At 37.7% G+C, this 288,358-nt stretch overlaps 2 protein-coding genes across 3 annotated transcripts; one reads left to right on the top strand and one right to left on the bottom strand.

Moving 5' to 3' along the window:
- The first annotated feature begins 89,552 nt into the window (after positions 1-89,552).
- LOC131063173 (carboxyvinyl-carboxyphosphonate phosphorylmutase, chloroplastic) lies at positions 89,553-205,589 on the top strand. 2 transcript variants are annotated; one of them, XM_057996959.2, is made up of 8 exons: positions 89,553-89,785; positions 100,335-100,509; positions 100,670-100,743; positions 126,579-126,661; positions 126,796-126,820; positions 126,954-126,973; positions 160,999-161,154; positions 204,985-205,589. In XM_057996959.2, exons 2-8 carry the CDS (start codon positions 100,385-100,387, stop codon positions 205,339-205,341), a joined length of 840 nt encoding a protein of 279 aa, XP_057852942.1. In that variant the 5' UTR covers positions 89,553-89,785; positions 100,335-100,384; the 3' UTR covers positions 205,342-205,589. The 2 variants fall into 2 exon arrangements, with proteins under 2 accessions (XP_057852942.1, XP_057852941.1); XM_057996958.2 differs by lacking the exon at positions 89,553-89,785 and having other exon boundaries at positions 99,689-100,509.
- A 12,391-nt stretch (positions 205,590-217,980) lies between these two features.
- Positions 217,981-222,824, bottom strand: LOC131063116 (uncharacterized). The gene is made up of 2 exons (XM_057996883.1): positions 222,588-222,824; positions 217,981-218,202 (listed from the first exon to the last, which is right to left on the bottom strand). The coding sequence occupies exons 1-2, from the start codon at positions 222,822-222,824 to the stop codon at positions 217,981-217,983; spliced, it is 459 nt and encodes a 152-aa protein (XP_057852866.1).
- Between the last annotated feature and the right edge of the window lie 65,534 nt (positions 222,825-288,358).

The raw sequence follows: 288,358 nt of genomic DNA, 5'->3' as shown, positions 1-288,358 counted from the left end.
ATCCCTTGGGAATTTGTTGAGGTCCTTGACTAAGGACCATGGGGCCACTTGGGCTGCCATTCTTCCACAGGTAGAATTTTCATACAATGACTCTGTGAATAGAAGTACGAGGCTGAGTCCTTTCCAAATTGTATATGTAACCCATCTTAGAGGTGTTTTTGAAATCTGAGAGGTGCAGAATATTGAAAGGAGGAGTTCTCAAGCGGATGATTTTGCTGAAGTCGTGAAGGACATACACCAACAATTTAGGGAAAGATTAGTTCAAACCTTTGAAAAGTACAAGCAAGCAGCAGATGCCACAAGGAGAAATGTTCAGTTCAAGGTGGGAGATATGGTGATGATCCATCTCAAAAAAGAGAGGCTCTCTAAGGAGAAGTATACCAAGCTACTCATGAAAAAGACAAGTCCTTTCAAGATCCTAAAAAGATGTGGGACAAATGCCTACAAGATAGATCTACCCCCTGATGTTGGTCTATCTCCTATATTTAATAATTCTAACATATATGCATATAAGGGTTATATGGATGATGTTTGTGTTGCAGGTCCATCTGATTCTTCTGGCCCAGTTATGTTGGAAGGACTTCCACCCCCTCTCAAACTTGAGATTGAGTGCATTTTGGATCAAAGGGTTAGCAAGAAGACAAGGAGGAAGACTTACTTGGAGTACCTAATCAAATGGAAGAATCAAACTTTAGAGGATGCTACTTGGATGACTTTGGAGGCCATTGAGAACACAGGAACTAGATTGACAGATATCCCAACTCAAGGAACTTGAGTTTTTCTGGAGCCCAAGAGTATGGTGAAGAGCACCTTCTACTTTTAAAAAAAGGTTGTTTACATGTTCATTTGTGTTGTAATAATGGGTTGGATCAATGCTCACCCTTTATGTAATAGAGTGCCTAAATGTATGGTCAATAATCTCTCAGGTGAGCATATAAACCTAGAGGTCTATTCGGCCATGAAGGCTTGGAATTTGGCTTTTCAGTGTTGTTAGGTCTAGGATTTTTTCTTAGGTGTTTGGAGTCAAATAATGACCTTGGATATGTTTCCATAAGGTCTAAGTACTTAATTCCCAATATTGCCCAAGTTGCTACAATGTTGCACTTTGTTGTCAAGCAACTTTTCAAAGTTGTTGGTAGGATGACAAATACCTCTCCAACGTTCATAACTATTTAAAAGTTGGTTATGGACATTGAGTAGGGTTTATATATGCTTGAACAACCATGGGGAAGGGGGTTGAAGAGTTATTATAAAGTTTGGTGGAGAAAGTGAATAGAACAAGTCTGATTTTGCCATAACAGTGATAGTTTTTTGTACTGTCCGTACAGGGTGTGAAATCTTGTGATGAAACTCTAAGTTTATTGTAAATTTCCCTAAATAGCATCTCTTTTGCACTCATTTTTACCTCTTGGAGTGAATTTTGGAGGAATTTGTAAGCAGTTTACTCTCTGCAGGTCCGAAACCCTCCATTTTCAAGGGTTACAATGAAAATGGAGCCCTAACTTGCAATCTACCCATTGGAATCCAATGGCCATTGGTAGAATGCAAGTTAGAGGCATGTATTTTGATATTCCAAAGGGGAAAGGCCAAAGGAGTTGGTTTGGTAATCTTACCACCAAGCCCTAGTCTAAATTGTTTGAGGGTTTAGATTAGCCTAGAATGGGATTCATTGTACACATAATGAAGAATGATGAATTGATGAGTTAATTGTTGGATTGGGAACATTGGGAAGTAGAAGAAGCCTCCTGAAGAGTTAGAACCTTCATGTGATCCCATTCTCATATACTTCCTTTGTAAAATAGACCTAACTTGATCAATTAGGCATGTGAACCAAGTAGGTGTTGGAGAGTGTAGGAATAGGTTGGAAGCCTAAACTTTTTGGAGTTTGATAGTAGTCCCAAAAGGGTATCTGAAACCCAAATTTTCTTAGTATGTTGTTTGGCACAATTTGGAGAAAAAACCAAAAAATCAGTAAAATAGGGCTACTAGCCAGTAGGCCTAATTAAGCCAAGGATCAATACTCAAAATTTTATCCCAAAACATTATTGTGGAAGGTCTTAGTGAGTCTTAATAAGAGAATGGAAGTGTTGTACCATCCCTAGATAGGGGTAAGAATCCAAATTCCATATTGGAGTGGTTGAGACCTTGAGAAGAGGCATAGGTATTCTAAGACCTAGGAGTGTGTGTGTGTCTGGGTTTGTCACCTTATTGTTGCCAACCTCTGCATCAATATGATCCATCAACATTTATTCAGAATTTGAAAGAACTTATTTTAAAAGTTATGGAACTACAGAAAGCATTTAGAAATGAATATAAAGTATAAAGTGAAGAGAATGATCGGTATTGGGAAAGCATTTATAATTCTAAGATAAATAAACAAGCCATTACCTATAAAAGCACAATGTGTCCAATACCTTCAATGGCATGTAACATCTAAATGAACTATTATTTCCTCAACATGCACTAGGAGAGAATGACTTGATAACCTAGTTATCTTATGGAGGAGATGGATATTAGAGTGGTTTACACAAACTTAGTTCCATGTATTTTTTGTTTTGCTTCTATTTATTTTGGGCATGGATAACAATTGGGAAAATGGGAAGGCTTTATTGTTTTACCTAGTGGTTTTGTGGAGAGGTATTTTAGAGTGCTTTACACAAAATTAGTTCCATGTATTTCTTGTTTTGAGTGTGTTTGTTTTGGATAGAGAACTATAGGGCAATGAGAATGCTCTATTATTTTACCTACACAAAAACCATTTCCAAAATTATTATTGATATATTTTATTTTATTCAAGATATCATAAGTTAAAAATATAATGCAATCAATGTCCATGAATGACCAAAACTAGCCCGTGGAGTTTTTAAAGTATAATATAAATTTTAATGAATAGGAAGTGGAAAAGACACTCCAAAAAAATTAAAAGAAAACAAAAATAAAAGGTGTGTACTAAAGCAAAAAAAAATATTTATAAACATGTTATGAGGCCCCTTCCTACTCAATCCTAAAGAAGAAACAAAATGAATGAAAAAAGTTATGTTGTAAGACTAGGTGAAACTACTCTAATAAAAACTTCTTCAAGTGTATACAAATCTGAAATTATTATTATTTATCAAAGATAATCAAATAGATAGTTACATGAAAACAATATATCATAAGATAAAATTAGAAAACGACAAGTGACACAAAACTTACATGGAGAAACTCTTTTAGGGAAAAAATCTCCATGCCCAAAAAGATCCAAAGTTTGTATCAATCCAATAGAGTGATGCATCAATATAACTTCTCTTTGAATTTTAACAACACTTTTTTACTTACAACAACCTACAAAATAACCTATGCATCTACTAACCAAAGTTGTCAATTTATAGGAGAGTTGGAATGAGAATACCATTATGGTATTTCGAAAGAAAGAGGGAAAAAGCCACCTACAAAAATGATACATCCTCTATCCATGGACAACCTATAACTTAATAAATAGTAATAAATATTCACATGGGTCTCATATCTCATACCTGATAAGAAAATTGTAACTCTCAAGGCATCTTCAACCTCATTACTCTTGATAGTTGACATGCACAACCTAGTGCTCTAACATGCAACAACATGCAATAGGATGACTTTTCATCTCCCATTTGGAAACCCAATATGAGAAATATTCATTTAAACTTTGTAACCGCCACCAATTATTGGATCCTTCCTTTATGAGTGTAATCACAAAATTTTGTAGATAATTTAATTAAATACTTTTGTTCAACATGCCCTTAGGCATCCAAGTAAACCTTCTAAGATTCATGGAGAAACATGAATAGTAGTTAGTTATTGTAAGGTTAATGTCCCATTATCTTGACACTCTCTCGCTTGATATTATACATTATAATTAAATCCATAAGAAAACATAATAATAATCAAGTGTAGTGATCAAGGCCCCCAACTTATATGTGGTTATTGGCTTTGTGAGAGAATCTACAACATTATCCAAAGTGTCAACCTTCTCTAACAAGACCTTACCATTCTCAACCATTTCTCACACCAAGTGATACTGTGCATCAACATGCTTGATACAAGCATGATACATAGGATATTTAGCCAAACATATACCACACTAACTATCACATCCGAACCTAATAATATTACAATTAAAACCAATAGTTGTATCAAGTCTTTGTAACTACACCACCTCCATAGAGGCATGTGTAGCAGCCATATATTATACGTTAGTGTTTGTCAAAGCAATCATAGCTTGTCTTTGACTCACCCAACTTACTACACCTCCAAATAGAGAGGAAACATAACCACTAGTGTACCTTTGACTATTCGAGTCACTTGCCTAATTTGCATCAGTAAAAAATTATATGTCTAATGACTTCACCACATCTTCAATACCATGATAACACAAATAGTAATTAAAAAGGTTCCTCACAAAAATATAACTACCCTTTTAGTAAAATTCTAATGCTATTTACTAGGGTTAGACATAATCCTACTCAAAAAACTATTTTTGAATTCTGCATGTTAAATATTTTCAACACCTTCTTTACATACTCACTTTGGGACAAAGTTAATGTTCCATTTTTCCTATCCCATGAAATCCTCATACCAAGGATTTTCTTAGCTACACCCAAATCCTTCATAGAAAATGACCTTGCCAATTTATTTTTAAGTTCATTTATATGTTGCATGTTAGTCCCAGGAACAAGCATGTCATCAACATAAAGTAATAGGACAATATAACTACCATTATCCAATCTCTTAAAATAAACACAATGATCATGATCTATGGTAATCTTGTTTAGCCATGCAAACTCTTCTTCAACTTGTACACTAACTCCTCCTTACCTTTGACCTCGTATCCCTGTGGTTGCTGCACGTAGATTTCCTTCTCAAAATCCCCATGGAGAAAAGTTGTTTTAACATCTAGCTATTCAAGATGCAAGTCTTTTGCAACCACAAGACTTATCCCACAAGCCCAGTTATCTTCTGCAAGAATACCTATCACACATAAAGATAGAATTGAACAGCAAAATAATTGAAGACAATAACAATGAAATTAATTGAATTGATTGAGTTACAATGAAGGATATGACATCCTTATAAAGAAATCTAACTCTAAAGATAGAAACCCTAAATGGTGGAGTTTACAAGATAGACTAAGAGTTGAAACAAAATGCATGAATCGGTCATGTATGCACAAATAGCATAATAGACTAATTAAATGCATGAAACTCTCAAAATCTAAACATAGTTTGATTTTCCTAGTTTGCATTATGCATGGAGATAAATTTTAACTAATTATCCCTAATTAATTAATTAACTAAATAACAAATACCAATAATTAATTAGTAATTAAGGCATCGATTTTTTAGTGAATTATGCAATTAAGTGAATAATTAATGTATTAATTATTTACTCCAATATTTCTCACTCATTTGCCAAGTTTATGGTGCCACAGTTTCAAATTTGTCCTTGCAACATCTATTGTAGTTGTCTCTGCAACAAATTTTTATGTAGCAGTTAAGGTAGAATAAGTATTACTAGTACACAAATACAATGTGCCTACCTTTGTACCTTTAGCTACTACTAATGCACCTTTAGGGACCTTCCAGACATTATCTGTAAATGTAACTATGCAGCCTTCACTACCCAATTGTCTTGCAGAAATTAAATTTCTTCTTAAATTAGGGACATGCCTTACCTCCTTTACCAACCAGTCATTTCCATTCTGCAACTAAATTTTGTATCTTGCCTTTTCTAACAATCTGACAGGGCTCATCATCACCCAAGTATACTTGTCCAAAATCACCTTGAACATAATCTAGAAAATATTTTATATGGGGTGTGGCATGAAATGAAGCCCCTGAATCTATTAACCAAGAATCATTAACATTATCTAAACATAGAATCAAGGCATCTTGTAAATTATTACTTGCAACATTGGCTTCCTTACTGTCATCTTCATTTTTGTCTTCTTGTTTGTTTTTCCAAGACCAACAATCTTTCTTTAAATGTCCTGACTTTTCGTAGTACCAACAATCCTTTCTTTCTTTAGATTGAGAGTATCCTTAATTTTCCTCTTGCCTTTGATCTTCCCCTATTTTCTATATTCAAAATAGTACCCGATAATGTTGAAGTCTCACTTGTTCTTTTCCGCCGCATTTTCTCACTTAGGATAACACCAACAACATCATAAATTTTTTGAAGTATTTTTACTAGAGATATAGCTACTTATAGCCATAACTAAGCCATTCCATCTTTCTAGCAAAGAACATAAAATTAAGATATCCCTAACCTCTTCATCAAAGTTAACTTTTACAAAAGTCAATTGGCTGGTAACTATATTAAATTCATTCAAATTATCTGCTACAGATCCTCCTTCACTCATTTTCATATTAAATAAATGCTTCATAAGAAATACCTTATTGGAAGTTGAGGGTTTCTCACACAATTTAGCCAATGCTTGCATCAAGTCTGTAGTCGTTATTGCTCTTGATATATTGAATGCTACAGACGGTACAAGGCACAACTGAATGGTTCCTAGTGTCTTTATGTCCAAAATATCCCAATCTTCATCTAACATCAAGGTTGATTTCTTTGTCTTTCCTTCCAGTGGCCGCCACAGATCCTTTTGATATAGGTAATCCTCCATCTGCATTTTTCATAACTGATATTTCTAGCCATTGAACTTCTTGACCTTGAATTTGGTTTCTTCCATTGCTCCCACTCAAATCTGAAGGTCCCTACCAATTTACAGAAATTACATGGCTCTGATACCAATTGTTAGGGTTTAGGCAGATCTAGAGCAAATATGAATTAACAATTATATGAAGATACAAACACGAAAGATGAAGAGAAATACATAACATAGAGATTTAACGTGGTTCACCCAAGATGGGCTACATCCATAGAACACAGTTGTCCAATCTTTTCTTATTATCTAGTAAATCAGTACAACACAATTGCAATGTCTTTTACATTCCAGACGCTTCTAACATGCAATTTTTAGGGCAACATACAAAGTTGGTATTTTTAGGGCTTTTTCAATGTTTGTTTTTTTTCTCAAAAAAATAGCAAAAATAAAATTCTTAGGGGTTGCGCCCCCAAACCCCCCACTCGAAGCCCGACCCGGCCCCGAACCCCAATGAGGATACATAAAAAGTGTATAGTACTTGCATGATTAATCACCACATATTAACACTAATTTCAATGTAAAAGCATCAAATTTATGGTACCACATCCTAGGCATGTTTTAGACCATACAATGATCATTTTAACCTGCAAACCAATTGTTCATTTTTTTCATAACAAAACCATCAAACTATCGCATATAAATGTCTTCCTTAATATACCCATGGAAGCAAGAGATTTTAACATACATTGACTCAATTTTAAAACCACAAGATATAGCAATACATAAAAGGAATCTAATAGAAGTTAAATTAGCAACATGCAAGAGAATTTTACCAATATCAACTCCCTCTTTTTAGGAGTGTCCCTTGGTTACCAGTCTAGCCTTGTACCCTTCTAATTGATCATCTACACCAAATTTAATGTTATACACCCACTTGCAACCAATGGGATAACTTCCATTAGAAAAACTAACAAGATCTTAGGCATTACAACTATCTAAGGCCATCATATCCCCTTGCATGACCTACATCCAAGATTAAGTATCCTTCAAGGAGAGGGCCTCCCTATAAGATCTAGGTTGATCATCAACACTTTAACAAAATAAATATAGAACAAAAATTTGATGGAATGCACAAGACTGTTGTAGTGTTGTAAATTATATTTGTATACAATTTCATACTCACTCAGGTTTCACTTTGGTGACTCTGCCTTCTATCCCCCGATTCTTCTCACAGTGGTTCTAAATCTAAAATCCTCATCTTTTTCTGTCATTTCTAACCTTCTATTCAACCCAGTTGGACTGGTCAAGGGAACCTAGTGCCCTTGACGTCCTGGTCAAGGACACCTAGCTCCCTTGTCTAGACCAAAATGGCCCAATTTCAAACCCTCTAATAGTTGAGAAATTTTGGGTGGGAACCTATTTCCTGTGTCAGACTTCTTTTTAATTTCCAATATGTTTCATGAGGATGGGTATAAAATCAAGTCTTATCCCCTCATTTGAAACATCTCTCCACAAGTTTTCGATTACATTTTTTCAAATTCAAGTGAGCAAGTAGTTAAGCATCATTAGAGAAATGAAGGAGAGGTCAAGTATTTAGATTTCAAGGATTCAAGATGGCATCCATGATCAAGTTCTTATGAAGACATCCATGAATTCCTACATTGCAACGTCAACCTTTCCATGAATACTTCAAGACACAAAATATTCATATAGGTATAACATTTCAATTTCAGATCTAGCCTCTACCATATCAAGGCAAGCTTTCCATTTTTTTTCAATTCATCATAGGGTTCCAAACCCAAGGTTTGACCTATAAACTCCTATCAACCCGAAAACATTTTTCCTCTTGTGTGTGCAGGTGACAGATTCTAGAGACAAAAAATATGGATCTAAACAGAGAAGACTAAGATGTACAAGAACAAATTTTAAAGAGATAAAAACATTGGGTCAAGACTACCTAACATCAGTGACCATTTTTTTATGACAAAATTTGAGAGAGATACTCAATGCAACATCTTGATTTTGAAACTATTTTTGTTGTCCACATCTGACACTTCTGGGTCAAGGCCATGTAGCATCTCTATCTAGGATTTCATACGCAAATTTTAGCCACAAGTTCCTCTCTACTTCCCATTTCCAGATCTATGCTTCGTGTGTGTATATATGTTTTGAAACTCACTATACACATTGATCATTGTCAATTTTACATCATCAACTCTAATTCTTGCATTCAATTCACATTATTTCAAAATTATTTTCAACTCAAACAAGGTAAGTGAATTCCAATCTATGTTTAACCCCTTTCCTAATAGGTTTTGAGGTTGAACCTATTGAATCTCATTTACCATAATATGATTGTTGGGAAATGAGTTTAATTCCTAGATTGCATGCCTAAACTAGTGAAGCCCATTCTCCAACCTAATCAATTTGGTGAACACAATGACAACGTGTATTATGCTTACATTAAATTCTGATTTTTAATTATAGATCTGATTTGTATGTATTTCATTGACTTATATTTGTAATCATTTCTTAAATATATCAGTTAAGCACTTACATTACATACATTTAGAGTACTAATTCACAAAAACTTTGTTATTTAGAGGATGTGGTTAATACTGAGAGGGGGGTGAATCAGTATTAACAAGAAACTGAAATCTTAAACCAAACTGATCAATACTTCACCAAAACGGATCATAACCAGTACCGGTAGCCACTGAAATCAATCTACTAACCAGATTTACCAAACTGCTCATTTAAGTGTTCCATATCATGCATGTAATAGAAAGATATCAACTTAACACAAACACAAATCAATCACCATATGAACACTAGGATTTTCATGTGGAAACCCAAATGGGAAAAACCACAGTGGGAATCGGTACCCACAAGATAATGCACTCTTTCAGAATGCACCTTGTTAGGAGCCTAGCTCGGTTAGGAGCTTACAATGATGCCCAGTTAGGAGAAGACCCTATTAGGAGTCACCCGGTCAAGGGATTTACAATATGAGCTCTATTAGGAGCTATGCACTATTAGAAGCAACCTCACAGGAGGATTTAAACTCAAGTTGTTGAGCTACCCGATTAAGGGATTTACATGAAAAAGGCCTGTTAGGACCTACCCGCTTAAGGGATTTTGAACCTACTGCAACTATTAGGGAACAATAGATGAATGATATGGAAATAACACTTCCTGCTTGCTTGTTCAAATCCACTTCAACTCCAATATGCTTCACTCTTACAGACACACGCCTCTGGTTCGGCTACACACTCTTTTCTTAGATTATCGACATAATAAACTTCATCAAAACTGACCTAAATACACTTTACATCTTTGTCGATTACAAAACCCTAGATACATCAAGATTCAAATGAATTTACATCATAGATAAACATAGATCATTACAAATAATCATACAGATTATTACAACAAATATCAAGACAATTTCAACTGTTGAATAATCATAACACGACACCACGCATCAATCTGATAAGCAGTCAAACCCTTAAAACATTCTTCTATTCTCTTTGTTGTTTCCCAAGAAATTCCATCCTTAATCGTGCCAAAATAGTATTTTAATTTCTCACATGGGTTGTGACACATCACCATCAAGTTATGAACATAATGAAATTCACTGCCAAACCATAAAGCATCATCGGTTAAGAGATCTTGTTACCGGTTCTAAAACCCTACTGAAAATACAACAGTAAATCACAAACCTTACTTCTGATTATCAAAACATGATGTGGTTGTGTTCATAGACTCATTACAATGATATAAACACATTTTCCAAACCACAACACCTAATTCCTCATCAATCTTCAAAACCGATTGCTTAAGTATAACAATGTTTCACATTTACCGGTTAAATTCCTATTTGTCAGGTTTTATGTCAGCTACACAGTTCATCTCACCAACTTAATCCATTACCGGTTAGGTCACACCAGTAAACCTAGATGACAAAGTAATCAAGAATAAACAATTGCCATAGTTGCCATCAATGACAACACAAATAATTGATCACCAAGTCACCAACCAATATCTCAATCTATACCGGTCATACATCACCATGCCATCATTTTCCTTATCATATCAACTATATCATCACCAATAGTCCTTCAATATATCATCAGCAATAGTCCTTATATCGGTATGTCAACATCATCATTAGTTATGCCAATCATGCCAACAAACTTAAAATATTTTGATGAGTTTAACTTGTGCATTGCATAATTTTTTATTTATATGCTAAGATCTAATTATTATTGCATATTATTCTCATATTTAGAAGCATTCATTGTTCAAATCTATCATTTCTATAGTGTATTTTTCTTAATTAAATGATTAATTGATCATTCTATTGGGAAATTGCATTGTTTAAATTCTTCTTTTGCATGCATTATCAATTACCAAGTACAAGAGGCATTGTGAGTACAAATCTATTTCATTAGCTTTTCCCTCTTTATATATGAGTTTCACAACCCTTTACCCCAAAAACAATATCTTGGTAAGAAGAAGTTATAGACTTATGTCTTCCCAATGTTTAAATACTAGGGGTATTGAACCTGAGTTGACTAACCTATTTCATGGTAACCTGGATGAAAATTCAATTCCTACACATGGCATACCCAACATTGTGGAGAACCATTCCCCTCATGATTCTCATGATGAGGATGACTCTTCAACTCAATTGACCATTGAACAATTGGGGGAACTTGGCAAGAAATTGGAAAGGTTTTAACAATGTATGAGTCAATAACAATTGGGTGGAGAGGTAGTCTCCTTGATTGATGGTTTGAGGAGATTGATTCAAAGTGATGAACATGGTGTGAATGTGTTGTGTGACATTTCTCTTATTGTAGACATTGATATTATGCCACTAAAAATTTATGCCGAAGTGCTTCATTTCTCAAATCCTATAAATCCAGTTGAGCATTTCACCCTACATGTTTGCCTAATGCACCTACATATACACATTCCATCATGGTTGCCTCTACACAAAATGTTAATGGTATACATGTTAGTCATGGGGGACATCCTATCAATCAATACTCTTGCATAACTCCTTTTATTAATTCCAACCCAAGGTTTGACCTAGGCAAACTTCTATCAATAACACCATTTCCCCTCTTTTTGTGTGCAAGTGACAGATCTAGAAGCTAAAAATAAAGATTCTGGTAGAGAAGATGACAACAATCAGATTTGTCTTTTTTAGGAGTGAAAAATGGATGACCAGGTCGCCTCAAGCATACTTCTCTAACATATTTTCACCAAAAATTTTGGGAAAATATTTTGAGCAACATTCCGATTCTAAAAGTTTCTTGTTTACCTACATCTACTAGTTGGAGGACTGGGTCACCCCAAGCATCTTGGTCCCGTTCTTTTGGATAGATTTTTAGGCTTAGGTTCCTCTAAATGTTCCATTAATTCAAATCTAGCTATGTGTCTACATATCGATTTGTAACTCACTGTTCATATTATTTTATGCCAATTTTTCATCACTCATCATAGATATAGCATTCAATTTCAATTCCCTCAAGAACCCTTAACTCAAATAAAAGGAAAGTGGACTTTATTTGCTTTCAATCCATTTCACAAACAAATTATGGTTGAATCAATTGAATTCATCCCCCTTTTTAATTTTTTGTGTGGAAATAAGTGGATATCCTAGTTTGCATGCCTAAACTTGTGAAACCCCTATTTTCATATGAAACATTTTGGTGAACTTAATGATTTTTTTATTTTGCATACTTTTAATTTTTAATTTCAGATACAATTTTTAATTAGTTATGTATTTTCATTTCTTATTTAATCACATCATTGCTTCATTTCTTGCATTAGGAAACAAATCATCATCATCTCATATTGCATTTTAATCCAGAAAAAGCCAAAAAGCCTCTCTTTATATTTGTTATTTCTTGCATTGTGTGTTTAGAGTGCATTTTCATGTTATATTAGATTACATCATTTGATTGCAATAGTTAGTATTTCTTTTCTTAGATTAGAAAGCAAAAATAAATCTCTCTCTTGGAAATTCAATCATGTTGGATCTCTTTCATAAGCCATTTAGTAGTGATGACTTTAATATGTTAGATGAAGCCCTCGATGACTTCATATCAACTCATCCTCTAAATCTCCAAAAACTCATCCCACTCATAAGAACATTGTGATGCACGAAAAATTGCTTTATGAAGTTTTACCTTCTACTCAATCCAAAATCAATCATATTCATGAAGTTTTTTTGATACAAGAAGTTAATATGGTTAATAATTTTGTTTATGAAGCTTATATCTTCTCTTCTAGAGATGAGGCCCTACTGAACCATGATTTTTCTCTTATTCATGAGGAAGCTTTGATGCACAAAGAAGATAGAATTATCACTTCCTTTAATGATCTCTCGTTTGGAGATGAAACATTAAAGAATGACAACTCTTCTCCCAAAAAAAACCTCCCACATGTGAATACCTTGTGCAAGATGAACATGACTTAAATATTATAGCCAAAGTCTTTATACTTTGATGGACATAAAGGCCTATTCCGCTCCTAGAGAGTATTTTGTTGTTCTAGACATTTCAATGATGTTGGCATTTTTTATGATTATGTTGTGATTGTCATTGATGGACACACACTTGCATTGAAACTACTTTTATGTATGAGTTATGCTTAACCGGCAATTGTTCCAACCAATATGATGCATTATAGTCCTTAGACTATTGGTGTTTTGCAGAAAGTAATTACCGATCTGAAGCGTTATGTTGACCCCAAGCGGTTCGAGGATCTCAAGCGGCATGAAGGATCAAAGCAGCAGGACACATATTTCCCAGTCTTCATTTTGTCAAACTGGCAACCAGCATTTTGCTTGAACCGGTATTTTGTATGAACCGGTAATACTTTGTGATGAGTTACCAACCGGCATTTTGTGATGAGTTACCATCCATCAATTGTTTGACGGTACCGACACTTTAACGGTGCTTTTTGTGTCATGTTACCATATACGTCTAGATGCATTGAACCTAGGAAATTGTATTGTAATCCTATTGGACCAACATGAAATCAGATTCCTTTATAAGGACATCATGTCTAGGGTTTTAGGTTGTTGTTGTTGTTGCTATTGTTGTTGTTGTTGTTGATGATGATGATGTTGTTGCTAGGGTTTAAGGTGGATGAGGAATCAGAGAGAGTATGAATGTATAGAAGACTGAAGTAATGCTGGAATGCATTAGGAACGAGCTATCAAGGATCTAACCAAGCAATCTGTGCTATTTGCTAGATCACTCACTTGTTGATTACTCACATCTTCGACAAGTCTGTAGCCCTTAACCAGGTAGGCCCAAAAGCCTTTTGTAAATCCTCTAACAAGGTGGTTCACATCTGTGGATCTAAAATCCTCTAGCAAGGTAGTCTTTAATCGAACTTATCTCCTAATAGAGATTGAGATTCCTAACATGATCTGTTATGGTAAAGAACATTGTATGACCTTAACCGGTCTGGTTCCTATTCTGCAGATATTTACTTGTGAGTTCCATCTCACTGTGGTTTTTCCCATTTGGGTTTCCACGTCAAAATCTCTTATTTTATGGTGTTTGTGCTTCTGTGGGTGAATGCATTATTTTCTATTTGGTTTGCATGTGTGCTAACCAGTTTGTCTACTAAACTGTTTTACCGGTTTACTGTTAGTCTTGCAAAGTGTTTAATTGCAAAGATTTTTGGCATACTAATTCACCCCCCCCTCCTAGTATTCATCAATTGGTATCAGAGCCTACCTTTCTATAAGTTTAACCACTTGGAAATAGATATGGGGGAATACACATTGAGAGAACTTACTCATCGACTCACTCAGTCTAAGCAAGCCTATGATGATCTTATGGTCAAATACAAGGCCTCTCAAGCAAAGAGGAGAGAACATGCAGAAAAGCTGATGGAGCTATCTGAAAATAGTTCCTCTGATAAAGCAGACATGGAAGCCCTGATTCAAGAAGTAGAAAAGCTGAATGAATCCAATTCCAATCTGAGAAAAGAATTGGAAGGACTAACTATTCGAATGTGTCAAGAGCTTGAGAACCGGAGGAAAGCTGAAGATCTAGTCAAAGACAAAGATCATGAAAACTCCAAGCTGAAGCAAGAGATCAGTGCCCTAACTACTCAACTCCATGCGAGCAAAGTGGAAAAGGAAGACATGCAAGGAGAACTGAACATTGCCATCTCTGAGAATGAAAACCTGATGGAAACAAATGCTGCTATTTCCAAAGAACTCTCTGAGTCAAAGGAAATACTTGCTAAGTTCAACAAGAGTACTGTCAAGCTAGAGCAAAAGCTTGAATCTACCAAACATGTCAAGAATACTGATGGACTTGGTTATTCCGGTCATGAGGAAGATGAGACCTCTGGTACAAATGTTGGAACATCAAAGAATCAACCGACATTAAAGGATAAAGGTAAGCAAAAGTTTAAACTTGTTTTCTTTAACTGTCTTAAAGAAGGACATACTGCCAATGTGTGTAGGAGTAAGGCTTACAATAATTTTCCTTATTTTCTAAATGATAAGCTTAGATCCTATTAATTCAATGGTAACTGTTATGCATGCAACAAGTTTGGGTATAGAGCATCTAAATGCAGGTTCGTTATGAGTAACACTGGAAGATATCCTCAAAGGACCCAAGGAGTTGGTCCTGAACCTTTTGTGAACCGGAATCACAACCGGTTTAATGCCTTCAATCATCAGCCAAGAAGCGGTGGCTATCAAGGGCAACCGGATGGAGAGAAAACTGTATGGTTTGTCATGGTCATGGTCACACTGCTGCAACATGTAGGAGGAAGAACGACAACATGAATAATGAACCTTGGAGAGCACCTGGATTGGTCTGCTATCACTGCAACAAATCGGGTCACATTGCCAGATTCTGTAGATCAAGAAAGAACATATCGGATGACATACCGGTCACTCCAGAAGGAAAGATTGATGTTGACACTATTCAAGTGGATATGAACAAAACATGGAAGAAGAAACCAGCAGTGTTACAAGAAGAACCGGTTTCTGCACCTAGTGTGGAAATATCAGAACCGGCAAACTAAGCATCAGAAAAGCTTAGGGGGAGCAAATGGCGAAATGTTTCGAACCCCCAGATTAACCGGTAAAAGACCTTAACTGGTATGCAATACCTATCATTTGGCAAAAGACTAGAAACGGTAAAAGGAAAACTAAGGTTTACACCCTAATGATGGAGCATTAATTACGGTAGGTGAGGAATATGTTTAAAATGAATTTTCAAATCATTTCTCACTATCATTTTTCAAAGCGAAGAAGGTTTTCAAGTGCAGAGCGACGAAAAAGTGATTTGTGTTATGATTTAGAGAAATTTTAGAAACCTTGAAGGAGATTCAAAAGCAAATTGCAAACGGTCAAGAGAAGAACGCAAAGCGATGATTCTGCAACAGACAAAGTGTGAGGTGGAGAAGAATCTGAAAGCCCTAAATTCATGATTTTTGAAAGGTATTTTTTGAGTTTTCAGTTTCTATCATGGCTTCTGCATCCCATACTAGCTCTAGTGCATCTGTCGATTTAGCAAGCTTTATTCAACGCAAGTCTAAATATAATGCCCTATCACAAGTTCCAGTTGGTGTGATAGTAGAAGAGGGAATCTCAGATTACATAGATTGTAAAATCGAAGACCTAGGGTCTCTAGCAATTCACTCACAGCAAGGTTTATTTTGTGGAAAAGATAAAAAGATCAAACCGGAGCATAGTATTTTGGAGAAGAAGAAGCTCCACAATGTTGTTTATTTCCTGGAGGATTTCACAAATGATCACATTAGGATCATTCTGAGCAGAGTTCATGGTGACAAGATGTACCTGGAAAGAACGCATGATATTACATAGCAAGCAATTCATTCCGTCACTGGTTTCTACAATACAGGGGAAGTGCCAGCCCTAAGGATGGTAAGCAAGACTGAAATGTCCAAACTCACCGGTTCAGTGAGCGACTCATGAGGTATGACCGTCAATTCAATCAAGGATGATCTGGTCAAGTATGCCTGCATGGTGATAGGCTACCAGGCGTTCTCTACTAGCAGCCTTAACTCTGTATCTGTTGTAGTGGTAAATGTTGCTTACTGGATGATCAAGGAGGATGCATCATTTGACCTATGCACCGGTATGTAAAGGCAACTCCTATTGAATCTTAAATCGATCAAACAGGATAATGCATTGAGGTTCAAGTTTGGACAACTACTGGTTGGGTTGTTCTTTTACTTCCAAGGCTACTTTCCAGGAGTAGGTGATGTCCAATGGTCTGTTGACCAATCGGTAACCAAGCAAATCAAGGAAAGCCTTCAAGCAGTTGGAATCGGTTACCCTGAAGTTCTGAACAAGTACTTTGATGAGTTCATATGCAAAATGAGTCTAAGGATGAGAATATCAAGTGATATTGTCAAGAAATATGAAGATGATATTTGTTTCACCATTAAAGTGGATCAATGCATAATGGAGGCTGTTGAGCCCAGATAGGAGGAAGTGGAGCCTATGGGCTATGAGGTAATGAATGATATGCTGGAAGGATATGCCTCTACCCTTATTACCTCACCACTTGATCCAAAGGCAAGGAGAACCGACACCTACCTAGAAAGGATAACACCGGTTGAGGAACCCTCAACAAATAAAGGAAAAGAACCTTCAGTGAAGAAGGCAAAAGTAGTGCCTTCAGCATCGGCACCAGCTATTACAGCCAGTCCTAAAGTGACCAAGTGGTCATCGGCTAAAACGAAACCGGAAGCGGTACCTGCTCAAGTGTTCGAGAGAAAGAGGAAGACAAGGAATGCCTCACCAGACTCAGAAGAAACTGTGTCTGAGGAAAAACCTAAGAAGACATGACAAGGAAAGAAAAAGACAAAGAATGAACTGGCATCATTGGCACCGGTAAATATTGACATCTCCTCCTACAATCCTTTGACACATTGTCAAAGAACTATCAAAAACATTAGGAGAAAAGTGTTGAATGATTTGATTGATTGTTTTGATGACTTTAATGATCATGAAAAGGAAGCAGTTGAAAAAGAAATCATTCAGTATTTATGTGTTAATGATCGGTCACCTTCAGAAATTAGATCTAAGACACCGAATTCTTTATATAATTCCTTAGACAATAAATAGTGCATTGCCATAGAGAAGGAACAGGAAATGAGAGAGAAAGTTTTTGCTGAACATTTTCCTGATGCATCAAATTCAAAACTGTTTGAAGTAATGAATAAATACAAAGGCCTCTTCTTCATGAGAAGAATGAGAAGAAGAAGACTCCTGTTACTTGAAGGAAAGGGTCAAGAAGTGCTCAAGAATACATAAATTCTTGCTCTAGAAGCTCTTAAGATGCATAGTGTGGCTGAAGCCAACAAGAAGGTTGAACAAGAACCGGCAATAACTAAACCGGATGAAGTGTTTGATGATGAAGGAAATCCGATTGTTGAACCTATCGACACTATTGATGTCGATGCTCTATATGGAGAGGATGTTGCTTAGGGTGCACCATCGGAAGCAACAGGATAGAAGAATCAGGCAAAATAAGCAAAAGAAAACTGAGGACAAAAAGGAGGAAGCAAAGAAGCAAGCAGAGAAGAAGAAAGCAGAAGAGGAAAAGAAGAAGGATGAAGAGGAGAAAAAGAAGAAAGAAGAGGAGAAGAAGAAGAAGGATGAAGAGGAGAAGAAGAAGAAAGATGAAGAGGAGAAGAAGAAAAAGGAAGAGGACAAGAAGAAGAAAGAAAAAGATGAGGAGAAACGGAAACAGGAAGAAAAGAGAAAAGAAGAGGAGAAGAAAAGAAAAGAAGAGGAAGAAGAGAAAAAGAAACAAGAAGATGCAAGGAAGAAGAAAGAGGAAGAGGATGAGAAGAAGAGAAAGGAAGAGGAGAAGCGAAAGGAAGCAGAAAAGAAGAAGGAAGAGAAAGATAAGGCAGAGGAGAAGAGGAAGGAAGCAAAAAAGAAGAAGGCAGAGGAGGATAAGGAAGAAGAAAAGAGAAAAGAAGCAGAGAAGAAGAAGGCAGATGAGAACAAGGAAGCTAAAGTGGCAAAGAGCACGCAAGCCAAACTGACTAACCTCACCAGTCTTATTGACCTCCAATCCACAAGAGAAATGGAGCTGCTATAGAGCATTAAGGTTGCTCAAGAACGCCTTGAGGTGTTAAGGAGGAAGATGTGATCCAAGCTGCGGTGGACACTCTTACCGGTTTGTTACCTGGTACAAACCTCCCCAGTACCAACTCATCATTGGCCCAATTGAAGCTCCTATGCACAGTAGTGGATGATCAAGTGCAGAGCTTAGAGGAGGTAGCAGAGGCAAATGCCAAGAAAGAGCATCAAAAGGCTCTCAACATTGCCCTGGTGAAGAAGCTTAATGAGCTCCAGTCTGAACTGCAAAAAGCACAGAAGGATATAAGGAATGCTCTAGATGAGGGAAATCTACTACTAAGTAAGATTTTCCAACCCCATCTCTTCTATGATGATGTGCTTGTACAGAAGCAGAAGCTTCAAACTGACTTGTAGTTGTATATGAGTACCTTCAAGCTGCCATATGACTCTTTTACAACTTATGGGCAAACCGTTCACCAGTTTCACATCCAGTCTACCAAATTAGAGTTGGAAATAAGCAACTGGACTCGAGATTTGTAGGAACTCCAACTGGTTCTACTCCCATGCCTGCAGATTCTTCAAAAATGCTATCTCAATCTGGATGGTTTAACAGTGACTCAGGAGATGAGCACACTAGATGTCATGGAAGAACAGGTCTCCCAGATGTAGACAGAGAAAGAAGTGGCAACCTCCCTACTTGAGTCCTGGTCCTTATCTATGAAACAATTTTTGTAGGACTTCAAATCTATTTTTGACAAGTTTTATTCCTTATTGTCATAAACTCTTATTCTTTTAATCCTAATGACACAGGTGTTAATCTATAATATTTTGTTGTCATTGTTGGCAAAGGGGGAGAAGTATAAATTTTGAATGTTTTGATGTATACTTTCATGTTATTTCTATTCAGAAGTAGTATACATTGTATTTTCTGCAAAAGGGATAGTGTGTATGCTTAGGGGGAGTAATTTTGATTCTGGCATCTTTTTGTTGTAAAACACTTAGATGTCAAAATTTCCTAAGTGTTGCCATCAATGCCAAAGGGGGATATTGTTGGCATTTTTTATGATTATGTTGTGATTGTCATTGATGGACACACACTTGCATTGAAACTACTTTTATGTATGAGTTATGCTCAACTGACAATTGTTCCAACCGGTATGATGCATTATAGTCCTTAGACTATTGGTGTTTTGCAGAAAGTAATTACCGATCTGAAGCGGTATGTTGACCCCAAGCAGTTTGAGGATCTCAAGTGGTATGAAGGATCAAAGCGGCAGAACACATATTTCCTAGTCTTTATTTTGTCAAACGGGCAACTGGAATTTTTCTTGAACCGGTATTTTGTATGAACCAGTAATACTCTGTGATGAGTTACCAACCGGCATTTTGTGATGAGTTACCATCCACTGATTGTTTGATGGTGCCGACACTTTAACGATGCTTTTTGTGTCATGTTACCAGATACGTCTAGACGCATTGAACCTAGGAAATTGTATTGTAATCCTATTGGACCGACATGAAATCAGATTCCTTTATAAGGACATCATGTCTAGGGTTTTAGGTTGTTGTTGTTGTTGATGTTGTTGCTAGGGTTTAAGGTGGTTGAGGAGTCAGAGAGAGTATGAATGTATAGAAGACTGAAGTAATGCTAGAATGCATTAGGAATGAGCTATCAAGGATCTAACCAAGCAATCTATGCTATTTGCTAGATCACTCACTTGTTGATTACTCACATCTTCGACAAGTCTGTAGCCCTTAACCGGGTAGGCCCAAAAGCATTTTGTAAATCCTCTAACAAGGTGGTTCACATCTGTGAATCTAAAATCCTCTAGCAAGGTAGTCTTTAATCGGACTTATCTCCTAACAAAGATTGGGATTCCTAAAAGGATCTATTCTAGTAAAGAACATTGTATGACCTTAACCGGTCTGGTTCCTATTCTGCAGATAGTTACTTGTGAGTTCTGTCTCACCGTGGTTTTTCCCATTTGGGTTTCCACGTCAAAATCTCTTGTGTTATGGTGTTTGTGTTTCTGTGGGTGAATGCATTATTTTCTATTTGGTTTGCATGTGTGCTAACCGATTTGTCTACTAAATTGTTTTACCAGTTTACTGTTAGTCTTGCAAAGTGTTTAAGTGCAAGATTTTTGGCATACTAATTGACCCCCCCCTCTTAGTATTCATCAAATGCAACATCATGATACATATTTTTCTTAAAGAAATGTCTTGCAAAATTCAAGATCACTCATTTACCTCCCAAATGGACATGAATGTTGTTAATAAAGATGTGTATCCCCTGTAATGGTGAAAATTAGGGTTTCACCAATTAACATAATAAAACCACTAATTTTACTTAAGATACCACCACATTGAAAGAGGGATGGACCTAATAGATTTGGGCTTAATCCCAATGGGGAAAAGACTAAAATTTTGAATACGTTCACCTGATTTATTTGCCCCTCTTTCTATATTGAAGGGTGTATTTGTGAAATGCTAAAATTAGGGTAAAACAAGGAATTTTTAATGTAAATTGACAAAAATAGTAAGCTATATATGTCCCATGAAGCCACCAACTTGGATTTGAGAAAAATAAGATGTGTTAGATATGTTCCCAAAAGTTCGGCCTAACTTTTTGGGACTAGGTAGTATCAATTCGCCATGGTCCTCCAAATTTTTTGTTGTCGAAAGTTGAACCTATTTGTCTCTGTGAACTCTGTTGATCCTCTCGAGTACAACTTTGCACCTATTTTCTGCACATAGAAAGAAAGAGAAAGATGTTGGGGATAGGGGTTTGCCTAAGTCAAACCCCAATTTAGGAATTAACCTTAAATGAAATAATGCAAATACTAAAATAAATGTTGAATAGATATACCTCAAATCTACAATTGTTGATGATGATGCAAGTGTGTGTGTCTATGTATGTCACACTTTTATAAAGAAAATGGTCAATGCTGATTCAAAATTTTAAAGTAAATCAATAGAAATTGAAATATATGTTTTGAATTTTGGAATGATGTAAACTAATTAAATTTATATTCTTTTGTCTATTTTATGTTTGTAATTTTAACAAAATTTTAAAAAATTATTTGAATGTAGTTTTTTATAAAGTAAACACCATAATTTAGTTGCTGATAAAATACTAAAATTGAAGTTACACAAGCCACTAGACTTTAATTAGTAAATTTTACTTTTTTTTAATCAATTTTTTTGTGTATATTGATAACTTGAAACTTTAGTGCATGGATATATTTTTTACTATTTTTTATAAATATATATTTTTCAATAAATTTGAAAAGTTTTGTGTGCTGAAATATAACTCTTTCCAATTCCCACTAGTTTTTTTCTTAATTATTTATCCAAATTAGAAAATAATTATATCATCTTGACATAGATTTCTTTCTCTACTGCATCATATTTATTTCAAAAAATTTAAATAAATTTTAGTATTTTTCCTTGACAAGATAATCAACCTTATATTTTAGTGTTGATGACCAACTTTCAATAAAAATAAAATATAAAATATAAAAAAGTAATTAAAATATTTAAAGATATATATTTTTGAAAATTCACTTATAGATCTATAAAAGGGTATTTTTACATTTCAAAAAAAAAGAAAATTATAAGAGTAGGAGTTGTTAAAACATCGAGTTTTTTTTTTCTTTTTTTTTTTTGCAATTAGACTCAAAGTGGTATAAAATATAAATTTAGTACCCACTTCCAATTGGAAAAGTTTTGGTCCACATATAACTTATCTATAATGAATCTATATAGACCATATGTTTGACTAAAATTATTTTTTAGTTAGAATTACTTAAATTCACTTGTGCTGATAAGTTAGCCTGAAATGTGACACATTTTTGTGCTTTTACCCTCTGAAATGATCTTTGAATGTAATACAAAATGTTGAATGCAATGCAATGTCAAACACATGGACATGAAAAACCCTAATCCACACACGCATTCTTGCATAAGATTGATGTAGTTTTGTTCCACAATGCTTGAATGATGAATATGCAACCTTGATGATCTCTAGAAAATGCTTGATGATGAATGCTTCATGGACACACGAATACTTTAGGTATATAATTGATGGATACTTAGATCTTAAATGAATTGATATGATGTCTTTATTTAGTGGTTTCTAGGTAAATTACCAATTAGGACGACTTCCAACGGTCATGTATAACCATGGGGACCAAAAATTCAAATTTTGGCCCCATTGAGAGGGACCATGTCCTTTTAGGGCACTATGTTCCAGACCAGGGTGTTTCATGCCCTAGTCCCTCTATAAAAAATACCAAGATAAAGTGTTAGGGGGAGGGATGCCTCACCTTGGAACCCACCAATGGGTGTTCACGATGTCAAAGTTGGAAAATGAGGCCAAACAAACCTTAGAAATGGAGGAGAGATAGAACACGCTAAAGTAGGGGCACAAACATGAGGTGTAAATTGTATCGGTGACAATTTATGATGCTACATTTAGCCCCCACTTTAACAGGAATATGAGCTTATGCAAATACTAGCGTTAAAGTAGAAATATGAGAGAGGGGAGTAACTAGGAGCAAGGCTACAAGGAGATAAGATGTCACTAATTTTGAGGGACCAAGCCCCCAATCTTAGGATATTAACTCACACAATCACACGCAAGGACACACAACATAAGGAGTTAGTAATAAAAATAAAAGGCTCCAAATCAACTAGTTGAAGAGACCTCAATAACCAAATGTCTCAGCTACTAATATCCTTCTTGGAATGCTATAATAAGAACAAAAGTGATCACATAAAAAAGAGAAAGAGCATGCATCTAACCGTGAACCACAAATAGAAAAGCTATGAGCTCATGGGGAGAAGAGAGGAGGAACATGGGTGACATAGGCTAGCTGTGTTTTGATAGGTGATCCATGAGAGGAAGAGTAAGAGAGGACATGGATACAACGAGCTAGCTTTGTTTTCCTAGTTGATTCATGTTGGGGAGGAGAGTAGAAATAGTCTAGCTATGTTTTGCTAGTTCCACTCATCTTGTTGTGTATGCAACTATTTGGTTTTAGGTGTTAAGAAACTCGTATAAGAGTTTTTTTTCTATGGTTTCAAGCATGCAACAACCTATATAAGACATGAAATCAAAATGTGTATGGTTTCAGGAATGAATCATTTCGTATAAGAGTTTGGTTTCTCTGGTTTCAAGTCTAAACACCTAGTGTAAGACAAATATATGCTTGGTTTTGATAATATCTCGTGTAAGACTTTGTTTTGATTGGTTTTGAGAATGTGTAACCTCGTATAAGACATATATAAATGTCACTTTGGTTTTGGGCATGAAGCATCTTGCGTAAGACTTTTTTTTGTCTGGTTTTGAGAATGAACACTCCATTTAAGACATGCTAAAATATAGTACAGTATAGTACAAAGGGTGATATGTATGCCCCCACCCCTTAACATATAAACATATCCCTATGTTGATGTCTTAAAGAAGCTAGATATGAGGATACACACCTTCAACACAAAGGAGATATCTTTATAAGTAACAATGTTCATAAATCCAAGCTAAAGAGGCAATGCTCTTACAAGCAAGGATAAGCTACTCGAAAAAGAGATATATTGCAACAAGTTTAAAGGGAATCCTTGGAGGAGAAGAGATCTTTTCTCAAAAGACATCTACCTCCAAGAGGAGATTTTGAACAAACAGAACATCTTCTACCAAAATAAATGAAGGATAAAAAGAATGCCTACCTTCCTCCTAATTCTAGGTAAAGGGATTCTTGATGAAGGATGACACACTTTTGACCCAAAGTGAGGGTTTTTTTTGCAATAGATATACATTTCTATGTGAAGAAGAGGTTGTAGACAAGGATACACACCTCTTGTATAAGAGAATAATTGATCAAAAAAACAACTTCACACAAGGAATGACATCATATCATAAGAAAACACCACTCAACAAAGGAAAAGTGGATCCTTAGAAAGGATAGGAACAATCAATGCCCCCAATAATAGGGACTAAGAGAAGGATTACACAACCTCCAAGGAGATATTTATTTGTAAGAGATGTACCATTTCAAGAAAGGAATAGGTCCTAACCAAGGAACACACATGTACTCGCATGGAGGATAGTTCTATGCAATAAAGGACATAATCTTATGAAAAATGAAACACAAAAGAATATGTATTGTTCAAAAGGAGACATAGGAATAAAGGATGCATTATCCTTACCCCACAAGAAAGTAGTCAAGGATAAGCATGATGAAGGATCACACACCTCTTAAGGAGATATTATTCATAAGAGACGTACCATTTTAAACAAGGAATAGGTCCTAACCAAGGAATACACATGTATTCGCATGGCAGATAATTCTATGCAAGAGGGGACATCATGTTATGAAAAATACAACTCATAAATGAAAAAGTGAATCCTTAGAAAAAAGAAAGAGATAGAAAATTATTCTTGCCCCCCAAGCATAGAGACAAGAATAAATAGACTATTGTGTTGCTCACTCAGTATGATTGCACTTGAAATTGTACCACCATGAATGACAATGAACCCCCAATAGGTAAGCTAACAATGTCACATAGTGAGGAACAATATAATACGAACTTGAATATTATTTGAAATGATTATGAGAAATATACCATTCATTTTCATCTATTACTTTTATGATCCCTAAATCAATATATTGTTGTATTTAAATTTGCAAGGCTTAACACTCATTAGTAGAATGGCCATGAATTTGATGATACTTGCAAAAAGAATATTTTTTTAAGATATTATCTACATTTTCTTCTTCTTTTAGGCCAAAGAAGAGAAATTAAATTGGTGTGAAGGAAGGTGGACAAAACATTATCTTGTTGTAATTCCATATTGGAATGAGAAGATGTGGATTCACTAGACAATGGAGGAGGGGATGTTGACAAAGGAAGAGGTTGGAAATCTATCTTTTCATTAGAAAAGTGTGATTTCTCATGACTTTCAAGAATTTTTTGCACACATCCTAAAACTTGTCCATTGTATACATGTGTTAGGATAAAAATTTTGAGTATCGAATTCAGTCATCTTAGATTTTCTATAAAAAGAAGGTGTGAAATCTAATGACCCCCAATCATCCTCCAAGAGTTCTTCTTTAGGAACATCTTTAATAGGAGATGGTGTATTTTTCTAAATTGTAGAGAGGATTTTAGGAACTAAGTAAGTATATTGTGCTTGAATTTGTATGTTCTTGTCATCTTCCAAAGCAAACACTTCATTATTATATATGTAAGGAACTACTTGATAACCAAGTTGACAATTCACCCCATCCTTAACAACAATTTTGGATTTTTGGTGAGGTTGAGAGACGTCTTGATGAAGGTGGACAACAACCTTAGGTTCCTCAACAACATGAATAAAATCGATTTGATCTTGGTTAGGTTCTTCATCTTTAAGAGAGATAACATTCAAAACATGATGGGAAATGGTATTATTCTCTTGTTCTAAAGTATCTTCATGACAAACCTTAGGAAGTGATAATCATATCTCATTGTTGTTTCATCTATAGGGGAAAGGTTATTGAAATGAATAGAAGATGAGGTGTTATTAAATGAATTGTGGCTCAAATCACCTACTTTTACCATAATATCATCCTCTTTCACCAAGGTACTCTCATGAGGGAGGAACATATTAAGAGAATAATCCACATCATTCTCCAATAGTTCATCCTGAAGAGGGAAATAATTAGGAGAGTTGTCCTCTTTAAAGAGAGAAGCTTTGGGAGAGGAATCATTAAAAGGCTCATAAAGGGGATTTTCATAAATCTTAAATCCTTGCAACTTAAGAGCATCATCTTGCACTAAAGTGTCTTTGTAAGGAGATTAGTGATAGTATTCTCTTGTATTACCATGTCAAGTTCATAAGTATTGAATGGCCCATCAAAAGTAGTAAAGTCTTGCAAAAAGAAATTTGACATTTTTCTAATTTAAGAAAAAGGAAACTTGCAATGAAAGAAGCGAATGTAATGAAATAAAAAAGGGACTAATCTAAATAGAAATAATAATTCATGAAAGAAATCCCTTTTTTGTATTTTTACTACTTTGAAACATGCAAATTAGAAGATGCAATGGAATAATGAACTAGATCTAAAAACACAATTGAATAATTATGCAAACCACAAGTCAATTTTACGAAAATAAATTACATTTTTTATGAATTTAACCTCTAAATTTTTGTTTTTGATTGAAAATATGATTTATGAGTTCAAATTTGAAATCCAAAATGCATACAAGTCATATCTGAGAACACAAATCAGAAATTAGAATGAAAGAAGTCGGGTTCACCAAAATGTAATGGTGAAAATTAGGGTTTCACCATATTGAAAGAGGGATGGACCTAATAGATCTAGGCTTCATCCCAATGGGAAAAAAACTAGAATTTTGATTAGGTTCACCTAGTTTCTTTGCCTCGCATTCTATATTGAAGGGTGTATTTGTGAAATGTTGAAATGAGGGCAAAATAAAAAAATTTATGATGTAAATTGATAAAAACATTAAGCTACACATGTCCCATGGAGCCACCAACCTGGATCTGAGCAAAATAAGATTTGTCAAATATGTTCCCAAAAGTTCACCCTGATTTTTCAAGACCAGGTAGTATCAATTTTCCATGGTCCTCTGAATTTTTTGTCATCGAAAGCTGAAGTTGTTCATCTATGTGAACTTTGTTGATCCTCCCAAGTACACTCCATAGCTATTTACTACACACAAAAAGAAGATGAAATATGTTGGGGATAGGGGTTTTCCTAAGTCAAACCTCGATTTAGGAATTAACCTTGAATGAAATAATGTAAATACTAAAATAAATATTGAATAGATATACCTCAAATCTGTGATTGTTGATGATGATGCAATGCTCTTTGAATGTAATCACAAATGTTGAATGTAATGGCATGACAAACACATGGACATGAAAAAACCTAATCACAGACACATTCTTGCAGAAGATTGATGTAGTTTTTCTACGCAATGCTTGAATGATGAATATGCAGCCTTGAAGATCTCTAAAAATGCTTGATAATGAATGCTTCATGGATGCATAAATACTCTATGTATATAATTGATGGAGACTTGGATCTAAAATGAATTCATATGATGTCTTTATACAGGGGTTTCTATGTAAATTACCGATTAGGCTGACCTTTGATGGTCATGTATAGCGACGAGGACCAATTTCTAGCGGGGAGATACAATACCTACTCCAATTCAAATTTAAGACCCATTGAGAGGGACCATGGCATTTTAGGGTGCCATGGTCCAGACTAGGGTGTTCCACTCTTTGGTCCCTTTGCATAAAGGACCAAGATAAAGTGTTAGGGGGAGGGGTACCTCACCATGGGACCCACAATGGGTGTTCACAAAATCAAAGTTGGAAGATGAGGCCAAACATACCTTAGAAAGGGGGGAGAAATAGGACACACTAAAGTAGGGGCACAAACATGAGGTGTAAATTGTATCGAGGTGACAATTTGTGATGCTACATCCCCCAATAAGGATGACTCTTTATTCTTCCATTCATCCTTTTGGTGCTTCACAATATGCTTCCCCATGAAAATCCATATGCATTACAATGTTGACTTTAACATCTGTTCTAAACAAGAATACTATGGACATGATATGGAAAATGAAATCAATATCCTTATATCTTATGGCATAAGTTTCCCTACTTCTTCATCTTTTACTTTTGCATGCTCTCTATTTTTATCTTGATAATGGATCATAGAGTGTGATCCGAAACATTGATGCAAAATAATCGCACACAATCTAATCCAGAAACATTCAAGATCAATATCTTATGGATTGTGGAAACCTGATGTCTCTTATGAGAATAATGCCTAACCAATTTCCTTTTTATAGAGAAGAACAAATATTGTTAACATTCCTAAGAGATCATTTGATTTCTCTTTCACCTTTACAACTTATGGAACTCAACAAAGTGACCACACAACTTTATTTTTTGGTGATTATCATCTCATATATGGTCTTATTTTCATTTATTGTAGAGAATTTAAGAGATAAGTTAGAAAATGATACCATTCTTACACCATGTGATACTTAAATTCTTCATCTAATTTCCCATGTAATCAAATAAAATTGGTGGCTATTATGTTGCTCCAAATTATATGACATTAGTAGTTTGCACACTAGGGGCTCATTATCATTCATTATGGTACAATTTCATGTGCAACCATACTTTGGTAGCAACATAATAGCTTATTTTTGTATCTTCCCTTGTCTCCATGTTGGGGGCAAAGAATACTTTTCAAACCTTTCTCCTTATTATGGATAAAATTTCTCTTTATTGAGATATATCTTTTTATAAAGAACCCCTTTTTATTGTGGGTGTGCATATCCTTGTTGCAGATCTCATCCCTCTTGTAGGAAAATGTATCCTAGGTGAGGATGTTTTCCTTATTTTAGAAGAGTGTATCTTTTATAAATGATCTCTCTTTGGTGTTAAAAGTGTATCCTTGTCTCTATGCTTAGGGGATGAGAATAGTATTTCAATATTCTCTGTTTTTCAAAGATTTTATATTCCTTTGATGAGTTGCACCTTTCATAATTTGAGGTCCTTTGTGGTATGGACTGGTCCTCCATGCAATTACATATATGTCCCTTGGTTAGGACTCATTCTTTTCTTGAAACAATATATCTTTTTTGAATCATCTCACCTTAGTGAATGTGTGCAATCCTTCACTAAGAATATACCTTTTCCTAGCAATGTGGAAGGTGTGTATTCTTGGTCTCCTTCCCCTTCCAAAGATGTCATCCTTATTAAAGATCTCCTCTACTTTTAGAGGTAGATATCTTTGGGTAAAAATATCTTCCTCTGTTCATTTCTTGAAAGGATCCCTTTACACTTAGATATCTCTTTTACAACTATCTATTCCTTGCTCATAAGAGTTATGCCTATTGTGATATTATGCCAAGATCAAGGGCAAAATGAAAAGCATAGATAGAGACAATAGAATGACAAGAACAAACTATATTAACCAATACAATGAACATGAGCTTGCTTATATAGGCAAGGCCATATGGATATATGAGCACACAATCATGACATGTGGCTCAATGAGAAACAAGGGTAGGTAAGAAATACTAGGGGTAGGTAGGAGAAATAATATAATATTCCACAAGAGGTGGATGGCTCACCGAATGTGGAGTGTAACAGCAAAATAAGACCACAAAAGATGGAATTTATCCTACAAGCTATATCCCTATGTGCACACTTCCATAAGTGTCTCATATCCAAACTACGAAGAGATGCATTATCCTAAGTTAACTTAAGTAAAGTGTAATAATATCCATGATGAATTTTTATTTACACCAACACCCCCCCTTAAGTGCAACTTAGGGGAGTTAAGACTCAAGTCAACAATGCAACATGGGTCTCGGCTACTAGGCCGTGATAGGTACCCTTGTACATTATGAAAATGCAAGCGAACCTATGCAATGCAATCTCTCACAAACAAAGAAAGGGACAAAACCCAGTGGGAAAAAACTCCCCCCCCCCAAAAGAGAGATGAATGTACAAAAGAACTCTCAAAGAAGAAGGATAAAACCTCAAAGAGGAAAAAGTCCCCCCCATAAGAGAGGAAGGAGATGTCAGCTGACCCCCCCTAATGAGACATCTCGCACCCCCAAGAGAGCTCGCAACTGCTGGAACTTACTCTCAGTGAAAGGTTTGGTGAATATGTTTGCAACCTATTTCATTTTAGGATAATACTGCAAATCAATGACATGCTCCTGAATTATCTCTCAGATGTAGTGCATATGGTTCTTGATGTGTTTGGTCTGTTGATACTGGACCGGGTTCTTTGAGATAGAAATAGCACTCTGATTGTCACAATATAGAACTGTTAGTCATGGAGTGGTGAACCCAAACTCTATGAGAATCTGCTAAAGCCAAATGGTCATAGTCGTTGTGTTAACAGCTCCTCGATACTCAACCTCAGTCGAAGAGAGAGTAATAGCATGTTGCTTCTTGCTTTGCCAACAAATGGAACCCAAACCAAGGTGAAAATTGTAACCTAAAGTAGACTTACGATCATTAAGATTGCCATCCCAATCGAAGTCTGTGTAACCAACCAAGCAAAGCATTGTACTTGCTGCATAGTGAATCCCATAGTGATGTGTACCCTGGATGTAATGAAGGATGTGTTTGGTGGCTTTCCAATGAAGCTCATGTGGTTCCTGCATGAAGCGGGAAACCATGGCAACCGCAAATGAAATATCAGGGCATGTGTGAGTCAAGTAAATGAGACTACCCACAAGCTGATGATACAATGTGGTATCAACTGGTGGAGAAGAACATCGAGCCTCAAGCTTGACTCCTGAAAGAAAGGGAGTTGGTGTAGGCTTACAATCAGCCATATGAAAGTGTGCAAGTAGATCAAGATCATACTTGGGTTGCGATAGTGTAATCTCGAAAGGTGACTGTGAAATCTCCATCCCGAGAAAGTAGTGCAAAAGACCCAAGTCAGTCATAGAAAATTTGTCATGCAAAGCAGATTTGACCCTACTAATGATGGATGTGGTGCTCCCTGTAATGATCAAATCATCAACATAGAGCATAAGTATCAAGTGAGAGTCATCTTGTCACAAAATGTAGACATTCAGATTAGAATGACACCTGGTGAACCCTGTTGAGAGAATAAAGGAATCCATCTTGGCGTACCAAGCCCTGGGGCCTTCTTAAGGCCATAGAGAGATTTCCTTAGTCTGCAAACGAAGGAAGAATCCTAGATGAAACCCCGTGGCTGCTCCTTATAAATCTCCTCATCAAAATCCTCATGAAGAAAATCACTCTTCACATCCATCTGATGTATAGCCCAACCATGAGCTGCAGCAATAGCAAGTGTCAAGTAAATGGAGTTCATCTTGGCTACGGGCCCAAAGGTCTCAGTATAGTCAACACCTGGAACCTGAGAGAAACCTTTCACAACAAGTCGAGCCTTATACTTATCCACACTACCATCTAATGCAAACTTGGTATGATAGATCCACTTACATCGAACCATATTTCTACCCTTAGGGAGAGGGACTAACTCCCATGTGTTGTTCCTCATCAAGGAACTATACTCTTCCTCCATAGCTTGGTCGCACTCAGGAACCCCTGATGCTTCCTGAAATGTCTGCAGATTAGAAGTGGTAGCAATGAATGCATGTGGAAATTCTTGATGATGTGATCGAGTCCTACGTGTATCTAAAGGATCCCCAACAAGAGAACTCACTGACTCAAGTGTCTGTCGAGCCCAATGAGGTCTAGGTGGAGGTGGAAAATGAGGCTCCTCGACTACAAGTGGACCCTGCGGAGGTGTAGCCCTGCAAGTCAAAGTTGAAGAAGTCTCATTATTTGAACCACTAGCATCACTATCCACAATGGAGGAAGGTGGAGGAGGTAGCAAGGCTAAGCTAGTGATAGGGTTAACCTAGCTTGCTCACACTTCACCTAGTTGGTGTTGCTCAATTCCACAAACCTCACCAGGTCTAGCTATGCTCCAAGACCCCCACATCCTTCCTAGTATCTCTTAGGACTTTCTCTTTTCCAATCTCAAGGTTTTTTCAACAAGTTTTTGACTAAGAACCCTACCATTTCAATGTGTTTCCCACATGCTCAATCTTGCAATATTGACAACAACTTATCAATTTCTCACTTTTAACGCCCATAATATTGTGAGTCATTTAAAAGGTGTGGAGGTGTAATTTACCATGTAATTAATTCAATTTGGTCCATTTGAGGTTTTTCAATCTCTATCTTCCTTACCGATTTCATAAATTTGCCTAGAAATAAGGCTACAAGGATGAGCCCCAATTAGGCCTCCTAAATCCGCTTTTCAATGGTTTTAAGGGTATCGGTCCAAAAGAACCTAAAATAAGGTTTATTTTTCTTCAATCAATCACCCATCCCCAAGAGATTTTGTAGGTTTTAGCTTTCCAACTTGCCATACAGTTACCTAACCCAAAAATGAGGGTTTGCTAGGGTTTCTAGGCTTTTAACCGGCAGTGACTGTCCAACATTGTAAAATGGGCATCTAAAGGACTTTTCAAGGCTTCTCCTTGTAGTTGCAACACTGTATGGACCTCATGAACCATACAAAATTATTTGGTTAAGGTTTTGTAGTCACCCCTGCAGTTTGCATTCAATTTACACCTTGTTTTCTCTAGTCGAGTTACTCCTGGACTCGCCTAGAACAAGGTGGAAACTATGATGAAATCCACTTCCAAAACTCCTCCCTGCATATTTACATTATTCATAGGGTTTAATTCCATTTCCCAATAGTCCGTGATGGTAGCACGGAGGGATTTTATGTGGCAACCATTTTACATGAATTTTCTATTTACAAGCCAAAACTGGTTGATTGAAAATTAAAAAAATAGATGCACTAACACACACTATCTACAAAGCATGAAATGAACAAAATAGTACTAGAACACACCAAATAACTACAATCCAAAACTATATCAATGGATTCAATCCATTTGTGTTCACATTTAATGCAAAATAAGACAAAAACAGTGATAACAATCTGAGAATGAGTAGTTTCAGTTTGTCATTCATAGAAAATCAAACTTCCAACCTTGATAACCATACAAAAGGAGGTTTAAATATTCTTCCCCATGTGTGGAGGCATCCTAGGTCAAAGTGCTAACCCTAACTCCACCGCTAAGCTCTTTGAGGACCAAATTTGCCATGACAACTTTCAAAAGTTGTCATGACAACTTTACAACTTTCCACTTTTTATCTTTTCAACTTAGGTAACCTATTACAAGTCATTTTTCATGTCTTTTTAAACATTCCCATGAATCTTCTAAACCTCTCTAATAATCTTACCAAGTTATGCCTCTTTTGACCATCAAGAAGGCCATTTACCTACTCAAACTACCACCTACTCACAAACATGCAAACCTAGAAAGAAAACTAACTCAACTAGGCCTACACTTGACTCAAAAAAAACTTTACACACACACCTTGGCCCCTCCTAGAGTCCTCATTAGAGACCTAACATAGCTAAGGTCAGTACAAGACAAAATTGTAGAAGGACTATGAGCCTAAGTCCTAGGTGCTCTTGCACCATTCTCCCAAACAAAAGAAAATCAAGTCACCTCTTTGGGGATCAGATTCTGATCAATGCCTAACTTATTGAACTCTATCTCAAGCACCCATGTAGCCTCAGCATCATCCATACCCTGCCACTTGATTAGGTGCTCCCAATAAATTTGGTGTCATGTCTTCTTAGTGATCCTTGAACTCAATACCTTTTCAGCCTTTGGAATTGGTTTTGCTGGTATTTGAAGGTTATTTACATCATCTGATACCTCTGAGTGACTGCAATCTATACTTGGGATTGGTCATTTGTAATAAACTAAGTCTATTATGTTGAAAACTTGTGACAGTCCTATTTCACTTGGTAGGTCCACCTTGTATGTATTTTCTCCATACTTGGCTAGGATGGCACAAGGACCCAAGCTTCTCATCTGCAACTTATTAGGTACTCCTTGTTGTAGCCTTGCTTTGTTAAGGTGCACCATGACAAGATCACCTACTTGGAATTGTAGGCTCTTCCTTCTCTCATCAATCTTTTGCTTGATTTTACTTGTGCTCTCCATCAATGCTTGCTTGCTTGATTCATATACCTCTTTCATTAACTGAGCAAAATCTTCAGCATATCCACTCCTTATTGCTACATTACCTAAGTCCCTTAGCTCCAATATACCCCTTGGGTGAAGACCATAGACCACCTCAAAAAGACCCTTTCTTATGGTTCTATTTATTGTGTCATTGTAAGCATATTCGGCTTGTGATAACACTTGATCCCATGTCTGACCATACTCCTTGGTAAGGAACCTCAATAAGTTTCCTAAGCTCCTATTAACCACTTTGGTCTACCCATCTATTTGGGGATGGTAGGTTGATCCAAAAGATAGGTTGGTGCCAAGCTTTTGACAAAGTGTCTTACAAAAATGACTCATGAACTTTGAGTCCCTATCTGAAACAATGCTCATGAGTAAACCATGTATCCTTATCACTTCCTTGAAGAACAAATGAGCTATATGACATGCATCATGAGTAGTCTTGCAAGGTAAAAAGTGGGCCATCTTACTAAACCTGTCCGCTATAACATAAATGTTGTCAAATCCTTGCTTTGTCCTTGGTAAACCTACTACAAAATCCATACTAATGCACTCCCAAGGTCTATTTGGTATGGGAAGAGGTTGGTATAAAACAACATTTGAAGAAGTGCCCTTGGCCTTTTGGCAAACAATACAAGTTTCCACATACTTCCTAACATCTTGATTCATCCTAGGCCAATAGTTATACCTTTGAACTAACTCTTGAGTCTTGTTGACTCCAAAATGACCACTAAGACTACCATTATGCTTTTCTTGTATAAGATTTTCTCTTATTAACCCTCTAGGCACACAAAGTTTCCCTCCTCTAAACAATAACCCATCTTGCAAGCTAAAATCAGAACGCTCACTATGAAAATGATTTTGATACTTTTTTGCATACCGTGTAGGCATTTGAGAAGTCTTCATCATCCAGGTATAGGTCTCTGAAACTATCAACACCTATGCTCCTTAACTAAATTTATTGGACTGTCAAGAGTCTTCTACTCAATGCATCAGCAACATGGTTTAATTGACCTTTTTGGTGCTTGATTTTGAATGTGTAGGCTTGCATATACTCTACCCACTTCATGTGTTTGTGACTGAGTTTGTCTTGTGATTTTAAAAAGCTTAAAGCTTGATTGTCTATGTAGACTACAAATTTCTTAGGAAGGAGATAGTGTATCCACTTCCTCAAAGCCTGCACTAAAGCATATAATTCCAAGTCATATGAGGATTATTTCCTCTTTGTATCACTTAGCTTCTCACTATGGAAAGCTACTGGTCTTTCTTCTTGACTTAGGACAACACCTACTACAACATTGCTTGCATCACAATCCACTGTGAAGAGTTTCTCAAAACTAGGCAACACCAACACCGGTTGAGTGGTTATCTTTTCTTTCAAGGTTTCAAAACCTCTATTTTCTTGTTCATTCCACTGAAACTTTGCCTTCATTCCACCTCTAATAGTGTCCAACATTGGTGCACATATAGCACTAGATTGCCTAATGAACTTCCTATAATACTGAGCTAGTCCATGGAAGCTTCTCACCTCTGTTGTTGACTTAGGAGTAGGCCAATTTACTATGGCTTCAACCTTGCTAGGATCCATCTTGAGATTCCCATGTGACAACACAAACCCAAGGTAAACCAACTCCTGCTTAACAAATTCACACTTGTCCAAGTTCATGGTTAGCTTCTCTTCATACAATCTTTGTAGCACAATTTGCAAATGATTAACATGATCTGCCCTATCCTTACTGAAAATGAGAATATCATCTAAATATACCACCACAAATTTACTTATGAAGTCCTTCATCACCTCATTCATGAGTCTCATGAAGGTGCTTGGAGCATTAGATAAGCAAAATGTCATTACAAGCCATTCATAAAGACCCTCTGTTGTCTTGAGTGTTGTTTTCCATTCATCACCCTCCTTAATCCTAATTTGGTGGTATCCACTTTTAAGGTCAATCTTGGTAAAGTATTTGGCTTCCCCTAAACAATCCATTAGGTCTTCTATTCTAGGAATTGGAAACCTATATCTAATGGTGATTCTATTTATATCCCTAGAGTCAGTGCACAATCTCAAAGTACCACCTTTCTTTGAGGCTAAAACGGTAGGTACAACACAAGGGCTAATGCTTTTCCTAATTAGGCCTTGGTCTAAAAGCTCTTGGAATTTTTTAGCAATTTCAACATTTTGTTGGGGAGTCATTTTGTAAGCCGCCTTGTTAGGTAAGGATGCTCTGGGTATGAAGTCTATTTGATGGCTTATGGCTCTTTTAGGAGGTAAGGTGGCTGGTTGTCCATCACTCACTATCCCTTTGAACTGTTTCAATAGATCTTGAACCTCTATTGGCAAATTTGGTTTCTCCTTTTTGTCTTCCTCTTTAGGTTTCATTACTAATGCAAACCCTATACCTTCACCTTCCTCAAGTGTATTCAAGAACTATTTTTCACTCACCAAAAGGACATTAGGACCTGTTGCTCTCTTTTCACCTTCCTCAATGATAGATTGGATCTTGAATGTGACTCCATCTTTCTTGAATGAATATGCATTCTTGGCTCCATCATGAATAGCTTGTCTATCAAATTGCCGTTGTCTTCCTAATAGAAGATGGCATGAATCCATGGGTAAGACATCACATAACAATTTGTCCTTATACTTCCCAATGGTGAAATCCACCCATGCTTGCTCATTGACTAGGACATGTTGGCCTTTATTCAACCAAGTGACCCTATATGGGTTGTTTTGAGGTATCCTTTGTAATTTAAGCTTACTCACTACCTCTTCTGACACAATGTTGTTTGTTGACCCTGAATCAATGATGGCTTTGCAAACTTTGTCCATAATCTTGCATTTGATCCTAAATAATGATCTCCTTTGGCTAGGCTCTTCTCTGACGGGTTCTTTTATCAAAGTTCTTCTTATCATTAGGTTGTCACCTACCTCTGATTCTAAGGTAACCTCTGAAGTCTTGCTGCTTGAAGTCTCTTCTTGAAGATAGTTCACTCTCATTTCACTACTCTGTGATGATAATCCCTTCTCTAGACACCTATATGTTGGATGACCAAGCTAATTGAAATGGTAACACTTCATTGAGGCAAAATATGAGGAACCTCTACCTTGTCCACTAGACCTTCCTCTAAAACCACTGTTTGACCCCCTTCCTCTATTGAATCCTCCTTTTCCAGTGCCACTTTCTTGCTACTCAGTGAGTTTAGACTCACCTTGTGTTCTTTGCTCTAAATTTATTCCTCTAAAGACACCCCTATGGCCTCTATTTTCTTTTCCTCTACCTCTACCCCTATTACTACTTGAATCATGTTTTCTTTTCAATTTTTCGTCCACTTCAAGGGAAAGTTGATAGCTTTGATGAACTGTCTTTGGGCTCATTAGACTGATTTCCTCTTGGATGTTCCATCTTAGTCCATTTAGGTACCTAGCAGCCTTAAGGCTTTCTTCTTCCACCGCATGAGATATAAGACTAAGTTTGTGAAACTCCTCCATATAACCACTTACATCAAGGTCTTTTTGTCTTAGGTTTTATCTTTTCCTATGAATCTGCACTTCATAGTCATCAAGGAGATAGACTTCTTTGATTTTGACTAACATCCCTTTCCAAGAAGAGATGGGTGTTTTACCCACTTTCTTCCTCTCATCCTGCACAAAATTCCATCATGTAAGAGCAGCTCCCCTCGTCCTGGACTTGGCCACCTTGACTCTTTGAGCTTCAGTTATGCCTTCACATTCAAAATGGTTCTCCATGCCCTCTATCCAATCTAGAACCACTTCCGCTTCCATCTTACCAGTAAACAATGGCAATCCTTCTAGTGATTTACCACTTAAGGCTTTCAATGCCTTTAGGAAAGGTTCTTGTTCTAAAATAGGACCAGGTTCAGGTACTTTGTCTACTTCTGACACCTCTTTACCCTTCCCTTCTACTCTATCAACCTTTACCAACATTTCATCTACCTTGGTTTCAATTTCACCAAGCTTACCTTCTAATTCTATCAACTTTTCCTTCAGGAGTCTATTCTCTTCCTCCTGATCATCCACTTTCTTTGCCAACTCTTTATTGGTCACCATGGTATTGTCTCCTATAGATTCCACTGAGGACATCTACTCTCCTAGCCTAAATCTTATAGGCTTCGATACCAATTTGATAGGGTCAACCTAGCTTGCTCACACTTCAATTAGTTGGTGTTTCTCAATTCCACCAACCTCACTGGGTCTAGCTATGCTCCAAGACCCCCATGTACTTCCCAATCTCTTCTAGGATTTTCTCTTTGCCAATCTCAAGGTGTTTGAAACAAGTGTTTGACTAAGAACCCTACCATTTCAATGTGTTTTCCACATGCTCAATCTTGCAATATTGACAACAACTTATCAATTTCTTACTTTTCACCCCCATACTGTTGTGAGTCATTGCAGAGGTGTGGAAGTGGCATTTACCATGGAATGAATTCAATTTGGTCCATTTGAGGTTTTTCAATCTCTATCTTCCTTACCGATTTCATAAATTTTCCTAGAAATAGGGCTACAAGGATGAGCCCCAATTAGGCCTCCTAAATCTGGTTTTCAAGGTTTTTGAGGGAATCGGTCCAAAAGACCCTACCAAAAGTTTTATGTTTCTTCAATCACTCACCCATCCCCAAGAGATTTTGTAGGTTTTAGCTTTCCAACTTTCCGTAAAGCGCCCTAACCCAAAAATGAGGGTTTGTTAGGGTTTATAGGCCTTTAACCGGTAGTGACTGTCCAACTTTGTGAAATGGGCATCTAAAGGACTTGTCGGGGCTTCTCCTTGTAGTTTGCATTGAATTTACACCCTGTTTTCTCTAGCTGGGTTGCTCTTGGACTCACCTAGAACAAGGTGGCAACTATGATGAAATCTACTTCTAGAACTCCTCCCTACATATTTACACTTTAAATAGGGTTTCCTTCCATGTCCCAATAGGTCGTGATGGTAGCACAAAGGGATTTTATGGGGCAACCATTTTACATGAATTTTTTATTTACAAGACAAACTGGCTGATTGAAAATTAAAAAATAGATGTACTAACACACACTATCTACAAAGCATGAAATGAACCAAATAGTACTAGAACACACCAAAGAACTACAATCCAAGATTGGATCAATTGATTCAATCCATTTGTGTTCACATTTAATGCAAAATAAGACAAAAATAGTGATAACAATCCGAGAATGAGTTTCAGTTTGTCATTCATACAAAATCAAACTTCCAACCTTGGTAACCATGCAAAAGGAGGTTTAAATAGTCTTCCCCACATGTGGAGGCATCCTAGGTCAAATTTCTAACCCTAACTCCACCGCTAAGCACTTTTAGGACCAAAGTTGCCATGACAACTTTTACAACTTTCCACTTTTTGTCTTTTCAACTTAGGTAACATATTACAATTCATTGTTCATGTCTTTTTACACATTCCCATGACTCTTCTAAACCTCTCTAATACTCTTACTAAGTTATGCCTCTTTTAACCATCAAGAAGGCCATTTACCTACTCAAACTACCACCTACTCACAAAGATGCAAACCTAGAAAGAAAACTAACTCAACTAGGCCTACACTTAACTCAAAACAAACTTTACACACACACCTTGGACCCTCCTGGAGTCCTTATTAGAGACCTGACTTGGCTAAGGTCAGTACATGCCAAAATTATAGAAGGAATATGAGCCTAAGTCCTAGGTACTCCTGCACCAGTGAGGAGAGCTTTCCTCAAAGTGAACACTCCTCTCAATGAACACCTCATGTGTCTCAAGATCCATCAATCTATATGCCTTAACACCCTCAGGATATCCAACAACTATGAAAGGCCTACTTTGAGGTTCCAATGCCTTGCGTTTCTGTAGAGGTATGTGAGCCCATGCTAGACACCCAAAGATTCTGAAATGTCTCACAATTGGTTTCCTACCAGCCCAAGCCTCAAAAAGAGTAATACCTTGCAAAGCTTTGTGAGGAACCCAGTTCTGGATGTGTGTGGCATAACTGATAGCCTCTGCCCAAAAGGTAGGATGAAGAGAACGTGCATGTATCATACAACTAGCCATTTCTTTGAGAGTTCTATTCTTGTGTTCTGCAACTCTGTTCTATTGTGGAGTGTATGCAACATAATGTTGAAGATCAATTCCCTCAAATGTACAAAATTCCTCAAGTTTTTTGTTCACATAGTCCCTTCCATTATCTGTGCAAAGAATCTTGACCACTTTCTAGGATTGCTTCTCCACACGATTCTTGAAGTCCTAAAATCTGTCAAATACTTCACTCTTATGAATAAGAAAGTAGACCCAAGTGAAGCGGGAGTAGTCATCAATGAAGGTGAGGACATAGCAGGCCTTACTAAATCAAGGTGTTGGAAATGGACCTGCTACATCGTTGTGAACAAGTTGAAGAACTTCCAAAGCTCTCCAAGCTTTCCTCTTATCAAACTTCTCTTCGGGATGCTTGCCCATGGAACATCCTAAACATACACCCTCTAAAAAACTGATTTGAGGTAGACATGTGACCATGTCTTTAGTGTTGAGCTGCTAAAGATAGCGGTAGTTGAGGTGACCAAACCGCTCATGACATAACTTACTTTCTGAATTTAAATGAGTAAGCAAGGCCCTAAAAGGAGAACTTGGCACAAAGTGGGAGAATTAATAAAGCCTTCAATTGTCATTGACTTGTCCCACTGCTACCAAGGCATCATCATCAATTTCCTTTACCATAATTGAATCAGGCGTAAACTCAACCTTTTTCCCATTCCCATAGTGAGTGATTTGGTAGATAGAGAGAAGGTCGGTAGACAAGTTAGGAACATAGAGAACATTCTCAAATGTTCCATCATCCATGTCAACTAAACCTTTCCCTTCAACCTCAACTTGTGTATCATCACCTATATAAATGTGAGGTACCTTTGATGTCTCCAATGAAGAAAGTTGTTCTTTTGTAGAACCCATGTGATAAGAGGCACCCGAGTCAAGTATCCAATGTTGTGAAGAACCTGTTGTAGCCACAAATGGTTGCCCTTTTCCCTTAGACTGTGAGGAAGAGGAAGGAGATGAATCCTTCTTTGTGTAGGCGGATGGCAAGTTGATGTTGTTTTTCTTAAGAAGATTTGTCAACTCATCAACTTGCTTGGTGTGGCATTGATGTTCATCATGACCATACTTCTTGCAATAAGCACAAGTTGGTTTATCCTTCTTAGGTGGAGTCCCCTTCTTGGAAGAGGATTAAAAATCGCCTTGTGATGGAGAGGATGATTGCCCTTTTTCCTATTGTGGCTTTGACTTAGATTGCTTCTTCTTGTTGTTGGAATCTTTGCCTTGACTCCCTTGACTCCCTTGATTAGCCACCAAAGCCTTGGACTTTGAAGACTTGAGAAGCCCCATGTTCAACAACATAGATTATTCCAATATCAACATTTTTGTGAAAGCATCAAATGAACGCATAATGTAAGAACTCCCCACTATCAAATGATGAGTTTGGAAGCTTGAAACAAATCCTGCATATTCTAGTGCAAGCTTGTCCAACAAGTTGAATATCAATTGAGCATCCTTTTTGTCAATTCCACAATCCTTAAGCTTTTCTCTTAGCTCATTTGCTTTGGTGACATAATCTTGGATTGTATCAAAACCCCTGGGATCCAAGTTGGTGAGCTCATTGTCAATCCTGTAACCTCTAATTTCATCAACTTGACCATATAGTTTCTGAAACATATCCCAAGCCTCTTTGATTGTAGTACACTTCTCAATGTGAAAAATGAGGTCATCTGATACATTCTTATGCAAAATCCAAGAGTCATGCAATTCTTAGTGAGCCATTCTAACTGAGCATTAGGATCAACCTTAGGATTAGGAGGTGCTGCTATTGTTCCATCTATGTAATGCGTGGGACCTTTTTCCATTAATTTGCCCCATACTTTAATTTTCTAAGATGCATAATTATGTGGAGTTAAAGGTGGAAATTTATGAGGAATCATTGCAACAAAAATGAAAGAGGACAAGGAAAGAGAGGCACAATCACACAAGACACCCCCCCCCCCCCAAAAAAAAAAAAAAAAGATGATTTGGCACTTTATACTTAGTGCGTGTACAATGGGCCACTTGAAAAAATGGCAAAGTGGACTTTTGATTTCAATTTTACAACTGCCTTAATAAGGCCAAAGGAGACTCAAACTAATAATTCAAGAAATCTAAACTAAGATCCAAGTAAATTACAAGTACCAAGTAGGCCAAAAAAGATCAATATCTAAAAGTACAATATCCACTCAAAATCTCTGAAAAATGATCATAGATTATGAAATTAGACAAAAAAATATGCACTTTAAAAAAAATGGCACTTGAAAAGGAGGTCATGTGAGCTCAAACGAAGCCTTTGAAGTTGCAAAATTGAGGATTGGACAGGTACAACTGAGAGAATTCAAAAATTATGAAAAACTTGTGCACCAAAATTAGAAAATAACCACACCATTGTGAAGAGCATGAAAAATTATCCCAAATAAAAAAAAATTGCACCCAAAAAGGAGCAAAATTGAGCAAGTTATGAGCCTCCAAAATTGACCCAAAATCCAAATTGCTCAACGCAAAGGGGTCTAAAATTTTCAAAAAATGTTGACGTCAGAAAACACTGTGCTAAATTTGACAGTCGTCTGACCATCAAAATGGTCGTCGCACTCTGGACCAAGCTGACTAGGCACTGACTTTGCGTTGCTGACATGGCAGAAGGTACGGACCCCAAAAAAAAAGATTTTCAATTAGAAAATTATTTTTCAAAAAAAAAATATTTTTTAGTTTTTTGAAAAAATCCGAAAATTCTGTACCGTACTGTCCGAATTGGGCAAAACATTTCTCCAACACCCAAAATTCAATTTTCGCCAAAATAGGTCAGGTTTATACTCGATTTTTATGGAAATGGCCTCCCAGATGCAATGGTGAGGTCGAGAATGCTCTGGGATGCCTCCAAAATGCACAATACCTCAAATCCTAAAATAGAAGCCTTCCAAGATGTCTCCCAAAACCAATCAATGAAGCCCCAATAGCTCTGATACCATGTGAGATTTTGCCAAGATCAAGGGAACAATGAAAAGCATAAAGAGAGACAATAGAATGACAAGAACAAACTGTATTCTCATCAATATACAAATGATCAACTAGATTAACCAATACAATGGATATGAGCCTACTTATATAGGCAAGGCCACATGGATATATGAGCACACAATCATGACATGTGGCTCAATGAGAAACAAGGGTAGGTAAGAAATACTAGGGGTAGGTAGGAAAAATAATAGAATATTCCACAAGAGGTGGATGACCCACCGAATGTGGAGTGTAACAGCAAAATAAGACCACAAAAGGTGGAATTTCTCCTACAAGCTATATCCCTATGTGCACACTTCCCTAAGTATCTCATATCCAAACTACAAAGAGATGCATTATCCTAAGTTAACTTAAGTAAAGTGTAATAATATCCATGATGAATATTTATTTACACCAACACCTATTTATCTTCGATAAATGTACATTGTTGTTTAAAGGACATCTCCTTGATAATGAAGGAGTTTATCTATATCTCTCTTTATACCTTAAGACATCAACATAGGGTTCTGTTGACATCTTAAGGGGGGGCATCCATCATGGCCTCCTTCTAGCTTATGTTCAATTCAAGTTGTGCATTTCCTTGCATAGTATACTTTTCTTGGTTATCCATTTCAAGTTCAAATTATGGATCTCCTTGCATACAATGATTTTCTTGGTTATCCTTATTCATATTGTGTATTTCCTTATAGGCAACGAGCTTTCCCTAGTTATCCATTTCTTTTAACTTTCACCACTTTTTTTTAGATGAGTTGACAAGCATAATACAACTTGATAAGCCTTTCAACTCTTCCTTAAAAGATGGTTTGACTAGAATAACATAACTTTCTATATCTTTCAACCCCTCCATTTCAATTCATCAGGGTGAGTTGACTAGCATAACACAACTTTCTAGACCTTTCAACTCCTCTTTTTCAATTTTTAAGATGAGCAGAACTAGCATAACACAACTTTCTAAACTATTTTGACACTTCCTGTCCACACAGATCACACGACATAGCACAACTTGCTATCCCATGAGAAACTATGCTTCCATGGATCGCCTAGCATAACATTACTTTCTAGCCTATAAAATCCATGTTCCGTCTTGCTCTCTCCCATGGATCACCCAGCATAACATAGCGCGTTGTCCCATGGAATCCTTGTTTCCTTTTATTCTTCCACAGGAACATATAAGCATAACATAACTTACTAGTTGTTGGATCATGGTTCATCACTTGATGCATGCTCTTTCTCTTTCCATGTGACCACTTGTGCTCTTGTAATAACATTATGAGAATGATATTAGTGGTTGAGACATTTCAACTATCAAGGTCTCTTCAACTAGTTGACCTGGAGCTTTTGTTTTTAGTGCTAATCCCATTTTGTTTTTTATTGTTGGCAAGAGACATTGTTCTAGTAAAGATTGATGCATCAGAAATGCTTAGGAGTTGTCATTGATGGCAACTCAGTTCAGAAATCATATCCGATACACATAGATTTGATTTACCAAAAGTTGTATTATCATTTGGCATAAGTCTAGAAGATGGAATACAATATTTGGCAGGTTATGAGTATAGTGTGTAGATCTTGATTTTGGCTGCATTACTTTAGTTGCGACAATAGAGGTATATGATTCAAAGTTTGAGGCAACTTATCTTGTAATCCTAGTAACCGGTGTTGATTCATGAGTGAGATTGTAGGTTCAGTATCCGGTGATCCAAGAAGAACAAATCTATTTTGATTTAATGAGTGATTTGAAATCCTTGGGATGATTTCGGTGATTGGTTTTGAGTTTGAGGAGATTGGGTCGACATATGTGAAGCTTGTTATCATCTTGTTTAGGTCTGCATATGGATTTGTGGATGTATTGCGCTGACTTTTTGATACATGTTTCATGTTGCGTGTTATGTGGTTTTTGGAAGCCGACATGTGAATTGGTTTGTTTTGTTGATGTGGATATATAAGAATGATTCATTTGAGCATTTTAAGAGATACGATGAGTGTGAGAAGTCTGTATGAGCTAATGTGCAAAGTTTGGTGAATTTAATTCAATCTTTTAGTGCTCGGGTATATGACAAAGCAATAGAATAGAGTAAAGAGACAAAACAGTGGTAGAAGAACTCTTGAGCCTAATTTGAACTGCTATTTGGCATTAATATATGTTATTCTTTAGTTCAGATACTATTGTAATCATTTGTAATCATTTGTAGGATAGAGAGTCCTCCGGGTTGTAGCCCTCTTTTGTATTTGAGAAGTGAGCTCTAGGCAGTGTGCCTGAATGCAAGTGCATTCCCCTTTTTGTAATATTATCATACTCCTGATCAAAGTATAATAATATTGTGGGTTCAAATCCCACTGTGATTTTTCCCTTTCCAGGTTTCAACGTAAAAATCTTGGTGTTATGGTTTTGTGGTTAATTGGTTTATGTTTTTGCACTTTACTTATATTCATATGCATCTAATGGTTTTGACTTTTATTTGTCTTTTTCTTTGTATTGTCTTGTGCGTCCTTGTATATGATTATATTAGTTAAGATCCTAATCCTGGGGGTTGTTCTCTTGAACTTCATGATATGTTACTCCTTTCTGACCTTGCTCTCTAATGGATCATATTTCTCTCTCTTTATCTCCTTCTGCTACTTTACCATGAATATGTGCATAGCTACTTTAGTGTGTCCCATCTTTGCTCTCACCCAAGTCCATTTTTACCCTTTTTACCTCAAAACTGATGTCATCTTTTTGCATGGTGATCTGAACCTGACATCAAACTATATATGCTCCATTTCCCACTAGTTTGTCATATTTTTGGTGGAGAAGGGTGCTTGGGGTGCCCTTGTCCAGACAGGGGTGCCTAAGGAATCCTGGTCCTCCTTAAACATGACCTATTTTGAATATGAAAATGTACTTTCCCTTCTCGATGATTTCAGATCTCAATGTCTCAATTTGACCATTGGAGGTTAGCCTAATCGATAAATTACCTTTAGAACCCTATATAAGAGAATCCTTTTGATCCATTTTGACATCAATCACTCTCATCTATCAGTTCTATCCATCATAAAGCATCTTCAAGCATTTAAGGTAACATTTCATCCCATGATATCCTTCAAGCATTTCAACATCATGGAGCATCAAATTACATCAATCTTCATGCAAGAATGTGTTTGTGATTGATTCATTCATGTCTTGTCATGTTATTGCATCAAAACTTGTGATTACATTCAAAGAGAATTGCATCATCAAACCACCTTCAATTACAGTAGATCAGAGGTATATTATTCAACATTTACTTTAGTATTTCCATTGCAATTTCAATTCAATTCAAGGGTCAATTCTAAACTCGGGGTTTGACCTAGGCAAACACCTATCAACAACATCATTTCCCCTCTTTTTGTGTGTAGATGATAAATCCAGATGCTATAAACAAAGATTTCAGCAAAGAAGATGATGATGATCAGATCTATATTTTCTATGAGCAAGAAGTGAAGGATCAAGTCACCCAAGCATCCTGGTCTAACAAATTTCCAATGAAATTCTAGGAGAAGATTATGAGAGATTTTTATTTTGAAATTTTCTTGTTTGTCAACATCTGATAGATGGAGGATTGGGTCAACCCAAGCATCCTATTCTTGTACTTTCAAGCCAAATTTCAAGCACCTATTCCTCTTTGTTCCCTTACTTTAGATCTAGCTTTGTGTCTGTATACAATATATGTAGCTCATTGTTCATGTTATTTTATGCCAATTTTCCATCATTCACCCTAGATCTAGCATTTAATTTTAATTCCCTCAAGCACCTTCAACTCAGCAAAAGGAAAGTGAACTTGATCTGCATTCAATCTATTTTACAATAAAATTATGGTTGAATCAATTGAATTCACCCACCTTTTAATGTCTTTTTGTGGAAATAAGTGAATTTCCTAGTTTGCATCCCTAAGCTTGTGAAACCCTATTTCCATATAAAATAAATTCATATAAAAAAGTCATCACACGAAGGGTGAAGTCTAAAAAAGAGGATGAAACCTCTTCACATTGTTGGCATGTTGGCATAACTGATGAAGATGATGGTGTACTGGTAAAGGATGATGTTGTTAGGAATGTTGGTGATGATATATTGATGAACTATTTGTTAGGACCCGAAGGCAACTGAGAGGGGGGGGTGAATCAGTTGTCTAGTAATTTCAACCCAAATACAATTTAACCAAACTTGATACTTAATCCCGGTAAACCAAAATTAATGTCGGTAAACAGATTAATAGTTAATAACAATACCGGTGAAACTTAATGCATGAATTAGAAAGAGAAACAATATCCACAACACATAACACATCGATTTGTATGTGGAAACCCTGTAAGGGGGGAAACCACCATGGGAAACCTTACCCACAATCAAATGATACTACTGCAGATAGTATGTGTATACAAATGGGGTCTGTAAATGCAGAAAGGCTAGTTGCCTAAAGCTCACTGCTCGATCACAAGATGGGAGTCACACTAACTACAATTGGATGATTAAATCCAATGATAATGTACTGCACAAAGTAGCATCTCCAATGTTGGATTCAGTACCGGTTAAGCTCTGATTGTCTTCTTCAAACCTTTCTTGAATCTTCAAATGATGTCTGTGTGAGTAGCTCTTCTTATATTTGCATATACCGAATATCACAACCTTATAATACCTTGTTACATATCACCACTTCAATCTCACAATTGAGATCTTACATATATACCAAAACCTAAGACCAAATGTGTAGGTCGGCTTATTAAGAATAATACAATAAAATCTATTACAAGTAATTCAAGATGTGATGCATCATGTCGGCTCAACAACAATACCAATTGACTAAACCATCTCCATAATGTGTCGTGCTGATCTGGAATAGATAATGCATGTCGGTCCATAACCTAGACCAATTTGTCGGTAACAACAAATATGTCAACCCGATTAGACCAATAACCAAATCTCCAAAACTTAGTGTCCAAACCATTTCTTCGACATAACCAAGTGATCTCCAGATGATAACAAGTCATCCTCAGTACCAATGAACAATATAACCTGCCGGTGAACCAAATACCGGTGACTATGCATAAGTCACTGAACTTGCCAGTGAACATAACCAAAGATCTCAATAAGGATAAGTATTGACATCAATGACAAAACCAATGCAACATATCCATAATACCAACACTATTGGTGATGATATAATTGTGATATGATCAGTTATTTGTGTTGTCATTGATGGCAACCATGTTTCTCCATGTTTGTTTATGTTTGATATGTCATCTAAGTCTCCTGGTATAGCCTAACCAGTAATAGATTGAATGGATTGAGTTGGAAAGATAAAATGCTAAGTTGGCAGTGAACCGGTAAGCATGAATAGAGGAGATGATTAGGGTTGTGATATTTGTTGAGTTATGTGTTGTGGTTTGGAATGTGTGCTTATAATATCATAATGAGTCTATGACATGAACTGCATCATTATTGGAGAACCGAAAGTCATGTTTGTAATTAATTGTTGTTATTCAACTAGGGTTTGAGAACCGATAACAAGATCTCTTTGACCGACGATGTTTTGTGGTTTAGTGGTGATTCTTTTCATGTTCATAAGTTGGTGATGATGTGGAAGAATCTATGTGAAGAGATGAAATGTTGTTTTAGCGCGTACAAGTGGCGAATTTCTTGGAAAGCAGTGAAGTGCTTAGTAGAATGAGCTAAGGGTTTGAAAGTGTATCAGATCGAGTTGCGGTGATGTGTTAAGATCATCTAACAATTGTAATTGTCTTGTAAATTGTTGTAATGATCTGTAATATGTTTTCGCAGATTATTTTCCCATACTTGATGTAATTTCAAATTTGCGAGGGTTATATAATTGACCTAATTGTAAAGGTTATTTAGGTCATGTTTTTTAAGGTTTAGAGTGTCAGTGATCAGAAGGAAGTGTGTGTGTCAAACCAGATTGAGATGTCTGCATGAGAGAAGCAGATTGGAGTTGATAAGGATATAAACAAGCAAGCAGAGAAGTGCTAAGACCAGATCATTTACCTATTGCTTCCTAATAGTTGTATCAGCACTAAAATCCCTTAACCGGGCAAGTCCTAACAGGCCTAGCATTGTAAATCCCTTTATCGAGTGGTTCATTAACTTGAGTTTAAATCCTTTTGCAAGGTTACTCCTAACAGGGTAGAGCTCCTAACAGGGCTGAGGTTGAAATCCCTTAACCCGGTGACTCCTAACAGGGTCTGCTCCTGTAGACACCTAAAATTGTCATGTCTAATTAAATAAATATTTTATTTATTCAATTATCCAAGCCTAATTATTCTATTAATGAAATAAATCTTTATTTATTTAATTAATCCATTTATCCTCTTCTAGCCTTATTTCTCATTTAAATAAATACATTTATTTATTTAAATTATCCTTTTCCTAAATTAAATAAATATTTTATTTATTTAATTGATCCCACTTCTTCTATTAATTAAATAAATCTTTATTTATTTAATTAATTCATTAGCCTTTTCTACCTATGACACATGTCATTCATCTCTTAATTCATACACTACCTACCCCTCTCATTATTTTCTTATTTTCTCTCCCTACCCTCTAATCATAGCCGACCTCTTTTTACACCTCTCAATCTTATCCCTCCATTTCATATAGTGTCTTCTATATAAGGAGATGTTTCCTTCATTATCAAATCCTAACTAACTATTTGATCAATTGATGACACTACGTTTTGCACTTTCATATGCGATCCTACTTACAACCATATTCCGTTCTTTGTTGAGCTCTTGTGCACATAAAATCTAAGAGAAAATATATCAAGCAAGATCAATGGAGATAGGAAGAATGGAGATTCAAACCCTATTGGACATGTGATGGTATAATCTTTGTGATTTCATTTGATTTGCATTGTCTCAGGTAATCTTCATATGTTATGGTGGATCTTTGTTGTTGTTAGGCTAGGGTTTTGTGGCTGAATTCATTTAGTCTTTCAATATTGTTTATCCATTTTCACCATAAACATTTTGGCACACTCGGTGGGACTCTTGTCCCTTTGCATTTAACATCCTTGTTGCAGATTTGGTGTTTTGAAGTTGCAGATCTGACATTTTTGACAACGTTTCGATATTTTCGCATCTGCGTACTTTCGGATCGTGTTTTTTGGTTTTCTGCCGCGTCTACGACATCTGACAGTTTTGTTTTTTTTGTAGATTCTAGAAATCATGCCTGTGTTCCCTAATCGCGTCTGTGGGATTTTCAGGCCCGTCTGCATCCAAAAGCCGCATCTGCATTTCGGAGCCGCGTCTGTGTGATTTTCAGGCGCGTCTGCGTCCAAAAGTCACGTTTGTGTTTATGGTAACCACATCTGTGTACACTTATTTTGCATTTTGGATTTTTTACAAATTTTTAGTCATTCGATTTTTCAGATCTGATTTATTTTGAGCTAACATCTTTAGATCTAGCTAACGAAATTGGTGCAGCTTGTCTTGAAAGCAAAATCATTTTGTCAAAGGCCCCCATTTCACAAAGTCTTTTGGATCTAAAATTTACCTAACTTGTGTGCTTGCAGGAAGGGGTGATCATTTGAAACAATCCAAATTACTAACAACTCTTTGTTGTAGGACCTTAGCAAGGGTTTTGGATTTTTATTGTGTGCCTTGTTTTCATAGACTAGCAAACACTTCAATTGGTACACTAAAATTGAACCATTGTCTTTTATGTCTTGAGCAATAGGCTCTTTTTGTTTAATCTTTAGAGGGTCTGTCTTCCCGTGTGGTCATTAGGACTACTAGTGAGAAGAGAACGACCCAAGTGGTAGCAAAAGAAAAGCCATCTTCTTCCAAACCACTATAAATAACTGTATTCATAGTGAAAACTATGAATAACGTGTGCATGTGTCCCCATAAACCCGTTTGATCAAATTTATTTGATCAGTTGTAGGGAGTAACCCCTACCGGCTGGGAGCCTTTTGTATTTACAGAGCTGAAAGTGCTGCATGTATGGCCACACGAGCGGATGCCCTTACTAGCACCTTTTTGTTTTAGAAGCCAAAATCCTTCTAGTTGTTGGGGCAGGAGGTTGGACCTCTGGTAGCGGCCCACACACATACGGTTCTTAGTACAGATACAAAGTTTGCCAGGGGGGGTTTTCGTGGGGACTGATGCTTGGCTAACCCGAGAAGTGAGTGTCGAGGGTGGAGCCAATGAGGTCAAGCACCTAAGTATCCACTCTGAATAGCGTAGCCTCGAGGGTAAAACCTCATGTGGGATCAACAACTATTGTCTTGGCCAGCCATAAGAATTGTGCTTGACTTATTTTAAACATTCAAGACCAAACAGCAAAACATTGTGTCTTTTGTGTCTTCAAATGTATGCAAAATAATTTTACATCGAACAACACACTTTCTTTGAGTCATATTTTCGAGTCTAGACACTTGTAAACATTGAGTCCTCATCAACACTACGTCCTCTTGTCACGAAAAAACAGTCAAACAATCAGATTTGGTCACAACAAAACAATTTCACATATTGGAAAAAATTGCACAAATTTTGCAGGAACGCGTCTGTGTCTGACATAATAGCGTATGTGTCGTATAACCGCATCTGTGAAGGGCAGAAACGCGTCTATGTTCTCAGAATCAACATTGCATTGACAAAATCTTAGAAACGCGTCTGTGTTAAACAGAACCACGTTTGTGTCAGGAAATTGCATCTATGTAGTATACAGGCACGTCTGTGTTCAGAATTGAAAAACTTTTACAGTCCAGCAAACAAACACAGTCAATTTCAGAATTCTTGAGCTTTCTAGGTTATTTCTCTAGGGTTTCATCTAGCATTCAACCTATCTTTGGGTCTCACACAATCCATCATTGCTTTACACCTTACATTACATTCACATTTGTCTAAACTTGAGTCAAAAGGTCACTTGCTTGTCCTTATCATACTTTGTCAACACACTACATACAACAACATTTTGCTAAGTGGTCCCTCATTAAGGTCTATCACCTTTGGGTCTCATTTGGTCTTACTTAGAGTTAAGGTCAACTTACCTCATCAAGAGAAACTATCCTCTCTTTGGAAGCCACACCTACTCTACTACATACATACTTGGTCTTACACTTTGGTCATTGCAAGTAAACCTTAGATTCATTTACATTCCATCCAACTCTTGGTCTTCCATACTCTTTCCATTTTCATCTAGTCTCACAAATCTTGGTCAATACCTAGTTCATGGTTGAAACCCATCTTCAAAAATCTAGGAGAAAAGTTAAAGAGGCTCAAGAGTCTGCAAACATGAGTTCCTATGAGTATGACAATGATATCTTTTTCAATTCTGATCATACTACATTACCTGACATGGATGCCTATAGAAACATTCCAAATATTGAGAACATGGACACTACAAACAACAATGATACACACAATGACAATATGGACAACATTTTAGTACATTCAGCAGAAGTGGAAGAAACCATTATGAATCCCCATTTCAATCGATTGGTTGAGGAAATAATGAGGATAGATAGACAATATTTTCTACAAGTGATGGCACAAAGTGGAGCCAAGATACCTCATGATTTTGACATGTCTCAAATAATGGAAAATCGACCTTTGCAACAACCTCACCTCAACATGGATCAAAGGAGGCCTAATAGTGGAGGCAATAGAGGACCACATCTTGTGCCTGAATCACCATCATCTTTGTTTCAAAAACCAGAGGTCCCATACACACATGGTCAAGCATATGATACTCATCTCCGCAGACCATTATGGAAGTCTTATGCAGAAAAATATGCTCAATCACATACCAATGCTAAGGAACCACCAAAGCAATTGGATATTCAAAGCCATGCTCAAAATTTGGACACAAGGAAACCCCATGTCAAATTTGGGGGCAACACATTAGAACATGACATGCCTGTAAAGTATGGTATACATGGACAAAGCAGATATTTCGTTCCTCAACATGAATCTATACCAAGTGGTCCATATACGCAACATCATTATAGACCTCCTCCATATGAACATGTGTATGATCAATATCATCCATATATGCAACATACTCCTCCTCCAATTGGTGCCTCAAGCATGGGGTTTGGTCCAAGAAGTCAGTCTCCACCTAAGAACAATTTGGAGCAACAAATCAGGGACTTGCAAAAGAAAATGGAGGACATAAATACACCGAAGCCAATATACACAATGAGAGACATATGTCCTTATCCATTTGACAAGAGCATTCCAATGCCTCCTTTTCCTACACACTTTGTGACACCTAAATTTGATAAGTATAGAGGTAAAGGGGATCCTAAGGCACACATAAGACAATTTTTCACAGCCTGCATTGAGGTAGCAGCAGAAGAGACATATTTGATGAAATTATTCCCACAAAGCTTAGGTGATCAAGCTATGGAATGGTTCTCCCAACTTCCACCTGGTATTAAGTCATGGGGTGACTTAGTAGAGGCATTTATTCAACATTTCTCCTACAACATAGAGACAGACATATTAGTCACTACTTTGTGCAACACCAAGCAAAAAGATGGAGAGTCCTTTTTCATCATTTTTTCAAAGATGGAGAAATCTAGCCAGTAGATGCTCTTGTGAAATTCCACAAAAACAAATGGTAGAGATGTTCACCCAAAATGTTAACAAAGACATTGGCTATGATCTAAGGAAAGCTTGTTTGTCCACTTTCAAGGATATCATTGAAAAAGGCTTAGTGACAGAAAAGGTCCTAATTGAACAAGGAGTCATTAAGATATTCAAGGAAAACAAAGATGACTTTAAAGGAAAAGATAAGCCAAGATTTTGGAATAAAAACAAGAACACAGTCAATGATGGTGTTGTTGATGCCAATACAATGCGACCCAAAATTGTTTTTTCGGGATCAGGCTCTACAAACAATCAAGTGAATACTCAAACAACTTCTAGATCATGAAGGAAGTACACCCCATTAGGAGAACCACTTGAGTCAGTTTTCAAGAAGCTAGTGGCAAACAAAGTAATCACAATTGCAGATTTTCCTCCATATGAGCCAAAGGTCAAACCAAATTGGTGGAATGATGATGAATATTGTGAATTTCATAAGAGTAAAGGTCATAAAATAGGAAATTGTCATCGACCGAAGAACATCATACAAGATCTCATTGATAGATGTGACATTGAAATTGAAGGACACTCATCTAACCAAGAACATGAGATGTTTAAGGAACCATTTCCAAAACATGACAAGGGAAAAGCTGCAGCCACATATGATCAAACCAACTATACCAGAGCATCTATAACTATGATGCAACTATTAATCACATCTTGATGGACAATTATGTCTCTACCATTATCATCAAGGACAAAACCCCTGATAATTCTACCCAGAGACCCAAGATCGTTCTAAAAGGCATTGGATCTTCTTCTGAACCTACCTCTGAATGTCATGTTACAATTTGTCAAGGTAAATTCACTTTGCAAGGTGCTCCAGCCAAAAACACCACTTCTTCATCAACCAAGCCTGAATACGACCTTGTAGAATAGTTAGGGAAGACACCTGCGCTTATCTCAATCCTTGAGCTCTTACGCATATCCCCCGCACATAAAGCCATTCTTGAAAAAATCTTGAGAGACACTTTTGTCCCTACTAATATGAACGTGGACCAGTTTCAAGCCATGGTTGGATACCTTTCTATTCCACACTCTCTTACATTCACAGAAGCTGACGATGCCTCCATAAGCCAGCCACATAATGCACCTTTACACATTGAAGCCTTCGTACACAAACATCAAATAAAATGAGTCCTGGTAGATGGAGGAGCAGGTCTAAACATTTGTACATTGAGCACTGTTAAACAATTGGGATATTCAGATAAAGTTGTGAATGCTATAAACAAAATTACTATCAAGGCATATGATGATGAAGAGAGTTCATCCAAAGGCACAGTCACCTTGCCTCTCAGAGTTGGGCCAGTTACAAAGGATGTGGTTTGTCAAGTCCTAGACCTTGAGCTCACATACAACATATTGCTAGGACGTCCATGGATTCATGAGATGAACGCAAGTCCCATCTACATATCACCAATGCATTAAGTTTCCTCACAATGGAGTTGAAATAACAGTTAATGCTGACCCAAATCCATTCATATATTGCAACAATCTATGACCTAGATCAGAAATAACAATACCAGTCAATCGAGAAGCTATTCCTTCATTAGCATATGTGGATCCAGAATCCTTGAAACCTTCTACATCCAAACAAACAGAGCTAGAAGAAAAGTTCAAGATTAAAGACATGGGATGTGGTGAGTATATCTTTCATGTTGAGCAACTCCCACTATCTCCTAACACATTTTGTCGACAGGAACAATCTATCAACAATTGGCAGTGCCAAGGAATTGGGTGTGAACCACCTAGTGTTGTATCTACTAAGTCTGAATGCAAATCTCCTCTAGTGGTGCAAGCATCCCTTGATATCAACAGTCCTAAGAGTGGTTCCAGTGAAGAATCTTATTGAGTGTAGCACCAGCCCTCTTGATAACTCACATAACTTTACCATATCATCCACTCATTTCATTTCCACTCCACTTCCAGACTTGGATCAACAAGAATCACAAAAGCCCTTACTAATTGGGGATCAAAAATCAGGCTTTGAAAAGAAAAATCTAAAGGTCAAAAATAAAGAAAAGTCTTTAGTTCAAATCAAAATCAAAAGCTATTGGACTCTGCAAAAATCAAATTCAAGGATAAAAATCCTATGAAGCAAAAAGAACAAGAGTTGATCTCCCCTAATATCAAAATAACTGGGAGAAAAAGTTCTAAAATTTCAAGTCATAAAGCATACTTGTTGATCCTAAGTCTCCATCATGTTATCCTACTTTCACTTCTTTTCGCAATCATAAGCCTTTATCACTCATCCACTTGTTCAATACATCTATTCCCTACTGGTGATACATCATGTACCTTTAATGGAGCTTCCTTGAAGGACTTTGTTATCAGGGATGCCCAAACTTCTTTAGGTGACACACATACAGGCCTGCGTAGTCCACACACTAATAATTCTATCTCAATGCCTTCATCAAGGAAGACAGTCACTCGAGATACACATCATTCAGTCAAGGAACAATGCAACTACAATCATAATGTTAAGCCTCGTACATTTGAGGTGGGTGACTTAGTTCTCAAAGAAAATCCTAAAAATCAGCAAGACAGAGAGAAGAAAGGCAAGTTCGAACCAAATTGGCTTGGCCCTTACATCATTACAGCAGCCTATGGATCTAGTGCATATCAGCTCTCAACCACAGAGGGTGAACCTTTGGAGGATCCCATCAATAGCATGCACCTTTGCAGGTTTTACACATAGCTCTTCAGAGTATCCTAATTCAAAAATACAAAAAAAAAAAAAAAAAAAAAGCAAAAATGATCAAAATTACAAAAAAAATCATAAAACAAAAAATCGTTACTTGGAGAAAACCTAGCAAACAAGTGCCTTGTGACACAAAAAACATTAAAAAAAAATTGAAAAAAGTAAAGAGAAATAATTCCATCCAACGGTGAAAACCATTTCGGTGGCACCCTGGGCAAGTACCTTGGTGAAAACTGGGTCACCGGTGCCATGTGTAGCGACATTGCTCCTCCCTCCGTCAGGATTCACTTTCATCCTTTCACTTTGCACACACTCACAACCTATTCATTCATAATAAACTTACCCATTCCCATCATGGCTTGTTATTGATCTACCTAAGATTGGTTAGCCATTCATAGTAATCATTCCTTTTCACCTCTTTCCATCTATAATAAACCAGATCCTATCTGTGGCTAAGGAAAATCCTACATCTAGTGATGGGTGTGGAACTGAGAACATCACATGTTTCGAGGAGTATAGTTTCTTCCACTTTTCTTCAGTCTATTTGCGCATAATCCGCAATAAAATAGCACTTGCATCGCCAATCCGCAATAAAGTTTCGTCTTCTCCGCAATAACATATCGGTTTCATGGATTCAGTCAATTTTAGATGATACACAGCAACAACAATGTGCTTCAACAAATCAAATCTTTCAACAGACTCAGACAACATATGGTTCAGTGCTATCTATCCTTTTTTGTGAAAGTAAACATTGTGACCACAATCAAATAAGACTTATACAAGTGACAAGAGACACTAAACTTGAGGACTACAGTGGATGTTGGTGTCGAGTCTTGGTTTTCTTTTGATTTTATCTTTTTGGTGGCATGTCTTTTAGCTTTTCCAGGATGTCTCTGACTAGAGATTCTATCTCCAGGATGTCTTTGACTAGAAAGGCGAGGATGGGGTATCGTCACCTATTTTTCTTTGTTGTATGCGGATTGTCTCTTAGTAATGCCATGACTTGTCCAAGGATATGAGGACACTATGTGTCTGGTATGAACTGGGGCATTCTTTGTTTGTGACTGTCTTATCTCCATGCAAACAGATACAATGACTTTCTGGGTCAAACATATGCCTCGATTGTCATAACCTACTTGCCATAATAAAGCTCAATGATGATAACGCACAAGAAGCTCTTTCACTTTCATATCTTCTATCTTTCATCCCCCTTTCTTGATTGACTTCCATCATCCTTCTCAAGTCTGCATAGCCTACTATCACATGACTGAGTATAATAAAACACCAAAAAGATTTGCATCTCATGTAGTTTCACCTGCATTACCACATATAAGCATTCCATACATACATATAGATTTCACAATTGCATCACATCCTACATACCACACATCTTAGCACATTTTACATTTTAATCATATAAATAATCATTTGCATTATCATATTCATTTGCATTTCATACATTCACATTCACATTTGCATAATATTTAAAACATAAAAGAACAAAAATATTGCATTTCATCATGTACATATTTGCATCCATATCATAACCATCACATAAAACATACATCATTAAACATCTCATCACATAGGTACACATGCATATAGCTGCCGTAAAGATGAATCATCTCATATATATATAAAGTATCATGATACAATGATGTCAAAATCATATGGCTACAATCACCCAAAGGTGTCTACATCATAATACAAAAATGGTACAATACTGATACATAGGGAGCCCTCTATGGCTATGATGAACTCCCTCCCTCGGAGCCGCCTGGCCTCGATGAAATCTGAGCCCTGAAAGGACCCGCCTCAGGAACATCTCTCCTGTCCCCTTTATCTGGTGGTGGTGGAGGACCCATAACCCCACTGCTGGATGCCTGTCTCCTCTGGCTCTCTCCCATAGCTATTGTTGTCCGTGATGGTCTGCGGAAGCTCCTAGCCTACTGATCGGCTAGCACTACACCATAATAGAGATCCCACCAGTAAGCGATCTCCTCCCCTACCCGCAAAACATAGGCATATCCAGCCCCTATGTCCTCTGTAGCCTGCCTCCTAGCCCTCAATACTGTCTCAGCCTCAGTGTAGCGCTATATAGCTTGATCTTGCTCCTGCTCAGTATCTCTGAGCCACCTCCTGAGTCTATCCCTCTCCCTCTCCAGGTCCTGAATGTCATCTGCCTGTCCCTAGCAGATCTCCCTCAGCTCAACCAACTCATCCTCCTCCGCCTCGGCCCCCTATACCTCTGCCTGTGGCTCCCCCTGTACAGGTGCCTGTGCCTGTACCTATCCCTGTGCCGATACTTGTACCTGCCTCTGTCCCTACCCCTGACCCTGCACCTGTCTAGGACCCTGTGCTGCTGGCACCTGTACTGGCAACCCACCATGACCCCTCACCACCCGAACCGATCTCTCCTCTCCACCCTCCCTCTGCGGAACCACTCTCCTCTCTCCTACCACACCTTGCCTCCTCTGTCAGCCTCTGCCCCCACCATCTCCGTCATCATCGTCATCTCCTCCGCCATCCCCATCTATCAGCTCTCTGGGGTCTGTCAGTCGTGGGAAGGGATGCTCAGCCCAGTATGCAGTATACTCTGCATCCATCCCTGCATCCTCAATCTCTGGCCACATATCCCATGGCAAGGGAACCATCTCCACTAGCCGCATCACAGCCTGATCATATGACAGCAATGGCCCAAAGTGTGCCTAGTCGCGCACTATCCGCGCATACATACCTGAGCCCCGTGGCATCCATTGAATCCTGCCAAACTATCTACCCACTCTGTCCACTAGCTGCCTCTCTAATACATAGGGCATCCACCCAATCAAATATCTACTCTGGAAGGTGTATGGTAACTCTACTACATCATCCTCCCACTGCTTGCACCCAAGGTATGGCCTCCATATCACAGCGTTGATCTCATCCAAGACTCGACGCCAGTACTCCAACCTGCCAATCCGTGGCTGCGATGTAATTATGCCATACAAATGCACAAAGCTATGTCCATGCCCCCTACCCCTGAAGTGTATAGGTCATGTCACTGGCAGATGCTCGTATGCCCACACCTGTAGCAATGTCACTCCGCAGCCCAATCCTACGGATCCATGATATACAAACTGATGGAGCTCGTAATACAAGTGTGCCAGCACACATGGTCCCTAGGCATATCTAGTGTGCTATGTAACCAGAGTCTCCATGGTGCTCCCCCAGCCCACAGCCAACCCTCATGTCGCCCTATCTGGACACAAGAATCCACTGATCACTCCTCCTAGCACTGTTGGTAGTGCTAGTCCTGTCATTGTCATCGTGTCCCATGCGACATGTCCTGCCCTCATATCTAGTCATGGGTCTCAGAATACTCATCTCAGGGCATCCCTGTCTCTGTTTCGATCATAGGGTACTAACTCCCCATCGATCAGTATCCTCAGAATCCGGTATACATCCTCCAAGGTGACTGTCATCTCACCCATCGACAAATAAAAAGTGCACGTCTCTGAGTGCCATCTCTCAGCTAGCGCAATCAGCAAACCCATGTTCGCCTGAAACTCAAGCACATACAAGATGTGGCGTAAACCCATACCCTCAATGGTAGCTCTGTCCTCGAATGTCAACTCTAGTCGCAATCTCCGAGTCGATGGGAATCTCTCCCGTGACTCCAGCATAGGCAAATACTCATGTAGTCAAGCAAATCAATCATGTCAGTCCTCGTAACACTCACTGTTCATCACAAAGTGTTGCTTCTATCCTAATGATACTCACTGTTCATCACAAAGTGTTGATATTTTTTCCTAGTGGTACTCCCTGTTCATCACAAAGTACTACGTGTTTTGCACTCCCTGTTCATCACAAAGTGCTGCTCACACTTGCACTCCCTGTTCATCACAAAGTGCTACTCACATTTGCACTCCCTGTTCATCACAAAGTGCTACTCCTATTGGTACTCCATGTTCATCATAAAGTACTATGTCTTGGTACTCACTGTTCATCACAAAGTGCCTTGACCTATCCTATCCTAGGGCCTCTGCTTGAGTGAATCCTCTTGAGTAGTTTCCTAATTGGCAACATATGTTCTATCACAGAATTGTCAATCCTAGCCCTATTTTCTATCCTAGTCTTCCCTAGAGGACCTGCTTGAGTGTATCCTCTCAGCAACTTATCCAATCAACAGCGTATGTTCATCACAGAACTACCAATTTGACCTAGAAGACACCAAATTCACATTTTTGACACAAATGCGCTTTCATGACATAAATGCGCTTAGAGACTGCATAAACGCACCTGCCTAGCACAGACGCGCCTGAAACACATAGATGTGCCTATGCTTTGCATAGACGCGCCTAAAAGACACAAACATGCCTGCCTAGCACAAATGCGTCTGCACAGCGCAGACGCGATCGCATCCTACATAGACACCTTTTCTGGCACAGACGCGCCTGGCACAAACACAGACGCGCCTGGCACCAACACAGACACGCCTGCACATTTTTGACACTTTTTGACATTTTCCTAAAGCACATTTATTGCACTACATAGCATGCATTAATAACAACAATTAATACAACAAAGTGCAAGAAGGTTTTGTGGTACTTACCGGCTCTCCTGCCTCTGCTAGCCTTTGAAAGCGGCGAACGCGATCGAAACTATGAACCATTTCCATCACTGCTGACTGTTGTTGCTCTCTCTCACTCTGCACTCTGATCTCTTGGATGTGTGGATGACAATGAGGATGTATTTCCCTCGTGGTCTTTCTTATAGACTACCCTAGCCTTAGCCCTAGCCCTCATTTTCCGAGTCATTCTTCATTATCCCATGACTCTGTCACTTTATCTGGTCAGTCCATTCTATCCCGTCTTTCTTATCGAGAGATTGTCTGTGATCTTTTCAGACATTTTCATCTAATCTCTCGAGGGGGCATATCATTCCCATCTTGGGGCAACTTTGTATCAATTCATATTATCTTCTTTGAAACAACGCGACAAGCCGCATTGTCTCAAAGAGGGGCAAAATGTAGACACCTAAAATTGTCATGTCTAATTAAATAAATATTTTATTTATTTAATTATCTAAGCCTAATTCTTCTATTAATTAAATAAATCTTTATTTATTTAATTAATTCATTTATCCTCTTCTAGCCTTATTTCTCATTTAAATAAATACATTTATTTATTTAAATTATCCTTTTCCTAAATTAAATAAATATTTTATTTATTTAATTGATCCCACTTCTTCTATTAATTAAATAAATCTTTATTTATTTAATTAATTCATTAGCCTTTTCTATCTATGACACATGTCATTCATCTCTTAATTCATACACTACCTACCCCTCTCATTATTTTCTTTTTTCTCTACCTACCCTCTAATCATAGCCGACCTCTTTTTACACCTCTCAATCTTATCCCTCCATTTCATATAGTGTCTTCTCTATAAGGAGATGCTTCCTTCATTATCAAATCCTAACTAACTATTTGATCAATTGACGACACTACACTTTGCACTTTCATATGCGATCCTACTTACAACCACATTCCGTTCTTTGTTGAGCTCTTGTGCACATAAAATCTGAGAGCAAATATATCAAGCAAGATCAATGGAGATAGGAAGAATGGAGATTCAAACCCTATTGGACATGTGATGGTATAATCTTTATGATTTCGTTTGATTTGCATTGTCTTAGGTAATCTTCATATGTTATGGTGGATCTTTGTTGTTGTTAGGCTAGGGTTTTGTGGTTGAATTCATTTAGTCTTTCAATATTGTTTATCCATTTTCACCATAAACAACTCCTAACCAAGAATTGTTGTAAATCTCCTAACCAGGCTAGGCTCCTAATAGGGCACATTCTGAAAGAGTGCAAATCTTGTGGGTACTAATTCCCACTGTGGTTTTTCCCATTTGGATTTCAATGTGAAAAATCCTTGTGTTCATTTTGTGGATGGATTTTTGTGTAGCTTATTTGATATCTTTACTATTCTTGATGCTACCAGTAATGTTTTGATAAATCTGATTTGGTGAATGTTTGATCAGCTATTGGTACTGGTAATGAACTCTTTATGATTAGTATTGATCATTTTGGTTGAAGATTTTAGTTTACTATAATTACTAATTCACCCCCCCTCTCAATAATTACCGGATCCTCACATTAACACACACACATTGGAGCAATTGACCTTTTAGGTTTGATTCTCTTAAGCCTAATTCCAAATTTTTCCTAACACAAAAATTTGTCAAAGAAATATATATGATATATTAATTTTTAATGGATAAACATTAAAAACAAATATCCATTTTTTAGAGCTTAAAATTTGATATTTGTTCCCTAGAGTTATTTTAATTAATTTTACATTTCCAAAAACAAATATCAATTTTGTTTTCTAGAAATGGATATCCATTTTGAAAAGCTTAAAAAAGTATAATTTAGTAAAATGAGCATAAATTTTGTGTTTCATATAAATTTTTTTATTTTTTATTGGCATTATAAAAGTGATTCAGAGATCTACATAATGAACTAGGTAGTATTTCTAAATTATACACCAAAAATTTACTATAATCATTTAAAATGCAAAACATAAAACATAAAACGCTCGCAACTTTTGCATATGAAGTCCATTTTTGATGATTATTTTGTAACAATCCTCTCAAAATAATTGAAACATTAAAGGAGTATAAAAAACAAAACAAAAAGTCTTTGCAATATGAACATTAATGAATTTACATAAATCATCTTATCTCTTTGTTTCTCTCCTAAGCTATAGATCTGTCTATCCACCTCTCCCTCCATCCCTGCCTCTCTCTTTGTTCCTCTTTAGACATATCTCTATAGGCCTATCTCTCTATGTCACCCTCCACCCCTCCTTCGTTATCTCTCCTAGTCTATAGACTTATATTTCTACTTCTCTATAGCACCGTAAATTGTATCCTATATAGTTTTATCTTCACCTAGCCCTCACCTTGGCATTCCGGTCTACAATGCTTAATCTTCCTTGAATCTACTCATACCATATTGAAATCTACATTTTCAACTTATAATTTAGCCTCTGTCCTATTTTGAGTCCTGATTGATAGGACCAGGATGCCATGGTTACCCTGGTCCTGCCAATCAAGACCCAAAATGGGACCTCACAATGGTCACTTGATGTGGGTGAGAAATTTGGCTCCGTGTCGGCCTACTCTAAAATTCAAACATTTAATGCCTAGTTAGGTATAAAAGGAAGCCTACTCCCTAATTTAAAAAAAAACCTCAATCAAGATCTCAATTGCACTTTAGCAAAGTCTATTCAAGTCTATATGAGCAAGCATTCAAGTATTCATCAAGCATTGAAGGAGAAGATCAAGTCAAGTTCAAGCATTCATGTTCAAGCATCCATGATCAACCTTCCATGAAGACATTCTACATTGCATCATAAACCTTTGCATGAGGATTCAAGCAAACTCCATCAAGGTATCATATTCAAGAATTTTCACATCAAATCTAACCTTTCCCTCAAAAGGAAAGCATTCTATTTCAGTTCAATTCCATTTCAATTTCAATGTTAACTCCTAAACTGGGGTTTGACCTAAGGAATACCCCCATAAACCAAACCTATTTCCTTTCTTCTCTGTGTAGGGAATTATCTCAAGAGTTGTGAATGAAAAATTCGGCAATGTAGATGATGGCAATCAGACTTATCTTTTGAAGGCACGACGAGTGGAGGACCACAATGACAAGCTTCTCTCAGTACCGAGAAGTTTTGATGATCTTTTGATAGTGGATTTTGTGTGGCATCTTGATCTGAAAAACATCTTGTTTGTCTGCCCTCGATATTCAGAGGACCAGGGTGACTTGCTCCCCTCATTCTCAATAATTCAACATGAACTTCCCATCATAGGTTTTGATATAGTTTCCCTCCCAAAATCTAGTTTTATATCTCTACACAACATTTGGAACATTTTGTTATTGTTATTTTATGTCAATTTCTCATTTGTTTCCCTAGATCTAGAATTGTAAGTCAACCCTAATTATAATTTAATTTCAACTCTAACAAGGGAAGAATTAACTTGATCTAAATCCAATCCTTTTTTGGATTGGGTCAACCAAGTTCAATTCCCTTCTCTTAATGATTTTGTGATCCCATGAAAATTAGTGGCCTTATCAGCCTAAATGGTGAAATCCTAATTTTTAATCTCTCTCTCTCTCTCTCTCTCTCTCTCTCTCTCTCTCTCTCTCTCTCTCTCTCTCTCTCTCTCTCTCTCTCTCACACACACACACACACACACACACACTCTCTCTCTCTCTCTCTCACTCACTTTGACCTAAGCTCTAGACCTATTTCTCTCACTCACTCACTCTCTCTATACCTCTCCCTCTCACCCTAGTCCCTACCTCCCTCTCTCTCTCTCTCTCTCTCTCTCTCTCTCTCTCTCTCTCTCTCTCTCTCTCTCTCTCTCTCTCTCTCTCACTTTGACCTATGCTCTAGACCTCTTTCTCTCACTCAATCACTCTCTCTATACCTCTCCCTCTCACCCTAGTCCCTACCTTCCTCTCTCTCTCTCTTTCCATCTTTAGACCTCTTTGTATTTTACTAAACCCAATCAATCCTATACAACCTAGTCTTTTTCTAGGCTTTATTATTCATAGTAGTGTTTTTTAGATCTATACTTTTATGATATTTACATCTCAATTTTATATTTAAAACTCTTAACATGACCAATTACTTATTGATTTTATATTATTACATCTTTCTCTATTGTCTTGATTGTGAAACACCTTTTACTTACCCTATCCATCTTTGACAACCACATTAGGGTTTTATTTTTACATTTATACGTCATTTGATATTTCTAATTTTCAATATGAAAGCACATATAGTTTGGATTTATTTTTCTTCTCTCTCTCTCTCTCTCTCTCTCTCTCTCTCTCACACACACACTTCCAACTCTACCTTTTCCAAGTCATATTTATCTCATATTTATCTACAAATATCTTTCCTTCTCTCTCCACATCACTCTCTCTTTCTATAGATCTCTCCACTTTCCCTCTCTCTATTTCTATACCTCCCTATCACCATATTTATATATATCTTTACCCCTCTCTATCTCTATCTTCATATCTCTCTCTCATACATACATAAACAATACATATTTCCCCCTCCCTGTCTCTTCCTATCACTCCCACATCACTCTCTCTCTCAATGTTTCTCTACTTCTCATCTCTCTATTTCTCTCCCTCTCTTTCTCTTTCCTCTATGTAGATATCTCTTACCCTTTATCTCTCTCTCTCTCTCTCTCTTCTCTCTCTCTCTCTCTCTCTCTCTCTCTCTCTCTCTCTCTCTCTCTCTCTCTCTCTCTCTCTCTCTCTCTCTCTCTCTCTCTCTCTCTCTCTCTCTCTCTCACACACACACACACACATTGATACACATAGACCCTATTTCTTCCTCCCTCCCTAGAAACAAGAGTGGGAGGGGCAAGCCTCCCAATACATCTAATCAATTCTACTAAGATCCAAATATAGTTGAAACAATAATCCCTAAATTAGTCCAAGATAATTAAGCTCCATTACTAATATGAAGAGAGATAGAGAGGAAAAAAGAGAGAGATATATAAAGAAAAATATGGAGAGGAAAATATAGATATAGATATAAATGTCTAGGAAGAGAGAGGGATAAATATGGGAAAAGAAAGACAAATAGAAGGAGGGAGATAAATCTAGAGATAGAAAGGAAGAGGTGAAGAGAGGTGGAGAGGGAGAGAAATATATATAGAGAGGTAAATAGAGGTAAAGGGAGAGATAAATATATAAAGAGATAGAGAGAGAGAGAGAGAGAGAGAGAGAGAGAGAGAGAGAGAGAGAGAGAGAGAGAGAGAGAGAGAGAGAGAGAGAGAGAGAGAGAGAGAGAGAGAGAGAGAGAGAGGGATGTAGATGGTGAAATAGAGCGATAAAGAGAGAAATTAAGATAGAGAGGAAAATATAGAAGTATAGAGAGGGGGATATACAAGAGGGAGGGAGAGAGGGGTTTAGATTTAAATATATAGGTAGAGAAAGGGAGAGAGATATGTAGAGATCGGGATAGAGAGAAGAAGATGGGGAGAGAGGGAAAGAGGTAGATATATTGATAGAGGGATAGAGAGGGGTGGAGAGAGAGAGAGAGAGAGAGAGAGAGAGAGAGAGAGAGAGAGAGAGAGAGAGAGAGAGAGAGAAGGAGATTAGGGTAGAGAGAGAGAGAGGATGGAAGGGGGAGAGAGAGAGAGAGAGAGAGAGAGAGAGAGAGAGAGAGATTAGGGTAGAGAGAGAGAGATTAGGGTAGAGAGAGAGAGAGGATGGGAGAGATAGAGAGATAAAGATATCAAGGGAGAAACAAGGAGTGAACTTATGTATATGATTGAGAGAGAGAGAGATATGGAGATAACTTGATATAGAGGGATATATATAGATAGAGGGAGGGGGAGAAATAGAGAGAGGAAAGATAAGTAGAGATATATAAATAGAGAGTGAAAGGATTAGAGGGAGAGAGGGAGATATAGAGATGAAAAGAGGTAAACATATGTAGAGATAGATATAAGTTGGGGAGAGAGAGAGAGAGAGAGAGAGAGAGAGAGAGAGAGAGAGAGAGAGAGAGAGAGAGAGAGAGAGATGTTCTCCTAGGTCAGCTTGGGGAAAAGTGTGTATAAGATCAAAGATAACAAGGAAGCCTTGTATGATGATTTACACAAAAAATTGACTCTCCTTAGTACATAAAATTTAAGTGTTTCATTATTTATTAACATTTTAATGTTTCAAGTCTTTTGGCATGATTATTGTAAAAAAATCACAAAAAAACTTAATTTAAGTTATGAACATTTAATGTATAAAAAATGGAGGATGAACTTCAAATGATTAATATAATTATTTTTTGGTGCATAATCTATAAAAATTACCTTATCCCCTGTGTAAAGCCTGAATCATCTTTCTAATGTCTATTAAAAATAAATATTTTGATAAAATGCACAAATGTTATGCCCATTTTATTGATCGGTGCTTTTTTAGGATTTTCAAAACATATATCCATTTTTTAGAAACAAAATGGATATCCAGTTTGAAAAATATAATATTAATGGAAATGCCTTTGGGAAATGGATATTCTTTAGTAACAAAATTTGTTACTAATAAATATCCATTTTGGTTTGGTATTACCAAACCAAATCAACTTTTATTCAACCCATACAAAATGTCAAACATCCATTTCGTGATTTTGGCTAAGTAAAAACATGTCTTTTTTCCTATGGCCACTATTTGGCCCATCATGATCCTGCAACCACTCATGTTAGAATATTTACTTTATATGCATGTTTGTGAGTGCTAAAAACTTTGGGATGGATAATAATTATAGGATTCTCATCCACATCAAATTGGGCTAAAAGGTAATGCTAAAATTTGCATACTAAATGTTATTTCCGATTTAGTTTTGCACGTATTTTGAGTGAATACGTTAATGCATTTACATATAGATAGATGACATGATATTGTGAAAAATTGGACCCATTCCTTTGGCCTTTACTTTTCTTCATGCACACATATTCCAATACATTTATCCATGCCCTATCCATACATGCACGCAATCCAATATATACACCCTAGCTATGCAATAATTACACACTATTCAAACACCTATCCTTGTACATCCACTATCCACTTTGATCTAACCACTTTCATGTCCTATGCCATTTTTGTTAACATGGGATCACCCCATGGCCATGGTCTTGACTCTCAATATTTCAAAATTCATATTCAAATTTTGTTTGACTCTCATTCATTCATTCATTACATAAGATTGACTTAAAACAAGTTGATATTATTTCTTGAACATATGTCCTACTATTTAAAGACATTCAATTGCGTTCATTTATTTTTTTGACATCCACACTAATTCATGCATCTCATGTGCATTACAAAGAAGCTTCAATTTGGTACACAAACAATTCTAGATTTGCACATTCATTCTAAAGCATTTACAAGACTAGGACCTACGGTGTTTGATCATTTGCATAAATTTTCAAGGGGTTGATCTAGGAGAACATGTTACCTTGTGACATACAAACAATCCTTTAAAGGCATTTTAAAATATTGTGAATTTTAGATAGTAGAAAAGACAAAAGTAGGGGTAGATTAGATGTGTTGGCATGATTGGCATAACTGATGTTGATGGAGAATGTTGATGAACAAGTAAAGGACTGATGGCAATGATATAGTGATGAAGAGATAGAGATTATAGGCTTAATGACTTTAATCAATTATTTGTGTTGTCATTGATTGCAAACTATGTGGCAACTATGTTTTTCATGTTTATTTTGTCATCTAAGTCTTTTTGGTCTACCGGTGTAATACCCTAAAAATGGTCACCTAAACCATGGGTCCCTAATCTCGACAACATCACCAAGGTCCTAACCAAAAGCAATTAAATCAACTTTGAGAACACAATTAATTAATTAATTCTTCAATCATTAAATATCACATGGCAAGTGAATTATTCTATATTAATTAAATATTTATTTAATTAATTAAATCATTCCAATAAAATCATTTTGATCAATTATCCTATTTAATTTATTAAATATCCTAGCATATTTGATTAAATAATAAATTTACCATTAATCATAAAAAAAGAATTAATTTATTACAAAAGAGGAATCAATATGCAAAGCAAGAGTTAAATTGAAAATAAAATAAAAGAATTGAATTGAGAGAGAAATCAAACTTGAGATATTATTTCTTATTCTAAATTGGGAACTTGAAATCAGAAAAGCAATTAAATGAATTATTAATCATTCTCTAAAATTGGAACTCAAAGCTTTTGAGAAAAAAAGTTTAGTTGCATTGAAAAGACTCTTTTCTTCAATAAATCAAAGAAATCGCATGGAATCGCCTATTTTTATCTCAAGTGCATGGAATTAATTGAATTTTATCTCCAATGCAAACTCAAACTTATAATTTGAATGCATTTCAATCAAACTATAATTAGAATCTATCTCAAGGTTAACTGAATCTAATCTCTCAATTATTTCAATTATCCTAAATTGTGTTTTTTCTTGAATAATCTCAACTGCTTGTTGCTAATTGATCTTGACCGTTGGTCTCTCTTGTGATTCTCTATAAATTCAGCCTTCATCTCTCATTCAAAATACCCTGGAGATTTATTATTATTATACAGCTTTTGCTCTGGAGTCATTGAAGATATTGTGCTTTCATTTTGAGATTATTGCATCTTAGTTTAGCTTTTTGCATATTTAGTTCAATTATGATTGCTTGAATTCATATAGCTTACTATACATCCATCTAGCATAATCTTGCATCCATTTAGCTTAATATCATGCTCATATAGATTAAATCCTTCGTCTTGTTGTAGTCTAGTCATTGGTATTGCTTATACAAATCTGAGAGCAAGTCTATACTCGCATCTTTTAGAAGGCAATTGGTCGATTTGTGATGGTTTTATTATTCATTCTTATATCTATCTAACCATGCATGCAATGACTTAATTGAAGTGTTGTGTCTTACAACTTGCAGATACTTATTCCACTTTTCACACACACATTTCTGGTGCCCACCGTGGGGCAGAAGACTACATATTTTCGGCCTCAAAGACTAACTTTTTCTTATTTTTTAGATTTTTTGTCCGTACAGTTACTGCAAAGTATTGTATGAGATTTCCCATATGACTAAATGACAAACTGTAGATATCGTGCGGTCTCGTATGAATTATCGTACGACTCAGTGAGAATCGTCGTACTGTATTCTATGTTTTTGGGTTAAAAGCAGATTTCATTCTTTAGGTTTTCTTATTCAATTTTGATCATACTAACGCTGAACCTGGCTTGTTGTTCATTTGTCTGAGGAATTTTCATAGCCTAATCAGTTTTTTCTAGAACGCTTGTCGAAGAATATGCTTGTCAAACAAAGACAATATGACTATTGATTTGTTGTCTTTGTAGGTTGCCTGAGGAGATTTGAGTAAACATTGTGTATTTTTTAAATTTATTTTTAGGCACCGAAATTGCTATCTGGTTAATGAACAAATATATCTTTCGCATTTTAAGAAAATTCTGAGAGGTAGGAGAGTATGCTCTTGTCTGCATAGACAAACAGAAATCCAAACCCTTGAGACTTTTTCTAAGTTTGAGATTTGTGTACCTTTAGCGGGCCTGTCACAGTGGGAAAAAGTAATCACCCTGTGAGAACGACCCAAGTGAGTACAATCAGACCTAGCCATTCTAACTCACTATAATAAATAGGCCTCTGGTTGATTAAAGTCTCAGAGGATGGGATTATTTGAGTTTTCTCTTTGAGATCTCTCATATCAAGCATTTTGTAGGGCCTCGTGGTCTCAATCATGTTTATGTGACTACAACTTGTTTCACTACCTTGTTGGGCTATAGGCCTCAATCATGCTTGTGTGACTTCAAGGGGTAATTTTGAATGGAATTCCTGACTAAGAACTATAAGATAGAGGCTACCTAGCTCACCTTCGAAAGGGGGGATAATCTTTGTGCAAGAGAGATAGTAACTCTCCCAAGATACTTGCCATTGTGTACCCCCATTAGCGTTTGGAGTCGGCTAATACGACATTGAGAATCCATTGCATGAGACTCAGTGGTCGTATTCTGATTAGCTATTGTGTGTGTACCTGAGTTTGCAAGCAAAGGTTTTCTTCTCTCACCAATTTCTATAGGGTTAGCATGTTGTGATTGAAGTCATTATACATATTGCATGTTTACTATGTTTTCATCCCTAAAACTGAAACTGGAATACTAAAACTGGAGAAAACAATAAACAACTCAGTGGTCAAAACTCTGTTCGTATCAAAAACTAGTCTATCTTAGTGGTCAAAAATTTGTCTGTATCAAAAAATAGTCTACCTTAGTCGTTAAAACTTTGTCTATGTCACAAACTAATCTACATCAACTATCAAAAACTCAGTCCATCTCAAAACTGGTCATCGTCAGTCATTGAAAACTCTGTTTGTCAAAATTTTATCTCTGTCCAGTAAACTGTCATACGGGTCTTCTGATTTATCGTCCTGCTAAATGCTTGTTTTTGTACAAAATTTCATCAGCTTACAGTTTGTCATCTGAGCCTCTATTCTGTGTTGTACGAAATCTGATAAATTGTCGTCCTGCTTAGGGAAGTATCATCTGACCCTTGGTCCTGTGTCATCCGATAAAATATCACATTCATTAGTTTGTTGTCTGAGATATACCCACCTATCGTACGAACCTAGGCAACAACTCGTACGAAATATTGTTTTCATCATCTTGAAGCTATCAAACTTTTGTCTGGTCATGTAAACCCTATTGCACGAATATCAGATTTTGTCAGTCTAGAATAGTTAAAATTGCCTAAAAATAGTCTACAACGAGCATAAAACTGGTTATCATCATCCTGAGCATAAAAAAATCTAAACAGTGTACTTCTACCATTGTGTTGCACGATTTTGTCGATCATCTTTTAGTTAGTTCAATCAACCATTTATCAAACTTAAGTTACTTAGATAACTTCTTACACAAGATAGATCATTCCTGAAACTAGACTGAGTCTTAGTCACTTCTCTCAAATCAAACTAGGTAACTTAGATCACGTCTTACATGGGATAGATCTTTCCTAAAACTAGACTAAATCTTAGTTACTTCTCTCAATCAATATGTTAAACGAACAAATTGCTCCAAATTTGATCTTCACTTCTGCATCACAAACAACTTTAGGTCACATTAGTCAATAAAATTGCCTACTCAAACTAGAAGTTATCATAAGAAAGCTGACAAAGGCAAAGGACCATCCTTTTCATATCAGGATAATCCATTTTATGTAGAGGACCTTGTCACTAATAAACCTCCATCATCAGATATAGCAGTTTATGATCAACCCTTGTCTCTCACCATATCTGGAACAAAACAAGAAAGACGAGTTGCTAAACACAATTCTTATGACAATCTCAGTATCCAGGCTACTGAAAGTGATTCCTCATCAAACAAATCTGAAGCCTCTGAACCTACCAAAACTGATATTCATAAATTTCAAAAGGATAAAGATTTCCGAAAACTGATGAAGGTTATCATGGCTAGAGAAAAAGAAGACTATTTTCTAGAACTAGCAAAGCAAGGTGCTAAACTTCCTACTAGTTATAACATTGAGGCCCTCATCACTAAAGAGGAAGAGGCACCCTTAGCAATGGTAAACAAACAATTACAAGTGTTACAGACTGAGATCATAAAACTGAAAAACAAGGATAAATTATCAAAATAATATTCTTTGGACACGATATGCCCATTTCCATTTGATAAAAACCTTTACATGCCTTCATTTCCTTCATGAGTGGAGATTTTGAAATTTGACAAATAAGATGGCAACTCAGATCCTCAAGACCATGTCAGAGAATTTTGTGCTTTATGTATGGAGATCATGCATGAACAAACATATCTCATGCACCTTTTTCCGAGAAGTTTAGGAGGGCAAGCTATGGAATGGTTCTCAAGCCTACCTATGGGAATAAAAACTTTTGAAGAATTAATCCAATTGTTTCTACAACAATACTCCTATAACATTCGTCACCCAGTCACTATGATAGAGCTTTGCAATACCAAACAGAAAAAAAGAGAGCCCTTTCAAACTTTCCTCCAACGATAAAGAAAGATGTTCTCTAGATATTCACGGCCTATTCCAGATTCTGAGAAGATGGATATCTTTGTCAACAACTTGATCCCTGAATTGAAATATAGTATCCAAATGCAAGTATACCCTTCATTCAATAAAATGGTAGACAGTGCCCTTAGAATGGAAGATGTGCTTATAAAGAAAGGAGATATCTCACTTTGGAAAGAAACATAGCAAGGTTCTAGTTCCAAAGAAAAGAACAAATATTGGAAATATAGCAAAGACAACAACATAAACATTGTTAATGATGGAGTGGTAGACACTGCTAAAGCAAATCAAAATCCATGATATTTAATCTGGCTAGTGACACACAAGCACTCAAAGCAGTTGAAACTGCAACAGAAAATCCTCCGAAGAAAGTAAAAGAGTGGTTTAAAGAGAAACCTTGGCTTTCAAAACCTAAATGTGACTTCACTCCTCTGGAAGAATCATATGAATCCACTTTCAAAACTTTATTGGAAAATGATCTGATAACCTTACCAAACAATTCTAGGACATATGATCCCGAAGTCAAACCAAAATGGTGGAGAGAGAACGAATACTGTGAATACCATCGAAATAAAGGTCATAACACAAACAACTGCATGAAGCTTAAGCATGAGATTCAAGATCTCATTGACGCTGGCAAAATTGTTATTGGAAATCACACAACTAATGTTGATCACAAAGCTTTTAAAGATCCCTTGCCTGTTTATGAACAAGGTGATTCTTCAAAGTCAAAAGGAGGCGCCGAAGTCAATTACACCTATACCAACAATGACAATGTGAACAACATGATTGAGTCTACCCAACCTGAATATTGCAATGTGATCATAATCAAAGATAAACAAAACGAATCACAAAATGCAAATGGTGTGACCCGCGCTCAAAAGAAAGTCACTCTCCAAGGAGCTAGTTCTTCAACTCCTGCTCAAACAACATCAAACCTACCAACTTCTTCGAATAGACAAATAGATACAACGATGGCTAAATCCAAACAGTTGGCTTCATCATTCTCTCCTGGTTATAGCATTGTCGAATGATTGAAAAGAACGAATGCTCAAATATCCATCTTTGACTTGCTCAAAATATCTTCTGCTCATAAAGAGATCCTGGACAAAGTGTTGCTCACTACTAATCTCCCAAAAGATTTAGATATCGATCAGTTTCAATATATGGTGGGTCTCCCGACTTCACCTCATTATCTCACTTTCTTTGAAGAAGATGACAACTCACTGAATCACCGACATAACCAGCCATTACACATTGAAGCTATGATCCATAAACACCGAGTTAAACATGTTTTGATAGATGGAGGTGCTGGGTTGAATATTTGTACCTATAATTTGCTTGCACAGCTGGGCTTCTTTGAAAATGTCATTGATCCGACCAAGAAAATAATAATCAAAGCTTTTGATGAAGAAGAAAGAACCTCTAAAGGTCTGGTACTATTACCAATCAAGGTAGGACCTGTAGAAAGAGATGTCATTTTTCAGGTGCTTGATCTCCCTCTTTCATACAACATCTTACTGGGCAGGCCATGGATTCATGAAATGAAGGCAGTTCCATCTACATATCATCAGTGCTTAAAATTTCCTTATAATGGAGTTGAAGTCAATATTCTTGCTGATACAAACTCCCCATGCAATGCATTGACAAAGAGTGTTGATACCTTTGTGCCTCATAATAGAGCAGCCTCTACAGCTGAAAGTTCAGAAACCTTGATGAAGGACTTAGAAAATAAATTGAAAATCACAAATACTGGCATGGGTGGATACAAGATAGAACCAGTACTTTCATTTATCTCTCTTCCTCCATCACCAAGACAGTCAAGAAAACCATCAGAGGTTATGAAGCCACAAACTTCCACTCCAAATGTCATATATGACGGTCTCTTTGTACAATCCTCTACTTCCCTTGCAGATGAAATAGAAGAGGATGTTGTTCTCAAATGGCTTTTCAAAGAAGATAGTGAAAACAAAGAAGTAAGACATTGTGAGATTTCCCTGACACAATATGGTTCAGGATATAAGATGATTCAACGCATGGGATATTCAGGTGGTGGTCCTCTAGGCAAAAATCAAGAAGGTATTGTTGAACCTATTCATCTACAAACTAAGTCTACAAATGATAAAGTTGGACTGGGATGCGATCCAGGAAAGACATCAGACCAGAAACATACTTCCCATCATCAGCCTAAGTGGAAGAAAAAGATACTACCTTCAACATCACAGGAAGTAAACACTCAACAGACTCAAGAAGAGTATGAAAAAAACAAGAAGAACTAGCAATCAAGAGAGAAGAAAAAATCGATAATCAAGTTCCAATGGTATCAGCTACAACACTACAAGGAGTAGAAGTCCTAGAGGATATGAGAGAAGAGGTAGAAAGAATCAGAGAACTATTTGCACCACTGAAAATTCTAGTTACATACACAGGTAGACAACAAGTAGATGATATAGAAACTGACTCGAACGAGTATGAATGGGGTCCAGATCATCTCTTAGATACATCTAGTACAGAAACTCCAGAAGAGTCCAATGATATCACAGATGACACACAAGAGCTGATACGCTTCAAACTACAAATAGAGATAGAAGAAATCAGACTAAAAAGACAAGAAGACTATGAACAAAAGTTGAAAGAAGGAAGAACACGAGAAAATTCTTCACCTACTATATCTCCCTCTAATAGGACAGAACAAATCAGGTATGGAACTACACAAGAAGAATTGGAAGCTATAGAAATAGAACTAGACATTAGTCCAGAAGAAGCTGAATGGAGTAGAAGACAAAGATTCATAGAGCCATCAAGGTTATGTCAACAAGTATGTCAGATACAAGTGATAAATGAACCAAATCACGAAGGAACTTGCAACATCAACGATGTAGGTATTGACACTATACATAATTTTACTCAATCGCATGAAGAAGAGTCACAAACTTCCTCTTATGAATCTGATGACTCTGACAACAGTCCTATTGATGACAATACCTATTCAACATCAAACTCTGACTCCTTTGTCATGGATGTCGGGAATCTATCTACTGATCTTGTTACTGTCAAACCATGATATGTAGTCCAGTCTGGTGTAGAAAATGGTGTTACGAGTAGGTCTATTGGATTTGGTCAACTAAATATTAATGTACACTTCAATGATCATGTTGTAACTCTTCCTAGTCTTGATACATTTGTGCAAGGTAGTCTTCTAGAACTCGACTTGTTGGTTTGAAGTTATGATGATAATACCGTGAACTCCCTCGAACTTGTTCAAACTTTATCCTTGGTACATCCTGAACTAATTGACTATAGTCTCCAAAACCAACCTATGAATGTATCTATCTTTGCCAATGACTACATGCTAGCCTACTACCTTAATGCAGTTGAACAAATAGACTCTTCCACCAACGAACACAGTGAGAACATGACTGAAATAGATAACAAGTATCTTAGTCGCAAAAATCAAAAAAAGAAAAATAAAAGATTTGATGGAGAAAACCACATTGTGGCGGTGTCAGAATCAAAAATAGAAAAAATAAAGGACATACCTAAGGGTGAAAACCTCTCTGAGGCACCTGAAGGTGAGATACTTGATATACTGCCAAGTCACTTCTAGGAAAGGTCTTCTATATTGATTGAACCAACTCAACCAGTAAATATTGGGAGTCAAGAGACACCACATATCATCCACTTAGCTCAATCATTATCAGCAGAAGAGTTAAAAGATTTCAGCAATCTCTTTTTAGAAAAGAAGATCAACTTTGCATGGACATACTCTGATATGCCAGGCCTAGATCTTGATCTTACCATGCACCATCTTTCTATTACACCAGGAGTTAAACCAGTCAAGAAAAAACTTCGTAAGATGCACCCTCATGTAGCACTGCTAGTTAAGGCTGAGCTAGAAAATTTGCTAAAAGCTAGATTTATCAGAGCTATAGACTATGCAGAATGGATTTCAAACATAGTACCTATATCAAAGGAAGACAAATCTATTAGGGTTTGTACAGACTCCAGGGATCTCAACAAAGCATGTCTGAAAGACGATTTTCCATTGCCTAACATTGATATGATAGTGGATATGACTGTTGGATATGAGATGTACTCATTAATGGATGGATTCTCCGGTTATAATCGGATCAAAATAGCTCCTGGGGATCAAGAAAGGACAACTTTCACCTGTGCATGAGGAACCTTTTGTTGGAACGTCATGCCATTTGGGCTAAAGAATGCAGGAGCAACTTACCAAAGAGCAGTAACTACTATCTTTCATGATATGATGCATAAAAAACATGGAAGATTATGTTGAGGAAACTTTAGTAAAGACCATGAAGAGATCCACACATATTCAAGAGCTAGGACTCATACTAGTTAGAATGGAAAAATTTAAGCTTCGACTAAATCCTAAAAAAGTGTGCATTCGGAGTGACATCAAGGAAATTACTTGGTTACATTATTTCAAAGAAAGGAATTGAGGTTGATCTTGAGAAGGTCCAAGCTATAATGAAAATGCCACCTCTAAAGAATATTGTCAAATGAGAAGTTTACAAGGACGTCTCCAATTAATTAGACACTTTATTTCTCAGCTAGCAGATAAAGCTCAACCCTTCACAAAATTATTAAGGAAAGGAGTAACATACAACTGGGATCAAGAATGTGAACAACACCTTCAACAAATCAAAGAATACCTGTCTAATCCACCAATACTAATGCCACCAATTCAAGGTAAACCATTGATTCTATACATATCAGCTACTGATTCATCACTGGGGGCACTTTTGGCACAACAAGATGAAAATAAAAAGGAAAGAGCTATATATTATATCAGTGGAACATTGGTGTCTTATGAAATGAACTATACTATAATAGAAAAAGAATGTTTGGAATTAGTCTTTGCATCACAAAAATTGACACTACATGTTAGCACATTCCATCAATCTAGTGGCTAAGATTGATACACTCAAATATCTTCTCGGCAAAGCAACACTTACCAAAAGATTGGCTAAATGGGTCATGGTTCTTACAAAGTTTGATATTGAATATGTATAACACAAAGGCATCAAAGGATAGGTAATTGTAGATCAACTTCTTGATTCTCCACTTGAAGACACTCGATCTTTGCATATAGAATTTCCAGATGAATCTATCATGCACCTTACTCAACAATCATGGAAGATGTTCTTTGATGGGTCTTTCACTCAACATGGTTCCGATGTTGGAATAATTTTTATTACTCCTCAAAAATATTCAATCCTGAAGGCTTACAAGATTCTCTTTCCTTGCACAAACAACATTGCAGAGTATGAAGCTTTGGTAAACAGGATCAAGCTGGCTATTGAATGGAAGGTTCTAGAATTACACATCTATGAAGATTCTCAGCTAATTATCAACCAAATAAATGATACATATCAGACTCAAGATGAGAAATTGATGCCTTATAAGAGAATGGTGGATGATCTCAAGAAATATTTTACTTTTGTGTCATTCCAGCAGATCCCCAGATCAGCAAACAGAGCAGCAGATGCTATGGCCACCTTGGCATCTATACCAGAGTTACAAGAATCTAATTTTCACTTTGAATTCCTGGTGGAAGAGTTACATTACCTTGCCTATGATTATACTGAGTCCCAGATGGTTTGTTCTATTATTGGACATGACTCATCTCGCTACAACCACATTTATTCTTATCTACGAGATCAAATTGTCCTAGAAAATATTACCCGTAATGAGAAAAGGAACCTTATCCGAAATGCTTCACGGTACGTCATCATCGCTAACGATCTATTTAGGCGAGGTTTGGATAGTACTTTGCTTAGGTGTCTAGAAACTGAAGAGTCCCAATGCGCATTATCTGAAGTCCATGAAGGTATTTGTGGATCTCATTCAAATGGTCTAACTTTAGCTCAGAAACTACTAAGGGTTGGCTACTATTGGCCAAACATGGAGAAAGACACTATAAAGTTTTCTAAAACTTTTGAGAAGTGTTAGCTGCATGGGAATCTCATACATGCTCCAGCAAGGGATCTCATACCCTTCATTACACATTGGCCTTTTCAGTAATTGGCGTTTGATCTCATTGGCCAAATATATCCTACATCATCTAATGGACACAAGTTTATTATAACTGCCACTGAGTACTTCACTAAGTGGGTAGAAGTGGTTCCACTCATCAAAGCAACCGGTAAACAAGTAGCTATGTTCATCCTTAACTATATCATCTGCAGGTATGGGATACCTTCATCCATTATGACTGACAATGGAGGATAATTCAAGAATAAAGATCTAGATGAGCTCTGTGAAAAATTCAAAATCAAATAGCATTGGTCATCCATATATTACCCTCAAGGTAATGGACAAGCTGAAGCATCTAACAAAAATTTGCTGACTATTTTACACAAAACAATAAATAAATCTAGGCGGGATTGGCATCTGTAGCTCAATCATGCATTATGAGCTTATAGAACAAGTATTAGAACACCTAATGGGGCTACACCTTTTTCTTTGGCGTATGGATCCGAAGCAGTCTTACCTATTGAGGTGGAAATACCACCTTTGAGAGTTTCTTTGCAAGGTCTTGTTACTGATGAAGACTACAAAATATATAGATTGCAAGAACTCGAGTTATTGGATGAACGTCGACAAGTGGCGTTTGATCATCTGAGAGTGTATCAAAAGAGAATCTCTAAAGGATATAACAAGAAAGTTCGACAACGATAATTTCAGGTTGGTGATCTTGTTCTGAGAGAAAATCCTAGAAATCAACAGTTTTGAGACAACAAAGGGAAGTTTGAACCCAATTGGCTGGGTCCCTACATCGTTACTGCAGTCTTTGGCTCTGGTGCCTATCAGCTCTCAATATCGGAAGGAGAACAACTCCATGAACCAATCAAAACCATCCACTTGAAAAAGTTCTTCACTTATTACTTTGCTCCAGCAACCTGTACAGCTGAAAATGTCTTGAAAAAAAAAAAAAAAAAAGAGAGCGAAAAAGAATATTTTCCAAGCAGGTGAAAACCTGGCAAACAGGCACCTCTTGTACTCAAGTGCTCCATCTATCAACACAACGTGGGCATTTCCTGCTTTCTTGCATCTTTGATTTCGCTTGTATATATCTTTTAGTCACTTTTGTGACATCCTGGTTCTTTTAGAACCCTTATTGCTTGAAACTGATCAATGTCCTAGTCTTAGGGTAATTGATTGAGCATTCTGCATGTCCTAAGTAATATCAACCAAGTCATCATTCTATTAGTGATACCCAGTCATCCAATCCGAGTTAGTCACCTATCTCCTAACTACTAAAGAGTTTTATCACTGAGTACACAAGAAAAACAACATTACTGAAAACAATCACTAAACAGTTTGAGATATGCAAGAAATTTTCTTTGTGCGTTGTCTTTTATATTGGGTTTCGATTATTATTCCCTCTGGGTAACTCGAGGAAGTCTATATTGACTAAGAGAAGCAAGGATTGGGGGCATAATATTTTCTTTGTTTTCTGCTTGTAGGAATGATTCCAATGATCTGGAAACATCTAATCAACTGGGTGTCTGTGATAAGTGCCTTCACAATAAGGTGAAATCGCAACACATACCTCGACTCCGCTTATTTGTATGCTACAGGGAGGTTGGCATCATTTCTTTGTTTGTTTTGAGGGAATTTCTTTAAATATGCAATCCAGATGCATGCGTAAACTGTCCAAGGATATGAACGAAAAAAAGGGTCATTGTAGACAAGATAATTAATATTACACATGGAAAGAAGGAACTCTATTATATCTGCTATGTTTGTAAATGCTCAGTGATGAAAATTAAGCATTTCAAATCCAGTGACTAGTTTTAAGTTGCACTCATTTTGCATTTTGTGTATTTCGAGTAATTTTTGCATGATAACAATGATCTCTTTATCTTTTGATTGAGAGTTCGAAGGATCATAATTTCTTAGCTAAGTGGTCTCTTTTTCATTGTTTCTCTGATCGAGTACTTGCGTATTGAGATGTTAGCTACATACATAAGCATCTTATATAGATCCATACATTTCATTATACATATTCATTTGCATTCACATTATTGCATGGGAACTTTTTTTTTTTGCATTACTAGTTACTCATTTTCATCATTTATTTGCATATGAAAAGAAACAAAAACAAACATCCATATTCATCTGCATTACATACATCCATACTGAACAAATATGCATACATATATAATAAAGCATATAGAAAAACATCTCATAATCAATCAACAAAAGTACGCTGAAATCAAATCAAGATCTCGTATATATCATCATAAATATCTCAGAGTACAAATAAAAGTCTCAAGGTACAAATGATATCAACTGTCATCTACAGAATCATATATGCTACAAAAAAATGGGTATATAATAAAATCTAAGAGATATAAAAATTTAGCTCTCTGCCTCTCCCTCATCGCTAGGTGGTGGAGGAGGTGGAGCCTGCTAACCAACATCCTGCCTAGGTGCCCGAGCTCCTTTAGATCGAGCCATATACTAGGAATATGGGATAACCTACTGCGCTACAAGAACTGCTATGCTATAAGCTGCAACATAATAAGTCGCCTGACTCATCTAGTGCAAAACCTCCCACTGAAGAGCATCTTGCTCTACCCTGACATCAGCCATTTGTTGATCTCTCTTTGCCCTCATCTCAGCGAGTTAACGATCATGCTCAGCTCTGACCTCTATCAGCTATCAGTTCCGCTCTACAAGCTATGTCTGAGCCACTATCAACTATGAGTGCAAACCTGCTAATCTCGATCTCATAGACTGTGTTGCATCAACTGTCCCCTGCTCCCTCATAGGCTCTTCATCTTCATCTCTACCACCATCTCCACCCTACTCATCCCTCCATTGTTGCACCTGTCTAGGAGCTACTAGCTCCTCCTCTCCTCCACCCTCCATTGTCCTAGCACCACTAGCCCCCACACCAATAGCTCCAAGGGATCCACCCTCCCCTCTCTATTGTTGTCTCCCCCCAACTGGTACTCTACTACTGCTAGCACCAGGATCACCACCTGCTCATCTAGAAACTGCCGCTCTTTGACCCTGTTCCTATCCCCGTACTTGTGCCTATGCAGATTCCTCATCCTTAGCCTCCTCTATGAGAGGTGCATGCTCAGCTGGATCCGTAAATCTAGGAAAGGGATGACTCTGAAACCAATCCCTGTACTGGGGCAATACCCCCACATCTACAATATCCTCCAGATAGTCTCATCGAAGTCGTTGCAATTCGGCAAGCGTCTACATGCTCAATGCGTATGACAACCTAGGGGCTCATCCTCGTCTCTCCTCATCCCCATAACGGGCGTAGGTGGTGAACTCCTGTGAAATCCTCTGAGGCCTACCATACTGCCTCATAACCTGAGATACAACAAATCACTCAATAACCATCACAGATCTGCCGATAAGAGGACGGGTCATGAACATATCTCTCCGCTGAGCTCTCCAATCATCCCACAACTCTAGACCCCTATACGGTCTCCATACAACAATAATCAGATCATCAAGTTATTGTCGCCAATACTCTGTCTTGCCCAGATGGGGCTGAGTAACGTATCTAGAATATCTATAAACAATTGGCTGGTGTGGATCTCTAGCATCATCCACAATAGGTCTACAAATTGGGATATGCTCCTAGGCCCAAATTTGTAGAACCAACACTCCTGCTGCCATGCTCTTCTCGTCCCTGTATGCAATTTCATGCATCTCGCAATACATGTGGGCTAACAAACATAATCCCCATCCTAATCTCTCAAGATGAATCGGTAGTCTCTCCAGCATCCTGGCCCAACCACATAAGAATCCTTGTTGTCCCCTGTCCGACATAACGAAACAACCAATGAATCCCGCCAATACACATGCCAGTGGAACTGCTCACTGTATCTAGCCATCATATCATCCCAACTGATAGCCTGCACAAGGATGTCCTCATCATGAAAAATACGTCTCAAGGCTAAGATACTAGGATGCTGAGCAGAATCATAGTCAACCTTATCCCTAGCAAATGGAATCCTCAAAATCCTGTAAACATCCTCTGGTGTAATAGTCACCTCTCCCACTAGTAGATAAAAGGTGTTATGCTCTGAATGGAACTGCTCAACAAGTGTAGTAAGCATCCCATGATTCACATAGATATCTGACATTTGTAAAAGGTGAGTAAAGCTATACAAATCAATATGTGCTCTATCTATATCAGATAACTCGTAGACTAGCCTCATTGTAGGAGGATAGACACACCAAAACAAGATATGTGGTAGTCAAACTTGCAAGAATCAAACAACAAAGCATCAACAAGTCATTTAAATTATGCTATACAACATGTTAAACATCACGTAAATCCAAATACATAAAATGCCAAATCAAAATTTCATGTTTTGACCCTTAAAAATGCTCACTGTTTTTCATACGACATTTCACAAAGTAAGCAGAAACTTGTACGAGTCAGGAACTCATGTAGCATGATAAAAGACTACCATACGATAAAACACATGCATTTGCATGATAAAATGGTCTTTCAAGAAAACTCTCCTACGATACGTGGGACGACCCCAGACGATAAAACATATAGCATAATACGATAAAACCACACAAAGACAGTTTGTCGTACGAGAGACAGTATCGTCTCGCACGACAAAACGACAACGACCAGTTTTGAACGACTTGAAAAAGAAAAAAAATTCAATCAAAAATAAAAATTGATGAAATGCAAAGGCTTAAAATTAGTCACTTATTGTTGGTTTGTAGTTCTGCGATCTGTTGTGACGTCTTTGGCACTCGAATCGATGCTCCTGGATCAGAATGACCATTTTTTCTTCACAAAGGGCTTTTCAAATTTCAAACTTGGAGAGGTTAAAATGAATTGAAAATGACACTTGGACCCCTTATATAGCCACAACCCTAATTTTTCAACTTGCTCTGATGGACATGAAAATTGTACCCTTAGCTAATTTGCTCGTCGTGATTCTATTTTTGGGATCGAAATCAAAATCCAAGATCATTCTTCTAGTCAATTTCGTACAACTACGACCACTTAGCACTTTCATCACATTCTCATTCTTTTCTTCAATTTGTACTCAATTTCACATCAATCATCATTAAATATTCAAATATTCCTCTGGCTCAATCTTTGTGCTCAAGTCATTATCATCGCCAACAATTGCCTAAAATCATGTACCCTCACTATCTTTCAATTTCGCTCCCGAGGGGGCATACTCATGACCTCATGACCTCAATGTTGAGAAAATTTTCAAATCTTCATCAAAAGTCGAGAAAAAATCTTTTCAACTAAAGAAAATCAAACAAATCAATCGCTAGGGGCATCTCAGCTTCATCGCTTCATATCAAGTTGAGATTTCTTGATTATCTGAATCAAAATCAACCTCTAGGGGCATATCAGTTTCATCGCTTCAATTCAAGCTGATATTGCCTTCATTTGAATCAGTCTCTTAACATTAATCAGTTTCATCACTTTTCATCAAGCTGATTATTCATTTAAACTCAATCAAAAGTTTAAAGAGTATCTTTGATCACACGCTCCATCTAAGCAGGTGTTCATTTTTATTACATCAAATCAAGCTGGACAATTTATCTTCACTCATCGTGTCTTGATCCATCAAGTTCAAGATTGATTTTATCTTCGTTCACTGCGTCTAGATCAATCAAGTTCTAGATCAGTAAGATCTGCTTCTTGATCAATCAAGTTCAAGTTCGGTATCTTTTCTCTTCATCGGTCCTAGTTCAATCAAGTTTGGGATTGGTATCGCTTTAATCAACTTTGTTCAGTTTCATCACTTCAGAATAAGCTAAACACCTCGCTCTTCATCTGGTTCATGATCAATCAAGTTCAGAACTGGTATTTCCTAGACATCAACTATTCTTTAAACCAACGCGTTGCTCGCACATTAATTCAAAGAGGGGAAAATGTAATACCTTAAAAATGGTCACCTAAACCATGGGCTCCTAATCTCGACAACATCATCAAGGTCCTAACCAAAGACAATTAAATCAACTTTGAGCACACAATTAATTAATTAATTCTTCAATCATTAAATGTCACATGGCAAGTGAATTATTCTATATTAATTAAATCATTCCAAGAAAATCATTTTGATCAATTATCCTATTTAATTTATTAAATATCCTAGCATATTTAATTAATTAATAAATTTGCCATTAATCATAAAAAAGGAATTAATTTATTACAAAAGAGGAATCAATATGCAAAGCAAGAGTTAAATTGAAAATAAAATAAAAGAATTGAATTGAGAGAGAAACCAAACTTGAGATTTTATTTCTTCTTCTAAATTGGGAACTTGAAATTAGAAAAGAAATTAAATGAATTATTAATCATTCTCTAAAATTGGAACTCAAAGCTTTTGAGAAAAGAAGTTCAGTTGCATTGAAAAGACTCTTTTCTTGAATAAATCAAAGAAATCACATGGAATCACCTATATTTTTATCTCAAGTGCATGGAATTAATTGAATTTTATCTCCAATGCAAACTCAAACTTATAATCTGAATGCATTTCAATCAAACTATAATTGGAGTCTATCTCAAGGTTAACTGAATCTGATCTCTCAATTATTTCAATTATCCTAATTATGCTTTTTCTTGAATAATCTCAACAGCTCGTTGCTAATTGATCTCGACTGTTGGTCTCTCTTGTGATTCTCTATAAATTCAGCCTTCATCTCTCATTCAAAATACCCTAGAGATTTATTGTTATTATACAGTTTTTACTCTGGAGTCATTGAAGATATTGTGCTTGCTTTTTGAGATTATTGCATCTTAGTTTAGCTTTTTGCATATTTAGTTCAATTATGATTGCTTGAATTCATATAGCTTACTATGCATCCATCTAGCATAATCTTGCATCCATTTAGCTTAATATCATGCTCATATAGATTAAATCCTTCATCTTGTTGTAGTCTAGTCACTGGTATTGCTTATACAAATATGAGAGCAAGTCTATACTCACATCTTTTAGAAGGCAATTGGTCGATTTGTGATGGTTTTATTATTCATTCTTGTATCTATATAACCATACATGCAATGAATTAATTGAAGTGTTGTGTCTTACAACTTGCAAATACTTATTCTACTTTTCACACACACAACCGGTAATGAAGACAGTGAACTAGGAATTAGGACCTTAACCGGTAAATATGGAAATGTTTTGATTGGTTCTGGAGATTGGTGATGAGTCAAGTGTTGCGGTTTGGAACATGTATTTGTATCTTTGATCAGAACTGCATCATGTTTTGATTACCGGAAGTCATGTTTATGATTATTGTATTTTCAGTAGGGTTTAAGAAGGGTTTTAGAACCGGTAACAAATTCTTTTAACTGATGATGTTTTATGGTTTGGCGGTGATTATATATCAAGTTCAAATGTTGATAGTGACATGGCACAACCTGTGTGAAAAGATAAGTTTCCGTTTTGGTGCGATTAAGGATGGAATTTCTTGGGAAACAATCAAGAGCATAGAAGAGTGTTTTATGGGCTTGACTACCTATCAGATTGAGTTGCAGTGATGGATCATTCAACGATTGATATTGTCTTGTAAATTGTTGTAATGATCTGAATGATGACCTATGATGATTTGTATTGTAAATTCATTTGAATTTTTATGTATCTAGGGTTTTGTCACCAACTAAGATGTAAATGTTATTTCTAGGTTGGTATAGTTGATGTTTGTTGTGTTAGTGATTTGAGAAAAGAGTGTGAAGCCGAACTAGTGTGGTGTATCTGCCAGAGTGTAGAAGAGTGGAGTTGAATTGGATCTGAACAAGCAAGCAGTTAGTGCAATTCCCAGATCGTTCATTTGTTGTTCCCTAATAGTTTCAACAGACAAAATCCCTTAACCGGGTAGGTCCTAACAGGCCTTAAATTGTAAATCCCTTAATCGGGTAGCTCAACATTTGAGTCTTAAATCCTCTTGCGAGGTTGCTTCTAATAGGGCAAAGCTCCTAACATGGCCCATCATAGTAAATCCCTTTATTGGGTGACTCCTAATTAGGTCTGCTCATAACAGAGCATCATTGTAAGCTCTTAACCGGGCTAGGCTCCTAACAGGGTGCATTCCAAAAGAGTGCAAATTTTTGTGGGTACCAATTCCCACCGTGGTTTTTCCCTATTTGGGTTTCCACGTGAAAATACTGGTGTTCATATGGTGAATTTTTCTGATGTGTTGATTTGATTTACTTTCAGTTTATGCATGTTGATGAACACTTAATGAGTAGTTCTCATAAATCAGTTTAATAGTTGGATATCAGTGGTTACCGGCACTGGTAAACAGTTTATTACTGGTTTGTGATTGATTTGGTGAAGTTTTATCAGTTTAAGTTTAAGTTATGTTAATACTGATTCACCCCACGTGCCCCCTCTCAGTATTAACCGGATCCTCTCAGATTAACAAGATGAATCAACTAGCATAAATTTGTAGATTGCCAAATCATTTTCCCATGTATAGGTCTTATTGTCATAGTGACCCCCTAATAGCCATCATAGTGAAAACACCATTAATAAATTTGTTTTATACCAATAGCGATCATTTTTTGTAATTGGCGATTTTGAGTGGACGGTTACTAGAACATCTTTAGTTAGGTATTAGACGACACTTTGAAATGTGTACTTTTTGACCTTTGTGCTCATAACTGATTCCATAGCGTGCATCACAACTAGCTAGAAGCCAGATCAATAGCTTTAAGCAGTTAAGTCGCATACGAAGACAATAAAAAAAAAAATCAAAATCCGATGTACCATTTAGGATTTGTGGGTGCGCGAAGTTAGCTATGATGGCTACTGGTGCTATATTCTTGTAAGGGATCCAATTAATATTTCTTTTTGAAATATATGCAAATTCGAACTTTTTCCTAACTAATAGTTTGAAAACTGAAAAACTTTATAGCATTCTTCATCTACATTTGAATTTAAGAGCCAACATTAAATTCATTAAATACACATATGACCGAATCAATATTTCAATTGTTATTATATATATTTATATTAAGTATTTAGTTTTTTATATATTTTGTTTATTATGAGATTTATTTTAGATTTAAGTATTAATATAGATAATTTTTTAATATAAATATATTTTATGAATTTATTTTTTAATAAAGAAATTAAACAATACTTACAATCTAAATAGCTAATGTTGAGGAATCTCTTTCTTCAAAGCCGCAACATTACTAAATTTATCAATGTAAAATTTGTGTGTAATTTTACACAACAAAACAAAAATCTCACATGATCTTTGGGGCTTACATGTAAGCCACTCTTGCTTTTTCAAAAAAACATTAATAGAATAAAGTGTAAAGGTGAAATTAGAATTTTTTTTGTAATTTTGTGTATATTTCTTTCATGTGATAATATATTGATAAATTCTAAATTTTTATATTAAGTTTAATACACATTTTGATTTTGATTTATACTTATAAATTCTAAAGACTATTAAAAGAATGAAAAATGTAAAATCATCACATAGGACATTTATATGGTTGCAAATGTTGTCTTTAATATTTCCCATTGTCATCAATTTAATCTGCCAAAGGGTTTGGCCTAGGAGAAATTGTAGACACCACCTTAACATATGCATATATCTATAAATGGTGAGACACTTTTCATGATTACATTCTATTAGTACATTCCCACAAAACATAGATCAATTTTGTGCATTACATGAAGTTCATAATAATCGAGATCAAACTCATGGAACTCAAGATCCATCTACATCATTCTCTTTATCAATTTAGCCTTTGAAACATTCATCAAACTAAGATAACTAATCTTTCAACAATGACAAAATATTCCAATCAACGCCTACATCATCTATCCATCATAGATTCTAAGACTACATACACCTATCTATTTATTTAACTATAATACATACTTCAATTTCAATTATCTATTCTACCTCAATTATTAAATAATTATTTTTTTCCATTTATTTAATCTATTTCTCTCTCTTTTTATCTCCCTCTCTATCTTCATCTCTACTTTTATCTTCAATCTAATTAACATTAAAACACAAATTAAATCATCATTAGAATTAGGTTTAATAATATTTTCCTATCTTTCTCGTGCATCTCTTGTGCGGCACAAGCTCAGATGGTTATGACAGTTATTCAAAGTACAAGAACCAATTCCGATCTGGCTCTGCATTCACCTCATATCCATCATGACAAGTAAAAAATTGCAAATCAGATCTCACCATTGCTAAGGATTATGACAGAAGGCATAAAATACGCGAAACCCATTCCAAGGCTTCCAAAACCCTCGTTAGAAATATTATGAAGCGGTTCAGTAAAAAATATAGCAGGTATGTTGTGACTATCCTTTTTTCACTTAATGGATTTGCTGGTAGGTTCCATCACTTAAAGAATATGATGAGAGGAAGAGAAGCTATTAAGGTGGATTTGTAGGGCATAACAAGCAAAGGTGAAAATCACAACCTGGAGAGACTGGATGGAAACAGAGCTTTGAGAAATTTGAATATTTATTCCCTTGTTATTGTATTGTCCAGGCAGCTTCAAGATAAGGCTGCTCTTAACCTTGTTACAATGGTCCCTAGAAACCCCAAGTCTTCTGCATGGATTTTTGATGGGACAACCTAATCCAAATTTTCAGAATAACTGGTCAATACAAAATTTCTGTCGCATCCCCACGTCTAGCCCATCTGACGGGCTCTTAAATAAATAAAAATAAAGCAAATTGTAACGAATGTCAAAAGATGGAAGGAGGCAAAAGAAGACGACCGAAGCTAATAGAAATGGCATGGGTATGGTAGGAATGGTCGTACAGGTAAGATGGTATGCCGTAGGCGTGCAGAACTAGAGGCATAGCTGTATGAAGGGACATTGCTGCCATAAAGAGGGCATCACAACCCCCTCTGGAGCAGAAAATGGCAGGTGGACGGTATAACTAGAATGGAAACCCCAAACCATGACGGAGGACATCATTAAATGTGGTTTTGATCAGTTTTGAAGGGGAACAATTCGATGGCATGAAAACCCATGAAACTTGAACAGGAAATAAAATGGGCAAGAAGGAGAAAAAATAAGAAAAACGTGGTAGTTGCAGCTGCTCTAGTAGACTTGTATGCAGAACGTGGAGCATAGTCAAAGCATGTGAATTGTTTGACAGAATGTCTAAAAGAAATGTGGTCTCATTGAATGCAATGATCGCAGGATATGCACAAAATTGTATTTGTTGAAAATGCTTTAGAAACTTTCAGGCAAAGCAAAGTTTCTTGATGTTTATGTTAAAAACATATACTGCATGCTTGTTGATTCTACACAGATCTATGAATGGCTTAATAAGTGCTGGAATCTGTGTTGGCCGGACACCAAATGGCTGAAGTGTCTTAATCTTATGTGGCATAGTCCTGCTGAGCCTAAAAAGATTTGCTTTCGCTGGCTACTCTTGCTAAAAAAGCTTGCTGTTGGTAAGGTGCTTTATACATATGGTCTTCCTACTCGTATTTGTGATGCCTGTCAAGTCCCTGAAACTATTGAGCATTTGTTTTTTGAGTGTCAATTTGCTGGGCCTCTATGGTCCCTATTTATTTTTTGGCTTACCTATCTCTTGGACTCCTAATGATGGCTTCTCTTGGATTGAAATTCTTGATGGTTTTGTGGAATCTTTTGACCTTTCTCTTAATAAATTTTGGTTTGTCTTTACAAACGAAGTGCTTTGGTTTTTTATGGAAAAGGAGGAAAGATGAGATCTTTCAGGCTAAACAAAGGCTCTTTATTGAGTTTAAATGTGAACTCGCCTATTTTATGATTATGATATAGGTATTGGCAACTATGGAGATTCCAAAAAACAGGTTCATGACACTGTTAAAAGATGGTGTTATGTTAGTGTACAAAAAGGATATTCAATCTGCCCACTTCTTTCCTTCTGATAAGAACAATCTGAACCAGGAAGACCTAAAGCTGTTAAACAAGTACTTGGAGGAGAAAAAGATCACCAAAAGCGATATTGAAGAAGAGAATAGCAAGAAGGAGAGGGTTCAATTGACCCATTGGGATGCAAATGTGGAACCGGGGATAGATCCTTCACTCGGTGCCTTTACCAGTGATGATGCAGAATGCAGGAACAATATTATAGGGTCATGGAACTAATGATGATCCCTTCTTCATATGTATTTTCTGATATGTATTTTTTGAACCCTTAGACATGTATATCTTGTACTCTCTGTTATGTAATTTTGATACAATCAGTTAATAGGCCAGTATAGTATAACTCTTGGTAATCATGGTTGATCCTGGACTGAGGTTATAGCTCCTTTTTGTTCACTATCTTTCTTTTATATATATATATATATATAAATTTCAGGCAAACACAATGTGCAAGGGCGATGGAGGCAAAAAGAATGGCTTAAGAGAGGGAAGGAGGGTGTGGTAAAGAGAGAAAGAGAGAGCAAATGGGAGAGGGAAATAAAATGGAGGAAGTTTCGAAACAGTTCAAAGGCAAGGCAAACAAAGGAGAATGTAGAGAACCATAAGGAAGACCTGGTCAAAGAAAACACTATCTAAAAGAAGAACTGAGCGCTACCATTGGAGTTAATTGCATCGAAGTTATGTCAATATAAAGGAGGGCAAGGAGGGCAAGGAGCTGCGATAATTAGTATCAGTAGTGGATCACATTCTAATAGCTGATCACTCCTTGTGCACCCAATCCTCCAATTACTAATTTTAAAGGAGCCAAAAAAACTGATAATGAAAAGTTCATTAATAAGTTTCACATGTATCAATAGTCGATCACTTTTTAGTTTTTTTGGTCCATAAAAGGCCCGTTTGTGCACCACTAATAGGACATTTGTGCAAAACTACTAGGACATTTGTCCACAAGTATTGACAATTTTGAGTGGATAGTTATTGGAACATCTTTAAGTAGGTTTCAGACAACACTTTGAAATGTGTACTTTTTGATCCCTGTGCACATAATTGATTTCACAACATGCATCGTTACTACCTAGAAGCTAGAATAATAGCTATAAGCAGTTAAGTTGCATATGGAGACAACAAAAATAATCGTTGAAATCTGATGTACCATCTAGGATTTGTGGGTGCACGAAGTTAGCTATAACCACTACCAGTACGCTTTCCCTATTATCATCACCAATTTGAAGACAGGTTTGGCTTTAAGGAATTAGATGCTGGGAATAGAAGTGAATACAAGAGTAGTTGGGCAATTCTAAAGGTCTTTGGCAGGTGTAAGAGGTGGTTAGTTTCATATTGTAGATCTCTTTGGACTCTCACAGACAACCACTAATTATTAGAGTCCTATTTTGAACATTAAGGGCATTGTAATTTTTGCTGGTTATCTGCACTCTATTATTTCAGTCCTCTTAGTAGAAGCATCTTCGAATATGGTGGATTTTTTTTTTATGGTTAAAAGAAAAAGGTTTTATACCCCCGAAAGGGCCGACATTGTACTTCATTAATGGTACCCTATTGGTATCGTTGTTGGTGCATACCATAGGGTACACCTAACAAGCATACAAGCTTGCGTGAGTGGGTCTGTGGACCCTCACTAAAGCCTTTCTTATTTTTTATTTATTTTTCAAATGATTAAATAAACTAAGAAAAAAAATTGTGCAAGGATGAAAGTATTATTTTTTTTGTATGCCTTTTTTACATATGGTACAACCATACGGTCGTATGATGGGATAGGGGAGACAAATGTTTTTTTGCCTTTTTTTTTCTTTACTCAAATAGGTCAAATTTTATCTCAATATTTACCTCTTACAATATTTACCTCTCACACCTTCTAGATCCAATGGTGAGGTTTGTTTTGATCCAAGAGGTGATTTGTGAAATTTCCTTTCTAAAACTCTCATCATGAACACCCACGAAAACCCTTTTCCAACTCAAATTCGTGAACCCATTTCTACAAAACCCTAAAACCCTAAATATGCAAAGAACAACCTACACAAAACTCTCATACCTTGCCATATCTTCATTCTTTTTTGGAAGGCCTAGATTTAACTTAACACAACATTTACTCCAACAAGGGTTATACAACCACAACCATGGCTATAATACCAAATGCTAGGAAATTTATGGTCATACATGACAAATTTCCACATAACCGAAATAGAGAAATATATGCAAATAAGTATATAGAATATATATGCAAAAGAATAGACAACATACCATCAAAGATGACAGAAGATATACCTTGGGAAAAACCCTTAAAAGGAAAAAAAACCCAGCTTCCAAAAGCATCCATCATCCATCTATTATTTAACAATGAAATCATTACAATACATCTTAAGAGTTCTCCATGAACACTTCTAAAACACAAGCTCTCTACAAGCACTTCATGTGAATAATCATGTAATCACACATCTAATCAAGCTCACATACAATCACCAATTAAAATTACATAAAGTCATGTGACTAATGCCATGAGATTAAAAACTATTAATCTCTCATTTAATATTGGGCACTAAGTTACCATTTTATTAAATTTATTTCCCTAATATCGAATTAAATACTTTTTCCATGTGAAGTCCCAACTTTAAATATTTAGCAATGTCACATACAATGCTTAAAGTGGCCCCAAGAATGTTAACCTCATGTGATGCGTGTATTCCTAGGTCCCTCGAGAGAACCACAAATAATAAAAATTAAACATTATAACATCATGCAAGGTGTACAACACTCCTTATTTTAACAAATAATTCCAAGGACCTAAGCAAAGTGCTTCGATTTTGATGATTTGACAATCAATCTTAGGGTTCTTGGGCCTTCTAGATGTGATGGAATGGTTTGTTTTTATCCAAAATACTACAAAAATGTAGCTACTTTTCGGATTTGCAACCACCTCCCAACTTCGAACATTTATAGATTTGACCTCACATGTTCAATTAGAATTAAAAAAAAAAAGAAAAAGAAAAAACAAAACAACTTTTTTGGACACTCTAAACTCAATGGTGAGCTCAAGGTTCATACTAACAAGTTTCAAAATAGATTTGTAATACAAAGTAACAAAGAAGAACAACCCCCAAATATGGTATCTATATCAAACTTTTTCAATTCTATAGGTTGTCATATGATCCAAGATAAGATCATACTAAACTTTTTAAAATCTAACAAGATTTTCAAGCTACCAAAACCTTCCACAAATCACTCTCAAATTTGAGAAAGGGGTTTGTAGATCTAAAATTTTGATATCATGATAGAGTCACTCAAGTATTGAAGCTCTCGAGATCACCTACAAAACCAAAATAACCCTCCACAAGAGAGAAAAGCAAGAGCATAAATTTGCCATAATGGATGTGAAGAAAATAAAAAATTAAAGTTAAATAACATAGAAAATAATGCATTAGGCACACAATACCTTCACCTAAAAACCCATATCCATGTGATTTTGTCTTTTGATGTATGGAAAGGGTTGCTTATGAAACCAACAACATGATAGTAAGATTGATATGATGAGAAGTCAAATGGATAACACAATAATATGATGAGGACATGATAATGGAAGATTAGATAGAAAATGCAACAACATTTCCTCTCATAATAGAAGATTAGATAGAAAATGTGACAACATTTCATGTGCCTCAAGTTTTGAAGTCTATTTAACATTTCCAGTTGATAATCCATGAGTATGAATTAATTCTTTAGTTTCACCACCATCCTATCTCATTTTGTGATTCTCTCCTTTCATCTTCGGCTTCTCCTTAATCGAACTTCTTTCCACCAAATAGCAACACACCCCTTCAATTTGGTTTTCGCAAACCCGACTCTTTGATCTTTAAATTCTTCATATTCAAAGTATTCTTCCACCTCATTTATCTAGTCAATCATCTCCTTTGGGTTCAAACAATCGACATAACTAGAGATCTCTATCATCAGTCACTTACCAATCTTGGTGATAGCTTTCATCATCTTAATCTGATTTGACTCCTCTTCTTGGCTTTCTTCATTTTTCTCTAGGATCCTCGGCTCCTCACCATGACTCTCCTTCGTTGGTCTAGGGTTTAGGCCCTTTTGTCTATCCTCCTTAACAACATCTAGCTAATTCTTCATTGCCCTCATCATGTCCATCATTTCCTTTACTCTCTTAGTGACATTGGTCGTTACATGCATCCTCCTTAATGAAATATTTTCTTTAGATCTGGAGAAAATGTCTCTAGTCAATGGTCTAGCTATAGGGTTGCAATTGCCTCACAATTTGGTGCTTTGTTGACAACACTCTCGATTTGCCTCAAGTCAATGATTTGTCCACACAAGGGTCTTTTGAAAAACTCCCACTCTCCCCAAGGATTTGAATTTTGTTCTAATACCACTTGATGTAGTCAGGGATGGAGGGTTCAAAATGGATTGTCAAGCCTTGCAGCAAAATTGAACACAACACAAATGTTTGAATGAAATATGCAACTTAATTGATTGAAAACATAAATCATACATGCTCGCAAGCCTTCTCATATGCAAACTACATCAAGCCCCATTGGCCACACATGCAAGCTCATAGGCCACCACATGCTTATTATTTACTACATGTAGAATTAGTTCCAAAATCTAATTTGCTAGCTTTATTTCTATAACTACTTGTCTACCTTCTATTGAATTCAAATGATGATTATATACTAGCTCCAGGTCCTATAAATGATCTGTTTCGACCTTAGCTAGGCCCCAAGTTCAATGTCTAGCGAACCATGCATGCCCGCCCAAAGTAGATGATGACGCACCAAGGATTGATGCAGAGGGTTGCAAATCCATTTGGGGGTTGCCCTAACCCATATCTGTTGTGTGATGAGCTGTGAAAACTTTGCTTGAGGTACAATATATTTTTACACGCTACCTTTTATAGGTTCGGTTTTTGGTTGCAGGTGACTAGATGAACTTTCAGTCTTCTAGAAAACAAGCCCATAATTTTTCTCACTAGGATATGTTGTACTAACATCACTAACTTGTCCATGTTCCAATCCACAGGGTGAGATCAAGTGTTGTAGTAGAATGTGGTAAGGTTTACTAGGATGCTCCTACATCAAATCTTATGGAAATTACTTCTCCAATCATCAATGGATCTGTTTCTTTCTAAAGAGAGAAATGCTATTTGTAAGCAATGGATTGTGTTCTGTCTTCAAACTTTCATCATTGACACAAGAGCTACTTCTTTATGGGGGGCATTCATATCCTAATTTTCTCTCTCATATCAGGGGGACATCTATTGTACTTGTGTGATGAAAGCAATCCTTAGGGGGTAACATCGATTCCTCCTATTCTTATTTCATTAGTGCATTTATTTATTTTTCTCTTTTGGAGAGGATTTCTTCCATGTGGGTTTTGTCATTTTCTTTGGTTATAAAAGATTTTATTTATTTGTACATGGGTACCTCATCAAACCTTGTAGTTGGGACCCATCCATGCATCCATCATTGCATTTGTCATTAGGTTTTTAGCTTCTCCCTAAGTTGATCTTAAGGCAGGGAGGGGGGGTGTTGAAGTAAATACATTAATCACCTAGTAATTAATTAATCATCAATTAATTTCTTAGCTTTGCTATAATTTTATTTACTTAATCTAAACTTATAAGTGATTTTCTATATTTTGATTGAGCTAATTATAGGTATTGTCCGAATTCGTAAAATAAGGACACTTGTCATGATCTAACTTAATCCTCACCCAAGGTTTCATCATTTGTTTTTATAAGCATTCATTTATTATAAAATGTAATCATCCATATTTCAATCCATTCAATTCAATTCATACAGGTTAATCTCAATATGAGATGCTTGTGTGGATCAAGTCCTCTCTCAAGGTTGCATGAGCACAATCATAGCTTTTTCCCTTTACATGTGATAGTCATTTTGGTTGTAGGTGATTTCTAGGAGTTGTGGGGTTCACTATCAACTCCAACAACTATTTGAGGTATAACCATTAATGCCACCTCATAGTGGAATACCTTCTTTTCTAATTGAGGAATAAAATAATAAACAAATATAAATAAATAACAAATATGAGCATTAGGATGCAAGATTGAGAAACCTTTTCCAACACATCATATTTGGATATCACATGGTTCTAGTTAGTCTAGGTATAGAGTATGCTTGGAGAGCTAATAGATTATGTTGCATATGCCAATTTGTTTAATTTTCAAGAAAGGCATCAAAATAAATATGACCATGAGTTTGAATCTTAGGAGCCTATGTCTCTTGATGTTATATATTAGGTAGGTGAAGAAGAAAAAATAGGCCTATTGTGGGACAAACAAATACGATAGAGGGTTTATGATCGAACCTTATTGCTATACTTGTTTACAACATGGAAATGTTACTTATCTATTGACAATTTTTTCTCCTTCAATGAGAGTATATATACCCTTGTGTAAGAGCAACTATTGCAATAACTATCCCCACACCCCCAATGAAATTGGATAAAAAACTATCCTAAAATGACCAAGTTAAGAAAAATGCTAGAACTAGCTAAACCCATAAAACATTCCGAAGTCCCATTAACCATTATAGCTATGGTTCTCTCACCTACCATAATTAGAATTCACTTTAGATCGCCAAGGACATTGCAAAAGTAAGGCTTATGAGGAAAATAACCTAGTGATAGTAAACTACAATTTCGCAATATTTCTCAACATACATATAATTTCCATATTGCTTCTAGTAAAACTAGATTAGAGCATGTGGAAAATATTGCAATAATATAACCATTGTTTGAGTCTTTTAATTTTTGGAAGTAAATTCCAATTTCATACAATCAAACAATATGCATGCAATTATACAATTTTTTTTAATTACAATTGTATTAAAAAATTAATAAAAGAGTCAAGTTCCTGCCATTAGTATGATTAGTTTATAGTAAATAAAAATAGAGATAAAGATAGAAGGAGAGAAATACATAGAGAGATAGAGAAAGGTAGAGGAACAAATAAAAATAACAAAACCACTTTGCCAAAGTATAATTTTAAATAAACAGTTAAAATGATATAATTTTATTAGTTATAGTATTTTAAAATAAAAAGTTAAAATGAGTTTCTTCTTCTAACTATTTAATTGTTGAACATGAAAATGAAATATAAAATTGTATATAAAATCAAATTTGGAAATAACTATTATTATTAACTTATTAGTACTTGTTGTTGTTAGTACTTGTTGTTAGCTACTATTGTAATGGGTTACACTCAATTTTGTTAACTAGTTATTATTCAATTTTTTTTTCGACCAATTAGAATTATTATTCTTTTCTTTTAATATTTTCTTTCTATATTTTCATTCTACCACAATTTGAGGTTAATAGTATTAACATTTTCACTATTCAACAAACAAAATCTATCCTCTATTTAACCCTAAATACCTTAGAGATACCAACCCTATTACTCACATTTTAATAGTTTTTTTTATATTATTGGAAATATAAAAGTTTGATATAAGAGTCAAAATTGTGCAAAAAATAAAAAAATTATCTTGTCATCTTTCATCAATACATAAAAGTATATTTCTTATATAAAAATAATTAAAGGAAATGAATATAATAATTTAATTAATTCATACTGTAAAATTACAAGCATTCAAATAGTATCTATAACCAAAAATGTTTAAATATAAATGACTAGAAAATCTAATTAATAAATAATAAAAAATTAAGTGATACAATAATATGCTATTATTTATAAATAAATAAATAATTTATTTTTTATAATATGAATTAAACCAAACAATTTAGGAAATTAAAATTTTCATTAATATGATAAAATGTATATAAATTCATTTCATTCATTTCTAATTAAATATATTTTTACTTTTTTTTTGTTTTTAATGTCATTCTGATATTTTATTTAATGAATTAATTTTTTTGTTGATAAAAAATAAATTTTATGTAATCTTTGTTAAAAATTGTGCATGTTAACTTTTGAAAAATCAAAAAATTATTTTAGTTTGAAAAATTTTAAACAATGACTGGTTATCAAGGACAATAGCTATTTAAGAACATGGTGGATGCATAAATATTCCTGCCATGGACAGAACTAATAATATACTATGACAATTTATTAAAAAATTCAAATAAAAAATCACCTAAGTTAACCACAAATGTAACATTTTGAATCAATAATCTATTAAAAAAAAAAGAAAAAGTGAAAAACTAACAAGAATAATAACTAAAAGTTTACAGTGACTATCAAATTATTTTAATAGTTTTATATCAAATGATAATATTTGTTAAGTGTTTTTTTTTTTTTCCCATACAAAGCAGAATGACATTTTTTCATGTTCAAAGCTTTAACAGTTCAAAAATATTTTGCCCTAGAAAACCAAGGACTACATTTCTGTATTAGAGTAAATTTCCTTCCCACCTCATACTGAGAAATTTGCCAAGCATCGTCCCTGAAACTACAACTACCTAATATACCGGTCTCCATGTAAAAGGTGTGAGGTTTAACACCAAGCCTTTAAAAAAACAAACCGGCCTCTAGAGCTTCACCCAACAGAGAGGGCTAGCTAGTGTCCTACTAGAAAACAAAACATTTCGTGGAAATCTGGTGATAAATTGGATTCAAAACTGGTAAACAACTGATGAAACAAATTTAAATTGAAAGCGACTTCGAATCAATACACGTCACGTGGTAATCTGCAGTCTGATAAATACAACACAACGTTAAAATGTTTAAAAGCTCATACACCTTTACGGATAAAACGAGGACATTTTGGAATCTAGATTATTTTGCAATCCCACTTCTGTGAGAGCATAGTTGTTTTGAAATTCTCCATACAGCAGCAGCAATGGCATTGAATGGAGCTCTGTATATTTCGTCCCCAAAAATAAACAATCGATATTCTTTTGTGGGCACTACTTTCCGCAATGTAAATCGAAGGCATCTAAGTGTGAGATCATCTGCAGAGAAGAAAAGCCGCATACAGAAGGCGATTGAGGAAGAAGGCATAGTTGAAATGCCAGGGTGTTATGACGCGCTGTCTGCTATCATTGTTGAGAGGACGGGCTTCAGTGCGGGATTCATTTCTGGATATGCCGTCGCAGCTTCTCTCCTTGGAAAACCAGACATTGGAATACTGACGTAAGAATTTAAACTGTTTTGATTTCTCTTTTGTTTGTGTTATTTGTCCAGCAAAAAGAGTGATGAAAAATTCAATTGAGTCGGAACTGTTTATTTTTGGGTGCATCCGTGCATTGTCCTCACTGGAATCTTTTATTTTCCTTTTGGGTGTTGCGAGAAGCCCTCCCGAGATGGCTGCTGCTGCTAGATCCATTTGTGCTGCAGCCCCCTTGATTCCTATTATCGCGGATGCAGGTATGCATGCAGTTTTTGGAACTGTCAATTTTTTGAATTCTTAAACAATTTTCCTTGAAGCTTTGCTGTTTTAACAACTAATTAATGTTTTGGTACTAGAGATTCTAATATCAGCTATCGCGGTTTTGTTACTTTTGATTCTTTTGCATATGAAAAGCCGATGATGACTTTTAGTCAAGGAAACATCTGGTTTGTAGTCTATGAAGTTCTTTTCTATAAGTTATAATTTCCAAAAAAGAGCAAATATCAATCAGGCTGTGGCCGATTCGTGAAGTTAATTGGCCGCTTTACAAACATTTATAATTTCCAAGGAAGAACAAATGTCAATCAGGCTGTGGCTAACTGGTGAAGTTGATTGGCCGCTTTACAACATTTACTGGTGAATTTGATTGGCCACTTTACAAACATGCACTGGTGAAGTTGATTGGCTACGACACAACTCTCTAGGAATTCATATGGTGGAAGGCTAGACCCCAAGATGTATAAAATACTAAAAAGCATGAGAGTGGGTGTGAGTCCCCAGTGTATTTGGGCAGAGCAATTACCTCTGAGAACATGCACATATGTCGAAAGGAAATACAAATGTTCTTGTGCAACCCTTAAGGGTGCTTATTTCTCTAGCAATTTCTTACCAGAAAAAATCGGAATAAAAAGATTAAAAAGGCAGTGGTTCATAATGGGGACAAATATCATCAAGTTATTTGACCAATTAAAGTGATGAGAACTTGAAACAAGATGTGGCATGCTGAGTTTGATAGATCTTTCACATTGCACTGTGTTTTTGCAGGACACGATATACTTTTAGCAGCTCTACTGCTTTTCAAAGAAGAGAAAGGGTGAAGAAGGGAGGAAGTGAGGGAGGTTATTTTAGCAATTTAATGCGTACAAAATCCAATAAAATGCTGTTGGACTTTGGTCCTTGACAAGCACCAAATAACATAATTTAAAACTTCGAGACGTTAGAAACTTCAAATCATGTCAGATTGCTAGAATGGAAGCACAATCAGAAGCACAATCAAAAGCACCAAGGGAAGCATCAAACTTTGACAATTTTCTGTCACAAGCTGATAATGAACTTTGTAAAGAGCCATTGATAAGTGTGCTTCAAGAAAATTTAGAAGATGAAAGCAATCTGTTAGCGGTAGTTACAACCAACATCGATAATTTTCATATGTAGACAGATTAAAGAGCTTTTGCCTAAATTAGGTTGGAAGATAGTACAACTTTGTAAAGTTTGGAGTACAGTATAGATTGCCTATTAATGCATTCTGCAAATTGATGGTAACATAGACAACTGCTATAAATTCAGAATGCTTAGGATTGAATAATAAGAACAGTCTGCTAAAACAACTATGATAATACTAGGCTAAAATTATAGCTGTAGAAATCTTTAAAATATCAAAATTTATTCTGATTAATTTCCGCTTGGCCTTATGCTATTTTTTTACTTTGAAATCATGTTTTTTGACCAAAAAATTGCGATTTAATTGCAGACTTCTGGGTCATTTCCCCCATTTCTGCAGCTTTTTTCTCCGAAATCCCCCTGAACTCTAACTTGATTCCTTTTTTTGATTGATTGATATTAATCTTTATCCTTCTGTTTGTGCTACACCCTTTGACCGTAGTATTTATTGGGATATGTCAGTCATGGCAGAGAATAATTATTTTTTAATTTTTAATTTTGATGAAGGTGTAATATCCCTTGGTCAAATAGGAGTAGAAAATGATGTATTCTAACCCAAGGAATATTGTTGAACACTTCATATGCAGCCTTCCAGCTTGCTGGTCTATTATATCAGTCTGATATGTCCTTATTAAAATGACTATAAATGGCTTCCAATGCTTGAAAATCAACACTACAATGCATAAATTGTCATCTAAATGCTTAAATGACACTCTAGACCCTTAAATCAATGCATAGAGATGAATTTACAATGTTACACATGCACTTACAGCCAAGTGACAATCTGACAAACATTTAGCATATGACTGGTTAAGAATACTTCAGACTTCAATAGGCACCGAAATCCTACAATAATAGGGCTTTAAAACATAATATAAATGATATAGGATGATCATGCAACATTACCTTTCTAAAATATGACCAATGGCATAGAAGAAGTGTTCATGAAATAATGGTAACAGCAGACTGACATTTATACAAACAGTTGGCAAAGATCATAAGACAATGACAACATGAAGGGTAGCCTTCTAATCTATATTCATGAGTCAAAATAGGCTTAACTTCATTAGCCGGTTTACACCAATGCATCCACTACTGAGACATAGACACCTTCAGATTTATCTGAAGACATAAGACTGTCATAGACTTATTGCAATCACTGAAAATGCAATGAAAATTGGACAACAAGGAACCTGGTATGACTGCAGTGATGTAGAAAACAATATCGGCTGTCAACTAGTCATTCCAATGTCAAATCATGCCATATGAGGTGCCGCCATGACTGCTGTAAGTGGATGACTCAGAAATGTCGCTGTAATTGCATTCAAATGTCTCCCAAACTGCCTCCATTCTGATCGGTTTCCTTCACCAAAGACAGTGCCTTTCTCTTAGGGAGATTTCTAAGCATTCACAAGCTTCACAAGGTGAAATCGATGGAGTTTGGGGGTGGCGGACCTGCCAAGGTTCGGCCCCTCCAAATAAATAATATGGACTCTTAAACCTCCTACAAATAGTCCAAAAATATTGCCTTGATCTCCTATCGAGTTTGCAATCAACAATAACCAAAATCGATGTACCAATGATGAAAAATGAATCAAAACATGTGAACCCTCAAAGTCTGCAACCTCTGATAACAGCAAGGTATAAACTCTTCGATCTGCCAAAGGAATATCGCTGTCTCCCCTTACTCAAGAATATGCTTCCACAAGGCAATCCTCTTCAAATCGGAAAATCTGAAAAATCTGATAATCTGAAGCATAACAAAATCTAATATGAAAAACTCCAATTAGCTCATATGAGATGACTGAAGTATCATCTCCTCAATGCAACCCCTCGAGAGATCTTTCACCCTCTCAGTTATGCGATCAATGGGAGTTTCCATTCCCAAAGACCCTTAGTCTGCAAACACCCACTTGGTTCTACAAAACCAATTCAATCAACAATTCACAATTCAAGTCTGCCTTCTCTTCCATCACCCTCTTCTATTTATCTTTTTTCATAACCTGTCATGATGTAATGACCCTTACTATAAAGGCCACTAATAAACCCCAAATCTGAACTGAGACAATTTGTCAAACACTTGGCATGCACTGAATTGTATTGTTTGTGATGTAGTGTTTCAATATGATAGTTGTTTTGAGCATCAAGTACAATTGAGATAACAATACCAATATTGAAATGTAACACAATAAACAATAATGAAACTCTAAATATTCATGCAAGGACTTCAATGCTAATATATCATGAATTTCCCAAATTCTGATTGCATTGTTCAGTAGACTAATTTTCTAAAAATGTATGACTGTTACAAACTCTTACACATGAGCACTGAATTTATGACAAGAGAATGTATAAACTATCACACATGAACAATGACCTTGCAATGCACCTTCTCTACTATATCAATCCAACTACAAGATAGCAATGTCTGATTACAATGGACTGTTTTCTGAATACATGTATGACTGTTACACTGTGCACTTCTATCATAAAAATTGACAACAAAACCATGCAATGGAACCTGGAAATCGCTCCTTGAACTCCGATTATGAAATGCTGATGAAAGGAGGACTGGACTGTCCCAAGAATGCCCTGCTGTCACTACCGTACTGTCCCTGCTGCAGGCCGTACCTGGGTCGTACTGTGCGGCTGCAGTACCAAATTTTGAGCTGGGATGAATTCAAAACCCTTATTCACCAAATACAAGCCCTCAAATCAACCTTCAATTGAAATCCAACATGAAATGGCTGAGTACCATCTCCAATAACGCAACCCTTCAGAAGATATTTCACTTCCTCAGTTATGCTAATCTAAGGGAGTTATCGTTCCCAAAGATCAATGATATTTGCAGACCTTCAAGCTCCACAAATGCTCAAGTAGATGCACTAGAGAAAATAGACTTCGATGCCAAATGAGAGACCCATGGGGTCTATTTATACATTTTTTAGAATCTTCCTCTAGAAGATCCATAACTTTCTAGAAGTATCCATAATAGAATCTTCTAGAAGCCTCTTAGTCTTTCTAGAAGTATCCATGACTTTCTAGAAGTATCCATAATAGAATCTTTTAGAAGCCTCTTAGCTTTCTAGAAGTATCCATAATAGTCTTTTAAAACCTCATTGCACTTTTTAGATAAAAAGTAACTTCATAAAATAAAAAGTGCACCTCAATAACATTTTGGCCCCAAATAAAAAGTAATAATAAAATATAATAAATATAATGTCTCCAAGAGCATAATGAGCCATCCAATCACCAAATAAACGCCAAAATGACTCTCTCATCACAACCATCTGCCTACGAGAGTCTGGAATAGGCAAATCCACATAAAGTGTCATGTCATACTAAAGAGGGGACATGACGGTCCGCCCTTCCTGAAATTGCTTGGCCTCAAGCAATCTCAATGCAGGATGCTGCAGAATGGCTTCAGTCTCCCAAGTGGCATCCTCAACAGGAAGATCTCTCCACTTCACCAAATACTCCCTGATAACTCTCCTGCGGAGCTGTTTCTCCCTACTATCCAAAATAGACTCTGGTAGCAATATCAACTTCCCCTCATCATCCAAGGGTGGTAGCACTGTGGAAGGCACAACATGCTGTCCTAATGCCTTCTTGAGGCACGACACATGGAACACATTGTGCACCCTGCTATCTGCTGGAAGCTCAAGCTCATAAGCCAACTCCCCTACCCGCCTGATAATCCTGAAAGGCCCATAATAGCGCGGCTTAAGCTTTTCTGACCCACTCTTCTTAAGAGTAGACTATCTGTAGGGCTGAAGCATGAGGTAAACCATATCACCAACCTCAAAACTCCTCTCAATCCGCTTCTGATCTACGTACTGCTTGTACTGATTCTGTGCCCTGGCCATATTATCCTTGAGAGCATCAACAATGTCCTTGCTCTCCTGAAGCAAATCCCCGGCACGTGGAACTCTAACATCAGACATCAGCAAATCAATGAAGTTAGGTGCATCATACCCATATAGAGCTCTGAAAGGTGTCATCTGAATCGACATGTGGAATGTAGTATTGTAACAATACTCACACAAATGAATCCATCTCACCCATGCCTTCTGCTGACCAACCACGTAATTCCTCAAATAACCTTCCACCCACTTGTTCACTATGTCCGTCTGTCCATCCGTCTGTGGGTGATAACTAGTGCTAGGTGTAAGCTCAGTGCCACAAAGTCTGAATACCTCCTGCCAAAAGTGACTCAAAAATCTACTGTCCCTGTCACTCACTATGCTGTGGGGTATCCCATGCAATCTGAAGACCTTAGCTACCTGTACTGTTGTGTAAGTAGTAGTGATGGGAAAGAAGTGTGCATACTTCGTCAGTCTATCCACTACTACGTAGATGCAATCATGCCCTTGAGCCTTGGGCAAGCCCGTAATGAAGTCCATAGATATGCATTCCCACTTCTGATCTGGAATGGGAAGTGGCTATAGGAGCCCAGCTGGAAAGGTGTGCTCTTGTTTGTTCTGCTGACAAACAGGGCACTCACGAACATACTGCAAAACATCTGACTTAAGCCCTTTCCAAGTGAACCGCTCCCGAACCTGTCTATATGTCTTGAAGTACCCGGGGTGACCAACTGTAGGTGAATCATGAAGAGCCCTCAATATAGATTGCTTCACCTTCGATCCTGGGACTAGAAATATCCTGCTCTTGTAGATAATCAAATCATCTACAAGTGTATACCGGGTATCAATAACTGACCCATCAACTATCCCTGACGCCCATGGGTCTCTAGCATACTCTGCCACTATCATATGTCTCCAATCCTCTGATATTTCAATCAATGCACTGAGATGTGGTCTACGTGACAATGCATCCGCTACCACATTCTGAGTCCCTCTCACATATGATATGTCAAAATCGTAAGCTTGTAGCTTACTCACCCACTTCTGCTGTCTATCGTTGAGATCTCTCTAACTAAGGAAATGCCTCAAACTGTTGTGGTCAGTTTTAATACAAAACTTACTACCCACTAGATACTGTCTAAACTTAGCCAATGCGTGCATGATGGCTAACATCTCCTTGTCATAGATGCTGAAAGATCTCTCTAGACCACGGAGTTTCCTGCTCTCATATGCAATAGGGTGCTTGTCCTGCATCAACACAACACCTATACCATCGCCGGATGCATCACATTGAAGCTCAAATGGCTTCGAGAAATCAGGCAAGGCTAACACCGGGCATGAGGTCATGATCTCCTTGAACCTGTCAAAGCAAGCCTGTGCCTCCGATGTCCAAACAAAGGCCCCCTTCTTCAGCAAATCTGTCATAGGGGCTGCATGTCGTGAGTATCCACTAACGAATCTGCGGTAGAAGCCACATAGGCCTAGGAACCCTCTCAACTGTGTCAAGTTCTCAGGAATAGGCCACTCTACTATAGCACGGATCTTATCAGGATCCATCCTTACTCCCTCTGCACTGATAATATGTCCCAAATACAAGAGCTCAGTCATACCCAAATCACACTTGGACTCCGTGGCATACAAGGACTCCTTCTGCAATATGCTCAATACTGTCTCTAGATGCTCAAGATGTTCCTGCCATGATCTGCTGTATACCAAAATGTCATCGAAGAAAACCAATACAAATCTCCTCAACTGATGATGGAAGACCTTATTCATCGTAGACTGAAAAGTAGTTGGTGCATTGGTCAACCCAAATTGCATGACCACAAACTCAAAGTGTCCACAATGACATCTAAATGCCGTCTTCTCCACATCCTGCTCTCTAACTTTGATCTGATGATATCCTGATCTCAAATCTATCTTGCTGAAGTAGCATGCCCCATGAAGCTCATCTATCAGCTCATCAATCCGTGGGATAGGGTATCTATTCTTAATAGTCCTCTTGTTCAACACCCCATAGTCAATGCACATATGTAACGAGCCATCCTTCTTCTTCACCAACACTACTGAAGAAGCAAAAGGAGACTTGCTTGGTCTAATATGCCCCATCTCAAGCAGCTCCTTGATGGTTTTCTCAATCTCATCCTTGAGTCTCTTAGGATGCCTGTATGGTGTGATCATCACGGGTTTAGCACCCTCCTCTAACTCAATGATGTGCTCTATTCCCCTATCAGGGGGTGCACCAGGTGGAATATCACTGAACACCCTATCATACCGTTCTCTCAATCTCTGAATGTCAGGGTGATACTCTGCCTTCTGATGCTCCTCCTGTGTAGGCATGAGAGTACACATGGCTGCCCATCCAATCCCATCGTGTCTAACCAACCTCTCCATGCGCCTGAAAGAAATAGTTCTAACATCACTATTTCTGATAGCCCTCAATACATGCTGTCTCCCATCAACCTCAAACTTAATCTCCATGTCTCTGAGTCTGAGAGTGACCTCACCCAATGAATGTAACCAAGTCATCCCCAATACAATGTCTAGGTCACCCATGTTAACTACATGGTAATCCGCTTTGAACTCATAATTGTTCAAGTGTAGAAGCATGTTTCTAATCATCCTGTTACACTTAAGAGTGTAACCATCAGCAACCTATACTCAGAGACTCTCAAACTCCTCTGTCTCAATGCCATGGCGCTCAACCAATCGTGCATCAATGAAATTGTGCGTAGCACCTGTGTCAACTAGGGTAATCACCTTCTGTCCTGCTAGAACTCCATGCAATCTAAAGGACCCCTCCTGCTGAATACTGGACAAGCGTGCCTGCTGCAAATGTAACTCCGGCTTATCCTTAGGCTCTGTAGCTTCTGCCTCTGCCTCCGGCTCTGTGTCACTGTGTTCATCCTCATGTACTGCGCTATCTGAATCTGAGTCCTCATAGTATGCCCACATAACTCTATTGGCCTTCCCCTTAGGCTTTAACGGACAGTCATGATCCCTGTCATAAGGACCTTTGCAATAGAAGCATAGCTTCTTCCTGCGTAGGTCATTAAGTGCCTCAGTATCCAAGGGTGTGGTGGATTTCCCCTTGGTATCAACCTTCCTCCCCTTCTCCTTATCAAACTTCTTATTATCTCTGAAAGAAGTAGAACTCCTAGGGGTGAATTTGCTAGAAGGTGCTATAAGCTCCATACTGCGAGCTTTCCTCATGGCCTCCTGTAATGTCGATGGTTCAAATGCCTTGATCCAACCCTTGAGGGGTTCAGACAATCCCTCAGTGAATAGTATGACCAACCGTCTTTCTGATACATCCTGTACCATAACTGACAACCGTTGAAACTCATTGATATACATCTCCAAGCTGCCTATCTGTCTCAACTGTGCAAGATCACGAAAGAATATCTCAGGATCCTTCCTATCAAAACGCTCCACCAATCTGTCTACAAAATCCTGGTATGAAGTCGCCTGGTTGTGCTGTAAAGTAACCATACCATGTGACCACCAGTCATGAGCTGCGCCCTCCAAATGCAAGGTGGCGTATCTGATGGCATCTATCTCCGACATGGGCCTCAATGCTAAGAAGGTATCCAACTTATGTATCCATGCCTATGCTGTCATCCGTCCACTACCATCAAAGGAAGGTAAAGTAAGCTTGCTAGCAGCTCGCTGCAACTCACTGTCATGGCCTCTAGGTCTCCTGTTCTGCTGAGTACTCCTCATGTGCTCTCCTCTGATTCAGGTAACGATCAAAATTAAGTAACTCACGCACATGTGGTGGTAATGCCTGCCACTCTGCAGTAGCAGCTCTAAGATCATCCTGAAACTCATCTTGTACATCGCCCTCTCCTGCCTCCTGAGCCTCCTCTCTAAGGAAAGTAGGACGAGTAGGTCTATCCGCTGTCCAAGACCTGTGCCTAGGAGCACCCTGTGAACCTGCTACACTCCTATTGTCATGATCAGGTGTAACTCTACCCTGCTCCTGAACTCTGGGCTGAACCACTCTCTCCATCATAGTGGTCAAAGCACGCAATGACTGGACTATCTCCTGCTGTCCAGTAGCCATGGTTCTGAAAAAGTCCCTAGCCTCATCATCCTCATTCCTGGGAACTCTAGGTGGACTCTGTGACTGTCTCTCACCCATGGTAAGAATGTTTCTATACTCCTGTTCACCCTCTAGTGCTGCTCTTCTGCGTGTGTAGTACCTGTGATGCCCCAATGCTAATGGATGCATCAATGTTTCTTACCCAACAGGATGGCAAGAACACCGCTCTGATACCACTGTAATGACCCTTACTATAAAGGCCACTAATAAACCCCAAATCTGAACTGAGACAATTTGTCAAACACTTGGCATACACTGAATTGTTTTGTTTGTGATGTAGTGTTTCAATATGATAGTTGTTTTGAGCATCAAGTACAATTGAGATAACAATACCAATATTGAAATGTAACACAATAAACAATAATGAAACTCTAAATATTCATGCAAGGACTTCAATGCTAATATATCATGAATTTCCCAAATTCTGATTGCATTGTTCAGTAGACTAATTTTCTAAAACTGTATGACTGTTACAAACTCTTACACATGAGCACTGAATTTATGACAAGAGAATGTATAAACTATCACACATGAACAATGACCTTGCAATGCACCTTCTCTACTATATCAATCCAACTACAAGATAGCAATGTCTGATTACAATGAACTGTTTTCTGAATACATATATGACTGTTACACTGTGCACTTCTATCATAAAAATTGACAACAAAACCATGCAATGGAACCTGGAAATCGCTCCTTGAACTCCGATTATGAAATGCTGATGAAAGGAGGACTGGACTGTCCCAAGAATGCCCTGCTGTCACTACCGTACTGCCCCTGCTCCAGGTCGTACCTGGGTCGTACTGTGCGGCTGCAGTACCAAATTTTGAGTTGGGATGAATTCAAAACCCTTATTCACCAAATACAAGCCCTCAAATCAACCTTCAATTGAAATCCAACATGAAATGGCTGAGTACCATCTCCAATAACGCAACCCTTCAGAAGATATTTCACTTCCTCAGTTATGCTAATCTAAGGGAGTTATCGTTCCCAAAGATCAATGATATTTGCAGACCTTCAAGCTCCACAAATGCTCAAGTAGATGCACTAGAGAAAACAGACTTCGATGCCAAATGAGAGACCCATGGGGTCTATTTATACATTTTTTAGAATCTTCCTCTAGAAGATCCATAACTTTCTAGAAGTATCCATAATAGAATCTTCTAGAAGCCTCTTAGTCTTTCTAGAAGTATCCATGACTTTCTAGAAGTATCCATAATAGAATCTTCTAGAAGCCTCTTAGCTTTCTAGAAGTATCCATAATAGTCTTTTAAAACCTCATTGCACTTTTTAGATAAAATGTAACTTCATAAAATAAAAGGTGCACCTCAATAACATTTTGGCCCCAAATAAAAAGTAATAATAAAATATAATAAATATAATGTCTCCAAGAGCATAATGAGCCATCCAATCACCAAATAAACGCCAAAATGACTCTCTCATCACAACCATCTGCCTACGAGAGTCTGGAATAGGCAAATCCACATAAAGTGTCATGTCATACTAAAGAGGGGACATGACACATGAGAGGCTTCTAGAAGAGGGTAGGTACACTTTATTTATTTTAAGTGACTAATTTAATTATTATTTTATTTTTATACTTTAGTCACTTTTAATTAAATTAGTTAAATATAAAGTCACTTTTTAATAATTAATTTATTTTAATGACTTTATAAAAAAATAATTTAATTAATTTCTCCTTATTACTCCTGTTAGCCAAAAGGCTAAAATTGGAGACATTATAGAAGGGGTGCGCCCCTAGCTGACTATGCCTATAAATAATGAGAAATGAGAACTCTCCCATATCATCATATTGCAGATTCTATACTTTTAATAAGAATTGAAGGTTTTCCCCTTGAATTGGCTTGGTTTTTTAACAATATTTTCTATCATATTGAGCTCTATTTCTATGGCTCTATAGGTAATTCATTACAAATGGGTGTCAGAGCAATGATTTGGGCCAAATATTTTTTTTTTGCCATATCTTTCACCTTGCAATTTTTCAGTAATTTTTTTCAGGGAATCTGGGAATATATACAAGGAAGTTACAATCCAAATTTTAGATTTCTATGATCAATTTTGAGCGAATTATTGTGATGTTGGTGTTTTTTATATATTTGCTCTATAGGCCACAAGACAAAGAAATTTTCTGATATCTTTGTAACTTCTGAAAGCTTTAAAAAACATAGTTGGGGCTAGTTCTTTGAATGTTATATTCAGGCACCAGAAGAGTCCTCAACTCAGGATTCATGAGTGTTGGAGCGTGATGTTTCCTTTTGGGATATACCTGATTTTTGCCAAAAATAACAATTTTAACAATACAATTTATTTACAAGAGTATTCTGTAAATAAATTCCATTAAGGGCGTCTTTGGACATGTAGTGTCGCGGTTAAAACACTTTGTTGGTGAAGCGGCCACCAAGGTTCAAACCCCTGCTAGGCCATTGTGCTCGTAGGCCTTGTGTCTTCGCTGGGTCGTTGTGCTCGCGGGTTTGAACAAGTGAAGTGTGGGGATGAGGTCCCCCGATTGTGGCCTCACCGGTTCATAGCTCCGGATCCAAAGCGTTTCACGTGGAGCCGGAGGGCGTGTCATGCCAGTGTCGCCGGTCACGGTAAAAAGTTTACCAGGCATTATTTAAAAAAAAAAAAAATTCCATTAAGGGCAAGTAAACTTAGAGAAAATTAATTAACATCAAGCATTATGATCATGAATAATCCCTACTGAAAACAAGTATCCTAAATGCATTTGATCCATTTCATAGCATATATCAAACAACCAACCATATTAGGAATTTGATGGGAAAGCATGGTAGGATGCTTAGAGACTGTCCCCCACAACTAAGCCCAAGAGTGCAGAACGACCATCCGAGTCAATTCAACCCCTTGGCCCACAAGCAAACCAACTTGGGGTGGCCTACTTAATTGGGTGAACCAGTACTGCTGCATCTTCCTACCACGTTTCCTCACTAAGTCCAGATATGATTGCTTGTAGAAAATCAAATGAATAATTTAATAATTACTAATGTTTCTTGATGAATTGGCAGTTTGATTCAATAAATGAATTAAAGCTTCCTAATAGATTTAATAACAAATAATAGATTCAACCATATTGCATACCAATCACTTATAAAATATTAAAGATGGCTGCCTTTTTTATGAATTAAACTCAGACTCAGAATTCTTGTACGATTTCACTTGATTGATGGATCATTGGATTGTTGTTGAATGATTGATTGATTGAATGAATTCCTTTGATTGTATGATTTGAGGATTTGGTGAGTGACGATTAAGTGATTGTTGATTAGATGATTGATAAGTGATGATGTAATGAATGCTGGTTTGATATGTTGGTGAATGATGATTGAATAAATGCTGATTTGATAGAATAATTTGTTGATTGATTGTTTGCTTGATTTGTTAATTGATGATTGTTTTTGTGGCTTCATGAGTGAGGATTGATAAGTCATCCTTGAATGCTTGGACTGATTTCTCATTTATACTTATTTGGTGAAAGGGTCACCACCTTTCATAAGAATTGAGTCACCACCCTCTATTCCTGCCTTTGAGAATAATAAATTGTTTTCCAAATGGATCTCCCTTCGATTTCCTCCTCAAATGAAACACCAGCTACATCCTTATCTTCGTTTCAAAACCATCCCTAAGAATACAAATTTATCCTTTGATTAACATCATCTTTGTTAGTGCATCTGCTACCAACATGAAAGGTCTCACAAAAAAATAGGCCACCAACTCCAGTGCAATCATGGCTCTCCCATTGAAAGTGATATCAACGTCTTTGTATGCTTCAGATATCTTTAGAAATTCAATTCATTACAGTTTAGTGCTACATTTACAAAATTCGTAGAGATAACTTCCTTTCCCCACAACATGTGCAATTTTTGTCCTGGTACAAACCACCTCATCCCTAAGTTTACCAACAACATTCTAATAAGTAACATTTGATATTTCTGTGATGTATCAGCTGAGAAATACATATTATTTTAGCTTATACAAAGCCATTTACTGTTGGTATTTTGGTTATGTTGATATGGTTTTGTCATTGATGTCAACACCTATTAACACTTATCAACTTTGGCACTTTGGAGAATTGGCAATGTTCACCGGCAAGCAAGTGACTTATGCACAGTTACCGGTATCTGGTACACCGGCAGGATATGTTGTTCACCGGCACTTGGAATGACATGGAAAACACTTGGTTATGTTGAAGACATCCTTTGGACACTTTGTCTTGGAGATTTGTTCATTGGTATATTCGTGTTTGCATATTTGCTGTTACCGGCAAATAGGTCTAGAATAAGCACCGACAGGCTTATCTATTCCAGATCAGCACAACACGCTTTGGAGATGATTTTGTTGTTATTGTAAATGCATTAAGCCGACATGTTGAATCGGATATTGCATCGGTTATTGATTTACTTGTAATTGTTTTATTGTAATATCTTTTAGAGCCGACCTACTAAAATTGGTCTTAGGTTATGGTATATATGTAAGATCTTATTTGTAAGATCGATATGCGATTGGGAAAAGGAATTGTGAGAAGGTATATGCGAGAATAAGCAGAGCTATACCCGCAGACATCATTTGAAGGTGAAGCAAGGTTTTTGTAAAGGCATATCAGAACTGAACCAGTACTGAATCCAGCATATGAAGATGCTATTTTGAGCAGTACATCATTATTGGATTTAACCATCCAATTGTAGTCAGTGTGACTCCTATTTGTGTTTGAGTAGTGAGCTCTAGGCGCTTGGCCTTTCTACATGTGCAGACCCCATTTGTATACACATACTATCTGCAGTAGTATCATCTGATTGTGGGTAAGGTTTCCCACTGTGGTTTTTCCCCTTACAGGGTTTCCACGTACAAATATTGGTGTTATGTGTTGTGGATGTTATTGTCTTTCTGTTTCATGCATTAATCTTTACCGGTACTGCAATTAACTGATAAATTGTCTACCGGCATAAAGTTTGGTTTACCGGTATTAAGCATTAAGGTTGGTTAAGTTGTTTTTGGTTTGAATTTATTTGACAACTGATTCACCCCCCCCTCTCAGTTCTCTCCGGGACCTAACATTTACAACCCACAATTTTTTTTCTGCTACTTGCTCATCTGGATATGTGCTTCTTGCTGTTGCATATAGACATCTTTCAGCTTGCTATTGAAAAATGTTTTTTGCATTTGGTTTGTAAACATTTAAGTCCAAAATTGCTGCTATTCTCTGCAGATAAGATTGATTATTGCACCAGGAGAACCAGATGCCCTTGGAGTTCTCCTTGTTTCTTTCTAAAGGGTCAGAAAGATTCAAACAATTGTTGCATTTGGACCAAAAGAACTGTTCATTTCCTTTCCACTCCGGTCTGAGCCCCTGCTTCTTATCTTCTCTGTATTCAACCATATTAAAATCATTGACAACAATCCAATGTGCCTTGGGGAGTGAAGAGGCCAGCCACCACCATAGTTTGGGCCTATCTCTGTAATCATTGAAAATAAAAATTTAAAAAATCAGAAAATGTAAAATTAAATTACTATTTCAATCATAGTTGAACTACTCGCCAAAACCAAAAACTCGCCAAGGCTTGAAAAAAACTTGGCAAAATCTTGGTGAAAACTCAACAAAAAACTCGGGAACTTAAAAAATTGCTTAAATTTAATTAGAAATGCATTTTTTTGCAAAATTCAATAAGGAGATGCATCCAATGAGTCAATAAATGAGAACACAAAAGAAACAAGACAAATCTAGATAAATTTAATTGATTTTCATTTAAATGCAAATTGGGTACAATATCCCATCCTCATGAGGAATGCTGATGGTTGGAAGCAAAATAGTAAATTTTTCACATCAATAGAATTACATATTCCTCTTCCCAGCTCTAGTAAAAACTAGTGGAGAGGTAGAACTAAAGGGTCTTGTCCTAGAAGTCTGCTGTGGTTGTGCCTCCTCGCTCGGTATGACTGGCTCAGGTTGTGGCTCGACCTCCATCTTGGTTGTAGCTCTTAGCACTGACAATGCCTCCTCATCATCCTCATCCTCCTCAATGTCATCCAGTGTGAATCCAAATCCACCCCCTCCTCCTCCATAGCTCGCCTCTCCAAATCATAGATGTCATCCTCAGTAAACAATGGAGGCTGCTCTTGCGATGTCCGATCATTGTAAGGATCTATATCATCCAAATCAATTGGACCAACTGGTGCTTCCTCTACCTTATGCGCAACCAAAGATTGGAAATGCTTGGGAGGGTGTTTTTCCCCTTATCAACAAATTAGAAAACTCATAATGATGAAATGAACTTATTTTTGACATTTTTAACATATGAAGGAGTGCGGCTGAGTTTTTAATACTGACTCGCTGAGTTTTTGTCAAAAACTCGAGTTTTTGGCGAGTCAATGGCGTAAAAACTCGCTAGAGAAAAAAACTCATTGAGTTTTTTGCAAGTAGTCCATCTATGATTTCACTTACCTTCAATAGCTCCAAATTCGAAAAGGATCTAAAAATCCCTTGAGACATGTGGTGGTTTGTGATGAACATCTGGATGTCCTTAGCCTCTGCATACACTTGTTTGATCCATTCAATTTTATTCCTAATCTTTTATAGCATAAGATTGAGTGAATAGACTACACAAGGTGTCCAAAAGATGTGATGATAGCGTTCCTCAACCAACAAACCAACAACTCTACAATTTTTTGCATTGTCCATTATGACTTGAACAACATTGTGGGGTCCCACTTTCTCAATGGCGGAGATGAAAAATATCTGTAATAAATTGGCCATCTTTTACTTGGCCCTCACAATCCACAACTTTAAAAAACATTGCCCCTTTAGGGGACACCGCTATGACATTGATCAAGGGACGATTTTTAGAATCTTTTGACCCATTTGAAACAATTGATACACCTGTCTCAGCCCATGAATCCCTTATGGGCTTCAATGCATCTTCAACCCCTTTCACTTCTCTTTGCAATAAGGTTCCATGTACCTTCTCATAACCTGGGCCCTTATAGCCTCTTGGAGCTTCATTAACAATTTTCAGCATTTTCTCCCAATATGGGGAGCGAACAACATTGAAAGCCAACCAATTTGCATATATTCAGCTTGCTACATCTTGGTCGGCAATGTCTCGACTTTCATTTTGAAATGCGGTTTCTAAAGGCTCCTTCGATCTTTTGCGTGTATTGGGTGCTTCACTTTGAGACTTAGCTGTGGAAAAGAAGGGGTGGTTTTCTATTAAAACATTGGGATTAGATGGGGGTTGCATTACCTTTGTTTTTTTTCGAGTGATTTGATTCAATCTACGGGCTTCTCTCTCTTCCACAGCCTCATGCTCCCTAATATATTTCAACACCGTCTCATCTATTATAGGCACAACATCTTTTCGAAGCCTTTTTTTGATGCCTCTTCCCGGTATTCCACACAAATGGCCTACCACCTAAAAATATGAACTATTACGTTCTTTACCACATCCTTGGCATCTCCAACGAAATGCCCCACCTCCTGGAAGTGGTCTTATAATGTCAACATACTTCCATAGGGGAGAATTTGGATCATTTCTTTGTTTTGATTGTTCATTTGTGCCTATGGAGGAAGAGGTAGATGCCATGGGCCCGAACCGGATTAGGACCCGAACCAGGACCAGATCGGATCAGTGCCATGGGCCTGGGGGGCGAACCCTGCAACTTATTTATTTAGAAATAAACAATTAATATTTATCACTTCTCTCAATGAAATCACTTCAGAAATTTTTGGTAATATGTTTGATCCTTTATTAGATATTATATTTAGAATTTTGCTTAGAGAATTTAGACTTATTTTAGCAGCAGCTAATAGGTTAACTTTAAATCTGCTGCAAATTACAATTAATTGGAATGTGTTTGAAAGGTCTTGAAAACTGTATACTAGTTATTGATGACGATTCTAATTCTTTAACACAGCAAACTTCTGTGCAATCTATGGGTAAGATGGACCCAGATCTGAATCAGGGGTTTTCATCCTCTTATTCACTAATGGAATTTAAAGGGATTTTATCCTCTAATTCCAGATCTTAAGGGTTTCATCCTTAGGTCAGATTGAATCATAGTTCCATGTTCCAAAGGAGATGCATTCCCTTCCTTTTTTCTTCCTTCTCCTTGCTTGGTCTTCCTTATATACCTTTTCTTTTAGTGGACGTAACTTTTCACATGTCCTTTGACCATTATTAAAACTTGAACTTTAATTTTAATTTTAGTTTATTATTAATTTACCCCTCTTAAAAGAAATTGCTGGGACTTTTAGGAGGGGGCATTACATACATGGCTGTAATTGGTGCAACAACTTAGCTTTCTTGAATGGTATCTGCAACAAAAGGGACAGGAAAACATGCGATAAAGCTATAGAGCTGAAAAACTAAGTGTTGCAGCTAGAGGGTCGAGTGATCAATCATAGAAAAGAAAATGACATAGCTTTGAATGAGTACTGTTTTAAGGCTAGAAGCCTAGAGATGGACATGGCCAAGTTGAAGGGCAAAGAGCAATGATGGCAGCAATCTTGAACATGAATTGAGAGTTTGAGAAATAGGAATCAGAATTAGTGACAAAGCTTTTGCAGGTTTAGGTTCAAGTCATGGCAGATACAAAAGCGACTAGAGAGATGATTCATACCACTGACAATGTTAAGAGAGCTTACAAGAAACTGGAGACAGAACACCATCGTGGAAAGCTAGCATTTAACAATTGCTTCACCTTTTTAACAACCATGCAGCCCAAACCAAGACCTGTGCTCTCCAGCTCTGTGCAGCTATTTCTCATTTGTACCCGACATTTATGCTGTCTAGTTGTCAGCATGAATTTAGACTGAGCAAAAGTAAGGAAATTTGTAATCAAGCTTGTTATTATCCAGTACATAGTAAACACGAAGGATGCAAGGGATTAATAAAGGAGTATTATGCATCCATGTAATGTTAGGTTCATATGCATTGTTGTTGTAAACTGTCATGCCTGGTATTCCCACTTCTGTATGTACATGTTGAATGGTTGTTTTCAGAGTTTTTCACTCATGATCTATAGAGTAATCTGTGGGAATCAGGTCTATAAGTTATGAGGAATATTATTGAATCGATTTTTTCTTTTCTAATACTGTGCTGTTCATTTATGATGGTTGTATATATCTCCTTCTAATTATTTTTCCCTTTTCCTATGAAGGAATGTATGGTTCAATATTGAAGCTCTTTGTTGTAAGGTTAACTACCTTAAGTAATTAGACATTGCAGTCATCTCTTTGGCCAGATTTTAACGTATATATGTTTCTTTTCTAAAGGATAGGAAAAATATAAAATAATAGTTTGAGCTGCATGTTTGCTATCCTTGTCCTGTAATGGAATGAGAATTGCATACTGTTGATGGGTGTTTTATGACCACACCAACGTTGAATAAAGTTTCCAACAGTCATTCTATCCTCTCTTGAGCAAAAACCCCTCGTATGCTAAGATTGCGAAGATCATAGAGGCGACTCCAAGGTTCCTATTGCGAACTTGCGACTTTATGCTGGATATGAGCTCGTTTGGCTTGATGTTTTGCTGGTAATCCAAGGGGACTTATGTGCAGTGAAGAGGATTTGAACGAATTTGTATTTCAAGGAAATTTTGTGAATGGTTTGGCGATAAGTGCTTTTTTTGGAACTTTTCTCAGTAAAGTGCAGAACTGAAAAGACAACAAAGGCTCAGGTGAAATGGACCACACTTTGTTTTGCCAACATTAGACAACTACGCAAAGGGAGGTGCAATCTTCAAAGGTTGTGCAAAAGATTTTCATATTACCAATGAACACCATCAAAGAACAATGCTCACTCGATAATAGAAGTTAAACATACACATTCAAGAGGCCCTGTCCAACCTTACACTGCAAATAGAAATCATCTACCTACAAAAGGTATGCATGAACGATTTCACCATGAAACAATGCTCTCTATCTCATTCATCTACTTGCTTGAAAATAAATCTAATCTATTTGATGAAGAGAAACCATGCAACTCCAAAATAACTCAAGTAATCACCAAAATCAATGAATCACTCTTATCATCTTGACAGCTTATAACAACAATTTCTTACAAATTCTCCCTCTACAAATGAAGGGGTGAACACCTTTTATAGGCCCCAAAATGAAAATGGACTACCAAGATTACAATGAGATGAACGGTTAAGATATGCTCATGCAAAACCCTGATTAGGGTTTGACCAAGAATGACTATATGTGGCACCAAGTGGTGGGTATGACAATAAATGAGGAATCATGCCCATTTGCATTTAATAACCCATCACTCCCAAATAAGGTGTCTGCTTTGCATTAAATGACCCACTAATCCATCAAAACACCCACTATGCATTAAATGATCCATCACTCCATCATACATTTAATAGATTCTCGTCCAAAATAGGACGACCATTATCTCACTCCTTGATGGCAAATGCGATGAATCTAGTCATGACAATCTCAAGATCGGAGACACTTGGCGCAATCTCCAATTTATTTTCCAACATGGCAGTATCCTTTTCACACTCGGAGAAAAACTTCTTCCATCTTAGCACAACCTCCTGGGCCTTGTGTGTTATGCTTGAGAACAAGGAAACATTCTCCAGATATTCCTTCGAGAAGGATTCCACAAAGAAGAATCCATGCAGTCTGTCCTTTAGGTTGTCCACTGTCAGCTCCTCGTTAGTAAGTCTTTTTGCAAACAATGTGTTGACAGTATTGAGAATTTCTTCTTGAACTTTCTTGACTGTCATCCTCAATAGAGATGACTCCATATTAGAGCTTTTGAAGAATTCTTTCCCAGTACTTACTGCAAAGAACCATCGAGGGAAGTCATATGCCTCATTTTCCCTGATGACTTCTCCATCTATTAGCGCCTGCTTGGGAATCTCCATTAGTGCCTCAAGACGTGGAATGGTCAACTCTTGATAGATGTGCGTATCCTCCCATGAATGCTCCATGCTTTCCAATCTGCCAAGGATAGCTAGGATCCTCTAGTAGAACCGAGCCAAATCTTCAATGAATTTGCAAGCTATGGTGAAGATGTTCTCTACCCATTCCTTGGAACATTGAGCGATTTTCCTTATTTCTTCAAGTCCATCCACTGATTCCTTTGGAAGAGAAGAGGAACAAAAGTTTGATCTTCCTCTTTGGACGGACACATTAAGCGTTGTACATACTCACATAAAGCTTTGTTCTCACTCTTCAAATTCTTATTTTTCTTTTCCACTTTCTTCATCTACTCCTTCAATGGTAGGGAAGATTCATCAAATTCTTCTATCACTTGTGCCTTTGTAGCACGCGCTAGGTCAATTGCTATAACATCATACTCATTTGGAGTGATCTTGTTTCTCTTCTTGTCAAACTTGGGCACAACCACATGCAAAATACTGGATCCTAATTCATCTCTCGTGACCTTAGAGAATTTCTTCGCCACCTTCTTCTTTGTTGGCTTGTTTATTTGGGTCAAAAATTCCTTAGTTTCAAGTGTAGGATCCATTTCTTCCTCTAGCTCCTTCCTCATTCTTTCTTTCAGCCAATTTGGAGCGCTTGCCTGTTGATCCTGTATCTCAAGTTGTTCCTGTTCTTTTGTTACTTGGTCAAAGGGTCCTAAGTCTCCCATTGTTGTTTCTCTAAAACAATCTTGAACATGCTGTTTTGTATCTATAGGAAGTTCTTGTTCTTGATTTCTTTGCGAAACAAGCCTTCGGAAAGCATTGGCATTGAGTATATCTTTTGCCTGCGGAATATCTTGGACTTCTTCTTGGAGTTGACTTCCTGCTAGTTCTCCTGTGAAGATATCAACTTCATGCATGCTTGAGGAGCAATCAGGTGACTGCACTTCTTCCAACCTTTGTCTCTTTTGCTGTGGTTCCTCCCTTGGAACCTCTTGCCTTTTCCTTGTTTGCAAATTCTTGGGGACACTTTTCTCCTTTCTATGTTGTCCTTTCCTGAGGAATTGCTTCTTCTTTGGCTTGAGCTCCTGATGATCCTTCAATGGCCTCATCTTGGGATTCCAAGTCTCCCATCAAATTGTAAGTCAAGCAAGCATTCTTTATTTTCAACTTAGTGATGTGACTTTCAACCCAGTGCCTTGTGAATTTGATAATTGGCTGGCTTAAGATATCCAGATCATCAATTTCTGGTTCTGACTAGTTAGGTGCCTGAATTGGCATATATTTTTCCTTTTGATAATCTAGGTGAATAGTATTCACTATTCACATCTTCTTCTATCTGGTCCGACACTTGGATGATTTCACATATTTTTGTCAATTTAAGAGGCAATTTGGCAAACATCCTTTTACTAATCTCTTAGTCATCCTTGGCGTTAGCCTAATTATCCTCCAGTTGCATCCTATGCCTATGCCTTATGCCAGCTACCATTCTTATCTTATCATACAAATTGAAATCAGATCTTGTGGTGTAAGGTGCGAGGTGGTAGAATAATAGTTCATTCGTTGTCTTCTCCGCTGCTGCCAATGATGGGCACATTTCATCATAATCTCCCATGATTATCAGAAATTCAAGCCCAATTTTCTTCTTCTGAATCTTGTCATAAGGAGTCAGCTGTCTTGTTATTTCCAACAACACCATTTTATCTGTTGGATATCTTGGAGGTCTATAGGGTTGGCCAGAGAATCCTTGGACCCTAATATGAGTAAATCTTGGAGATTGAATGTATCGGGCCCCATACTTCTTCACCAACTTCCTTGCTTCTTGTAACAACCTTGTGTGAATACCTCCTTGTAAAGGTTTGGCAATGTGCATTGTGAAGGTGTCGCTTTCTTGAAGGAAGTAGTGCAACTGTGGATAGCACTCATAGACCTTCAACTATCTTGGACCACATCCCATGGGTCCTTTGCCTAATAATCTGTTGAACTTGCCCATTCTAGCCAACATGTTATCATTATATGAGCTCATGTAGAAGGACTGGGACTGCTTCAAATTCCTCAGCTATTCGTCCAGGTTGTTGCTAATTATTCTCGCTCAATCCTCCATCTTTATGGCATCCATTACTTCTTCAATGAAGTAAAACATCCAAGACTTGAAGATGTATGCCTGTGGACATCCCAGAACCCAACTCATCATCATCACAAGATCAACATTTTCTTGTTTGAAGTCCATGCTAGTGAGCTGCTTGGGCATCTTTGAAATGTGAGGCTTTGGCATTTGCATCCATTTTCTGTTAACGATTCCAACACATCTCTCAATGCCAGAATCATATATCAAAGTCTCTCTTTCCTTGGCCTTCAACATCATGGATTGGAATGCGGGGATTCCAAAAGCTTCACCAATTGCTTCAGCGGTAAGATTTGCCAAGAGTCTACCATTAGGTGCCATAATTGCTCTTCTCTCAACGTCATAATGTTTTGCACATTCCATGATTAGCTCCGGGCATTGGATGGTAGGAACTGCTACAATTCTGCTTCTAACTATTTTCTTGGTGGTAGCTGATGGAGGATGTCCGTCTTGACCAAATATTCTCCTTCTGAATTCTTCCAACTTGAATGTTCCCAAGTTGGTATCACTAACTTCTCTCCATTTTGAAATAATCTTTGTTTTGGGGAGAAATCCTCTCTGTTCATTCTTGATCTGTGTCTGCCTGGAAGTGTTTGCCACCTTGCTGGACTCTGCCATTCTTGCAAAACAAAATAATTAACATTAAATTCATGCAAATGATATCTTAGAAAATTTCCATTAACGGAGGAATTCCATATGGCATATTCTTGACTTGGAACAAATAAAAACCTCCAAAGGGAAAAAGAACTTTTGAATTAATATCACGCCCTAGTTGTTCTTCACTTTTGCTCTTGCTTTAATTTCTCCAAAATGCATTGTGAAGAATGAAATCCCAAGCCGTGTTTAAATAGAAATTCGTCCACCAAGTTGCTAAGTTGGCATCAGGATAAATTTAGCAACTGCATTAATTCATTCCAATCACATTTCATGTTTCCATAACGAGGGGAAGACGACTTGTCATTCTAGCAGACCTCGCTTGTTATACTTGACTTCAAAATAGGAACTTCCATAATGTCTCGAGTTATGCTTCATTAATGCAGAACATTCCATTTTGCATGTTACCAAATTGTCATTCACAAGATTCTTTCTATCCTTGGTGCATACGGGATGTCCTGGAGGATTTCTTTGTCTTGGAAGAAATTTCATGATCTTTTCCATTTCTGAGGAATCCAATAGCGTATACCAATTTGAGATGATTTTCTTGACTTAGCCAATTTTATCATTTCTTCCCTTCCTGGAGGTGGGCGCATTTTTAACCTAGGGAAGGAATTTTCTTTTCTTCATGAAATTTTGTCATTTCACGTCTTGTGAGTGCTTGGGTGCATCCTGTATTGAAGGAAGAATTCTCTAACACTTAACCATTTTTCCCATTTTCCAAGAATTTTGTCTTGCTTGGGGTCCAGAGGAAAAAAATTGCCAACGCTTAGTCATTTTTCCAAAATTGTTTGCATACATGGGTGCATTTTGGCTCTGAGGAAGGAATTTTGCTCAAAAGGAAAAATTCTCTTGCACTATGGATTTGCGCCCCAGGAGCTTGTCTGGGTGCATTTTGGGGGTCAGGGAGGAATTTCCTCCTCAAGGGAAAATCCTCCCTGCCTTAGGATTTGTGCCCAAGGCAGGGATCTAGGCACAAATGAGGCCTAGTGGAGGATTTTCCAAAAAATGGAAAAATCCTCCATTCCTTCTGGTCTGCACCCAAGGCATGAGTTAGAGCACTTCTAGAGGCAGGAGAAGGATTGTGGAAATTTGGAAGAAATCCTCCTGTTCTTGGGAAATGCACCCAACGTGGATTTTTCAAGCTTCGTTCATTTCAAGAAGGATTTCCAGATTTAGACAAATTTTGATCCCCTGCCTTTTCTTCAACTTTCCTTGATTTAGAACTGGATATTCAGGAACATTCTGCCATCAATGCTTTGCCAGTTGCTAGAGATAGACTTTCCAAAAATAGACTTACTAAAAATAGTAAGTTCTTCCAAACACCAAATTAGGGCAAACCGAGACATAGTGACACTAAAAATAGATGCTTCTAAAAACAGTACATCTGTTTAAACGCAAAATTAGGCTAATCTAGGCTGTAGTGAAACTTACTAAAAATAGGAATTCCTCATAATTTGCTCAAATTTCACTGGTAGCTTCCTTGAAGGGTTCTCTTTTCAATGCTTCGCTCAAATTTCACAATGTCCTAAGCTACTTATTTCATTTCTAAGTCTGAAAGATAAAAACCCTAAAATACACAATCAATGCTTCTAGACAGCCAAATTTCTCCAAAACACTTGCAGACTTGGCCAAAATTTACCAAAACACTTGGGGACTTGAGGAGATCTAAGAAATTGCTGCCAAACTGCCCAAAATACCACAACCAAAAGACCAAGTGGACAAAAATGTAGGGTGTCCCCATTTGGAATGGGGTGATGTGTGATTAGGTCACAACACATACATGTATTGGTTCATAACATGATCATAATTCCCATAATGCTAAATAATTCTGACTCTTTTCCTTCTGTTTAGAAACATCCTCATTATAATCATGCACACATGAAACTCTGCAGGAACAATTTAGCTTAGTAGGAACTCAGTCCTCGTGCATCTTTTCCCCATTAACACTTTCAATTTGATGGCACCCAAATCCAATTTGGCAGTCTTCTCATCTGCCTTTCGCATCTTGTCTTTCTTCCTAATTCAATGAGTTAGGTGCTCAGTGCAGATTGGGTTCTCTTCGAGCATGGTTTGACTAGCATTATGAACTCTATTCTGGTCATCAAACTGCATTGTATCCTTCAATAGAACTAGAAGCATATCCTGTTGCATATGTAGCTACTTCTCTATTATCCTCTCAATGTCTTTGTAATTAGATGGCATATCATTGCCATGCACATTTATATTAGAGGCTACTACAGTTTATTTTCAAAGCTGCTAGTAGTAAATATTGATGGTTATTTGAATGTGATTAGTTATTAAAAAAATGAAAACAATATGCACTTGCTGCAATCTTAGTAGTCCACAATAAAGCCAGCAATCTTAGTAGTCCACAATAAAGCCAAGTATGCGTTTGGCTGTCTTTCAGAATGTGGGAAATTTACAATGGCTGTCTATTTTTTAGTGAATGGATTGATTTGTATACTATCATGTTCATGTTGAGGATGCTCTGTGGATCAACCTGATATGATTTATGTTTCATCTGTTCTCTGTCTTTCTGTGATGATGTTTCCTATTGCACACCAGGATATCAGCAGTTGCAAATATTACATGTTGCTATTTTAAGTATTACCTGAAATTAACTTAATTTCTTTTTAATCTGAGGGCCTACGGCTGCACATCTTTTTTAGGAGTTGTATATTTGTTTTTTTTGGATAAACGCTTTGGATCTCGAGTTATGAACCGGTGAGGTCACAGACGGGGGACCTCATCCCCATTTAAACATTCAACAATACCACTCCAGTGGGGTTTGAACCTTGATGGCAAGAACAAGAATTTAGGAGCTGTATAATAATCAAATTGAAACTTTATATAAAGGGTCAACTATTGGAAGTTGTTCTTAAAAGTAGGTGTTTTTTCCTGACCTGCTTGTCTGAATGAAAATCATGTGACTTATTCTTCTTCTTTCTTTGTCTAATGTTTCTTAGCATTGTTATCTGATAATATGCAGATACTGGTGGAGGTAATGCTCTTAATGTTCAAAGGACCATACGGGATTTGATTGCTGCAGGGGCTGCAGGTTGTTTTCTTGAGGTATGTTAAAAGACAACTTCATCACATGGGATGAAGAGCATTTAAGTTACAGTAAGTGTATTTTAATATTTCTCTGAAATTTATATTACTAATGAAGAATAAATAATATGTTCTGTGGTATGCTTTAAAACCAGGATCAAGCATGGCCTAAGAAATGTGGTATGTGGACTTTTCACAATTCCAGAAGTCTTCTCTCTTTGGAAATTTAGTATTGTAGTTGTAATGATATTTGTTGGATAAATATGGTTCTTATGAGTGCTCTGTTTTTCTCCATGTACCCATCTGGAAATAGGGCATATGCGGGGAAAACAGGTAATGTTTATGGATTCCGAGTATATGTGCTTTACCTTTGGAGACATGTTCTTAATGCATTGTTAATTTATTTAGCAAATTAACTTCAGAGACTTGAAGTTTTTAATATAAAACTGCATTTGTATTCTTCTTAAAGGTTTTATGTTGGCATCCGTTTACCTTTCACATTGGTGAATGCCACCAAAATTGTTCTAGATACTACATTCAAGGGGAGGGCAGAAAATTGTAAGCCTAGACTATCAAAATGCATCTCAAAATCTAGCATGAAAATCCCACAGCAAGTGGACAACTATCAAAGTAGATAATAATTATACTAATCAAATCTAAGGCATCTAGCTTCTCCAATCAACTGTTAAGTCAATGATTTCAGACTTGCTTTTTGGAATCCTGACTATTCCTATGTCATCAGAGGACATGTCTTCTTTATCTTTCTGGGCAGGTATATCTTCACATCTTCTTTTAACAGTCAATTTTTTCTCCTTACAAATGCTTTCAAGTAGAGCCATTGAATGCCCTTATGTAGATCTAATTGGTCCTAGTAATTTCCTTTGTCCAGCTGCTTACTGAGTAGACAAGCCTGCACACCAATTTTATTGGCCAATCTTAACTCATTCAGTATAAATACCCGTGCCTGAAATTATATATCAAAATTTTCACTTTTTCCTCAAAAGCCAAGAGTGAGGCATTTTGACAAACAATTTATGTACTACTGTTTTGATTTGATATTTGGTTCTATGTTTGATAGTGTGGAATATATGCTCTTCACATAACACTTTGAAACAAGTTGCATCACATATCTACCATTAATACATCAAGAAATTTACTCAACAATCGCTCTCATTATGCAAGAACAGCAAATAAAATAAGCAGTTACAAACAGCAAGCATAGGGATGCTTTACAATAAATTTTCTGACCTTAATAGAGGCCAATCAAGAGGTGTCAAAGTTGCAAGTCTCCAAGTATGCCCATGTCCAACCTCACATTCTGCCTTTAGCTGCAAACAAGGGTCACACCTGCCCATGTCCAACCCCACATTTTGACCTTCTGTGATTTCTCCTTGTTGTTCTTTGTCTCCCCTTTTCCCATGTGTCTCCTTGGCCCTTCTTAAACCTGTCAAGTGCTGTGTCTCTTTGTTGTGAAGAGATGTGTCCACAAGAAAGGGCATCTCTTGTCAACCGCACATCAACAAGTCATATCCTTTGGCCATATACCGCTAGCTGTTTGTTAAGTTAGAAAATTAAGATTAATCGTTTCACCAGTGATTGACATAATGGATTATTATTACTTTATCCACTGTGTAAAGATTAACCATTTTATCAATAATAAACATAAAATATTATTATTTTATTTGTTGCACAAGAATAAACGGTGGGCTGATTCATAACACATAACTGATTTGAATACAATGTAGAGTTATTAGGGACGGGACATGACAAATTCCCATCATCTTCAACTTGATCAGGGATAAGGAACAACTGGTAAATTCTAATCATCCTCACTCAGTTTTTCTAATTTCAAAGTCATCCATAGCATTGGCCCAATAATCCTCAAGGTGTACCTTGTGCCTGCATTTCCTTCCAAATGCTCTTTGAATCTTGCGATAAGGATCAAAGTTTGCTCTTGATGCATAGGTCACAAGAGAGTAAAACTGCAACTCATCTTGAGATCCCTCGGCTGCTTGATGTGAAGGACACCTTACAATTGAATTTTTAAGGGTGATTGGAATCTTGCACTTGTTCTTTTGGATCTTGTCATACGTGGACAATTGTCTTGTAACCAGAGTAGCTGGAAATTCGTTTGCCCTTCCCTAGGAACGCGTATCCTCGTATCCGTTCCTGTATCCGAAACAAATAGGTATCCGATACAGCCCGGATACACATTGAATAATGTACCCACATGTGCCCAAAAAACCTTTATTTCCAATCATGCTAGATACTATGTGTTTGATTTTTTAAAAAATTGACGGAAATCTTCCTAAATTCAGTTTTTTAAAACTTCATTCATGCATTTAATAAAAAAAAAAATTGGTATAAACAAAGCCTACACCCAATTAGAAAGATAAATGAAATGTTTTTCTATTTGAGTGACCCATTTTTTTGGTTATCTTCCAATGCAACTCTACTTTTTTTGCATATTGTAAATTGTTAAATCAACTTATCATTATTTATGTAGCAATTATGTGTCTATATTGCTTTTTTATGAATGACGTATCCAGCCGTATCCATATTGGGGGTCTTAAAAAATGTCTGTATCTGTATCCAACTAAGTCACCAGGTTCGGCCGAATTTGAACCTTGAAGTTCGAAATTCAGCGAACTTGAAAAAATATGCAAAAATTCGATTAAATTCGAATTAAAGTTTAGGGTTTGCGATAAAGTTTTTTTTGGCTTGCGTTTTAGGGTTTCGTCGCGGATTTTATAAATACAGCGGCCGCAGGAGTTGCAGTCACGCCCACGCGAGTTGCCAATGCCCACGAGAATCGCACCAGTCACGCCCACGGGAGTCTCCCAGTCCGCCCGGCCGCCACCAATAGGCGATGCCACAACCAGTCCGCGACGCCATTTTTTTTAAGTTTATTATTTCTTTATTTATTTATAATTTTATAATGTTTATAATGTTTATATAGTTTAAAAATTTATAATTTTATATTAATAGTTTGTAATTTTATATTATATATTTTTATATTTTTTAAATTTTTTTTAGGTTTAATATTTTTATAAACAATTTAATAATGTTTATTATAAATTTATTATTATTTATTTAATATTGTTGTTTATTTAATATTTTTTTAGGTTTATTATTTATTTATAATGTTTATAATGTTGTTTATTTAATATTTTTTTAGGTTTATTATTTAATAATGTTGTTTATTTAATATTTTTTTAGGTTAATTGATAGTTCATACTTTATAATGTTTATTTATAAATTTATAATGTTAAACTATTTACGCAATTTTATAGATATATTACATATATTTATTAAAAAAATTTAAAAATTACATATGGCGAATTTAATTCGAATTTTATACATTTCGAATTTTTTCCGCATCAAACTTCATTCGAATTTCAAAGCTGTCGAACTTCGAATTCGAATTCGAACCTGGTGACTTAGGTATCCAATACCGTATCCGTGTCCATGCAACTTTGCTTGTAACCTCTAGCAATATCATCTTGTTGGTTGGGAACCTTGGAAGTCTGTAGGGGGAAGATGAAAATCCTTGCACTCTAATGTATGTGAAGTTTGGAAACTGAATAAACCATGAATTATACCTCTTCACCAACTCCTTAGATTCTTGTGATAACCTCTTATGAGTGCCTCCTTGTAGGATTCAGACAATGTACATTGAGAAGGCATTTGAGCTTGCCTTGACACTCCTCCAGTCTTGGTACCCGACATCTACCCCTGAAAATAGAAAGGAACTTTTCTTACAACTATGAATAGATCCCTAGGTTTAACTTGGAATTTAGAAACGAAATGCAAGAGAAATATGATAAGGAAGTGACAATTCTAAAACTATAAACTTGCGTGCCTAACTCTCTTGAATGATCTTAAAAGAATTCACATGAAAAATCAATCTCCAATGAAGTATTGCAATGCATATTCAGATTTTCATAACATCATTAATAATATTTCATCTCGAAGGAGATAAAATCCTTCACATCCTTGTCGAAAAATCATGTTTCTTACCTCTTGCACAAAATTTCAGAAAATTTGAACCTTAAGAAGTTCCGATTACACTTCCAGCCACCTAGAAATTAACTTGAAAATGTCTTTGGTACCGGTTGCAGGTCTGGAAATGATGGAATTTGCTAAATCAGGGTATAAATCAGTTTCTTTGCTGGAAAATTCGCCTTCCTTAGGTCTGGTTCCAGAAATTCGCCTTGCAATTCTGATTTATCTTGACAAGAATCACTTCAAATCTTTCAGGAAATTGCCTTGAAACCTGATAAAAATTGCTCCTTAGGTCTGCTAAAAAATTAACTCTACTAGGTCTGCTCGATTCGCTTGCATGTGCATTGAGTTGTTGAATGATGAAGAAATGGAGCTCTTGTTTCATCATATATATACACTCCACGTTTAGGAGTTTCATTTTATCAATAAGGCCGACCTAGGCAAGAAGTTTATTCTTTTTCAAATTTGAATTAATTCATATAAAGTGGGCCAGCTTATATCTTTTGTTTTTTGCTTTTTAAAACTTAAATTTTCCTCATCCTTGATCAAGTCGGCCAGCCTACAAGCCTTGACCCTACCCTGACAGGTTTAGCATGTAGTCATGGACACAATGAGTGCATTTTTCATCCATCCATGGACACTTGAGTTTTGAGGGTGATCCAAGACTAGTGAGTGCTAGAGAAAGGCAGTCCTAGATTTAAGGGTGTGTAATATTCCCCTTAATTTTTTTTTGATTTTTAAAACACATCAAACACTACAATGCACCCGTTAAGGTTAGGAAAGATAATCACAATACTGCTGAAAGTAACTGTTGTCATTTTATGACACCCTTGGCTCATCAGTAAGAACCGATCAGAAATATGATCCATGGACCAGCGCTGCCCCAATTGATCAAGGAGAAAAGCAGAAGATTATGAGGTGAGAAGTGTTGTCTTGCCTGGAAGAAGTTCCTTCTCTTTGCCTTCCCTTCTTTTCCTCTTTCCAGCTGGCAATACTTACAGATGGCGTGATCAACACTCAAAGCTTTAAATGCTCCGATGACTTTTGTGACTTGTGCACCTTCTTTTGTGGAGCCACAAGGGTGCATTTAATGTTTTTGGCAAGATTTCCATCAAGAGAGGTACAGGCCCATGCTTGTTGTGGTAACTTATGTCATGTCTGCATGCTCTGACTTTGGAAGGTCAGTCAATCCACCCTTCTTAGGGTTGCTTTTTTCATGGTATGGCCAGGTTGCTTGCATGTACACAATGTCAGGTACATGCACTTCCTTGCACTCCCAGACTGACATTTCCCTCCACACACAGGGATCATGATCACTCTTGTAACCAATTTTCTATATAAAGGCTGTTAAGCCTCATTGTAAAGGGTTCTCTCCCTGCTGGCTTGAGCTATTCTATGCTCTTTCACTTCTCTTGTATTTATCTTGCATTTATGCAACTGCAAGTTTGACCATTGGCCTTATAATGAATTGAAATCTCCATTCTTGCCTTCCTTCAAACTTATGTATGCTGTGTATGTTTCCTTACCTTCATCATAGGTGTATATTTTGTGGCTCTTCTTTCATATATGTTGTGTTAACTTATTTCTGAGTGTGACTTGTGGGAAACCTTCTCCCCTCTTCGCATTCAACAAATTCTAACCTCCATACATGCATTGGAGTCACTCATACATTTGAAGTTTGTGCATCTCTTGGGTATTTCAATTGATTCTTTGTGTCGTTTCGGGTAGGGAGAGGAACAATCTCTTCTTGGTGCATCACCTCCTTTTATTTTAAGCAATTTCTCTCTTCCCTTTACCTCTGCAAGTTGTTAGGATAGGCTTAGGAACAAGTTTTGAAGTGTTGAGTTGGTTCAATACCTTCACTTGGATTGAGAAGGAAGCCGACCTTCTTCGGAGATTCAACCCCCTTGCGCAAGGTCCCACACTTCGGGGTTGTTTCCATGTTTCACGAGGTTACCGAGTTGATAGCTCAGCAAGAACACAAGCTTTTGTGATAACAGTTACCCTCCACTTTCTGATCACCTAGAGGGTGAGAGCATACGATGCTGAGGGGATCGTTAGGAGCTTGAAAACTGAAATTGATTACAATATGGGTGGCAAGCCAACCCCTTCCACTTTTCAGCGGGATAGAAAACCAGAAGACTTGGCGATAAACCAGCCAAGGAGAAATACCAACACACAAAACAAATCAACTCTACCGCAGTATTTCAGCGGGAGGACTTATTACAAACAAAATCAACTCAACTGTAGTATTTCAGCGGGAGGACTTAACACAACAAAATCAACTCTACCACAGTATTTCAGCGGGAGGACTTAACACAACAAAATCAACTCAACTGTAGTATTTCAATGGGAGGACTTATTACAACAAATCAACTCTACTGCAGTATTTCAGCGGGAGGACTTACATCATTTCCTGATTACAAACATAGAAGGCGGCCAAGCCATCCTCTTCCACTTGCATAGTGGGAATTACTAATAAGATGCAACAAGAATGATTGATCAGTACTACTGAAACAATCTTACAAAATAGAGATATGAGATTAGATAAGAAGCTTAATGTTGATCTCAAGCAAACCACTGTCAAAAATCACACAACATAAAATCACTACTGCTGTTCTGAATCTGAAAATCAATAACACGCAGAACCAGCTACACCTAACAACACCAAAAAGCTCACAACTCACTCAAATCAACACGAAATCACACCAAATCAAAATCAAATGACATTTATAACATAGGCGACCAATCCCAAACCTCAAACTTGCAACTTGTAAGCTTCAAATGTGATGCATGCAGACCAAGGCACCTCCCAAATGGTACAACCCAACAGTAAATTTCGATTTGCAACTAAAAATCAGAATCTCCAAATCCCAATCTGCAAATTGGTGAACCTTATCGTCCAGGGAGTATGGATGGATAGAGCCGATACCTAGAATGATGCGGGGATGGGGGGACGGGGGGACCAAGGGCCTAAGTTTGGGGATGGTGGAGGGACGGCGGCGGGGTGGTGGTGCTGATATAGTTATACATATACATATAGCACTTGAAAAACTAGCTTTGAAAAGATGTATGATAGTATAACAGTATAAGAGTTATGTAATGTCCCCTTCTTTGTGATGATGCATTAAGTGGTCCATTGGCCTTTTCCGGAGACCCATAGGCTATGTGGAAAGGAGAATTAGGGTTTCCATCTTTTGTGGAGTTCTGCTCGAGCTTGTCAGGGCTAGTCAAGAGGGAATTCTTCAGTCCTGCTTGTGTTTTCCTTCTAGGTTTTCCATGGACTCGAGTGTGGCATAACATGTAGTTGACTCTTTGGTGAAATGTGAACTTACTATTTTTAGTAAGTTAGGGTTTGGTTGTTGGGATGGTGCAGTCTTACTGAGCTTTCCAAGCTCTTTCTCTGGATGAGAAGATCATGATTTTTGGAGCAGTATTTCATGACTTACTATTTTTATCAAGTGGCAATTTGGGCATTTCTATTTTTCACAGTCTTGGATATGGTCCTGATCCAACGTAGTTCTGTGGTTTTCATTGCTTAGTTTTATCCTGGATTTTGTTGATAATCAGTATTGGAGTTATAAATTATTCAATTAAATATTATTTCCTTCCTAAGGTTTAATATTTAATTATTTTATTACTGATTAATGAAATTGGGAATTGTGCATAATATGATTTTCTTCCTAAGTCTGCCTAGGCGAATTATTTTGTGTTGAAGAGGGACGGCTAAGTGAATGAGGGGACTTTATTTTATTTGACAAAGTATATTTCCATGCCCAAAAATCGTGGTCTTCTTCCTAGGCGTTTTTTTGACTTGGATGTGGCGCCATTCTTGGGTCCACCATGGGGGAAATGAAATGCAAATTTGAGGGGGAATTTAGAGGAGTTGAATTTCATTACAGGTGTTTGGCTCCTCATTTGGTTATCCAGAGAAAATATAATGTTATGCTATCGGATTGATTCCAGACTTCTTTGAGGGTGAAAACCTCCTAGACTTTTCCATTGTAGTTTCGAGTGTGAGACATCACTCCTAGCTGAGGCTATTTTGTGTGGATTTCGTGGTGTTCTTGTGGTTTGCGTGTGTGGGTTTGAGATAGTTGGTTTGCTGCTGTAATTTTCAGTGTTGCTGGTTCCTGTGTTCTCAAGTGAAGTTTTGATCCTACCTCCTTGCTTGTGCGACCTATCATTTTGGGTATTGGCTCGAACAACTTCTATGCTGTAGGCGATGTGTTTGGTAAGTTTGCAGCCTTTAATTTGGAGTCTTTGAATTTATATTGCAAATCGTATTTTCCACCTTAGGCGTGGGTTTGTGGGAGTGCATTGGGATGCGTTCTTAGTATTTTGGGATGTTTAGAAGCTCTATTTCAGTTTGTTCTTAGTCGCTTGGTTCTTAGTGTCAGTTTGGGTGAGTTTTGGGGTGTGTTGAGTGAGTTTGGAGAGAGTTGGAAGCATTTTAGTGTGATTATGTGCTGTTGGTAATGCATTTCCAGCTTCTTGTTATTTATGTCAGATTTTAGGAAGTTGGGGTTGAGTTGGTTTGGTGGTAATATCTTTTGTGGTCAGCATTCCTCTTCTATTCTTTCTTTCCTATATCTTGTAAGGTTGAATAGTAGTACTATCAACCAATTCTGGACTGTAAGCTTACCCGCTGAGCAAGTGGACGAGGCAGGCTTGCCGTCTTTTCTAGTATTTGTAACTCAGTCCTCCCACTGAATAAGTGGTAGAGTGATAGTTTTATGTATTGTCCTCTTGCTGAAATATGCGGTAGAGTGATAGCTTTATGTAATGTCCTCCCGTTGAAATACGCGGTAGAGTGATTGAGTTTTAGTTTCTTGTTATTTTCCTTGGCTGGTTTATCGCCAAGAACTTTAGTTTCTATCCTGCTGAATAAGAAGAAGGGGCTGGCTTGCCGCCCGTGCATTGTAATTTCAGTTTGGTTTATGGTGCTAACGATCCCCTCAGTACTGTATGCTCTCACCTTCCCAGGTTGGGCTCTTGGTGATCAGAAAGTGGAGGGTTACTTTCAGTTGTTTGGATTATTTCTCTAACCTTAACGGGTTGTGGTGTTTCTTTGTAATTCTTATTGAAAAAACAAAAAAAAAATTAAGGGGATTATTACAGTGGTATCAGAGCTGGTTTTCCTGCCAGCCTGTGAATTCAGAGTGATCAGAGTTCTCCATGAGTGACAGAGACGTCCATTACTACAACAGAGAATAAAGAAGACAACAGTTTCAAATTCCAACAGTGCCAGAGGAAGATACATTTTTGGAGGTATTGAGAAACAGAGGGAAGGAATTGGATTCTGCAGATTCAGTAGATTCAATGGCAGAGAAAATTGCAGAACAGAATGAGGCACTTGACAAAAAGGATGAGAGGCAATTCAATGCCATGATGGATATGATGTCTCAGTTGCTGGCCAAACTTAATCAGAATGTTGTTGGGACCCCTAATCAACCCAACAATGGACCGAAAGCTAGCACTTCTAATGCTCTTGGAGGAAACGAAAATGGGAGTAATAATGGGAGCAATAATGGAGGTTCAGTTCCAAGACCTGTGCAACCTGTCTTCCTACCTAAAGAAGCACCACAAGCTGAAATTGAGATACCTACAGCTGATGAGATAAGGAACAACTATATGGAGTATGCTTCTCTCCCTACAGAGATCCGAGATATCCTCACCTTGGATCAGTTCATGAATCAGAAAATGAAGCGAGGAAGGAGGAATGACAATCGATATTCCACTCCAAGAGACTATCATCAAGCTCTTGGGAAGGTTACTCTAGCACACTTCGATGTCAGCAGTAAGAGCACGACTAGAGCTTGGGTGTAGAAGTTGGACAATTACTTGTCCTTGAGACCTATACCCGAAGAAGAGGCCATCAAGTTCACCACCTTGCACTTAGATGGAGCTGCTCATGAATGATGGTACCATGGGTTGGTCACCCTTGGTCATAACTTGATCCATACCTATGCTGAATTCACCAACAAGTTGAGAGAAAGATTTGATACCAAGGATCCAAAGGTGAAGTTTAGAGAGCTTGCACAACTCAAACAACAGGGTTCTTTGGACACTTTCATAACTAAGTTTCAAAGTCTTTCAGTTATGGTTAGTAGTATCTCAGAGAAGAGGTTAGTGGTCCTATTTACTAAGGGACTTGAAGAACAATTGAAAGGTTGGGTAAAAGCCCTCATCTTTTCAAGCATAGAGTCAATGCACTCATACACCTCTCAAAGGTTAGGTGCATCCCCATCCCCATATCTGATCACCTGGAATACTGGAGAAATGACGAAGACAATGTATTTTGCATCAGTCCAAAACACATCACTCTTCACTATCTCCTTCACCCTTCTCCCTTGCTCTGTCTTGGCCTCAGCCCACCTATTCCACTCATTAGTCATAACCATGAGTTGCAATGCCTCTTGCAACTCAATCATTCTCTCCAAGAGAATGAAATAGGATGCGTATCTGGTGTCAACTGGTTTCAAGAACTCCTTCGCGGAGGTCCTGAAGAGTGCATGTGAAGTGTGGTGGTTGCAGATAAACATTTGCACATCTCCTGCATTGGTGACCAGCCCTCTAATCCAATCAATCTTCCCCATGTCCTTGAGTGCATTGTTCATGGCATGCACACAACATGGGTTGCACCAAATGTGTCTATAGGCGGCCTCAATGAGTCTCCTTGCTGCTTTACACACATGGGTTGCATCCGTCACTACTTGAACCACATTTTGTGGCCCAACCTCCTCAATAGCCTCCTTGTGGACCTAAAAATGGAAATCAACATCTTTACGATGCCCTGTACAATCAATTGCTCTAAGGAAGTATGGGCCCTCTGCACATGTGACCATGATGTTGATGAGTGGGCGATGGCTAATGTTTGTCTACCCATCCATAACTATGCTGCACCGTGATGCCACCCAACATGCCTTCATCTTCTCCATCAAAATATTGATCTTGGAATAGCATTTATCCAAGATCGAGGTCCTCATTTTTGTCTCCCCTGGTGGCACATAAGATGGTCCTCCCTTCGCCACCATAGCCATCATCTCCCTATAATAAGGAGACCGTGTAACATGAAATGGAATGCCATTGGCAAAGAAGAATTTGCCAATGGATTCATCTATCTCATATCTTAGATGCACATTAAACATATTAGCAATGGGGTTACTTTGTGGTGTCTGCAACCTACGTTTCCTTGCCTTGGTGGCACTAGAAGTGGAAATGGATGGAGATCCAAACATCATTCCTCCCGTCTACAAAGCATGAGAAGTATGCGGCAGATTCTGGTTGTGCTGAAGGGCTGCCCTAGCAAACAAAGTTGTAGGCATTGAAATATTTGTGTCATCTGGAATCCCCCAAAGCCTGTTAAACTCAATTCTGTGCTTTATATTTTTAGCTTCCTCCAAAAACTTACAATGTCTCACAACTTTTCCTGTCCAAAAAAGAAAGTGTGCATTCACCCTACTAATGCTACCAAACCATTCAGTGTCACAAATGTTGCACTTCCACTTCCTTGTTCCCCCACCTGAATGTGATGTGCCTTGTGCCTTGAGAGGAGACTTAGGATCAAAAGGACCCCTAGCATATGGTGCCAACAACTCTGAAGGGCAACCTGTACTAGTTGGTGCACTTGCCATAGAACTAGATTGGGCTCTAGGATCAGCCCCATGGTCACCCCCCTCATTTTTCAGGTTCAATTTTTGAATCATTCTCACTATGAGAATGGATTTCCATCTCATCTTCACTCATGCCTTGGGAGCTCATTGTAAAATTGACATTGCATTTCACAAAATAAAAATAAAAATAAAATCAGCCTAGTTTAACAAATAAATATATTTTCCAATTCATCTCAAAATGAGATTTGATGTTGAATCTTGAGGGAAAAATGACGAATGATTCATCATTTTTCCCTCAAGATTCAACATCAAATTTTCTTATTTTTTATTTTTATTTTTAAATTAAAAAAATCATAAATTGTAAATTGTAAATTTTGAAAATAAAATCTACAATTTATGATTTTTTTAATTCAAAAATAAAAATAAAAATAATTAAATTTGATGTTGAATCTTGAGGGCAAATGAATCATTTTGCCCTCAAGATTCAACATCAAATCTCATTTTGAGATGATCAGGAAAAAAAAACAAATTTAAAGCTAAACAAACAAAGAACCAAAACCGACATTGAAAATCACAAAATACAACAAAAAAACAAGAAAAACTCTACCTTGTGCTTGAAAAATCTCTCCAAAATGTAGTAGAATCTTCTTCCTCCTCTTCTTCTTGCTTCTTCTCACTCCTATCACACTTGCAATCACTTTTCTCACCCCTTCAATAAGTCTTCTACAAGTTTTTCCTCCTTTTCAGCTTGCTGGAAAAAAAATCAGTCTTTCAAAATGAGTGAATCAACAAAAAACATGGTTTTGTGTTGTTTTGGGGGAAAGGGTGGGGCCCACGTCTAATTAGGGTTACCCCCAGCCCCCCAAAATGTCACCTTTTAATTTTTTTTTAATTTTAAAACTTTCCATTCATGTGGGGTGACGGGAGACATCTGGGCATCTCCTCGTCCCTTGAGAGACGTGCAAACATCTCCCAAGGAGACTTGAGGACGTCTCCACGTCTCCGACGATGCTTTGGTGGCGGTGGCGGGATGGTGGGGGACGTTGCACCCCCGTCCCCTCGTCCTGGAGACATCCTCGTCTCCAAGACGCGACCAACAAGGGGAGGGGGGGGGGCGCATCCCCGTTGAACACTACTCTCCACACACAGGCAGCTACGAATAAAACTCACTTCTAGCCAAAATGCACCAGCAACACCATAAATCACAACAGCAACAAGAAAACTCCAAAACTCACACCGAAAACTGAATCAAACACTCCAAAAACAGCTATCCAGCTAGGTACTGTGTCTCAAGTACGAAACTGAAGCAACTAGGAAGCTCTTCCAACTTCGAAGTTTAGTCACTAACCATTCCGACAGCATAACGGTGTAAATTCTTAGGATGCCCAAAATGAGAGTCCAAGGCTCTTATTTATAACATTTGCTCCACCAAATTCAAATTCAACTGCTCCCAAATGAGCCCAAATCAAATTACATTTCATCTCATTTCAAAATGGCGTTGCATTTCCATTTCATTTCACCACATGGGCACCCAAGGAGAAGTTCGTACCATCTAGACAAGTTCGCCCATTTTGCAAGTTCCACACTTGATGACTTAAGCATTATTTCATTAAGGCGCCCAACTTAGGAGAGCAATAAAAATCATTTAAATAAAATATGCTTTATATCTCTAAGGTCGTCCAAATAACCATTAAATATTAACTTTCCAAAGTCATCCAAATAATTAAATATTAACTTTAGAATGCAATGTTAATATTTAATAAATTATTCAGCAAGCTAAAAATTGATCAATACCAACTAGACTAAGGATTGAAGTGCTGGACCAATAGCTGGATTGAACTGAGTTCTGAACTGCCCTGCTAAAAATAGAACTGCTTGAAATGGCACTTACTAAAAACAGTAAGTCCCGAAAACAACTCCAAATAGCCTGATTTTCGAACTGTGAGAGGAAGCTCAGAGAATTCAAAATAATCTCAAAACCCTAATAGCTGCCACCAACTTACTAAAAATAGTAAGTTCTGCAAACTCCCCTAAATGGATTGCATGTCATACCACTGCGAAGTTCTCGAAAAACCCAAAAAGAATCCATGAATAGAAATGTAGAATTCCCACCGGACAATCCTCAAATGGCTCGTGCAGAACTCCACAAAAATAGGAAATCCTAATTCTCCATTCCAATCAGCCTATGGGTCTCATAAATAGGCTAATGGACCATTGCTTACTTCTCACTGAGAAGGGGACATTACAGGGTGCTATCAACATGGAATCAAGGAATTTCCAAGTGCAAATTCATCCTTAGCATGGATAAGTGAGTGCAAAATCAAGAGTGTGAAGAACTATGTTTAGAGCATTTTAGACCTTGTGAAGGATTTTGGGGTGGATTTCTAAGTAAATGTGAAGGATAAACATGGATTTTCACTTTTTCCAAGTGGAAATGAGGCACAAACATGGATTTTTGCATTTTTCTTTTGTCTTCATGACTTGGAGCTTGAAACTCAATGGGAAATTTGATCTTGATAGGGATTAATCCATTCTCCAACCTTAGATTTTGATTTTAATTTTGGAATTCTTTGTTTGAACTTGGGATTTTGCAATTCAACTTTGAATTTCCACACTTGAACTAAGGATTTTAACATTATAAATTTGGAATTCCACACTTGAACTAAGGATTGAGCATTTTAATTTTGAATTCCATATTTCACCTTAGGATTTTGAATAAATTTTGTGAATTTCCACAATTCAACCATGAAATTTAAACCTCAATTATGGAATTCCCTATCTCAATTATGGATTTAATCTTTGAATTTTGGAATTCCCCATTCAACCAAGGACTTTGAATCTCAGTTTTGGAATTCCCCATCTCAAACAAGGATTTCCCCTAAAAATTGCACACTGTCAAAGGATGTTTCACAAAATTTTCTTCATTTTCCTCTCCTATCAAGGTTGGAAAATCTGACCTCGACAAGGAATTTTCCTTGTCTTGGTATCACATCCTTGGATTTTCTTTCATTTTCCACACTTTGCATTTTCCAAATTTTCACACTTTGACAATTTGCCTTGAAAACATTTTGCATCATTTTTTTTGCATGTTCACAACTTTGACAACTTTTGACAACTTTTGCATTTTGTGAAATTTCTCACAATATTGCCCTTAATTTACAATCTTGAAGCTTGCTCATGGTTTCTAGACTCGGACTGGTGACTTGATCGCATTCTCCAAGGTAAACTTTGCACTGAGGGATCAAACACTACTACCAGACAAACTAAACCTAAGCAAACAAGTAGACTACTAAGCAAAAAGAGGGAGTTCCCATTTTCAATGGGGTGATGTGTGTAAAGGTCACAACACAATGTTTCTATATGTTACTATGTAGTTGTATTTTCCTAATATACTGTATTACAAATATATAAAGATGATTTCATTGTACCTTTTAGAAGTTGAAAAATCATATGGCATCTTTCATCAAATTCAATAATAGATGATTATCTTTTGTGTGATCAATTGCTACTACATAACACATAATAGTTCTGCGAAGTGCTATATATTGATTTTTTCCTTCAAAATTAGAGAGTTTTAGACAACTTTAGGGCTGCATTTGGGTTGAGGGTGGGAGCGGACAAGGGTCTTGTTGACGTGTCTAAAGTAGCATCGCTGCAACTCTATCTGGCCAACACAGAATAGAATGATCTCGCTGAATATCCTATCCTCTCTTGAGATAAGGAAATCCCTAATGCTGTTTTAATTGATCAATGGGGACGACCTCAAGGTTTCGATTGTCAGGTCTTGACTGCGGGATAACTCAATGATCGATGTGTTTTGCTGGGAGCACAAGGGGACTTACGTTTTGCAACAAGCTGGTTTGCTGCGATTCTCGAACTGGGAAATAAAATCAAAAGGGAAAGGTTTAGGAGACCTAAGGACAAAGATGATAACAGTTGATGCAACGGGTAGACAGATTTCGATAAACCAGTTTTTGTTTTGCCAAAGACACCCTCACAACTAGACAAGAACGGTGCAAGCTCCAAGGGATGAAGGATTTTCAGACCGAAGACACTCGTTTTAGGCATCCAATTCTGGCGCAGCCTAAGACGAACACTTGCAGTTGAACTAAGCACAATTTGGGTTCAAAATAACCATGCACGATGACCTACAATCAACAGACCCCCAATGGTATGAACCAAAAATGCATCAAATACCCCTCCACACTTCACCATTAAAATCCCTACACTCTAAAATTAACCAGCTGAAAGAAACCATGCAAACAGACTAAAACAAAGACAACAAACACCATATTTCTGTAAAGCGGAAAAAAATCGAACCCTAGTTGTTCTCCCCTCCCCAACTCCAAGGAGAGAGAAGGGAGAGTCACTAGGGTTGATGGTTTTCACTTAGGAGAGACTTTACATTCAAAAGAGGGGTTGAAACCCACAAGATCCAATCCCACACAATGCGGGATTGGATTCTAAATGAGTTTCAAGGGTTAAGACATCAAGGATACCCTCTTTTGTAAAGAATATAGATAGAATGATTGAACTAGGAATGTATGTAGAAGCAAGAAAGATTCGCTTGTAAACAGAGATAGGGATATGGGATGAAGCTGCGGACCTGGAATTAGTAGTAAAATCTCGAGACGGTGCTGTTCTGCAAATTTGAGCGAAAGTTGATGGGACGATGGCGCCCGGCGTGCACACGGTCCTCCGAAAAATCCGCGAAACGAAGGGGGATCTGTTCGTCTCTGCACAAGGATTCCAGATCTTCAATTACAGCCGCGTACTTGCAACCTACACACAGAAAAGAGAGGACGATTGGGGGGTTAGGGATTAGGGGTTTGCCTTTAGGTCAAACCCCGGTTTTGGAATTAACCAAGAAATGAGAATGCTGTAAACATAAATGTTTGTAATGTAAACAAGTACTGATACCTTGTTGGAAGAATGTTTGTATTCTTACATGCGAAGGTGTAATGTATGTAGTATGTTGTATGTTGTATGTGATCTCCTCTTCAATGGTTGAATCCTTGTCTTGAATGCAACACTTAGCCTTGAATGGAGACTTAGAATGCTCAATTGCTTGAAGGAATGCTTGAATGCTTGAATGTTTGAATGTTTGAATATTTGAATATCGGTTTCGCCTCTTGCTCTTGCTTATTTTCTTTCTTTCTAGGAGAGGAAAAGTAGTTTATATACTTGTCAATTAGGGTTGAGAGACTGATTTTTCCGACCTTAGGCCGACCAGGAAACATTATTTCCCGAATTGCAAACTTAAAGACCTGATGCCCAAAAGAGACCGGGCCCAAAATAGGGCCAGGGACCAGGGCGCTGGGCGCCATGGTCCCACCTCCCGGGACAGCAGGGTGCAAGGAGGGATCAGGCCAGGGTGCAGAAAAATGTAGTTTTTGGTGTTGTAAACAGGTTTCGGGGTCTCCATTCAGGTTCAACATTGCGCCGCCATCGTGAAGACCCAAATGCAGTCGAAATTGCAAGTGTCGCAATTTTAGGACGCTACATTTAGCCCCCACTTTAGCGGGAGTATAAGCGTACGCTCATACTTCCGGTAAAGTACAAGGAAACAACATTGAAAAACTTTCACCATGTCAAGGAGGCAAGATACACCAAGCCCCCAGTGGACTAAGGATCTTACGACTTCGATTGACAAAGTAAAAGGGAAGATCACGAGGGAGAACCATGACTATCAATAGTAAGGTTCCCTCACTATGAGTCATGCAAGATATCAAAAATTTTCAAGGCAAAGCTAAATTTGTCAAGAAATTTTCAAGTATCTTGAAAAGATATGAACGGGATGTATGCCCCCCTACGTTAAAGCGATCGCACACGCCTCACCGGGGGTGATTGCTTTAAGGTAGTGATACATATAAGAAATGAAAAAGGAGCACGTTATCACAAGGATTTAGCCCCCAAGTGTGAGATAAGCCCAAGGATAATAAACACAACACACAAAGCACAAGGTGACTTCGCTTTCCTCGGGGTCAGTATGCTGTATGATAATTCATGTATATCATATGTATGTATGCATAATTGTTCTTCATTCCCCAATCAAGGAAGGTCACCTAGAAGAAGGGAACACATGTGTCTTTTGAGTCAACATGAGAGAGACCAAAAGAGATCTCAATGCTTTGCATCATCCTCAAGTAGACAAAACTAAGGACAAAAAAATAGAGGAATGAGAGTAACACATACAAGAAGTAACAAAAGAGATCAAGAGAGGAGGAGAGAGTTTGCTATGCTAATGAACTAGTCTAGCACGTCATCTACCCCCTGATCTTGCTGATCAATATTTCGGGAAGGTAGGAAACACGCTTAAAAAGATGATCACTTCGTGGAGGAAGAGATTGGAATTGTTTAGGCCAAAAGTAATCAATAGGAACGCTAGAAGTTCTTTCAGTTGGTTTAAAGAGGCTATGATTGACAGTAACAACTTCACCATTATGGGGAAATTTCAAACACTTGTGAATAGGAGAAGCAATAGCTTTCATGGAAGATAGCCAAGGATAGCCTAGCTTCACACGAAATTGTTCAGATGATGGAATAATAGCAAAGTTCATATCAAGGGATTTGTTATGGACCTCAATTGGTAATGTAATAGAACCAATTGCAGGAGAAAAAAATGCATCAAATAATTTCACAACCACATTTGTTTCGTCATAGATCACTTGATTCAATTGCAAAGTAAAAAGAAATTCTTCAGTAATGACATTAACCATACAAGAAGGATCAATAAGCACTCCACGGCAAGGTGTATTCTTGACTTTTGCAACTATATATAAAGGACCATCAGGTGCCCTGATAGTTTCACTAGAATCAAATGTGATAGAAGGTTCTTTAGGGATTTTCTGCTGCTCTACAAAGTTAATCACATTCGGAGTCATAGACACAAGATCATCAGGTGAGACAGAGGATGCATTAGTATCAATCACATTAGAGGTATGAGAAGGTAATGGATCAGTAAAAATCTTAAGATTTTGGTTAGGAGGAGCTACAGATGTGTTGCCTTTATCATTCACACCAGAAACAGAGATAGTATTATTATCAATCAAATCTTGAATTTTACCCTTTAAAGCAAAACATTTTTCAGTATCATGCCCAGGTTGACGATGAAATTGACAAAAAGATTTGTTATCAAAATAGGGTGAATTAATCTTTGCAGGATCTATTTGCTTTATAGGAGGGAGAGTGAGCACATTTTGTTCCAATAACTTATTCATAATACTATGCAATGATTCATTCAAAGGAGTAAACTTTCTTTCTTTCTTAAAAAACTTAGAAATAGGAGGCACACCTGATGCTGCATTCACATTGTTGTTGATGATGCTTTCATTGAATTTAATGGACTGTCTGTTCGGTTTAAACTTCCCAAATGGTTGTTGACTACTATCACCCTTATCACTCGGAGCCATAGGATTTGCTTGTTCCATTTGACTCACAGTCAGTTGATAATTGTGAAGAGTTGCGCACAACTGGTGGAAAGAAGTAAACTCAGAAAACAGAAGTTTTTCTCTAATATCTTTTTGTAAATTAGAAATAAAGATTCTTTGAATGTCATTGTCAGGTACTGGAAAAGAAATTTGAGCATACAAATGCTTATATCTACCAATGAAATCAGTCACTTTTTCTTTAACACCTTGTTTACAATGCATTAAATCAATCAAAGTAACTTTAGGACTTATACTGTTTTGAAATTGTTGAATAAAAGCATTGGCAAGTTGTTCGAAAGAAGTAATAGAATAGGAAGGCAACGAGCAATACCATTGTAGGGCTTTATCTCTTAATGTTCTAGTAAACAGTTTTGCAAGCAACCTTTGGTCATAAGCAAAATCGGTACATATTGTTTGAAAGGTCTTAACATGTGTTAGAGGATCACCCTTACCATTATAAAGCTCCAAATGCGGGATTTCAACATGTTTAGGGGGGATAGCTCGAACAATGTCAAGAGAAAGTGGGCTCGCAACATCAAATGTGGGCACACTAAACTTAGATTGATTCATAGAGGCAATTTGTTGCTGTAAAGAAGAGACAGTTTGTGCAAGATTGTTAATGGTCGCTTCAGTTGAAGAGTTCATATTAGACGTGTTAGATTGTGATGGAGGTATTATGTTATTGAAAGAAGGTATTGATTGAGAGTAAGGTGGTGGGACACTATGATAGTTAGTCATAGGAGATGATTGGAAAGGAGGAACACTACAAGGAGGAATGGAATGGTTAAATGAATTGCCCCCTTGCGTCATGTTCATTTGTGGAGATGTAATAGGGACACTCATTGAAGGGATGGATGAAGAAGTTGGATTGAATGAAGGAAGAGGGTTGATTGAAGAAGAAGGATTGCCCCCATGACTAGTGATCATAGGCGGAATGTCTTGTATTGAAGTAGTCATTATGTTTGATGTAAAAGTAGGTATACTAGCAATAGGAGTTGTCAAAGGAATAGAATGATTGACTTGAGTAGGAGGTTGTGTGTAACCTAAAGTTTCGGCACAACTCTTCATAGGCATCACATTCGAATCCACAATGTGTGCAATACCACGCAAAATATCAATTCCATTCTTATCATTTTGAACCATACGTTTTAGACCCTCAATTAATGAAAGAGCTTCGCTATCGAGGTATTCTTGAGACATCCATTGTCGAAAATCATCAAATTGGTTATCCAATTTTGAAAGTTGTTCCACAGAAACCTCATGGAGAGCTTCTTCATCATTAAGAGGATTAGAGGAAGTACCCATGTCCTCGTTAAAAAGGCCATTCAAATTAGGTTCCATCTCCTCAGTAATTTGACCTTGGAAGGACTTAATTCTAAGGCTTCGTCTAACGGGAATAGTGTAAGTAGGGCTTATTGTTGTAAAACTCATGCACTAAAGAGAGAGAGAAGATTTTGAATTTTAGAGGTAGCAAATTTCAATAAAATCAGCCAATCTCCTAGATTTAAGCTGTTAAATACAATCAGGACAAACTCCCGAAATTTCGGAAAAAATGTTAGGGACCGTGGCGAACGGAGTGCACACGGTCCTCGCAACTTTTTTCGAAATTTTCAGGGATGAAAGTTATGATGATTTTAAAGACAATCTGAAAAAATTGAGTGATTTTACGATCTGTAGATAGGCCAAATTAAAGTTGCAATCTCAAAATTGAACCCTACCAAGATTGTTGAAAAATGTAAAATTTGAATTTTGAAAAAGAGGGGGAAACTGAAATTTTGAATTTTATGATTTTAGAGAGAATATTGAAAGTAATGCAGGCTTTGAAATTTAAAAGTTGACTCGATTTCATGCAAAATTCAAATTTGAAAGCGGAAATCAGAGTTACCGCAATTAAACACTTAATTTCAAAAGTCACAAATTGTAAAAATTTGAATAAAGCACTGAAATTTCGAATGAATGCCAACACACTTTTCAGATTTAGGACAGTAAGAAACACAATTTTAACAAAAAATTCAATTTCAACAATTTTTGAATGATTAGAAGCCTTAATCCAAGCAATCACTAGATTAACTTTGACTTTAATTTTGAAAGTGTTAAAATTGATAAAATCAGCCAAAATTCTGGATTTTAGCAGAAAAATATAGTAAGATCTAGCTCCCGAAATTTCGGAAAAAATGTCGGGGACGATGGCGCTCGGGGTGCACACGGTCCTCGCAACTTTTTTCCAAATTTTCAGGGATGAGAGATATTATGATTTTATTGCGGAATCCAAAGTTACAGCCGTTTTGGAAGTGTTTTGATTAGTGAAATTATCAGTCAAAGGTTGAATCAAGAAGGTCTTAAAAATTAGGGTTTTGACATTTAACCACTTAATTTTCAGAATTAAAGCACAAATATGAATTGACAATTTGCAATAGAAGGGTAAATCTGAAACAAGCATTAACAATTAAACATTCCACAAGTTCAATTACTAAAAAGAAAATTTTAGGGTTTTTATGCAATTAGCCTCTAAAATTTGCAAAAGATCAAACATGGAAATGTAATTAAGGAAACAAAATTTTCAGATCTAACCATGAATAATCAGAATTAGGATGTTCACGTCGGGTTCACCAAAATGTAAAGCGGAAAAAAATCGAACCCTAGTTGTTCTCCCCTCCCCAACTCCAAGGAGAGAGAAGGGAGAGTCACTAGGGTTGATGGTTTTCACTTAGGAGAGACTTTACATTCAAAAGAGGGGTTGAAACCCACAAGATCCAATCCCACACAATGCAGGATTGGATTCTAAATGAGTTTCAAGGGTTAAGACATCAAGGATACCCTCTTTTGTAAAGAATATAGATAGAATGATTGAACTAGGAATGTATGTAGAAGCAAGAAAGATTCGCTTGTAAACAGAGATAGGGATATGGGATGAAGCTGCGGACCTGGAATTAGCAGTAAAATCTCGAGACGGTGCTGTTCTGCAAATTTGAGCGAAAGTTGACGGGACGATGGCGCCCGGCGTGCACACGGTCCTCCGAAAAATCCGCGAAACGAAGGGGGATTTGTTCGTCTCTGCACAAGGATTCCAGATCTTCAATTACAGCCGCGTACCTGCAACCTACACACAGAAAAGAGAGGACGATTGGGGGGTTAGGGATTAGGGGTTTGCCTTTAGGTCAAACCCCGGTTTTGGAATTAACCAAGAAATGAGAATGCTGTAAACGTAAATGTTTGTAATGTAAACAAGTACTGATACCTTGTTGTAAGAATGTTTGTATTCTTACATGCGAAGGTGTAATGTATGTAGTATGTTGTATGTTGTATGTGATCTCCTCTTCAATGGTTGAATCCTTGTCTTGAATGCAACACTTAGCCTTGAATGGAGACTTAGAATGCTCAATTGCTTGAAGGAATGCTTGAATGCTTGAATGTTTGAATGTTTGAATATTTGAATATCGGTTTTGCCTCTTGCTCTTGCTTATTTTCTTTCTTTCTAGGAGAGGAAAAGTAGTTTATATACTTGTCAATTAGGGTTGAGAGACTGATTTTTCCGACCTTAGGCTGACCAGGAAACATTATTTCCCGAATTGCAAACTTAAAGACCCGATGCCCAAAAGAGACCGGGCCCAAAATAGGGCTAGGGACCAGGGCGCTGGGCGCCATGGTCCCACCTCCCGGGACAGCAGGGTGCAAGGAGGGATCAGGCCAGGGTGCAGAAAAATGCAGTTTTTGGTGTTGTAAACAGGTTTCGGGGTTTCCATTCAGGTTCAACGTTGCGCCGCCATCGTGAAGACCCAAATGCAGTCGAAATTGCAAGTGTCGCAATTTTAGGACGCTACAATTTCAATGTTCATATATTTTCTTCAGCTGCCGTTACAACAATTTCTGCAGCATCTCTATGCTATGCCTAAAATCTAGGTTGCCGGTATGGGTACGAGTACGCTGGTATGGTACGCTGGTACAACAATTTTTTTTTGGGGGGGTTGGGTACTTTTGGGTATGTCCGTACAAAAATGTAAAAATTATAAATATATACATATATGCAGTCTAATAAGTAGAAACAAAAATTAAATTTAGAATCCCACATATCATCCATATGCTAAACAAAACTTGGAACTATTATATATGATTCATATAACTATAACAAAATTACAAATTTAGTGCAAGTCTAATCTAATATGAAATATCCATTTGTGAAACTTTGAATGTTATGATAGATATCGAATTCATTGTTCATTGGTTCAACAATAAAATAACACAACTAATAATCAGCAATAGCATCATATGGGTCACTAGGAAGATCAAGATCAACATCATCTTTGACATTAGATGATGTAGGTAGAGTACTAGAACCACATGCAGCCTCACTGCCAATTGCACTAGCAGCAAATTGGCAATTTGACTCCCCAGAAAGTAAAGATTGTGTGGCAGCTGAAAAATCCAAATCAGTTCGCTCTGGATCTACATCCCAAAACTTTGTGCTCCCATCCTTGTACTCATTTTGTTTATGAGTAAGAAGGTGCAAGTTTGAATGCACATAAATGAGCTCTTCCGCCTTACTTGCTGCCAGTCGGTTGCGTTTCACTGAGTGGATAAAGGAGTATGTGCTCCAATTTCGCTCAGATGAAGAGGAACTAGCAACCTATTGAATAATTGACACAAAGTGAGAGGGCGACAATTATAAAATAGTAAAAAATATAAATTTAGAGAGCAATAAAAATTAAGAAACTTGCGATAAAACTTTGATTGCAAGAGTTTGAAGGTTTGGTGATGTATGGCCATTGAGGTACCACCAAGCATGAGCATCCTTTTTATACTTGTCATGGAGAGCGGAAACACTTTGACCATTGGAGGCTACAAAATCAGCAAACTCACTTGTCATTAAATTCTCCATTTCAGAATCAGGGAAGAGTTTAGTAAGTGCTGTCCTACACGCTTCACTGACTTCTGAATCTCTATATGGTGGTACCCTTGATGGCTTAGCAAACATTTCATCACTATAAAATTTGGGAGTCAATGCAAATGCAAGAAGATGTAGTGGGGTGGTCATTTTGTTCCACCGCTCAGCACAAATTGACTGAACCTCTCTGAAGAAAGTTTCTTCAGGATCTTGCTCTTTTGCATTGATGATGGCTTTCATTTTCTCAATCATCGAGTCAATGCCATCATATACCTCTCCCAAACATGGGTGATCCATGTTAGTATAACGGATCATACTCATGATGGGCTCAGTGAAACTCAAAAGATATTCCACTCGATCCCACCAAGTGTCATCTAGGATCATGTGCTTTCCATTTGTTGCCCTTTCAGTATTGGATTGCCTCCATAGGGACCAACTTTGACTAATTACCATGCTAGCAAGTGGCTGTCGCACCTTCACAAGTCGCCTCAAGACGATTGTGTTGGATGCAAATTGAGTCTCGACAACCTATTCAAAAATTAAAAATAAAAATTAGAATACAAAGAAGACATGATAAAAAAATAAAATTAATGATTGCCAAAGTGAAATGTAGATTTTAAAAATTGAAGTGTTTCAATTACCTTTAGCAACTGCAACTGTGAAAATGATCTGAAAATGGCCTATGACATGTTATGGTTTGTGATGAACATTTGGATCTCTTTAGCCTCAGCATAAATTTGTTTGATCCAATGTATTTTCTGTTAGGTCCCGGAGACAACTGAGAGGGGGGGGGGCGGGGGTGAATCAGTTGTCTAATAAATTTAAACCAAAAACAACTTGACCAACTTAATGCTTAATACCGGTAAACCAATTCAATATGCTGGTAGACAGTTTTAATAGTTAATTGCTATACCGGTAAGGATTAGTGCATGAAACATAAACACAAAGTTATCTACAACACATAACACCAATATTTGTACGTGGAAACCCTGTAAGGGGAAAAACCACGGTGGGAAACCTTACCCACAATCAGATGATACTACTGCAGATAGTAAGTGTACATAAATGGGGTCTGGACATGTAGAAAGGCCAACCACCTAGAGCTCATTGCTCAATCACAAAATGGGAGTCACACTGACTACAGTTGGATGGTTAAATCCAATAAGAATGTACTGCACAAAATAGCATCTTCATATGCTGGATTCAGTACCGGTGTAGTTCTGATTGTCTTCACAAAAACCCTCCTTCAATCTTCAAATGATGTCTGCGTGTATAGCTCTGCTTATTCTCGCATATACCTTCACACAATCCTTTTTCACATTCCACATTTGATCTTACAAATAAGATCTTACATTTATACCATAACCTAAGACCAATTTTAGTAGGTCGGCTCTACAAGATATTACAATAAAAACATTTTACAAACAATACAATATCCGATGCAATAACCGATTGAACATGTCGGCTTAATGCATTTACAACAATAATTAATCATCTCCATAGCATGCCATGCTGATCTGGAAAAGATAAACCTGCCGGTGTAACCCTGGACCTATTTGCCGGTAACAGCAAATATGCAAATATGAATATACCAATAAACAAAACTCCAGGACAAGATGTCCAAACGATGTCTTCAACATTACCAAGTGTTTTCCATATCATTCCAAGTGCTGGTGATCAATATATCTTGCCGGTGTACCAGATACCGGTGACTGTGCATGAGTCACTTGCTTGCCGGTGAATGTTGCTGATTCTCCAAAGTGCCAGAGTTGATAAGAGTTTAGTAGGTGTTGACATCAATGACAAAACCATACCAAAATAGCAACATTTTCTTGCCTATCTTTTGAAGCATGAGGTTGAGAGAGTGGATAGCACAAGGTGTCCAAAATATGTGTTCAAACCGTGTCTCTATCAACATACCTGCAACTCTACAATTCTTTGCATTGTCTGTTATTACTTTGACAACATTTTGAGGTCCCACATCCTGAATGCATTGTATAAGGATGTTAGCAATGAATTGTGCATCCTTCACTTGTCCCTCACAATCCATAGCTTTCAGAAACATTGCCCCTTTAGGGCACACTACAATTACATTAATTAATGGCCAATTTTTGGTATCCTTCCATCCATTTGAAATGATGGACACCCCTGTTTGTTTCCATGAATTTCTAATGGGAGCCAATGCATTGTCTATGTTTTTTACCTCCTTTGCTAGTAAGGTGCTACGCACCTTCTCATAACCGGGCCTTGTGTACCCTTGTGGAGCCTCATTTACCTTTCTCAACATATCCTGCCAATATGTTGATCGTACCACATTAAATGACAAACCGTTTGCATATAGACATCTTCCAACGGATTGATTTGCAATCTCTCTAGCATCATTCTTAAATGCTCTCTCTAATGGTCCCTTGCTTCTCTTCACAATAATAGGTTCTTCACTAATTGGGTCCAAGAATGGGTGGCTCTCTACCACTATATCAGGAAAATCACTATAAGATGGAGAAGTAGGGGGCCTCTTTGATCTACTTCCTCTTCCTGTCAACAAAGGATGGTTTGAGGCACGACTAACTCTTGCATCTGCTTCCTCTTGCTCTCTAATATATCCTGCTATTTCTTGAGGTGACATCCCATTACCATCCTTTCCTAGACATGGTTTGATTCCTTGTTGGGGAATGGCACAAAAATGGGCTTTGACACGACTGTAGGAGCTATATCCAATTAAATGTTCCACCACCTTTTACTTGGTCTATTATTTTGACATATTTCCATAAAGGTGAATTTGGGTCAGTTTTGAAAGTCCGTTGAGGAGTAGAGCTAGTAGTCGTTGCCATTATGATTTCTACAACAAATTAAAAAATAATTATTAATATTTAATATTAAACAATAGATTATAAATGGTAAATATTTAAAATTAAATTTAATAATTTATTTAAAATGAAAGTGATTATTATAATTATGAAAGTAATAACAACATTTAAATTTTTACAAACTTCTGAATTACACAAAAGTAATTAAAATATACCTATTTAAAATAAATTAAATAATAAAACTATTTTGCTAGTTAATAATTTATCAATTATTATTATTTTAAATATGAATATTTTAAGTTAAAATATTCATATATAAAATAATAATAATTGATAAATTATTAACTAGCAAAATAGTTTTATTATTTAAAATTAAAAATGGAAAATTATATTTTTTAATTTTTAATAGTTTGTTTGTTTTCATTTAACAAACTATAATAAAAATTTAAAATTTAACAAACTATAATAATTTTTTTAACAAACTATAATAAAATTTTTAATAGAAAATTAAAATATTCAACTTTTCCTACCTGCAGCGGAAACCCGAAGGAATGGGGGATGGCAGAAGCGGGAAAGAATGGGGGATGGCGGAAGCGGGAAAGAATGGGGGATGGTGGAAGGTTGTCGCCCTCCTGCCATGACACCTCTGTGCCTTCGCGCTTGCCGTGGCATCTCTGTGCCTTCGCGCTTCCCGTCGCCTCCTCTGCTGTGCCTTCGCGCCTCCCGTCGCCTCCTATCGTCTCCTCTCGTGTCGTCGCAAGATCAATCCGTTGCAAGATCAATCGGTTTTCCTTCTTCCTTTTCACTGTGCGTGGCGTGGTGTTGACGTGGATGAAATCGCATTGCTGCAAACTCCATACGGCCAACGCAGAATAGAATAGCCAACTGATTATCCTACTCTCTCTTGAGATAAGGAAGTCTCTAATGCTGTTTTCTAAGTTTGATCAAAGGAGACTACCTCAAGGTTTCTTTTGTCAGGTCTTGACTGCGGGATCTCTCAGTGGCTTGATGTGTTTATGCTGGAAACACAAGGGGGACTTACGTTTAACTGGCAACAAGCTAGTCTGCTGTGATTCTCGAATTATGCAATAAAGAGAAAAAGGAAAGGTTTAGGAGATCTAAAACTAACAACACGGGTATGCGGGTAGACAGATTCAACATAACCAATTCCTGCTTGGCCAGAATGGCTCACAACCTTGCAGGAACGGTGCAATCTTCAAAGGAACTTGGAAGATTTTCAGATTGGAGACGCACGGCTAAGCACCCAATTCTGGCGCAGCTTGGACGGACACCTGCAATTGAACTAAGCACAATCGAAGGCTCAAGTTAACCACACAAAAGGATATACAATCAGCATATCCTCAGTGGTATGAGCCCGAATCTATCAAATACCTGCACACCCAAAATAGAAAGATCTATCTAAAATGCTGAAAGAAACCATGCAAACAGGATGAAAACAAGACAATAAACACCAAATCAATGTTGATATATTGATCTCATCTGCCTATTACAACAATTTCTGCAGCATCTCTATGCTACTGCTAAGATCTAACCTATTCTAACTCTAAAATCTAACTATCTAGCAATTTCTAACCCTTTCTAACAATCTCTCAATCTCTAACAATCTCTAACAATCTAACTATCTAACCTTTACAAAAGAAAGGCCTCTGCCTTTTATAGATATTACAATTTTGAACCGAAGGCCAGGATGCACTGCATCCAAGGGTCCTGATCTGTCTTCCAGAAGCTGACAGCTTTGATCCATGCCGAATTAATTCTCAGTTATCCAACCAACAAATATCTCAACTACCAACCACTTTTGGCTTTAATTCAGGTTTATCCGGTCTTTTTGGTGGTTGGGAATAGTTATCCACAAAAATATCTTGCACGGGACCCATAGGCAGTTTACAATAAAGCAATTTCAGCTTTAAAACTGAATTTCTGGACTTAAATCCAGCTGTGTGCTTCTTTGAGAATGCATAAACTTGCAGCATTCAGAGTGTTCTTTTGCCTTTTGCCTCCAATTTCGCCGGTGGACTTCATCTATGTTCAACGGCACGGTTCCCAATGCTCGGTTGCTCTTGCGCTCCTGCATCTTTTCTTTTCCAATCTTTAGTGCCTAGCCTTGAATTGCGATCCTTCCTCGATTTGCGTTTCAGGTCTTTCTCCTGGTTCTTCGATGACGTCCTGCGATCAACTAATTTCACTTCATTAAATCAATTTGAAAAATTAAATAATTTAATTTAAACAAACATTAAATTTAATTACGACGTCTGGCTTGAGAAGCTCTTTGCGGGATGTATCTTGAAAATGCTTCTCTTTTCTCTTTGATTGTGAAATTTGATCCTTGGTCTGTTACTTCTGCATGATTTTACCTTTGGAGTTTTGGACGTTTTAAATGAGTTTATGGCGCGATTCTGGAGGTTTGAAGAGCTTCTGCAGATTCTAAAACTCTAACTCTCATGCTTTCTAGTAAATTTTGGAGAACGGAGGGCACCTTTTGAAAAATAAAAAAATTCGGACCCTTGCCATCCTTTTGCAAAATAAGGAGCTTACATATATTTCGCAAAAATTGCGATTTTAAAACATTTCGTCCCTAGGGTCCGAAAATGAGACTTCACGTTTTACCTTTCCCAGGGGTCCGAAAATGGACTTAACGTTTTACCTTTCGGAGCTGGAGGCGCTTTTAAAAGATTTCGCACTTTAAACTTTTCTTCGGGGGTCCGAAAATAGACCTAAGTGCCTTTTCGGGCTTTCGGACCTAGTGCGTCCTTCTTTTTTTTTTAAAAAAAACATTTCGCCCTTTTTGAAAAACCTCGGACCTGGCGTCCGAAAATAAGGTTTTAAGCCATTTCGGGGGGGCGGAGGCGTTTTGCGTTTTAAACTTCGGACCTGGGGCGTGTTTTAAACATTTCGCGATTTCCTTTTACCTTTCATTTTGGAGCTAGGGTCCGAAAATGGGTCTAAGGCGAATTTTGGAACTTGGAACACTTTTGCAAAATCGCGTTTTTAACATTTCGCCCCTAGGGTCCGAAAATGGACACTTAAAGTGTTTTTCGGACCTTGAAACACTTTTTTCAATTTCGTCATATTTAGAAATTTCGGCCCCAGGGTCCGAAAATGATGTTTTAAAGGTGAATTTCGGACCTTGAAACACTTTTAACCTTTTCAACATTTGGCTTCTGGGTCCGAAATTGAGCATATGGAATATAACATTTAAGTATAAGAACTTATACTTTAAGTTATATTCCATATATACTTTCAGGATGTTTGAGAGTGGTTTCAGACCTCCAGGAGTTATATTGCAAATTCTAGTTTTTGGAGGTTTCCTTAGTTTTCAGAGTTAGCCAAATTTCAGGATCAGGGAATTCCAGACTTAGCCAAATTTCAGGATCAGGACAGAAAGGCACAAACTGGGGGTCCCTGTCCAAGACGGGGATGGGTGTGCGATTCGCACAACACGTGGAAGGAATGGTTTTTTTTTTTTTTAACTTTTGGCTTTGCTTTAGGGTTTAAAACGTTAAACGACACGATTCCACCTGTGAAAAAAACCCTTGAAATTTGTGCACGATGCAAATTCGTCAAAAAACCCTATGGAATCGCCACGTCTACACTGGATGTGTCAGGATTCATGACTCAAAAAGCGGATACGTTTCAGGTGCAAAAAAATAGTACCCTTTTCGAATCCACAGGGATTCCAGGTCGAATCCGAATCCGATACGTATCGTATCCAGTTTGGGGGAAAAATGTGAAGTACCGGTAACTTAGCCTAAAATCTAACCTATTCTAACTCTAAAATCTAACTACAAAAATCTCTAAAACTTTACAAAAGAAAGGCCTCTGCCTTTTATAGATTTTACATGTTGAACCGGTGGCCAGGATTGACTGCATCCAAGGGCTACAACCTGCCATCTAGAAGTTGGCAGCTTTAACCCATGCCCACTCAATTCCTAGTTATCTATCCAATCACTATCTCAACTACCTATCACTGTTTGGCTTCAATTTGGGTCTATCCGGTAGTTGGTCATAACTGACTTGTGTCCCCTCTGTTTTAAAACATCTTGAGTGGGGCCCATAGGCAGTTTTACATTAAAACAATTTCAGTTTTTAGAACTGAATTTCTGGAATTAAATCCAGCTGTGTATTTCTCGAGAATGCATAATTCGGGTAGCATTCTGAATGTTCTTTGTCTTCAATCTCGTTGATGGTCTTCAACTTCGTGGTCTGATGGCATGCTTCCCAATGCTTTGTTCCAATCTCACGCTCTGCATCTTTACTAGTTAGCGTTGATCGCAATCAAGTCCTTTGCGTTTTAGGCCTTCTCCTAGTTCTTCCCGACAATGTCTTCGACCTACGAACAATTAATTTCACTTTTAATAAATCAATTTGAAAAACTAATTAAATTAATTTGACAAATATTAAGTTTTCTAACATCCGGCTTGAGAAGCTCTTTGTGAGATGTATCTTTTGAATGTCTCTCACTTCTTACATGAAATTCGATTTGTCTTCTTGACTCGTTCTATTTAGACAAAATTCGGGCCTAAGAGGTGAACTGCGAGATGCCAAGACTTAAGTTTATCTGTTCTCTTGATTTTTTGGACCGTTTGAACAAACTGTGAGAAGTTTGGGAACTTAAAATGTCTCTTTAGTCAAATTTTGGGCAACTCAAGCGAAAGGTAAGAAGTTTGTGAACATCTTAAAATACCTTCCTAGTCCAATTTCGGGATTCTAGCCTAAACGTGAGATTTTAGCTTAAGTCGAAGTGCCTTTGCTCCTGATTTTTGGCCGATAGTGTTTATTACGCGATTTTGAAGATTTGAAGACTTTATCTAAATGATTTTCACAGCGTGATTTTTAGAAACTGGGAGATTTAGGCATATGAATGTTCATGTGACTCTTTTATAAACTTCTCCCCTTTCGTTTTTGGGCAAAATAGAAGAATTCGTGAGCTTTTACATTTTTTTGGGCTCTTTGGCAAGATTGTGAAGTTAAGTCTCCTTCACCATTTTCGGCTAATGGAGACCTTTTGTGCAATTTTCTTTTTTTTGGCTTACAACCTCATTTTGTGAGATTTTCTCCCTTTTGGTGTATGAAATTGATTTGAGGGTCTTAGGGATTTTTGGCTTGTTCAATCGCTTGGTGAACTTTAAGTCTTTTCAAGTAAACAGAGGATTTTGCACGATTTTGACACTCATTTTTCGGGTAAAATGGCCTCTGTGTTTTTTGGCCCTAGAGGCCTCTTGACTCGATTTTGGGACTCGTCGGCTTCTATGGCGGATTTGTGCAACTTGGATCTTCCTTTACATTTCGGCCTTAATGATTATCTTTGCATACTTTGATGATTATCGGCCTAAAGGGTCATTTTGCGTGATTCTCCTTTAGTCATTTTCGGCTTTGTTGATGAGCCATTTTCGGCTTATAGGCCTTCTTTGCGAACTGTAATGATTTTCAGGCGACAAAACCTATATGACGCAATTTTGGTTTTTTACCTGCTTTTTGACCTTTTGAAAGAGAATTCGCGATTTTACTTTGAGCCATTTTCGGGTTGTATGCCTAAAATTCGCGATTTGTTTCCTTTACTAGCCATTTTCGGGCTTTAGAGTAAAAATGTGCGAATTTATCATGTGTTTCTTTTCGGGCCAAAGGGTATTTTCGCGATTTTCAAACTTCTCTAAGTTTTTGGCTTGAATGATGTCTTCTCACGATTTTCTCTTCTAACATGATTTTCGAGCTGGAAGCATTATTTGCGCGAACTTTCTTCTGCGATTTTCGGCTTATTGAAGAGTTATGCAACTTTACTTGGCTATAGGTTTTCGGCCTATGAAGACTATTTGAGAGTTTGACTTTTTACTTTTTTTTTCTCTCCATCATCTCGTTATCGATCTTTAAATGATTTCAATGTTATGGTAATTGTCGGCTTACTGGTAGAAATGTGCGACTTGAGATTGCTTGGTCTGATTTCAGCCAAAATGGAGATTTTGTGAGATTGAATGATATTCACAAGAATGGACACTTGGAGTCTTTGCAAATTCAGGTCTTTTCTCCCTCTTCACGCGAATGCCTTCCTTCTTTATTTTCGGCATTATGGGCCAATTTGAGGGCTTTCAATTTTGTCATTCTGGCCGAAATATGTGACTTGCTAAAACGCCCCTTTGAGGTTTTCGGACTTTGTAGTTTTAAATGTTTATAATGTCTTCCAAATTTCGGGGCATTTGGGTCAAGATGCAGACTAGGGCTGAATGAGAGGGGGTCCCTAGTCAAAGACGGGGATGGGTGTGCAATACGCACAACAGGTCTATAGGCTTTCCATGTTGATTTTTTATGATGTTATAGAAAGTCATTTTTTGGGCTGTTAAACAAGACAGGCTATGGGACATGTTATGACATCCTTAGGATTGATAAGAAACCTGAGAATTCCAAAGTGTCCTATTCAAGTTTCTGCTTTTTGGGGACATCCCTTTTTTTTTGGTTGGGGGGATGGATAGGGTAGGTTTCATTCTCATTGCTATCCCCAAGTAACTAGGACATCCTGAATATTTCGGATGGCCCAAAAAGGGGATGGATAGGGGAGTTTTCATTCCCATTCCAATCCCCAGGTAACTAGGACATCCTGGATGTTTGGGATGGTCCAAAAAGCGCAGGTATGTGTCCCTGGGGTATGCTTTAAAAAATGTTGAAAGAAGATGACCTTTCTATTTACATGACTTCTTGTCAATGTTAATCACCTCTCGAATCCACTGCCCCAGTTCTCTAAGGGAAGATTTTGAGCTGAATAGAATATACCTAAATACCTTATTATATCTCTTGAAAGATGCTAAACCCAACTGTTATGAACAACTGATGAAGGAGTATCAGAACAAACCATTACGTGGGATACACTTATCCCAACCTTTCACACTGAAAGTTTGAGATGTGTGTGAAATGTTTTCCAAAGGTTCTTGAGATCATCCTCCACTAAGACAAAAGAGAGCTGTATCATTTAGAAAATTTATTTGGTGAAGTATGTCTTGATTTAGGAGATTGAACCACTGACATTCAGTACCATACTACTTGTAAAAGCATAAAATGAAATATTGCTTCTGCAGCCATTACAAACAGTAAGGAGCTGGAAGGAAGGGAATGTGATGCTTGCCTAACGTACTTTTGTAGCATGAAAAGGTCTTTTAATCTCTCCATTCACATTAATGCCTCTAACAAGGAAGAAGCATTTTGAAACAATGTCAGCACCAATCTTACAATCCACTTCCAGATCCCAAAGGCCGATGTATAACTGCAATAAAAATTGATTTTATCTTGTCATATGCTTTTTAAATTTTAGCACAGCTATACACACGATTTTTGCTGTAACCTTTAATGCAATCTTCCCTTTCCAACTAGGTACCTGGTTGTCCAGTATATACTTGCTGTCTACAAGTCCTGCCCGTGTTAGTAGGTTATAGTGGGAAGAAATTTTCTTTTTGTAAGTTGTCTTATTATGCATTTTGACTATGTTATTTTTTAAAGTTAATTGTTCCTTCAACTATTTTGTCAGCCATTTCATTACAAATAATGTTGATTAACTCTTCGCTTACTTTATATTTTGTATTAAATATGTGCATGTGTCTTTCATGCTCGGCAGGTAATACCTATAGAGGAACATGCAGCTAAAATTGCTGCTGCAAGAGATGCTATTGGGGATTCAGACTTTTTTCTTGTTGCTAGGACTGATGCTCGAGCAATATCAGCCAAAAATGGGCTTGCAGATGCAATAGCACGTGTTAACCTCTATATGGAGGTATCTATTCATTTCATTGGATGGCTTTCAAGAACAACCTTGTTCTGTTTAAAAAAAGATTAAAATTGCTAATATATTACATATGCTTATGCTTGCACTCATTTGGTATTTTCAATGCAGTCAAGAAACTCCTGGAACCCTCCACATCTTTTGTGGATTCCAATGAACTTTGAAAATATTATTAATAAATAGATAGATTGAAGCAGTGAAAATGTGATAATTATTTAAGGCTTTAAGTTTTAGAACTGTGACAAAGATAAATTGAACCAATATTTCTGTACCTGTTAGCTAAAGGATCACATGGAATAGAAATGATCCTTCACCAAAGTACCATAGTGTTGTGACCATTTCACACATCGCCCCATTAGGATGGAGACCCCCCTCTTTTTTCTTTGGTTTTGCTTTCTCTTAGCTAGGTTTTTCTCTGCTCACTAGGTGTATTGAGTGAGTTAGTGGTCGCCTGGGCTGGGTAGGTTAGGGTTTCCTTCGGAGAGCTCACCTAGGGTTTCTTTCAGAGCTAAATTTGACTTGGGCTTGGGGAATTCATATGTTGTCTGCCTTGAACCCTAGTGTTATCTTAGAAGGATCTTGCCTTTTAGGAGATGGAAAATGGATGAATTGTGCGAAAAAGGTTAAAGGTTGTCAGTTAGGATAGGTTAGGGTTGTTGGTTTTTGGGTCAGAGTCTTGTCTTCTGTCGAGTCGGAGTCGATTGAATAGAGCCAGTGACAAAGAGAAGATTCAAGAGGCGATTTAAGACATGATGGATGGAAAATGATGGAAATCAACCTAGAAGATGGATTTTGCTCTTGACCCTTCCAAAGGGTCCAGAGCAAAATCCTCGATTTGACCTTCTTTTTTTGCCTTAAGCCCTAGGATGACCATGTTTTGAGCTAATTTGATGGTGGATTGCCTTGATTATGGTGAAAGGAAGGAGAATTTGATCAAGTTTGAAGCTGGATTGGATGAAGGAAGTGTGAAAGAACCAAGAAGATGGATTTCGCTCTTGACCCTTCCAAAGGGTCCAGAGCAAAAATCCCCATAGACCTCAATTTCTTCCTTGTTTAGACCAAGTTCTTAGTTTCTAAGGCATGTTGGGAAGTGGATTGACATGTTTTTGCCTTAGGGAGTGACTAAAAGTGAAGGAGTGAAGGATTTTAGCCTAAAATAGAAATTTCGCTCCTGACCCTTCCAAAGGGTCCAGAGTGAAATTCTTGAAAACTCCTATTTTCTTCTTAGATGAGGTCAAGACCTTGATTCTTATGGCATGGATGCAAGTGGAGTGGTGTATTTTCGCCTTGCAAGGAAGATTGGAGTTGAAGAGATGAGTAGTCAAGGCTAAAATGTGGATTTCGCTCTTGACCCTTCCAAAGGGTCTAGAGCGAAATTCCCCAAAACCTCCCTTTTTTCTCAATTTTGTGCCAAGCCAAGTGTGGGTCAGGGTGAATTAGGATTGGAGATGTCCTTAAGCATGGCTTTGAGTTGCTAGTGATCACCAAATGTGAAGGATTTTGGCCTAGAAGGAGAATTTCGCTCCTGACCCTTCCAAAGGGTCTAGAGCGAAATTCTTAAGAACACCTATTTCCCCTTCAAAGAAAGTCAAATTCTTGGTTTTTATGGCCTAGGTAGGAATGGAGTAATATGTCCTTGCCCTTTGGAGGTGAATTAAAGTAGAAAAATGAAGAAATGAGCTCAAGAACATGGATTTCGCTCCTGACCCTTCCAAAGGGTCCAGAGCGAAAATCCCAAAACCTATTCTTTCTTCCAACTTTTGTGTCAAGACAAACCTTGATCAAGGTGAAATAAGTTTGAAGATACCCCTAGGCATGCCCTTGAATGGATTATGGCCACCAAAAATGAAGATTTTGAGCTAGGACAAGAATTTCACTGCTGACCCTTCCAAAGGGTCCAGGGCGAAATCCTAAATAGGTCCTGTCCCTAGCCATGATTTTGAGCCAATTTCCCCTTTCAGGCCTTTTTTGGGGTCAAGCAAGTGTTATCATGTTGAGAGATGGATCCAAAGCTGAGAGTCAAGGAAGAACAAAGTGAGAAGAATGGAGCTAAGTAAGAGAAAACAAGCAAAGGAAGAATTTCGCTCCTGACCCTTCCAAAGGGTCCAGAGCGAAATTCTTCCTCAAACCACCTATTTTCTCCTTGTGTGAAGCCAAAGCATTGATTCCTATGGCATGATTGAAGGTGGAGTGATGTACTTTCGCCTTACAAGATGAATTGAAGTGAAGGAAATGAAAGATCAAGTCTAAAACTTGAATTTCGCTCTTGACCCTTCCAAAGGGTCTAGAACGAAATTCACAAAATATCATTTTTCTTCAAATTTGTGCTAAGCCAAAACGTTGATGAAGGTGAATTGGACTTAAAGACTGCCATAGGCATGCATTTGAATAGGTTATGAGTTCAAGAAGTAAGGATTTTGAACTAATGATGAATTTCGCTCCTGACCCTTCCAAAGGGTCCAGAGCAAAATTCTCAAGATTACCTAATTCACTCATAATGGAGGCTAAAAAATGAATCCCTAGGCTTTGGGAGAGATAAGACTAGCATATGCTCCTTGAGGAGCGACTCGGAGTGAAGAAGTGATGCAATTTGGGCCTAACCATAGAAATCTCTCCTGACCCTTCCAAAGGGTCTAGGGCGATGTCCTTAGAAATCCCCATTTTCACCTTGATTGAAGGCAAAGCTCATAATGGCAAGAACATTAGAGGTTAAGGATCAAGATGGTGGAATTCAAGACACATTTTCCCTCTTATAAATTGCTAATTAAACCTCATTTGGATAAACGATGCAAATCTGCCTTAATTAAACACTTGTCAAATGTGTTAAATTGATCTTTGGGCCTTAAAATTCAAAAAATTCACTCTTTGTCACCCAATTGTATTTCTTAAAGCCTTATTGCTAGGTTGGCCACCTTAAGGATGATTTTTTAAATTTTATTTGTTTATCTAAGAGGTCGGCCTCTTAGGAAAATGATGAAATCATCATATAAAGGTAAGTAAGTTTGGCAAACATTAATCATTCATTTATATTTCTTCTTAAGCAAATTTGAGGAGCAGAAGTGGAAGAGCAGATTTCAGTAAGAAGGCGAATTTCTGATCCATAAAGGCTGGTTAAGGACTGAATCTACATAAGCGAACCTGAAGTGCAGATCAAAGACTTTTTGAAACCCTTTGAATACCACTTGGAAGGAAGGCGAATCCAGCAGCAATCTCCATTTTTTATCCATCTTTTCAAGTTGATAATTAGAAATCGAAGGTAAGGTGTACAATCTGATTTTTTGACAAGGTATTGAAGATCTGATTCAAGTTTCTGCATCAATTTTCTTAAGGTTAGGTCTTCAATATCTAGTTAAATTTCTAGGTGATGCCAAGTTTAAAAATTCTTAATTTTTAAGGTTTTATCATTTCAATTTTTAAGGAATCTCAAGTCACCTAGCTAAGGTTCTACACTTAAACCTAACTTAAGCCTCTTTTTTTGTAGGTAGCAAATGGCAACCCCCAAGGCAAGTGGATCCGCTACCCGGCAGGCTCTCATCAAAGAAGATAAAAAAGAATGACGATTTGGAGACAAGGATCGTGTCCAAATGGAGCAATATTGGAGACACCAACTTCGGGAACTTCAATGTGAAGAAGTTTCGAGAAGCACCCTACATCGGCAAGCCATCACCCATAGCCAAGAAGATAATTGAGAGTGGCATCATCAAGGCCGCAGGCTTCCCTCCCGCAATCAAATGTCATGAGCTGATGATCGAATGTGCTAGGCACTATGATTCACATTCAAGGACAATCGTAGTCGAGGATGGAACTATCTTAGCCTATCTTTCAGAAGAAGCTATAAGTGAAGCTTTTCATCTCCCAGAGCCGAGAAATATGATCTACAAGAGCTTAGAAGGAGCTAGGAAGATGATCCTGATACTTGTCTGAACTTCATCAATAAGAATTGGTTACTCAAGAGTAGGCCTCGCTTGAACAAGATACCTAGTACGCCACACAATTGATTTCCAAGAGGAATTCAGAGACTTGATAACCATGCTCAATCGGGTTATAGGTTCTTCTCAGGCCTTCTTCTTCGACAAATGGATGTTCTTCTTTATTCAAGTGATCGTCCAAGGAAAAGGAATGTTCAATTGGGCCCGAATTATTAGCAACAACCTAGATGTGCAGTTGAGGAGGCTAGTCCCTACTAAGTCATTCCACATGAGTTCATATGTTATATATTCTTTAGTCAGAAGTTTTGAGTATGCAGGGCTACCACATAGAGGAGTTGTTGGGACAGGGACAGGAGAGATAAGAGCATGTGATTCTTATGCTCAACTGCATCATCCACCTAAGAATGACTAAAAGCTAGTCAATGACACCTTCACAATGTATATCACTAGGACATTGCAAGGAGGGATTCACCATCGACTGTCTCCGGAAGCACAGGAGCTCGTGAAGAAACATGGTGCATGGTTCATTCAATTTCCAAAATTCACCTACATCAGGGTCCATGGATGTCCTTCACCTCCTTATATGTTGCCAAGGTATCCTACAGATAGAATAATACTACTTGAAGTGACTAGACAATTGGCAGCTTGTGCTAAAGCATCAAGACATAAGCATGGAAATGGTATCCCCATACCTATTTTACTGGGAAATTCAATTGAAGTGTGTCCTAATTCTCAAGCAGCTGAAGATGCAGAAAAGGAACTATCTCTGTATTCATTCACATCCTTTGCCTAAAGAGAGAATTTTGATCCTCATGGTCATATGGAAGAGACAGTTGGCAAGAAGTATAGACACGTGTTTCAAGTAGAAGACTTCTGGATGAATGTTCAGGATGATGTGGAGGTGAAAAGAAAGATGCATTCTAGATTACCCTTGGATCTTATCAGGAAATGTAAAGTTTATAGAGTAGCCGATCAAGCACAAGACAGTGGTAGATATCTCCAATCATCCTATGAGAAGGAAGATAAAGAAGTGAAGATAGATTGGAATGAGCAAGAAGTTGCAGGCCTGAGAGCATTAATGGACCCAATTTTAAATTTTAAATTGCACTCGTAGATGGGTGGACGTACAACATCAAAAATTGAAGGAGCAGAATATAGCCATGACATTCACCCTAGAAGCAAGAATAGAAGAAGGAGAAGCAAGTGTGAGTGAGAATACTTCTCATTCCAAGGGTCGAAGAGAAAGGAAGGACTTGAGAAGAAAAAACCATCCAAGAAAAAACAAAAGGTGAATCCTGATCGTCCATCGAGTATTTCTTCTAGACTTGAAAAAGAGATAAGTCAAGGAGAGGATCAAAGAGAGAAGGTGTATGAAGTAGATGAGTCTATGGAATCCACAATGCAAAATGATAAACAAGGCAAAGGACAAACACCTCAACACTCATCAAGTCAATCTCTTCCTCTCCAAATTGGTGCTAATGAGCAACAAGAAGAAAAGAATGATGATGAAGCAACATCTCCTTTCAGAGCCGAGAGACCTTTGCCTGAGGAAATACAGGTAAGGGAAATAAAGTCTTCAATTCTAGATTGGCTGAAAGAAAGACTGACGAGGGTAGTTGTAGTTGAGGAGGAAGAACAAGTATTTGATTTGGAAAGTCTCATAGGAAACTCCCAAGAAGAAATCGAAAAGAAAAAGGCTACAAAGATGTCAAAGGTAATTAGAGATGATGCAGGATCCAGGAAAGATACAGGTAGCTACACCAGCAGTGGACAAGTATGAGGATGAGATTATGGCAGAAGAATATGATTTAGAAACATTTGATCTTGGTCTACTTACCTTCGAGCAAGCCATGGAAGAAGCGATTGATTCAGTGAGAGCAGTTAATGATAAACTCAAGGAAGAGATGGAAAAGAATAAGAGGTTGGAAAAGGAGGTTAGCGCCCGGAGGAATTATTTTAGCCACCTGTTGACGTGTATTTTGTACACAGCCTAACACAGAATAAAATACCTAAAGGCATCTTATCCTCTCTTGAGAAAATAGTCTCTAACTGCTGAAGATTCGCATAAAGGATCAGTTAGGTAGACTCCAAGGTTCTTTTGTGTAGGGTCTCTACGTGTGGATAAGCTCTTCGTGGTGTGATGTGATTTGCTGGAATCACAAGGGGACTTACATCTGATGATTGAACTTCCGATCTGCTTTGCTGGACACAGGCTCTTACTGACTTAGATTTGAAAAAAAATGGAAAAAGGATAAGGGCGAAGAGAGGATCTAATCCTAATACTAAGAATGTAGGAGCAATGACTTGATTTTTGATGAAACTCTAACTAGATCTTGTTTTGACATCAATGGAACATCTACACAAGGCTAGTGCGATCTTCTAGGGAAGCTTTATGATGTTCAAATCATCACCGCAGGCATAGATACCATCCAAGTTGATGCATATCAATGAAGAAGCGACAAATTGAAATTGAGCTTAGGCTGAATGATTCCAGTTGACTACACAAGGCAAGTCTGCAATCAACAAACTGCTAGTAGTATGGATATACGAATTCCACCATTAATCAATCACATTTCCTCCATTCATCTAATCATCTACCATCTAAGATTGAAGACTCAACAAGAAACCATGCAAATTGCAAGAAAACGACATATTTCACCATTACTTCAATGAAAATGGAGTTTGTTTACAATCAATGGCAACAATTTCTTGCCTTGTCCTCCTATTCTACTCTAATTGCTTCCAACTATTCTCTAACTATTCTAACTATTTACATACTATCTCTAACTTATTGCTAATTATCCTTTACAAATGAAATGCCTGGGCTTATATAGTGCCCACAATACAATTTGATGGCTTAGATCAATTCAAGATCAATGGCCAAGATTCAACAATGAAAACCCTAATTAGGGTTTGTTACAACCATTACATAACATTTAATGCTTGACCAATGATAAAATTGTATTGCTTGGACACATGTCCCTTCTAGAAAAATCGACCAATGGATAGCTAGGGTAGGTACATCGGAGTTTGTGCCACCTTCCATGAGTTAAGTACATTGAATCTGGACATGCTGAGATGGACCTCACTGATTGGAGACGTGATGACTAGGATGCCACCTCATCTGACACTTGTAACTTGGTAGATATTTAACTTGATGTTGTTGAGAAGCTTGCTTTAATTAATTCATCTGGAATTATTTGCTTCTTCAACGAGCCCTTGTTCTAACTCCTTGTGTCCTTGATGTGCAAGAAGATGATGTACCTCGCCTTGGAACGCTGGATTGAAAGAGGTTGCCCATGTCCTTACTTGATCGTCCTGGCGAAGACCGTCCTGGTGAAGACCGTCCTTGATCCGGCTTGATTTTCCTTGAAGAGATCTTCATTTGATGCCTACACAACATTTCAAAATTAGTACCATGATTTTGCAACAAATAGCATAGATTAAATTAATTTTAGGAAACTTCATGATAAGCCCTTGAATTATCATTTCCTAAAAAACGATTGAGCTTATTGAAATTCAAAATTTCAAAATTCAAGTTTAAGGCAATGACGATCAAAATTCGAAATTAAAACAAGAGATCTTGCCATACCTTAGTTGAGAGCTTAACTCTAAAATGCCAAAATAAAGGAATTCGCCTAGGCAAAAATCAAAATTTGATGGCTTCAACGTGATCTTGAAGGATAAGGAACGTTCTCTTTGTCAATTCGCCACCCTTGGGGATATCTCTGACGTGGTCTTCAATGTCCTTTGACAATTCGCACCAATAGAAACTTCAAGATTCGCACCACCTTGCTTGGAATGAAATTCGCTCCTTTGAATACAACTTCGCACTTCTCCTTTTAATCGCATTTGAATGATAAAATGGTGATGTGAAAATGAAGATTTCACCACCCTCCCTTTATAGCGCTCACACCACAATTACCATATAGGCCGACTTGGAGATAAAACCACTTTTTAAAATGATTTTTAAATTAAAATGACAAGGCCGACCTCCCTTTGTAGCGCTTCAAATTCGATTTTTATTAATTAATTAATTAATTATTAATGCCTTACGTTTTTTAATTTGCAAATTTCGATTTTAATAAAGGCAAAAATAATTAATAAAAGATCAACGCCATATTAAATGCTAATTAAATTAGATTTTCAATTTTATCGAACTTAGCATTTAAGGAAATTTGAATTGTTTATTTGGCGCCAAAACTATGAAAACAAAGGGGATGTACCTCATCGCTCTGGTCCCTTGGAGAGGGACAGGAGCGATTTTGCTCTTGTGGGCCTCATTTCACTTCATCACCTTCGAAAATTATATTCAACGGATTCGCAATGCCTCCTTTCATTCATTCATGCCTTGAGATAGGTTGAAATTTGGCGAGAAAATCATCTACAACAAAAATCGCTCTGGTCCCTTCCTGAGGGACAGGAGCGAACTTAAGCATTTTGGTCCTTTGTTGACATTTGATAATCTTCAATTTGTCTTCAACGGGTTCGATTGACCTCCTTTCTTGCCTTCGAACATAAAATTTGCTTGATCTTTGCCCAGATCGTACCTTATGAAGAATTTCGCTCTGGTCCCTTGGTGAGGGACAGGAGCGCATCGCCTTGGTCCTCCAATGAGGGACAGGAGCGAAATTCGCTCTGGATCCTTAGTGAAGGACGGGAGCGAAATTTGACTTTTCGCACTCTCTATCAGGATAACTTTTATGGAATATAACATTTCCTTCTATGTTTCTTCTTTCTTATACTTTAAGTTATATTCCATATATACTTTCAGGATGTTTGAGAGTGGTTTCAGACCTCCAGGAGTTATATTGCAAAATCTAGTTTTTGGAGGTTTTTTCAGTTTCCAGACTTAGTCAAATTTCAGGATCAGGGCATTCCAGACTTAGCCAAATTTCAGGATCAGGACTTCACTCAAGCCGGACCTGCTACCCTGTTGATCTCCCCGACAGCACTTCAAGTTATATTCATTTGATAAAATATACCTCTTTGGACCTTTTCACATCGTCAAGACGTTAAAATCCTGCAAGGACAAAGCAAAATTGGATTTGTAGCTCCGGTCCTTCACTGAGGGACAGGAGCGATTTTTCCCCTGGAGGCATTTCTGTGTTCATGAAAATCTTCAATTTATATTCAATGGAAAGATCTCGCCTTTCTCCATCACTTCCAATTCGTAATTCATCTTGACCCTGCAGGAATAGTAAAATATTTGAAAACGAGCTCCCGTCCTTCACTGAGGGACAGGAGCGATTTTGCTCCTACAGGCCAAAATAACATGATTTTACACATTTTAACACTTCACAAGGCGAAAACAAATCATTAGAGATGCCTAGGATCAAAAATTAAAAATGTCAAAATTTGGTCAAAAATATTCAATTGGACAAAAATTCACATTTCATCTTCAACACTTAGACAAATTTAAGCTCTGCATTCAAAATTCCAATTGAAAATAGACCATTCTGGCGAATTCATTTCATTCAAAATTTGCATTCTAGAAAAGGAAATTCAAAAAGCTCCCAAAACCGACTGGATTCAAACCAAAACCCTAAAAAGCAAAGCGAAAACGAGCAAAAAACATGGGTCCCCATTTGCAATGGGGCGATGTGTGAAAACGTCACAACACCACCTTAATCAACCATTAAGGCGATAGGATCCAACAATATCACCCTTGCATGCACTCCCTCCTGAGTCAATAAGTGAGCTAGAAAAGATGAAAAACTTAGCCCAACTCATGAGTTCATGGATTGATGAATTCTGTAGGGTAGCTGTGGAATTTGTAACAAGATTGATGAAGACAGTCCACAAGGATATCCAAGTCCTTGAGATCATTCATAATCTTTTGATAACTGTAGATGCATTCACTCACACTAGAGACATTGTCATCCCTGTATTACAAGTGGTAAGAAGGACGTCAAGGCAAGTTTTAGCACAAGAGAAGATAATTGATGGAGGAACCCATAATCTTCTACAATGCTCAACTTTGCTCCAAATGAAGGAAGTTCTATTCGAAGACATCAATAGTAGATGCAGCCAAGTTGAGGGCACTATCCATCCTATTCAAGATAAGGTGTTTGATGTATTATGTACAATCCTTGACAAAAGGATAGAGATCGAAACAGATGTGGATGTCCAAGAATTGGAAGACAAGATCAAGATTATTTTTTGCAAAGAGGAGAACATGATCACAGAAAAGTAGCGAGATCAGATGTATGCTACTATGTTCCTGATCGAGAAAACAAAAGAACTAGAGCATGGATGGGAGATGACCCTTCTCGCAACTTTTGATCAGGTCCTTCACTTGGAAGAGCAGATGAAGAACCTGCATGAGATTCCCATTGCTGATATCGAAGGGATTACGTCCAGATTCATTGACTATGCCAGAAAAGAACATAGAAGAGGGAACAAAATTCTAGACGAAAAGTTGTTATGAAATGATGTGGCAATTCAATTCCTATTGGGCTATGTTTCCTTGTTATTTGTGCCAATTTCTATTGGCTATGGGGATGATAATACTTATCTAAATAGGGTCTTTTTTGTAACAAACCCTAATTAGGGTTTAGGTGTCAAGATCTTAGCCTTTGATCTTCTTTAGATCCAGGCCGTTCATTGTATTTGAGAGTGCTATATAAGCCCTCACTCAATTCATTTTAAAGAGTTAGAGAAACAAGAGAAAAAAAAGGATTAGGATTGTTAGCAGCAGAGAAACAAGTAGTGAAGAGTTGAACAATTGTGGTTTTATTTTGCTACGAGATCAATGAAATATTGAAGTTATGGTGTTTTATTGCAATCCTTGTGGCTATTTTCATGGTTGTTTATCTTTTTGAATCACTCTTAGTAGAGATAGTACTTAAATTTTAGAATTAGATTGAAGGATGAATGTTGTGTTTGATCTTTGGTAAAACTCATAGTCCAAACCACTAGCTTCTTATTGATTGTAAGCACGCCTTCTGTGGTCAACTGGAGATATTAATATTGTTTGAGAGTTCAATCATCATTGGAGATATTGATATGTATCTATTCCATTGATGATTCGAAAATCATTGAATCCCCTTAGAAGATCGTACCAATTCCAGTAGAGTTGTAATCTTTTGGCAATACTGAAATTGGTAGAGTTTTACCAAGACCACTCCTCATTTAGTCATTCCTAGGCTTAGTTTAGCATCGCCTTCTTAAACCCCTTATCTTTTGCCCTTTTTTGAAACATCAGTTAATATTAGGAGAATTCAGTTTCCTCATCGAAAAGTAGTTGCAAGAACAACTTTCTTAGAAAGTACGTAAGGCCCCTTGTAAAACAGCAAACACAACGACCACTGGTGCTTATCCACAAGTAGAGAACCTACATATCAGAACCTTGGAGTTGCTCCGATTGAACCTTCTACGAAATCTTTAGCATTCGGGGGAGCTTTATTCAAGAGAGGATAAGGTACCTTTAGGTATTTTATTCTGTGTTTGGTCGTGTACAAAAGACACATCAATACATAGTAACCTGCTCAATATTACTGACCTCCAAAGTAAGATGCATAATTAATGATGAATAATCCTTCCCAATTCAATAAAAGGATGAATATATGTAATTCAATCATTTGCGGTTTCCAATTAACTTTGAAAATATTAATAATAAATAGATAGAGTGAAGCAGTTATAATCTGATAATTATTTATGGCTTTAAGTTATAGAACTGTGACAGAGATAAATTGAATCAACATTTCTGTACCTGTTAGAGAAAGGATCACATGGAATAGAAACAATCCTTCACCAAAGTACTAGTAACCTGCTCAATATTACTGACCTCCAAAGTAAGATGCACGATTAATGATGGATAGTTCTTCCCAATTCAATAAAAGAATGAATATATGTATTTCATCAAAGCAGATACAAGCATTCTTCTCCATTTAACTGTATCTTTCCACGATTACTGTGTGAAAACATTTTATTTTTAAGATTTCAAGTGCTGGTTGTAGACCCATTTTCTATGGAGAAATGACACGATGAAAGCTCAATGAGTTTATTTCTTCTTGTTTGTTTATACATTAATTTTCAGTGGGTCAATAGGAACCTTTTTGATGATTACTTATTGACAAGCAGAAGTTTTATTTATCAAAGGTAGCTATCGTAGTCACGACTCACAATGCTCTTCCCAAGTGGTCAAGGACCCCTGAATTTGACTGTTCCTATGAAAATAAAGAGCCAACTCTTGGTTGAGTTACTGCTGTTTTTTTTTGCCAAATTCTAAATCTACTTTTCTCAACATTTTAATTTTGTTTTAAATGTCCATTCTTAGTGATGGCTGGCCAAAGTTGTTTGCTTTTTAGTATCCTCTTTTTTCATTCCGATTTAGTGTAATCTCAGATCTATTTTAGTAATCAGTGTAGCACCTTGATGCTGCCCAAAAAATGATTAATATGGGAAGAAGATCCTTATATTTAATTGTCACTTTATTTAAGGTTTACTACTCTACATGTGTAGATATCACACCACTGAGAGCATGAATGCATGCTTTTCAGGGACAGATGACACTTTTCAACCAACTTCTTTTATATTTTTCAAACTCTTTCAATGTGCCTCGTTATAATGATGTGGAGGTTAAAAATGTTGGTTTGGGTTATATGTTTTACTTTTACCTCTCACATGCTTGTTAATTTAGAAAGATGCTGTTTTTACACTCTTTCTATCTTGTGTTTCGTTTACAAATATCTTACAACAAAGAGTTATTTGCTTCTTTGCCATCCCTTTGAACTAGATAAATAAGAAAAATATAATTCAATAGGAGTTCTCTCTAGATATCATTTTTTTTTACATGTTGAAATGCATAATATAGTCTCTTTGAAGAGTGTAAACTCCAATCTGCACCTCTGAAGAATAAACCCAAGTGGCTGATGTTATACATTTCCATGATTTTTTACAATGATACACGTGTAAAAAAATTATACATGAAACATGGGCAGTACTGAAATCACACACTGAGAAAAAAAGTTTTATTATTCTGAAATGACTTCTTGAGTCACTTTTTACAGCCTTGAGTTTCTTCTGAATTTCTCATTACTGAATTACTATCTGCTGCAAACTAAAATCAGGGCGACTAATATAGAGTTTGACACCTTTAAAAAAAAACTGGGTGATACATTGAACGATATATATCACCATTAAAACTGGTTTCCACACAAACAAAAATAAAAACTTATTATAATCAAACCAGCGGCTGGTTTCATCTAAAAACAACACCATACCAATAAATAAAAGCCTTCTAAACTCCTAAAAACAGCCTTGAAAATTTTGCTGCATATTTGTGATTAAGATCTTTTAAGTTTAGTTCCCTAAACATAGTCTTGGACTGCTAGAAAATGACGTCTAAAATTAAAATTGAATCTTAAATATTTTGATGTGCTTGAAATGTCTTTCGTAGCACAGAATTTCATTAGCAACTGTTTGTTATCTTTGTCAGCAATTATGATATTTCTGCTGCAGTAGTTCAACAATGTCAGCATCATTTGATGTTGTCATTATCTCTTCATCAACATCTCTTACCCAACAATGCTTTGTTGATTTGACGTAAGATTTTCCTACATTATCTCTCTTGATGTCAAATCCCTCTATCAGCAACTTTATTTTCAAACCTAAATATATTATTTTGCCCAGTCCTTTAGTCATGATATTTGCCAAATATTCTTCTGACTTGCAAAACTGAATTGCAACTTTCTTCTTTTGTACCAATTCTCTTGCATAATGGTACCTTAATTCTATGGTACATGGCAAACAGATGAAGGCTGGAAAGTCCATCAAATGGAAGTGAAGAGTGCCTTCCTCAATGGAGACTTGAAAGAAGTGAACATGACTCAGTCTTAGGGATTTCAAGCTCAAGAAAAGAGCATCAGGCATGCAAACATATGAAGTGTAATGTCCCCTTCTGACTAGTCCGCAAATATTCACGGGATTGGCCTATCACTTGACCCTCGTAGGCCAAGAGGATTGATTAGGTGGTCGATTTGCAGTGATTTACGGCCTCACATTTTATGTCTACTTGATTTTATGGCGAAATAAGGAGACTACACGCATTGTGAGATGTGTGCAGTTTAATTATTATATAATAATACTTTAACAGTGCAATTGAATTAATATTTGTAATAAAGTGTAACAACAAGATAAGAAGATAATATTCTAGAAGGAACCACATGATTGGATATGAAAAGAATAAGTAGAGGAGGTTGGTTCATTGTTCATCATCAGTTGTTGTGAATATTTCTTCTTGTGTAGACTTGTGGAGCTGACGGTTTCTGCAAACAATAATTTGGGAACGAAAACTCTTGATGATTAGCATAACTGGGAGGGTGAGATTTTCCAAGGGGTTGCAGTTGAGAGAGGGAGGCAAATCAGTCTTCCTAAGTGTGCTTATTGAGTTTTCTATATTTCCATGGTAGATGGGTTCATGATATTATCAGATTTTCAGATTGAAGGCCCATAGTGTATCGGTTTTGGTTGGAGTAGTAAGGCGATCCTATTGGAGAACATTTTGAGGAGAGCTCGTGGGTTTGCTGTTGCATATTGCAGGTCTGAAGCAAGTTCATGTTCTTCTCTGCTATCCCACGATTTGGATCAGAATTCACAAATAAGTCATCAAATCTACCTTCTAAGGCCATCGATATTGTTGAATGAGTTAGGCGATTCTATTTGAGACAATTGGGAGGTGTTTTTGTGGAAGGATTAGTGCCATAATAGTCTGAAATTAAAATTGTAGCAGTCAGCCTATACCTTCGATTTTACTCATATCTCACTTATTTGGCATGAAATCTCATCAACGAAAATAGCGCTACATTGGTGAAGGGGAGGCGATCATTTTGGGAAGAAGATTGGAGGACTTGCAGCTGTCATTCACTAATATATCAGACCTCCATTAGCAGCAGCAGGGGCGATTTGATAAGGAGGACGAATTGACTCATTGGAGGCTCCCTAGTCCGTGATATTGCTTGCTTCTTCAAGGCGCTATACTCCAGGTTCATTTTGGCTTTGTTAATTTATTGTTGCTGGCATTAAGTTGTCATTGATGTCAACCGGTATGATAGAGTGTGTCAACCGGTATGAAGAAGATTGAACCGGCATAAAGAAGAGAAGTATGTTATGAGCTGACAGATGATATTACCGGTATGAGGTGAGATGCCGGAGTGTGTTGGCATGCTTGAGTGATAACCGGTATGAAGGCTGACTGTTTGTTTGTGATGAAGAGGTGGAATGTTATATGAATCACAACAACACCCGGTGAGTAGAACAAAAAAAATGGCATGAAGACATACTGAAAGGTAAGATGAATTGTCAAGAGGATATGTTACCGATAAGAGTGATTGTTCAGTGTGTTAGACATATTGGTAAGGGTTTGTACCAATAGAAGGACTTGATGGATGTTCTAGTTTGAATCGACCCTTTGTCGGTGAGTTGAATGTTGATGTGTGCCCCGGGGAGCTGAGGTGGAAAACATGCAGAGGTCAGTGAACCGTTCATCGACATGGTTGTCTGTGTAGTAGGTGGTCATTAAATGATAAAATTGCAAATCACGGGTTGATGACACACTGATGTGGCTCGAGGAAGAATGGGCGATAGAGAATGATCAGATAGTTGAGGAATTGTGATCGAAGCATGAAATTTGATTGCAGATTGACCTCGAGAAAGAAACAGCTGAATCATAAATGAGTCAACAGATTTCAAGGCTGTAAAACAGGGTTAGGTTTGCTATTTTTGGCAAACATGTTTTGGACAGATGAAAAATGCGTGATGTTTTATCTTCCCAAAGCAAGTGAGCGAACCAAGGCAGATCGAATTAGATTGGAGCAGGGAAACCCTAACCATCCTAAGTTTGAATTAGTTTTTAGCGGGAAGCCTCAAGTTTAAAAGATGTCGACCTGAGACTGATAAATTATGATGCTAGTGAATGAAAGTGTGTGGGCAAAGACTGTTTGAGTGAAAAATAAGAAAAATCTTAAGTGACTGTGTGTTGAAGGAGAAACCGGTAAGGTGTGTGTGAACCGACAGAGAACAAACCGGCAGAGGCAAAACCTAGCAAAGTGTGGTCAAGTGTGAATTGAATCTAGCAGTCAGAAGGAGAGAAGTTTTAGCAGAGTAAGAATCTGCAGAAAGGTATTGTTGTAGGGTGTGTGAAGAAAACAAGAAGAGATCTGAAGAAGGTGAAAAAGGTTGTAGCTAAAGAACAAGAGATGTTGGAGCAATCTCTTGAAGAATCCAAGAAAACAATTGCAGGTCTAAAACTTTAATTGGAAGAGGCCAAGTGGATCTGTGAAGTTACTAGTACCGACTTGAGTGAAAAGGAGAAGGAGCATTAGAACCTGGAAGAAGAAATTGTTAAGCTCCAAAAGGAATTAGAGAAGAGAAAGAATGAACTGATGATGAGAAGCAAGTAGGAAAGCAGCATAGAGATCCTAGATAAAATATTGAGCAAGCAAAAGGCTTCAAAGGATGCCGATGGACTTGGATTTGAAAAGGGGCAGAGTTCCAGAAGCAAGAACTCAACCGAAAAAGAGATACAGTTCATGACATCCAGTGAGAGTAAGGTCAAGCAGGTATTCACTGTTTGCAAATCTGAGAAAAAGAAGTCATATGCTGCTGCTACAAGGGATCAACCACTAAGATAGAATGCTGCCGCAGTTCTCCATAAAGCAAGGTTAGTTTGCAAAGGGTATGTTCAAATGGAAGGTATTGACTTTGAAGAAACTTTTGCACCGATTGCTAGGTTAGAGGCAATAAGAATGTTTTTTAGCTTTCTCTGCCTATAAAGGATACAAGGTTTACCAAATGGATGTCAAATCTGCATTTTTGAATGGTAATCTTGAAGAAGAGGTGTATATGGAACAACCGGAAGGATATCTATTACATGATGATGAGAGTTTTGCATGCCAGTTGAAGAAAGCCTTGTATGGTTTGAAGCAAGCCCCCAAAGCATTGTATTCCCGGTTAGACAAATACTTGAAAGAGCAAGGATTCCAGAAAGGGAATGCAGACAACAACTTGTATATCAAGGTAAATGGAGAGCATATGATTATAGTTGTTGTATGTGTGGACGACATTATCTTTGGTGGAGACAAAGACATCATGTGCAAATAATACCAGCAAGCTATACATTCTGATTTCAAGTCCAATTTGGTGTTAGAACTTCATAATTTGATTGTATATGCTTTCTTGGCTATTGTACTTTCACTTACAGTCATTTGTAGTTGAATTTTCATGAGAAATATGTGAAAGGTTCACCTCCATACCAATCTGAAACTACTGAGACAACAGTCCGCATAACACGCAACATTAGCAAACAGCATAACACACAGATTTGACAACAATATTCCTTGTTCTCAGTCACCATTCGGACAGGGGATATTACAATGGTATCAAAGCGGTTTCCTACCATTCTGTTGGGGAAGTACAGAGGGAAAGATGGCTTTCGACAAATCCACTATTGATTTGATAAGGAACTTGCAAGCTTTGATGAGTGATCCGGAAACAAAACATGGATATCTAAGAAGGTTTGGGAAATCGAAAAGGGAGGAAATTTCTCAACCTACAAGTGATCATGGGAAAGCATTCAGATAGGAGCATAGTATAAGCAGGAATGAAATGAGAAGACAGTTCAATAGGCTATCATAAGATCAATACACGGACTGATTACAAAGGACCATGTCTCTGATTTTTTTCTGAAGACAAATGGCACACTCTAAACTGAATCATACAACTTAAAATTACAATGAAAGTAGGATGACCAAGAACCTGATTTTAATCACTCTAGGTAAGGCGATGAAGAATCAAGCATAATCCACTATCAAAGAGTCTCCAATGAGCAAGATTGAACCCTGTCTCATGCGCCCCTACTGCTGTGGCTGACAGGTGTGAGAAGACAAAGAAATCTGCACCCAAGTGCCCCCTACCACCTCCTATACTGGTCGGCCTCAATCCTTGAGGGAGGCGCTATACTCATTGATGGAACCCAAAGCCCAATCATGTAGTTACAACCCAAATTGAAGAGTTCAAGGTGCACAGGGCCGATCTGATCAAGCACTGAAAATATACCCAATCTATCACCCAAACTCTTCAAAAATACCACAAGAGGAATCACCTTATCTTCCCAATGAAATTGCTGGCCTTAGTGGAAAGGTTTATTGACTTAATGGTGAGTTCTGACCCAAATCATGGGTGATGATGTAAAGTATGAATTTTGTCTTCAGACCTGCAACTTACCACAGCAACTCACAAAAATCCTCTTCAAAATGTTCTCCAATAAAATCGCCACACTAAATCTGATAAACTGAAAATGCCATGAGTTCACTCCACCATGGCAGCAATCAATGACTTTAATGAGCTCAAATTGGAAGACTGAAAATGTCTCCCACTCTAATGCAAATTTGTATTCGAGAGAAGACTTCACAAATTAGGCACCAATGTAGATTCTGTCACGAACCTACTCCAATTGAAGAACTAGGGTTTCGTCTAGCCCTTCTATCCAATCCGCTGAAGGTTTGCGTCCTCAGAGATTTCACTAATGCAACACATCAGTCATTTCATCACATCCAAATCTCCCATTCTGCTTGATCATCAATCACCCTCTTCTATTTATCCTTTTCATAACCCATCACGAGATTCCTTCTAGAAGAGGGTAGGTACACTTTATTATTTATTATTATTTAAGTGACTTTAATGATTTTAATTTTATACTTCAGTCACTATTTAATTAAATTAATTAAATATAAAGTCACTTTTTAATTTTTAATTTATTTTAATGACTTTATAAGAAATTAATTTAATTAATTTCTCCTTATTCCCCCACTTAGCCAAAAGGCTAAGTCTTCATGAAAGGCTTGAAAAATGGGGACATTACACAAGGAGAGACTTTGATTATAGAGGAATGCGGAATAATTTGAAGAAAGCATATGCCCATGTACATTGCATTGAAGATATTTGGATTGCTTGTAGGATAGAGCACGATGTCAGGAAACTTGAATATTGCCGACTCATAGTGGAGCAGATTCGTGAGCTTTTAACCTTGCTAATATCCCAGATGATCTTGAAGATGATGGTAATGCTCTAGATCTTACCTATGTAGAAAAGAAAGTTTCTTCAACACCCTTGCCACTCATTCAATGGTCACAAAAAGAGGCAACATCCATCAAAGATAGATTCCAGAGTATTCTTGCAAATACTAATGTTCGTCTTTCTAGCAAGGGAATTTAGTTGAAGCCTTTTTATACTAGTTCTCATGATGACATTGTTGGATTTGTTGGTAAAAGGTTAGAGATTAGAACAAAGAATAAACAAGACCCTGCAACTCCCCAGATGGCTCCAAAGTTGAAATTCACAGTTGTGGCTAACAAAGGAAAAGTCCAAGGAGAACCATCCTTTTCAAGTGTTCAGGAGGTGAAAGAGTCTGAAGTACAAGGTGAGCATTTGGATGGTGAACCTTCTGATCTAGAGCCTATTGATGTAGATCATCTTGAAGGTGAGGAGGAGGGTAATGAATAACATGATGAGGAATATGATGAAGAGGGATTACAACAATTTTTCAAGACTTCTCAGTCAAATAAATCCCATGAATTCCTTCCATAGGTATCTCTTTGTTCCTCAACCATGGTTCATGCTCTTGTTTCTACTATTGAATTAGAACCTTTTGGATCTACTATCTTTTGTGTTACTCCTAGTACAATTGTTCATATTTCTTCCACTAGTGCTAGTGAGTCTGCTATAGATACCCCACATGATAATATTGAGAATGTTTTTTCTACCTTTCCAAATTTATCTGAAGTGTCAACCACCATGTTGGATGATTTTGATAAATTCATGATAGAGACTGGTCCTAGACCTAATGAGTCATCTCTTGAAAATTCTCCCATCATTGTTACTACAACTTTGTTGGCGGCATTATTGTACACGGGAATAACATTAGTTAATTATGTGTAATTGTTTTGGTTAGTTGACACCCGAGGGGTGGAAGTTGCGGCGCGATGGTTGGCGCTCGCAACCCCTCGGTACCCTTTTATACTCCGGAATGTAACTTGTAAAATACACTTATTATGAATAGAACATCGGATACACTTTGTCTGATATTTACGGCATTATTCTGCGTTATGTCCTTTATGTCTTAAGTTATTCACCCGAGAGGGCAAACATTTGGCGCCGTTGCCGGGGACGAACTCGGGAACGGAAGGCACGGATGGCGCACAGACACAATGGGCCTACCCGTTGGTGAAGTAAACCCGGAGGCCGACGATGCACAGACAGAACTTTACACAGGAGAAGACACGGCAACGCGAGAATTTTCGATTTTGCTCCAGGTAGCCATTTAGACATACGTTCGACGAGAAGCAGCGGAGGTAGAAATCCCACCAAGTGCCGTGTGGACAGCGCTGGAGGTTAGCCTGGCAGTAAACCGGTTGATGGACCACCTCCCCCGGTTGCTTGCACAGGCATCGCTGGCACAACAGGCCCGCCTGGAGGAGGTTGCCCAGGAAGAGCGACGACAACAAATCCTGCAGCGCTATGAAGAGAACAGCCGACAGGACACGGAAAGAGATGGCGCTAGGCCAGGAGGGAATTGAACTGTGAACTTCTTATTTTCAAATAAAAGTGTCATTGACATGAGTTGTACTTGAGCAGATGAATTAATAAAGACATGTTTTGATTAAAGAATTGAGAGTTATGGAAATGTGCGACAATTAATGCCAAACCTATTGAATAAAGATAGAAATAGAAAACCGGAAACGAACGAGTGGGAGGCCGCGCAGAGGACTTTGATTCTGGAGCAGCAAGTAGAACGTAGACGGAGGCTGAGGCAACTTGCCGAAGGACGACCTGCCGACGGGGGGCCCGAGGGGAACCAAGGAGGTGTCACGGAAGGTGCAGAGGCCGATGGAAATTTCTACGCGTCGCCAGATCATCGTAGGACGCGGAGCCACGAAGAATTTTTAGAAGAAACAAGGTTACGGCGAAATCTAGTCGAGGAGACTCGGGATCAGTTTAGGAACTTATCCCTCACGCCACGTAGTGAAGATCACCAACGGGAAGCAGGAGTAGGAGCGTGTCAGAACGAAGGGGAGGGCAACAGTACGGGTGTAGGTGCCACACGCGACAGGCAAAACACCGTACCTCCAGGACACACCACCAACACTACCGGAGGTAGCAGCGCAAGGCCACAGACACAGCCACAGACACAGACACAACCGCCTCCAGGAAGACGACCAGGGATGGCGAGCAAACAAAAGTTACCAAAGTTCACAGGAGACGGCAAGGAAGACCCCTTAAGGCACTGCCATACATGTGAGACCATTTGGTCCGCCAACGGAGTAACAGACCACAATGACTGGGTATAGCAGTTCCCAGCCACGTTACGAGGAGTCGCCATAGATTGGTACTCCGATATAGATAAGCAAAAAGTGGCCACATGGGCTACCTTACAGAAGGAATTCACAGAGGAGTTCCGGTTGCTTCGTGATGACAACGAAATTGTGACAGAGATATATAATACCAAGCAAGGTACTAAGGAGACAGTACGGGCATACAGTCGGAGGCTGAAAGAACTCTTGGGTAAAATGGAGAGCCAGCCGGCTGAGGGCTTAAAAAAACGATGGTTCGTGGAAGGATTGAAATCTTCCCTATGGAAAAAAATGAAGATTGTACCCCCGACGTCATATGACGACGCCTATAACAGGGCAATGGATCTGGAAAGCGAGTACAAAACATCAAGAAAGAAGAAAAGTAATAGATATTCATCTGACGATGATGAAGATTCTGACGGAGAGAGCAGTAGCAGTAGCGAATCGGGTAAAAAGGTACATGCGCTCCAGAAGGACATGGAACGAATGTTGAGAGAATTCAAGGCCATGAAAGGGAGTACAAGTAAGACGGAAGAAACTGAAGTATGGTGTACAGATTGCAGGAGTGATGGACACACAAAGGGTACTTGCCCGAAGAAGGCATTCTGTGAGATTTGCCAAATGATGGGACACTCCACCAAGGAGTGCCCGTACAATATGAAAACCCGAAGCCCGAACCAGGTGTTGTTCACAGAGCAGGCCACAACATCCGCACCAGCGGGTACGGGCCAGCAGACTAACACAACGGCATCATCTGGAGGATACCGGGATAATAGACGCGGCGGCGGAAGAAACAATAACAATAACAACAACAAAAACCGGATCCAGTACGATGCCAAGGGCCGGCCGATGATTCAATGTAGGGCCTGCAATCAGTGGGGACACTTCGCCCGTGATTGTACGAAGGAAGCCAACACTCAGCACCTCTGCCGATGGTGCGAGCCAGGCGACCACGAGGACGCAAATTGCCCGAAACCTGGTGTACACCTTCTAAACATAGAACCTACGAAGGCAGAAGTATTGGCAATCACAAGGGCGCAGGCTAAAAAGATTGCCTACCCAAATCCCCACACAGAGACCGAGAGAGTACGGGAGGCCGGAGACGAGATCACAAAAGAAATGGCCGCACACGGACAAAACAGTCAGCAGACAGCAAGTCCACCACGGACGAAGGGAGAAGAGGAAATCTTACGGCAAATCTTGCAGGTAGAGGTACCGGTGAAAATTAAAGACCTCCTGGAGAGTATGCCGCAGCTAAAAATGGCTATTTTAAACTCTGTACCCCCACAAGTAAAAACGAAGGAGGTCGTGCGCCCCACAACCAACCCCGCGTTTAGGGAGGTCGCGAACCCCGCGGTCGACCCCATGTTGTTGGTAGTCAACAGTAGACGCCACCCGGCGGTGGTAGAAATGGGTATACTAGGGACCACCCTAACAGACACGATTGTGGACGGAGGGTCAGGAGTAAATGTACTCCCAGAAGCGACATGGAGAAAGTTGGGAAAGCCTACATTGTGGCCCCCTATGTTCAACCTACTAGGGGCAGACCAACATGGGATTAAACCCATTGGTACCCTCATGGGCCAGCAGGTGATGGTCGGCACACAGCCATTCATGCTGGACTTTGTGGTAATCCCCTTAAAGCAGAAAGGATATGACGCCATCCTGGGGCGGGGGTGGCTCATTGCAGCAAAAGCCAACCATAACTGGAAGCGGAATACCCTTTCTTTGGAAAAAGTCGGGAGGAAGTACGTAATCGATCTCCGTACGCAGATGGTGAGCGAGGAGTTAGCCTCTTCCTCCGACTCGGAGTCCGAGGAACACCAGTTAGCGGAGGGTGGAAATAGATGCCGCATGGAGCCCAGTGATGAAGGGGTGTTAGAACTGGAGGCATGCTCAGGGGACGATGGGGACTCCTTGAATGGCCTCTTCCATTGGCAAATGGGAGATTATGAACTATTTACACCATCGTGCAACGTATTGAGCATTGAAGAAGAACCAGATATATTTCCCCCAGAATATGGCGAGTATAAGGAAGGGGAGGCAGCAGTGAATGAGGCGCCGACACACCAATTCCTGAAGGGGGAGCCTATTAAGTATCAGGAAGCCGCGTTAAAGGAAATGAATCTCGGGGAGACAAGTGACCCCAAGATCATCCTGGTCGGAGATGATTGGAATCCAGTGTTGAAGGCCGCAGCCTTCAAAATTTTCCTGGAATACAAGGATGTCTTTGCATGGACATACAAGGACTTGAAGGGCATGCCCCCAGAGCTATGTGTGCACCGAATAACGTTGGTACCAGGAGCCCAGCCAGTGAGGAAGCGGCCGTACCGAATGAACAAAAATTATGTTGTACGGGTGAATGACGAAATTGAGCGGATGTTGGAAGCAGGCATAATCTTCAGAGTACAGACAAGCAAATGGGTGTCCCCCATTGTGATTTCCCTCAAGAAAGAGGCCAATCAGATCCGGATCTGTGTAGACTTCCGGTGCCTAAACGCTGTCACTGTTAAAGACCCGTTTCCCATACCCTTCACAGACAGCATCTTGGAGGAAGTAGCTGGACATGAAATCTATTCCTTCATGGATGGATTCTCTGGTTACAACTAGATATCCATCGCGGAGGACGATAGGCTGAAAACAACTTTCGTGGTGGAGGACGGTGTGTACGCATACAACCGAATGCCCTTCGGTCTATGCAACGCGCCTGCCACCTTTCAGTGCATCATCTTGCACATCTTCGACAAGATGTCGGTGGGGAACTTCAAAGCATTCCTGGATGATTGGTCTATTTACAGCGAACAGGACATCCACTTAAAAACTCTTGGAGAATGCCTAGAGAGGTGTCGGAGGGCACGGTTGGCCCTCAACTCGAAGAAATGTAGATTCATGGTACCACAGGGAAGATTGCTAGGACACATTGTGTGTAGAGAAGGATTGAAAACGGACCCGGACAAGATTCGGGTAATAGTAGAAATGGAACCTCCGACGGATGTCACAGGGGTAAAGTCCTTCCTTGGTCATGTGGGGTACTACAAGAGGTTCATCAAGAACTTCGCTGAGATATCCCACCCGTTGGATAAGTTGACAAGGAAAGGGGAACCATACATTTGGGCAGAGCCACAGAGCAAGGCCTTCGAAGAGCTAAAGACAAGGTTGATGGGAGCGCCCATACTGGCATACTCGAATTGGGATAAGGAATTCCACGTTCACGTGGATGCCTCAAACTACGCCATCGGGGCTACATTAGCCCAAGTAGGAGGACACGGGCTAGACCACCCCGTTTATTTTGCCAGCAGATTGCTCTCGAAGGTGGAGAAAAACTATAGTACCACAGAACGGGAAGCACTCGGTATGGTCTATGCAGTACAAAAATTCCGTCATTACCTCCTGGCCACACCATTCACATTTTACGTAGATCACCAGGCACTCATGTATTTAGTAAACAAGCCCATTATCCAGGGGAGGATAAGTCGTTGGCTATTACTACTATAGGAGTTCACATTTTTAATTGTGGTAAGACCAGGGCGAAGCCATGTCATAGCCGACCAGCTATCCCGGATTAAGTCGGGGGAACCTCCAGAGGGAGTAAATGATGATTTCCCGGATGCACACTTGTTCCAAATAGCCGTGCTCCCTTCGTGGTACAAGAAGATTGGAGAGTACCTATCGACGTCCCGATTTCCGGAGGGTATGCCTCCAGGGGAACGAAGAAAGCTCGCATTAAGGAGCAGGACTTTTTCGCTCATCAACGGGTTACTTTACAAGATGGGGCCGGACCAGATATTAAGGCGTTGTGTCATGGAGGAAGAAGTCTCAAGTGTATTAAGGGAGGCACATGAAGGGCCCGCAGGTGGACACATGGGTCCAGACACCACAGCCCGAAAGGTGCTTCTCGCAGGACTATGGTGGCCAACAGTATATCACGACGCCAGGGAGTGGGTCATGAGGTGCGACACTTGCCAGCGGGCGGGCAAACCTCTGAAGCGGGACTTCATGCCCCTCAACCCGTCGCATGCACAAGAACTCTTTGAGCGATGGGGACTCGACTTTGTGGGTCCTCTTAAGGCCAGTCGCACACGACGGTGCCGATACATTATAGTTGCGACAGAATACTTGACCAAGTGGGTGGAGGCAAGGGCCCTCTAGGATAATTCGGCAGTAAGCACAGCGAAGTTTATTTATGAACAAATCATTACGCGATATGGTATACCTGTTTAGTTGACTAGTGACAGGGGAGGCCACTTCGTGAACCATGTCATATACCGGTTGACATCAGACTTCAAGATTTTTCACTCATTCTCAAGTCCGTACTACCCACGTGCCAATGGCTAGGCAGAGGCCACAAATAAAATAATAATGTCGGTGATATATAAGTCTTGCGGAGTGGAGAAGGATGACTGGGAGGAGCGCCTACCGTCAGTACTTTGGGCATACCGAACGACCTACAAAGTAACTACTGGACAGACTCCTTTCCAGCTAATGTATGGACAAGAAGCCGTGGTGCCAGTTGAATTCATGGTACCAAGTCTGCGGATTGCCATCGATAATCGCCTTGGCGACATGGAAACCCTGAGGGAGAGGCTGTACGCATTGAACAAATTGGACGAGCGAAGGATGATGGCTCAGTGGGCGACAGAAACAGCCCAGCAAAGACGGAAGGTGTGGCACGACAAGCATCTCCGGCGAATGAATTTTACTCCCGGACAGCTGGTGTTAAAATTCAACGGGAGGAACGAAATTAAACCGGGGAAATTCAAAGTCCGATGGTTAGGGCCTTTCCGGATACGGGAGGTCAATATGAACGGGGCGATAAAGTTGTGGACGCTGGACGGGAAGGAGATACCAGACGCAGTCAACGGGTCGAAACTGAAGATCTATCACGAACGGAGGGAACCGAGAACCCCCAGTCAGTCAGCCGCTGCAAAAAATTGAAAAACTTGAAAAAAATATATATATAAAAGAAAATTTGAAAAAAAATATATAAAAAAAAAAAAAAATTTTTTTGGAAAAAAAAAGAAAAAGAAAAAGAGGTCACTGTACGGTGGGGAAGAGAAAGTGGCCACCGTACGGTGGGCCCACCGAAGGTGGCATCACCGCACGATGGAACCACCGTGCGGTGAAACCACCGACGGTGGAACCATCGTGCAGTGGGACCACCGACGGTGGAGCCACCGTGCGGTGGAACCACCGACGGTGGCACCATCGTGCGGTGGAACCACCGACAGTGGCGCCACCGTGCGGTAGAACCACCGACGGTGGCACCATCGTGCGGTGGGACCACCGACGGTGGAGCCACCGTGCGGTGGGCGCCACCGAAGGCCGCATAAAAAGGGATAAAACGCCACGCCGAGGCAAGGAAGAGACAACGCCGAGGGAAGAAAGAGACACCACACCGCATGAAGGAGACACCACGCCGCACACCGCACGAAGGAGACCACGCCGCACACCGCACAGCCAGACCACTGCGCCACCACGCACAGCAAGGGAGTTTCTTGGATACAATGGCCGTGGTCCGTGAATAAAATAGAGACTTCTGTGAAAATTTTGAAGGCTGGGGCTCAGATTCTTCTGTTTTTCGTGGGGTTGTTCGATATTTGCAAATACTGGTGGGTTTATGCAAGCCGCTACCTCCATCACCAAATGTGAATGGCGCGGAAATGAATCAATTGTTTGCCACAGTTCTGGACTGATTGGTTAAGGTTAAAAACCTGCACTCTTGTGCCGTTTAATTGCAAACTGGAACCAAGCATAAATAGCAATAAGGTTGAAAAGAAACTACAGCAATCCCACGCAGCCACAGGTAGACCAAACAGCAAGGGTTACGCACAGCAGGCGCAAAGGGAGGAATAAGAGCCACAGGTAGACCAAGCAGCCGCACGGCGACAGCCAAAACAGAGGGCCGTTACGAAGGGTGGATTTTTCTAAACAAATCAGTTACCAGGAGATCGATGGATTCAGCCGGGAAGAGGAGTTGGAAGAAACAGCTGCATGCTTCTTCCAGTAGTAGCCAGAAGGATAGAGGTAGCAATATCAGGATCTTAGCTTCAGGAGTACGTGTCGCAGGCGGCACCATGGATGCCAGCGGTCGGCAAAAACAAAAACAGAAAACACTACAGGTTGCCGCAAGTGCAAAAAACACAGTGACGCCACAGAATATTACTTTCGAGGGCTTGAATGGGTTGGAATGCCGAAAATGGTGGCAGGACACCCCGGATGATGACTTGGTAAAGCAAAACCTCCGGAAGGCACAAGTAGAGTGGGCTATTCGGATGCCCGTGTTTCCTATTCGGGAGTACGAGGGTGCCCTACGTTTCATGGTGGACACCTTCGACAGGCATACATGCACCAGCACGTTTGAATACCTCCGGAGGGATGTCACTATATCCTTCAAAGCAAGGGATTTCACGAGGGTATTCGGCATTCCGGGCAGCCAGGGCAAGAAAATAGACTTGAAGGCCAAGAAGATGACACAGGAGGAGAAGGAGCGGTGGATTAAATTAGTCTCCCAGAATTTGACCACAGCGGAGTTGGACAACGTGGCTAGAGCCACGAAGAGTCGCGGAATCCGCAAGACTTTTGTTGCGGAGGGCCACTGGAGGTGCATCATGAATGTTATCAAGAGCAGATTGACAGGGTCGGGCAGGGTGTCGGACATTGCCCTCCCTCAGATTATGCTGATGAATGGGCTGATGAATGGCATCGTATATGACTGGGCAGTGTTACTGGTAGAGCGTATGTATGAGTTTCTGACGCTCCAGCATCGCACATTCTATATGCCTCATTATGCTATAGGGTTATTCCTGGAGGCCACGCGGGAAGTAGTGTCGGAGGATGAGTTGGAGGTATGGCCACAGGGACCGTTGGCAGCGGGAGAGCCTCCAATAATGTATTGGAGGCACTTGGACATTGGGCACTCTTCCGCGAAGCGGAAACGGGCGGTGGATAGGGCCTCGGCCTCAGGGGAGCCTGACAACGGGAGGGAATCCAGCAGCATGGAGGAGTCGGAGGATGATGATGAGGAGGACAATAGCAGTGAGGCCACGGAGGAGCCTGTATGAGTCTGGTTTGCTCCACCTCTGTTACGGATGGGCATGCCTGCGCCAGCATCTGGAGTAGGCGGCACCTGTATTCCGGCCTTCGGGCAGAGCCATACGCCTGTTACACTTGGTCCCCTCCAGCACGAGCAACAGGGAGCACCGTCGGGCCTAGCCACAGCGGCCCTTACCGAGGACATGGCAGAGTCAGGGACGGAGGAGTCACCGCACCGGGTAGTGGTCGAGCAGGGGCTGACGGAGGTGGAGGATACCGAGCCTCACGTGCGGTTGGAGGTCATGGGTAGTGACGCTATGGTGACTGTTTCTGCTTCGTTGTTGGAGGAGCTGACGACAGCGACCCATCCCCCGGTCACAGAGATGCGTGCTGACCTCGAGGCTATGCAGAGCTGGCTCACACAGTGGTTTCAGATGACACTGGCACAGCCGGAGGGAGCTGTTGTATTCTCACCGTGTCGAGAGACTGGAGCAGAGGTAGTCCACTTGGATGACTCGTCAGGGGAGGCACATGGACTCACAGTTGGGCATGAGGCAGGGGAGGTCGCCTCTGGGCAGGCACCAGGAGATGGTGCACCTTCGATGGCGGAGGCGGTACCTTCGCAGCAGGATACAGTAGTGACCGTTCCACCAAGGATATAACATTAGTTAATTATGTGTAATTGTTTTGGTTAGTTGACACCCGAGGGGTGGAAGTTGCAGCGCGACGGTTGGCGCTCGCACCCCCTCGGTACCCTTTTATACTCCGGAATGTAACTTGTAAAATACACTTATTATGAATAGAACATCGGATACACTTTGTCTGATATTTACGGCATTATTCTGCGTTATGTCCTTTATGTCTTAAGTTATTCACCCGAGAGGGCAAACAAACTTCACCTATTGTGGCTACTTCTCAAGAACAAACAAATCCTTTTCAATCTTTAGTCACAGTTGTTGATGATGATTCTTCCTTACCACCAAGGTTGTTCTCCAATGCTCCTAAGAGAAAGAAACAAGCTGTTTCTCCAGATGATTTTGATTTCAGTCAACTCATTTCCACCAAATCTAAGACTACCAAGAAGGCCAAGACCTTGTCAAAGGGTAAAGGTAGATAAAGCTAAGAACAAATATGCAGAGATTGGCATTCCTCTTGCTGATAAGGACATTGATCGAGTTCAGGATTCAGATTATACTATTAACAGGGTTGATTTGGGCAAGCAAACTCATCATTGTGCCAAAGGAGACGCTCAAACACCTCTAGATGCTCTTGTTACTAGATCTGATGAGGACACAATCAAGAAAGATAAGCTTAAAGCGTAGGTTGAACAACTCACTGCTATTCTAATCAATGCGACGAAGTCCTCTAAAGCAATTAAACCATTGACTTCATCATTGGATGAACAAGTCATGAAGAGAGCTGAGCAAGGAGCTTTGTAGAGAAGAGAAGTAGGTGAATGGATCGATAGAATGCTCAATCAAGGAACTCGGCTCTTGAGTTTAGTTGCCACCATAATCAAGAATCTTGATATTGTGAAGAACTCTTTTCTCAAGAGTTGGAAACACAGGAGGACTTTGATGCATGGTTGAAACTTATAAATTTCGATTCAGATGTTCTTGCGGAAAATGGTGTAATTCCTTCTTGAGATATGTATGTGGAACAACGGGAAGCATTAGAGCATCAAATGAATACTCTAGAGTGGCTAATCAAAGACCTAAGAAAGGCTCAGAATGAATGTATGGATAAAAAGAAAGAGATTGTTGACAAAGTATCAAAAATTCCTTTTACTTTCTTAGATGAAAACTAGAGAGTTCTTGATGTTGATGAAATCATCAAAGAATTTAGTTTGTTTCTAACCACTAAAATTGAGAGAGAGGACTTCTCTTTGTCCTGTATTGATAAGTTGGTTGATCTTCAGTTCATTCTAGATTTTATTAATTCTCTCTTGAAGAAACATAAGAAATGTTGTGTTGGTTTGGGAGATTCTCTTACACGGGTCAAGGTCATCACCAGTCATACTCCGGGACTTGGTAAAGCTCAGATGAAAATTGCTCTACAAAAGTTTGAAGAATTCCAAGAATGAGATCAACATGAAGATAGTGGTACTTAGATTATTTTATGCTTTTACAGTGACATTTTGTAATTCTAATCTACATCTTAAGTGTCATTTTATGTATGCACTAGTACACATGGAGGACTGCACGCGTCCTAAGTCAAATAGGTCTCTACTTTTGACTTAGTCACAATTAGTTGTAACTTTCCCTAATTTTGTGTCATCCCTCTTCTTATATGAGGGATCTTTTTGTAATAAACATCTTTTGGCTAATACGTCAAAACTTTGCCGAATTAAAAAGCTATTTAAGACTGAGCTTGTAGTGTATTCAAGAAGTTTAATCAAAGAAGAAAAAAAGTTGCATCCAATCTTTGTTCTGAGACTACTTTATTGTGTGAGGGAATGTTATGATGTCATTCTTTTCTACTTTCTTTGAGATTATATCTTGCTTTGTGAAAAATATTTGAGTTAAAAGAGATAAAGTAAAATATCATAGACTTTGTGTTATGATATCTTGCATATCTTGCCAAAAAATGTGTATTAAATGGATAATAAATTGAATTCTTTGTGCTTTGTTATCTTGTTAGAGTAGAAAACTTTGTGATATATTTGGGTTACAATGGTTGATAGGACTTGAGTGTTTGAAGGAGACTTTGAGCTCTTTTGCATACAAAAGGCTCGTCCCTTAAGTCATTTTCAGAAAAGGAAGCAACAAAAAACTTTGCACTTTCATGGACACTTTGCTTCCATTTAGGATAGATTTTTAAGATTACTGCAAATTAGAATTGTTTTGTTGATCCGTTCTAAATAGAGAATTGGAGAAATACTCGTTCTGAAAAAAGAGAACTAAGTTTTTGCTTCATCTTGAAAATAGTGTAAAGTTAGCAAGTAGATTAAGAGTAAATAGAGATTGTAGTAGAAAGTGGGAGCCTTCCCTTATAAATAGGAGAGATTATACCTTGCCTTCGGAGAGGTATTGTCTCACATGCTGTAGTGAAAATCCACATTTTGTAAGCTCCCTCAAGTTTACAAAATTTTCACCCAAGACATTCAAGCAACTAGTGGGCAGCCTTATCTATCTTATAACTAGTAGACATGATTTGAGCCATGTTATGATTTACATTTCCAGATTCATGACAACACCTAAGGCAGAACATTATTGGGTTGCAACGAAGAGGGTGCTGAGATATGTGAAAGGGACACTTGAGTTTGACATTTTGTATAGCAGAAGAAAATATCCTACAGTAGTTGGTCTCACAAATTTAGATTGAGTAGGCTCTGTCAATGACAAGAAATCTTGGATATGTTTCCATTCTTGGTACGGGTGAAGTCACATGGACCAATAAGAAGCAGCAACTAGTAGGTAGCTCTTTCTTCGATAGAATAGAGTATTGGGTGTTACCCAGAAAGACGTTTCCACATTAAAGGCATACGTTTTGGAAATGGAAACTGTTTTGGGTACGGGGGGATGGCCGGAAATGTTTCCAAACCATCCCCGATCAAGCAAAATTTTTGGAAACCATCTCGAAAACTCAAAAATGGTCAACAATTTAGTTGGAAACCGTTGATTGTCCCTTGGACGGACAAGAGGCATTAAAATCCAATTTTTTATATTAAAACAACTATATTTTTAATATTGAAATGCAGCAATAATCAATGGAATTAATAATTAAATTATTAAATTAAATTTTAATATCGATATTTACTATTAAATTTTAGTCAATGGAAGTGGTATTCATATGAAATATGAAATGGATATCATATCGATATGATATCATTTGATATAGTGAAGCCAAGTGATAAAAAATAAAATGAAGTAGCAAGATAAAAAATAAAATGATGCTGCAAGCGATATTTTTAATGTTGAACTTTGATGGGAAGCAGTGCTCAGAAGTCATTTTTTCCGATCGAAACAGGCAAGTGAAGATTGTGAAGTTTATTGCTCAGGCCTAGATGGCATTGACTTGCATTGATGAACATTTTAGTCCAGACTCTAGACTGGTTTCGTGTTTTATTTGAATGATCATTGATTCAATGATTTTAGATTTAGAATCTAGATTTTGATTTATAAATGTTATTATGTTGCTATGATGAATGTTTATTGTGTTACAACTTACAATGTTATATAAATATATAATTGATGAATATATTTAAAATTTCAGATTTCCCTATATATATATAGTCGTTCCTTGCCGTCCCCTGCTCTGGGAAAAAAAAACGTCTTGGAAACCCGTTTCCTCGTCCCACCATCCTAGAAATTTGGGGTAACATAGGGGAATAGTCAGAGAAGCATGTGAGGCACTATGTGTTGAAAATGTTGTCATCGCTGTCAAAGGTATATAGATTATTGGAAATTGTTGGCTAAAGAACATGGATGAAATTGTTGTCATCATTGTTTTTGATGTCAAGGTGCATAAGCAATATCATTGTCAAAAATGTGTATGTGATTTTAGTGGTAAGATTGATGCATACGGGTGAGATTATTATCATTTGTTCAAGGAGAAAATGATTAATTGTGTTAAGGCCAAAGGCCACTATAATCGCCCAAGAGTGAAAGGTAACAATGATAAAAAGGCAGCGATGGTGATTAATATTAATATACATTGATTAAGGAGAAAATAAAGTTAGACAAATGCATGCTTTCTCGGCTGACGAAGGCAAATTTATTCCCTCTATGCTGTCCGACTTCATGTTATTTATGGCTCTCATTTTTGGTATAATATAAAATTAAATAAAAGTATTTACAATATTCTTAAGAGGCCGACCTCTTTGGTAGAGATGGCTTGCTTGCGACAAGTTGTTCCCTTTGGAAGAATTCGCTTCCTTTGTGAAGAGGCATGAAAAAGATATAAATAGAAGTCAAGCTGGAATTTGAAAAAATAAGAAAAACATAGAATGTGATTTCTGATTTAATACAGCAGAGCATATATAATAATAAAAATGAAGGATATTGCCCTACATGGAAAGGTCATCTCTCTTGGGTAAAGAAGCGTTAGTGTGATATATATGCAAGGTGTGTGAAGGGTATTATTGTACATAAAAAGAAGATTTAAGACAAATTTTATGAAGAGGCTAAGAGTCGATCTAAGAAGAATATAAGAGCAGATTTTTGAAGGAATATAAGAGCAGATATGAAAGTGCAGAAGAGCAGATTTGAGAAATATATAGGTGCAGATTTGAGAGGATAAAAAGTGCAGATTTGAGAAAAAGATAAATGTAGATTTTAAAGTATGTATGTGCAGATTTGGAAGGATAATAAGGGCAGATTTGAGAAAAAGATAAATGCACATTTGAGAGTATACAAGTGTAGATTTGGAAGGATAAAAGAGGCAGATTTGAGAAGATAAATAAGTGCAAATTTGAGGAGATTTATATTTAGAGAAGACAGGGATACTAAAGTGAGTTGGTTCACAATTGTCTCTTACTGAGTTGGTGAAAGCTGAACCTATTCGTTGTCTACTTTGTTGGAATCTTCGATCGTAGCTCCTGGATCAATTTCCTGAACACAGAAAGAGAAAGAAAGGGGTTTGCTAGGAATTAACCTTGAGTTGAATTGAAATAGAAAATGTAAATACTGAAGTAAATGCTAGAAGACATATCTCAGATCTGCAATGGTTGATAGAAAAATTAATGAAGCAATGCTCTTTAGATGTGATCACAAATGTTGAATGCAATAACATGACAAACACGTGAACATGAATAACCTAATCAAACACACATGCTTGCATGAAGACTGATGTGACTTTGCTCCATGATGTTTGAAAGATATGTGGGATGAAATGCTGCCTTGAATGCTTGATGGATGCACGAATGATGGGGTATATTGTGGATGGAGTCTTAGATCTAAAATGGATGATAGGATGTCCTTATATAGGGTTCACTAGGTAAATTACCAATTAGGTTGACCTCCAATGGTCAAATGGAGCCACGGGACCAAAATCCATTGAGGAGGAGGAAGAGAGAGAGGGGCAACTAAGAGCAAGATCACAAAGAGATAAGACATCTATGCAAATACTCGTGGTAGAGTAGAAAGATGAGGAAGAGAGAGAGGGGAAACTGAGAGAAAGATCACAAAGAGATAAGACATCACTAATTTCGAGGAACCAAGCTCCCAATATTATGATCTTAACTCACAATCACATGCAAGGACACAAAACAAGACAAAGACAAAAAAGCCAAACAAAGACAAACAAAAGACAAAAGACACACAGCACAAGGGGTTGGTACTAAAAAACACAAGGCTTAGCGTAGAATTCCTGAACCCTATTCACTTTTGCCATTTTTTTTAGTAAGTCTTGAGTCCAGAACTACATTGCCATATCCTAAGTTATCAGCACACCCATTCCATATCCATGATAAGAGAAATTGATTTGAACATTTGTGTAAGTCCCCAAGTGAAAATAACAATTCACATCGACCGTTGAGTTGCCCACTCATCAAGACTTGACTGTAGAAACCTTGGAATCATTTTAGTTGATCTTACCCTTAGCATATGAGGTGATTTTGTTCAAGAGACGGTAAAGGACTTTGGTATTTTATTCTGAATGTTATGTGCATAAAACACACATCAACAGGTCCCCATTTGCAGTGGAGCGATGTGTGAAAATATCACAACAGTGTGCTAGTGGAAGGAGAAGGATTGTTTTCTTGAGGCAAAAGAATTGGTAAAGGAGGAGGATTACTTGATGTAGAAGCATGCTTTGATGGGTGATAGTTTCTATGTCTTGCAAAATACTCACTAAGCATTTGAACTTAACGAGCATCTTCCATAGATGTTTGAGAATTAGGATATCCCAAGCCTTCCTTTGTGAATTGTGTGGGAGGATCTACAAGGATCTTAATTCCTTGTTCATGTTTTCCAAGTCCTTGTCCTCTATAACCTTGTTTTGAAATAATATCATATCCAACTTCATAGGATATTCTCAATTGTGAAGGAGAAGGGCTTTCATTATGAATTTCTTCAAATTTTGTAGTGTAAGGACACATAGAAGGGTCGAAGGGATAATTAGATGAAGGATATCCTTTGTGGGGAAATTCTCCTTCCTATCATCGTTATTCATGTCCTCTTTGGTTGCTTGGGAAGAAGGGTCCTTATCATCTAAGGCTTCATTATGTTATGTGAGGAGAAAGATCATGAATAAAATGCATAACATCATCTTGATGATTAAGATAAGCCCTTTGGAGAATAAGGAGGATCTAGAGAGATTGATACACCAACATTTTGACCTTGTCCCCCTTGCACTAGAGTATGTGTATGAGAAGAAGATGGTGTCATGTTGCTCTTCAATGCTTGCTCTCCATTGGAGAGATCATTGATAGGACTATTGATTTTTTCCTCATTCTCATGAGATACTCTAGGAGAGGTACAAGTTTTAGCCTTTTCAATGTCATCTCTAGGATTGTCATTCTCTATGTAAGCTTTTATGTGATCTGCATATGCAATGCATTTTCTTAAAATTATCATCATAAAACAACATACAACACGGATAAAAGCTTTGAGATATGATTTGCAAGTAGGAAATATCTTTGAAATTCTAGCGAGGCCATATGCAGGAGTACTATGAATGAAAAGAAGTAACGTAAAGTGAAAGAAACCATTACACAACACATGATTTTGATAAATGCAAGTAAGAAGCAATGTAATCACATGTGAAACAACAAAACAATTGGATTTAGTGAATTCCATTATAAAGAACCCCAAATCAGATTTGAAAATTAGAAGGTGGAAGTATAAGACACGTCAGGGTCACCAAAATGTAGTGGTGGGGAAATCAGGGTTTCATCAATTAAGATAATAACACTACTAATCTCACAAATTCAACCATACATTAAAAAGGGGGAGTAAACTCAATAGACCCAGGGACATTTCAATTAGGGAAAAGGGCTGAGATATCAATTAAATTTACCTATAGGCTGTCTCCCGTTTTTTAGAATCGAAATTGGATTTTTATTGTAAAGTTTAGGGTAAAACAATAGAGGATTGGAGTAGAATAGTAATAACAGGATGCTACAGACCTCACATAGAGCCACAAATAGAGATCTGAGCAAGGAAAGTGAATTAGAACTTGTAGAAAATCTAAGTTGAATTGTTGGGAGTAAGTTGCGCCTTGGTCTTGTAACTTTTGAACAGGCAAGTGGGATCTTTTTCAGAGTAGGGAGATGTACTGGATCCACTGTCGGAAGATCGGCCAAAATTCTTGGGACCAAGGTGGTAGGTCGCCCTTGTCCTCCGCTTTTTGGTCCTGTAAAACCTAAACCTGTTCGTCATATACTGTATCAGAATCTTCATTCACAGCTCCTAAATCAATTTCTTGCACACATAAAGAGAGAGAAAGGGGTTCTGGATAGGGGTTTGCCTTGGGTCAAACCTTGGTTCAAGAATTGACCTTAAATTAAATTGAAATAGGAAATGTAAATATTGAAGTAAATGCTGGAAGACATACCTCAAATTTGCAATGGTTGATAAGACGTTTGATGATGCAATGCTCTTTAGATGTGATCATGAATGTTGAATGCAATTCCATGAAAAATACATGAACATGAATGACCTAATCAAACACACATGCTTGCATGAAGATTGATGTGACGTTTCTCCATGATGCTTGAAAGTTATGGTGGGATAAATGCCGCCTTGAATGCTTGATGGATGCACGAATGATGGGGTATATTGTGGATGGAGTCTTAGATCTAAAATGGATTGATAGGATGTCCTTATATAGGGTTCCCTAGGTAAATTACCGATTAGGCTGACCTTCAATAGTCAAATGGAGCCACGGGGACCAAAATCCATCGAGGAGGTGAAATGCCAACCCACATTTGAAATGGGCCCAAGGTGGTATGGCGACTTGGTCCAGACAGGGGCACCATAGCAGTCTTGTCCTCAAAAAATAGGACAAAGAAACCATCAAATAAAGGGGGGATAACCCCAGGATGGGGTCAACTCAACAGTGCTGACAGGTGACATCATATTTGGAGTAAAGGGGGCCAAAACGGGCCTAGGGGGAATGAAGATAGAAGTAGGAGCACAAACATGAGGTGTGAATTGTGTATGGTTACAATTTATGACGCTACAATATTTATAGTCCATAATTATAAATTAATTTAGAATATCAAATACATAGCATATATTATATATAAATTATAATAAACAAAATGACTGGAGAGATTAAATCCATAATTTATATTTGATAATAAATTAAATAATATCAAATTTTGAACACATGATATTATATTAGATTATTAAAATATTGAAATTTAAGTATGTTTTTTTTTAAATATTAAAATATTAAAGTTTCATTCTAATGAATTCTTCAGTCATGGGCAAGAAAGAAGAAATGACAAACCTGAGTTTGTTGTCTGGTTTAGATTCATGCTCGAATGATGGGAAGAAGCATCCGCTTGAATAATATGTTCGACAATGTCTCTTGGCTGTGAGGAAGGGCACAAGATTTATGTTTGTAGGACATTCATCAAGTATTTAAAAATTTTTTAAATGTGATTTGGAAAGGGTTTGAGAAGGTCTCACGATTTTTTTATTTGGTTCTTTATGGGGGTGTTCAAGTTTTTCCAAAATGAATCATAATAGAAACCCTTGGCGAATTGCAAACCCTTAAAAACTCAAAAAAACCCCTAAAAAATTGGTCTTTTTAAATTTATTTTATAGACAAAATTACCCCTTTTATCCAAATGAATAATAGGCGAATTTAAACGAATTTTTTATAGTGTTTTAAAGTTTGCCAAATTTCAAACCTCATGGTCGAAATTCGGCGAACCTTGTGACTAAGACAACATTGACTGTGGCAAGTAAGGGGTTCAAGGCCCAGAGTTGTCACGAGTTGAGTGAGCCGTTATTGCAGGATGAGGTCTAAAACACATGCCAACTACTGGGAGAATAAAGGAGAATTTGAAAAAAGAATGGCTGCACCATTTTATCTAATGGGTGGATGAATGGTAGGAACTAGACACTCATTAACTTTCTAGTAGCATCAGAGAGACAATTGGTATTTTTAAAATCAATTGATGCTTCCAATAAGTGAAAATTGTAGATACCTTGTGCAACATTTTAAATGAGGTGGCGATAGAATTGGGAGTGCAAAATGTCATTCAAATTGTGACTGATAATGCAGCTGCATATGCGACAGTTTACAAACTTCTACAGGCTAGGCATTCAAAAGCCCTTGTGTTGCCCATTGCCTTGACTTGCTCCTTGAGGACATAGGGAAACTAAGATGGGTGAAGAATTTGGTTGAAGATGGAATGGATATCACAAAGTACATCTACAACCACACATGGGTCCTGGATCTTATGAGACAACACATTGATGGTAAGGATCTCAAGTGATCAAGAGTCACACTTTTTGCCGCTAATTTCCTTACCTTGTAGAGCATATTAGCTACATTGCCTAGCTTGAAGTGGATGTTTGTGAGTGAAAGATAGTTGGAGAGTACTTATTCTCAGAAGCCTGAAGCAGAGAAGGTCATGAAGGTCATTTTTGATGATAGATTTGCCAAACTCATGGAGGAGGTTATCATTGTAAGTTTTCAAACTTTGATTGATGATTTATTTTTTAATTTTCTAATATTAAAATTTGTTGATTTTGTTAGATTTTTTATATCTAGGTGTCAAAGTCATTGTTAAAGGTTTTATGAATGTTGGATGGTGATTAAAATCCCATGGGTATCTATATGAGGCCAAAGAGGTGATTCAACATTTGTATGGGTCAAACAAGACCAAATATGAACCCATATGGCACATAATTGATTGGAGATGGAACAGACAACTCCATCAATATATTCATGTTGTTGCCTACTTTTTGAGTCCTAAGTTTTTTTCTCCCCTACTTTCAAAGCAGATGCAAAGGTTCTTGTTGACCTCGACACATGTATTTAGAGATAAGTTGATGAGAACTTTCAAGACCTCATACTTGATGAGTTACAGAGTTATAAGAAGGCTGACAGGCCATTGTTTTCTTCACCTGATTGCACTCGTACGAGAGCCACCTTGCTACCAAGTAAAAACGTGTTTAATTTTATTTTACCATTTATTTCACTCTGAGTTTATTAAAATCTTTATCAAGTTATAAATGGCAATTTTTATCCTTGCAAATTTGTGGTGGGAAGATTATGGTGGCACAATGTCTAATCTTCAAAAGATTGTCGTCCACATATTATCTCAGCCTTGTAGTGCTTTTGGTTGTGACCACAACTAGAGTGTTTTGAGGCCATTCACACAAAAAATTGCAATAGGCTGACTCAAAATCGGTTGAATGACCTTGTCTATGTGCAGTACAACCTTTGATTGCATGAAAAGATGGCACAAGGGCAGGGTTCACATGAAGCACTTGACCCGAATGACATTGATTGATATTCAACAGATTGGATTGCCGAGCCTAATGATGCTGATGTTTATGTGGATCCATTCTTTACTGATGATCACTTAGCTGAGTTGGAGAGGGGGGCAACCAAATGGGAGGCCAAAGTGACAACATGTGAGGAGGCAGAAGGCGAGGTTGGTCAACCAACATAGGTAGTTTCTTCACATACACAACTTGATCCACCTATTGAGGCACCTATTGAGACACTTATTGAGGATTTATATATGATGGAATCAGTTATATGTTTTGCAAATTTAGTATATTTGTGTTTTTCAAGAATATTTTAAGAAATTTTATATTTTCAAATGTTCGATAAATTTGCTGATTTATTGGTGATTTTTTTTAGAGTTTTTGCCAAGTTCTGAGTTATTAAAAATTTTGGGCCAAAAGAGCTATTGTTGAGTCTGAATTTTTCAACTATGAGTCAAATAATGGCATCCGAGTTCCTTGCCTATAGCTCTTCACAGAAGATACTAAAAAAAATGTCCATTTTGAAAGACTTCACAAATTTGTAAATCCAATTTGGCGAGTGAGAAAATTGTATGATTTCTCTTGTAACTAACTAGGGAGGAACCTTTCACGACTGAAACTAATCTTCTCCAAGAGGGTTTTCAGTCTCCGAAGGTTGAGATGAACCAAGTTCGATCTCCCAAACCATAAAGGTTTCAACTAGAGAAAATAGAATAAATTGCATAATGCCAAACGAGCTCACAAACTCCATTTTATAACCTTTTTCAAAAACTTTCTGAAAAACACAATATAAAATCACTATTAATTAAATAAGCTTGATATCCCTGAAAAGTGGTTTATTTCATTTAGTTATTCCCAACACCAAAAATCACTTTATCAACATTTCAACATTTAAAAAATTTCATCTTGGTTCCAACGAGCTATAACACTAAGGTGTTTTTTTAAATAATTGAAATAATATCAAGCAACCCTAGTAATATAATTAAAATAAAGCCATTAATGCACCCAAGTTGCAAAAACTCTTGGAAAGCATCAGAATTGAAAACTGACTTTATAGGATTGATACCAATGATGAATATTGAGAGTTGAGCCTGACTAGGTGACTTACTATAAATAGACACTATCTCCGAGAATCTTGGAAAACACACCTAAAGTAAAAAATTTAACTTTGAAAAGTCTCATATGAGTCCTCTAGACCATCTGAGCTCATTGATAACATCAAATACTCTCTAATAAGTTTGATACACACCTAGAAGGTCAATGTCAACTGCAATGCAAGAGAATCCAAAAATGGGGACATTAGATATGTCATGTCGCCTTTTCTAAAATAGAGCCAAGGAGAGGACTTTTAGCCTATCCTTATCTCCCATAGGCTAAATTAAAGTCCTAAAATATAAATTTTGCGCTATATTACAGAAATGGGAAATTGAGGTGAGGAGTAGAGATTCTCTAGTTGTGCACAAACAAAAGTGCCTCCAAGATAAAGCCTTTAAGAACTCTAATCCTTTGTGGTGGTTCCATGCCATCAACCACGTTGAAAGGAAGTAAGGTATGTGGAAATGCTTCCTAGACCAATCTAAAAATGCATAACTTAAGACAAACAAATCAGAAATAAACATCAACACAAATTTATAGCGGGAAAACCATTTTAGGAGAAAAATCCCACACTCCAAAGCACAACCCTATGTATTAATTTGTAAACAATATGGTTACAATTCACTTCCAGAGCTAAGCTCTTACAAAAGTCATCAACAACAGGATTTCTTGAGCAATTCTGACAGCATAATAGTACTTGTAAAATAACCTCATAGAAATCACTCCACGGGCCTCTAATTTATGGAGCTTTCTATGCAAATGAGAAGCTTCTAGATTGGATGTCGAAGAAGGCCACGCGGTAGAAATCCAATGCATGCATGCATGCAGTATCCTCCTTGTATGCAATGTACATGCATGCATGCAACAACCTTGCAAGCATAGGCGCCTGCAAGACTGGGTTCCACCTGTTATTGCTTTTTCTATTTCTTGACTCTTACAATTGCCATAATTTGTCATTGTCATAATCAGCCATAAATTTGTCATAGACTCTTAAAAAGATTCACAATGGGGTACACAAAGTGGACACCTAATTCCTCAAATTGAGGATGCATGTCATCCTAGTCACCTTTCATGTAGGATGAAACCTCACCATGTTGGGTCCCACATGATGACATTATTAGATGGACATAAATATTTTACATAGGCAAATAAATAATTAAATAATCAATAAATAAACGAATGTTAGAAATTGCAAAGGTTAAGTCATCTAATCCCAACGTTCTCCCACTTTTGAACACCTTTCAAGAGCCAACATGAAATCAACTGCTAGTGGCTGTGAGGCCCATGGACTTTGAACACATTCTGAACTTCTCTTTGCTAATGGGCTTTGTCTGGGAAACTGCAACATTTGTCAAAGTGTCAACTTTTTCCAATTTTACACTCCCATCCTTTACCTTATCACAAACAAAATGATATTGAACATCAGTGTGCTTTGTCCTCATGTGGAAAGGTCAGATTCTTGGCCAAACATATGGCTCTCTGACTATTACAACAAACAATAATCAATACTGCTTAGATGTCTGATTGCAACCACTTACCAGAAAGCACTGCAAAAAATTTAGTAAGATCACTTAAGATCTTCAAAAGAAACTATAGAAATATAACCAGATAGAGTAATGCAGATTATTGTACGAGATTATCAAATGCAGCTAGTATTTGGTCAACATGGCCTTAGCCAGTCAGGGGTCATAGAGAACATGGGCATAGTGCAAGCGAACACCACTTCATCCTGATAGGAACTTTTGTCCTGCCTATCACTTTAGGTTCCAAGACTCTAAATACCAAGTTCGGCATTATAGAGAAGCATCTTACCTACAATGTCTTGTTAGGGAGACCATAGATTAATTGTATGAAAGCTGCTCCCTACTCCCTATCAAGAAATCTGATATCTTCTTAAGGTATGATCTGTAAAGCAGAAGGTGATTATAATCCTTATCAATATCTTTGGCATCCTGAGCAGAAGAGTCCAAACCGAGCATCAATGCCTATCCATACTTTTGTTATTCAGTTTCTTAATCTAGTTCTATTGCTATTAATCCCATGTCCAGGTATACTCTGATGGAAGAAGTTCCAAGGATACACTTGTGGTTGAGGATAATATTTAGTCTCGAGAGCACAGACACCTTGCTATTTAAGCCTGATCATTAGTGCTTGACCATCTAGTGGACCTCATGGTTTCAATTTCTTTTGATAGACTCTGAACTTTAGTTGGTTGAGAGATCAATCATTCTATGAGTGGATGCCTAAGCATGGTCAGATGAAGAACTGGTGAAGAAGAGGAAGGAATGTCTGTAGGTGACAGTTTTTACTGCAGTTGAATTCATTTGACACTTTTGGTTGTATATGCACTCATCAAGATGGGAACATGACATAATTAATGGCTTCGGCTATGAATGAATTCATCCCATATGGGACAAACTAGTAGCACTGATGACTCATACTAGGAGTTGAATTGGTTGTCCTTCTGTCTCTTACCTCTCGTTGACTCAGGTATTCCTTCTAGCAAATATACACCTCTTGGGTTGATACTAAGGGAGATAGACATCTCGGCTGATATATGTCCTGTTATATTATAGGAGAGCTATAAGTTAACTTGAAAAGTGCTTGGAAAAATGAATGTAAGTAAAGAAGATATTTTTGTCTTACATGGAACATTGTTCTTTTCATGTATTTATCTGTCTGGAGCTTTTAAATGTGTTTGAAGTTTTGACCGCATTTAAATATTTCTTATCTAGAATAAGCCAATTTGGTATGGGTTATTTAACTAAGTTTCAATGCCTATTTTAAACGTGTCTAACTGCCAAAGTTTGTGCCTACTAAGCAGATGTCCCAATATGATATATTTCTTATCATTTCTTTTTTCCTTAAATATTTATTATTATTTTTAGACATTTTGTGGGTCTCCTAAATATGTAAAAGGTAGGGTAATAAGTGAGGTATATTCTGGTGGCCAACTGCAGTCATTGACTAATCAGCAATATAATCATTATTAACACATCGGTTTTGTTTTGAATGCAGGCTGGAGCTGATGCCAGTTTTGTGGAGGCTCCTAGAAGTGATTATGAACTCAAGGAAATAGGGAGCAAAACCAAAGGCTATAGAGTTTGTAACATGCTTGAAGGGGGAGTCACACCCTTACATACCCCAGAAGAACTGAAAGAGATGGGATTCCATTTGATTGTGCATCCTTTGACAACATTATATGCTTCAGCTCGTGCCTTAATTGATATTTTAAAGTTTCTGAAGGACAAGGGCACGACAAGAGATCATCTTGATAAATTGGCATCATTTAAAGAATTTAATCAGCTGGTTGATCTGGATTCCTGGTTTGAACTCGAATCTCGTTATTCTCAGGTGAAGAAAAATCTGCCTTAAATTCTCACTCTAGGTAAGTCAAAGCATTGCTCTCCAGAATTGTAGATGCAATTGCATTTGCAAAGTCCTGTCTTGAGGGTTCATACAAGCTCAACAGCAAGAAGCTAGCTCTCTACATTGGTATAATGAAAGGAACTCTTGTTAAATGTGTGGCCACTTGTAAGAAAATCTTTGTTGCAGTATTAGTGGAGGCTAGAACAAACCATTGTAAGTTGCTCAGTATTATTATAATAGAATCATTTTATTTATTCTAATGTGTTGCTTCTCATGAGTGTTCAAGATGGTATTGTGGCTTCCAATAGTTGTCATGGTTGGTATACTGATTTTTGTTATGTCATATGAGTTACATGCTAATTGCTTTACTCAAATTGTTTTTTTTTACACCATAAAAAAACATATTGATATTTGGTGCAGCTTCTTTCAGTCAAATTGTAGCAGGCTTTATAGTCTCGTCCTACTCTAAATAAAGGACATGAACTTTATTCGAAGTATCTAACTCTCCCATGTATCCTTTGTTTATCACAGAAAACTATACACTCTTAGTTTCACTGCAACTGCAGTTTAAGCAAAAGAAGAGCTTTTAATAACCTATTGAATAAAGTGCAAAACTGAAGTTTCTCTTAACAAGGACTAAATTTACAGCTTGTATTTGTCCTTGTCAAGTGCCCCAATTCTTACAAGTACTTTTCAGCTCAATCCTCAATTCCTCCATCTTTGATAACCTAGATTTATTATTCAAGTGGGTTTGTTGAATTTTTTCCTAAACCTCAGACATTGGTACCATAGTTGTTGAGAGAAGACTTGTGTTCCAGTTTATTAATCTGCAGATCTGGTTTTAATACTTTTTTGCTCATAAAATTCATCTCTACCATGACCCATTTTAGATGGGCTCTAATTTTATCTTCTTGTGCAATTATTATTGCAACAACTTATTTATAGCTATCTATAAGTTTTGATCTGCCAGCTTTGAAAAATAGATCATATTTATCATTATTTTGAGCCATTTCTTTGTACAATACTATTTTTGCCAATACAAATATAAAAGGTAAGGTTTGTTTTTCAGGTCACGACCAAGCCATACACCAATGGGGCATATGAGGCATGTCTCTTGTGGAAGCCCACAAGGATATGTTTTTCCTTGTATGTTTAAATTTTTGCCCGTAAACTAAATTTATTGTCATCTTAAACAGAAAAATTACTTACTTTGCAGTCACCTTAGTATTGCATTGATCCCAGGTATCATATGTTTCTGTACTGTCATTCAAGGATCTTCTAGTATGTGACTTCATGCCAACTACAACTTTTAAAAGATAAATGCAATTTCTGGATTTTCTTCAATACAAAGAAGTTAAAATAATATGATATTCAAATAAGTTGAACGAACATTGGTTTATATACTCAAATAAATTGATTGATTTTGTTCGAGAATACTCATTGTACACTAAACACAATTATGAAACCAATGTGTGCAGGGTAGAAACGAATCATCATTGATGAAGATTTGATTCGCTGCAGGATGTCATAAATTCCAATACAGCTATAGTCTTTTAAATCAGTAACTTATTGACCTTGACAATTTTGAGTTGGTTTATAGTTTGACCTTAAAAAATATAGATTTGAATTCCTAGCGGACAATTTTGAGTTGGGTAATAGCTTTTAACTCAAAAAGTATATAGAGGTTCCTTTATACTTCAAAGTCTCTAGCTCGTCTAGAACCTTATGGTTACAATGGGATGAGGCAAACATACTTAAAAATTGAGTTATTCTAAAGGATGGTATTTGTTGATGTGTGTTTTGTGACACTCTCCAACACAAAATAAAATACTAAATATTACTTGAATAAGGAAACCTTAAATGCTAAAAGATGTGATCAATTAAGGTCACTCCAAGGTTCCTACTATTAGATCTCGACAATGCAATGGATAGACGCAGTGAAATGATGTGATTTGCTGTTTACACAAAGGGACTTACGCTTTTCACTTATATAAAGCAACTGGAACTTGAACATTCAATGTGGCAATTTAGGTGATGCTTTCTTCCTAAACTAACTTAAACTCTTAAAACAAAAATCAAAAGGATCAAGGTTACAAAATCTAATTTAAGACCTATGAACAATGATGATAATGGATAGTGCTTTAGATAGGCAGATTCCCTATGGAACTACTTTCTACTTAACTAGAGATAGCTCACAATGCCATAGAAAGAGTGCAATCTTCTAAGGATAGTGAAATATTTTCATATTGTAAACATCCATCCAAATACCCAATTATGGTGCAATCCAAATGAACTAAGATCATAATAAGTTCAGACTAACCATACATTGCAATTTGCAATCAACAAACTACAAATGGTATGAACCGGAATTCCATCAAATATCTTCACACTTGACCATTGTTGAACACAATGTACCACCGAGAGGGGGGTGAATCAGTGGTTTCCGAAACTCTTAAACCTTTTCATACTGAGAGAGAGTACTGGTTAGTAAAACAAACACAAGTAAACCTACTGGTGAGATAATGAAAGACTTCACAATGCAATCACACAAAGGCACATCACATGACACTTGTATATACGAGGAAAACCCAAGATGGGAAAAACCTCAGTGAGAAGTGCTGTTAGAGTCTACAGCTCCAATCTAGCCTCACAATGAAAACCTTCAGTTACAACATTTAGGGCACCAACCCAAGGAGTACCACTCATGCTTTAGGGAACCAACCCCTGATTTAGGGCACCAATCCAAGGAGCACCAACCCTTGCACCGAGCTCAAACTCAGTGATCTATCATGTACATAATCAATTACAAAAGTAATAGTTTGATTACAAGTGAATCTTGTAACCATTGCATACACTTTACCCTGTCAGTTTGTCACCTCCTTTACCTCATCGGTTGACTTCTACTCTTCCTTCTATCTCTTTCTCAATCTCTCTGCTCACCTTCACTTGTTGCTGCTGACACACCGGTTCTACCTCTGCCCGTTGGATGATGAGTCAGAACATACAGTTGTTGTCGGTTACTCTGCTCACCGGTTTATCCTTTCTCTGCTCACTACCTGCCGGTTTATCCTTTCTCTGCTCACTACACTGTCAGTTTCCACCTCTGCAACTCACTTTGCAGTTTATTGGTTCGTCTGATCTTGTTGGTTAAGCCACTGTTAAACCCTCTAACCGGTTTAACCTTCCCTGCTAGCTCTTTTCTTCAGATGGTGAGTTCCTTGACTCTTCTTAGTCTTATCTCCTCTTTTCTCTGCTCAGGATCACTCTACTTCACCAACCAACATCATTGAATACGGTCTTCAACCTTCATTCTTATTACTGAGCTTTCTCGCCAAAAACACAACTTTAAACTCTTGGTGCACAAGGGTTTCTTCCACTGAACATGAGGTCAATCAGATCTCGTTCTGCACAAGGATGAACAACCTACAAGCAATTAGGCATCACCTACCATATCTTCTTCCTTCTAAGGCACATTTGCTAAATTTAGCAAACACGGATAGTCCGTTGGCTAGGCACAAGATTAATAACCATAAATGGTTCACTAGATTGCATCACCAACTTCATTCTGCACTCGAACACTTTGCATCAATCGATGCATCCCATCGATCACCTCTGTTTGACCTTCCTTGAGCCGCACACCTCTGCAACACCTCCCATGATTTACGGGGTCTGCAATTAATGTCAATTGACAATGTAACAACCTTGTCGGTGCACACTCCATCTACCATTGCATGCATGCCTGCCACCTTGACACCACGTGGCACCTTTGTTGGCATCCACCTTAGCTCACCAGGTCGGTCTGACTTGGTCACTGAGAAATTACACACAACTGGTGTGTGCATCATATCACCGGTCTCTCTTTGCCTACCGGTTCTCTAACCTTGTTGGTATGTCATCCCTTACCTATTAACCTTCTTGCCTTCTCCTTCCTTGTGCCCGTGGATCTTGTCATCTCGATCATCAACCATGCCGGTCCTCAGCATCGATCTAGGATGACTCATCATGTGCATCTTTATCAGATTGAGAGCACTTCACTTTTGTCTCTATGTTCACTTGTCTGTATGCCAGTATCCACCTTGTTTATCGATTGACAAGTTTCTGCCTTCATATCGGTAATGTGCATGATATCTTCATGCCATCCATCTCCAACTGTTATGCATATGTGGGAACACCACTTTCCATCTACATACCAGTAATACCATGTGTGCGACTACAGAGCCTTATCTTCATTTGACTAGTTCTCTTCTCAACTGGATTGCCAAGGAGGCAAACTCACCATATTAACTCTTCCTTCTCTGCCCTGGTGGCACATCATGTCTTCACATGTTGATCCGATGCACATCTCTGATCTCAACCTCAGGAGGCTTCCTCATCTTCTACATTAGTCATCCCGATCTATGCATCCAATCACTTGCCTTTGCTTACTCTGACTGTCGTATCTCGGAGAGTCATGATGTATGCCAAGTAAACTCTCAGATAATCAAGGTATTACCACTTACCGGGGGAGAGAAATAGACAACTGCACTTCAATCGCCAAACATCGGTGGAGGAATATCTATGTCACCTGCCAGTAATAATGTGACTTCTCTGAGGAGAGGATACCTTTTCAACTTGACATATGTCTTGGTAGCATTTCCATATGTCATCTTTGCTCACTGAAACATCACACACTCAATCAACATTCTCTTTCTCGGTGGGAGTCCTGCTAGTTGATAACATAATAGCATACCGGTTGCACTGCTGACCCTTCATTAGTTCATACTGCAACAAACTTTACCAATCACATCTCTATCATGCTTGCTTAGCATCAACATGCATACACACAAACCAGTTCCTTCTTCCCAGTACTGACATGTAAACCGGTTACTCCCACATGCTTACCTGGTGGCTTCACTATCCACACTACCACTTGATAGCACTAACAACATATCAACTATTCTCCCATACCGGTTTTCTTGCTTTATGCTATATTGGTTGATATCAATGACAACACAATGCCAACAATCTCCCCCTTTGGCATTGATGTCAACACATGTAGTATCCGGTATAGTACAAATCCTTTCTCCCCCTTTGACAACAATGGCAAAGGGTCTTGACAACTGGTATACTGCAAGCTCTCTCTTACCTTTTTGTACTGGTTGCTTGTTCCTTTTTTATCACTATGCTCTGCAACCTCTCAACTAGCAACACTTGAACAAGAGAGCTGACACCAATCTGTTTGACATATTCTCCCCCTGTGCAGGTAACTCACATCTTTGTTCACATCTCCCTATATACCAATCCACGGTGCAACAACAATGACACTTGATCTCCTCTTGTGTCAAGTGTATCAGATACCAATCATAAAATATGACTAAAGTCCCCCTGAATCACAATCCTCTGCTCTTCATTTTTCTGTCAGGTCCTAAACCGGTACCTCAAACTGCACATGTACCGGTGGAAGTGAGCATCTATGAGTGCTGATGGTCTTTCACTTCCATGATATCCATCCCATCTTTGTGACATAAACATACTTGACCACAATGCCAAGTCGCATTGACTCCATGTCAACTCTCACACCACTTGACATCATGATGTCTCATAAACATGGGATCGGCTACTTGTCCGACACACACAGGCATTTAGGACAACATCAGATATCATCAGAGACATAGATTCATCTGTCCAGGCCACTAGAGCCACTGCAATACAACCGAGACGCATTGACTCGCATGTACCACTATACCGGTTAATATCCATACCGGTAACACACTTCACACACCGGTTTACACTACCGGTTCACTATCTTCACCGGGTCACGTTGTCCATTAGCCTCTGTCTTCTTGTGTCACTTGTCTCTTATCCCGATTACACTTTGAACTATACATCGACACAAGTATGAGTGTGTAGTCAAGGCAACAACCACACATACACCTATCTCACCTTTTTCCTTCTTACCGGTAGCAACCTGGCTTTTCCTTTGTCCTTATCAACCATTTGGGGGTGAATGATCTGATCAACATATAGCTCCCCCTAAGGATCTGCATCTCCTTTAAACTTTAGGAGATATCACCTGTGCATCGAGTGCACAATGTCGGTTCATGGTCATGTTCTCTTCCTTCTTCCTCCAAACCTTCTTGGTCTCACTCTTCTTCCCATTTTCAGTCTTGGGAGCAGGTCTTACCTTCTTCTGCTGATTGGCCCTTGCCCTATCAGATTCTGTAGCATGACCAGAAGCATTGTTGTAGAAGAAAACTACATTCATACCAAGCAACTGTCTTGAGGACCTTTTGTCAAACCGATTTAAGTCTCTTCTTCTGTTCATGCCATTGCCGCTATCTACCGGTCTCCATAGATTTCTTGAACATGCAGGAGTATTTCTTCTTTTGTTCCATGCCGTCCTTTGTTGCTCATATGCCTTGCAACTTCCTCTGTGTTGATAAGGACTGTTCCACCAGTTACCATAGGATTGAGAGTTCTTCCTGCATTGATGACTTTTATGGCCAAATCCATTGCAATTGTAACATACATAATTTACATTTCGAGGAGCAGCAACTGGTTTCTTGTTGGCATAACCAGAAGTAAGCATATGCATGTTTTTACATTCTGATATCTTATGCCCATATGCATTACATCTCTTGCAAACTAACTTGCTATTCCTAGGAAGAACACCTTTTCTATTCCTAGACATCATTTTGCATTCCTCTGCCCTATGGCCATATCCTTTACAAGCAAAACAGTAACCAGAGAATGGAGACTTATTACTTACAAATTCATTTTGCCAAACATGAGGTGATCTGACCTATTTGGCTTCTCCACTTCTACTTCTCCGGGGTGCTGCATCTCTTTGTCTTCCACCGACGGGGAATCTCTTAGGCTGCCTTCTTGCATTCTTGTTTCTCGTGAACTTATCTTCCCTCAGCTTTCTTTTTCCTTTAGGATCTACATTATTTCTTCTTGCTATACCGGTCTTCATTTTTAGCCTTAAGTCCTCACCGGTTGTAGCTAGGTCAACCTTCTTTCTTGGCGCTCTTCAGACTGTGAAGGTCTGACCCTTGTTATCTCCATTAGAGGAGACAAATTTAATGTCCTTGTGAGGGACATCCTCGCTTGTGGAGCATTCACCGGCAACATATCCTAATCCTTCGGTACCCTTGGTGTGTTTTTGTTTACTCAACATCTTGTCCAAGGCCTCAGTGTTGCCATCATATCAGATCCTTACCTTGAGCTCATTTTGACATTTCTCAAGGTCATTCCCGATGCTCCATTTCTCCTTTTAGGTCTATACATTCTTTGTCCTTTGTCTCCACTTCTAGCTGGAATTCCTCACATCTTCTCTCCTTAGCATCAAAGACTGATTTCAATTCACCAGTCAATCCTTTTGCCTCTTCTAGTTGAGATGTCAATATGTAGATATTATTATTTATTTCTTCAAGGGATATTCTCAACCGGTTGCATTCTTCATGAACTGAATCTTTGTAGCGGTTGCTTTGGTGGCTAATCAAGGGAATCAACGAAAGAGTTCCAACAAGAAGCAAAAGCAGTTTAAGAAAAATAAACAACATGATAAAGCATAATCATCCTCTTCCAAGAAGGGAAATACACTTTAAGAAGGAGAGACCTACTTGTTCATATTTCAATAAATTTGGTCATGATGAGCATTGCCACTCAAAGAAAATTGATGATTTGACAAACATCATTAAGAAGAACAACATCAACTTGCCATCCACATATAAGAAGAAGGATTCACCTTCTTCCAATTCTCCACAATCAAAAGGAAAAGGGCAAGAATTTGTGGCTAAAAAAGGTTCTTCACAACAATGGATACTTGACTTGGGTGCCTCACGTCACATGGGTTCTACAAGGGAGCAGTTTTCCTCATTGGAGCCATCTAAGGAACCTCACATTTTCATTGGTGATGATACACAAGTGGAAGTTGAAGGAAAGGGTTCGAATGCCATGGATGATGGAACTCTTGAAAATGTTCTCTATGTTCCTAACTTGAGCACTGACCTTCTTTCAATCTACCAAACCACCTACTATGGAAATGGAAAGAAAGTTGAGTTTACACCTGATTCAGTTGTGGTAAAAGAACTTGCGAATGATGCTTTGGTAGCAGTGGGAAAAGCCAATCACAACTCATGACTTTAGTCATTCTCCCACTTTGTTCCTCAATATCTTTCTATTGCCTTGCTCACTCATTCAAATTCAAAAAGTAAGCTTTGGCATGAGCAGTTTGGACACCTCAATTACCACTATCTTCAACAACTAGGCTCTAAGGACATGGTCACAGGTCTACCTCAAATCAAATTTTCAAATAGTGTATGTTCAGGGTGCTCCATGGACAAGCATCTCGAAGAGAAGTTTGATAAGGGGAAGTCTTGGAGAGCTTTGGGAGTTCTTCACTTGGTTCACAATGATGTAGCAGGCCCATTTCCAGTGCCATCATTTAGCAAGGATCGTTATGTCCTCATGTTCATTGATGACTACTCCCACTTCACTTGGGTCTACTTTCTTGTTCACAAGAGTGTTGTGTTTGAAAAACTTATAGCCTTCAAGTCTCATGTTGAGAAGCAATCAGGTAAGTTAGTCAAAATTCTTCATACAGAAAATGGAAGGGAATATGTGAACAATTTTTCTGTATGAGAATATGTGAACAATAGATTGAGGAATTTTGTACTCTTGAGGGGATTGATCTTCAGCACTGAGTTGCCTACATTCCACAACAAAATGGTGTTGTAAAAAGGAAGAATAGAACCCTTAAGGAGATGGTTGGCTACATGATTCATGCTTGTTCTCTTGGTCCAACTTTTTGGGTAGAAGCTATTAGTCGTGCCACACATCCAAAATTGGGTTCCGCACAAGGCTTTGAAGGGTATTACTCCTTTTGAGGCTTGGTGTAATAGAAAACTGATTGTGAGACATTTCAAGGTCTTTGGGTGTCCAACATGGGCTCACATTCGACAAGCCAAAGGATTACTCTTTTAATTTATCTTACTTCTAAACTATTTTCATGAGTTGTATCTCAATGTCAAATTCTACACTTTTTGGGATTTAGTAATATGCCATGATTTTTGGACCTATAGAAGACATTCCTCAAGTCATGCATATGATCCCCTCTATTTTTGAAAAATGTGATAAATGTTGAACACAATGTACCACTGAGAGGGGGGTGAATCATGGGTTCCTAAAAACTCTTCGCTCTTAAACCAAGCTTTGAGTACCAGTTAACAACCTAAACACTAAGCAATCGAACCGGTAAGATATGAGAGGATATCAAAGGAGACAAATACACAAATGCATAACCCACAACACCGGATATACGAGTAAAACCCAATATGGGAAAAACCTCGGTGAAAAATGCTATTGGAGTCTACTGCTCCAATCTAGCCTCATAGTGAAACAATGAATTACAAGATTTAAGGCACCAATCCAAGGAGCACCAACCCAACTAATTTAGGGAACCAACTGAAGGAGCACCAACCCCTGCACCAACCCCTGCACCAAGCACCAACTCGGTGTAATACAGTAAATCAATACAATAGTTATTGCCTTGTTACAAAAGGATTTTGTAACTCTCACCCAACTTCTGTGTGCCAGTTACTCTTTGCTCTATTTCACCGGTTCCTACACTACCGGTTAGCAAGTTGGTCTCTCTCTCTGATCTCCTACCAATCACTTGCTGCCTTTGTTCTCTTTCTTTGAACCTCACCTTTCACAATTCCACACTTGGATGCCTTCTTATCGATCAAGTCTCTGTAGGTACACTTGACTATTAAAACTCTTAATAGACCACTGGTTGCTCTGTCACTAACGGTAAAACCTCTTACCGGTTCTGTCTACTAATTCCACACTTGATCACTCTGTATATTTGTAGGAAAGATTTCAATTGATAGTCTCTCTTCTTGCTCAAGCTCTATCTTCTCTCACAACACACATCCAACATCATCATCTTCAATCTCGAGTTCACATATTTATATCTGAATGTGCCCGCCAAAAGTGATATTCAAACAATGGCGTGCTAGGGTTTTCTTCGACCAACTCAATCTGTATCAAATCAAATCGGATCTGCTTTTCTGGAATCCTGAATTGCATCACCTCAATCAGCACTGCCATCACCTTACCTTGCAATGCAGGTTTTCTATTTTTGGATGTCTGCAATTGGTTTTTCGGCCTTTCTTTGTATAACGCCATTAATGGCTCAGTTGTTTCCTCTGACCAACAAACACAGGGATCGGATCATCTTGGAAGATTGGATCAATCACTTTGCCTCTATGTCTTCCTCGAGCTGCAACATCTTGCCATTGATCCGTGATTTGTGGGTTCTCCATTAATGTCGACCTACTTACAAACTACCACGTGGATGAGTACTTCACTGACCTCTGCGTGCTCACCACCTGGTGTCCTTGTCAACATCCACCTATGCTCAGACTGCAAAGTCGGTTTGACATCCTTCATCGACCAAGACACACTACCAGTTCAACTTACCTCGCCGATATAACCTAATTGAGCCGGTGGACCTTCAGACATGCTAGCTCTTCTCTATCGGTAGATAAAAATGATCTCCCATCAAACACAATCAAACACACCGGTCTATCAACTAAGACCTTGAAATGTCTCACAATCTTCCACAAGTGGTGTTTGGAAATATAGCTGGGGAGATTTGGACAAATCTGAAGGATCTCGATGATACATCAGACAAGTGCAGAGCATTCTTTCTGAAGAATATGTTGTTTGTTTAGTCCTTACAGTGAGGTTGGTATACTCATGGATAAATAGAGATGTTCCACACGTACCAACAACTCATATAACAAGAATATTTATGTATATTAAAGCATAGATAACAATTACAGAACAATTATGGCAGAATGATGATATCTTTATTGGATTCCAAAATATGCCAGTACAAATGCTAACTTGCCAAGGTTACATCCATACATTATATAGACCCGATAGTTGGCCAAGTTGCCAACCGTCACTAACTACCAACTACCCCACAAGAACCTCTTGGCAAATCATACATAACAAAGCATAAAACACTCGAACCAACTATAAACTAACATGTGTTATTGACCCCTAACATCAGCCCCTCGAAAAAAGTAGTCGTCTTCCAGATGACTAAGACAACAAGAGCTATAACAACAAATCAAAAGACTAAGACTGAGGAGGGGGAGGAGGCGTCGTTGTCATGGCCGAAGAAGAAGGTTGTCTTTCTATGTGAAGCTTGAGGTTCTTCTCCGTAATCAGCTTCCACTCACGTGCCTTCTTGACCATGTGTGCAACCTCCAATAGTTTTTCATCCTTCTGGTCCATCTGTAGAGTGAGGTCAGCTACCTGTGTTGCAAGTGCCTGTGCTTCCTTCTCCTACATGCTGCAACAAGCCTCATAAGTGGTCACCTTTGTCTCCAACTCAACCCTCAAGTTTTTATCTACTGCAACCAACTGCACACACTTTTCCCCTTCCTTCTCCAATTTTGCAACGTATAGTCACTGGGTCTGTTGCTCCATCTGACTCTGTCACATATGTAGGTAGACATCCCAGAACAATCCCTCCATACTATGCAAGGTGGCTCCCAGGGTGTCCACTCTCTCCACTAGTCGCATGTGCTTCCACTCTTGAACCATCTCCGACGTACTACTGTCAAGCCACCTCCGCTGCTCAAAGTGGCATGAAAAATCCTCCTCACATCCCGAAGCTATGAAGTGGAAAAGCTTCTCAGCGTAAGTTGAGTTTCCAACATCCATTTGTCTAGTCAATTGTGCCATACCTCGGGCTATATCTGAGATCCCCTGTAGCTCCACAAGGAACTGCTGAAGCGAGCCTGCTGGATCACTAGGGTCCGATGGTGTGAGGTGAAGACCCACCAGTGGTCCTTTGGACCCGCTCTCCTCAACATCAATGATCTTCGGGTCATGTCCACCACCTCTAGTCGATAAATCCTGCTCCTCTACTGACATCATCTCATCCTGGACCTGATTTATGATAATAGCGGTCCTATGCTGTGTTTGGTCCTGTCCAATTGCCATGGAGTGCGGTGAGGGCGAAGTGGGAAGGTGAGGTGTGAGTGAAAACTATCCTAGTCACCCATCCAAATGTGCATCTATATCCTTGTCAGCCAGTGTGTCCAATACCACCAAATCCTCTGAGCCATCTCCTCCTTCCTTGTCTGCCATAGGTACATCCACAGACTCATCCCCTCTTGTTGTTACCGTACTTCCCTCAACTGCTACGGTCCCCTCCATACTAGTACATGCCATACCAATACCTGTCTCCTGTACAACTATTTCTTGGATGACTACCTTTGGTGCAGCTTCCTCTAGTACGACTGCCTCCTACACTGATGCCTTTGAACTATGCTACACATCCCTATCGGCCACCGTACGGTCCATCATTCCTGTGCCGCCTAAGTCACTACTCGTACGGTCTGCTAGCCTACTAGTACGCTCTGCTATTGCTACGACTTGTGATTCGAGTACAACTAGGCCGATCTGCGGCAGGGACACTCGTCTTTGTGCTCGAGGATCCCCTTCATCAACTCTCCTGAACAACACTCCTACTAGTCTTACATCTCCTACTGGGCTAGCCACTGTGAGTGCTTCCTGTGGTATCAAGTACGTTGAAGGAGGTAATTTGGGGGGTGTAAATTTCATTCGAGTGCTTCTCCACTATGCTCGCAGTCCTCTATGTTGCTCTTCCTCCTCCTCCTCTTCGTATTGCTGTGATTCCGCTTCCTCTTCTTCTTCTTCTCCGATAGTGTATGATGCCATGCAGAATCCTTCATCTCCACTCTCCCGTTCCTCCATTTCCTTGAACTCCTCATCTGAATCTTCCATGCCGCTATCTTCTTCAACCTGGACTGCTACGTCCAACTTCCTCCTCTTTGCTAGCTATATGGCATCACCCAGAGTGTCCAGGTGAGCATAATAGTACATGGATGGTTTGTTGGGTTCTTCCCTACTGCGTGGTTCAAAAGTATTCCACATCTTTGGAGGTTCCTGTAAATGTATTGCATCTAGAAACAGACTAATGGCATGGTGGCACATATAGAATGTTTTATGCTCTAGTTTTAGGAAATCATGAATCCTCTCAGATAAAAGCTTCCCCCAGTTATAAACTTTACCACACTTGATGCCATTCATCAGTCCTATCATCCAGATGGCTAAATCAGATGCGCGACTGGCCTCTGTGAGTCAAATTTTCACCAAGTCATCAACATCCTCCACTCCCCGGGTGCAATAAAAGATACCAATTGTGGATGCTGACATTGAATATAAAGACATACCAATCAACCCACCATTAGTCAAGTATGTTTTTAACAATAAAACTTGCATGATCTCATCAACATATCCTCCTACTGAAGAAATATATCTTTGTCTCATGTATCCTCACCTAATAGACTAGGGGCAAGAAGGGAAACCACAATTATATTGGTTTCAAAATGATGAAGTGTTTGTTGATTTCTTGGGTGCAAGGGATGCACTTCTTTATGATGATCATAAAGCTGGCTTCACCATAGATGTAGATAGAACTGCATACTTTGGGGAAGCAAGATGCTCTTCCAATCCAGATGATGAAAATGAAGTAGAACGTATGGTTCACAATAGATTGACCACTCTTCCTATAGACAAAGAACAATCAACATTACTAGTTGAAGAAACTGAAGAGATCAACATCAGAGATGCTGAAATAGTGCATAAGATACACCTAGCAAAATCTCTGAATCCAATGGAAAAAGAAAAGTTCATTCAATTTTTTACACAAAGGCCAATCAAAATTGCATGATCTTATTTTGATATGCCAGGGTTAGATCCCAAGTTAGTCTTGTATCATTTACCATTACTTCTAGGAGTGAAACCATACAAGAAAAAACTCAGGAAGATGCATCCTCATATAACTCTATTGGTCAAAATTGAATTACAAAAAATGTTAGATGTGGGTTTCATCAGACCCTTGGAATATGCAGAATGGATCTCTAATCTAGTCCCAGTAACTGAGCATACTGGAGGTATCAAAATCTACACCAATTTTAGGGATCTTGTTCGTCACTCCAGAAGGGCACACCATCCCACGATCTTATAGACTGATGTTTCCATGCACCAACATCGTTGAATATGAAGCCCTGGTCACAGGAATCAAAATGGATGTGGAATGGAGAATCACATAATTGAGAGTCTATGGAGATTCTCAACTAGTCATCAATCAGATCAACGATGAATATCAGAGAAAGGATGATAAGGTAATGCCCTATAAGAGAATGGTGGATGATTTCAAATAGTACTTTCTACACATCACCTTCGAGCAAATACCAAGGTTGGAAAACATAGCGGTCAATGCAATGACCACTATCGCTTCACTGCTGCAAATTCTAGAGAAACAGGGTCGTTATGAGTAGCTGGTCGAGAAACTATTTTGCCCAGCCTATGACAATTCCACATTCCAATTCGTCTATGCCTTAATTGGTTCAAACTCCCCACTATACGAGACAATCTATGATTATCTTAAGAACAACACCCTTCCACCCGATCTATCTCATAACAAAAAATGCAGCTTCATCCGACAAGCCACCTGGTATACCTTAACTGCTGACACCTTTTACCATCGAGGTTTAGATGGTACGCTTCTTTGTTGCCTTGATCGTAATGAATCTGACTCCGTCTTACACAAGCTTCACAAGGGTATCTGTGGTACGCATTCAAGTGGTCCTACTCTCGCCAAGAAACTTCTGAGAATGGGATATTACTAGCCGACAAAGGAGAGATACTCGTATCAATTTGCAAAGAAATGTCCTAAGTGCCAAATTCATGGCAGTCTTATCCATGCACCAGCATAGGAGTTGTAGCCGTTTACCACATCTTGGCCTTTCTATCAATGGGGACTTGATTTTGTAGGGACAATCCATCCTTCCTCTTCAAATGGACACAATTTCATTATCACCGCAACAAAGTATTTCACAAAGTGGATTGAAGCGGTCCCGATGACCACAGTAACTGGAAAACAAATTGCCTCATTTATCTCATTTGTAGATATGGCATTCCCAGTTGCATCATTACCGACAGCATGCATCCTTTCAAAAATCAAGATGTCTGAGAGCTATGTGAAAGATTGAAAATCCAACATCGCTTCTCTACACCTTACTACCCACAGGGGAATGGTCAAGTAGAAGCATCAAATAAAACAATGTTGAAAATCCTCAAGAAAACAGTAAATGATGCAGACAAGGATTGGCATGTACAACTCAATCTGACACTCTGGGCATACATGACTAGCATTCATACACCTATAGGGGCTACGCCATATTCATTGGTGTATGGATCAAAAGTAATTCTACCTCTTGAGGTAGAAATTCCATCTCTCAGAGTATCTTTGAAGGGCCTCATACTAGATGAGGAGTATCGAGTCAATAGATTGCATGAACTAGAGCTTCCGGATGAAAAATGACAACATGCCTATGATCATCTCAAAGCATACCAACAACGAATATGCGGGAGCTACAATCATAAAGTCATCCATAGGGCTTTCAAAGTCGGTGATCTTGTACTAAAAGAAAATCCCAGAAATCAATAGGATCGAGAAAAGAAGGGGAAGTTTGAACCTAACTGGTTGGGTCCTTTTTTTCATCCTATTAGCCTACAGATCAAGTTCCTATCAGTTAACAACCTTAGAAGGGGACGTGATCGAAAAACCAACCAACAACATCCATCTGAAGAAATTCTACACTTGAGTCATCCAATGTACGGAAAAAGAAAAAATCAGAAAAATACAAAAAAAATAAAAAACAAAACAAACAAGTGCAATAAATCTAAGTAGTGAAAAATGGCAACAGGTGCTATTTGTGAGAAACCGACTCCTCTATCTATCAGTACTCATATCTTTTACATCTATCTAAGTCTTAGCTAATGGCCATCGCCCAACACTTATTCACATAGCATTATCTCGGACATACTTAGCATAGTCACTGTCCTTGATTATCCAAACACAGCTATTCATATCATATCCCACCATGGCTTGGTAATCAACATGTATATCCCCATCGATAGATATCTATGACTAAGGGCAATATTCCTCTCACTTTAATCATTCCGACAACAAATAACAAGGATTTCGACATGCTAAGGAAACAATATCAACAACTGCTCATCAGGCTAGAAAACAAGACCATTATCCAACTACAACTTTAACACACACATGATGGATGATTTTCTGAATTATAATTTGTTTACATCTGGCATGAAGTTTTGATTATTTTGTATTTTTGAATCATTGGATCTCTTGAGCTACTCGAGGATGCATCGAGCTAGAGAAGCAACAAAGGAATTTGATATTTTTAGTTTTCTGTCTGTGAGGTGATCATTCGTACAATACAATATTGTCTCGAGACATGATTGGAAACATATCATTGGAGACATTGTTCCACTTTGCGCATACAAATGGTTAACTCTTGTTTGTTTTATACAAGTAACACTCAAGTCGTCTTGGTTCAATTATACCTCGATGCTTGTGTCATCTTGCAATATCAAACATCCATGTAAGTTTCACTCAGGTCATTATGGCTCAATTATACCATTATGCTTGTATAAACTTCCAACATATCAAAAGCTCAATGATGACAAACAAAAACATAGCACAGACAAGTGACTAACAGGAATGACAATGACAAAATCAAAGTGATCATTTTAGTTGCATATCATTTTTAAGCTTGCATTAGCTGCACACCATTTTAAAAATCTTGCATTATCATTATCATACATCTCATTTTCAAGATATATCTCACATCATTATCATTATCAAACATCTCATTTTCAAGATACATCTCACATCATAATCATTATCATACATCTCATTTTCAAGCTACATCTCACATCATCATCATTATCATACATCTCATTTTCAAGATACATCTCATAAATCACAGTAATCAATACATCATCACATTCTCATTTCATCATAAATCATGCATAATTATCAAAATCAAGAGCATTATTATCTAAGCATCACATCATCATCATAGAATCATCATATCAATGCATCTCATCAATCATCATCAATAACACATGTGGATCAGAGAAAATCAATGCTATATATATATATATATCTCAAAAAGGTCGAAATGTACAAGGGATACCATGTCTGTTAAAATACAACAAAATAAGCAAAATACAATAGAGACAAGTCTCTCAGGTATGACTATCTCCTGAGGCCAACGACCTAACAGTAGATGTCCTAGCCCTTGGATCTCCACTGGGTGGATCACGTCGGGCAGGCCCCATAACACCTCTACTCTCCGTCCCCGTATGACTACGAGCAGATCGACTGCTGCATAGCTAGAAGCTCTGTGATGTCTAGGGACCACCTCCTCATATAGACGCCTATAGTACTCAGACTCCTTGGCCGTGTATCGTATCTCCCTCAGCATGTCCCGCATCGGGGCACCACCTATTGCTCTCTCCAATCTCTCAGCAAGATCCTCTGCCCGACTCTGATGCTCTCTCTCTGTATCTCGCTCTGCCATAATCTGTGTAATCTGGCATTGCTATGCTAGCACCTGTGCCTGCAACTCCTGTACTGTGACCTGTAGGGCTCTAATATGTGAATCCTGTCAATGGGTGGGTACCCTAATTTGAATGGGTACGTGTGTCATGGTCCTAGCCATACTTGTCCTTGTCTGAGGCATCGGTGGAGGTGAAACATCAGATCTCATCCTCTGGGTGGGTCGCCTAACATCCTCTATACCACCCACAACTGCTAGCACTGCACCTACCCTACCAACCCCACAATAACCAAGAATGAGCCCTCCTCCTCTCCTTCCATCTCCCCCTTATCCTTTATCTAATCCACCACCTCCTCCATCTCCTCCTCTCCCTCTATCTCCTCCTCTCCCTCTAACTCTATCACCGACTCCACCACCTCCTCCATCATCTCCACCTCCATCTCCTACCTCCTCTCCCTCCTCATCTCTCTGTCTAGCTCCCCCTCACCTCTTTGGCTGCTCATCCTCATCATCATCAAAGGCAGGTAGCATCTCTGTCGAATCAGATATACATGCCACTGCATGTGCCACGAAGTACGGTGCGAACTCCTCTGTCATCCCAACATCAATGACCCCTACTCTATAATACCAGATCTGGCCTGCCAGTGTCATATACTCCACCACCGCTACACTATCTACAGTGGGTCCCCACTCTAGCACATCCTATCTTCGACGAGCATACAAACACGCTCCATGTGGCATCCCCCGCTGTCTCCTATACTACCACTGAACACGACTGTACAAAAATCGCTCAATGATAAAGGACGTTCACCCGATCAGATATCGTGACATATAAACATAGGCCATCTCTAGCCCGTCCTCAACCCACACCTCACAATCTATATACGGTCTCCAAATGACTGTATCGATGTCATCCAGTACCCTTTGACAATGCTCTACTTTGCCCAGCTTACGCTGGACAACTATACATGTATAACTATAAGTATACGTTCGCCCAACTGGCCTATCCTTGTCTGGAAGTGGCCTCGCTGCAGGAATGTTCTCCTATGCCCACACCTATAGTAATGTCACCCTCGCTGATAAACTGTTGTATCCTAGATACACCACCCGGTGAAGATCTCTGTAAAGGTGGGCTAACATACATGACCCCCATGCGAACCTGCGTCCCTGCGTGACCATATCCTCTAGCACCAATCCCCAACCCACAACTAGTCCCTTCGACCTACTGTCGGGACACATAAATCCACCAATGAAACCTGCAAGTGTCGAGGGCAATAGAGCATAATCAAAATCCATGAACTCCTGCTAGGGGATCTCATATCCACTGATCTGATCATCTTGGAAGATGCGATGGAGAGCCTTTGTCCCACCCTCCTTAGTCTGCTCGTATGGAAACAAGGCCCAACGATAGTTTTCATAGAATGCGATAACAATCCTCTGGTGTGACTATTATCTTGCCCGTAGCCAAGTGGAAGGTGTTCGTGTCACTGTGCCACCTCTCTACCAAAATTGTCAACAAACCCCGGTTAATGATATACCAAGGCATGTCTAGTAAGGATGATAAACCGCATCTCTTAATCACATCTCTATCAGCCTGTGATAAACGCGGAATAAATGACCACGATCTCGAAAACTACTCTCGAGACTGAAGCACGCCAAGCTGTGCCTACAAAACAACAAATATCCATCATTAGTTCCCACATCTATCTGATATATCCAATCAAAACAAAATCAACTTGAAACAATGAAGCATCTCAAGCACACAACATCAATCAAAAACCCATATCGCAAGCAACATATCAAAGGCAACATCAAAGAACCATATCGCAAATCAAGAACCATATCAAAAATCAAAGATCCATAATGCAAGCAATCAAATCAGGACTCATAACGCAAGCATCAAATCAGGTGCCATATCATTGTTAGGAAACTCACAGATACTAAGAGGGGGGGGGGGGGGGTGAATCAGTATCTAACCGGTAATTAGAATTTCTCAACTTAAAACATGCAGAACATATTGTAACAGTGTACCGGTATGCAAGAAATAATGCAATAAACAGAAATGAAAGAAACCACATGAAAATCACATCATAACACAATGTTTTAACGAGGAAACCCAGTGTGGAAAAACCTCGGTGGGATTTGTGACCCACAACATTCACTGACTGGCCAATAAGAGAATATTACTTACAATAGGGGCCTGCACATGCAAGAAGGCCAAGTGCCTAGAGCTCACTGCTCAAATGGGAAGTCTCACTGACTTACAATGTGGATTATATAAATCCAATAACTTGTATTGCTTTACAATAGCATCTATAATGCTTGATCCAGTACCGGTTTCTACTCTGTTCTTTACATAAAACCTTTAACCTATATTTCGCATAGTAGGTCTGCCTAATGTTTTCCTTTTTCGCTTACATCCACTAATACATTTGGGGTCAAATTTTGATGGAGGTTTCCGACAGACAAGGAGCATTGTGTGAAAATTTGATTTTTTTTTTTAAAAATGCCCGTGTTCGTCGGAATTCCGAAGGACAAGGAGCATTGTGTGAAACTTTGATTTTTTTTTTTTAAATGCCCGTGTTCGTCGGAATTCCGATGACATCGGGCATTTTATTAAAAAAGAAAAAAGACAACTCATTTTCATTTTGAAAGCAAGCCACGCCTGCCCCCCCCGCCGAAGCGATCTCTGCACTACAAGCAAGGGTTTTTGGCTGAAGTTTCCACCTTTGGCCTCATCTTTGTTTCCTGGTATGTATGTATGGTGGATTCATTGTTATTCTCGTGCCAATAAAATCTATTAGCTAATCTAAAACAACGACAATCACCTTCTTAACTGACTCTAGAAATGTTTGCTGCCTCCCTCAAGCCACTCAAGAATGCACCATGCATTGTTGTAGGGTAATGCCTATTGGTGGCCTCTCCTACAAAAAAAACCCTACCATCTCCCACGCTCTCTGCTAATATATCATTTCTGATTAATTAAATCAAATGATGCGAATAGAAAGAATGAGTACTCGAAATTAATTTGTAACAAACAGTTTCAAATTTCATCATTGTTTATTTTTACAGAAAGGCTTTTATGTCTTTATATTGGCAGCCTCTAAATCTTCTTTTAGAGGATTCTTCACTAGGTCATCACAGCCAGATGCCCCAACTGCAACATGTGAATAGGAACCAAGACTGAAGGGATCACTACCCCATCTCGTGAACACTGTTTGGAGAGGATCAGGGACTTGCACACCTCTTGGCCCATAAATACCTGCATATGCCAACTAGTTGGTCAATTTGATAGAACATACATACACAAACATTTAATTTCCAACTTGCTCAATTCAAAACAACACATACCCAATCATTAGTTTACCAAATTCAAAAAACAACAGATACCATAATTTGTTTGACCTAATTGCTCATTTCAAACACCTCAGAAAATTGTGAAGTCCCATAAATTGTGAAGGTAAAAATCAAGAATGGGTATCCCCTATGAAGGATTAATGATCTCTTTGATCATATGAGACGATCTTTAATATTATCTAAGATAGGTCCCTTAGATATGGCTGCCATAAATTGAGGATTAAGGAAGAGGATATTTAAACGATAGATTTTAGGACTTATTATGGCTACCACGATTTCACATTAGTGTCATTTGAGTCAAATAATGCTACAACTTTCATGAATTTATTGAACATTGCACCAAGAGATTGAGGATAGTTTTATAATTCTTAAGGGAGAATAAGATCTTTGGTAAGCTAGTGTACTTTCTACAAGGACAAGGTGAATTATCTACACCTTATGATTTTAGTGGGAGGGATTGTAGTTGATCTAGAGAAAATAAAAGCAATAGTGGGGTTGCCTACACCACATAATGTAACTAAAATCTAGAGCTTCATGGGACTTGCAAGATACTACAATAAGTTTGTATAAGGATTTTCTAAAATTGTAGCACCAATCACTTCACTCCACAGAAAGGGAAAATATTTGAGTGGAATGAGAAGTGTGACCAAGCTTTCCAATTTTTGAAGAAGCTCATTTCAGATCCTATATTGATTGTAGCCAATCCAAATGGGTAATTCATGGTGATAACAAAATGAATTAAGATAAGGAGTAGGAGGAGTGCTAATGCAAAATGGGCAAGTGGTTGCTTATTAGTCTAGTCCAAGTTGAAATAATATAAGTTAAACTTTGCATCCCATGACCTAGAGTTATTAGCCATAGTTCATGTGCTTTAGATGTGGAGGCACTATCTTTTGGGTAAGCCTTTTGAATTGAAGATGGATGACCTAGGCCTTAAATATATATTTACTCAACCCAATCTCAATGCTCACAAAAATAGATGGATATAGTTTCTTATTGAATATAAATTTGGGATTGAATACATTAAGGAGATGAAACATAGATAAATAGATGCTCTTAGTAGAAGAAGGCATCTAGTAGCCATGATTACTACAAGGTCTAATTTGAAAAAGTGGCTCATAATCTTCAAAGAGATTATTCCATGATGGAGAAAGATGTAGAGAAAAACCCCTTGGACCATCGATTTAATAGATATTTATTTAAGTTGGATGGATTATTAAGATACCAAGGGAGAATGTACATTCTAAACTTAGGGATTCGAGGAAGTTGATCTTAGAGGAGATCCACAACACACCATGGTAGAAAAATTGAGATCTTTATATTTTTAGCCAAGACTCAAGAAGGATGAGATTGAATTTGTAGCTTGATGATTGGAGTGCAAACATGATTACTACAAGGAGATGAAACATAGAAAAATAGATGCCCTTATTAGAAGGCATCTAGCAGCCATTATTATTAAAAGGTCTAATTTGAGAAATTGGTTCATAATCTTCAAAGATATTATTCTATAATGGAGAAAGATGTAGAGAAAAACCCCTTGCACCATCGATTCAATAGATATTTGTTTTAGTTAGATGGATTATTAAGATTCCAAGGGAGAATGTACATTCTAAACTTAGGGATTTGAGGAGGTTGATGTTAGAGGAGATCCACAGCACACCTTATTCAAGGTGCCTAGGACTAGCCAAGATGGTAGGAAAATTGAGATCTTTATATTTTTAGCCAAGAATCGAGAAGGATGAGATTGAATTTGTAGCTTGATGATTGGAGTGCAAACAAGCCAAGACTAAGCATATACACCTAGTAGGGTTTGTATACTCACATGACATACTTAAATATACATGACAAGTTATTAGCATGGATTTTATTTAAGGGTTGCCGATATAAAAGAATAAACATGATGTCATTTTGGTAGTTGTGGATAAGTTGACCAAGGTAGCATACTTCACCCAAAGGATTTTTTCAGGATGGATTGTTTACGTTAGCTAAGAAGTTTATCAGAGAGATATTTCATTTGAATTGAGTACTTGAGATGATCATATCAAAATGAGATACTCATATAATTTCTAAATTTTGGAAAATATTGAATGAAATATTTGGGATAATATTGAATTTTAGTTTGACATACTACCCACAGACAAATTGACAAACAAAGATAGTGAAGCAAGTAGTCGAAGACCTCCTTAGGATGTATTCCATGGATTAATAGTCTACGTTGGAGGAGTATCTTCCATTGGAAGAGTTTGCATATAATAACTCCTATCATGCATCTTTGGGTATGACACCATTTAAATATCTTTATGGATGAAAGTATTGTACACATATCATTTGGGATATCTAGTTGAAGACAAGATTGGAATTGGTTTAAATATTCTTAGGAGATACATGATGAAATGAGATTAACTAAGGGGTGGTTAAAGGAGGTAGAAAACATATAGAAGAGCTATGCACGTAAGAATGGGACTTTCAAAACAAAGTCTTTTTGAGGGTTAAACCTCATAAGAGTTCTATATCATTGGGAAAATTAGCCAAACTAGTACCTAGAATTGTAGGTCTATTTGATGTGTTAGAAGTAATAACTGTGGTTACATATATACTTTATCTACTGTGGTCTATTTGATGTGTCAGAAGTAATAACTGTGGCTACATATATACATCTACACACATCCTATTCTAAACTGACCAAAAAAGTAGAAATCTCATGATGATAGAAATATGTTATAGTAACCATAGATATTCATGTAGACATGCTAGAAACGCATCATGTTAATGTTTGTAGCTTTAGTCGAATGATCATTTAGAATACTAGTGAGTCACTGTTTTGGAGTTGATTTCCATTCACTTGCTTACTCTCCACCATACATTGGAGTTTGTAAAGATTTAAACCTCCTTCTATTTGTTTGCAAACAAGATCAAGGAGTGGTTTTTTACCCTGCCCATGGGTTTTGAGGTTGCCAAGATCAATTAATGATCTTTTAGGCAAAGTAGTAACGCCCAGCTGGCTATCACAGTCAATTATGACTGATTTTTACACTTCTGTTGAAGTTGTTTATGCTATCTTCCTCTTCCAAATAGCAGGTATGAAGGACAACAAGCATCCAAAGATAGGGCATTAATAAAGAGCACAAATCAGACCTTTGGGAAAGAGTTTAGATAGTGTAAAGTGCAGGTCCAAAGTGAAAAACCAATGAAAGGGCAAAAATGCGGTCATAATTAACTTGACAGTGAACAACTTATTGTTTTGTAATTGCCAATGCCTTTTTGTGCAGGGCTAATGTGATTCTCTTGTGTCTCTAATGATAGACATGTTCTCATGTTCTAGAATGTAATTGGTTTTCATACTAAAGATGTGTTTGTAGAAAGCAAGAAAGGAAAAGTTGTCAATGTTGCATACTCCTTATGAGCAACTTTTGTAAACCTTGTTCTCTAACCTTTGGAAGGTGTAAAACCGTCTTTTCATGGCCTAATTAGCTTAGAATACTAAAAAATGTCTCTCAGAAAGTCTGCAACAGGCAAACTTTTAGTAAGAATTTGCAGACACAATGCTCAAAAATTCACACAATCAGCTACATTAAATACGTTCTCTATTAAGTTCAATGTTTTAAGATGAAAAAGAAGAGTTAAATGGTTTTGGTTCGATTTGCAATTTTTGTGAAGCTTTTGCACTGAAGTTTCCGTAGCCTGATTTTTTTGCCTGTGAAGAAAGACCATGTCAGATAATATCAGCGAAGAACAAAATAAGGAGACAATTGCGAGATTATGGTCTAACTTGAAAAGAAAAGGTGATGGGAAATGTTATTGTCCCTGCAAAATTTGTAAGGGCTTAAAGACTAGAAGACTTCTAATCAAAATAGCTAAGAAACATTGTAAGCATCATGGTCACATTGAAGGGGGACATGATTATCATCCACTGGTAAGTTGTTCATTATATCGTTTTAACAATTTATATACATAAGAAATCACTTGATAATGAGATCATGATCACGGTTTATTTATGTATATCAATTTTATATAGGTGGAGCACCCTAGAGCACATGGTATGGATCAACAAAACCCTAAGAATATGGTTTTGGAAGTGGAGGAACATGGAGGTGTGAATATCGAAGCTGAAGATAATGATCCCATGGAAGATGACGATCATGCACCAGAAAACACAATTGAAGATGATGGTACAAATACATTGATCCATGACACATTTAGTACTGGCACAACTGATCATGATGATCAGGATGACCTTGATGTTCATGATTTACCTCTTCTTCAGAAGGTATATGAGCCCCTTTACAAAGGCTCCCAAACAACTCTTCTCTCTGCTATATTGTTGTTGGTGAACTTGAAGGTTATGAATGGTTTATCCAACATAACAATCTCTCATATGTTAAGGTGTGTCATACATGTCATTACAGTTAATAAATGGTGAATCATGTACCATTAATATTCTTTATATTAACACCTCAAACTTTTTTTTTTGCTGTAGATTGATAGGTGAGTTTTTCTTACCACCATCAAATATTCTACCTCGCTCATACCGAGAATTATCTGCCATTATGAAAGATATTGGAATGGAGTATCAAACAATAGATGCTTGTACCAATGATCATATTATATATCATAAACAACATGAATTTGGAACAGAATGCCCTGAATGTCATATCAGTAGATATCGAACAGATCAAATAACAAAAAAGGTGCCTTGCAAGGTTCTTCGTTATATTCCCATTATTCCACGTATGCAACAATTATTCAGGTGCACTAGCTTGGCACAATTTATGGATTACCATGCACGCAATAGAAGTCGAGATGACATTATTCGAATGCCTGCGGATGGTTCAACATTTATGGACATAGAGGAAAAGTGGCCACACTTTAAAGAAGAACCTCGTAATCTCAGGCTTTCATTGGCAGCAGACAGTGTCAATCCATTTGGAGAGTTGAGATCTGTTTACTCAGTGTGGCCTATTTTTGTTATCAACAATAATATTCCTCCATGGATGTCAATAAAGAGGGAGCACATAATGTTGGCAATGATTGTTCCAGGTATTTTATCATTTAATAGTCATCTACATTTAATTATAAATATATCAGTAAAATGGTCATAATAATTATGTAATGTTTTTGTTCATTCCACTAGGCAAGTACCAAGTTAAAGATATGAATGTATATATTGAGCCTCTTATCGACGAGTTGCTGGCGTTATGGAATGGTGTGACCATGTATGACATCTCTAGACCAATAGGACAAAGACAATTTCAATTCCATGCAATGCTTGTATGGACAATACATGATGCCCCAGGGCTAACACATTTTTGTGGTACGTTATAGTGTTCAAGTTGCGCATGATAATTATAATTATAAAAATTAATAGATTTAATAGAATTATACATTATCTTGTAGGTCTTCAAACAAAGGGAAAATTTGCATGTCCAGTTTGTGGTCCAAAGATGAAATCCCGTCATTCAAAAAGTTTAGGAAAGCAGGTGTTTGATGAGTATAGGCACTTCCTTCACAAAAATCATAAGTACCAGAATACTAAAAAACATCTTTTCAATGGGAAAGAAGAGACTACATCAAAGCCATGAAGAATGACTCCTCACTTATGGAAGTTGGAATATAATAGAATTAATCGTCAAGGTAATGTCATTCCATCTAATGGTTTATGTTTGGAATTTGAATTTTTCTATCGTGTTTTGTTTACTGATGATGTAATTGATGATACTAAAGGTCGTCAAGGCATGGGTGGCCACCTTCCAAAGGGACTAAAAAGTTATCCCAGACAATTCAGTAGGCTGCCTTACTACGAGCAGCTACAAATTGTGCATTTGTTTGATACAATGCATATTGGAAAGAATATAATAAAGACATTATGGAAAATATTGGATGGAAGGCGTGACAAAGAAAAAATTGTCAAAATTTGTAGTGACATTGTGGAATCCAATCATGCAATGAAAAATGTCATTCAATCAAATATCAATGGAGATCATATTAATATAAGTGCCCTTCTTTGGTTATTAATGGAGCAGCAAAGCAATTCTATAAAAGAAGTCATACGAAAATTTCGATTTCCCATAGGATTTGCTGCGAACATAAACAATCTCATATCAAAGAAGAGTGAATTTGGGCCAAGGATGAAAACGCATGATTGGCATACCTTCATTAAGGTAATTCACGTTCTTGTGTATTTACTATATATTTGTATACTGCGCATGTACTTTTCATTGTATTATGTTAGAAAACAATGAAAAGATCATTTTATAATTGTTGCAGTACGTTCTACCTCTATCTCTCCTAGACCACTTCGACAATAATATCAAGCAAGTCATATATGATCTTGGAAAATACATGAGGTAAGTAGTGATGTTTGTTCAATTTGTTGTATAGATATTATATTTGCCATTTGTTTTACTTGTTATGCAATATATTTGTATATTATTTTGTAAAGTCTCGTTTATATATTTTTGCGTCTTCAATCTCTTTAATTAGGTGGTTGTCATCTAAAGAAATCCACAAGGAAGATATAAAATATTGGAAGAGAAAAATCCCTCATCTAATGTGTGAAATGCAAAAGTGTCTACCTTCAACTTTTTTCAATGCACAAGAACACTACCTCATACACCAAGTTGAGGAGATCGAATTGTGTGGACTTGTACACACTAGGTCAATGTGGATAGTTGAGAGGCACTTGAAATTTTTGAAGGCTTTGGTTCAAAAAAGAGCACATCCTGAGGGTTCGATGGTGGAGGGATATATGGTATACCAAACTATGGTGTACATTACTGAATATCTTCCTAAGTTTGCAGCAAAAATCCACGTAGATCGCATTTGGGATCCCAACCCCATTAATAAATTCGAAGGGGAGCACTTGATGGGGAAAGGTAGATTGAAGAAAGTGAGAGGTAATTATAAGATGTTATTGTAGTAAATTAATTCTTCATCTTCTAAATAAATCAATTGTAAGTGGTCTATTAATTATTTGTACAGTTGGTCGGGAGTGGGATTCGCTACATTTGTATATTGCAAACAATCTTGATTGGATGACGGTGTGGATTGAACAATGTCAACATTCTGGTCGCACATTAACATGGGATGGTGTCGCTTCATTGGTTAAAGAAGCTCATCGTAATGGAGATTCCAATGTTACACAAAGGGAAATTGATTTAGCATATGGTTTAAGAGATCAACAGGTACGTATAATTTTATTAATCACTCGTATGTTTATCAACTCATGATGCAATAATTTTAATATGTTAGACATATTGCAGGTCAAACACCACAAGGCTATGTGCTGCAATGGTCATAAATTTCGCATCAAACAATTGGATGACACGAAGAAAACTTGTGATTCTGGGATAACTGCAGTTTTTGAGGTGACCAATATTTCATCTAGAAACAACATACATCCTCAAGTGTCTCAAAATCTATACTATGGCATTTTGGATGATATACTTGAGTATGACTTTAATTCCTTCAAATTAGTTCTGTTCGTCGTCAAATGGTATAGGCTACGACTGAATATAAATGATCCTAATAGAACTGTTATCAAACATGATAATGGATTTACAATGGTTAATACAAGGTCATTTGAACGAGTTGGGGATGAGCCCTATGTTCTTCCAAGTCAATGTGAGCAGGTATTTTACTCGGAGGTTCCACATAAACTGGGTTGGTCATTTGTTGTTAGACATGATCCAAGAGGAAGGCCGATAATGTATAATGTGATGGAAGAAGAAGATACCGAAGAAGTAGAAGATGATATAGATGATCACGATCGACAGTTACTCGATGATGTTCCTAACGAAAATGTACACGAAGAAGAAGTTGATGATGATGATGGTGCTGCTGCTGATGATGATGGTGATGGTGATGGTGATGGTGTCGGTGATGGTGATGGCGATGACGATGACAACGGATGATGACGACGATGACGACGACGAGGATGATGATGATGATGATGATGATGATGATGGTCATGATGATGAGTTGGATGAAGAAGAATATCAATGACATGAATGAAATGTATGAGATGCGATTATTATATTATCTATTTAATATTGATATCTTGATAGAAATTGATTTGACTTATATGGTTACATAAATAATTCATATGTTTTGAATTCTAATGCCATTACTTAATTAATTCATGATGCACCTCTAGCTATGTGATAGATGGTGATTTAAAATACATATGTGATGGATTACATGCTTATGATGATACATGTGACATTTTTTGAACTTTGTGTTTATTTATGGAATGTGGACTACTTATTAGCTATGTGATGGATGGTGATTTATGATACGTATGTGATGGATTACATGTTTATGATGATACATATGTGATTCTTATGATGATACATATGTGATGCTTATGATGCTTATGATACTGCAATATTTATTGTTTATCAAATTACAAATGTAATGCTTATGATGCTCAATTGTTGGTGTAGGAACCTGAACCCCTTTGACGAGGATCCTGCACAGTCTCATGGATCGACAGGTATAAGTCAATACTCGTTATAGAAATAATATATTTTTAAAAAATTACAAGAAAAACAAACTTACTCAGTTTTTCAAACATCAACATTAGCAGCAAATCTAATACAGTTATCAACACTTGAGGCCCCAGTTGGACTTACTCAAATTTTAATCTCAACATCAACTTTATGGCCGACTTCTTCATCAATATTACCCTCATTTGCAAAATATCTCTCTCATTACCAACTAACTCTCTCATTTGATGGTGCACAGGTATCACCAAATAGGTATTTGTCAGATGTGTCTTCCTCAAGTGAGGGAAATGCAGGAATAGAAGAGGAAAGTGAGACATGTAGTAGATCTCAAATAGGGAGATCAACTAGAGGTCAAAAGATTAGAAGAAAATTCAATAAACGCATGGAATTTTTTCTTGCTCAAGGGGGGTCATGTTCTTATGATGATGAGACCAAAGGCGACATTGAGGTGCCCTTGAGGTACAAACATCTACTAAAACAATGTGTACCCAACGAACTTCCTCCAATAAACACTGATTTTTGTGTTAATAAGAGGATATATCGCATAGCACCTTCGTCGTTACATGGTTTGGGCCTATTTTCCATGGACAACATAAAGCTCTGTTACAACAAAGTTGCTGAATTGATGGAGTTTGTTGGACCTTGTTACAATTATAATGATTGGATGCAGATTGTTCGATATAAAAAAAGTATGCGTAGGTATGCACTGTCAGCCAATTATATACAACAAAAAGATAATGATCAAAGTAAACGAGTGGCTGTATACATTGATGGAAGGCCAAAAGCAACAAGGAATATTGCAGGTTTTATAAATAGTACACGACCTAGGTCAACTAATAAGCAACCCAATTGCATATTTGAGGCACATGAGGGAAATTGTGTGTTTGTATGTGCGATAAAATCAATAAGTGCAGGGGAAGAGCTGCTAATCAATTACAATTTGAATCGTATAGATACAAACAAAGTTACTATCATGGGGGTGGTACGTACTATATATATACCATTTAAGCCAACTTCCAATTAATGAATCCAATAAACCCTTGTATTATTAAGTTTTTTTGCTAAGTCTATTGGTTTCATTTCGCTAACGTTTTTATATTTTTTCTTTGTCATAGGGCCACATGGATCCACCACATAGCACATATAGGGGTGTAGGTCCTGACACTTCTACGGAGCAAGTAAACCTCATTGTAATTGTACAAATTAGATAGAATCAAACTATTACATTATGATCTTTTCTTGAGTGTTTTGAAGTAATTTTGATAGTGTTAATTATATTCTTGTCACAAACGGATGTTCGGGATAAGGGAAAGGAACCTGCAGTACCTTAGCACCTCCATAGGGATGTGGGGCACTCGACAGTGTTATGCGCTGATGACATCACACTTACCACAAACCCTATGCAATTTGTACATAAGAATATTAGAAAAATTAGGCAAGAGATTCTTGATTTGGCAACCATAAGTCCTCAGACTGATGAGATAACAAAGAGGGTGCAACTATTGTTGACAATAATGGAAAACTCACAAGTAAGCAGTAATGAAAGCTTTAATCATAACAAAAGTTCAATAATGGTTTATATTTTTATCTCTTTTATGTCATTAACTAAAATATGTATGTGTTGTTTTTACAGAAATTTATAGGGCCTCATCATCCTAGTGGCGATGATCAGGGTATTGCGAGTAGTTTAGGTGATGACCATGTTCTATATATTAAAACCACTTCTTTGGACTTTTGAACTTGCTTTTTTAATGTTTTACATATTTAATGTATTACTCTTCAGGTGCTGACATGGGTCCGAGGTCGAGCCCAACTGTATTGCCGACTGCAATGTCGGCAACATGTAGCATGCAAACATCATCTGTTGCACCGGCTCATGTTGACCCGCCCACTGGTGGTAGATCCCTCTTTTTCTCTCTCTTTCGTTATGTGTTTATTACCCTTGAAGTGTTCTTTCTTGGAGGCATTTCATAGTGGATTCATTTACTGTGCTAGGAGATGCACATGAGGATGCGCTAGAGGCGAGTACTGCTGATAACATACCATCATTTCTTGGATCTTCCCGTATTGCTAGTACGGGAACGTTGCAGGCCACATTGGTGGTGAGCGACAAAGAATTGATTCCCTTGAAGATATAGAAGGTTCCAAATACTTTAAAAATATTATTATATATAGTCTAATTGTAATTTACTTACTGATCACTCATTTTGGACTAATGATCCCATGTTTTTTTTGCAGGAAATGATATTTTTTATTAAAATCTTAATGACATTTCATTGCAGATATTTGGGCCATCATACGTAAAAGGTGGAACATCATACGTGAACTAACCCTTATCCACTATTTTGATTTCATATCATTGCTAGAATAGTTTTCCTTTTATCCATTTCTTGAACTATATCAAAGGTAGCTTCAGTTTCTTTCTAAATCTAACAGGTTTGTTTTTGCTTTAAAGGTGGAATGACCAAGAAAAAAAGTTAAAAGATGAACTCACAAACCGTATGGTAGGGTTGTTTGGAAATGACACATTCGAGAAGACTAAGCTCCTGGAAAAAGCTGGCACATATCTAAAGTATGTGAGGGACCAATACAGGACACATTTAGAGAAGAACGTAAAGTATGAGCATCCCCCCATGATTCTAGAGAGGGAGTGGAAGGACCTGATTTTGGATGCAAAGGAGAGAATTGAAAGGAAAAAAGGAAATACACCACTAGACGCTAGAAGAAGGTATGTGATACTATTAAGAATGTGAATATGTACTAATTATTCATTATATTTATATAATCTAACATATTTCAAACTTTTCATAGATTGAGTGACACGTCAAAGGCAACCAAGGCAAGATAAGAAAAGCATGGGCAACACAAACTTGGCTCTGGTGGCTATATGAAACTTGCCACATGAATTGCAAGAATCAGTAAATTTTTCAAAATATTTATAAATTGTAAACAATTTTTTTTTTATCAAACAATACAAGCAAAATTCACAATACTAAGCAAAAATGCAGGGCTCTGAATTCAATAGAGCGCCCATAGAAGATGACAAGAGAATTGGCTACCAGAAAGGCTATATAGCTGTGGCTGAACGGCTACGAGAATTGAGTGGGCAAACATGAGATTCTGATGCATCTGTCACAACGGTAATTAAGCTAAATGAAAATTATTTCAAATTGAATACTTAACCAATAATCTATTTGATGTTAAGTTTCAACATAAAGTGACTATATTTTTTTTAAATAAGCAAGCAATGATAACACTGTGCGTGACATTGCAATGCAGCATGATAATCGTGGAACAAAACCTATACATGAAGGTCTGGATGTGCATCCTAGTAGTGGAGGTATTCATTTGCTATTCAATTATTTTTATGTAATTATTAATACAATTAAACATCTTAAATTGAAAATTAGTGTAGTAATTAATGTAACCTTTATTGTTAATATTTTAGAGCATGTAGTCGATGGTGACCAAGTGGAGCATGATCCAGGTAGACAACATCAGGAACGTGATGTTCCCCAATCAGGTAAAGAGGACCACTGTTATTCCTTTAAACAAATTTAATTGCAATTGGTGTATTGATTAATGTAACGTTTCGTATTTCAACTCCAGAGGATCTAGAGGGTGCTCAGCTTGTCGAGGTTGAGGCTAGAAAAAATGATGTGGCCCCATTAGGTAAAGAGTGTAACGGTTGTGTTCTTTAAATTAATGAAATACTTGTAACAATAATTAAAAAATGTTTTGAATTTAACTCAATTCTTTGTTATTGCAGAGGACCCCCCTTTGGTTCAGTATCCTCGTCCTTTGTATAGGACTAGGCATACATCAAGAGCACAAGAAGAGGGCATAACATCTGTAGATGGGGGAAATGATGAAGAAACCGATGTTCCACTTAGTCTTTTCATAGCTTCAAAAAAAAAAACAAAGAAAGAAATGATTGTAATCTACCTTATTTGATAATGACTGATTTTTATGTGTAATGAATGTAATTATGTGCTAATGAATGTTCATGAATGATATGTGTTGATGATTATTGATGAATGTTGTGTTTTAATGAAAGTTAATGAATTTTATGTGTTAATGAATGTCATGTGATAATGAATGAATGTTATATTTTAATAATGGATGAAAGAATGAATGAATGTTAGATGTTAACGAGGAATTTAGAGTGATGTTAGGGGAGGGGGGGTGGGATGGGCCAAATGAGCTTCCACCTTCACGTGGTTGGCCCTATTAAGTAGAGAATATTAAACTATTCTCGAAACAAAGTGAAGCTCAATTATAAGATGTGAAATGTTTGAAAGGTGAGAGTCCACAAACAGATGTGAAATGTTTAAGTACGCCTCCCAATGACGTGGATCTCATAGACACGAAGAATCCTATATAGAGAATCATTGAGAGCCCTTGAAGAAGAAAATTTGAACTTCGATGAAGCAATACATGATGGAGGAATATCTTGCAAGAGGAAATCAAAGTCATTATGGTGTCATCTAGATCTAAAATGTGGTCTACTTTTCAAAAAAGTAAAGATGCTTGATATGAATGTGTCATTGATTTGACAATTTCTAATGTCTGGTAGATGACTTGGATGCTCTCAAATTGTTCTTGAAGCTTATATGGCTTGGTTTAGATCCTTATAAGCTTTTAGACTAATTTAGGCACTATGATCTCACTGCAAATTTATCATTTATTGGTTGTTCTTTTGTTGATAGTGACATTTATCACTACTTTCATTTGAGGCAATCACTTCTTGACAGTCAAAAGGTTGCCCGAGGTCAAGTTATATCATGGAAAAATGAACACAGAGAAGAACTTCTATTTTTAAGTAACAAGGTATAGATCTACATTCTACATGATGCTTTTGTAAATCCATGCATATACTGCTCTTATATGTAATTTACTTTGTTAAAGAAATACTTGTTATTATTATTCCAAAGAGGTTTACCTTGGCTGGGCATGATTTGAAGGAAAATCTCTCCCCGCATAGGTAAGGAAAGAAAGCATCTAGATCCTACATGTAAAACTTATATCCTTTCATAATCATGCAAGCATAACTTTCACAATCAAAGCCAAGTCTTGTCCAAAAAGCTGCAACTTCCCCATCAAATGGGGAGGTAACTCCCCCAAAAAAAGCTTGGCATCATGCCCTTTGAGGGAACTTCATTGCTGCAAACTAAATTGTATGCCTTCCATGACCATTCAAGAATCCCTTAATAGTGGCCCACACTAAGAGTGGCAATATATAACTATCTAGGTACTCTAATATTCCTTCCTCCCATCCCAGTGCAACATACCAATGCACAAATGACCATAGATTTGTGGATATAGACAGTCCACATTCAAGTCATCTCACTATAGCCAATTGATACAGGGGCATCTTCAAATTCAAATCATGGGATTCTTGAAGAATCAAACTCCTCTTGATTGGTTTTCAAGTTTTGAAACAATTAAGGATAGTTTTGGTTTATTTTCATGTTGATGTAATAAGTCACCCCACCTTGTAAGCCTATGCCCTAGGTAGGTGCGTTATAAACCACCTTGGGTATATGGAAATTTGGGTTATTCATGCCTTGAAGGAATTTTTAGTGCATTTGAAGAGTTTTAAGTGTCTTAGGGGTCAATTAGTGTCTAGGTGTGTTTAGGAGGACAAAATGTCAAAAGTTGTCAAAAGTTGTCAAGCAACTATGACAACTTTTAACCCAAAATTGCAACTTCCTCCAAACCACCATGTTGGTTTCCAAAGTCAGTTGATAACTATTGGAAGGGTCATTAAAGGTCAAATTACAACCTTTGGCAAGGTTGTTGAAGGAAAATGAAAGTTTTGTGAACAAAGAAACCAATAAAAATCTGTCTTTTTCCTGCATTTTGCTGCTATTTCCCATATTTCGTACAGTACAGCTTTCTCCAGGGCATAAAACCTCTTGAATATGAAATTCATGTGTCTTATCTTTCCAATGCAACAAGTTTGAGCCTCTAACTCTTCTGGAGCCGTGAGAAAAGTGGTTTTTTGTGAAGGTACCCCAGATTTGACAGTCTACCTAGGGTTTGACAACAAATATGAGTTTTTCTTGCTGATACCTCATGGGATTTGTATGGATTTTGGGGTGAAGCAAGTGGTGAAAATGTAATTTAATATTTCCAAGACCTTTTGCAGGGAAGTGACAGGTAAAGGCGAGGGTTTGAAGTTTTAGAGGTGGGCATCTCTATGTGACCACCTTGGCTGGGTATGCATCCGACCCCACAAATGATGATAGCGGTGGAACCAAGGGCTATAACTTGGTAATTTATGTTGTATCCATGTCCCCCACATGTCTCAAGTCTTACTTTACCCAGGCAACAGGTTTTGAGTATGCTGCCTTTGTTAAGGTGGCCTAATTAGCGCTATTAGGCCTAGGAGTGAAGTTGGGTTTATAACCCTTAGACATTGGATCTGCCCAAACCCTTTTGGAATCCTTTGGCACTCACTTGAATGAAACAAAATCCACTCTCAGTTGTAGAGGTCTTTTGAGAAATTAACAAGAAACCTTAAGTTTTTCAGACTGGCAAGGCTACTAGGCGTGACAGGCCTAATTGTAGCAGCAGTACTAATTTTTCTCAATACATCATGTTTGATGATTGGAATAGGTCTATTAACCCTATAGGATAGTAAATCAAGGTATTGGAGGTCCCCATTGCCTTAGGAAGTGTGTGTCCACCTTTGGTTGGGTGTAGTGGCCTTTGAGTCCTGAGAGACTTTTGTGAGACACTATGGGATTGTCATTGTCCAGATGGCTTAGTATGGGGAGAGGTATGAAAACAATCAAATTGAAACCAATCCAACCCTTGATGTATTTGTAGAAGTTGTAGGGTCCTTGTTTGGGGTTCTTGAGTTAAGGATCCTATCTTAGCAACAAGGGCTCTGCATCACCAATGGGTGGATTAAATCCATACAATTGCATACCTTGTAGATCTAAAACAATGACGCATGTAAAACTCATCATCACATCAATAAATTGCAAACTGAGATACAAAGAAATACCATATGGATCTCAAGACAAAGACACCAAATCAACTCCAAATCCGATTTGCCAAACAATTCCACTAGTCAAGGAATCCATCAAGAAAATATTGTAGAGATGATGAGGGACTAATGATTACATACCAACATCTCCTCAACGAGAAAGTTGCAAACAACCTCCTTGAATCATGCAATAAACATGCATGCAAACCCACAACTATCTTTCATCTAGAACCACCTATTGATGTTTTTTTATGCACCGCGAACACAATAAAATACCAAGGTATTCTATCATCTCTTGAAGAAAGAAACTTTGAATGCTAAACAAAGTGATCAATCAAAGCAACTCCAAGGTTTACAATACAAACTATGCAACTTAATTGCATGGGATAGACTTAGTGAATATGGTGTGATTTTGTTGGAATTGCAAGGGGGCTTACATTTTTCTTGAACTCTACCGGAACTTGGACTCTACACTAACTTGCTTGGAAAATAAAAAACAAAAGAGATAAAGGGTTTAGAGATCTAATTTAATCCTAAGAACAATGACAATAAAGGATGATGATTTGATAGACGAATTCCATAATCAAGCTTTGCTTTGCCATGCAGAAAGAAGTACACAAAACTAATGCAATCTTCTAAGGAATAATGAAGAGTTTTCATATCATGAACATTCATTTGAATACCCAAAACTAGCGCAATTTAAGTGAACATTCACAATTGAACTTATGCTTAATGAAGTTCAGACTAACCATACATTGCAACTTACAACTAGCAAATTACAAATAGTATGAACAGGAATTCCATCAAGAAATCATCACATTTCTCCATTGCAATATATGAAATTTATCTAAACTTGAGAAGTAACAAGAAGCCATGCAACATGTAGAAATTACACGTAGAAATCCACCATGCTTCAATGAAGATCATGTATTAAAATCAACAAGTCTTGGCAATAATTCCTTCTTTCCTCCTACTCTACTATACTTGCTATCTAACTGCTATCTATGAACTATTAATTGTTGACTAGCAACTATTAACCTTTACAAATGAAAAGGCTAGGCCTTTTATAGACCCCCATTATAATGAATGACCTAGATTGACTATCAAATCAACAGTCGAGATAATATAGTGAAACCCTAATTAGGGCTTGTTATAACAAACTCCATTCTAGCCAATTAAATAATTACATTGAATAGGACACATGTCAACCTTGAATTCTAACCAATGAGGAAATAGGTTAGGTATTCTTGAACAAACTTTGATGCATTGCAATGTGTCACTAGCTCATTCATTAGATGAATCAAGTATGATGAACTTGGACATGTCAATGTGGCTTCACTTGATTAGGTTGACGATGATTGGATGCCAACTCAACTTGCCAAGTCGATCATCACAAAGCTTATGTGATTGAGCAATATCTCTTGATACTCAATGTTATCTAGTTTTCTTAACATGATGAAGGTGGTGGGACATATTCCCAAATTGTATCATCTAGATGATCAAGTCCTTAGCTTTTGATTAATTCTTTTGAAACTATCTACTTGATCATGTTTGTGTCCTTCCATCTTCCTGATAGTTCTTGATCCTTTTATGTGACCATGTGCTTAATGAAGTATATGTTTGATGATTCTTGGTCCTCCTTTTGTTGCATCTCCATATTGATGATGCTTGCTTCAACTTCATGGTGCATATATTTGACTTGAATGGCTTGCTTTGATGAAATCCTCTTTGAGATTCAAAAACCTACCTCTTTGTGGGGTAATTCACCTTGGTGAATATGTTTGATATAGACTTTGTAATGCCTAGGCTTGATGTAGAACCCACTTATTCTTGATCTATCCAACCTTGATCACCTTTGTAACTTTGACTTGAATACCTTGATCATTGGTGATTGATGTCTTACATATGGCCTATTGTGTTGTAGATCCCTTCATTTTAAAGCAATCATTATTGATTTCTCCTTATTCTACTAATTGCTATTCTTGGATTTTTGAAAGGAATGCAAGATAGTCTTCTGTTTCTTCCTTGTTGAATCCTCATAATATCTTGATCATCATTTGACATTGTCCTTGCGCCTTGAGATGCTCCTTCCTTTGTATTGCATTGTTGAAAGCTTTTTAATAGGTTTAGCTCCTCATGTTGCCATCCTAAACTCGTGAATCTTGGTGTTGATATTGATGTTAAAACCCTCCATGATGCCAATATCCTCTTTCATGCCTTGAAGCCTCCTTTCATCAAGTGTCTTCATCCTTGCATTGAAGAATGATGTTGGCATGCTCTATGTGCTGGGTAAGGTGTTCTTTTCCTTGTAATGAAGTCCTCACATCCTGAAAGTAAGAAAGAACATATCGTGAATGAAATGAAAAACAAATAATGCATCACAAATAAATTTAATTTGATTTTATACCCTAATTCACAGACCTACTCCCTAATTCTTCTCCTCTTAATTGGTCGCAAATTGAATTTGATGAGCATTTGATCTTTGTTTTATATGCTTCCTTTTTACCTTTTCCTTCATTTCACCTCCATAGGTCGGCCAACCCAATAATTGTTTATTAAATTCATGAATTTACCTTCCTTCTAGCTGACTTAAGGTGCTCTTCTCTTCCTGAGTGGGTTTGGACTCCTCTCATGCATAGATTTAGGTGCAAATAACAAGAAGGTTTGCACAGATTGGGGTTGGCAATGTAGAAAATTACTGATTTTATCCTTTAAACATTTGCATTTTTCCTCAAAATAAGGCCAACTTAGGGCTATTTTACCCCCGAGTGGGTTTGAAAGGCTCATATGCACAGACTAGAGGTGAGAGAGAGAGAGAGGGTGAGAGGAAGAGATAATGACCTGCAGAGGGTAGAGAAAGAGAAGTAGAGAGGGAGAGAAGAAGGGAGGGATGGAGAAAGAGACCTAGAGAGGGGAGAGAGAAGAGAGATAGTAGAGAGGGATAGAGAAGAGAGATAGAATAGAGATACCAATGCCAATCTTTTTCTATAAATTTTTTTTTTCTGAAAAATCGGCCTACCGTCGGAATTCCGACATCAAAGCATAAAAATTCCGACAGAGGAGTGTCGTTGGATGCACAGCATCCTCGTCGGAGCTCTCCTGGAGGCCATCATAATGCTGACACCAAAGGGTTAAAATTACGACGGCCTCCATGAGAGTTCTGATGAGGATGCTATGCATCCGACGACACTCCTCTGTTGGAATGTTTACGCTTTGATGTCAGAATTCCGATGGTAGCCCCAGATCGAGACGGTATTCTTTCTAGGTATGAGTATCAATGGCGGCCGTTGGAAAGGATGGGGTTGATGTCAGAATTGCGACGACCACAAGGATAGTCGAAACTTCTGACATAAAGTTTTCGACAGCTAGTTTTGTCGATAGTGCGATGAAATTGCATCGGAATGATGACGATTTGCTCAAAATTTTGACCTGAATGTACTAGTGATCACTTACTTACAAAATGTCTACAATGATCTCTTTTATATATAAGAGTCATTCTACAACTTGCCAAGTCGGCTTACAAGGTTTTTACAATAATAAACAAAATGTAATATAAGAAAAATCCTGTCGGCCTCTGTGTCGGTGTAGAGTGTGATCTATTGATGCCAGTGAACTATCTTGCCAGTGTAATGCCTTGCCGGTGCCATAGGATTGTAAGGTTGCCATCAATGACAAAACCTTCAATCACATACAATGTCTCATTGGAGTGTGCATATGCCAACAATCGTAAGCAACATCAAAGCATCATATTGAAAGAAATTTGACCCATATCGAAAATCAAGATCCATATCGCAAATCAAAGGACCCATATCGAAAGCAACATCAAAGACCCATATCAAAAATCAAAAGATCCATATCGCAAGCATCAAATCAGGAATCATATCAGAAATCAAGAATCGAAACTCATATCGGACATCAAATTCATATCGCAAGGCAAAAATCACAGATCCACATCAAAAGAAAATCAAGATCCTCATCAAAACAATCAATCAGCTTGGCACTCCATATCGAAAGCAATTTCAATAGCAGACTCCAAAATCATCATATCAAAATCGGACATCATCACAATAGGAAAAACATTGGCTCAAGACCCATCTCAAAACACTCAGCAGGTGCATATCAACCCCTAAGCCATCTATCTCATCTATCTCAACTCACAATACATCCTTCCAAGACTTTTCCCCCCATTTTGGACCCTACGCGCTAAACCTGGGCTCCTACGCACTAAGATGTTACTTACGCGCTATCCTTTTCCTCCAATGCACTAGAAACTTTAACCTACGTGATAAATCCCCCGCCGCACTAATTGGTTTCACCAGTACGCTACCCTGCTAACCGTATGTGCTAATCTACCCGACGCGCTACTATATCTACCCCATACACTAACTTTTAAACCCTATTCACTAAAACACGGGACACGCTAACCTAACCTAGCTAGTCTAGGACCAAAACTGGGACTAGGGATTCTAGAATATATCTCAACTCACAATACATCCTTCCAAGACTTTTCCCCCCATTTTGGACCCTACGCGCTAAACCTGGGCTCCTACGCACTAAGATGTTACTTATGCGCTATCCTTTTCCTCCAATGCACTAGAAACTTTAACCTACGTGATAAATCCCCCGCCGCACTAATTGGTTTCACCAGTACGCTACCCTGCTAACCGTATGTGCTAATCTACCCGACGCGCTACTATATCTACCCCATACACTAACTTTTAAACCCTATTCACTAAAACACGGGACACGCTAACCTAACCTAGCTAGTCTAGGACCAAAACTGGGACTAGGGATTCTAGAATATATAAATGTTTTACTCTTGATGTATCTCAAGTAATGGAGGAAATAGAAAAATTGGATAAAGACATACTCCTTCATTTTAATACTTAGGCTAGTAGGAAGAACACTGAACCCTTAGCCATCTACTATTCAAAATGTATGGGGAAACATTCGTTGAGAGAATGTACATTGAATGAAGTTGATCTTTGTGGAATTTGTGATAAACATCATACAAAAATATCTTTTAGTCTCTTACCAGAGATTGAAAATCACTTGAAACCTCCCATTGTAGAGGAAGAGCTTAATTATATTAGATAGAGACCACAAAATTCTGGGTTTAATACTTATCAGGGATAATATGGCCCTATAAAGACCTAGAATCAACATGGCTAAATGTAAATCAATGGACTCCTCAATTTCCAATGCAACCTCCTCCTAAATCTTGGGGACCACTTGAATGTCTTAGTCCTAAATGGAATCAACCACCATGACAACCACAATGACAACTATACCAATAATAGTTGAAACAATATCAAGCACAATTTCAATCGTGGTAGAGTCAAGGAGAAAAGCGTCGTTGGAGAAAACCTCCACCATTAATCAATAGCCCTAATCCAAATAATGAGCAAGTGAATCAACCTCAAATACCAACACAACTAGTTCAAAATTCAAAGAATAATTGGCCTCAAAAAATATTCAATACCGATTCTAATCCTCCTAACCTGAACCTCCTACATGTTTATGATATTCAATTAAGGAATCATAATATTCCTTCCAAACTATATGTTTTAGATAAGGAGGGGGAGAATAAGATAGTCTCAGAGAAAGGATCAAAATCTTGATAATATTAAAGTTGTTGCTAATAAAGAACCTTTTACTGAGTTCTTTAGAGAAGACCAAGTAGCTCTGATGCCTCCTGGATTGATCATGTTAATATGGTAGATTCTCAACTCCTCAAGAACTAAAAAATATCAATATAGAGATACCTTTATTACAAGCTATTAAGGATATACCAAAGATTAATCAATTAATCAGGTCACTTTGTATAAAAATACCTGGGAGAAAGAAGAAATTTCCTTCCATAATCTAGTTAGAGATTAAACTCATTGATGTTTTTTCAAGGAGATTGCTTCCTTATAAATATAGCGGCCTTGGGAGTCCTATGATAATTTTAAATAAAGGTCCTTATAGATAGTTCACTATTGATATGTTGGGAATGTTGAGTTATCAAACCATAATAACTGTACTTCAGTTGGTAGATCAATCCATTGCCAAACGTGAAGGTGTTTTGGAGGATGCAATGGTTAAATAGATACATGGGACTATCCAGTTAAATTTTTAGTGCTCAAGAGAAGGAAGAAAGATTCGAGGTATCCAATCATACATAAACTAGAACAACATTAATAGATTGTAGATTTGAAAATATGATCATCTCTAATGGTCAGAAACAAAAAGAATTGTCACTTTATCCTCCAGCCAAACCAAAATTCCATTCTGATACTCAAATTTGGGTTGATGAGGATATGGATTTAAAAGGTGATGGATTTGTTGAGTTAGCCATGGTTACTGTGGCTGAACATGTTGAGGAATATGAAGAGTATGTAGAACAAGGGGAAGATCTCAATTCCATTCTTAGAAGAACTGATAAGATCAATGAGGATGTAGAAGAATGTCCTTTGATTAAGATTATTGAAAATGAGGAAGAGGATTGCAAAATAATTTTGCATTAGTCTATGCCATAGCCTTGTACTTTGAAAACACTTGTAGGAGATCCAATTGATGATAAGAATGAAACCAAGGAAATTATAGTAGCATGGGATAAGCCTCTTTTCATTAAATCATGTTCGCTTCCCACACAAGAAGAGGCATAGCAAGTTTTGGAAAAACATTCAAAATTTTCTTGGGAATACAAAGACATGAGAGGAATTCACCCATCTATATGTACTCATTATATTTATACTATGAATGTTAAATCTGTGAGACAAGGGAAAAAATAATTAATCTACCTCTTATAGATTTCGTCAAGTAGGAAATAGAAAAATCGCTGCAAGTTGGGTTCATTTATCCAATTTTGGATTGTCAATGGGTTTCCCCATTGGTCATTGTTCCCAAGAAAAATGGTAAGTGGTGTGTGTGTGTGTGGATTATAGAGGATTGAATAAGGCCACCAAGAAGGATTATTTTCCTTTACCATTTATTGATCAAATACTTGATAACCTAGCTAGCAATAGTCATTTCTCTTTTCTCAATGGCTTTAATGGTTACGATTAGATTCAAGTGGCTCCTAAAGATTAGGATAAGACAACATTCACATTTCCTTAGGGTACATATTCATATAGGGTTCTACCATTTGGATTTTGTAATGCACTCGCTACTTTCCAAAGGGCTATATAAGCCATTTTTTCAGATTTAACCACCTCATGAGTTGAAGTGTACAAGGATGATTTCACAGTACGTGGGAAATGTTTGAAGAAGAATTGGAGAGTTTGAATAAATTTTTATAGAGGTGTAAGGATCATAGATTATCATTGAATCATGAAAAATGTTCCCTAATGATGACAAAATGAATTGTCTTAGGAAATCACATTTAAAAGGAGGGAATAAGAGTTGATCCTAAAAGGGTGGAGATTATTCAATAGATTGACATTCCAAAAACTCAAATTGATGTTAGAAGTTTTCTTGGGAATGCAGGGTACTATAAAATATTCATTGAAGGATTCAATAAAATTGTTGAGCCTCTGCTCACACTGCTAAAAAAGAATGCAAAATTTTCATGGATAGACAACTATAAAAAATCCTTCAAAACTGTTAAACATGTCTTAACTACCTTTCCTATTATCAAAGTACCTATCTAGTGTGAGGCCCTACCCCATGACCATCATAGCACTTCATTGATTTTCATGTTAGAATTATTATTTGATACACTATTTTGATGCATTATGGATTTAGATACTATCTAATAGGTGATTTGATATCATTGGATATGATGTATTCCATCTAATGTTGATTTTAATACTTATGTGATGATGATATGATACATTTATGCATGTCTTATGGATAATTGATTTATATGATGCTTATGATGATGCAATTAATTGATTTCATATAGATTTGCTAGGAAAAATGTTAATTGGATACTATCTGTATTGCTCTTTGATTTGGATCAATTGATGAGATGTCATGAAATTGATGTTGTGTCTAATGTGTATTTCCTTTCATATACTTACATATGCATGTGGTTTTGGATTACCGATGTTGAAATAAGATGTGTGGGAAATTAATCCATGCGACCATGGAAATACACAAAGAACTAAGACCAAACCTATGTGAAACAGTAAAGAAAAGGTTTGTCTTTTTGGAGAGACAATACCTCATATTTGTAATTGTTAATTTTATTATCCCCAAGAAGGACATGCCAAATGCATTTTATGATGTGTATTTTATTGTGTCATTTGACACTTGTGATATGTGTGAGTTGGAAAATGACATGTCCTTAGGAGGGAAAGTGTGTAACCCAATGCATTTTCAAATACCTTGTTGTGGTCCCAAAAGATAACTTGGTTAGAGAGCCATTAGTTTGGTCAAATCAAGTTGACCCGTAGACAAACTTTAGGTTGGTTTTTTGGGGGCCAAACTAACTCTTAAGGTTGAGGTTAGGTCACTTTTGAAGGCCCATTTGATATACCTATGGGTAAGGGACATTTTTAGTCATGTGACCACTTAAATGTGACTGTCAAGTCACTTCAAAAGTGTGTTTTTTAAAATGGACGAAAATTGAACTTTTAGAACATTGACTCTTAGGTAGACAACCTTCATTTTGGTGTTTAGGTCCACTTCCCCATCTTACAACCACCTTTTTTAGTTTTCATTTCTATAAACCATGTAAGAGGTTGGGAAGACCAACCTATGGGAGCTCACATATTTTCTAAGGAAGTTGGAAAGTGTGAGGAGAGCCAACATAGGGGAGACTTTCAAACTTGGGACTTTGATCACCCACTCTCCAATCTTAGAGACAAGTTTGTATTGGATTTGGAATTTTAGAATAAAATTTTGGCTAAGTAAGGATATTGTAAGGGAATTGGACAACTCTTCTACAACATACATACCATATCATGAGTAAAGGTTGGTGTTACTCCTTCCAAGTAATTAGTTGCATTCATGTTGTGTGATGGTAAAATTTGAATTTGTTATGAGATGAATGTGGTTCTATGTCTTTGAAATTATGTTTTTTGAATTGTTTTTAGTTGGTTTTGTTTTGGATTTTCTTGTTTGTTTGTACATGGGAGTCAAGACTAAACTCACCCTTGGGAGGGAAGAGCAGTCTTGGGGTGGAGGGTTTTTAGGATAGTCTAAGGGTGTAGAGTGTCTCTTCTAGGAAGAGAGGGATACACAAGGTTTTTAAGAGCCTTGCTGCTATTTTTTTTATATATATCATATGGGGTTCATAAGGGGAGTTTGGCTTGAAGTCTTGGGGGTCATAACGATTGTTTTAGTCCTGTGAGATACCAAGTAGATGAATATTTTAGCCTTGTGAAGGCATTTGGTTATCAATGGTTTTAATGTAGTTCTCCCTTTAGATACTTGGTCCACCTTCACCTCATTGTTTGAGTCACTTGGTGACTATGTGCAAGCCTTGGGTTGGGAGTTCATTGTTGAAATGTTTCCTTGTATTTATGTATTTAGTATGTGTGTTACCTATTTGGTTCTTGGTTCTCTTAGCTCGGGGGTGGCCTTTGTTAGATAGTTCAGATAATCGAAAGACAATTGAGAGGGGGGGGTGTGAATCAGTTGTCACAAATTACCAGAAGCATTAGCAATTTAAACTTTAATACCAGAACCTAAAACAATAATACCGAAATAGCAGTTAATCCAATTAAGCATAAACAATAATCACATAATAAAAGCCATCCACACAATACCAATATTTGTACATGGAAAACCCGGTAAAGGGAAAAACCACGGTGGGAAGCCTACCCATAGTCAAATAATACTTCTACAGTAAGTATGTGAATTATAATGAAGGGGCTTGCACTTCCAGGAAGGCCATCAACCTAGAGCACACTGCTCATCACAAAAGGAGCCTCACTGACTACATATAAATCTAGACTACAATCCAGAGAAGTGTTGAATTAAAAAAGATAGCATCTCCTATGCCTGAGTACAGTTCCAGTTAATCTCATTACTGGAGGACTAAATCCTCTTACACAAACCCAATTTGATCTCCAATGATCAACCAACTCCTTTGCCTGGATGATATTACATTATTTGCACATTACATTCCTTGACCATGGCATCTTACATTAACCATGATGATCTACAATGAGATCTTACATCTATTTATACAAACCCTCGACTATAAACAATTAGGTCGGCCACCAGAGAATAAACCAATTACATAATTACAAACTATGTCGGCCTTAGACCAAAAGAAATAATATCCAACACATAAGACATCCTGGAAATACAACAATAGGTCATATCCACACGTTACATTAATGCCGGTCCATAACCTAGATCAACCGGGACCAAGTATAGGTCCACACACTTCAGCAATGATCTCCAAACGCCAAGCCTCAAACATGATCACCAATAGCATCCTAAAACTCCATCAAAAGCTGCACCAACACCACTTATGCAATTCATCAAATATCTCCACCAAAAGTTTTGTCGGTGAAACCCTCACCAAAACCAGAAACCAATATTCTAAGCAAGTAGGATAAAATCCAATCATCAGACCAAAACCAACTGATCAAGTATGAGTATAAGCATTATGAATAAGCCAATTATATCACCAGATTATACCAGAGCCTATTAGATCAAGCCGAATCCAAGTTAACCAAAAACCACTCAACCTACCAGAACCAGAAGGGTGCTGGTAAAGCATCCAAATAGATAGTATTGACATCAATGATAAAAATCAATGCAACACATAATCAATTCCACCAAATGGCCAACAATCTCTCCCTTTGGCATCAATGGCAACACTAGATGTGAAAAACATCTAAGTACCAAGAAGTGCCAAACAAGTCTCCCCCTGTGAAATACAACCAACAATCTCTTGCATATAACTCTGAATATAAATAACTCTCCCCCTTTGATATTTACTTTTTCACATCACTATCTCTCCCCCTTTGACATCAATGTCAGAAATCTGATAGAAATATCAAGGCAAAATAAAACATAAACCTCTGAATCTCAAAGCTAGCTATGTCCCCTGAGCAGTAGCATCCCACATCAGTGCCAGAATGAATAGTATCTCTGATAATGCATGTCGTACTGATGCCAAACCACATCAATCAAGTCTCTAACGAAGGGGCAAAAACCCCCAATCTGTCTCTCAGGTACTCAAATAATTCCTTGGATAAAGGTTTAGTGAAAATATCCGCAATCTATTCTTTAGTGTTCACATAAACTAGTCGAACTTCATTTGCTTCCACCTTCTCCTTCAAAAAGTTATACTTGATAGATATGTGTTTTTTCTTAAAATTAAATACGGGATTCTTTGATATATCAATAGCAACAGAGTTATCACAGTGAATAACTACCGGTGCATCACAATCCACCATTATATCCTTCAACATTTTCTTCATCCATAAAACTTCTGTATAGTTAGTAGCAGCAACAACATACTCAACTTCAACAATAGATAAATAAGTACATGACTGTTTCTTGCTGATCCATGAAACCAACTTCTTTTCAAGAAAGAAAGCTCCACCGGAATTACTTTTTTGATCATCAACATCTCCAGCCTAGTCAACATCTATATATGCACATAAAGTAAATTTATCATCCTTAGGGTACCATAAGCCATATTCTGATGTACCTTGCAAGTATCTAAAAATTCCTTTCACCGCCATCTCATGATTTTCTCTAGGATCACTCTGTAATATTGAAACAATAGAAACAACATTCATAATGTCAGGCCTAGTCTGAGTCAAATAAAGTAGACCTCCAATCATAGATTTGTATCTTGTAGGATTTAGTGGTGTAGAAACATCTTTTCTTATCAATTTCTCACTTGTAACCATAGGTGTACTTACTGGTTTGGATCTCCCATACCAAATTTCTTCAACAATTCCTTAGCATATTTAGTTTGACAGATAAAAATTCCTTTGTCAGTCTGAGTAATCTGCAAACCTAAGAAAAATTTCATCTCACCAATCATAGACATCTCAAATTCTTTCTTCATATTCTTAGAAAATTCTATGCATAATTTATCTTCACCTCCAAAAATAATATCATCAAAAAATACTTCAACAATCAGTATATCATCATCAGTGATTTTATAATATAAATTATTGTCAACACTGCCCTTAGTAAAACCAAGCTTCAAAAGATATTTATCCAACCTTGCATACCAAGCTCTAGGTGCTTGTTTCAATCCATATAAAGCTTTCCTTAACCTAAAAACCATATAGGTATCATCTGATAGTGAAAAAACATCAAGTTGCTCAATATAAACTTCCTCATCAAGATCCCCATTCAAAAATACACATTTAACATCCATCTGATAAACCTTGTAGTTTTTATAAGCAGCATAGGCAAGAAATAATCTTACAGCTTCAATCCTAGCTATCGGTGCAAAAGTTTCTCCGTAATCAATTCCTTCCTTCTAAGAATATCCTTTACAAACCAGTCTAGCCTTATTCCTTAGAACTTGACCATCCTCATTCAATTTATTCCTAAAAACCCATTTAGTTCCAATAACATTTTTATTTTTAGGTCGGGGAACCAAAGTCCATGTGTTATTTTTCTCAATCTGATCTAATTCTTCTTGCATAGATTTTAACCAAAATTCATCTTTACATGTCTCAATTACTGATATTGGTTCAACTTGTTAAATTAAACATACCTTATTAGTTGCCAGTCTTCTTCTTGTCATCACTCCATTGCTCTTATCCCCAATGATTGATCTTAAAAATGATTCAATCACATACCTGGGAGTCTTCTGACTCTCTGTTCCTCTTCCCCGATCTTCAGTTACTGTAGAATTCTCTGATATTTTCAGAGTAACTGGTTCAACTCTTTGTTCTGGTAAAGGTGCTACCGGTTTAGATATAATCATTTCCACTGCCGGTTCCTTCTCATAAACTCTGATTTGACTTCTATTTAGTTCATCTACTTTGACATTAACACTCTCCACTATTCTTTGCAATCTCTTGTTATAGCATCTATATGCTTTGATTTCATTAGAATAACCAAGAAATATGCCTTCATCACATCTAGGATAAAATTTTCCAATAGTATCATCTCTCCTGATATAACATTTACTACCAAAAATTCTGAAATACTTAACTGTAGGTGTATTGCCAAACCACAATTAATAAGGTGTCTTACCGGTTTCTCCTTTGATATGTACTCTGTTGAATGTATAAACCATTGTACTTAGTGCTTCTCTCTAGTAGATATGAGGTAGATTAGATTCCTTCATTATTTTTCTAGCACCATCCAAGATAGTTTTGGTTTTCCTTTCCACAACTCCATTCTGCTGAGGTGTTTGGGGAGTAGAAAATTGTCTTCTTATACCATGCTTGTCACAAAAAGTTGTTAAACTCATCGGATGTGAATTCTCCACCATGATCTAATATCAAACATTTGATCTTCAATACTGTCTCAGTTTCCACTTTAGGCTTAATGATTTTAAACTTTTCAAATGCTTCATATTTTTCTCTCAAAAAAGTAACCCACATCATTCTAGAACAATCATCAATGATTAGCATGAAATATCTATCACCATGAAAACTTTTAATTCTAGTAGGGCCATACAAATTAGTATGAATAAGATCAAGAACATCATTTAATTTATCTTGTATACTCCTAAAAGAGGTTTTGACTTGTTTACCCATTTGACATTCTTTACATACCGGATTATAGGGCTTCATAATCTTAGGTATATCTCTAACAACCTTAGTTAAACTGATCTTCAAAATGCAATCATAATTCACATGACACAACCTTTTATACCATAGCCAACTCTAATCAATCTGTGTAATCAAACATGTCTTCTCACCAGAGTTTAAATGAAATATATTACCTTTTGTCTGTGTATCAGTTGCAATCTCCAAGCCAGATCTATTAATGATTTTGTATTTTCCATCCTTGAATTGTAATTGAAATCCCTTATCTACCAATTGTCCTACACTCAAAATATTATGATTAAACATTGTCAGTATTGTTCCTACCATCCAATGATATAGTTCCTTTTCTTTTGATCATACATGCCTTGTCATCTCCAAATCTAACTAGTCCAGCATCAAATTCTTGCAAAGACAAAAACTTCCCTTTATCTCCAGTCATATGATGTGAAAAACCACTGTCAATTACCCATTCATTCTTATCCTCAATTTTAGCAGCACATGCTTTTTTCTCAGGTACATTCTCTTCTAGTGCCGGATCATCTTCCTTGATAGCCAAGAATACCCATTCTTTCCAATTGCCGGATTCACTAGTAGAGTCTTCTGCCGGTTCATCATTTGAATCAGTAATGCTTTCCTCATCCGCTATGTAGCATGATTTGTCTTTGTTTTTCTTGAATCTATACTTGTTTTGATATCGAGGGTTATGCTTAAATGATATTTTAACTCTTTCTTCAAAATCTTGAATTAATTCCAAGACATCTAGATGCAAAATGACCAATCTTATTGCATGCAAAACATTTAAAAGGTTCTTTTTCTTCATACTTACTTCCTGCTGGTCCTTTCAGTACTCTTATAGTAAATAGTGCTTCAGGTTGCTCAAACTCGTCATCTTATCTCTTCATATCTTCTAATTCTTTTGCATATAAATCTTTCTAGTTTTTCTTACCGGTTGTAGATGTAGATGCATGAAAAGCAAGTTCAGTCTTGACAGCTCCAGAAGGTCCAAATTCCTTAATCTCAAAAACAAATAGTTTCCCAACCAAAGTATCTTTGTTGATGGATGTATTAGCCATTGTTATTAACTCATTGATAGCAGTAGCCTTCATTTTGTAAGCTGGTGGTAGGGCTCTCAAGACTTTAGAAATAATTTCATCTTCACTCAGAGTTCCACCACAACATTGAATTCCCATAACAATCTCATTTACTCTTTCCATGAATGTAGTAATCCTTTCATCTTCTTCCATTTTCAGGTTTTCATATCTCACCTAGTAACCATCAAGTTTATCAATCTTCACTGTAGGGTCACCTTAATTAAGAGTCTGCAACTTATCTCGTATAGCCTTTCCAAATGATTTGTCTATAAGTCCCATTATTTACTGATCAGAAAGTGTACACAAGAGGGATTCTCTTGCTCTACAATCATTATCAAGCTCCTTTTCTATGATACATAGCCCTCCTTGTGTCTTGTCAAACACTCCAAGATTTATGACACCAACCCCTCAAAACACCAATAGGATCCTATAAGGCAAGACTCTACAATCTTAGTTCCAATTCCTCATCTCACTCCAAGATTCATACTACTCAAATTAGGTAACTTGCTCCATCATGCATCATGAAACCTCCTAAGGTTCTTGACCTTCACAAAACCTATTTTGGATCATAAAACACTCAAATGGACCAGACCAAACACCGATTTCAAGGATTCAACCCAATTCGCTATGACACCTTCACAATTATGCCTATTTGCTTGTAGCCCTCGGGGACGGGTAATGGGACCCTAAGTCCAAACTTTTCCAAACACCATAGCAAAAATATCATTGATTTAGATACCCTTTATGGTCTTACACAAACCCCCAAAAGGAGAAGTCAAGATCTGACAAGGAAAGGTCTAAACCCAGTGATGACCAACTGTCCTAAAGGGATACTTAAGCCTCCATTTGTGAAGCAACTATATCAAAATGGACACACCTTACAACCACAACCCCATGGGAATGTGGGGAACCATAAACTATTATAGATTCTAGGGTTACATGCTTGGAATCATCGCCAATTGTCTTCTAGGGTAATTATTGCAGTCTAAGGGCTAGGTAGCCACATAGAGATGTCTACCTAGGGAATGATCAAAGACACATCTCCCTTGCTCCTCCTACAAAATTATTTTGGAAACATAGAATACATAGGCCACACTTGCATCGCACCCACTTCCATGAGTTTTAGATGACCAGGTTGCAAGTTATGGCCATGGGAAGGCAAAACCCTAGGCAAAACCCTGGTTTTCTGGGTACCTACAACAAAACTTAGATATCTAGAGAAAAACAAACAATAAAGACATAAAATCAAGACAAAATAATTGGTAACTCATTTCACTAACAAAATTACAACATTAGGGATTGGTCCCAATCCATACAAGTCCGAACCCTGTGCCAAAACCTCACAGTTTGCAGGAAAAGCTCAGAATTTTCATAAAATATTTCTCTGTATAGTCTCTCCTTGGGAATTATGTCCTCAAGGTTTTTATACCAATATACAAATGATCCTAACTAAAAAAAAGAGGCTAGAGCCATTGGACGAGTTAAACCAACAAAAATTCAAAAAGTTGCACAAAAGTTGCTCATGACAACTTTTGACAAAGTTGTAAAAAATGTCATTTCTTGCACCCGAATGACTTGGTTCATGAATAACACCTCAAAACACCCTAGAAGCACATAAAACAACTAAAACCACTAGGACAAACATATCCTAAGCATACTTAGTCCCCTTTTGTCCAAAAGTCCTAATTGGCTTATCAAGATACCAAAATAGGAGTTTGGCTCACAAGATGGGGTCCTTTATTACAAACACAAAATGCATGATTGAAACATAAGAAAAACATCCTAAGACATGTTTAAGGTCTTTTCCTTCCTCCTCTAAGCCTGAATGATCATGTTGAATGGGTTCCCCTATACCATACTCCCCGAAAGAAGAAATATCAAGTCCACTTGAGATGAGAGTCTGCAGGTCTGTACCATGGTTTTTGATTTGCTCTTCTATCATCCAAATTGCTTCAGAATCTGGTTGTCCCTACTAGGCCACCAAATACTCCATATATACTTTGTTCCTTGTCCTCTTTGCAGCCTTTCTGTCCAAAAATTTATGCAATTTTGGTGGTTCATGTTTGGGAATGTCATCATCTACTACAACCTGAATGGTTTCTTCTCCTGCATCAAGACTACATTTGTAAAGAGTTAAGCCACATACATTAAAAATGGGTGACAAACCAAGATCAGTTGGGAGTTGAAGTTCATAAGCATTTTGTCCACATTTTTCAAGATTTGATAGGGTCCAATCTTCCTCTACATAAGCTTTGGATATTTGCCTTTTGGAAGTATTTCCTTCTTCAAGTGAACCCACATCAAACATGACATCCCTCTTCTTCTTATCAACATGAGCCTTATATCTTTCTGTAGATTGTTGAAGGTGGGATTTAACTTGGTCATGTATCTCCTTTATGGTGGTGGCAAAAGTTTCTCCATCTACACTAATGTCTTCTCCTTGAGGTAGTTCTATTAACTCCAACACACCCCTTGGGTGGATGCCATACACAACCTGGAAAGGTGACTTACCAGTTCTTCTATTTACTATATCATTATAAGAGAATTCTTCCTGAGACAATATGCTATCCCACTTCTCTCCATATTGCCTAGTCAAACATCTTAGCAGATTTCCCAATGATCTATTTACAACTTCAGTTTGGCCATCCGTTTGGGGATGGTAGGCTAAGGAGAAGGCTAGATTTGTGCCAAGATTTTTCCAAAGAGTCCTCCAAAAGTGTTCAATAAATTTCACCTCCCTATTAGAGACTATGGTCAAAGGCAAACCATGTATCCAGACAATTTCTTTGAAAAATAAGTCTGCAACATAAGAAGCATCACAAGTGGTTTTACATGGCGAGAAATATGTCATTTTACTAAACCTATCCACCACTACAAAAACACTATCATAACATTTTCTTGTCCTAGGAAATCCTAAAACAAAATCCATACTTATACTTTCCCATGGTCTTGAAGGAATGGGTAAAGGCTGGTATAAGCCTGCATTGGTGGACTTCTCCTTTGATTTTTGGCATATCACACATGTCTCCACAAATCTCCTCACATCTGTCTACAATTTTGGCCAAAAGTAGTGCCTCTTCGCCAAGTCTAGTGTCTTGTCAAGGCCAAAATGTCCTGCCATTGCTCCATAGTGCTTCTCCTTGATTATGTTTAGTCTCATAGAGCATTTGGGTATGCACAACTGTGCACCCTTAAACAACAATCCATCTTGTATCAGAAATTTAGAAAAATCAACATGGAACTGCTCATCAAAAGATGCACACACCTTTTAGATCTCTCCAAAGTCTTCATCATCCTCATACATGGCCTTCAAGGAGTCTATTCCAACACTCTCCAATTGGATCTGATTTGTGGTTAATACTCTTCTGATCAAAGCATATGCCACCTTATTCTTGACCCCTTTCTTATGCTTAAGAGCGAAAGTGAAGGCTTGTAGGGTCTCTACCCACTTCATATGCCTATGGTTCAACTTTTCTTGGCTATTTATGAAACTAAGGGCCTGATTGTCTCTGAAAACTATGAACTCCTTTGGTAGCAAGTTGTGTCTCCACTTTTTCAAGAATTGCACTAGAGCATACATCTCTAGGTCTTAGGATGAGTACCTCCTTTTTGCCTCATTTAATTTCTCATTGAAGAAGGAAATGGGCCTTCCTTCCTGACTAAGCACTTCCCCAATAGCCATGTGACTGGCATCACATTCCACATGGAAGATTTTGTTGAAATCAAGTAGGGTAAGGACCGGCTACTTTGCAACTTTCTTCTTCAATGTTTCAAAGGATTTATCTACCTCTTTAGTCCAACTGAACCTGCACTTTTGTCCTCCCTTTACGGTGTCAAGCATTGGAGCACAAATATGACTAAATCCCCTTATAAATTTCTTATAGAATGTGGCTAAACCATGGAGGCTTCTAACATCATTCATGGTTCTAGGTGTAGGCCAAGACAGTATAGCACTCACCTTTTCTTGATCCATTTTCAACTCACCATATGAGATTACAAATCCAAAGTAAATGATCTCTTCCTACATAAAAAAACACTTTTCCAAATTGATCATTAATTTCTCTTCATACAATCTCCTTAGGACTAGGTCTACATGTTTTAGGTGCTCTTCTTTGGTTTGACTAAAAATTAGAATGTCATCTAGGTAGACTATGACAAATTTTCCTATGAAATCCCTCAAAAATTCATTCATTAACCTCATAAAGGTGCTTGGTGTATTAGATAAGACAAAGGGAATGACCGTCCACTCATACAACCCCTCATTTGTTTTAAATGAAGTCTTCCACTCATCTCCCGACCTAATCCTAATCTGATGGTAGCCACTTTTCAAGTCAATTTTTGTAAAATATCTAGCACCCCCCAAACAATCTAAGAGATCCTCAATCCTAGGCATTGGAAATCTATACTTGATAGTAATTTTGTTGATATCCCTTGAGTCTGTACAAAGTCTCCAAGTGCCTTCCTTTTTGGGTGCCAAGACTGCAGGGACTGCACATGGGCTCAAACTTTTGCCAATCAGTCCGGACTCCAACAGTTCTTCAATATGTTTTTCCATGTCAACATTCTGATCTGGGGTGAGCTTATATGCTTCTTTGTTAGGCAGGGTGGATCCAGGTATAAGGTCTATGCAATGATTTATACCCCTCATAGGAGGTAGTGTCCTTGGCATGCCATTAGAGATTGTACCTTTGTACTTGTTTAGTAACTGCTGCACTGCAGGGTCAACCAACCCCAATCTGTCTCCTTTCTTTTCTTCATAATTCTCCACCTTTGTCACTTTGGGACTAGGAATAAGAGCATAACAATCAATGCCTTCATTTGCTATCTTCTTCAAGAATTTCTTTCCCCCCTACCACCAACACCTTGGCCTCTTTTGTTTTTGTTTCCTCCTCACTCTCCATCAAAGCTAACAACTCTATCACCTTACCATCTTTGGTGATTGAATATGTGATTCTAGCACCATCATGTTGTGCCTTCAAATCAAATTTCCATGGTCTCCCAAATAGGAGATGGAAAGCATCCATGTTTGCAATGTCAAACAAAAACCCATCCTTATAGGCTCCAATATGGAATTCTACCCAATCCTGCTCTTCCACAACAACTTGCTCACCTTGGGTGAGCCATGAGACCTTATAGGGGCAAGGGTGAGGTGGTCTTCTCAATTTTAGCTTCTCCACCATTTCTAGAGACACAAAGTTTTCAGTTGATCCAGAATCTATTAGAACCTTGCATACCTTTCCACCCGCTTTGCAAGTGGTCTTGAATAGAGACTTTCTCTGTGGGGGTTCTTTGTCAGCCATCTTCATGGTAGTTACTACTCTTCTAATCATCAAAGCTTCACCTCTTTCAGGGTAACCATAGCTATCAGGGGTATTGACACTCTGGTATGTATTTGCGCTTGCCAAACTTTGGCAATCAGATTCTTGGACCAAGTTACTTCTTCTTTCCCCCGTGGAACTAGTAGGCTTGTCAGGACACCTATTGGCCATGTGCCCTTCTTGATTGGAGTTATAGCATCTGATTGGACCTCTACCTTGAGATCTTCCCCTAAATGGTGGTCTTCTTCCTTTGAAATTACCCCTTTGATTGTATCCTCCATTGCCATTGTGACTACTTTCTCCTTTAGTGCCTTCTTGATTTATTTCACCTTGGTTTCCAAAACTATTTCCCTTACCTCTGAAAAAATTTCTTCTACCCCTATGCTGTCTTCCTCTTCCTTTGTTCTGATCTTGTCTCCTTTTGTTTTCTCTTCCACCTTGATGGCAAGTTGATGGCATCTACCAACTGTATTCGGGCTAAAGAGGTTTAGTTCTTCTTGGATGTTGTACCTTAATCCATTTAGGTACCTGACAAATTTTTCACTCTCCTCCTCCTCCTTTGTCTTAGTCTTCATACATAGCCTTTGGAACTCCTCAGTGTAAGAGTTCACATCCATCTCCTTTTTCTTGAGATTTTGCCTCCTCTTGTGGAGTTGAACTTCATAATCCTTGGGCACATAAGCCTCCTTTACTAAGGCAACCATCTTTTTCCAAGAAACAATCTTGGGTTTGTTGTCCTTTTCTCTCCCCTCCTAGACAAAGCTCCACCAAGTTAGGGCAGCTCCTAGTCCCTTCAACTTGGATTTAGCAATCTTCACCTTCTGGTGCCCTGGAATGTCTTCATATTCAAAGAAACTGGACAGGGAGTCTATCCAATCCACCACTACATCTGGTTCCATCTTCCCAGTGAAAGTTGGCAAGTCAATCTTCTGCTCCATGGTTATTCTCTCCATGGACTTGAGGGCATTAAGGGAGTGCCTCTGGTCAGGAGGAATCACCTCTTCCTCTAGCCTAGGGATCTCATATTCATCCCCTTCTTCACCGCTACCAGTGCCTCCATCTTCCTTCCCATCTACTCTGCCTCTCAACCTCTTTATCTCCTTCTGCATGGCCCTGTAAGCATTGGCTTGCTCTCTCATAATATTTGCCAATTCCATGTTGGTGATTGGTCCCCTAGGGACTTCTTCCTCTCCCTCTACAATTTTCTCAAAATCACTCTCTCTTTACCAAATCTATTACTAGCTCTGATACCACTTGATGCAGAGCTCTCCTTGTGTCTTGTCAAACACTCCAGGATGTATGACACTAACCCCTATAAACACCAATAGGATCTTACAAGGAAAGACTCTACAATCTTAGTTCCAATTCCTCATCTCACTTCAAGATTCATACTACTCAAATTGGGTAAATTGCTCCATCATGCATCATGAAACCTCCTAAGGTTCCTAACCTTCAAAACACCTATTTTGGATCATACAACACTCACATGGACCAAACCAAACACTGGTTTCAAGGATTCAACCTAATTCCCTATGACACCTTCACAATTAGGCCTATTTGCTTGTAGCCCTTAGGGACGAGTAATGGGACCCTAAGTCCAAACTTTTCCAAACACCCTAGCAAACAAATCATTGATTCAGATACCCTTTATGGTCTTACACAATCCCCCAAAAGGAGAAGTCAAGATCTGACAAGGAAAGGTGTGAACCCGGTGATGACCAATTGTCCTAAAGGGCTAATTAGGCCTCCATTTGTGAAGCAACTATATCAAACTAGACACACCTTACAACCACAACCCCATGGGCATGTGAGGAACCATAAACCATTATAGATTTTAGGGTTACACACCTGGAATCATCACCAATTGTCTTCTAGGGTAATTATTGCAGTCTAAGGGCTAGGTAGCCACATAGAGATGTCTACCTAGGGACTGATCAAAAACACATATCCCTTGCTCCTCCTACAAAATTCTTTTGGAAAAATAGAATACATAGGCCACAAGTTTGCATCACACCCACTTCCATGAGTTTTAGATGACCAGGTTGCAAGTTATGGCCATGGGAAGGCAAAACCTTGGTTTTCTAGGTACCTACAACAAAACTTAGATATTTGGAGCAAAACAAACGATCAAGACCTCAAATCAAGACCAAATCATTGGTAACTCATTGCACTAAAAAAATCAGAACATTGGGGATTGGTCCCAATCCGTACAACTTCATACCCCGTGAAAACCTCACAGTTTGCAGGAAAAGCTCAGAATTTCTTATTGCTTGCAATCATAAAATCTCTCCGTATAGTATCTCCTTGGGAATTATGTCCTCAAGGTGTTTATACCCCTCTACAACTGCTCCCAATCGAAAACAAGAGGTTAGAGCCATTGGAGGAGTTAAACTAACAAAAATTCAAAAAGTTACACAAAAGTTGCTCATGACAACTTTTGACAAAGTTGTCAAAAATGTCATTTCTCGCACCCAAATGACTTGGGTCAAGACTAACACCTTTAAACACCCTAGAAACAAATAAAACAACTAAAACCTCTAGGACAAACATATCCTAAGCATACTTAGTCCCCTTTTGTCTAAAAGTCCTAATTGGCTTATCAAGATGCCAAAATAGGAGTTTGGCTCACAAGATGGGGTCCTTTATTACAAACACAAAATGCATGATTGAAACAGAAGTAAAACATCCTAAGACATGTTTAAGGTCTTATTCTTCCTCCTCTGAGCTTGAATGATCATGTTGAAGGGGTGCCCGTGGACTAGTCTAGGTTAGCCGGAGGAGGATTGCCAGATCCCGGATTAAAGGGTGTGACACCATTCTATGTGATCTCCCAAATCTCCTTGCCAAGACATCTCAGAAGAGTCTCCATCCGAATCTTCCATACTGTGTAATTTTTTCCTTCAAGCCTCGATATATCGCTTCAAAAGATAGTTCTAGAAGAATTGGATGAACTTGAAGTGTTAGTTACCATTGGATCTTCCTCAAGAGGTTAAGCTTTTTGCAGAGGGGACCAAAGCTTTGATAGAAGTTGTTAGACAATTCAAATAACCAGAAGAGAACTGAGAGGGGGGGAGGGGGGGTTGAATCAATTGTCACAGATTACTAGAAGCATTAGCAATTTAAACTTTAATACCAAAACCCAAAATAATAATATTGGAATAGTAGTTTATCCAATTAATCATAAACAATAATCACAGAATAAAAGCTATCCACACAACACCAACATTTGTACATGGAAAACCCGATAAAGGGAAAAACCACAGTGGGAAGCCTACCCACACTCAGATAATACTTCTATAGTAAGTATGTGAATTACAATGAAGGGGCCTACACTTGTAGGAAGGCCAACAACCTAGAGCACACTTCTCATCATAAAAGGAGCCTCACTGACTACATATAAATCCAAACTACAATCGGGAGAAGTGTTGAACTTTAAAAGATAGCATCTCCTATGCCCGAGTACAGTTTCGGTTAATCTCAATACCGGAGGACTGAATCCTCTTACACAAACCCAATTTGATACCAATGATCGACCAAATCCTTTACTTGAATGCTATTACATTATTCACACATTACATTCCTTGACCATGACCTCTTACTTTAACCATGATGATCTACAATGAGATCTTACATCTATTTATACAAACCCTCGACCATAAACAATCAGGTCGGCCACTAGACAATAAACCAATTACATAATTACAAACTATGTCGGCCTTAGACCAAAACAAATAATATCCAACACATAAGACATCCTAGAAATACAATAATAGGTCCTATCCACACATTACATTAATGTCACCGGGACCAAGTATAGGTCCACATGCTTCAGCAATGATCTCCATATGCCAAGTCTCAAACATGATCACCAACAACATCCAAAAACTCCATCAGAAGCTGCACCAACACCACTTATGCAATTCATCAAAGATCTCCACCAAAAGCTCTACCAGTGAAACCCTTGCTGGAACCAGAAGCCAATCTTCTAAGCAAGTAGGATAGCATCCAATCACTAGACCAAAACCAACTGATCAAGTATGAGTATATGCATTATGAACAAGCCAATTCCATCACGAGATTATACCAGAGCATGCCATATCAAACCGAATCCAAGTTAACCAGAAACCACTCAACCTACCAGAACCACAAGGGTGCCGGTAAAGCATCCTAATAGATAGTGTTGACATCAATGACAAAACATCAATACAACACATAATCAATTCCACCAAAAGGCCAACAACCTCTAGTAGGCCTAGGTTGGGAGGTGAGCCTCCATGGTCACAACCAAAGCTTTACTTGCAGGTCTGCAACTTATCTAGGGGATGGAGGAAATCCAGTCTCCTAAAGTGGCTATTTAAGTGTGCTACAAGTGCAGTCCCTTGTTCATTTATAGATTTGGATCTTCCTATTGTATTTAGTGATTTTCAAAAGGATGTATAGAAGGAAATATCCATGTATTTCCTTGTGAGCAATGTATTTCTAGAAAAGACCGAAACTTTATTTATTTCCCTTTTCTGTGTATTCATTAGCTTGAAGAAAAAGAGAGTTAAGTTTGTAGTGATTAGTTTTCAGTTGTAGTTCTATGTTGAAGGAAAGAAATGAAATATTCAAATATTTCTTTTGTCACAAGTAAAAGAAGCATTCCAATAACATTCCTATTTGTTGTTGTAAAGAGTATTAAGGTTGCTGGTTGTTTATTTTGTTCAATGTTTGTAGAAAATTAAATAAACATGATGATGGAATTAGTTTCAGCTGTAAAAAAAGAGATTAATAACAACTCTATTAGTGCATTCTTGTTTCTATATAGTGTCGGAAAGAAAAGAAAAATTTGTTGGACTTTATAAATTTATTTGAAAACCTAGTTACTTTCAGATCTACATTAAAGTTATTAGCTATAAAGTTAAAGAAAGTTAGATTTCCACATTTGGGCTATATCAGTTTTAAAAAGAAAAGGGGAAAATATTTATACATTCATAGTCATCTCATTTTGTTTACTGTTTTCTGTTTAAGAAAGAAACACAGAATTAAAATTACATAGAAAATAAACTCCAATCTACAAAGCAGTTATATATATATACACACACACACACACACAAAGATAAGCTCACTGTGTTTTTCTAGAACAGGTTTGTTTCATTAATCAACAACATTATATGTGTGTGTGTATGTATATATGTGTGTATATATGTGTGTATATATGTATATATATATATGTATATGTATATATCTATATATGTATATATGTATATATATGTATGTATATATATATATATATATGTATATATATATATGTATATCTGTATATATATGTATATATATGTATGCATATATGTAGATATGTATGTGTATATATAACAGATTAAAAGTTGTTGATTTATAAAATATATTGGAAAACATACTATTCACAGTGGGTATATTTATACTATAGCATGCACGCATGCGCGCGCACACACACACACACACACACACACACACACACACACACACACACACACCTACATTTCATTGCAAAAATAGCATGAAATAAAACCTATAAACAAAAAAATATCTATCAAACAAGTTTTCGACTTGTAATTCTTTTTGTCGCACCATTGTTGTGAGCTGTGTAGCACTCAGGCATGACCCACAATGGGTGATCCACTGGGGGCCGTAACCACTACGACCGCACCCATAATGGGGCGTCCCACAGTGGGTGCATCCACAGTGGGCCACGACCCATAGTGGGGACCACTGCGGTGCCACCACAACATGACTTCCCCTCCATAACTTCCCTCATCGAACATGTTTAGACCTACGTTGCCATTGTTCTCAGCTCCACCACCGACGTTAACAATGTTGCCGCTGTGTAACCATTATCCACCACCATTAAAAAAAAAACCAATCCCTGCAACGAAAGTTAAATGGAAGGGATTATAGAGATAGGAATCTAATTTAAACTAGGATTTAGAGGGAGAGAAAAGAAAATAAAAGAGAAGGAAATGAGATGAACTCATCTCATATAATACTCTAGTTGAAACCCTAAGAAGAGTTAAATAAAATATAATTTTAAAATTAGGGTTAACTCAAATAGGGTTTTATATTTTAAAATAAAGTTATATGGGAAACCCCATTTCAAATAAAGAAATTTTATAATACCTCATTGTGTTTTATTTTAATATAAGAGGGTATTCTTTTAAGAGGATATTTGATGTTGAATGAAAACATTGAATTAGTTTTGTAAGGGAGTATTTCTAAATAAGGAGATTATTCATTAGGGATTTTGTGACTAATAAAGTGAGTTTTAAATTTAAAGAGAGAATAACTTAAATGGGGGTATTTTAATTGTCTATGTTGTAAATGATTATTTAATTTTTTAAGGGGGTTAGTTTTCAATAATGAAAGATATATTTAATAAGTTGTATTTTAAAGGGGTTATATTTTAGAGGGCGTTATAAATTTAAAGTGGAAATATAATAATATCTAATGATGTATTAGACTTCTGGACTAAATTTAATTTAACAATGTTATAATAATATTATTAGGGTAAAGAAAAATGGGTGAAGTATTAATCTAACTATAATTACCTTTAGAGATAAAATTAACGTCATTAGGTTTAAATTAATTTTCCCTAAGCAATATTGGGTAAATTAATTGGAATTTTTAGTAAATGATAAGAAATTGAAATATAATTTATTAGGATTTATATTTAAGATAAATTGAATGGTTTTCAACACTTGGTTAATATTTGATTAATTTAATTATTAAATTTCTTATGAACTTGGGATAAGTTATAAAGTCCCCCTTTTGTTAAGAGTTTAATGAATATTTTATCGCTCGCATTAGAGACCTAATTAAGTTGACACTTAAGATTTATAATTAGTGAAACTACTTGTGAGAAACCTCTCTAGACATTTCGTAAATCACAAGTAATTAAGTGTTATTAAATTTGTTTTTGATATGAAAAGCAACCAAAACAAGGGGGTTGACCCAGGTACAAAAAAGAAATATAGTGGCAAGCCAAATGTTGGTAGAGTAGCAGAAAAATCATAGCCCCCTAAACTTTTCCTCTATCAAAAACTTTAATCATTCTACGCATATTAACTAGGTAAATAAAAGTCTTAATAAACATATGCCACACAGGGAAATAGATAGTTAAGTTCAAGCATAAACAAAAACTAAAACTATAAGTTGATAGGCCATTAGGGCCAAACAAAAAACCAGAGATCCAAACCATAGAAGACAACTATTTCTTTTTTCCATGGCTCCTCTTGGGGTGGAGCTTCTTAGCTCATTCCTCGGTGAGGAATTTGAAGAGGTCCCTATAGTCTTCATCCTCATTTCCTTTTCCTTTGATTGTATTTTCCTGTAGAAGACACAAAGTGGTTGCCAAGCAATGTATAACATTCGGAGAAAACCTGGAGATGTCCTACAGCTTGTTCTCAATGGCCTCCATTTTGCTGGTGATTTCCTGCAAGTTTTCAAACATACCCTCCACTTTCTTACCCAATTCCACCAGATTTCTGTCCTCTTCCTCCTTTATGCTACTCACTTCCTCCACCACCATCATCTTATCGAGCTTGAGAGTAGGGGACAGAGAGTTGGTTTCGGATTTGGGGCCGGCCTCCGAACTCATGGAATTTTTTGGACTCTCAGAAGCATGGGTGGATCTGACAGAGTGGGGGGGCAAGGTGGACTGAAATGGTACCACATTGTCAAAAGGGATGGAATTCCCAGTTTCATGGGATGAGGAGGGGTCCCTTAAGGATTTCTCAGGGGGTTTGAAGACCAATCTCACAAAGCAGCGAGGAGTGTTAGCCTCATATGTAATCTTCACATCAGAGTCAATTTCTTGAATTCTAACTTTCTTAAGGGATTTAGCATCCTCCAAATGGTGCTTTTTATTATTCTTACTATAGGAGCCAATTTTAGGCAGTTGAGGAGGGCTTATGTCAGGTTTATCAGCAACAATGGCTATGGGTTGGTTTTCAGGCACATTCTGGATATAAATCGTGCAAGGGGGGCAAAGGGATAGGTGGAAATTGTAGAGGTGGAGGATAAGGCCTTGGTGTAGAATAGGAAAGTCCTTGCCTTTTTTCTTAGCCTCCATAATATCTTTTACATTAGAGTCCAAAGAGTGCAACAGAAAAAAAGGAATGGTGATAAGATCTTTATTCCTAAGATGGTTAGGGAAAGGAAGGTGATAATAGAAGAAGATCCCATACCATCCTTCAGGGGTGAATTATTTCATTATGATGTTGCAGACTTCATCCCAAGGTGGCAAAATCTCTTCCCGGTTGAATCCGCCCACCCTCTTCACAGGGTTCTCCCCCTCACGGAAAAATTGATTTAGGTTGGTGGTATCCAAAATGCGGCTTTGTTTCTTCCATTTCCTACCCTCCATGGATAGACCCATCGACTGAGCGATTACCTCTTCATTGATTTAGAATAAAATACCACCCATGGTGACCCTTTTATCCTCCCAGGAGGCGACGAACTTCTTAGATAGTCTCTCATTGTTTCCTTTCGTGCTTTCCATAAATTTATCAATCCTGCCTTCCGAGCAGACAAACCATACCAGTGGCATGGCTTTAAATTCATCTATTTTGTTGGGTTCCAGTCTTAGTCTATCACCTCCCATGGTCATTTCTTCTAGTTTAGCAGAGTAAATGAGAAACAGGGCAACAAAGAAACAGGGCAACAAAGAAACAGGGCTGAACCATAACAGAGGTAGAGTCGAGTAGAAAACTTAGCCAGCGCTGGGATAAAATCATGCAATAAATGCCATGATTATTGCAAGTAGTGTCTAAACAGATTTCACCATCATGAAATCCAGTACACTTGTGTGAACCATTAATCCAACCAATGTGATTAGGCTGAGCCCAGCTGTTGCCTTTATCACCACCAATGATATTCGTCTGGATGATAATTAGAAAATTGCCTTTCCTGATATCGATACTACATCAATAAATATAATCATTATCTAATCCCCCTTATAGCTGATGACAAGGCCATATGGAGCTACATGGCAAGCCCAACCCATGATGGGCGCGTTTCCCCTCCAAATTCAAAATTTGAAAATTGTTTCTCTTCATCCGATGATAATTATTCGGGTTCATCATTAGACCTAGTTTTTTCTTTCTCCAAGATCTCCTTGGTGATCATTGGCAATAGATCAGTGTTCCTCCAGCATTGTAAGCCATTTTGTAGCCTACCCACCACAACCATAGACTCAACAACCACATTCCCTTCTTTGAAGATGTGGAAGATAGTGAAACCGTCAAGGTTAGCTAGAAGCATTCTAGCATCCCTCAAAATAGAATCTACTTTCCAACCAACAACACATCTACCACTGACAGCTTCCACAATAACTTTAGAGTTGCCTTCAATTTTTCAGATGTTTATTACCAATAGTGGTAGCAAATCTTAGACCCCAAAGGAGAGCCATTCCCTCAGCTTGAGTGATAGTATGGTTCTTTAGGCTACCCGCATAGGTTGCAATAGTATTCCTCTGGTGGTCACAAATGACTCCACCTCCCACTTGGCAGGTATTTTGGGCATACCCATTAAAATTTAGTTTGTGCCAAGAGGGGTTTGGGGCTAACCATTTGGTCTTTTTTCTGTTGATCTTTGCACTGTTGTTGAAGGCTTTAAACTCTGGGGGGAGCTTCCATAGTTCAATAGTTTTTTATATCAGTTAGGCTAGGTGGATTGTGGGGGTGTTTCCACCTAGTCACTGATATATTATCCATAAGCATTTTGAAGCAATTGTAGAAAACTTTATACGGGGGGGTTTCTACATCTCTAAAGATTCTATTGTTTCTTTCTTTCTAGACACCGCAACAAACATGGGGAGGGATCTTCCTCCATAGCTGAAGAATCAAGGGGTGGTGAGAGGTAGGTTTCCATCTAGTAACAAACTGATGGATGTTATCCCAAAAAGCCCATTGCATACCACATTTTTTAAGGGTGATGGTCCACAAGTGTCCTCTGAAGGGGCAGTGGATAAAAAGATGGTCAATAGTTTCCTCCTTAGCTTTACATAAAATACATCTATTGGGAAGTTGAAATCCCCTCCTTTTCATATTGTCCTAAGTCAATATTTTTCCATGCATAAGGGACCACCAGAAGAAGTTAACTTTTGGAATCAGCTGTGAGTTCCATATCTTCCTCCAACATTCAACATCACCAGTGGGTCTTAGGAGCTGTTTGTAAGCAGAATTGACTGAGAACTCCCCCGACTGGGTCCCCTTCCAAATGAATTTGCCCTCCTAGGGAGATAAGGGAATTCTGCACTCAAGCATAAGATCCTACAGATCAAGGGCAATGGGTAACAGTTTAGGTGGATCCGAAAAGATCGGGGCTATGCTCTTCCATCTTCCTCCTCCCGACACCATGTAATCAACAATGTAATCACCAAAGTGCTACTTTAGGGAATACAATATTTGGTAGAATCGAGATTCAACTAGAGGTTTGTCATCCAACCAAGAATCTTCCCAGAACCTAATTTTCATATCATTCCCAATATGCCACTTCAGTCCTTCTCTGATAACTGGCCTGAGTTTCAAGATGTTGTTTCTTAATTTTAACCCATGAGGTAGGTCACCAACACTCAAATTAAAATAGAATTTTTCCCTTTCCAAATACTTAGCCCTGATAATGTGACACCAGTCCACCTCACCTTTAGCTAGGGTCCATCCCACTTTATCAATTAAAGCCTTGTTCAATAAATTTATCTTTCTGATACCAAGACCTCCCATAGATTTGGGTATGCAAAAAGTGTCCCAGTTGACCAGAGAGAGGCATTTCTTTTCCTCCATGCCCGTTCAGAGAAAATTTCTTTGGATCCTCTCAAGCTTTTCCCCCATAGAACTAAATATTTTGAATAAAGAAAGGAAGTACACCAGGATGCCCTAGAGGGAAGCAGCAAGGAGTTGGAGCTTACCCACACTACTAAGGAATTTTCCCTTCCAACCAACAATTTTCTTCTCTATTTGCTCAAGGATAGTATTCTAGAACGTAGGGGTAACCTGTTTAACCATGAGGAGGAGACCCAAGTAAGTCCTAGGAATAGAAACAAACTTACACCTTGGGATAGAGAGGATTTTTGTCTGAAGATCGACAAAGGTGTTGAAGAAGAAAAGATTTCTTTTATCATAGTTGATACATTGCCTTGAGGCAGAGGCATAATCCACTAGGAAATTCTTCCATAGTTTAGCCTCAATCACTGAGGATATACCAAACATAAAGGTATCATCAAAAAATTGTTGGATCACTGGGGGGGGATAGTAAAAGCCGCTTTGAATCCCTCAAGTCTACCATTGATCATCATATCAACCACATTCATACTGAGGACTTCAAAAATCATAATGAAAAGATAAGGGGATAGTGGGTCTCCCTATCGAATACCTTTTCTAGCTTTAAAGTGGTCCCTAGGGGTCCCATTGATCAAGACCAAGAACTAAACCATAGAAACACATTCCCGTATCATGTCAACAACCTTTTGGTTGAAGCCTAGTTTTGAGAGAATTTTAAATAGGAAGCACCAGTTGACTTTATCATAGGCTGTTGACATGTCGAACTTGAAAGCCATACCGAGGATTTTGCTCCAGACCATAGAGTAGATTATTTGATGGGTAGCAATGATCGCATCTAGGATTTGACGACCAAGGACAAAACCTTTATGGGAGGGATTGGTAAACTTATCTCACTAATACATTTGGCCTCAAATTCCAATGGACAAGGCTTTTTGTGATCAAATGTGATTTTTTTAGAAAAATATGCCTGATAACGTCGAAATACCAACCACGATGCCGACAATGTTTTCTGACGAAGCCTGTGTTAGTTGGAATTCTGACGACTAGAGGTATTATTAAAAAATAAAAATAAAAGTGTGGGTTCATTTGAAAACCACGTACGATAGATTGAATTAACTCTCGACTTCCTCTGCCTCTGCCAATTCCTTTGTTTCATTTGCCTCTTCCTCTACCTCTTCCTTTGCAAATTGGGTTTGACATGTCCTTTGCCTTTTTTGCCTCTGCCTCTGCCTCTACAAATTGGGTTGTCTAGCAGGTGATATTGAAGGATTGATTTTGTATTTTGTGGGGTATCGAACTATTGGAGATGGTGAAATTCCTGTAGATTTTTTGCATGCCTATAAATTCCTATGGACTTGCAGGTTGTGTGTTTGAATCATGTAAAGTTGGTTGCAGACAAGTTCATTTCAGAGTGTGCGTCTCATAAATTTGAGCCTGTCATTCTACCGGTATGTTCTCATTTATCTATTCTTTACTTTCCTAATACTTAAATTCCTAGTTATTGAAAATTCTTCCAATTATCGATTATGTTAGATAAAGGCTAAAAGTATTGTATAAAAATTTAAAAGTAAGTAAACCCTATTTACTATACCAGAATCAATCTGCTTGCTTGTAAATGAATGTTTTCCATCTGCTTGCTTGTAAATGAATTTTTATAAAGTAGTGATTGTATGAATTAGAAATATGATTCCTTAATGAAACTTGCTTTGGAAATACTTTATTCAAATATATAAAATCAATAAAAGATCACTGCCTTGATTCCTTACCGGTTTCATATCATTTCAAATGAAAAATCCTACGTTTAACCTTAGAGACATTTTTAATAACTTGTTAATGTAATAAGATCATCATCTCAAAGGCTTCCATATGAATTGAAATTAAAATGTGACATCCAGTTAGTCTTACTGAATTTAACTTTACTTTGAAAGACCAATACGACAATTTGAAGTTTGCCAACCAATCCTTCAAACTGATATTCAAACTGAAAATCAATCTTAATTACAACAACATAAGATTGCATAGTGAAACAACCTATGTAAATAGATTTATCCAAGGAACTGATCAATCCATGGAAAATATAGATACCATCATGAATGAGAAACACTTGAATCTTTATATTGAAAATAAAATACTTAAACCAGTTGATTTCAGTGCATATCCTCCATCAACTTGGTACTTCCAGACAACGAGTTCATAAGAAAATGCATAGAGATTGTCTTGATAAAAAAACTATAAACTTGTGATATCCATCTCTCCTAAAATATCCTCCACATATAGATGAGGATTTGGTTTGAAAAATGAAAGGGCATACCCTTTCATTAAACTAAAATTAACAAAAAACTAACTAGAAACTAACTACCTAAAATCTGCCCTAACAAACTAAAACTATAAAATACAAGTTCACATCTTTAAACATCTTTTGATATCTATGGCTGGTGTCCAAGCATCTGATCACACTTCTGAATGTGCTTCAAATATCCCTTTGATTTGTTGGTATCTACATTGTAGATAATATCTCTGACCACAATCTCCAAAGTGATGAAGTTTTCCATCTGCTCGATTGTGTCTGTCATGTCAAGTACATCAAACCGAGCAATGATAAGGGAAGCACTGAGAAGACTTTGGTACTCCACAATCCATTTATCCTTATCTTTAATCTATCCATTCTGATATTCAGTTTTTGGAAAACCATGTTGTACGATTTCCTTACATTCATTAAATTCATTTTAGAATTTTGTGTCAAAGTCTTCATGCTTTTTCAACAACTTTTGTATTCCTTTAATTACTTCAATATCTGTATTGGCCATTGTCTTATCATGCAAAAAAGTTCCTAGTCTGTTATAAATCCGGTTGTGAGATATTGCATTATTCATATTCTTTTGATAAACAACTCAGAAATATTCAAGGAAACCCTAAAATTTTTCAAATCTCTTAGTCAATAAAACAAAGGCTGTGTCAGCCCTCACACTCCGCATTTGCCTTTTCAAATTTTTATTTTCCACTTGCACTTCCTCACATTTCTTTTTCCACTGAGACCCATCATTGATTTGTAGCACAGGCTGTCCTCCTCTTTTTAGCAATTCTTCATATAATCCCTTGTACTGATCTCTTTCTTTGATCACTTTGACCAGTTGTGCTTTATTAAATTTTGAAATATCAATACCCATATCAGCAGTAATAATAGGATCTACTTCACCAACTTTCAATTTCAGCATGTGACCAAAGGCTTTATCCACATCAATGATTTTTGGCCTCTTATTTGGAGGGTAAAGAACCCATAAAAGAAAAGCCTCTTCATTATGGTCAAATCTAGAGCTGACATACACATCATTTACCCCTTGAATATCCAATTTAAAATCCTTATTCTGAGAATGTAACATGCTATCAAAAATAAATGATGCACTCATGTCCCATCCTAGAAAGATGATGATGTCTACTTCACTAAGAAGTTGTCTTCCCCTTTGAGGAGTTATAGTGGTCAATTATTCCTTTAGTTTCCCCAACAATTCAGATTCTTTTTCAGGGGTTAAATTTGGGATAAAGTCTCTCAATTTTTTCCCTTTGAAATTATATAAAAATGATTTAAATTATTTTGACTTAATAAAAACATCATCAGACACAAAGGCAGAATACTCATTGTATCTTTCATCACTATGGATGTTTAGCCTAACAAAAATTTACTCTTGCAAGTTTGGCTCTTCTGTTGTGTCTGGTGCTTGATGAGTAGATACCACCTCAACTTCTTCGGACTCACCTTCATTCTCTTCTTCTTCAGTTTCCATTTCTTGCAATCTCTTTTTGTTTTGTTCCAATTTCTTGTTTAATTCATAAATGGCCGTTTGAGCCTCTTCCTCCTCCCTGTTTCTAAACTTGTCCTCTGCTTCCAAGTAAACATGAATATAATATCCCAGATTTTGACTTTTCTTGCAATTGTGAATATATCCCTCTGGGTCATAATTGACCCTAGCAGCATATTTGAACAAATTATATTCTTGAATGATTTTCCTATCAATGGCTTCATAAGCCTTTGTTGATACAATGGAAAAATCTCCAAAACTAAGAGTCCCAGGCAGGACAGTTTGCTTATGCATACCTCCAAAATGTTTGGCATTCGAAACACTTAATTGTCTCACAATCTCTAGATAAGCAATTATGTCTGGTACAAGTTTTGACAACAGATATGGGGTTCCTTGGAAACCATAAATCCTGAAGCAAGTAAAATCCTTATGAACAAACCAATTACCCCAGTTGTGATTCAAAATACCTCTTTCATAAAAAATAGCAGGTCTAAGTGTTAGGTCTCGGAGACAACTAAGAGGGGAGGGGGGGTGAATCAGTTGTCCAATAAATTCAACCAAAATCAACTTAACCAAAACTTAATGCTTAATGTCGGTAAACCAAACTTTATGCCGGTAGACAGTTTATTAGTTAATTGCATACTGATAAAGATTAATGCATGAAACATAAAGAAAATAACATCCACACCACATAGCACAAATATTTGTACGTGGAAACCCTATGAGGGGAAAAACCATGATGGGAAGCCTTACCCACAATCAAATGATACTACTGCAGATAGTATGTGTGTACAATATGGATTCTGCACATGCAAAAAGGCCAGCTGCCTAGAGCTCACTGCTCAATCACAAAATGAGAGTCACACTGAATACGATTGGATGGTTAGATCCAATGATAATGTAATGCTTAAAATAGCATCTTCATATGCTAGATTCAGTATCGGTTAAGTTTTGATTTCCTTCACAAAAACCTTCCTTCAACCTTCAAATGATGTTTGCGTGTATAGCTCTGCTTATTTTCACATATACCCTATTACAATTCTTTTTCCAATCGCATATCAATCTCACAAATGAGATCTTACATTTATACCATAACCTAAGACCAATTGAATAGGTCGACTCACTAAAAGATATTATAATAAAATCAATTACAAATAAATCGATATCTGATGCATCATTTTGGATCAATGCATTTACAATAATAATAAATCATCTCCATAACATGTCATGCTGATCTGGAATAGATATGCTTGCCACTGCATAACCTAGACCTATTTGACGGTAACAACAAATATGCAAACCCGAATAAACCAATAACCAAATCACCAAAACCATGTGATCAAATAATGTCTTTGACATAACCATGTAGTCTCCAAGTCATTCCAAGTGTCAGTGAATAATATAATTTGTCAGTGAACAAAATACTGGTGACTATGCATAAGTCTCTGACTTGCCAGTGAACAAAACCAAAGATCTCCAAGTGTTGATAAGGTTGACAAATGATGATAGGTGTTGACATCAATGAAAAAACCATATCGACATAACCAAAATACCAACAATCTCCCCCTTTGGCATTGATGGCAACACAAGATGGAAAAACCATCAAAGTGCCAAAATAGAAATGCCAAAAACTAAAAAACCAACAATCTCCCAAAGAGATCATTTACTCGAAATCAAAATACAGATACAGAGAGTGGTCAATCTCTCCAACAATCAATCTCTCCCCCAAGGGATAATGTGTTTTTCCATACCAATCTCTCCCCCTTTGACATCAAATGCCAAAACAATATAAAACCAGATTCAAGTATAAAATACCAACTCATTACAACATACCAACTACTCCCCCTGATAAGTAGCTCTCCTCATCAAAGCCGGAAAAAAAGATTTTTCTATTAATTCTGCCGGTTGATGATAAACATCAATTGTCTAAGTCTCTACCGATGGGGGTATGACTCCAAGTTGCTCTCTAAGATATTCAAAAGTCTCCTTAGGCAAAGAATTTGTAAAAATATCTGCAATCTTCTCTTTAGTATTCACATAAACCAATTTCACTTCTTTTGCTTCAACATTCTCTTTCAGAAAATTGAATTTGATAGAAACATGTTTAGTCTTTGAGTGAAATACCGGGTTCTTTGATATATCAATTGCTGCCATATTATCACAGTAAATAGTTATAGGTTCCCTGCATTTTACCTTTATGTCCTTCAATATTTGTTTAATCCATAGTACCAGTGTACAATTAGTTGTTGCTGCAACATATTCTAATTTTGTTGTTGATAGACTTGTACAACTCTGTTTCTTGCTCAACTATGAAATTAGTTTGCTACAAAGAAAAATGCTCTGCCGGTGGTTCTTTTTCTGTCATCTACATCTCCTGCCCAATTAGCATCTGTGTATGCACATAAATCAAAGTTTTCATCTCTGGGATACCATAAACCAAGATTTGTAGTGCCTTGTAGGTATTGAAAAATCCTTTTCACTGCTGATTCATGATTTTCTTTAGGATTACTCTGAAATCTTGAAACAATACATACTGCATTCATAATATCAGGTCTTGTTTGTGTCAAATATAGTAAACCTCCTATCATAGACTTGTATCTAGTCGGATTAATAGGTGTTGATCCTGTTGGTCTCAAATTCTGATTTCCTTATTCTCTCTACAAGAATTCTCAAGCATCTGCTGCTTATGGAGAGAAACAACAGGATACTGAAACAAAAGACAACATATAACAAGGTTTATACAAAAACCTTCTACACTTCAAGCTTTCACTTAGCTTAGGCGGGTTTACCCTTTGTGATTACTTTTCACAACTATGATTGAAAACTTACAAAGAAGACCAGTGCCAACATTCTACAAACCTTATCACTTTGAACATAACTAAATATAAAAGAAAGACTTGTAATCATTTTTTGTTTGATCACCAAGAAGGTTATGGAACCTAGAAAAACTATACCAGTGCCTTATTCTGGGCTTCAGAGTCACCTAAGCTATACAAGAATTTCGAATTTGGATATTTCAATACATTCTATCACTTCAACTTCATTATCTTAATATATGTCTGACATATATGTAAGTTTTTCCTTTATGCTAAACCTGTTCATCAAATTCAAGTAGAAAACACTATTGATTCACTAACAGAGGGTTTCTACGTATATTTAATTCCTCCCCTTGAGAAAAAAACCTAAAATACCTCTGTAAGATTACCTTGCAATCCCCATCCAATCAAATAACTCTTGATTATTTAGAAGAACACAGTAAATCAATAAATGCATGCAAGAAGGCAACAGAAATGTGAGCTCAAAATGATCTGATCTATATATTGATATCCATCATCAAATTCTACATCTAACTAGGGTGATCTTCCAAAAATCAGAAAAGGCCCTAAATATATTTTGCTAGAGTTCTTTTACAAAATTCTTGAGATCCTTTTCAAATGAGAAGAATAGAGACTAAGAAGAAGAGGGAAAAGATTAGGTCTGCAACCAAATTTGTCAGATGCCTTCTTCCCTAACTGAAAAGTATTTTTTTCTCCTTTCTATGGAAAATTCTCTCAGAATGTCAAAGATATATTGAAACAAATTTCATGATTGGATTCCTCGTCTCGAGGGCTTTCCAACGGTATACAATACTTTCCATTTCAGGCAAAAATTAGCCTCTGAGCGAATTAATCATTCATGTGCCTCTGTCATCTACATTTTTTGAATTTTCTATATAGTCTCAACTATATATTTAATCTGATTTTAACTTTGATTTTTCTCTGATTTTGGCCTTGACGTCCTGCCATGTGGCACTCTCCGATTGGCTGATGGGTTCCACTAGGCACCACCTCGGATGACACCTCATCGATCTGCCACGTGTCTGGCTTATCCCTACCACATGTACACCACCTCATTGCCACCTTAGCACCATGTCATCACCACCTCAGTGCCACTGAATGGGATCCACGAGTTGGACTTCCACATGGACCTGCCACCTGTCTTTTGCCATTTCACAATGGCTAACGATCGTGCACCTTTGGGCTCCGAAATCACGTGCACTGTTGGATCATCTTGAATCTGCAGGGTCTTTAACCTTCATTTTCAGCACGTTCTTTTCACCATTTCATAGGGTTTAACCAACATGCACCTTTCCTTCACGAATCCACGTGCACCATAGATCTCTGACAACTTGCTCAATCTTTAACTCGCCTTTTCTTTGCAAAACTCATCGACCTTGAGATCCGTGCTTGTGTGGGGTCCACCTAGTCACCGCTTGTCAGCCTCCTTAGTCACCTCAGGAAGTGCACCCACGTGCGCGGGGTCCACTTGGGTGCCCCACCGGCACCATTCGTCAAAAGCCTCTTGAGGCTTTGAAATATTACTTGTGTGAAATTTTATTTATAAATACCAAAAAATTACGTCGCCCAACCAATGTGGGACTAAAATCTTATGCCTGGTATTGCATTTTGAATAGTTTTCTTGGGTCTTTCATGGCGTTTTTACCTTTGCTTGAATATTTTTTGACAAATACCTTCATCACCGTGTTCTGTGCAAGGGAATACATTGGAAGGGTCATGAGTTTTCAAATTATATTTGGTTTAAAGGTTTGAAACACCTTAACCCATAGGCACGCAGGAGGAGAGCACATGAGGGGAACATTGGATTGTTGTAGCTTCCATTGCATTCTACTTTTAAACCAAGCATCAAGGGAGGACTAGCATTACATCATCCATTTTCTTGGAATTTAAATGCCCTTCTCCAAACACTAGTTATGTGCTACATTGAGAGGATGTTTGGCATTTGCATTTGCCACAAATTCTTTTTTAAAATGCCTTCCTTCACCCACAGCTCTGCACAGGGGGATATTTATTAATCTACACCTCACGTGCTGCACAGGAGAACACCTGTAGATATTCTAAAACCTTTTCAAAAAAATTTCTCTCACATAACCCCTTATAGCTGCCTGGAAGTTTCTGAAGTTTTCAACGCCATGCTGTGCTGCGTTGAATTTGGCAATACACCCAACAACCATGCCATAGACAAGGAGGGAGCATTGGTTTTCTGCTAAATTGCATTTGCTTGGGAGTTTCATTGTCTTTTCCCACACCATACTCCATCTTCCAGCTTGCATGCAAGGAGGAGGCCAGCAAGTGTTTGCATTGGCTGAAAGTTTCTGCAACCCCTTCAACTACCACTCCACGCAAAGGGAGATTGCTACCAATGTGCACTTGCTATTTGCATTTACTTCAAAGTTTATGCAACTTCAAACATACCACATGAGATGGAGAGACACCTACCATTGTATTTGCTGAAATGATTTGGCATTTACTTTATTAAAATCTGATGACTGATTTTTTAATGTGGTCTATGTGGCATTTGAAATTACAAAATGCCTCTTCATTAGCAAGGCTGGCAAAGGAGGATGACTGGTAGAGGGTATTGGAATTTGATTTACACCACAAATTAAATTTGATTTGGAAATTCATCAAATTGCCTTCACTATTAGCAGGGAAGACATTGCAATGCAAGTGCAAATGCATGAAAGTTTATAAAACCTTTTCAATCGGCCATGTTCTTCACCTTCCAATTTGCCTTCTGGTAACATTGCGTCTTTAACAATGCCACTGAACACTTATCCCAAACTCCACAAATCTCTGTTTTTCAATGATATAAATGCCATTCCTTCATAGTTAAATCATATAAACATATGATTGCAAAATATAATTTAAACTTTGCCTGAAAGACACATGAAGTGGCAAGTCAAGTCAGGCCCCAAAGTGGGTCCAACTAAATTTTTTTTCATTTTCATTCAACTGACCTTTGAAATACCTCGGGAACTTTAAACATACCTCTGGAATCAATTGGCACCATTTTTGGATCATCAAACTGAATTTTGCAACTTTCAGGCGCATGTGCCACATTTTTGCATTTAATCGCGAAGACGTAATTTTCAAACCAGTCAAAACACCTTTCTGGACTTCGCCATCTGACAGGCGTGTACTCTAATATACACGAATGAACTCTACCAAACAGTTTCTCAAGATGAGTCCCGAGTGAAGAGATATTAATTGTCAAAAATGACCAACTGGCTTTGTCGGCACTGCGGACTTGATGAAGTCAATGCTCAGGCAACTCATGATGTCTTTCTTAAAAATATCAAATGACCTCTGTAGACCCTCAAATATGAGACATAGGTACCTTGAAGTATATATCAAATCTTAGAACACTCAGTTCAACCAAAAGACTGACTGGGTGCGAATGGTGCGCTCATGAAAATGACTACTTTAACTGATATGACAATGAAAGTATGGATCACTGAAACAAATGGCCTAAGAAACCTTTTTGAAAACTAATCAAACGGATTGGCAGGAGCTTGAAACTGGAACCATATCTTGTCATCTATATCAACAATAGCCCAGAACAAACATTCTGACATAACACTCACTGAGGCAACTTTTACACTTATGTAAAAATAGGGCTCTGACTAGGTGCTAAAACAGGGACTTGTCAAACTATGCAAACTGCAAACAGATTGAGCTTGGTAAACTGAGCAAATGGATTCATGAAGACTTGAAATTTTGCACGGAGACACACTTTTATGCATAGAATTCAATCCATTTTTAATTTCTTCATGACGATCAATAGGGAAATATATATAAACACCCAAAGTAGGCTACTTAGTAAAATCTGCATTTGTGCCTAAAATGCACTTTCACATCACCCCTGGAAATGGGTACCTGATAAATTGATGCAAACTGAAATCTGAAAGTTTCATATCACTGCATAGGCCAAATGAAAGGTGTAGGACACATTTCCCAAACCTTACCCTTTGAAAATCAACTAGCTCCATTTTACCCTCTCTCTACTAGGCTATTCAAACTGACTTATTTGGAAATGCAGAGCAAAATTTTGAAATGGGCCTCTCAAATTACTCAAATTTAATGAGTCCCAACAGATTCATCCTTCAAAGATAATTTATGAGTTGTAGTCATAGGTGTGCTTACTTGTTTGCAATTTTCCATGCCAAATTTCTTTAGCAATTCCTTCAAGTACTTAGATTGACATAGGAATATACCTTTATCAGTCTGTGAAATCTGCAATCTTAAAAAGAATTTTATCTCCCCAATCATAGACATTTCAAATTCTTGCTGCATTTTGTTAGAAAATTCTTTACACAATCCATCTTCTCCTCCAAAGATTATATCATCAACAAACACTTCAATAACCAAGATGTCATCATTAGTCACTTTGTAGTATAGATTGCTGTCAGCATTACCTTTAGTGTATCCAAGCTTCAAAAGACATTTGTCCAATCTAGCATACCAAGCTCTAGGAGCTTGTTTTAGACCATATAAAACTTTCCTTAATGTGCAAACCATATCCTTGTTATCTGTCAAAGAAAATCCATCGTGTTGTTCAATATAAACTTCTTCTTCAAGATCTCCATTTAGAAATGCACATTTAACATCCATTTGATATACTTTATAGTTCTTGTGTGCTGCAAAAGCCAATAAAAGTCTGTCTACCTCAATTCTAGCTACCGGTGCAAAGGTTTCATTGTAATCAATTCCTTCTTTCTATGAATATCCCTTACACACTAATATTTCTTTGTTTCTGATTACCTTACCATCTTCATTAAGTTTATTTCTGAAAAACCATTTAGTTCCAATTATATTTTTGTCTTTAGGCCGGGGAACTAATGACCAAGTGTTATTCCTTTCAATTTGTTCCAATTCATCTTCCATTTCTTTAATCCAATATATATCTTCACATGCCTCATTAATTGATGTAGGTTCAATTTGAGAAATAAGACATACCTCTTCATTTACCAATCTTCCTCTAGTCATAACTCCTTGAAATTTGTTTCCAATTATCTGATCTTCAGAATGATTCAATCTTACATACTGAGGTGTTTTTACTTGCTGTTGTTCTTCAGTAATTGTTGAATCTTCAGATGATGCCGGTGTAATTGGATCACCATTCTGTACCGGTGTACTCACAATAGGTTCATTTGTGATTATCTCTATTTTCGGTTCAGAGTCTGTGTACCTTGAATTTCCTCTAAACCGTTTAGCAATCTTCACATTTGCACTCTCAACAATTTTCTGCAATTTCTTGTTAAAACATCTATATGCCTTGCTCTTCGATGAATAACCAAGAAATATTCATTCATCACTTCTAAGATCAAATTTTCCAATATACTCATCTCTTTTAATATAGCATTTACTTCCAAATATTCTGAAATATTTAGGAGTAGGAGTATTACTGAACCATAGTTCATGAGGGGTCGTATCGGTTTCACCTCTGATGTGAACTCTATTGAATGCATAAACTATGTATTGATAGCTTCTCTCCAGTATATATAAGGTAGATTTGCTTTTGATATCATACTTATGGCTACATCCAAGATAGTTCTATTTTTCCTTTCAACAACTCCATTTTGCTGGGCTGTCTAGGGTGCTGATAACTATCTTCTGATCCCATTCACTTCACATAATGTATTAAATTCCTTAGATGTAAATTCACCTCCTTGATCTGATTTCAAACATTTGATTTTCTTGCCGGTTTCATTTTCTACCATCACTTTGAATAGTTTGAATTTCCCAAATGCTTTAGATTTCTCCCTAGAAAAGTAACCCAATACATTCTAGAATAGTCATCAATGATTAGCATAAAATATCTATCTCCTTGTATACTTCTAGTTCTTGCTGGACCACATAAATCATTATGAATTAAATCAAGAACATTGTTAGACTTCTTTGGAATACTCTTGAAAGTTTCTCTAACTTGCTTTCCAAATTGACATTCCTTACATACTGGATTGTGAGGTTTAACAATCTTAGGTAAATCTCTTACTGCCTTAGTTGTACTGATTTTCACAATGCAATCAAAATTTACATGACAAAGTCTCTTGTGTTATAACCAACTTTCATCAATATGTGCAATCAAACATGCTTTCTCATTGTTGTTCAAATGAAAGATATTACCTCTAGTCTAATTACCGGTTGCAATTTCCAAACTAGTTCTGTTTAAGATTTTGCATTTACCATTCTTGAATTGTAATTGAAATCCTTTCTCAATTAATTGACCAACACTCAAAAGATTATGCTTCAAACCTTCAACATAGTAAACATTATCAGTATTGTGCTTACCATCAAAAGATATAGTTCCTTTTCATTTGATCATACAAGCTTTATCATCTCCAAATCTCACTAGACCTCCATTGTAATCCTGAAAGGTTAAGAATTTACTCTTATCACCAGTCATGTGATGTGAACATCTTGAATCAATAATCCATTCATCCTTATCTTCAACTTTAGCTGCCAGGGCCTGCTCTACCTGTTGAACAATAGGTACCAGTTGATCTTCTATTATAGCAACAAAACCCCATCCATTGTCTGCTGGATCCTCATCAGAATCATCAGTGACTCCTTCATCAACATAATAACAAGATTTGTCTCTATTCTTCTTAAATTTGTATCTCTGATAATCAGGGTTAGGCTTATATTTTCTTTTAGCTTCTTCTCTTAATCTTGCATGTCTATCCAGACATCTAGAAGCCATATGACCAATCTTATTATAGTTAAAACATTTAAAGGGTGCTTTACCTTCATACTTACTTCAAACTAGGCCTTTAGGCATTTTCCTTGCAAATAGTGCTTCAAGCTCTTTCGGTTCTTTATTCTCTATCCTACTTTCTTCAAGTTTTCTTGCATAGAAGGCTTTCCAATCAGATTTCTTAGATGATGATGATGATGCTGTAGATGATGATGATGCCTTGAAAGCTAGATCAGTCTTAATAATAGCAACATGGGCAAATTCCTCAAGTTCAAAAGCTGAAAGTTTTCCAACCAAAGTGTCTCTAGATACTGATGCATTAGGCATTGTTCTTAATTCATTTATAGTATTAACTTTCATTTTGTATGCCAGTGGCAAAGTTCTTAAAACTTTAGAAACAATCTCATCTTCACTTAAGGTTCCTCTAGAACATTGTATACCCAAAACAATTTTATTTACTCTTTCCATAAAAGGAGAAATTCTTTCATCTTCTTCCATTTTCAGATTTTCATACCTGACCCAGAAGCATTCAAGTTTTGCAATTTTGACTGTGGAATCTCCTTCATTCAATGTTTCCAATTTGTCCCAAATAGCTTTAGCAGTAGACCTGTCTGATAATCCCATGACTTGCTGATCTGACAATGCGCTCAAAAGTGCTTCTCTTGCTTTGCAATAATTTTCCTCATCTTTAGTCAAGGTTGGTGAATTAGGTTGACCTTGAGTAGGAGCAGTATAGCCATTCTTTTTAACATCCCATATGTCCTTTCCAATGCAATTCAAATGTGTCTCCATCCCAATCTTCCATATGCCATAGTTGGTTCCATCAAGTTTCAGACTATCCTTCCTGATCGAATAAACCTGAATAAACCAATAACCAAATCGCCAAAATCAAATGATCGAATAATGTCTTCAACATAACCAAGTAGTCTCCAAGTCATTCTAAGTATCGGTGAACAATATAATCTACCCGTGAACCAAATACCGGTGACTGTGCATAAGTCTCTGACTTGCCAGTGAAGAAAACCAAAGATCTCCAAGTGCTGATAAGGTTGACAAGTGATGACAGATGTTGACATCAATGACAAAACCATATCAACATAACTAAAATACCAACACTAAGAAATCTTTTAACTTCAGTGGAAATAGATCCTTCACACGGGACACCATACATCTGGTATAATGGCTTTACTATTAGCTGTTCAAACTTGATGTAGTTTGATTTCACATATTGTGAATCCCAAACTGATGTCCACATCTATACTGGATGTTATTTACCTGCTCTGTCCACTATGTTAAATTTTAAATTCATTGTCCACATACCCCTAAATCGTCCATAAAATAAAATTAAATGCATTAATAACGAGTAAAAATTGAAAGTGGGATCCCTATTATCTCTGAGGTTCAAGAAACCTTCATGTAATTTTTCTACAACATAAGTAGCATAATCAAAGGGTCTTGGCTCATACATCTGTACATTTGCTGCTAACACCAACTACCCAATATTAGCTACATCGGGGACCTCTATACCTCCAACCTGTCCGCATGACATATAGGTGTACTGTAAGTAGTGTCTGAAAATGTCCATGTTGAATGGGGGACCATCCTCTTTGGTTAGAATACCCTTCTCAACCCTGTAGAAAGCTAAGTTCCACCCTTTATAAGTAGTATCCATTTTAACAAATTCCTCCTCTAGTTCTTCAAATGACAAGGGTATATCATGGTTAGGGTCTAAGCTAAAAACTTCATCTATGGTGCCACAACTAAATCTGATAAACACTTTGCCATTTGGAAACTGAATGCATCTCTTCATATAATTGTAATTTTTGACCAAGACTTCCATCAATCTGATATTTACGAAAACATTTGGAATAACTAGTTTACCTAAGTTGGTTATCCATGGGTTACAAATTGGCACTTCTCTGTCCTTTCTCAGAAAATGAAACAGGAAGAGTTCATAACCTATCACCTTTGTCCACACATCTCCAACCCCTTTAAAGTTGTCCTCAAGCCGGTCTTTTATGGGAAAATGTTTTTTTGACCTCCTTGATTTTGGGCCTAGGGATTGCAATTGATCAATGATATCTTGATTTAGTTTCCGTGCAGGAGGGACTTCCGCTATTTTGGATTTTTTAGACATGGATTCAGAGCCCTTAGCACTCCTCTTTCTTCCTGATGAACTTGTAGCCTCCATGATGTGTGATGAATTGTGAGCAATAATTCTCACCTTGTGTGTTTTTTACTAAGACACAACCTGCATTTGGTTCTTTATTTGTATCGTGTGAGCCATCAATCTACTTAATTGCATGCATTAAATACAGGCTGCTTTGGTTTCAATTTTGAATTGTATCTATAATGGCTCATCGGTATATGCTTTCCTGATGAATTACTCCCTTGGCGCCATCGAAAATATTTCATTCCTTAAGTCGCTTTGTTTTTTATCGGTATGTCTTCCCGAGCCCTCCACCGGGTATTGGCATAACCTTGAACAACCTTTGCCGATAGTTACTTTTTCCTCGATGAATCT

Source organism: Cryptomeria japonica, chromosome 11, assembly GCF_030272615.1.
Source record: "Cryptomeria japonica chromosome 11, Sugi_1.0, whole genome shotgun sequence".
Classification (NCBI taxonomy): domain Eukaryota; kingdom Viridiplantae; phylum Streptophyta; class Pinopsida; order Cupressales; family Cupressaceae; genus Cryptomeria; species Cryptomeria japonica.
The sequence above is the reverse complement of the archived record's forward strand: the minus strand, read 5'-3'. Positions and strand labels throughout refer to the sequence as shown.

Coding starts and splice junctions, on each gene's coding strand:
- LOC131063173 (XM_057996958.2), top strand. CDS start 100,217: ATGGCATTGAATGGAGCTCTGTATATTTCGTCCCCAAAAATAAACAAT. Junction 126,662..126,795: donor CTGCAGGTTGTTTTCTTGAG/GTATGTTAAAAG, acceptor CTTTAAAACCAG/GATCAAGCATGGCCTAAGAA. Junction 161,155..204,984: donor GTGTTAACCTCTATATGGAG/GTATCTATTCAT, acceptor TTTTGAATGCAG/GCTGGAGCTGATGCCAGTTT.
- LOC131063116 (XM_057996883.1), bottom strand. CDS start 222,824: ATGGCAGAGCGAGATACAGAGAGAGAGCATCAGAGTCGGGCAGAGGAT. Junction 218,203..222,587: donor TACGGGGACGGAGAGTAGAG/GTGTTATGGGGC, acceptor GATGCCATATAG/CTAGCAAAGAGGAGGAAGTT.